The 266316-nt window shown below is 42.6% G+C and overlaps 2 protein-coding genes and 1 pseudogene across 2 annotated transcripts in view; 2 read left to right on the forward strand and 1 right to left on the reverse strand.

The window, feature by feature from the left end:
• Positions 1-10870: 10870 nt before the first annotated feature.
• On the reverse strand, positions 10871-230663 carry PRKCH (protein kinase C eta). Its single transcript, XM_068544432.1, has 14 exons — positions 229943-230663; positions 160897-160960; positions 113292-113442; positions 108481-108515; positions 105053-105141; positions 103402-103531; positions 100993-101120; positions 97903-98046; positions 97548-97721; positions 74024-74178; positions 33671-33809; positions 32828-33016; positions 13603-13746; positions 10871-12174 (listed from the first exon to the last, which is right to left on the reverse strand). Exons 1-14 carry the CDS (start codon positions 230303-230305, stop codon positions 12028-12030), a joined length of 2052 nt encoding a protein of 683 aa, XP_068400533.1. The 5' UTR covers positions 230306-230663; the 3' UTR covers positions 10871-12027.
• Positions 65069-65863, forward strand: LOC137762792 (large ribosomal subunit protein uL11-like; annotated as a pseudogene).
• Positions 230664-265246: 34583 nt separating the features above from the next.
• The window catches only part of TMEM30B (transmembrane protein 30B), a 1546-nt gene continuing 476 nt past the window's right edge, over positions 265247-266316 (forward strand). Inside the window, exon 1 of the mRNA XM_068524569.1 lies at positions 265247-266316. This exon is cut by the window's right edge and continues 476 nt beyond it. Within this exon, the coding sequence (XP_068380670.1) occupies positions 265526-266316 (791 nt within the window). The 5' untranslated portion in view covers positions 265247-265525.

Genomic DNA, 266316 nt, shown 5'->3' on the forward strand with positions numbered 1-266316 from the left:
TGATATTTGTTTTTCTCTTTCTGACATACTTCACTCTGTATGACAGTCTCTAGGTCCATCCACGTCTATACAAATGACCCAATTTCGTTCCTTTTTATGGCTGAGTAATATTCCATTGTATATATGTGCCACATCTTCTTTATCCATTCGTCTGTTGATGGGCATTTAGGTTGCTTCCATGACCTGGCTATTGTAAATAGTGCTGCAATGAACATTGGGGTGCATGTGTCTTTTTGAATTATGGTTTTCTCAGGGTATATGCCCAGTAGTGGGATTGCTGGGTCATATGGTAATTCTGTTTTTATTTTTTTAATGATTAGTGATGTTGAACAGCTTTTCATGTGTCTCTTGGCCATCTGTATGTCTTCTTTGGAGAAATGTCTATTTAGGTCTTCCGTCCATTTTTGATTGGGCTGTTTGCTTTTTTGATATTGAGCTGCATGAACTGCTTGTAAATTTTGGAGATTAATCCTTTGTCCATTGATTCGTTTGCAAATATTTTCTCCCATTCTGAGGGTTGTCTTTTCATCTCGTTTATGGTTTCCTTTGCTGTGCAAAAGCTTTTAAGTTTAATTAGGTCCCATATGTTTATTTTTGTTTTTATTTCCATTACTCTAGTAGGTGGGTCAAAAGAGATCTTGCTGTGATTTATGTCCAAGAGTGTTCTTCCTATGTTTTCCTCTAAGAGTTTTATAGTGTCCAGTCTTACATTTAGGTCTTTAATCCATTTTGAGTTTATTTTTGTGTATGGTGTTAGGGAGTGTTCTAATTTCATTCTTTTACACGTAGCTGTCCAGTTTTCCCAGCACCACTTATTGAAGAGACTGTCTTTTCTCCTTTGTATATCCTTGCCTCCTTTGTCATAGATTAGTTGACCATAGGTGCATGGGTTTATCTCTGGGCTTTCTATACTGTTCCATTGATCTATATTTCTGTTTTTGTGCCAGTACCATATTGTCTTGATTACTGTAGCTTTGTAGTATAGTCTGAAGTCAGGGAGTCTGATTCGTCCAGCTCCATTTTTTTTTTTTCCTCAAAATTGCTTTGGCTATTTGGGGTCTTTTGTGTCTCCATACAAATTTTAAGGTTTTTTGTTCTAGTTCTGTAAAAAATTCCATTAGTAGTTTGATAGGGATTGCATTGAATCTGTAGATTGCTTTGGCTAGTATAGTCATTTTCACAATATTGATTCTTCCAATCCAAGAACATGGTATATCTCTCCAACTGTTTGTGTCATCTTTGATTTCTTTCATCAATGTCTTATAGTTTTCTGAGTCCAGGTATTTTACCTCCTTAGGTAGGTTTATTCCTAGGTATTTTATTCTTTCTGTTGCAATGGTGAATGGGAGTGTTTCCTTAATTTCTCTTTCTGATCTTTCCTTGTTAGTGTATAGGAATGCAAGAGATTTCTGTTGCAGGTTGTATCCTGCAACCTTACCAAATTCATTGATTAGCTCTAGCAGTATTCTGGTGGCATCTTTAGGATTTTCTATGTATAGTATCATGTCATCTGCAAACAGTGACAGTTTTACTTCTTCTTTTCCAGTTTGGATTCCTTTTATTTCTTTTTCTTCTCTGATTGCCGTGGCTAGGACTTCCAAAACTGTGTTGTATAATAGTGGTGAGAGTGGACAGCTTGTCTTGTTCCTGATCTTAGAGGAAACACTTTCAGTTTTTCACCATTGAGAATGAGGTTTGCTGTGGGTTTGTCATATATGGCCTATATTATGTTGAGGTAGGTTCCCTCTATGCCCACTTTCTGGAGAGTTTTCATCATAAATAGGTGTTGAATTTTGTCAAAAGCTTTTTCTGCATCCGTTGAGATGATCATATGGTTTTAATTCTTCAATTTGTTAATACGGTGTATTGCATTGATTGATTTGTGTATATTGAAGAATCCTTGCATCCCTGGGGTAATTCCCACTTGATCGTGGTGTATGATCCTTTTAATGTGTTGTTGGATTCTGTTTGCTAGTATTTTGTTGAGGATTTTTGCATCTATATTCATCAGTGATACTGGTCTGTAATTTTCTTTTTATTGTAGTATGGTTGTCTGGTTTTGGTATCAGGGTGATGGTGGCTTCATAGAATGAGTTTGGGAGTGTTCCTTCCTCTGAAATTTTTTGGAAGAGTTTGAGGAGGATGGGTGTTAGCTCTTCTATAAATGTTTGATAGAATTCACCTGTGAAGCCATCTGGTCCTGGACTTTTGTTTGTTGGAAGATTTTTAATCACAGTTTCAATTTCATTACTTGTGATTGGTCTGTTCATATTTCCTGTTTCTTCCTGGTTCAGTCTTGGAAGGTTATACCTTTCTAAGAATTTGACCATTTCTTTGAGGTTGTCCATTTTATTGGCATATAGTTGCTTGTAGCATTCTCTTATGATTCTTTGTATTTCTGTGGTGTCCATTGTAAGTTCTTTTTCATTTCTAATTTTTTTGGTTTGAGTCCTTTCCCTCCTTTTCTTGATGAGTCTGGCTAAAGGTTTATCAGTTTTGTTTATCGTCTCAAAAAACCACCTTTTAGTTTTATTGATCTTTGCTATTGTTTTCTTTGTTTCTATTTCATTTATTTCTGCTCTGATCTTCATGATTTCTTTCCTTCTACTAACTTTGGGTTTTCTTTGTTCTTCTTTCTCTAGTTCCTTTAGGTGTAAGGTTAGATTGTTTATTTGAGATTTTTCTTGTTTCTTGAGGTATGATTGTATTGCTATAAACTTCCCTCTTAGAACTGCTTTTGCTGTGTCCCATAGGTTTTGGGTCATTGTGTTTTCATTGTCATTTGTCCCGGTATTTTTTGATTTCCTCTTTGATTTCTTTAGTGATCTCTTAGTTATTTAGTAGTATATTGTTTAGCTTCCATGTGTTTGTGTTTTTTTCCTGTAATTGATATCTAGTCCCATAGTGTTGCGGTCGGAAAAGATGCTTGATACGATTTCAATTTTCTTAAATTTACTGAGACTTGATTTGTGACCCAAGATGTGATCTATCCTGGAGAATGTTCTGTGTGCACTTGTCAAACCCAGCCTTTGATGGTAAGATCCATATTTCTCCTTAGCCTTACTCTCAACACATATCTCTCCAGAGCAGATCTCTACGCTGGAGTGCTGCCTGATTAGGGAGGATGTTTAGCTCTTCTTCCTAGAAAGCAGATAAGCATGATGAGGGACAAATCAATAGGGGTGAATTCAGAGGCTTCCTAATGCCCCCAGGATGCTAATGATGCAGACAGGAGTCCCAGAGGACTATTTATCATTCTGCATGATGGTGAGTCAAGAGAGCCTCTATAATCTGCTTTACCTCTTGGTCATCTGAGCTGCTTTGCAGTTTGTACACACTTCCTGAGCCCGTAAGCAGTGCTGAGCACAGGTGCAGGACTGTGTGGTATAGTGAAAGCAGCAGGGGCCAGGGCATGTGGCCAGTGGAGACATTATGGTGAGCCAGCCCCAGGCCTCCCCCGGTGGGCCCAGAGAAGCAGCACAGTTTCAGTGTGCTCGCTAAGCACATTCAGTGTGTGTCATGATGGTCTCCCAGGGTTGAAAGGAGCCTCTCTGAGATGGTCCATTCTGACCTCCTGTCCACCATCCCACCAAAGATTGTAGAGTCCTTGAAGATGACCAGTGATGGTGAACTCTTTCTTTCCCAAGGGAGCTGATTACACGTTTGAGTACCTTTGTGAAAAAAAGTTCACTTTTATGCTAAAACAAATTCTGTAACCCTTGTTGCAGCCTGACATGATCCTAGTTTTAACCCTGGGGGCTCTAAATTACCAGACTCTCTCCATATAGCAAGCATTAGGATGGACTAGGTTATGCCACAGTGACAAACAACCACCACAATCTTAGCAGTAATGAAAATATGAATAATTATTGCTGATCTTGTAAAATGTCCATCAAGGGTTGGTCGAGGGCTTGGCTGGAGGGGAAAGGGAGTCTGTCCCAGCACTGAATGTTCAAGGTTACACGCATTATACACCATTCTGCTCTTAACTTGTTGGCTAAAACTCTTCATGTGGTCTCACCTGTCCATAACAGGGCCAAAAAGGGGCTCTTACTCAATGTCCAGGAGGCAGAGAGCTGGAAACACTTGAAGAGCAGCCTTAATGATCACCACAGTAGTTTTTGTATACTTGAAGGTAGTTACCATGTCATCCCTCATTTTCTTCTTGGGCTCACGCCCAGTTTACCCTCTCATTGCTGTGTTACACACTTTTTCTCCCTTCATCACCCAGTTCACTCTTCTCTGAATGTGATCGAGCTTTGTATCTCTGTACTGGTGTCTGCAGCTGAGTGCAGTTTTCCGGGCATAGTCTAATCATGGCAAGCTCAGTGGGGCTCATCCCCCTCATCTGAAACACGACAGTGGGAACTCTGGGGCCTCAGTTTCATTTTTATTTTTTTGGGCAGCCACAGCACCCTGTGGTTGTCTATTCACTGTCCCATAACTTAGCAAAAGGTCTGATAAATCCTAATAAACATTCGTTGGATGAATACATACATTGAATTTATTCTCTTTGCCTCTGCCTACTTTTTTGCTCCTTCTGTCATCTCCATCTTGCCCTGATATAATCAGCTTTTTAAGACCCAAGTACAAGTTTCATTTATTTCTTAAATTTGTTCCAGGTAGAGCTGAGAAAGTGTATTATCTTTGTAGTCAAAAAGTGGGTGTTTGACCCCCAGCTCTGATGGTGTCATTCAAGAGCACATATTTCTGAAGCACCTATAATGGCTCAGGTGCCACAGGACCACAAGCCTGCCTTACCATTGAGTGGGTTCATTTGGGTGAACACTATCACATCTCTAGATTAGAATGCAGGAATCTTTGGGAGCGTTTGTTTTGTTTTGTTTTGTTTTGCTTTAGTGTTTTCCAGCCACAAAAGCATGCCAGGCATATAGTCCGTGCTTAATAAATATTAGCTTCATGAGTGAATGGATCTCTACGCTCCACTTTGCTTTTATGTATCAGAATCTCCTGGGAGGGCACGTGTAGTTTGAAAACAAAGTAGCACTTTGTCTCATTATCAGCTTTTGTGGTTGGTCATGATGTTTGAACTCTAAAATAAGACTAACAGAAGATGTGAAATTTGTCTGTTAATCTCCAGGAAGCAAGGGTTACCCAAGGTTGCAGAACACTGTTTCAGATTGATACTAATCTATTAATCATCATACTTTGGGTACCATTGTTCATTGAATCCTGCTGGGCCACAAGGAAGTAAGACTTTGTCATGTATGTTGTTGAAGCTCAGCTATGTGAAACTGATCATACACACCTGACCCACCAGTCTAGTAAACATCAAAGAAGAAAACAAGATTAGACTTTCAAGACTTGTTTTTTATGAGCCCCGGTACAGTCTTAATGATCAATAACCCTTCTGGTGCTCATAAATTACTGCTTAAATAATTCTGCAATTTTGCCTGTACTTACCTAAATAATTGATATCATCTCTTCATCTACCTTGGCCTATGATTCATTTTCTCAATAACCATTGTATCCTTGAAAATCATTTTCTTTGAGAAAATAGAGAGGGAGCTGAGTTGAGGAATATTGCTTTCTCTTTCATTCTTTTTTTTTATAAAGGAATTCTTTTATTTTTATTATTTATTTATTTATTTATTTATTTATTAGCTGTGTTGGGTCTTCGTTTCTGTGCAAGGGCTTTCTCTAGTTACGGCAAGCGGGGGCCACTCTTCATCGTGGTGCGCGGGCCTCTCACTATCGTGGCCTCTCTTGTTGCGGAGCACAGGCTCCAGACGCGCAGGCTCAGTAGTTGTGGCTCACGGGACCAGTTGCTGCGCGGCATATGGGATCTTCCCAGACCAGGGCTCGAACCCGCGTCCCCTGCATTGGCAGGCAGACTCTCAACCACTGCACCACCAGGGAAGCCCCTCTCTTTCATTCTTAAGTGCTTGATTATCAGTTGCTAGAAGGGGGCTTATCCTTCTTGTGATCTTGGGCTGATCATAATTTTAGAAAGCCTTTTTCCTTTCCATGTATGGACAAGCATGAGAAATATGAAGGGCAACCACATATGACATATGGATATGTGATTTTGGGCACAAGCGATCTGTGTGAGCCTCAGGGGGATTCGGATGGAGAGAGCTAGCAGAGAGGGTGTGTGGGTGTGCCAGGGTGTGAAGTTTGCACAGAGATGGACGGGGAGGAAGTCTGAGTGATGGAGGTTTTGTGTGTGGTGAGAGTAGTATGGAGCTGATGTCTACTGGTGGAGGCTGATGGACCATATCCCTCTGTTCATCTCTAGTCCTGAGAGCACAAGGCTGGAAGCACTTCAGAGATCATCCTGGTAGTTTCTCACACTGTCAGATCAAATGACTACTAGACTAGCCCTGGTTTCTAATTTGAAATGTTTCCAAAGAAGATTCCTCTTTCAACCTTTACAACCACTTGAATGTTGGGCTGTACTCAGTGCCTGCACAATCTTCACTTTGTCTAGCCCAAATTCTCCCAGCTGTGGTCCGAGCCCTGAGAAGAATGAAACCTCTGTGAGGTAAGAACTGCCTTGTTGGCATGAGAAAGGCAGCTCTGGGTGGTCTTTGAGTGTTACATGAGGACAGGGGTGCTATGGCCCAGGTTCTAGTGAGAATACATAGGACCACGAGGTCTCTGGTTTTACCAGAAACCTTCATAGGTATCTTAATCCAGGAAGAACAGGCCCCTGTATGCTACGATGGGCTTCAAACCCTTAGGCATGCTAGGACGCAGTGGACATCTTGAGCACACGTGTTCTCTTTTCGGAACTGGTCCACAGGCATGCTGAGGGTCCAGAGGGTATCCGGCAGGTATTGGTGTTGAGGTGTGGTTCCTGTGTTATTTGGTCAGAAGTCAGTTAAATGTACCTTATGATTAAATCCAGCAGAACGAAAGAATTCCTGAAAGGCTTGAGAGAAGAGCCATTTTAGGGGAAAACCATGGGTACCTCTTAGTCTCTTTTTTTAGGGTGAGCAGCACAGTTTCAAGCTTAATGCTGACTCTGCATGTCACTCAGGGCAGCATGGACTCAAGACATCCTAGGAGAAGTTTTTAAAAGAGTCTCCTGAGAAATCTCAGCAGCCAACGAGTTAGCAAAGTACAAACCCCTCCAACTTGGAGCTGGCAGGCATCCCCATGGGTGAGATGGGCAGGATGGAGAACATGGGGGTCCCACTCTGCCCATTTTCTGGGGGGGCGTCACATGCAACCTTCCCTTGGTCCTCTGGCATAGCTCACAGTAATAATTGTTATTACTGACTGAGCATTTTCTGTGTCCCACCCTGTAGTATGGGCTTCACGTGGAGTATCACAGCTAAGCCCTGCAGTAATAGGATGGGCCAGGCAGGTGTCATTCTCACTCCCACTTCACAGATGAGCCCTGTGGTCACAGGTTCTTCTGAACTGAGTTGCGGATTGGACCGAGCAGGCCAGAGTGCGGCGTGTGGGCCAGAAAATGGGAGGCTGGGGAAATGACCCCCTTTCTCCAAGCACACATGTTAAGAGGTAGAGTTAGCACACAGACCTGCGCTCTGCCCAGCTCACTCCTGTGACGGCTCACCTCCGAGAGCCATGGGCGACACAGGCAGGGCTGCGCTCAGAGGCTGTCTATGCCAGGGCAGTAGCTGACACGGGGGGTGGGGTGCGGTGGGGGCGAGGCTGGAGATGCAGAAACACAAGGGAAGGACGGCTGCCATTTCTGGGCTCTAAAAGAGCCTATAACGTAGGCAAATCAGGATTTTATGTCATCTTGGTGGTTGGAAAACTGGCTGTACGACCGGTTGGGCTGTAAAAATCAAATGAGAGAGGAAGGGAGAGAGTACAGAACTGACTTATTACACCAGGGAATAAAGAGCGTGGAGGGGGCGGGGAGGAGAGAAAGCACTGACAAGGGAGTGGAGGTGATGGGGGGGGGGGCGGCTGGGACAGAAAGAAGCCGACGGTGGCATTCAGCTTTGGTTCTAATTCAACACAGGAAGGAAGGGAGACGACAAAGCCTCATTTATAGCTGCACTTGGACCCGTTCTGTCCAACCCACACCTCAGTTCAGAGCAACATATGACCACAGGGCTCATATCCACTGCAAATGTCTCCGGCTGTATCTGAGTCTTATCCTCAGATGACATAAAATGAGAAGTTGTAGGACACTGAGCCAGGGGCAATCACAGTGGGCTGCCTAGTCATTTTAAGTCAACACAGCCAGATTAAGCAATCAGGATGACCAAATCTGGGAATAAAGAGGACCTAAAGCTTTATGACGTTGGCCTGTGGTATGGTCAAGGCCAGATCTGTGGCTGGAATATTTTTATGGCAATGTGAACCTAATTAAGGTCAACAAATGATAAATGGGGCGTTTTTATTTTGCTCTTTTCTTTACTACCAAGTTACACCAGCTCTGTAGCTGGAAACATGTAGCTGCCCAGGTAGGACTTGGGCTATATGCCTCTTTCCTGATGATGCCATACTACCAGCAGGGTGGATCACCAGGGTGGGTTACCAAAACACAAAGAAGCTCCTCCAGGAGAGGAGAGGAAGGGAACGGAACCCCTCACCCTGCACCCTCACCCCCAAGGCTCAGAGGTTACCCCAGGGGTTCAGGCAGGGTTTACAGCATCCAGTCTGGGTTTATGACCCAGACTACCAGCCTGTTTCCTCTTCCTCGGGGCGGTCCAAGTCCTGATTGCATCATTCTGGCCTGCCCCAGTTCCTTTAAGGGGGGCGGTGAGCAGCTCCAGGCCCTTGACATGCAAATCACACAGTTTCACTGCTGGTAAATGGTTCTGCAGACAGGCTGAGTAATACCATCCTGCCCAGCTGGCAGTTTATCTAGTGCTTTCTGCTAAATCTGGTTTACACCCTTTTTATTGTTCTCAATACCTTACAAAAGTGGGAAAAATAAAATTGGCCTTAATAGAGGAATTTCAACAAATTGGGCTAAAACTAGGGACTCAGGAGTTAAACTGCCTCCTCCCAATCCTGACCCTACTGCTTCACTTGTGTGACTTTAAACAAGTTACTTAATCTCTCTTAATACCTCAGTTTCCCCAGTTGTACAATGAAGATGAGAGTACCCACCCCTTGGGGCATTGAATGAGTAAATACATTGAAAGTGTTTGCATCAGGGCTTCATACATAGTAAATGTGCAATAAATGTTAGCCATTAGTAAGTGAAAACCCCTTCTGCAGTCAAAGGATAATCAACATGTCAGAGCAAATGCTTTACAGTTTACTCTCCTTTCAAATACTCAAGGTTGCATGTCTAACTTAGATTGGTGTGGAATAGTTTGGGAGAGTAGGGACAAATGGGTGTCGGGATGAGGGAGTAGGGTGATAAGGCCTGAGGATTTCTCAAGATTCCTGTTCCAAGAGGCGAGATTGTCTTGAGGGAGGGAAGTGTCAGTGTGACCTCGTCTTGACCTCCATGGTACCTGCTGAGCTCAGGGAACCGGGCAGCCCCAGCAGACTCGGCACCTGCTGATCAAGTAAATGGCTTGTGGCCAGCCCGCCTCAGGAAGTGTGGGCCTGTGGCCTTGTGCTTCTCAGAAGGGATGTGAGGTTTAGGAGAACCGATGAAAGATGTGAAACAGAGCTCTAACCCTGGAGTCGGAGTCTGAGTTTTAGGTCAATATCACGTACCTCCTCTCTCTCCTCACATATAAAAGAGCGATGGGGATGAAGTGCTGGAAATCCCATCATTGCAGCCTTTGGCTGTTGGATAATCTGTCTGATAGGTCTGGAATGATCTTAGAAGAATGGACTGAACCTGAACTGGGGGACCCAGGTAGCAGGCTTGAGAATAGATTGTGACGAGGGAAGCTGCTGAGTCTAGAAGATATTTGGGTCCTCTGCAGGCCTGTGATAATGGATTTTGTAAATGAACACAGGAGGCCTGCTTTATTCTTTGTGATTCTTTACACTGTGGAGTAAAACCATATCCAGTAGCTAATCAGCCCCACTGCTCTTCAGAGCTGCAAAGTCGCTACAAAGGCCAAAAAAAGTCCTCAAGTCAGAATGAGCCTCCCTTTCCAGAAGTCTGTTGGATCAGAACATCAAAGATTTAGACTCTAGACCGGATCCACTCTTTACCAAGTCTGAAACCTTTGGGTAATCAACTAACTCAGCTTCTCAGAGCCTCTCTTGTTCTCGTGTGTAAAATGTACCATGGTATTCACACCGGAAATAGTGGTAGAATGAGCTGCTTGCCTCACAGGGATATTGGGAAGATCTAGTAAAATTGCATGGGTGAGAGTATCTATGCACTGCTAAGAGCTAAACATAGAGGGCGGCTCCTAGCTACTCTCTTCATTCGAAAGTCATTTTCCACGTTGGGATGCAAAAAAGAATCCCCAACAGAGACGGTCACTTCTGCCCAGATACCCCTTGGCTGCTCTGTAATTCCCAGTCCTGTTTGTAGTTAGAGGGAGGCCATGTTCTGGCCAATCTGGTGTGAGCAGAGGTGATGCGTGTCCCTCCTAGGAGACGTAGTTAAATAGTAAGCACCACCTCCATCTCTCCCTTCCCTTGCTATGGCAATCTTGGAAGCTGCATTATCAGATGGCATAGTTATGAGTTGGAAGAGGGCCGTTGAACTTGCTCTCACTGGATGAGAAATAAGCAATTACTATGTCTAGCTACTAGGAGTTTGAGGGTTACTCTGTGGCAGCAATACTTAGCAGTCATTACCCTGACTCAGAATGAAAGTTGTGGTTAGGAAGAGACAGGCCACATTCATTTAAGTGACATACACAATGTGATGTCAACCTTTGCTCTCAGGAAGTTGTTTTTGAGTCAAGAGTTCTATCCATTCTGCTCAAAGCTTATTTTAATTACATATCTCCTCTCCTAGTGGGGAATGGGACAAATCCTTCTAGACAAGAAAAATCCCTTTTGTTACAAAAATGCATTTATTTCAGCCAGATAAAATTCTCCAACTGCATATATGGGTACATATTATAAGGTCCTTCTTTGATACATGTCCTGCTTACAAGAGCCATTTCTAATTATTAAAATGCATACCAAACATCTTTGTCTCTTAAAATATAATTTAAATAAATCGCTAAGGTATAAGCCGTAAGTCTGGTCATGGATGCGAGCAGAGTGCGATTCTTCAGTGATGAGTCCAGAGCAATATTGGCACATTGCCCCCACGACGAGATTCCACAAGTCAGCGAGCACCTGAGCTCACCTGCTGATTAACCTGCCGATTATGCGGATAGTTGCTGTTGGGGATCGAGCTGCCTTCTGTGAAAAAAGTTATGTGCAAAGTATGACGTAGGCAACGTGGAGAGGCCTTTCACAGAATGCAAACAAACAAACACCATTCACGTAACTTAAGGATGAAAGCTTGGTGAAAGCAAATCTGTTGTTTACACTGCTGGGTATTGTGGCCCCGTCTCACTGGGCACTCAATAAATATCTATTAAATGAAAGTAAGGATAAAAGAATAAGCTGTAGCAGTTGCCTTGGTGCCCATCTGTTGTCAGGATGGGGCTTTAAGTTATGAGCTTTATGGACACACTTTTTTGTTCAGAGTAAATCGTTCTATTTGGAAGCCATCCCTTTCCTTCTCTTCAAGTTCTTCATTAGCATTTACAGACTTCTAGCAGAAGTCGGCCAGTATTCAGGGCTCAATGGCTTACAGAAGAGCCCGGCACTCCATACAAAGTCTAGGTTTGCCCCTTGAAGTAAAACGCCTGATTGGCTCAGAAGTTCTAGGATCCGATTTACTCTTCACACCTTTTCTCCTTTTGGCTCCTGTTAATATCCCAAACCCCAAGTAGCTATGGAAACTCAGAGGCTGAGCAGTGTATTTCTTCATGAAATCTCGTTTCAGTATCAACTGTTTCCAGGACCGTGGCTCCCTCAGGACTTGAAATACTGTTGTTGATCTCCTGACGTTCCGTCCTTCACAGAGTTCTCCACTTCCCTGAAGGTAAGGTTCTTGTTCTAAGGCTGATGCTGAGGCGTTCCCCACAAAGGAAATTCCTGGAAAATCTCTATCCCCTTTTGATTCTCATACCATCTCTCCCATTCCCCATAAGGCTATGGATGCAATTCTGGAGAGACAAAGGAAAAGTTTCTAAACTCATCCTGGTTAATCATAGGAAGATGTCCCTCATCAATTGGAGTTAAAACTGGTTCTTCCTTTATGAAGTCGGGGTCAAAATTACTGACGTCTTCTCGGGATTTCTGTCAAAAAGGAAACAGGGAAAATTTCAGATTCTATGCACTTGAGGTTTAGTCATCTTCCGTGGGACTTTTAGCCCATTTCAATGAGTTCGGAGGACTGCCCTGCAACTCTCTCGGTAGTGTTATTCACAGTTATGACAATTGGTTAAACAGTGCTTTACACTAATTCTACTGCATTGTGTATTACTAGGGCATGTGGTAACCACCAATTCACTAACCCCACAAAAATCTTGCTGAGCAGGCCAGCCTTAGGTTGGGAAACTAAAAAATTAATTTGTTCACCTGACCCAGCCAGCTGGTTCACCCTCCCCATTTCACTGAGGTACCACTTCTCAGCAGGCCTAATGGACAGGCACATAAACCAACAGAGGTTGAGCAAATTCACGCTTGCCCCACCTCCTGTTTTACAAAGATCTATATGCTTGAAGAGATTTTCTTGAAAGACTTCTTGGAAATGCTGAGTTTAGGGAACAAATTCCTCTCACTTTACTCAACAGTCAGATTCATTCTGCCCTGCTGGCAAAGGTTTCCCTCCTCCCAGAGGGGCTGGCAGGGGGATGTCCATTAAAGGAAGTGGCTTTGTCTCTGTGTCTCAACCTAGCAGGCTGTTACAGATTAAGCTAATGACGCTTGGAAATGTGTATTTTCCATCTTTATAAACTAATGCTGGAGAGATCAATTTTACCATTGTGAGGCCTCCTACTTCTCTTCCTTGAGTCAATGATATTTTTCTCTCTGCCTTTGAGCACCCCTCGTCCCCCTAACTCTTGATGTACTGCCAGCCCAGCTTCTCTGCCTTCCCATTGTGGTTCTCTTGACCCACCCATGAGAAAGAGCTTAGCTCTCAGACCGAGAGCTGGACCACCCTCAGGAATGCCACCCCACTCAGCTGCCTCACTTCCTAGTGAGGTGCTCCCAGTATTTCCTAGTCAAAGAGGACTCGGCCTGTTCTGCCCTGAACCCTGTGCTGCAGTAGCTGTTACAGACCTGAGCTCTCCAAGCCAGGGAGCCAGGCTTAGGGCTTTGAGGAGCATTTCATGGCCTCTCTACCTTCTTGGGGGCTTGGGAAAGGCACCCTGACTAAGGAGCGTAAGGAAATCAGCTAGGAACAATGAATTTCTCAACCAAACACTTTTGGGGAAACCTGGAAAGTTTCAAGGCCTCTTAGACCCCAGGAAATTTTAAATTAAGAGAGGATGGGGCCAGGGCAAGCAAGAGGTAAAAACTTTTTGAGAAGTAACCCTGGCACACAGAGAGACGTTGCCTCGGGGGCAAGGAGCCCAGCCGCCTCCTGGGTGAAGTGCCTGGCAAAGCATCAGGCTGAACTTCCAGTCTGATCATTCCCCAGTGGACCATCTGGCTGCTCAGTGAAACACTGAGACATTTTAGGAAAGAAGAAGGTCTACTAAGGTGGTCTTGGACACTTACAATTCTGGGTCTGAAAGGTGGTTCTACTTGGCGATGGTTCAGCTGGGTCCAGTCGATTTCCTTAAAGAAAGGATGTCTCAAGATGGCATGCTCGCCACCCTGACTCGGGCTGCCCAAGCGCATAGTGGGGTTCTTGGTCATGAACTGAGAGGGGGAGAAAGAGAGTCAATCATTCAATCCTAGACAATAAGTATGTCACAAGACGGTAGGCATTCGCTCTGGCAGAAGAGCCGATGTGAGGCTTTCTGGCTGATCTTGCTTAACCAGCTGGATTTTCCCATCACAGGCGGCACAGCCCCCATGAATCATCCTGTAAAGGTGCAATTTTCCTTCACACACGAGGCGCAAATTGCTCATGTGTATTTATGGCCTTCCCCACTTCCATTTCAGACGTGGCAACTAAAATAAAACCGAGGGGCCCGGTTTTCTTTCCTGTAAATACCATGTATATTTTTTTTCCTCTTTAAAGAAAAGAAACGCTTTATAAAATAGCGTGCTTTTCTCCAGCACTGCAGTTGTGGACAGCCGGCATCTTATGAATGGGGCTACTTTTCAGAACAGCTGTGCCATTCTTCTGAGAGACCCAACCAGCCGGCCAGGATTCCCACTCTCTGACAGGACCACAGAGAGAAGAATGAGAGTCATTTTTCTGAAGAGCTGTGTGAAGAAGCCGCAAGGGTGAAAAACTTAAAGTTCTGTGTTCGGGCTCCAGGGAAAACAAAGTTGGCCGCTTTTATTATGCAACAAAGATATCATAGTTTTGAGTGAAAAGTTTTTTTCTTTGAGATGCTCCCGTCTCTCCTGCCCCTCCATTTTGAAATGTTTCATGACTGAGACTCTTGCCACATAGTCCAAAATTTAAAAGCACTGCCATACATTCAAGGAATGTGTGTATATAAATCCTCTGTATTTATATCAATTGGGCAACTTCCTCGCGGCTGAGCTCCTATCAAGATGTTTTGGGCTCACCCTCCTTTCACAGAGTGGTCAACAAAGGCATTCTGATCGTATCCTGACCAAAGACTAGTATAGGATAATTCACTTTTCATGGCCAGAATGTCATTTTCAATTTTAAAGACACATAAGCTAATTTCCCATTATCAAAAGAAAATTGCCTTGGATAAAAACTTTTTACAAACTTAAATCAAGTTATCTTTCCAAGTCTGATTTATGAACACAAGACAAAAGTAATGGTGTGTTCATAGAAATGGCTTTGGAGTGGAATTTACACAGTATTTTTGAAAAAATCTTGAAGGTGCACACAAGAAAGGGTAGGGTTGGGAGGTGACCAGCCCTGCCATGTCAGGTGTCCAAAGCTGCAAAAACTCCTGGGTTGCTTCAGGTGAACACGATCAGGTGGAGGGAGGAGGCTGCCAGAGTCCCTAAGCCAATCTGACAGGACAGACCTCATAAAACGCTAAAAAAGCTTCCAAGGGGAGCTAGTAAAAATGGAAGACACGGATGGGGTTTAATGGTTTCTCCTCTTTCCTAGAGACAAGGGATGAAAGGCCTGGTGGTGCTGAATTTGGACGTGGAACTCGAAAGTAAAAGCAGCTTTCAGAGCTCCACGGCAGTTAGCACTCTGGGCACGCACGGTGATCAGCGTTGACTTACTTAGGAAATATATCTCAAAAACAACTCCGTTCTGAAAGAGCTAGGAGCTCATGCTGCGTGGGCTCTCCCCAGATAAGTCTGTGCAACTCAGAAAGGCAGGGGAAAATAAATACACAAAAGAAATGAGTAGATTCTCTCATTAGGAAAGTCAATGGGATACGATCCCTGATGGAATAGCCGTGTCTATTCTAAGAGCTAATTAACAAAAAACAAACAATGCTGCAAAAAACTCAAGCTACAAGGACAGCAGAACAGACCCAGATGGCTTGTGGGAAACTCCCAGGCCTGCCAACGGTGCGAGCAGAGGACACCTTGTGAATGTGTGAGTACAACTTGTTCTTCTGGGCAAGAGGAACAGTGTGGGGCTCTTGATGCCAGGGTGGCAGAAGCCCTGGTGTCTGAACAACTTTGCCCGTTTTTCCCTGCCCCGGCACGGAAGCCAACCTTCCAAGGGGCACTGTGGAAAAGCACTGCCCAAGGAACAGGAGACCAAATCGTGGCTGCTCTCCTCTGTAAACTTCATCCCTGGGAATGGAGTCGGGCAGAATAACCCTTTCACTAGCTTATGCTTAGAATTCTGATAAATCCTTTCGAATAACCACGCAGTTTTGTTTTAACTTTGGCTGTATCTAAAGGGCTCAAGATATTCATTCTCCACATAAAAAAAAGAAAAGTTCAATTTACAAGGGTTTGCAGGTGTCTATGCAAGGCAGTGCACTAGGCCTCATAGGGGGTGGGTACACGGATGACAAGGACAGTGTCTCCCCCCATGAAGGAGCTGATCAAGAGAAGGGGCAGAGGCAAGCACACTTTAACACAGCTGGACGAAAGGAAGAGAGACACAGCCAAGTGCAGCGGGAGCTTCGGAGAGAGACTGGGAAAATCGCATTGGGGGCTGGTGGTGAGAGGGCAGGCGATGGCCTCCCAGAAGAGGTGACAGTTGATGACATGAGGCATATACATAGAATTAACAGAGCCAGGAAGGAAGAGGGCAGTCACGCCCGAGAACGCAGCTGGCACGGCTGTAGGCAAGCACCGGCCACGTTGGTGAGGGAGCCTGTAGGGTGGTAGGGCTGGCGTGAAAGGACGGCCGAGGAACCGTGGGGCAGCCAGGAGGACCCGACAAAAGCGTACGAAGAGGTGAATGACGAGAGCTGCCCTGTGATTCAGGGATGACTCTAGCCACGATGGGATGGATAAATCCCTAACGGAGGGGTAAGAGATTCGTGGGTAGGGGGCTGACTAGTTAGGAGGCTGAGACGACAGCCGAGAAGACACGACAAGTCTGGAAGCTAGATTTTCTAGTTAGTGGAAAGGAAAAGAGGGGAGCAGGTCCTGGAGGGCTTGTGGAAGAAAAATGAGCACATTCCACTCTGCCTGGAGCTGGGGGAAAGGGGCAGGAGGACAGCCAGGTCCCAGGGTCCTCTCCAGCTGTTGAGGGACGGAAAAGGATAACAGAAACTGATTATCGTTGGGAGTATTAGTGTCAATAGAAGTATAGTAGTAGTAGCGGTAGTAACTTTTGTCAAAGGGATGAAAACAAAAACATCTACCATTTCTCAAGGTCTTACAGATCTGGGAGGTTGGTGAGCTCAGCTTTGCATCTGAGATGTGCAAACATCCACCAGGAGCTGACTAGCCCTGGAAGCCTGGGGTGCAGGCCAGGGTGAGAGGTCTGACACCCAGGGCCATCACCGTTTGGTGAGAGAGAGCTGATGCTGGGAGGGCAGGCTGGGGTGCGGGGAAGGCAGAGGTGGAGGGAGAGAGAATAGAACTGAGAGCAGCTCCAGGCCACAGACATTTTATTTGGCCCACATAGAGTGTTTTTAAAATAATTTTAACTACTTGTCAAACATTTAAAAGGTAGCAAATGTCACATCACACTCATGAAAGTCAAGCTTTCCAAATTCTCTTGGAAGATGGACTATTCGGGAACATTGGACCTGCACTTCTTCTTGGTGAAAATGACCTGGAGTTGAGCAGTGGCTGCCTCATTAGCTGGGGCATGTGATCCCCTGGTCCCACCACTCCCCTCGGCCTCATACCTGGCTGGCTGCCCGCATGCCTGTGCTGGCTCTGGGCCCTGGCATAGGGTGGAAAGAAGGCCGGGGTGGCAGCGGGAGCTCATGAGAAAGCCAGAGCAGGATGAAGACCATGGAACAGAAACCAGCAGAGCGACCATTCCGGGCAGGAGGAGGGGTGATCGGTGGTGCTGAGGGCGTGGAAGGCTGGGCGGGGAGGGTTATAGCTCCTCTATGACTAACCCCTCCCCCCTCCAAAGATGCAGAGGTGGGAAGTTCAGGGAACACTGAACATCAGTCCCAGGCCTGGAATCTTTCACAGGACGTGTCAGTGGAGGGGTATGGGGTTGAGGACAGGAGGGGTTCACTGCCCTAGGCCAGGCCCAGGACTCGCCTTAAACACCGTGTTCCTGCTGCTGTGATGGTGACGGCACGATCCCGTTGCAGAACACTTCCTCCGTTTGCTTATGCCCCTACTGGGACCCAAATGCCAAACAAGTTAACAACCATGGCGTTTAGAGCCATCACTCACCTGTGTCTAAGGTCATACTGAAAACTTGCCTCGCCTCAACTGACCTTCTCCCCGACTGTGGTCCCAATGGGGAAGTCGGCCAAAGAGGAAAATAAAGTGACTCCATGGAAGATTCTGGACACACTTACTAAAGGAAGCAGAATGGTTGCTAGGGCCAACGAAAGCATGTTATAAGCCGCAAAGAGGGAGGAGGCCAGGGTGGAAAATCTGATTCCACCCCGAATATAAGTCTCCAGCTAACTGGAGAGCAGGGGCAAGAATGTGTGGACTTGTTTCACATTCCCCTTCCTCCTGTGGCCCTCGTGAAAGTGGAATTTCTCTAGAGGATCCTGAAGGAATCAGAAGCACACCTGCCCAGAGAATGAGAAAGAACAGTTCCTTCAAGGCTGCAGAGAAGGCATGACCACAGGGGAAAGCAGTCAGCCAGGCACCTTCCTGAAGAAACATAAGCAATGTAGGCCAGGTCTGTACAGGAATGTCCTGCAAAGCCTCCTGCCAGCCAGGGACGGATTATAAAGGATATAAGAGCTCCTCTGATACGGAGGGCCCAGAGGGGAACTGGTTAGGCTCTGCAGCTTCACTGCTGTGTTTGGATACCAGTTCTCCCATTGATGAGCTGTGTGACTTTGGACAAATGTATTAACTTCCCTGGACCTCAGATTCCTCAACTATAAAATGGAGATTTTTCTGTATATCCTAATATTATGATGCGTAAATGAGATAATCAGTGTAAAATACCTGGCACAAGAGCAAGCCTTCAACCAATGCTAGTGAGTTTCAGCAAGCATCTTGTTAAACCACTTGGAGGGCCATCCCGTCCTACCTAAAGACAGGGGCATGGACTGAAAAGCCTCTGAGAGATGAACATCTGAGGTGAGCCTTGGCCCCGAGGCTTATCTGGCTCTGTCTCTCTCTCTTATACTTTGCAGCCAGGAAAAGGGAACAAGGTCTGTTTCTGCCTTCACAGTCCCAGACTCCAACAGGGGGGTGGTAGTGATGGTCTCAGGAAAAACAATTTTTCTGACAGCAAAGATTTCTAAAGACAATCGAAAATAAGAATACAGATGATACTCAGGTTTTAACGTGCAGTTGTATCTGCTTTAACAACAGAAGGGAAGTGCTGAATGCAGGGTGAAGGGTGCAGTGGAACACTTTCCTGTAATTCTGAGGTCTGCTATAGCACTTGTCATGTCTTGTGGGCTCTGCTACACCTGAGGCGGCTTTGGTTTTGAGTTTTCAGATGTTCCAGAGGATAGAGTTCAAACTCACCCCGTGTTAACAATGTGTCTAGAGATAACAGGGTCCAAATGTACTCTGAAACTCATTCAAATGTAGGCAATGACTAAAAGTATAGTTTCTTTCAAAATCTGATTTCATAGGAAGAGGACTAGTTATACAAGTAGGGCAATTAATCTAATGGGATTTTCTTCCAGGAGAGAGAGAACACCGTACTTTCTACTTAACAGATGGATTTGGCTGTTGGGCAAACAAAAGGACCTTTTCCTTTCATTCAACTTCGGACCAAAGGGCAGAGAGTTAGCGGTTAGTGCTGGCAAGCATGCCGTAGGACATCCCCATCAGTATTCCAGGGAGATGTTCCTAGTTAGGAAGAAGGAATTTGATGACTCTACAGAGAGTCCTGAGGAGGGAGTGCAGAGAAAGAACACAGGACACAGAACAGAGTATGGTTCACGGACATGAAGGCCCCCCTGGGGTGGATAACATGCATGCTTGTGTATGTTGCAGCCTCCTGTGTCTTCGTGTTTTGCCACTATCACAGGTAGAGTCTGACCTCGTTATGAAGACTCGTCAGCAACCTTCTCCTCTCATACCCCTTCCTGCCAGCTGCGGTGGTGGGCATAGAGCTGAGAACCACCTGTGCCAGCCACACTGCTCCAAAGAAAACATAAAAATAGCCAAGAGGCACATGAAAAGATGCTCAACACTGCTAATTATTAGAGAGATGGAAATCAAAACTACAATGAGGTATCACCTCACACCAGTCAGAATGGCCATGGTCCAAAAATCTACAAACAATAAATGCTGGAGAGGGTGTGGAGAAAAGGGAACCCTCATACACTGTTGGTGGGAATGTAAATTGATACAGCCACTATGGAGAACAGTACGGAGGTTCCTTAAAAAACTAAATCTAGAGCTACCATATGACCCAATTCCACTACTGGGCATATACCATGAGAAAACCATAATTTGAGAAGATACATGCACCCTAATGTTCATTGCAGCACTGTTCACAATAGCCAGCTCATGGAAGCAACCTAAATATCCATTGACAGAGGAATGGATAAAGAAGACGGAATATTACTCAGCCATAAAAAAAGAACAAAATAATGCCATTTGCAGCAACATGGATGGACCTAGAGACTGTCATACTGAGTAAAGTAAGCCAGACAAAGACAAATATCATATGATATTGCTTATATGTGGAATCTAAAAAAATGGTAGAAATGTACTTATTTACAAAACAGAAATAGACTCACAGATGTAAAAAACCTAACTTACGGTTAGTTTTTTAGGGAGGGATAAATTGGGAGATTGGGATTGTCATATACACATTATTATATATAAAATAGATAACTAATAAGGACCTACTGTATAGCACAGGGAACTCTACTCAGTATTCTGTAATGACCTATATGGGAAAAGAATCTAAAAAAGAGTGGATATATGTATATGTATAACTGATTAACTTTGCTGTATACCTGGAACTAACACAACATTGTAAATCAACTGTACTCCAATAACAATTTTTTTAAAAAAAGGGAAACTGAGGAACAGACCCATCTGGAACCTGCCCCAGGCCACCCAGTTTGGGAGTGCTGGAGCTGAGATTTGAAGCCAGGCCTATCTAACAGTAGAAGCCTTTGCCCTCAGTCACTATGCTAAACCTCCTTTTGAGGTTTACCAGTCTCCTCATTTGGATTCTGGATGACAGAGCAGTGACAGGTCAGGAGCAATCCTGGGATGATGCTCAGGACGTCACCTGGAGAAGGACGCACAGCACTGGGGCTTCCCTGGTGGCGCAGTGGCTGAGAGTCTGCCTGCCAATGCAGGGGACACGGGTTCGAGCCCTGGTCTGGGAAGATCCCACATGCCGCAGAGCAACTGGGCCTGTGAGCCACAGTTACTGAGCCTGCGCGTCTGGAGCCTGTGCTCTGCAACAGGAGAGGCCGCGATAATGAGAGGCCCGCGCACCGCGATGAAGAGTGGCCCCCGCTTGCTGCAACTAGAGAAAGCCCTCGCACAGAAATGGAGACCCAACACAGCCATAAAAATAAATAAAAAATAAATTAAAAAAAAAAAAAAGGATGCACAGCACTATGTGTGTTTACTTATGTTGTACTTCCTTTGCTGGCCCACAAGCCATTCTTCTTTCTCTGACTCTATGGAGGGAGAAGTGATGGAGATGTACACCCAGAGCAGGTGCTAAGAGAAGGCAGAGAAAAGGAATAGTCTTGAACCCAAGGAATCCTTCATTCTGACCACCTGGTTTTATTTCCAACAACTGGGGTCTTTATACTGGAGAAGAAAAGACAGATGACACTGTTGATAGTTTCAAATAATGGAAGTGCTGTTGGCCAGAAGAGGCGGTTCTAAATGGGAGAAATAAGTATGGGGAGTGGAAGTTAAAGGAGTGTATGTAAGGATGTCCTAAGGAAAATTAAAACAAAAATTTCTAATACTCAATGCCATTAAGTGAGAGAAGGCGCTTTCCTGGGAGGAGCAGGACTGCCTTATTGGAGACACTGAAAGAACCACCTGGATGACCCATCTGTGGTCAGGTGGGAGGGGAGAGCAATGTCCTCCAGGGTCTATGCCTACATCAAGAGTCTACAGTCTTATCCTTTCTTCTCTATTTGGAATGAGAAAAAATTTTGAAGATAACTGTACCTCCCTCAGCTGAAGATGCCATGTTTTCCTTGGGTCTGAAGTGGACTTGCTTTATAAAAATGAAATAAAACATGTTTAAGCTGATCTCCAGGAGCTAGTTACTGAAGGAGTGGGCAGGTGAGTATGTAAGTATATTTGAACACACCAGTGGATCAATGTCTTACCTGAGCCACATCAGAATATTCTGGGAGATATCTCCAGAGACAGTCTACAGTGCACTTTATTCCCTCCTAATGAAAACAAGTACAAAAATGCCCTGTACTGTTTCTCTTTCTGCACTGGGGCAGGAATAGTGCTAAAATCTGTTGCAGGTTTGCGGGCTGTATTTTCCATCCTGTCTCTGATTAGAATCCAGCAGCCTTTTCATGGGCATATACTTATTCCTTATCAACGCTCTTAACACTCTGCCTTGCCTGTGTTTTATACTCATTATAGCTTCCCCTGAAACCCAAGCCATCTCAGTAGCTTCACTAAAGTCATGTGATAACACTGGTTAAAAAAAGGTAAAGATCAGAGGTGAGTCTCAGAGACAGACGCCCAAGGTCGGGCCCTTGTGCCAATGCCAGTGTTGTTGGCCAAGATGGTTTTATTCCTGGCAAACCAGTCCCGAGCATCTCTGACTAATGGTGAGGGTTTCACTGCTCTCCAATAACCCCCAAGTGTTGAAGGAAAAGGAAGCTCGCCTGATAGCTGTGATCCCCCAAAGTGCAGCTATTGAAAGGAAGCAAGTGCTAAAGAAGGCTCCTCCAGAGGCATACTACACAATGTCTTTATTTCCTCCTGATGAAACCCAGGCCAACACCCTTCTTTATCCTGGATACACATTCTCTTGGGTGTCTAAACCAAACCTAACCACCACCTGCTAAAATTTAATGCTCGTTGATCACTGGAAGGGACAAAGGAAAGAAAACAAAGTGTGCTACTTAGAGTTTTTAAGTGTGTTCCTTAGAGTTTTTCCAACTTAAAACAAAAAGCTCTTCTGACCCGCAGACGTCGGGTAGCAAACCTCTACCTAGAAAAGATTTCCATGCTCATTTTACAAAACCTGACATCTTTATGCTCCTGTCTGAGATATGAAGATTAAAGAGCCATGTGGTATTAATACTTCATTAAAAAATAAAATCCTTCACACTACTAGCCACAGATAAAATGTAAGTTTCCTAAGAATAGAGGTCCTAAACAATCTGAAATGGGGGAAGGAAGTTGAGAATAGTAACTTTAATAAAGTGATGAAGAATGCCAAAAATGAAGCCTCTAGGAAGATCAGTATTTTTCTGTTTTCTGCCAACACTAGCCTGGCCTATCTGTGAATAAATGGTCCATTTCTGAAAGTGTCAGTTTCAGTAAGAAGCCTGAAGCGCCATTTCCTCATATGGGAACTCCAGTCCCGGCAAAGGGCAAGGGCTGCCAGGCTTCACGTTAACCATCCTCTTTTTAAAGGACCTTTTAGTAACTTACTTTTGGATTTTCCCCGTTAACCCTCTTTGAAAAATTGGCTCTAATGATGGAGAGCTGGATCCTCTGCATGACCCTGGTCCCAGTTTTCCCTCCACTTCCTCAGCCTCCTCCTGGCTGGCCACCTTTGGCTGCTGCCTTGAGCATTCCAATCTTTGCCAGGAGGGGAGCAGGAAATGCAGAGGATCAAGCTCAGTGCCGCTCTGGTCAATTGCCTGGTAACAGACGTGAGACACACTCAGGGCTAAAAGAGGATCCCCAAATTACTTGTGGTTCCTTCTCTGTACACAGAGGCAAACGAGACTCCTGCAGACAATGCACAGAGGATGAAATCTGATAGGTGTGATGACAGATAAGCCCAGGTGCAAACACACAGTTTAATTTCTGTAAAGCTTAGGAGCGAGAGCATGCTATAATCTCCTTCTGAGGCCAAGTTTACAATGCCTCCCGAACTGACAAAGGTGACCCAGGAGAATGCACCAAACTCCTTTCAGCACTTATTTAACCTGGCCACCTGTGTGAGCCCGGAGAAAAGGGCGTTGACCTCACCCAAGTCAGCACTGGCGCCTTGTGATCTCTCACCGGAGATGATTTAGCACAAAGGAATGCTCACCTCAGAGACAGAGGGCATCACCTTCCTAAGCTCTGGGGACTCACGAGGACTCCCTCAAGTCTTTCTGGAGCTGATGAGGCCAAAGCTCAGCGCAACCGCAGAAGCTCTAAGCAAACTATACATTTTCGTCTGTGTCATGATTATTCACATTTTGGGATAATTCAGTGCCAGTTTAGGAAACTCGGTAACGTGGTGGCCAACAGAAAATGTGTATTTATACCAAAACCAAGTAAAAAAAAAAAAAAAAATTAAAAAATCACCTTTAAGGTCAGCAATCTAGAAAGTCTAGGTCTGTTTTTCACACAAGAGTGTGTATCTTTCTTTATCTTTCCTGTGCTACCTTCTGTGGATGTTGCCAGTTTTTATAACCTGTTCTCTGAGAGGGGAGGGGAGGATGGTTTTGCTTTTGGAACATGCACGTGTGAGCATTTAACACACACACACACCTTCACAGCGAAGATGAGACGTGAGAGACAAAAGGGCAAGCAAGAAAAATAGTCTTCCGCTGTACATTTTGGGGTGAATACTATGGTTATTTTCAGTTGTCAAGATCACTGGTTAATGACTTGGGAATTTTTTTCAAGTAGAAAACTGGGCTAAAAACTGTGTGCTCCACCTCCCCTCCTCCCGCCGATTCTGTGCTCCGTGGGGAGTGTTCTCACACGCAAGTTCTCAGCTCTCTATCCATGCTTATGTGAAATTTGGGAGGACTTTTGAGTTTTTGGTGTATGGCTACCCAATCTTGGGGGTGGGGGTAAAGATGATGATGGGAAGGGTGAGGGGAGGAAAGTAATACTGGGTTAGGAGTTACACTGGGTAAGATGTTGGTGCCCATCCTGTTCAACCCCTCACTCTCCTTGAACGACAGACAAGAACACCCCTCACCCCGAATTCAGGGGACTCACTGACGTTATCATACCATACGAAGCCCCCAGGCCTTGGACATCTATGACTCTCTAGTGTTATATAAATGGGTATCCAAACAGCTTCTACAGACATGGAATAATAATAATACCTTCTATTTAAAAAGTTAAGAAGGTATTCAGAAAGCATTTCCTTCTGAAGGGAAAAAACAAAAGGGCAAGTAAAATATCCAGCAGACACCAATTCCAGGAACAGCGCTGACCTTACGTTCCAAAGAAAGGATCAGCAGGAAATCTCAGGAAGCCAAGTAGAGACCACCCACCATGCTGATTCGGTGGTGAGAACGGATGTGAAGGGCTGGCTCGGGGATCTTGGCCTTCCTGCCTCTCTGGTGGGGAAGGATCGCACACAGAGGCAAGGGCAGCAGCTATGGGCAGAGCTCACCAATGGGTGCTTTCTCCTTCTCTGTTTATTTGTTAAAAATCTTTCTTTGGGGTGCACTCAGGTACTCAACTTGGGGGTTGGGGAGTGGGGAGAGGTAAATTAGGAGTTTGGGATTAACAGATACACACTACTGTATATAAAATAGAAAAATAACAGGACCTACTGTATAGCACAAGGAATTATAGTCAATATCTTGTAATAACCTATAATGGAAAAGAATCTGAAAAAGGATATATATATAATATATATATATATAATACATATATATAACTGAATCACTTTGCTGTACACCTGAAACTAACATAACATTGTAAATCAACTACAATTTTAAAAAGGTATAAGAAAAAAGATGCTTAATTGGGGGAAAAAAAAAAAAAAGGCTCCTGGGAAAACAGAAATACAACTATCTCCAAAATAAAAACCTAACACAGCCTCATGTACAATTAAGCGCTTAATAATCTTGATGATGTTGGTGGATTGTTCAAAGGGAGGATGAAGATAATGACACCTCTCAACATGCTGTAAAATTACTACTCATAACTTAACAATACTAATAACTTACTCCAGTGTTATGCATACCACTTTGAAAATGCTTTCATGGGTGCTACCTCATTTGAAGTGGGTACCGTAGGTGTTATCATCATTGTGTTACAGAGGTAAAGACTGGAAAGCAGTGGCAGGAGTAGAATGAGGTCTTGTGATCCTCAGACCAGTGTGTGCTCCTTCCATTCTACTGTGTGAGGTTGGTTCACCTCTCAGCCTCAGCTTCACCTACCAACCAGGGAGTTAGACAAAGTGTTTTTAAAGATCCTCCATCTCTGAAATTCTGTGTTTATGTTTCTAATAGTCACCAAGCTCCATGACAAATGATTACAATCCAAAACAGCATGCACGACTTCCTGACAGATTTTGGGACTATGTAAGACACTACCCAGTGGAGTCAACATTAGGAACTTTTTTTTTTTTTAATTGAAATATTCTTGATTTACAATGTTATAGCAGTTTCAGGTATACAACATAGTGATTCAAATTTTTATAGATTATTCTCCATTTATAGTTATTATAAAATATTGGCTATATTCCCTGTGTTGTATAATATATTCTTGTAGCTTACTTATTTTATACATAGTAGTTTATACCTCTTAATCCTCTACCCCTGTCTTGCCCCCTTCCCTCTCCCCACTGGTAACCACTAGTTTGTTCTCTATATCTGAGTCTGTTTCTTTTTTGTTATATTCACTAGTTTTATTTTTTAGATTCCACATATAAGTGATATCATACAATATTTGTCTTTCTCTAACTTATTTCCCTAAGCATGATACCCTCCAGGTTCATAACATTAGGAACTCTTGAAGTCACCAAGCTCCCAGACTCATAGGTGGTCACAAAATCCTTGGAAAAGGCCTGAAGTCTATATTTCTAAAGAAAGCAGTGTACCTTACCTTGATCTGGAATTACACAACAAAATGAAACTTGTTCAGGGTCCTTAAAAACATTTCAACTTACCTACCTCCTAACAGATACTTCCCCCAGCCCTCGGTTTGCTGGCCAAGGACCATTTGCTCCTGAACCTGGCTAGCACTACTCAAAAGTTATTGCAAGCATCAGTTTCTGGGAAAATCACACTGTAAAACCACTGGCCTATTTCACCACAAGTAAAACTAGCAGATGAGATGCAGATTGAGATGTTTACACAACCTGAAGTCATTCCTTCCTGACCTCCTCACTGAATCCTCTTCCACTGTCACCCTTTCAATACTGGTGTCCCCAGGCCTTGTCCTCCTTTTACTCTTCACCCTCTCCCCCAGTCCATGCCTTCTCCCCTGTTCTCACTACCATGCTACAGTGGTCATCTCCTACCTCTCTCCTGAGCTCCAGACCTATGTGACCAAATGCAAGGAATAGACCACTTTCTGAATGTCTCCCCAACCCCTCGGAGGTCCCATTTCCTAAACTCATCTTTCCCAGCCCCTACCTACCCTGCACCTAACACACCAACGGCGGAACTGGTGACTGCAGCTCTTTGAACACGCAGGCTGCCTCTCCCCTCCGAGGCTTTGCACAAGTTATTTCCTCTATCTAGAATACCCTTCTCCCCCTTGTCAACCCTACTGAACCCTTATTTGTTCCTCAACACCCAGCCTACATGCCGCCTCCTCTGCCTTGTCCTTATGTCACTTCCCTGTGCTTGACCCCAGAGAGAGTTTTGATCATTCCTCCTCGGCAGCCAGCTAAGTATCCATTTACGTGTCCTCATTCCTACTAGGCTGTGAGCAACAGAAGAGGCCGTGTCTTTTCATCTTTGCTTCCCGGCACTTAGCGCAGGCCAAGCCAAGGGAAGGCATCTGACAAGTATTTGCCAAATGGAACCAGACAGGGATCCTAATTCCCTAACGTATCAGTTTCTCCTTCTACGGTCACAGGCTCATCTGGGGTCAAAAGAGAAAGATTCAAATGCACAATCTTTAAATAACACTGTCATCATAAACGTTATATCTTACTTTATGGAAAGTTAAATAGGTGGGAGATTCTTGCTCTGTGGGTATTAAGTACACAGGACCCTGGTAGCTTCCTCCAGTGGCTCATGCTTCTAGGACAAGTGGAAAGAATCACATCAGGGAGTAATCTGGGTGCTAAAATGTGGGGCTCTAAGGGTACAGGACACTTATTAACGAGACGTAGAAGAAAAATGGGGAAGGGCCAGGTGTAGCTAGCTTAGAACCCAGGACTGGGAGTCAGGAAAAGCTGGATTCTGATCCCAGGGTTTTTTTCCTTACTGTGGTGTAATATACAGAACATAATATTTACCTTCTTAACCATTTTTAAGTGTACAGCTCAGTGGGATTAAGTCTGTTCACATTGTTGTACAACCATCACCACCATCCACCTACAGAACTTCTTTCATCTTCCCAAACTGAAATTCCACATCCCTTAAACCCTAGCTCTCCACCCACCCAGGCCGCCAGCCCTTGGCAACCACCATTTTGCTTTTGTCTCTATGAATGACTATTCTAGGTACCTCCTGTTAGTGGAATCATACATTTGTCCCTTTGTATTTGGCTTATTTCATTAAGCATAATTCATTCAAGATTCATCCAGGTTATAACGTGCATCAGAATTTCCTTCCTTTGTAAGGCTGACTAATAATCCATTGTATGCCTATAACACAGTTTGTTTATCCATTCATCTATTGCTGGACACTTGGGTTACTTCCACCTTTTCGATATTGTGAATAATGCTATGAACATTGATGTACAAATATGTTCGAGCCCCTGCTTTCAATTCTTTGGGATATACAACCAGAAATGGAATTGCTAGGTCATATGGTACTTCTATGTTTAATTTTCTGAGGAACGGCCTGCTATATTACTTTCCGCAGTGCCTGCATCATTTTACATTCCCATGAGAGTTGCTCAAGGGTTCTAATTTATTTGTTTGTTTTAAGTAATGTGCTGAATGGCCTTTGGTGAGTCACAATTTCTCTGGACCTCAGTTTCCTCATCTATTAAATGAAGGAATTTTAATGGATAATCTCTTAGGTTTCTTCTAGCAATTAAAAAAAACTGTATTGGTCTAATTGAATCAAGTTGCAATTACAGCCAGAAAGCAGTTTAAATGGTTTCCTAATACAATAAATAGAGTCATAATTTTTCAGAGAAAAGGGCACAGGATCTAAAAATACACCCAGGGCTTCCCTGGTGGCACAGCACTTAAGAGTCCGCCTGCCAATGCAGGGGACACGGGTTCGAGCCCTGGTCTGGGAAGATCCCACATGCCATGGAGCAACTAAGCCCATGCACCACAACTACTGAGCCTGAGCTCTAGAGCCGGTGAGCCTCAACTACCGAAGCCCACGTGCCTAGAGCCCGTGATCCACAACAAGAGAAGCCACCGCAATGAGAAGCCCGTGCACTGCAACTAAGAGTAGCCCCCGCGCGCAGCAACGAAGACACAACGCAGCCAAAAAATAAATAAATAAATAATAATAATAATAATAATAAAAATGCACCCAGCTCTCACTGATGACAGTGGTGGCTGCTTCCTGAGCACCTACTCTGTGCTCAGCGCTGTTCCAACTATCCCCCACGCATTATCTCAGACCCTGAGGGTACAGTTGTGGCAACCGAGGCGTGGCAAAATTGCGCCATCTTCCCGAGGTCCCACAGCCAGCAGGTGAAAGAGCCAATATCTGCCCTCGGACAGCGCTGCTCTGGAGGCAGGATCCTCAACACCACGCCCTGACGCTTCCCTCCTGGGTGCTTCGCCCCAAGTCTTGAGTGCTCTTCACTGTTTTCTTTCTTTTCTTTGATCCCACTTCTGTTTAAGTGTCTCAGTCCTCTGCCAAGAACAGCTGAATTTCCTCAGCTACAGCATTGAAGCTTTTTATTTTTAGGCCTGGAGGCTGAAATGTACAAACCTGTCTCAGAAATCCTCTCGGTGAATGTTTTTTAGTAATTTCCTCTGACACCTTTTCCAGTGTTTTCCAGAAAGTCACTTTTAAAGTACACTCCTTGAAGGAGGAAGAAACAGAATGCTTACTGTGTTCCTGTGTGGTTTACAATTATGAATTCACTGAATCTGGACAGCAACCCTATGACATGGATTTCATTACCTCGATTTTATAGGATTTTATGAGCAAGGATACGGAGATTCAGAGAGGTGTGTTAGCTCATGAAGGTCACTCAGCCAGAATGTAACAGAGCTGGGAGATAAGACCGCCGCAGGGTGAAACCCAAGCTCCCTCCTACAGGGAGACTCCCAGCAGAACACAGAGAGCCACTTAGGAAAATCAGTGCTCGGCCAGTGACACACCACGACCCGCTGAGCTGCTAGCATTAGAAAGGGGCCAAAATAAAGGGAAGTGAAGAGGTTCACAGCTTCCCAGAAGGAAGGAGAGGGAACAACTCAGTCTGCACTGAAGAGTAGGTTCTCTTTAGGCACCAAAGGCTCTGTTTTCTCCCAGAAAAAAGATTGTGGAGGGAGGATATTCCTGGATAACATATATTCTAGTTACCAAAAATATTTCTATATACATCAAAGATATAGTTTAAAGTAATTGGGGGAGGGATAAATTAGGAGCTTGGGATTAACATACACACACTACTACATATAAAATAGATAAACAACAAGAACCTACTGGATAGCACAGGGAACTCTACTCAGTACCCTGTAATAACCTATATGGGAAAAGAATCTGAAAAAGAATGAATACATGTATATATATAACTGAATTACTTTGCTGTACACCTGAAACTAACACAACATTTTAAATCAACTATACTCCAATAAAAGTAAAAAAAAAAAAAAGTAATTGGATGTATCTGGTTAAGAAGAAACCATCTTAATAGTTCCATATGATCTTAACATTGCTTAGTGCCTGTTCTAGGTTTTACAGGGATTGAGTTAAAAGGGGTGAAATCTAGGTCCCAGATTTAGTCGGGAAGAATTCTCTTAAGAGGATTCTAAATGCCAGAAAGAGGTTGAGGACTCCTAAAAACTGGAAATAAAAAAATTGAGAGAAGCAGACGTGGGTTAATGTTCAACTCAAACAATGATGTGGCCTCTAAAGAGTTCTACTGGACCTACATTCAAAAGGTATGAAGTGTTTATCAGAGAAAGACTGAACTGGATTGTTAATCCCTAAATAGAGAACTTTAAAGTTTCCTGAGGCACAGACTGACTTTTATTTCCTACCCTCCATGGTACCTAGCACAGCAACTTTTATACACCAAGGCCAACAATGCATATTTCTTTATGGCTTGAACTAGCATTTTCAGTTGAATTATAAGCTCTGGGGTCCTTCTTTTAAATATTAAAAAAGTTAACTCAGCTATGGTAATTGGACTAAATGTGTGAATCATGAGAAACCATTAGTATTATGACGGTGGTTGTTCCAGGCCACAGGGGATTAGCATGCCTTGGGAGTCGCAAGGACCCAGACTCTAGATGACAGAACTGGGAGAGCAATAATGCAAAGTAAGCCCAACTCTGCAGCACAGTTTTGTTGTGTTATCATAGATTAGGTCATCAAATGTAGCTGGGGCCAGCTGAGGTGAGTATCTTTCCCTTCTAGAAGTTAAGAAACTTCAAGGCATAAATCTACAAAGATAAGCCCTTCTCCCCGATTTTTTTATTAAAAAAATTATAAAAGCCACATTCTTGGTTTCCTTAGTCTACATTTTCTACTAAATATACAAATAAAATTTTCTTATGAAAAGAGGCTAGATAGAAGACATTTGGTAGAATCCAAAAGTACTTCACTTCTATTTCTTTTTTTTTTTTTTTTTGGCCATGCCACACTGCTTGTGGGATCCCAGTTCCCCAACCAGGGATTGAACCCCGGGCCGTCGGCAGTGAAAGCACAAGTCCTACCCACTGGACTGCCAGGGAATTCCCCACTTTTATTTTCTATATGAAATTAATGCTTCCTCAATATCAGGAGAGCATTTGCACCTGAACTTGAGAATTGAGTTATGAATTATGATTCACTTTGGCAATATCTGCCTGAGAAGGATTTCTGTGATCATTTCTCTTTCAGTAGAGAATTCTCAGGGACAATCATGCCATCAGCCCCAGGACACAGTGATCTGTATACAAAATGTCCTTAAAATGACACTAATTATATGACTGGAGATTTCTTTTTTTTTTTTTTTTTAAGATTTTTAATTTTTTGATGTGGACCATTTTTAAACCATTCAATAAGACTTTACTGAATTTGTTACAATGTTGCTTCTGTTTTATGCTTTGGATTTTTGGCCATGAGGCATGTGGGATCTTAGCTCCCTGACGAGGGATCAAACATACACCCCCTGCATTGGAAGGTGAAGTCTTAACCACTGGACCACCAGGGAAGTCCCTATGACTGGCAGTTTCTAAAGAGAGACAAGTCTTTCACCAGCATGGCTAATATTTCCCAAATTTAGTTTTTTTTGTCTCAAATCACTGGAAAGGATATGATTTGAGCAAAGTAATTCTTATCCCATATATACTATCCAGGAGAGAATGGATTGTTCTGATTTTTCCCTATTTGAAGAATATTCATCTTTATTTCTCCTATGCATTTAGTAGGAAATAATACATGATTTGCTAATACAGAACTGACCCAAATTATATGTTATTCTCTCATTACATGTTACTTTCTTATTTTCAACATAAAGCATCAAATCCACTTTCTTCCACACTTGAAAATAAGGCTTCCAGCACAATGCCTTAAATGCACGAATGAGAGACTTTTTCAATGTGATATTCTACACTGCACCTGAATCCTGGGCCTGGCACCTGACTTGCACAAGGATAACATGGAAGCAAATGAGATCTTGCACAACTTTGGAAAGCCTCTCTTCTCCTCTCCCAGCACTACGGGAAAGGCTCCTTCATCCTTCGATGTTGCCGACAGAAACACAATCCGTATCGAAACAACCGGGAATGCTGTTCACATGACCCAACGGCCTTATGTGTCCTGACTGGATGAAGCGGGAGCATCACTTCACCTACACTGAAGCCACAAGTGCTAGAAATACTTGATATATGGCAGACAATGCTATCAGCTGCTCATGCATTGGCTCCAAAATAACTATTGCATAAGAGAAAACAAACAGCCTGAGAAAACTCTGCTTCTTTGATTCTACAGATTAAAACACAGATTTCAGTTAGAGCTGGTAGCTTACTGGTAGGTGGTATTAAAAAAAAAACAAACAAACCCAAAGCCCAAGAAGCACACTCAGCAAGCTGGTCTGCAATAGTTCAAAAGCTGGTTGAGTGCACCAAGCTTACAGATTTCAGGATCCCTGTGGCATCTTCATGCAGCCATGTAGGGTAGACCACTTCGTCGTTCAGTATGGCTTCAAAGAGGTCATCTTCGTTCTCTGCCTCAAAGGGCGCGTGGCCACAGAGCATCTCGTAGAGCAGCACGCCCATTGCCCACCAATCCACTGCGGGCCCGTAGAGCATCTCCTGGAGGATCTGTGCAGAGGGGTAATGTGAGAAGAACTTCGTGCATCTGATGAACAAATGCATCAGTAATGACTAAGGCAAATGATGGATTAGGAGATGAAGTAAAACAAGGGAGTTTCCTGCGTTGGCATACATGTTTCATTCCATCTCTAGAGAGTGGTCTGTTTTCCCTGGGGTCAATTCAGAGGCCTTGTCATCCAGGTGATCAAACATCTATGGCCTGCTTAGGCCAACGTAATAGTATATGCAGATCCAAACCAGAAAGGGTTTTGGAACTATATCTGTGGGCTCACTCACGCCTATGGGAAAGGTTCAAGAGCTTGTCTTTATTTCTGCTAAATGGGGCTGGGATCAAAGCACTGAGTAGAGGCAAAGAAAAAAATTAAATAGCTGTGCCTGGAACGTACTTTGTCCTCATTCAGGGCTAAACCCTAAAGCAACTGCAAAGTTTACAACACTCTTTTTGACTCAAATTTGTATTGGGAGGAACCAAGGACATTTTCAGCCATCATTCACCCAATGAGCCACAAAGGAGTCTGGAGGCGTCAACTTTCAATGCCGCCCACCAAGCTGCAGCACATAAATGCAGCCTGTGTGGCTCTTCTGACGGGGCTGCTAGAGAGCCTGGATTTCCACAGCTGCTCAAGCAGCAAGCACACTCACCTCTGGAGCAATGTAGTCGGGTGTGCCGCAGAAGGTGGCCGTGGTGACCCCGTTACAGATCCCCTCCTTGCACATCCCAAAGTCTGCCAGTTTACAGTGACCCTCGTGGTCCAAAAGTACGTTGTCCAGTTTCAGATCTCTGCAAGAAACAAAAAGCAGCATGTGGTGGGGCAGCCGGGCCCCAAACCGTCCACCTGGCCGAGCTGGGTCACGGGATGGGAGATCACGCAGCCGGGAGAGCTTTCTGCACGCACCCTTCAAAGGGAACACACTTCTTTGCGTTATCTGGAGAACAAATTTAGATCTGCTCTTGACATCTGCCTCATGGTTCCTAGACGATGGTTCCGTCTGAATGGGCTAACCACATATCAAAACACAGGCTGCCCATTAGAAACTGAGAATGTGACTTCCAGGCTTCCCACTTACCTTAAGCCCAAGAGACACCCACCCACCCGCCCCCTGTTCTCTGGCATCTATCTCTGCCCACTGGACTTCACTCGGTGAACATTCCGGAGCAAGTGGCCACCGTGTGGCACAGACTGTGATAGGCATCAAGAGTACAGACGATCCTTCTTCCTAAGGAACTCACAGTATAATGGGGAGACAGATATTTGCTAGACTGTAAGCTCCATGGAGGAGCGACCAGGTGGGTTTGGTTCACCATTGTGCCTAGCATAGTGCACTCAATAAATATTTGTTCAAAATATATACATATCGATGTGTGTGTATAGAGATGCATACACATGCATACACACACACACACACACACACACACACACGGGGGAGGGAGGAGAGGAGAATGAGAAGGGGGTTGGGGAGGGAGACAGAACCAACTGTTGTATAATACAAGTGGCACAAAGGAAGTATGAACCAAGGGCTGTGAGAGAAACACAAGAAGGAACAATTAATTCCTTCTAGTGGGAGGAGAGAGGGACATTTCCACAGGAGAAACAGAAATTGAGCTGGGTCTTAAAACATGAGTCAGGGTCTTCCAGACAGGGAAGGGGTGTGAGAAGGTCGCTGTGGGCAGGTGGGCAGGGCTATCGCATGGAGCAGGTGCAGAGGTGTGATGTGCAGGTGGGCTCAGGAACCCCACGTGGTGTAGTAAGGATGGAGAGGGGGCTCGCATGGGAACACGGGGGCCATCAAAATGCCAGGACTGGAAGGCAGAGTTAGGTCCAAACTGTGAAGTGTCCTGAATGCCACACTAAGGAATTCTGATATTTAGATATTAGGCAAAAGTGACCCACTGAAGCTCTCTAATTAAGATTTCCAGCTGATGAGAAAAGATCAGCTAGAGGCAGCTGAAACAGTCCAGGGAAGAGATGACCAGAACTAGGACAGTGACCGATGGAATGAAAACTAGGGGGTCAGTCAGCCAGTGCTTTGGTGAAAACACAATTAGTATTAAGGCTCGATGACCATTTAGAGGGAGATGAGGAGAAGCAGCAAAACTGATAACCCCTGAGTTTCTGTCTTAGATTCAGTGGGTCAGTGGGGACGTTAATAACCAGGGAAAAGCAAAACAGGGTAAGAAGAGGGTTTGTTTAGGGGTACCCCAGATACATAGAAGCCTCAGATATTACGGTGAGCACAGGACAAAAAGGCACTTACCGTCCCTCCCCCAACCCCTAGGAGCAGAATCCACTTAAGGGAAGTGCGTTTCCAGCAGCAGAACTGTCCGGTAAAAGGCCTCAGTGGAGGCAGGAACATGGGTTGGATGCTAATAAAACTGTCTGCAAATGAAAGGCAGTGCCCCCTGAACACCCCCTCCCCAACACAGGCCTTTGGCACCACCTCTCCCATCGCCATGCATATCCGGGCATCATTACAGAGGGAGGTCTGGCACCATGGCAAACTGGGAAAGAGTCCTACACACCGACACCATTGCCGGCCTCCAAGCTCAGCCTCGGGAGAGCTCCAGAGAAGCAGCTTCGCCTATGGGGCGACACCTTTATGCTTTGCTTTTTGAAGGAATGACGTGCTCAGAGGCAACCACGCGGGCTTATCAGTGAGGAGAGGCTGCCCAGCCAGAAGGCGGTGCTAGGTGCCTACCCTGCCCTGGAGGTTTGCAGTCGCCTGCCAGGTGGGAGGCTGCCACGGCCGCGGCCTCCTGGGGCTGTGCTGTTAGGAGTGCTGGTGGGCCCTCACTGGGCATCTTCAGAGCGGGGGCTGCTGACTGCTGTTCTGGAGCTTCAAGTCCCCAGTGGGCTGTGTCGAGGCACTCATAGCTCTGTTCTCCCATCCCTGCTCTGACAATAAAGGTCTGTTGGGCTGCTTGGCCCGAGGGAAAAGGCTGGTCTCTGTCCAGCCCAGAATCATGCTGTGGCTCAGAGGAAGCAGGTGATGACAGAACTGGCGAGACTGGTTTCCACACTGGGCCCTGTGAGTTGGTCCAGCTGGACCATGCAGGTCTTACAGACAGTGGTCACTGGAAGACACCCAGGAATGGAAACCAAGTCCTGTCTTCCAGGAATCCCCGATAAGCGAGGTGAAAGCAGCAGAGCTTTCTCAGACCAGCCTCCTCTCCGCGCTTGCGCTCCAGGCATCTCCCCGGTGTCAGGCAAAGACGTGCTGGGTACTTGTGCAGCCAACGCAGGAAAGCGAGTCTCCTCTGCCTCTAACCCAAACCCGGCCTCCGGCCTCCATCCTCCAGTCGGGCTGCCGCCCCTTTGCCTGAGCAGAATCCCACTTCCCTCACAAGCAATGTTTTCAGTGGGCTGTGGTCTGTGGAAACTGTATCCTCCTCCACTGACCCCTAGACACACACACCCAGCATGAGCAAGATTTGTTTAGCCAACGTGAAGGCGGAATCCCAAAAGCACAGGTTGGGGGTGAGGATGATAATGGTCACGGCCACTGCCAAGAGCACGGTCCCACGCAGTTGTTCTTCCAGAAGTGGTTTCAGACCCGAGGCCCTATTAGCGCCTCGTTGTCTGGCTCCTCTGGGGACTGATGCAAACATTATAATCTCTAACCTCGGCCAGCCACCTCTAGTCTGTGGCTTCAGGAGAGACCAAGGCCGTGGGGGACCCGAGCCTGGGGGCTGGCTTTATCAGCACCGTGTTCCAGCCCAGCGGTCCAGGCTCGTGTGGTCCGGCTCCCAGAGCGCTCTGACTTTCTCACATTGCCAAACAGGGCGACTGCATTTCTGAATTCTCCTGAAGCCGTTATGCCTGATAAGGGCTCGGAAAGGATCTCCTTGGGTAGCAGAAACAAGTGCTAACAGAAACCCACAACGGTCTAAAGAGCTGACCTGAGATTGCTCAAGAGAGCTTGTCACTAACGACCCAGGTAAAGAGGTTTGATTGTTTATTGCTCAGCAGCTGTCACAGGTAGCAGGAATTGTTCGGGGAGAGAAAAGTGCTTTGTCATCAGTTTTCTAAGCTGCCCGTCACAATGCCCTCTGCACACAGAAGTCTTGGAACACAGCCCCGATACTCAGGACACAGAACCGAACAGCACTGGGGATGCGACTCAGCCTGGCCATAGGATGCCCCAGGACACAAGAGGCAGGTTATATACCTCAGTCCTGACTTTGTCATCTCATTTTAGGCATTCTCAGAACTGGACCAGCCCTGAGGGAAACGCCATTGCTCGTTTCACACCAGATGCTACCTAATAGGACAAAACTCTCAAATTGGGATCCTAAGGGGGTTCGATTAAGAGCATAACATAATCCCAGGCTATCAGTTCTGCCCTCAGCCCAAATATCTCAAACCTCCACTGTGGGGTCTGTTCTGATGTCCCCAGCTAGTCAACTCTGCCCCTGGAGCACCCAGTTCAGAGCTCTATGACAGCCCACCTTTCACTGCACTCCAGAAGACTCTGTCTAGGTACCTGTCTCCCCACTTGGCTGGGGCTGAACCTCATTCCTCCCTAGCCTCAGCTCAGGCCTGGCAGAAGATGCTGACCAAAGAGATAAACAGAAGAATGTCAGATGGATAACAGTGAGTTGTGCTGGTCAGTTCAGAGCCTGTTTTATTTTTAGGGGAAGGAAGGAAGTTCCATAAACTTCACTGGGACTTTTGTTCCAAAGTAATTAAACCTATAAAAATCCATGTGCTTTACCCCTTAGAGAGAGATTCCAGGGGAAAAGAAGAGCCCTGAAATGTAAGTTCAGATTCTTTGCTTTAGTGAAGCTGGAGAAAAGAAACTGCTTTAGGAGGGGCAATCATAAAGCAGAGAGGACCCAAGCATAATCCTTTCCCCTGGTTTACACGCAGATGGAAGAGGGTTTTCAAACAGATGCAAAGGTTACAGAACCATTTATGGCCACGGTCAGCTTCCGCTCTAAGGGTAAATAGATATCTTCACTTAAACAACAACAACAACAGCAAAGCAAAAAAGTCACCCTCTGACTCCTGAATTGAATATGAAATATGCAGAGGTCCGTTTTTGGCTTTGGAGTTCTTCAGCCTCCTCTGCCCACATGTAACTCAGCAGCCAAAGTTAACAAGGCTACACAATGAAGACTACAAGTTCGTACAGGACAGAGGCTCAGAACCTAAACCGCTGAGGGCTCATCATGCATTAGCTTATTGAGCACTTGTATTTAATAGTTATACCTTTGTTATGCAAGCACAGAAGGGTAGAAAGAGTTATTTTATCCTCCCTGATGGTCTGAAGGGTACATTGTTCTTGCTGGGTAATCAGGGTTACTTAAAATGCCCACAGTGGTTTCAGAGAAGAGTCTCAAGTGGTTGACGACAAAGGAAATTCAGAAATTGTATTTATTTTGTTTCCACCATGAGCTATTCTGAGAGTCATAAAACATAATGACAAGAGACTTACTGCTTAGATCACTAGAATCAGTTACTCTTCCAAAAGAAATAAAGGACAGTGAGTTGAGAGCTGGCTCCGTGAACAAGAATGCATCTAAGGGGCTATTCAGTAGCTACTTTTAATGTATTTAAAAAAATTTTTATCTTGGACAACTTCAAACTTATACAAAAGTATAGTGAATAACATAACGACTCCCGTAGTGATCTCACAGCAAAAGCTGCTATCAATGCCCAATCGTGTTTCAGCTGTGCATTTTCTCCCTTCTTGACCCACCTTTTCCAGATCTGGAAGCAAATCCAAAACATGAAATCATCTCATCTATCTATACGTTAATATCTAAATCTAAATGACAACAATTTTTTAATGAAGTACAACTTTGCTATTAGTTTTCCTAAAATATACAGTCAACAGACTATTGTAAGTATATTGCTTTTTGTCTGTTTGCTCATTTGGGGGTATGTGTGTGTGTCCAGAGAACCTGAAAAAACCTTCTGTGGATGATGATGATGATATAATAATAACAACAATCAGTGTCATTAGCAGCTAACATACATCGAATTTTCACTAAATGCTAAGTGCTTTATCCATATTCTTATTTTACCTTCAAAACAACCCTATGAAGTAGGCTCTACACCAACATCATTTAGTGAGCCAGGGATAAAGTCAGGATTTGAACTCAGTTCTGCTCACCTCCCTCCAAGGCCTGGGCTCCAAACCCACTACAATAGGCACACTCTCTTCCATGCAGTGCTACTGTGTCACTGGCTAATCCTCCTAGTAGACTGCTTCCTGAGAGGACTACATCAATTGAGAAACAAGAACCATCTGAAAATCAACAAATATCCTGAGACAGAATTATGTCCAAAGGCCATTTTTGTGCACACTGTTAAATGCATAATCAAAATTCTGGAAAAATAATTTTTTTGCTTTGGTTCTTAGCTTTTGCATGGAGGAGTTGATTGGATTTCACACAATCCTTGAAGGTACAGGAGTAAGGGAATGCATAGCAAATCCCTCTCTAGTTGTCAAATATTGAGAAGATAACTTGCTGCCCTCTTCTAAGGAAGAGAGGCTGGCATGCGGGCAAGAGTTAAGAGGTGGCATTTGCCAAGAGAGTGAATTTGGATTATGATCTTAGTTTCAAAACAAAACCATTTAGGGCTGGCTTGGGTTTTGAATATGTGGGTTTATATGAACTTGACATTTTTTTCAAAGCAAGACAGACTGTATTAAATTGGTAAAAGAATTTTGAAAAGTCACTGAAATAGCAAAAGCCTAAAATTTGGTTTTTATCACAAGTTAGATATAGTAATGCCATTCATGTCACCTCAGAGAAGACATTCAGACATTCATCCACCCAGCAAATCTTTGGGTGCCATCTGTAAGCCAGGCAATATGCAAGGGGCTCAGAATATTGAAGGGGGCAGGAAATGGCAGGAGCCTGATATAGCAGGGTCCAGGGAGGATTTCAGTCTTTAGCCTAAGAGGAAAAAGAAACCACTGAAAGGTCTTACACAGGAGAAGGATAGCATTAATCTGATTTCACAACAAGCCTCCAGCCACAGGAAGGATAATAGGTCAGAGGGGATGAGAAAGAACATGAAGAGACCAGCTGGGAAGCTACTGAAGAATTCAGAAAAGAACTGACTGTGGCCTGGATCAGGGTGGGGCAGTAAGGTAAAGAGAACTAGATCGATGGAGAACTACTAGGGGAAAAAAAGCAATGGGATTTAGTAATGCAAGGATGTAGAAGGTAAAAGGAAAGAAGGTATGAGCATGTTGTGGCTCAAAGAATTTATTTTGGAAATACTGAGGTATTTTTTAGACATCTGAGTGGAGATGTTTAATGGGCAGCTGAATATACATGGCTAGAACTCAGATGAAAGGCCAGGCAAAGGATAGAAATTTGCAAGTCATTAGCTGGGTGTGGATGAGTTCACCTGGGGAGGGAGAATGGAATAAAAAGGAGACGGCTTGGTACTAAGCTTTGGGAAGTGTATCCTGAGGATAACATCCTTGGTCTTTTTCACGCTGAGACCACAAACACTAGAGAGAAATTATAGTCAGAGTGGGTAGCATAGCTGAGTGCCGGGAAGCAGGGATCCAACTCTTTTGGATCATATGTAGTCCTGTTAAGATTTAAAAGGATTAGAAAACATTACCCTTTTACATTCAAAACCATCTTATGGATTCTTTCTAGGTTAAACTGTCAACCTCTGCTACATGAAGTGATGATTTGGAGAGTGTAAACTTAAGTCTTCTTTTACAAAGATGTTTGTTGCTGTACTGTACATAACAGCAAATTTTGGAAGCAAGCTAATTTATTTATTAATAGGGGAACAGCTAGATAAATTATGGTATATCCATGACAGAATTTTATGAAAGCTATTAAAATCGTATGAAGGGCAAAAAATGCAGGGAAATGTTTATGACAGAATTTTTGTCTTTTGAAAGTTATTTCTTTTGGGATTATACAAGTACTATTTTCATTACCTAAAATGTGGTCATTCCTGAAGAAATTATGGCGAAAATGACGGGTTCATAGTCATCCAATCTTTTCTTCTTAATGCTACACTACCATAGATCATGAATTAACTTGTTTTTCTCACTTAATGAACTTTTGGACACATTTCTATATCCTGTAGATCTGCCTCATTCTTTGTAATGGTTACAAAAAATTCCATCATAAAGATGTTTCGTAATTTAACTAGTCCCCTCTCTATGAACATTTAGATTGTTTCTAATTGTTTGCATCTTCAAACAATGGAGTAATGAACATTATTTGCACTCTTGTAGGAGGGTTAAATTTTTAGAAGTGGAAATGCTGTGTCAAAGGGTATAAATATTTAAAATTTAAATAGATGTTGAGCAACGGCCCTCCAAAAAGCTGGCACCAATTTATACTCCCACCAATAGCGTACAAGAGCATCCATTTAGCTTCCTTATTCAGGTTAGATGTAATCATCCTTGTATCCTTGCCAATTTGCTAGGGGAAAATGATCTCATTGCTTTAACTTCATTTCTTGATAATTGAGATTAATCTTTAAAAAATATATGTGGTTAATGGCCATTTATATTTCTTCTGTTGCCTATTCACAAGTTTTACCTATTTTAAAATTTGAGTTATTTTTTGGATTATTTTTTAGAGGCTCATTATACATTATGGATAGAAGTAATTTGTTATATGGGTTGCAAATATTATTGTTCAGCTTGTTTTTGTTTTGTTTATGGTAACTCTCATATTTTTATATAGTCAAATCTATCAATCTTTTTATAGCTGCTGGGTTTCACGACTTATTTACAGACTGATACAATTCTAAATAAAAAAGCAGAACACGAAATTGTATTTTCAATATCCTCTTATGTTACAATTGTTGGAGTGGGGGACAGAGGGAAGAAAGAAAGACAGGAGGGAAAAGGGAGAGGTGGGAAAAGCTAAAAGAAAAAGATTACAAGTTTATTTCTAGGTGATATGTTTATGAATGACTTTTTCTCTTTTGTATTTTCTAAATTTTACAGGAATTACATGTTACTTTGATAACCAGCAAAACGTCATAAGATATGTATTTACATATTTTGGCTTTAATCCTTTTCTTTGGTCTCTCTACTGTTTCAGGCTGTAATTCCCAAGGAAGATGTGGAGGGAAAGTGATCTACTGGTAGGAATAGAAAGGATTTATTCTGGAACCCAGGCCGTAAGGGAATGTTGAAAAAAATCACCTTACTTGCTTAGGGAATGTGAACATTTGTAGACTCAGAATTCTGACCTGTTGTCATAAGCTCATTTTTTTAACCACTGAAATTACCAATGCTTGTGGATAGCATTGGTATTTTCAATAGCCCTACGACATGTCCCTGTAGTCTTAACCAACTTAAGTACGAAAATGAGGCCCTTGCTAAAAGAAGCAACGTTCCCAATTATTAAATGAGGTCCCCATGCCATTTGTCCTCATGAAGTGACAATCTATCTGGTGTTTGTGAGGCTGATCTATTGCAACATCAGCTTAAGAACAAACACATGAAGCATGAACATTCATCATTATGAAGGTAAATGCGAAATAACTTAACTTTCTGGTACATGAAAGTCAATAAAACAATTTCCAACCCAGGAAGTGTTAGCGGCTCCTTTGTGGCTCTTTTCCCCCTACCTTTTCATATTTCTTCCCAACAGCGATTTGAGATGGGAAATGATTACAAAAATGACTCCGTGGCGAGTCTGGCTATTTTACTCCCTTTAAAACGGGGCCAGGGACTCACAAACTAACCCCCTCAGGCCAGGTGCTGCGCTCCATCCTGTGTTGGTGTTTGGTGCACTTGATATGCAGGCCGCCTGTTTCCACCTTCACCCCTGTGTACACACAGGACCAACTTAACTTGAGCAAAGGGACTGAGAGATTGCCCCTTGCCTTGTCTTATGGTAGGAAAAATAAGTGCAAAGAAAACATTCGTTGACTCTCTGGACAAATGCAAGAGGCAATGAGTCTGGCTAATGTCCACACTGCAGATCACACACCTCCTTAGGACCATCTAATGAGCCATCAAACCTGCAGTTGAGCCTTCGATATATATTTTTTCCTTCCACAACCCCCACACTCCCAGGAGGGTTGAAATTCCCTGGCTGAAGCGGCACAAATTTATTTAGCACTCCTTACAATACTCGTATTTTATAGTTGCCAAGAAAACCTCTCTCACCGACACTTCTTGCCAAAACGCTTCCTACGTGATACCTGGCAGCATTCGGTGAGAGAGCCAGAGGCAGGGTGGAGGGCTTCAGACAAAGACACCAAGGAGATGATAGCCCCTTGGTGGTCAGGGAACTCCTGGCCATTGGGCCTAGCTCCGACCACACAGAAAAGATGCTGGGCCCAACGGCATACCTGGACTTGATGGTCCAGGGGGCACAAAGTGATCAACAAGCTGAATCCTGCTTTAACTCCGCAGGCCCCCCGACTGCAGAGAGCCGAGCGCAGCTGATCCACGGAAAACTACCTGCCAGGGCAGCGTGGCTTCCCAACCACAGAAATCCAACAAGGAAATGGAGGTTCTCATCTAGCAAGACCACAAATAGCATCGGCGAGTCACAGGGATGCTGAGAGCCTGCAAGCTGGGGTCACGGTAGGCGGGGAGGTGACCCTCGCTGGCTGGCCGTCCGCAGGGCACGTGCATGAAGATGAAGGATGGAAAGATTTCCAATAAGGAGGAAGCAGAGCATGGCTCCTTCCTGAGCAGAAAGATTTTAATGACAATCAGGGCAGCTGTGGAGGAGGGGGTGGGGTGGGCAGGGGCAGATGGATCCTACCAGGTTTATGCTGGACACACGGTGCCAATACCAACAAACGGGTTCACAGAGTGAAACTCTGTTAACGTTACTGGGCACACAGCACTAGGGAAATGCTATCCATGGTTTCTGGAGACAATGGAGACAGTGTAAGGGACAATGAGACATCTTAACTTGTCTAGCTGCGGCTGGTTCCCTCTAAGGAAACCCAGGGCTCTTCTGACTAATGAGACTAGATCCTGTCACTGGGGCTGGTTCCCTGAAGCCAGTCCACTGAGAAGAAACAGTAATGTCCCTCCTCTGCCAGGGTTACAGCTTGGGGCAAACAAGCAGCAAAAGCTGGTGCAACCATTTGCTGAAGGAACATGCAGCCTTGCAGACCATGTGAAGGGGGACGTGGGTACTGCTGGGAGGGGGTGAGGAGGAATGTTTTATGACAGGAAGGAGTAGAGTTTATAGCCCCAACCCCAGGAAGGGATATGCAGGCTGCTTTTGGCAAATGGCTAAACACAAATCTTTGCCAGCATTAGTAATACCTTATGCAATAGCAATTTCAGAGGGGAGGGGCGGGGAAGGGAGGGGCGGGAAGAGCAGGGGAGGGGTGGGGAGGGAGGGAGCCCTCGGATGACCTGAACAGGAACTTTTGGCCACATCAACAGGTCTCATCTGGTTACCTGCTCTCCCGATCCGAGCAGAAACCTGAGCCATCTAAACGGAAGTCTCTGAAAAAACCCAAGGACATCTATTCAGAACCACTCCCAGGCCCGCAGAATTGGATAGGAACCTCACATCTTAGTTCTGGATTATAGTCAATACTGCTTTGTTTTCTAATTATGTTTTGCATAAAAAGTCTTGCTTTCCCCAATCAGATTACAAACTCCAAGGGTAGGCCTGGAATATTCCACAGGTCATTCCCAGACTACTGATCACAGGCTGGACTCAGGACAGCAACACACATCTGAGTTCCTTTCCAAGAAGGAACTTTACTGATTTCCTCCTAACGCTGCGCATGTCAGAGAAAATGTGCAAAGCATCACATTTTCCCCTAAGATATTCCCTTTGGGAGAAGTCACTGCTACTTCCTGAATACCTACCTAGTCTGTTCCCAGTACTTGGTCTTGTAACCAAAGAGCCCAGGTTCTTCAAAACAGACATTTAAGTTGTTCACTTTGAAATATGTGAGTACTTGTCTGTGGAGACACTGTCCAAAGACTCGCCAATTTTATGTAGTAGTATTCTTCTTAATAAAGGTAATCTGTTAAACGCGTAAGAGTCATCATAACTTCCTAAGATCTTAGAAGTCAACAGAATTCACAAATCAGGGGGAAAAGTATTTTTAGCTTATGCATCTTAGTTTTACTTTAGAAAGTATCACCAAACTTGTAAGCAGAAGTAGCAGATGAACATCCCTTTTGAGAGGAGACTAACATTCTTCTTGCCTAAATGCTGGACTAATCTTGATCCAATAAGTAAAGGCTATTTCAGTTTGGTCACTTTCCCCAGCTCCTCAGTTTCTCTGTTAAAACACTGTTAAGGTCACAAGGTGATCGACCTTAGTCTAAACAGTTACTAACCCTGGATTTCATTCCGTAAATAATCCATGCCACAACATTACACATATTCCCATATGTATATTACAGAGGCAATTAAAGACCTTTTGCAAATACAAGGTTTCAGGCAGCAGTAATAGTGGGGCATATTTTACATTTCCTAGGGAACCACACACAGTCCATGCTGATGATCTGGTAACAAATCCAGAGTGACCAGTTCTGGAGACACAGCAAACCTGGACTTGTGGCCAAGAATGACGGATGGGCAAATCCTCGATTATGCCCTTATGGAGCAATACAGCCCCCATTTGCCTCTTTCAATCTGCTTCCTTCCCCCTCCCCCAGGCAACCTTAGGGAGGTCATTCGACCGACTTTTGTCTGCCTGTTCCTAAGAAGTAGTGTAGTGTGAGGTTAAGGGACTCTGGAGCCAGGCATCCTGGGTTTGAGTCTTGGCCCTATTCTTTACTAGCTGTGTGATCTTGGGCCATTTACTTAATCACTCCGCGTTTATTTCCTTACAATGAAACTCAGATAACGAGAGTTCCTGCCTCATGGGAATTATGAGTGTTTTAACTATGAATTGCTTAAAACAGTGCCCACAATGCACTGAAGTGCTATGGAAGCATTAGCTATTATTTCCTCATCACCACCAACAACAAAGAAACACATAACAGATAACAGCATGGCCCGGTTGCTTAAGATTTTTATGAGAATCAAAACCAATAGAGAGGATACACGGACTTTATAAATTCTAAGTAACTACTGTGAGCTTTTGAGTTTGAGGCAGGGAGGTCTATTGGGTCATTAAGTGACACATCTGGCTTATAAACGGCTCTGCGGGGAAGAGAGCGAGAAGCCAAAGCAGCGTGCCACGCAGTGCCCCAGCCTGGCGCCAACAACGAGCAAAATGTCTCAAGAACTGGTGCAACCCCATCATCCAACACCTTCGTCTCCTTTGCACATCTTTGCTGAGACCACTTTCTGAAGCACTAAGATGTAGGAACAAAGATCTCTGTTCAGCATCAGCAGCCCTGCCCAGCACAACGAGAAAAGGTTGGTTTAAGTTAACAGCCAGGCATTTCACTACAGGTGATCCATTCTTTCAAGCAGAATAAGCTGGAGGAGGAGAGGGAAGTCACTAAATCCTGCTGTTGGCTATCAATACCATCACTGTGGCTGGGGACATTTATTTCCATTCTGGAGAACTGACATGGGATCCACATCCCACAATGCAATCAAATAAAACTCCCCTGGTACACCCGGTCCTCGTTTTCTACCCTCTCCCTGCCTAATTATTTAGGACATAAACCCAGTTATGTATGAGATGGGTCTCATACATTCAATGATGTGATAAAACCCAGCTCCTCCAAGGCCACTTTTGGGGGATGTTGTTTCTAACTGTTCGCTGTTTAAACAATATGGTGATAAATGAAGGGATCTTTTCAGTGTGTCTAAATCTATTAATATTTTTTATCACGTGTTTTCACAAGTGAGCAGTCAACTCCGGGTACCATGCTTACATTTAAGAATTTCTATCAAGGCCACTGCACTGGTGTTTGCCTTCCTTTACCACAGGAAGCCAGCAACGGTCACAGGTATTCAAAGGAAGGGGCAGGCAGAGAGTACAATTCCAAAATCCTGCCTCGGGCTGCTGCTATTTTATGATTCTTATTTTCCCAACTAAAATGTGATCTCCAAGGCGGTGCCTCCTTGTTTTCATTTTTCTATCTTTGTATTTTTGAGTTCCCTTTGGTGCCTAACACCGTGCTTTGCACCTACTGAGCCCCTAATAAATGGCTGATATTCTTTTTTTTTTAATAAATCTATCTATCTATTTATTTATTCATTTTTGGCTGCGTTGGGTCTTCATCGCTGCGCAAGGGGTTTCTCTAGTTGCAGCGAGTGGGGGCTACACTTCGTTGCGGTGCCCGGGCTTCTCATTACGGTGGCTTCTCTTGTTGCAGAACATGGGCTCTAGGTGCGCGGGCTTCAGTAGTTGTAGCACGTGGGCTCAGCAGTTGTGGCTCGCGGGCTCCAGAGCGCAGCCTCAGTAGTTGTGGATCACGGGCTTAGTTGCTCCGCGGCATGTGGGATCTTCCCAGACCAGGGATCCAACCCATGTGCCCTGCATTGGCAGGCGGATTCTTAACCACTGTACCACCAGGTAAGTCCCAATGGCTGATAGTCTGAAGAGCACGCCCCCTCCGCCATCTGGTGTTGGTTTGGTCCTGAGACCCCAGCGAAGCTGGATTAAGGGAGGACGTGGGGGACTCTTAGGAAGCTGGTTGATTCTGGTTTGTGCTGGAACCCTGGCACCCATCTGGGACCTCTGGAGCGGACATGAAGCTGCCATTGCCTGCTGGGGTCCTGTCTTGGAGGTGACCTAGGACCAGGGCAGTACCCCAGGAACCTCTGTGGCTCTGAACACACTTTCAAGTCCACCCCGCTCCAGACATGAATCCTTCCTGTCCCATCTAGAACCAAACCAATTCCATCCAAGAGAGAAAGGAAAACTGGCCCTGCTTGGTGACTGCTTGTTCACGTTTGGCTGATAGGTGAGAACAACCTGTGTTCCTGTAAAAGGAGGATATTAAAACTTCTGTTGACTTCCTAAACAGGATGTCTGTGAATTTAACTGACTACTACAGGACACAGTGAACCTGGGAGTGGATTCTGTCATTAAGACAGTGGCCATGAGCAGAGAGCACAGGCAGTCAGGTCGGCTGGCTGAGTGCTGCTGGGCAGTGTGCAGGCTGGCATCTTGGTGCACCAGAACCTTCTGAGGGACACACATCCTACCCTCTCCTCAGAGGCAGCACAGGGGGTCAGGCGGTCAAGCTGGAATGCAGGTACTATCAGGTGCACTGTCTAGTCAAGGGACAAGGACACTTGTTCCAAGCAAGAAAGCAAGGTTTCTTGCCTCAGCTCTGCCACCTCTCTGGGCCTCAGTTTCCTCATCTGTAAAATGATGGGATGGGACTCAATGACATCCCCTCTCTACTGCTCACATCCAGTCAATCACTAAGAACTGACACTTACGCCTCCTGATTATATTTAGAACTGGATACCTTCTCTGCACCACACTGCCATGGTCTCTATTCAGCCCATCTCTTCCCAGGTGGATCACTGCATTTCCTAACTGGTCTCGTTCCCCTTTTCTCCCCCATTCTCCATGCTCTACCAGTTATTTTTCAGAACTACAGTTCTGATCTTGTCCCTTGAACGTCTGAAACTTTAAGAGGCTCCTGTCTGGTTGTAGCATCTGTAATGCTCCACCACTGGGCCTCTGCCTGCCCTGCCAGCCTTACTTCCTCCCTACACTGTCCTCGCCTGCTTTACATTCCCAGATGAGCACCGTGCTCTCTGGTGGACAAATGCTCCCTGTGCCTAGAGCAGCGCTACTCAAAGTGTGGTCCGCGGACTGGTACTTACCTGCAAACTGCTACTGGCCCACAATGCGGTAGAAAATGAATGAAGTAGCAATGAAGTAAATAGAAAACTTGAGAATCAGCATGTAGAAACTTTTATAACTATTCAACAGTAATTTCATGTCTGTTGAATCTAATAAAAATTTGGGCTTCTATTTATGTCTTTTTAAAAGTTCATTTTTCTAGTAATTTACTTTTATTACATTTTATACAAGTATTGGTCCTAAATGGATTGGAAAGGAAGAAAATCCACTGGTTTACCACTGCAGATAGTTTGAGGAGCTCTGGCCAGCATCTTCCTTCCTTCTTCTCTACTGGGCTTGTCTGACCACTTCAGTCTCACTGAAGCCTCTGTGCCTCAGCAACTTCCTGCGTCCCTTCCTTGGACAAGCATGATGTCTCTCCTCTGTGCTCCAGGGGAATTTGCTGCATACTTCTAATTATAGCGTTGACTGCACTGACTGTAATTGTTGTTTTCCCTGCAGGTCTTTCCCATGCTTAATTCAGCTCTCTAACCTCAGAGCAAGGTGCCTGGCACAGGGCTGAGTGGGCAAATAAGTGCTGATTAAACTGAACAAGCCCTAGTTTTTTACCCTAAACTCTGGTTACATGCCCTATACCCATACACCCCTTGAGTATAAAATTCTTCTGGCCAGTGTATCTCCCTCAAATACCTAGTTGGTATTCTGTACATAATGGGTGCTTAGGAAATGAGGAAGAAACAATGGGAGCTGCTTTCTGCATTTGGTGGTGACTTCTTTGTGCCACCCAGCCAGTTGTACTCAATACTCTGGCTCTCAATCTAGTCCTAGAGTTAATATAAGAAAGCTGGGCTTGTAGGTACAACAGCGCATGACTAATGTGTGTGCCTGGTGATTAAGCATCCTTACAACAGTGTAGTATTATAACCAGACAAGACAAATTACCCCTGTACATTTTGCATAAAATTAAAAGGTCAGTCCAGGAAGAAAAGGAATAATGAGATTCCTGAAGTCCTTCATCAAGTTGAAAAGCTCATCTGATTTTTTTTTTTAAAAGGCATCTCATGGAAAACTCCAAAACCAGAAGGGACAGAATATTACAGAAGAATCGACTTAAAATCTCAGAAAATCCTTTAAGCCAAAACTAAAGAACACAATTCCCATCATATGGGACTACTTTCTTTTTGAAAGTTGATAAATCCAAAATTGTCACTGGGAACCAGTGGTTCCCTGCATTTTCCAGAGAAGGCAGTTTGAGAACACATTTCCTGAACCTCAGCCTCTTGGGTTCTACTCCTAGATTTTCCCTTTGAAGCCATGGAAAAATTCTCTCCCCTCCTCTCTGCTTCAGAGACCTTTCTTTGAAAATGGTAAGGTAATCGCCCGCATTTTCAGGATGTAGTGTATGAAATTATCCCAAGACTTCATGAGGGCTTCTGAAGCCAGGGCCCCTAGCTTCACTTATGGTTAGGAGCCAAACAAGCAAGCCCCAGAGACAGAACAAGTGATTTTTTTTTCCCTGTTGGAGAAGGGAGTCTTCCTCATCCAAACTAAAAATAAAGGATCAGCTGATGAAAGAAAAATCACCAACGTTTAAGATCTGAAAAAAGTGATTATTTTGAAACAGAACATTCTGACTGACTGATGTAGGTAATGAACAAGCCATCGAGTTCCACCCACTCTGATGAACGCCAGTTTCACTCTGAGTTTTATGGCCATTCTGAACAATGTTTTATCTGCCTATAGCGCCTGGGTCCCGTTGACACAGATGTGAACTCGGAATTTTTGGTCTGGGTTACGTGACACATTCCTGGCCAGGAAGGTGGTGCTCTCCCTCCTCCTGTAACTTTCCATCAATGCAAACGAGGTCACAAATGCCGGGAGGCAGCAGCGACAGGTCTACATGGGAGAGACTCATCAGCCAAGGCAGGGTTCGTGCTTTCTCTTCTGCAAAAAGCGTTCATACCATCCTGCTGGCACACGTCGGGGAGGCTGTGAGCTTTGTGCCACAGATGAGTTGAGACACCCTCCAAGCCATTGCTCTGGGGATGCCTTTTCTTCCTTGCATGGCTCAGGAGGCAAGAAGCTTCCTCTGCCCTGCCAGGCCCTCAGAGGTCAGGACTCAGGGCCATCAGAGAGGTTCGGCCTGTTCTGGGCTGGGAGTGGCCCCAGCAACTCCTGACTTCTGGCTGGCTGGAGCCAAATGTGACAGGGGTGAGTGGCCTGAGGGAGTGTCCATTTCCTAGGGACAGCGAACATGGCCTGCCCTCTTGGAGCCACCAGGGGACGCTCTGGAGTGGGCATTCCAGAGACATCTATTCACTCTGGATTTTGCTCACCTGCCCAGTATTGGCTCTCAGGGAGCAGAGCCACAGAATTGATAATTCTAGGTCCTAACCGGATGGAGGTTGTTAACTCTCCCATTGGCTGGGGTGGGGAAAAACCCGTGGGATATGTGAAAAGGGGGAAAACTCAGGAATACTATTTGCAGAGGCTCCACCTGAATCCTTAAACCGAAGTAAGATGGGAGTTCACTGAGTGGGACTACGTTGTCAGGTAAGTTCCAAAGCAGCTAATAAACACAGTCTTCTCACGTCTCTAACCACTCCTAAGTGTCTCCTTGCTGGGCTCCTCCTCCTCCACCCTCCCTTGAAGGGTAGGCGGTTCCCTGAGGTTCTGTTCTTGGCCCTTGCCTGGGTTTATTTCCAGCACAGCTGCTACACCATATGGCACCTTTGTGCAAATTAGAGAAAGGCACCCCTTTCTCAAGACGTGTTACCACCATTGCCTAGGACATTCATAGTGATCACACACATCATCACAGACCCTGACGGAGGGGCACTCCCTGGAGATGCTCAGCACACGGTCTGCCCGGTTGAGCAGTGGAAGCCCATGGATTCAAATATCACCCTGGACAGATGGCTCCCAAGTTGAAACCTCTACCCTGACACCTCCCTCTGGAGATCCAGAGATGCCTGAGAAGTTAGCCATTAACTGATTTGGGGGCAAAGCTACTAGGGATGTTTCAACCCTTCAAACCCAAAAGGATGAAACTGGACATTACCCACTGCTGTCATCACTCAGTTAAAAGTTATAAAGCAGAAACTAACACACCATTGTAGAGCAATTATACTCCAATAAAGATGTTAAAAAAAAAAAAAAAAAGCTTTAGAGTTCTCTGTGGGAAATCTCGGAGTCATCTTGAATGCCTACTCCTTGGTCCCCATATCCAGTTTACCAGGGTCCTCTCAGCTTTTCCTCCACTCCATCTCCCATCCCTCTTCCCTTTCCATCACCGGCACTGGCTTGCTTCAAACCATGACTAGGTCTTACCTGACTTACTCCAAGGACTCCTACCTGAACTCCTGGCTTCTGGACTTGCTCCTCTGCACTCTATTTCACACAGCACACTTATTTCCTATTAGTCTCTTTTCTCCAAAGCTTCTGATGGTTTCAACTGACAGGCCAATAAAACCCAAACTTCCTAGCCCACATCCAAAACCTTCCATGTTCTCACCCCAACTTACCTCAACTGCCACCCGCCCCCTGCTCTGGTCCCTCAGTCACACTGAGTCCTCATGATTCCCCAGCACAGGACACTTCCTGCCCCCAGGCCTCTGCCCCTACTGTTCCAATTACCTGGCAAGTATTTCCGTATTTTGCTGCTAACTAAAAACCTATGGCTCAAGTGCCATCTCTTCTCCAAAGCCTCTGCTGACCCTCTGCATCAGAATTAATAGCTTCCTTTTCTGTGTTCTCATCACATTCTGTTTTCGTTTCACTTTGACCATTTATGGTACCATGTCTTAAGCTGTCAATTTACGTATATGTTTGGAGCCCCCAATAGACTAAAGCCTTGAGGGCAATGACCCTGTTTTATGTATCTTTTGGTTTTCAGAGCCAAACCCAGTACAAAGCAGATGTGCAGGACATACTGAATGAGTAACTGAATGAGTAACTGAATGGTGGAGACGGCTCCTTCATGGTCAAACAAAGGCCACGGAAAGACTTAATGATGGTCTATTCTGAGCCTGCATGTTGCAAACCCCAGCCGAACAAGGGAAGATGAGTGCACCACAGTATGTCAGGCGGGGTGAAGGGTACTTTCCAAACCAAAAGGTCCATTTAAGACAAACACACATTGATGCCATAACTCACAACCTGCATCAAATGTGATTCCTGGAAACCAAAACCTCTTGGCAGGGGGCTGAGGCTTGGCACCTTGGAAGAGAGTTGGCAGGGTTTGGGGCTTCTTTCTGAAGTTCCCTTCCGCCTCTGCACAGCTCTCCAGACCCTGGACTGATGCAGTCCCACCGCCCATGTTAATAACACATTACAGGAATCTGGACATGACTCAGAATAATGCTCACCTTGGGAAGGTGAGAATGTGGATGGGAAAGAAGTGCCGCCAAATGGGATGCTTACAAATCTAATTAGTAGCACCATCTTGAGAGCAGAGCAAAAAAACTGACTTTAAGTTCTGAGTGAAGTAATGCCCTCAAGCTCCGCTCTTTGAGATACATTTACAGACATGAGAAATCCATCTAAGAAAGACCATTTACAGCATAGGGCCTCATGTGTGAGACAAACCCAACCACTTGACCAGCATTTTTTCACCTTTATCCTATGAAATGCCAAACCTCCTCTTATCCGAGATTGGGATCCCCCATTTGGGGGAAAGAAATGACCAGGAGCACCAATCTACCAAGACAGAAACTGGGGAGGGGTAGACTGACTTTGCTTTTCTGACACAGTGGAAAATGTGGGTGTCTGCACATACCACTGCCCTTATATTCTGTCCTCATGCAGAAGCCTGACTAGCACAGAAAAAAAAAAGGAAGAGCTTTCAAAGTCAGCTGATCATACACTTTTCTGGCCATCTAGATTCCTGCTTCCTGGATGGATGTCACTAGGATGGCCTTAATAATATCATTAACCAAGCCATCCTCCATCACTGTGCCTAGAGAGGGGGAAAAAAAAACACACCCCTATCAATACCTAGAGAAGAACAAGACTCCAACCTCTGTATTGCCTTGATGCTAAGATCTGTGCCCACTCCATCCCCTTTAATGCTTTTGCAACAGGGGAGTTTCTTGAAACTCACGACAAAAAAACTTGCCAGTTGCCAGTATCCTCATCTTCATCATATCAGGCACCATCAGCATCTTGTGATCTTCAGTTACTTGGAATCAAGGATATATAGTAATTTTCAGTATGCATTCCCCTTGTCAATGGCTGTGTTAAAGGCTGGGGGAACCAAAGGGAAGGAGCTACTAACAGGGAAATTACGACTTATGCATATTGATTCACCTTCAAAGAAAACAGAGTCCAGGTAATTCCATTTGAAGACACCAGTGCCTTAAAAGAGGCTTTGTGGAAGGCCACTGGCTGCAGGAACTTTCCTACTGCATTAAACGTCTGTTCAGGAGGAGTCACTGTGTGGCCAAAGGGAATAAGAGGCAGTCAGGTTCCTTCTTAGGGGTTGTTTTTTTTCTTTCTTTCTTGGTCTGAGAAAGAGCCCCATGGAGCCACAGGGCAGGTGACTGATAGCCTCTCCCATCCTTCGTGAAAGTCTAGGTTAAGGATAGTGTCTGGTTTTTTAGGAGACTCACTCTTGGCACTGAAGAGAAATTTTCTGGGAGAGTGGCAGGGGGTGGGTGATGGCTAAAGAAGAAGGGAAGATGAGCTTTCCAGAGAGAGCCCACTCAAGAAGCCAAGGCGTTCAGACTTGGCTTGGGAGGGTCATCATCGCCCACTCGAAGGAGCCTGCATTCCAGGGCTGGCATGTATGGTAACACCACGTACCCCCCTGACACCCCCCGGCTGGGGCTGGGAAACTGCCACAGCCTGTCTGATTTGAGGCCCGGGGCCACAGTGCGGTGGAGTTCCTCCTGCTGACTCACAGGAGCTCCACGGAAGTGTGTAGAAATTCCATGATGAAAGATGATCTTCATGACATTTCTGCTAGTGCTGGGATATTCCATCAGATTTCCTGGAGCAGAGTCTGGCCGCCATCCAAACTGTGGAGGGATGGTTCACTATTTCCAAAGTGAGGCGGAAAAGCTCCCTGTGGTTGTAACATTCTAATACATACTACCCTCGTTTCCTCTGAGAGACCCACAAGGGGACCTACTGCACTGGAAGACTGAACCAGGCCTGTGGGCACTGATGTGGAGCTAAAGGACATCTGGGAGTTTTGGAGGAAGTGAATGAGTGGCCAGGGCCAAATGTGGTCTGGCCTTGGGTTCCTTGTTTTTCTTTTTTAAACTGAACTTTAGTTGTACAGACACATGAGTTCTATTTGGTTAGAACTGTGGGACTGTAGTGTCCCCTTTGGTCCCTATTCTGAAGCTATTTGAGACCCCGTTCAGCAACGAAAGAAGTGGACAGAGAGGTAGCTGTCTGTCTCTCTCATCTCCCCTTTCTTTAGCTCTATCGAGTAAAACTAAACATGAGAAGTGCACTTATTTCCTTCCATGTCATTTTCACGAGTAATTACTTTTACTTTTTTATCTGCTTACACTAGAATACATGTTTCCTGTAGGCAGGGTCCTGGCCTGTCTTGGTCACTATGATATCCTTAGACACAAAGTAGGTCTCAATGAATATTTGCTGCATGAATAAATGAATGACTTAACAGATGCATAAATAAATAGTTGAATGTGGACCCATAAAGTTATGACTACTGACAAATTTATTTCTCATGCAAATATATTAAAGTATCATGCAAAGGAAATAAAACATGGGACTCACTCCGGGGAAAAGCAATTTTCTTCCATGTGTCTTTCAAATCAAGACAGTGACCAATGCTAAAAAGATACTTTTAAGTGGTTAATAACTAAATTTCCAATTCATGGCCTGGGAGAGAATAGTCCATGAAAAGAAAATGATGGGAGAATTCCTTTCCTACAGAAGGGGAACCCTCTAAACTTCTAAAAAATATCCCCTTTTCTTTGGTTCTGCCATCTCACAGAAAAAAAGAAAAAGTTGTAGAATGTGGACACCTCTTTGTAGGGTGACTGTGCAATGTACTGTCCAAAATGGGCCTCTGAGTAAAAGGGGGGCGCTATTAAGGGGGAATCACAGGAGCAAACTGGAACTTCCCTGGGAAAACTAAGACACGGGGCTGACCTACCTCTTCACCATGTAAGCTACCCACTCAGAGTTAAAGCAATTCCTTGAAATTCTTCTCTTGAAAGTGCTTGTTCCTTCCTGAATTCTTCTCATCTTAACTCTTTGCTGAGTTGTTATCTTGAGAACTCATTCTTAGGAAGTACAGTATCTTGAGCTTCTCTGGGAAGTTATCAGTTCTAGAGTTAACTCTTTACACACCAAGTATGACCCAGGCCACCCTTCCTGGATCATGCATCAAGTGAGATACTGTGAAAATGCTCTGCATAGTAAGCCCTCGATGCTCCCTCTTTCTTTTGATGCAAACAGAACATAAAAATATGCCATAGCTGCAGCAAACTGCACAAAGCCCAGCAGCCCCTCAGACAGACTTCAGAGGGAACGTGCTTTTTAACATACTCACTTCCTTTGGTAGTGCCACGGTACAAAGATTACACTCAGCCTTCCCAGCCATAAAAGCTTCAGTTTTTCCCATTCTTGCTGCCAAAGCTGAAATGCCAAGAAATGCTGGGAACTGTGATTATACACACTTCATATTTTACACTCTGAAACCCCAAGGAATAAGCTGTGGAGAACAGAGTCCTATTTCTTAAATGGCAGCTGAATAGATAGGGCACTCAAGCTTTGCGGAGCGTGGCTGAGTATTTGCATGGGGAGAAACAAACAGAGACGTCACAGATTTTTCCCGTCTGTGTGGAACCTTCCTGGCATCTGGGGCAGACCTTGGCTAGCTTTTCTCATTTCTTTCTTTTTTGCTATTTTTTAACTTTCTGAATTACTCATCAAGAGTCTTACGGGAAAAAAAAAAAAAAAATCAATGCCACACATATAAGTCAGTCATAAGGAAACTCAGCAACTGCCTCTGACAGGTTTGAACCTGTCTCTTCACAGACAAGAAAACAAAACTTCAGTGTTCTTTAGGCCCAAACTGAATCCCCCTTTTTTTAGAGTAGCAATAAAGCGGCCAGCCTGACAGCATTTAGATCTCAGTTTCGCTTTGTCAAAATTTTCCTCCCAAGCTGTAAATTAAGTCTTAATTTCACCGCTACAGAGTATTTTTCTCAATTCCAGTGTCTAGGGTAGGAATTAGAACAAACACACACAAACCAAAAAAACTGGTCTTCCTTCCTCCCTCCCTCCCTCCCTCCCTTCCTTCAAGAATTAACACAAGAGCCTTGGGTACCTCACTCAGGAAGGGCTCATGATGGCAAGAGCTGTTCTCCTAAAGGGTGAATTTCATGACTCACTATCACCTGCTTTCCTCTATGGCTCTGACCCATTTCTTTGTCAAAGGAGTGTTAAAATCCTCACTAAGGGCAAACTTGGGAGGGGCCAGCTTCTCACTGCTTGGATTAAACAAAGATTTAACACCCTCTCTTGCTTAATTCACAAGATCTGGAAGGCTTCCACATGTTTACAGAGCATAAGAGCTCACGTCTGATTTTTTCCTCCCTTTGACAGTGCCTGCTCCAGTGCTTTGCAGAGAAAGGGGTTTGAGAAGCTGCTGGTAAATGACCACTCTGCACCAAAGCAAAGCACGCACCATGCAGCCAGCGTGGACGTGCGTGCTGCTGTTCCTTAATCCCGTTATAAATATAACCACTGATGCAACTGCACGACGTGAAGGGCTGGAAATAAATTTCTCTTTGTAGCTATATAACTGCAATAAACTTTTATAAGCCTGTTGCATGATCTGAACAGACCTGCACAGTTTCTCCAACAAGAGCAGAATTCTTTGCAGGTTTGAACCCTCACCCACAGACCCTGCTTGGAAAAGAGACTGAGGCTCAAAACTGCTAGCTTTTTACAGGAGTTTAGAGCTGGTCTTTTCAAAAGGCTTAGGAAATCTTCAAGTGTATCCCATAGCACCATTTGTTTTTCGATAGGAAACACAGAGCTTGTGTATATGTAAACCATTTCTGGCAGGACATACAAGAAATGGGTAACTGGTTGCCTTGAGAAAGAGAAATCAGGAAGCTGGACTTAGCTTTCACTGTAATCTTTTTAGAATAGCTCAACATTTCTTTTTTTATCATATGTATGCATTAACTCGTCTAATTAAGTTACATCGACACTGCTCTTTAGTCAATAACTAATACCCTGTTTATACCCATCTTCATATCATTTATCTCCCCCAATGTGTTCCCCTGGACAAGCTCAGTAGCTAGAAATAAAACAGAAATGAAGAGAAGAAAGAAGAAATATTGCTATACCATGTGCCAGTAATGGAGGGATACCAAACGAAAATGAACAAGGAAACCAAAGTTCTGGATGCCAAGCCCTGATAGAGCTGTGACAAATGAGAGAAAAAGCCTGAGGATCTTGGCTCTTCATCCTGCACCCCCTGGAGGACATCTCTTCCCTTGCTGACAATTCCCTTTCACTCCCTACTGACTGATTTCTCCTCTTCCTCTGCCCATCCCCCACTCCTTTTGCTTATTTCATTTAAAAATATTGGTTCTCAAAAATCACAAAGGTAACACATTCTCACTACAATCAGTGTGATACAATATGAAGATACCTAACGAAAAATTAAGAACTGTTCACCCCATCCCAAGCTTGTTTTGTATCTGCTCTCCCACAACTTCTTCCACGCACATATCTATGTACAGTTGGATTTTGCTACTTTTTTTTTTTAAGCAAAAAATGAGACTTAAATGAGCATATGAACCATTTAACTTATTTTTCTCACTGATTTATCTATCAGGAAAAAACCACCCAGGTGAATAAATGTAAATCTAACTCATTCATTCTTTCAATAGTTGTATAATATTCTGCAGGGTATACTGTAATTTATTTAACCTTTCCTTACTAAATCTGTCCACCTCTTAAACGGGTTCACTGTTCAAGTTTCTTCCTTGGATCATTTTCTTCTTTATAACTGATAACATGTATGGAGAATTAACTGATATCAGATACGGGGATAAACAAGCAGCATGAATTGAATTCTCAAAATAACCTCATGGGATAAGCAGAACTGTCATCCCCATGTTACGGATTAGGAAACTGAGACTTAGAGGAATTAAAGAGTTTATCCAGTATCACAGAGCTAGTACACTGTGGAGGTAAGTTTCAAATCCAAGTTTGATTCCAAAGCCTTGCTCTTAACTGTAAGTCAATACTGCCTCATTTGCACACTGTTGCCACGCAATCAGCCTGGAGCCTATGGCCACTGTCTTCAACGTTAGCCTGGTATTTACAACTTTGAGATGGGTCAGTTGACTAGGCGTTCCACAGGTACCTCTAACTTGAGGTGTTCAGGTCTTCATCTCCCCCATCCCCACACCTGTGCTCATCCTCTGCCTCATCTTTGCAAAAGGAAACTCTGAAGAGCCTACTCTGAAGTCACATCAACAATCAACTTCCCACCATGCCTGCAACCCCTATAATCAGCATCAACAAAATTCAATTAAAGCCCAAGTCTTATTTAAGAGGAATAACATGAGCTATTAACATCACAACTCAGTTTAGTTAACCAATTACTAGTTATGATGCTGCTGATTTTACTAGAGAAGAAGAATGTAACACATCAAATAGATACTGAATCAAGAATGAAAAATTATATGGATGGCTTATGATTGCTCAGAAATCAGTGATTGCAAAAAGATAACCAGAATGAACAATATCACACTAATCATATTTCCTTCTTTGACAGGTAAACTACATTGGAAGAACCAGATTGCCTCCAAATATCTGAAAGGCTTTCTTTTAGAAGATTTGTGTTTTTTCAGTTTCCTCCTTATAGGTGGTTCAGAACCAGTGAATGGAAGATACTGAGAGATACTGTTTGAGTCAATACAAAGGTGAAATTTCCAAGTCATTGATGCCTAAAAGTGGAGGGAACAAGTTCCTTTTTGTTTGGAGGTGTTTAAATATAGACAAAATGACCACTCAGCAGGCTATTAGGTATTCATGCTTTGAAAAAGAAGGGTATATAACTGTGAATTTCCTTCCAATCCCAAGGCTCAAAAATTGTGTCAATGGGACATGGATCAGGGGAGTATCAAGAATGTAGGACAGAGATGCTATATGTGAAAAAGCAGGTTTGGAGGGATATTCTGGAGGTTGGAGGAGCAGTGCCAAGGGAGGAAAGAGAAATGAAAGGTCATACAGTCAAACAGCCACCTTCCCATTTTGAGCACCATGCACACACTTTGGGAACCGGATCCCTCAGTGATGTCATTCTCCAAGGCGTGGGGCAGTCTGCCTGTCAGTTTCACTCACTTTTCTTTGCAGCTGAACCCAGAAATTCATCAATATCTGGGCATTTTTGCCAAATGGTAACAGGGCGCTTGCACCAAGTTACATTTCCTCTTAGGAAGTTTGCTGATAAGTAAAATTTGACATTTGCAAGACAATGGAAAAAATTCCACTTTCAGGCAGACTATTTATCAAAAGGCAAACAGTAATACCACGTTCCGCTTAGCTATTTCTCCTGCCAGGCTTAAGTACTGGGATCCAGGAGGAGGATTTGGTCTCAACACAACTGGAAAACATACCCTCCAAGACTAACATACATAGCTCAGTGAGCCAAAAGAATGACAATGCCCTCATCTAATCCTCAGCTGTTCTCTCGTGTCAATCCATGGTGTGTTCAACTCCAGCAGGTACTATTCTCCTCAGGGCTGAAATTGTTTCCAGGTAGATTTTGTACTATCAAGTAGTTGCAAAGCACCTTGCTTCACATAATAGAAAACGTTGACAATTGAATAAATGTATGAATGAACCACTGCGATGGACTGAATGGTTGCATACCTCCCAAATTCATATGTTGAAGCCCTGACCACCCCATATTTGGAGATGGGGCCTCTGGGAAGTAATTCAGGTTAGATAAGGTCATGAGGGTGGGTCCCCCATGATGGGATTTGTGCCTTTATAAGAAAGAAGAGACGTTAGAGAGCTTGCTTCTCGTCTCTTCTCCACCAGGCATGTGAAGATACAGCAAGAAAGTGGCTGTCTGCAAACCAGGAAGACAGGCCACACCAGAAACCAAAATGGCCAGCATCTTGCTCTTGGACTTCCCAGATTCTACAAGTATAGACATAAATTTCTGTTGTTTAAGTCATCCAGTCTACGGTGATCATTACGGAAGCCTGAGTAGACTAGGATGATGACTCACAGACAAGGAGTGATCACAGCCTGAAGGTCAAGGCTTGACAGAACTGAACTGGTACAGCAGCAGCAAGGTACCTATTTTTGATATAATCATGTTGAGAAACACGTACTGGGGTATATTCAATATCATATTTGAGATTCCCTTTTGAAAATAATATTTTTAATGATTAAAAAGACAATGTCTGTTCAATGTAGAACATTTGAAAAGCATTAAAAGGAAAACAAAAACCACCTACCTTCCCTCAGATACTCAGACAACCACTGTTGACGTGCTGATGTTTATCATTCTGGAACTATTTTCTCTACAGAGAGTAAAGCTGACAAGGAACGAGGTCTTCTTCTGGGGGGTTTCTTCTGAACCATGACCATCACTGCACTCACAAGGTCACCTTAAAGAACCCCATTCTCTTATACTCACAAGGACGTTACTGAGAAGTGGTTTTGTTTTCAGGATCCTAATATGGATCTTCACATCCTGTACTGTCTATATAGAATCAACACTGGTTGCCTATAGGGGTGATTAGGGATTAACTGAAAGGAGCACAAGGAAACTTTCTGGGATGATGGAAACGTTCTATCTGTTATTTACAGAATTGATTACCTATTGTGTACACTCATCAAAACAAATTGTACACTTAAGATCTATGGGGGTGGTGGTGGAGTGAAGTGGAAAGACCAATACAACCCACTGGGTAACACCAATACTCATCATTAAAACATGTGCTTTGATGCATTTTTCCAAAGATTGTTCAAAAAGTGAACATTACTGAGCATGTACTACATACCAGGCTCTGGGCTAAAGGCCTCACATGCACCACTCAGGTGTGCATTTCTAGGATCTGCATTTTATCAATGAAGAAACTGAGGCTTATAGCGGTTACGTAACTTGCTCAAAATTCCACAGCTGGGAAGTGGCCAGGCAGAACTGGAACCCAGGTCCCTCAAACCCCAGGAAAAAAAGTTATAACAACACGCATGCCTTTTGACTCAGCAGTAATACCTCCAGGAATCTGTTCCAGGAAAAGAATCAAAGACTGATCCAAATAGATGTGTACAAGGATATAATAAATTCACCATTATTAATAAATCAGCTTAAATGTACTATAAATTAAGTAGGTCCATATGGTAGACCACTCTGTATCATGTAATATTAGGTTTAAAAGAGAATGTAAATGGCTTTCATGATAGGGGAAAATGGTCATGACAAATTAAGTGAAAAAAAAATCAGGTTAAAAATGTATATATAGTATGACCTCAATTTTGTTTCTTTTTTTTAAAGTAAATACATTTTAAAACTCTAAGGAAATACATCTGAAGAAAATGATTATCTTTCAGTGGTAGGGTTATAGGTTATTTAATTTTAAATTTTCAACAGTTACTATATGTTACTTTCGTAATTAGAGAAGAATCAGTTTTATTTTAAAAATAAAAAACACAGGGGAAAATCATTGCTCTCACTAACGAATGTATACCCGTACACCCAAGACTGTATATACACATCTTTATGAGAAAAATATCTTTGTACAGCCCCTTAATAATTTTAGGGTATTGATGGTATTCGATAACTTACACGTAACTGTAAAAAGAGTGAAATCACCAGGATTTCTAACATAGTCATATATGTAAAATATACATGATAGGTTTAAGGAACTTACAAAACAATGTCCGGTTTGTAAAAATGATCTTGAAGAAGTTTTTACCTTTCCTTTTAGCAGAAAGGCATAAAAAAATGGAACAGATTACTGCTGAAGTCCTCTGAACATAGCAGACAGACCTGATGTAAATCTGAGAGGAATTAGCATCACCTAAAGCAGAAAAGTACACAACTTAAATTTGCTACAAATTCTATGGATCTAAGTCATCCAGTGTAGAAGGGTCATGGCAGAGACCACCACTGTTTCTCAAACCCAAGTACTGTACAGCTCCTTTTGAAAGAACATGTGAAGAAACACTGATAGACCTGTCTTTTCCTATGAAATATCTTTCACTTGAGAATTACAATCACAAGGAAGAAATTTTATCTTTATAGTGAGTGAAAGAAGTATGTTATCATCAAAATGAAAATCCAAAATTTTAAAATCCATAAGAATTAAAACGATCATTTGAAAAATACTATTATGGATGCTCATTCTTTTCAGTAGGTCAAATTCTCAAAAGCCATTCATTTATTAAAAAAAAAAAAAACACTACCTTGATTTCTCAGCAAATCATGGGTTTGGACCAGTATAATGGTGGTGATAGATACTGGGTTAAAGAGGCATGGTCCCTGCTCTCACGAGGCGGCCCATACGCAGAGAGGCACAGGCCAGGAAGGATGCTGAGGGAAGGGTATTACAGGACACCGCGGGAGCAGAGAGGGTGGGCACCCAACCCCGATAGAGGTGGGGGGCAAGGGGGTCCAGGAGAATTTCCCATTAGAGGTGACAACTAAGCAGAGACTGCAGAGATCAGCAGGCATTCCCTTGGCAGAGAGAGGGAGAAGCGTTCCAGGCAAAGGGAAATGCACGTGCCAAGGCCTGCAGGATGGAGGAACTGGCACCTTCATGGATTCACACCTGAGGTGGGATGACGGAGTTCCACCATAGGCTGCATGACCTTGAACAAGTTACTTCCCAGAGCCTCAAGTGTCCTTAACTGTAAAAGAAGGATGCCACCATTTCCTTGGAGAGATGTCATAAGAAGGCAAAATTAAATAGGTACAACTCCTTCCAGAGGTGTTTGTCCGCGTGAGATTAATGCTCAGCACACGTGGCTATTATTCTGTGTGGTAGAATCAGGGAGAGAGCTTGGATCATCTCCTCCGCTCTGCCCCAGACCTCCCTGCCCAGCCATCCTTGACCTCGCAGAGCACATGCCCCTCCCACAGTGTCCCTGCCCTTCCTTCCACCCGGAATGCTTTTCCCCCCGTTATTCATAGAGAGCCTGTTTCCTGGCATCCTTACGTCTCTGCTCATCTGCCCAAAGAGCCCTTACAAGAGAAGCCTTTCTTAATCCTCTGTGTAAACAGTAAAACCATTCTCCTCAAACTGTATCTTCCCTGACATAGCTTTTTCTCCACAGAGTTTATCACCCCGACATTCAATATACTTACTTTTTGCTTGTCTGACTACCTGTGCTAGAATTTAAGCTCCTGGAGGGTAGGTTGTTTTGTCAGCTTTATTTCCAGAGCTTTGAACAGTGCCTGGCCCATGATGTGTACTCAACACCTAAGTGTGAAAGGAATGAATAAGTAACCCAAGCTAGAGGGCGGGGCCTTCCTTTATCCTTCTTTTAGTCTCTGAGGGTGTGACATAAAGCTTTGCATTAAGTAGGCATTTCATAGGCATTTGTTTAACTGTACAACTGAATCACTTTTTACAAATGGCAGTGTTCATCTGGTACCTAAAGATCAACGATTATATTTTTAGAGCTTAGCAAATGAATCCAAGATTGTGTTTAATTATAATGAAGCAGTAGATTGCTGGATCAATTTGGTGGGGAATACAGCAAGACTGGTGGTCTGATTTCATTAGCCAGTGGAATCAATTAACACATATATCAATTAGTCCCAAATAACCACAGCCTTTGTTCATGCGAAGGTCAAACACTGATGATGTATGCTAGGATCAGTATTCTGATCTAATAAGTACAGAAACAATCAAAGTGTTTCAGGGCTTAAATTTCTTTCTGTCATTAATCTGGATCCTTGGAGAAATTGTACCAGGATATTTACTCCAGTGATGGTCCAAAAATGTTCTTGAATCGCCCCTCAAATGAACAAAAAAATTTGCTTCAATACCAGAAAAAGTAAACTCAAAATGAGTTGGACTGTTTCCCCCATACATTAGAGAGGCAGCTGACATTTAAACAAAAGGCAACAGTATAGTCTTCAAGTTTTACAATCTGTTCCCTATGCTCCAGGGCTTCCTAAGGAAACTATCTTAAGGACTAATGATAAGTACATGGTAACTATATTAACTATACATGATATCAAAATATGGCTAAAATACGAAGAAAATTATTTGGCTTGAAAGGAAAGCATAATCAGATTTAGTTTACTGTAAAAAGATTGGTCTCCTTTCAGCTTTTGGCTCAGAGGAGCCCAGGGTGCAGCTTTCTTCATTCATCCCGAATCCCGGTTCATCTGACACCAGCCGCCTCCACCATGCTGCCTAAGTTCGACCCCAACGAGATCAAGGACGTATACCTGAGGTGCACTGATGGGGAATTTGGTGCCACATCTGCTCTGGTCCCCAAGATCGGCCCCCTGGGTCTGTCTCCAAAGAAGGTTGGTAATGACATCACCAAGGCAACTGGTGATTGGAAGGGTCTGAGGATTACAGTGAAACTGACCATTCAGAACAGACAGGCCCAGATTAAGATGGTACCTTCTGCCTCTGCCTCTGGTCATCAAAGCCCTCAAGGAATCACCAAGAGACAGAAAGAAGCAGAAAAACATCAAACAGAGTGGAAGCATCACTTTTGATGAGATTGTCAACATTGCATGACAGATGTGGCATCCATCTTTAGCTAGAGAACTCTTTGGAACCATTAAAGAGATCCTGGGGACTGCCCACCTGTGGGCTGCAATGTTGACGGCTGCCCCCCTCACAACATCACAGATGACATCAACAGTGGTGTGCCGAAATTCCCAGCTACAAGAACTACAAAGAAAAATAATTTAATAAAGGATTATTTGACGATCCCCACGCCTCCAAAAAAGACTGGTCTTCAGAGGGTTGATTTTTTACAAGCCACAACTCCAATTTCTGTGAAGAATTCTCTATTTTTGAGGACGCATCATGAGCAAAATTTCAGCTCAAGCCTACGCTACAGAGAAAGTGCAAATCAGCTGATAGCATGTATGCAAAGAATAATCTCTATCGATGTGGCATGTTTCAAAGAGCTTTCACGTTTCCATTTCCACCTGACTGGAGCTTCATAAACACCCTACAGGAAAGCTATGTCAATGGTACCCCCATTGGACAGACAGGCAAACAGGCTCAGAGTGTTCAGCGAGCCACCCACATCCTCAGGACCAGCATGAAGCAGGGCTGGGACTAGCACCTAGGTCCTTCTGAAAACCATGCCCAGCATTCTTTCAGTTCAAAGAATATATGCTGCCTCTCAAACTTACTTTAAAATAAGTGATGCTTTTCTATTTTTTGTAGCATTATATTTTAAATGGAATTGTACTCTGGGGACACTTACTCTAAATGATGCAGTATATCAGTATTTTGTTTAACCACAGAGCCAAATTTAGGCAGCTTTCTAATGGGGCCTGATTCCCTAGGGTTCTGTCTTTGGCTCACTGTTCCATTTAAGACACTGTTGTTGGATGATCTCATCCAGTCCTATGATCTGAACTAACAGCTATGTCCTGATGACTTCCAAATATTTAGTTCCTGCCCACCTTCACTGGGCTTCAGACTCAAACCCATCTGCCCATTTAGCATTTCCACTGGAATGTGGCTCAAGTACCTGACATCTTATGTTTCTAGTTCTCATCTTCATCTTCTGCTGAGATCTCTTCCTAGGCCCATGGTCTCTCCTAGCTAACGGTACCGTCCACCATCTATTCAAACTTCTAACTAAACACCTAGGAATGACCCCAGGTTTCTCATTCAGGCCCTGGGTCCACCTAGTCACTAAGCCCTGTCTGTTCTACTTGCTGGTATCTCATAAATGTATGCCCTTCTCCTCAGCCCTACCATCAATATCTTAGTTCAGAGCCTCATTATCTTCTTACCCAGAGCACCGTAACAGCCACAAACTGAACCTTCCCCTGCCGCCCACATGCACATGTCCACACACTCCCCCCACCCCTGCCAAATACATGTAAAATATAAATCCACTCACTCATGTCATGCAACTTGCTGAAAATTCTTCAAAGACTCTCCTTTACCTGCTACATAAAGCCAAATTTCCTGGTATGAAATTTGTACCTGACAGTGCAGGTTTTCTATCACATAGCTATTTTCCTCCTTTTTCCTTAATAAGAGAAACCCAATTTTTAGTTAGAACATAGCCATGTAGTAATTTCCTAGCCTTCACTGAAGCTAGGTACAGCCATATGACCAAGTTCTGGACAATTCCATGGTAAGTATTGTGTGGAAGTTCAGGAAGGATCCCTAAAGAGAGCTGACTCAGCTGGAAGGAGTGCCCTTTGCCTTTCTTACTGCCTGGAACTGGAATACAGAGATGACTTCTGGAGCTGCAGCAACCATCTTAGACCATGAGGTGACCTTGAAGACGGCAGAATAGAAAAGATAGAAATCTGCATCCCTGAGGACTCCATGGAGCTTTAATGGCAGAGCTGGACACCCTACCTCCAGACTCTTTACAGGGAAGAGAAATATATTTCTATTTAGTTTAAGCCACTGTCATTTTATATTTCCTGTGACAGGCAATGGTGCCAAATCCTAAGTGACACAGAATTCAAACTTCTCAAGAATGTTAAGCCTTGCATAACTTCATTTCTGTCAACCCCTCTAGCCTTATCTTCCACCATACTTCAATCTTTAGGCTCTAGTACTACCAAAATTCTAGTAGTTTTCCACTCCACCCACAGATTCACCAGGGACTTTTACACTTCTCAGCTTTTGTTCAAGTCTGTGCCCTACTTACTTAATTTTATTCAGCTTTTCACTTTCCACACTCAGCTCAGGCATCACCTCCTATAGCAAGTTTGCCTAAATCTCCGTCTTAAGCTAAGTGGCCATTCTCTGTGCTCCCATAATGCCCTGGGCATACTCCAGTTTTGGAGCCCACTTGCTATTATTTATGGGCCATCTCTCCCACCCCACAGAAAGAACCTCAGAGGGCAGACAACACATCTACTCATTTTGTATCTATACCTCCTAACACAAGTGGGAGCTCAGTAATTATGTTCTGAGCTCAACTGCATTTTCCTCACTGAAATGGAGTGAACAATATCACATGCTTCCGAATGTCTTGCTTAGCCCTTCAGGTCAGCAGTACGCTGAAGACTGAAACAAAATTTTCTAATGGCGATATTTTTTTCTGGAGGTAAAAAAACAAGCTGCAAGTGAGCCATCCTAAGAAAACATCCATTCTGAGAAGCAATTTATTGTTTGGATGTTTCAGACTTGAATTCTTTCATCTGTAACCGGGAACTCGGCACTAAGTAATCTTGTAGGTCTCATCTGGTTCTGACACTTTATAATTCCATTTTTGAATACAAACACATAGATTTGGACACAAGAAACTCACTGTGAGTGAAATGGCTCCTCCAGGGACTGACAACATGACTAGCCTTACCCAACTTTTAAATAAATTATTTACAAGGAGTGCCTAAAAAATCTCAAAGTCATCAGAGGACACTGAGCACATTAGGATATTGAAATGTCAATTGTGGGAAGATATGCCTCCTAAATTCCAACCACACTGGACTTCTTTTCTAAAAGCCCTTGAGCTTGCCATGCTCCCTCCTGACACTGGGCACTTGCATTTGCTATTCCTTCTGTCTTGAATGCTCTTTCCTTCACTCTTTACTAGTTACCTCAGCTCATGAGTCACTTCCTTAGGAAAATCTTCCACCTTTCCTTGACCAGATTGAATCACCCTATGAGAGGTTCTCATTCATTGCAACGCATTCCTCTTCTTCACAGCACTGGTCACAGTTGTGATTTTCTATTAGTATGATTATGTGATTGACGTCTTTCTCCCTCACTAGACCATACTCTCCACAAGGCAGCACTTTTGTTTTTGCTCATCACTGTATCCATATCCTTGACAGAGAGTCAATGCTCAATAAATTCTTGTCAAAGGTCCCCAAAGGCTGTGCAAGGGAGGAGAATAGGGGCTGATGAGTTTCATTTGGGGGACATGTCAAGCTATTTTAGTAAGCTGGAAATCCTCAGAGCTCCCCATCACACCTTTGCAAAAAGCTCTCAGGAGTTAGGGATTGAAGTCACTTTCTGGTGACGGACGAGCAGGCACTGAATGAGCCCATCATCTGGCGGAACATGCATGACAAGCTAAGAAGAGAGAAGGCAGGAATATGACTAAAAAGTTTGGAGCTCCAGTAATAATCCTGAGTAAGAGCTCACAGCCAAAATCCGAAGTGAAAGTTACTAATGTATTGAAAATCCCACGGCTAGTACATCCTGAAAAAACAAGGACTATATGAAGATAAAAACACGACAATTTGTGGCTGTCTTTGTAGCATGCAGATCAAGAAAGAGTAGACCTACTTCTTGGAGCAGAAAGAATGATGTTATCACATGGCAAAGGGAAAACAGAGCTCCTAAATTTGACTTTCAACTTTATCTAAATAGACCACCTTTCTCACTAGAGTGAGTAGAATAAATACAAATATAGAATCGAATTCCACTGTAGATAGGAGTCCAGAATTCCAGGCTCAAATGAAAGACATCTGGGGACTCCGAAAGTCTGCTGATAAATACTTAGGAGTAAGAAAGGTCCCAGGAAGTGGGAATCAGATAGGTGTTGCCACAATTTTCAAGAGGGGGAAGAGCTAGATATCAGAGAACAATGACTCAAGCACATGATATTCATTCACCATGGACCCAACACACAAGTTGATTTGGAAACAGATGACTTGTGAATTCTTTTTTTTTTTTTTTAAAGTTTTTTTTGATGTGGACCATTTTTAAAGTCTTTATTGAATTTGTTACATATTGCTTCTGTTTTATGTTTTGGTTTTCTGGCTGTGAGGCATTTGGGATCTTTGCTCCCTGACCAGGGGTCAAACCCTCACCGCCTGCGTTCGAAAGCAAAGTCTTAACCACTGGACCACCAGGGAAGTCCTGACTTGTGAATTCTTAAACATGAAAGCAATGCTCACAGAGGTGGCCTCTCTCACCATGGCCTCTCTGAGCAAAATGATACTCAGCTAACTTCAGATCACACAGGTATGTGGAGTCAGCAAGGAACCTGACGGTCCCTTATGGTATCTTTGAGAAACAAGCGTCAGATGATATAGAGGTTGGTGTATTCATGCAGATGCAATGTCTCACAGCTGTGCTCAGAGACTAGCTTGATAGATCTCATCTGGCAGGGAGATCGCTAATATTTCCAAATTCTGAATTTATGGAAAAAAAAGTCAAATTAGGTAGTGATTGTTCTCTAATTTGAGAAGAAATCAAAAGTGATTTCCTTTAAAAGTTAATGTACTGTGTAAGTATATGAGTACAAAACAATATGTCAGGTCTGGCAGTCAGCCTCTGTGGCCAGTTCCACATCTGGACGATGGGATGGCAAATTACCATTGATATCCACGCAGGCCGCATAATGAGAACTGCACAGGGCACAAAGCAGTCAGACGCATGAGTTGAAAAGTGTACGTTGAAATGTGCTGTGTTCAAGTATAACCTGGGAAGGAGGAATCAAAACTTAAACTGGGCTCTTCTATAAATTCTTCCTCACTCAACCTATTTTAGATACATTCCATGCTTTGTCAGAAACAGCAAATCCAACGTGTGCTGGCTGGCTTTGGGAGTTAGGGGTTGACACGTCAAATGATGTCTGAGTTCTCCTCTAACACAGTTTTTGAAACACGATAGAAAACGGTGCCCATAATGCTGGCAGGCAGGTAAATGGGATGCGTGCCTCTTTGTTTTCCCCATTTCTGTAGGGCTTGACTCTGGAAAAAAGTCAGTGCCCATGTAAATTATTCATGAGCACTGTCTGGGATTCCAGTCAGCCAATAAGCCCCAGACAAAGGAATGAATAGTCTTTTTTTCCCTTAGCAAAGCGACTGATTGACTGCTTACTTCGCAGCCCTCTCTTTTCTTGGTCTGTGGGCCACAGCAAGGCTCCAGACCTTCTAACCAAAGGCAAAGGGGCAGACTCTTTTCTTGCTGTAGCTCCCAAGAGCTGGGCTTCTGTTCCTCCATGGAACGCAAGTGAACACATCTGAGAATCAGGGTCAGAACACAAGTGGAAAAGCGCTTGAATGTAACTGGCCTGTCTCCTCTCACACAAGGCACAGTCCGCTGAGAGACAGAAGAAGGGCATAAGGCACTACCTTCTAAAGTCCCATTTGATGATGACTTGCAAATGGTACCATCTTTGTAACTTGCTGCAAAAGAAACACCTCCCCCAGAAAAAAACAAAAACATAAAACAGCCAAACAACAACAGTTCTATTTGGAGAGATCAGAGGCATCATTCAGGCATCATTCATCTTTTTAGCTCTGATAAAGGCCATCCCAGGACATGTATGATAAACAAGGCTGTCCTATGCTCCCACATTTCTCACTGTGCTCTCTGGATCAAATTCACACCCTCTGTGACCCAAATGTGCCCTTTGCTCTCTGTGAATTACAAGGACTTGGTTTTCAAAGGCTTATCCTTAAGACTCTGCTCTCAGGCCAGTACCCTGAATGGAATTAAATTATCCCGTGAAATAAATCCACAGGATAAAAATAGCATTGGAATCTATCCTAATTAAATGTGTTCCCTTCAAAGTCAACCATATCAGTTAGAGCCTGCACATGGAATTCAAGTCAAAGAGTGAATTAAATTCTCAGATTTGAACCGCAATACCAAGAACTGAAATAAAATTTCTCAAGATGTGGGCTGATACTGCTTCACCAGAAACCACATCAGGCTACAATGTCCATCCTCCATATTTCAAGACAAATGAAACAGGGAGATGGAGAGGCAGTCACATCCCACACAGGTCATCTAGTATGTGCCTCGCATCAAGGTAATACAGTGCTTATGAAAAGCCTGAGTATTCAAGAAAACGATTTAGGCCTTACTGCTATTCCCCACTGCTAGTCTGAATGTTTGTGTCCTCCCTCTCCCACATTATGTTGAAATCCTAACCCTCAAAGGGTGATGGTATTAGTAGGTAGGGCCTTTGAGGGGTGCTTAGGTCATGGGGGTGGGGCCCTGATGAATAGGGTTAGTGCCTTATAAAAGGGGTTCCAAAGAGATCCCTGGACCCTTCCACCATGTGATGTCACAGTGAGAAGGTACCAGCTAGGAGCCAGGAAGAGGGCCCTCACAGAACATGACCATGCTGGTTCTTTGATCTTGGGCTTCTAGTCTCCAGAACTATGAGAAATAAATTTCTGTGGTCTATAAGCCACCTAATCTGTGCTATTTTGTTACAGCAGCCTGAATGGACTAAGACACCCACTCTGCCTCATTTTCACAAATCAAAGTCGCCCTATCACCAAAAGGGGAGTAAGAAACTCACTCTTCAATGGGTTTACATGACAATTTACTTTAAGGTTGTACTCTAAGCCTTCAAGTCTCTCTTGAGGAGACAGTATAGCCCAGTGGTTAAAAACATAATTTGAATTCTGGCTTCACTACCAGTTAATAGTCTGGTTATTAACTCATTTGAAGATTAGTAATTCATCTAAGTAACACAAGTAATATTATTGTTATATAACACCATTGTTGGGAGGATTCAGGGAGAAATTCAGGTCAAGTACTGGGCCTGTAACAAGTACTCCGTTTAGCTCTTGTTGCCATTGTTAATCTTTTTAAATTTACAACACAATTCCCTGTCAAGTAGGGAAGTGATTATTCTTAAAAATTAAATGTGGGGAAGGCTCTCCCTGGGCTAAACAGAGCAGAGATGGGTAGCTAAAGCAAGGAGAGGAGAACAAACGTGGAACACACAGCCCAGAGTCCGATACCACCACCAGGAAGGACCTAGAACTCCCTCCACCACCAGAGATCATGTCAGCAACCACCACCAATCATGTGCTGGGCGGAGGGCTGAGACAGGAGAAATGCCCTGCTGGAGCCGCCAGGAGAACATCACGTCCTGGTCGAGAAAGCTCAAAGCACAGGCCATCTAAAGTGACCTGGGGCCGCCTCACGACTTAGGAATGAGCGGAGATTCCTTATGACCTTCAAGGGACTACCCCACTGCTGGTTATCCAGCCTGGCTCCCCATGCTGTACCCCCTCTTCTACTTCACAGCGGGGGCTGTGACAGAAGAGCTGTGTCTACTTGAGGTTTCGTGCTCTGCACTGCGAATTCACTAGAAAACATTTCTGCACAGTGCCTGCTCTACCTTCTTGTTTTTCCACTTCTTTCTGGCACCATCGACCAGTCCTACTGCATTCTTTACTGGTCTCACTTCTCTTTTCCTACTTTTTTCTCCCAGGGTACTTAAGAATATTCAGTTTTTAAAGCTCTCTCACACTTTAATAATGATGTTCATGCGGTCATGAGCTCACGAAAGGAACAGCCTTTAGCAAGCTAATAAACATTCAGGAAATTCTTTACTTCAACATTCATGTGCCTAATATGAGACAGAATTTTTCTCAAGGGAAGGAAACAATTGCTTCTCAAGAGGGGAAGAAAAAAGGAGTATATGTGGCAACTAAGTCATAATGTGATGTAAAGAGCAGGATGACGTTGTCAACAGGGGAAAAAAAGGGAAATGTAAGAATAAAAATTATCTAACACTCACTATTACATTTCCCACCTTCCCCAGCTTTGTGTCTGACTCAAGTTTAATTTGATCTCCCCTGAGCTCTGAGATCTAACAACATCAACCAGATTTCGAGCCCATTTAAAGTATGATATATTACAATCAAAAGATTGTGTGTCATGAAATGGAATCAAACAATATTTGGGAGGGGGCTTCAAGTGATAGGTGTCGTCGAGCTGGAGGACACTGCTCATCAACGGGTCACCTCTTGGCTCCTGGACTGGTGAGCCGCAAGCTCATCGGACTGTGATTCCTAATCACAGCAATTTAGGGCAAGAGGCATCCACGCTCTGCAGTTTAGGCATGGATTCTGAAAATGGAACGAATCACTCTCAAGGTTAAAACAGAAAAAAGAGAGCAGCAACGTTTTCAGCCCTTGGCAGGGTTTGGCCTTAGAAAACTCCAGCTGAACAAGTTCATGAACAGTCTCTTCTGAGACTCTCAAGCCTATTTTACGAATACCACACGGGGGCAAGTTTTAGTTTGCAGGCATTGTTAATCGCTGTGTTACTCATTTATTCTAATGGACACACAAAGCTTTGTGAATTTAATTCCAAAAACATTTCAATTGTTCATCACGAGACATGGAAGAATGGGTTGAACAGGGGAATGAACCAGGGATGAATTATGAGAGGGGCTACCAGCAACCAAAACTCACCTATAGATGATGCCTTTGTCGTGTAGGAACATAAGCGCCGAAATGATTTCTGCAGCATAGAAACGAGCTCGTGCCTCATCAAAACGACGTGACTTCTGAATATGAAACATCAAGTCGCCCCCGTTCACAAACTCCATCACAAAAAACAGACGATCCTGGGTACAAACACAAAAGAGACAAAAGAGGATCCAACGTGGTGTAGCCATTAGCCTAGAATTCAGTCAGCATCACATGACCTTGGGCTCCGGCGTGGGGAGAAGAGGTTGTTAAATGGAGGTACTCAATGGAACATCCTGACAGCGGGTCAGGGCAAAGCAGGAGGGTCTGGTGGATTAAATCCTTGGGATGGTGGGGATGGTGGGGATGGTGGGGATGGTGGGGATGGGGGCTAGGTGGTGTTAGTAACACCTGGATCTCCTTTAAGTAATTCCACACAACCTTGAATTTCTGCATTAAATAAAAAGTAGAGAAGGCTTTGGTTCTAGTTTTAGTTCTGCACTTTAAACACTATGTAACCTTGAATTTAACTTTTTTCGGATGTTCAACATTAGTAAGGTGAGGATGATGATGTTATCTCTACCAGAATCATTGAGTTTTACAAACTGGAAGAGAGAAGCATAAATCAAAAAGTGCATGCCTTTTTGTCTGGAACATGTAGGGTTAATCACAGCAAGTAAGGGACATCTGATAGGTCCTCACACCTGGGCGGAGAATAATCACAGAGAAAGGAAAACATTTTTGACAAGTCAGCCAGACAACAGTCTAATGACAGCCTCAGAGTTGCCTCAATGTTAGAAATTCCATTTGGCCCCTCAGAAGGTTCCTGAATCAGAAAAGGGAACTTAAAGTCAAGTGAGATGCCGTCTCCATCTGGAAGGAACTCTAACCCAGCAGGTGAAATGGGCTCATAAAAGTCACTGTTGCGGTCAATGGACTAAGTACTGTGCAAGTGTTATGAATAAAGTGCTATGGAAAGTAACACTGCTTAATGGAAGAAGTGTACAAGTCTCCATTAAAAAGTGATTCTCCAAGATGGACAGCATAAAACGCTTTGCTTCAGGAACCTCTGAGATCAATGGACTTCCTCATTCCCTCTCATTAGCATTTATGGAGTCCCAAGTTAGCCAGTGCTGAATTAGGTGATGGGGACCCAACAGAGAGTAAAACAGGCACAAAACAGACACAGTCTCTATCCATAGAGAGTCTAGTGTGGGAGATACACATTACTTTAAAAAAGCCACAAAGTCACATAAACAGGCAAATTTAAAAATTCTGGTAAATGCTGTGAAGGAAAAGTGGAGGAAGCAATGATATTGTGTCATCTGCTTGGGGGGTCAGGGGAGGTCTCTCTGAGCAAGTGATGGGGGAGCTGAGACCCTCCGAATGAGTGCAGTCAGGGCCAGTGGTCATCCTTCTGGGGGGTGGGAGGGTGGGAGGTCATTTCGTAAGGAAACTGGTATTTTACCAATTCACAAAGGATGTGTATACGCACACAGAAGCCATCCTCATTTGTGGTTTCAGGTGCTGCCAGCTCTGCTTGGCATTGCCATGCATTCACAGCTGAATGGTGGGCAGAGATTGTGTATGCTGTTGTTCACCTCCTGATCCATCACTGGTTTAATCATGGTTTAATCAGGCCCTTCCCAATCAGAAGACACTACAACTTATGACCTCCTATTCCCAATTTTAAGACAAACCTTAATTAGAAGGAAAAAAATGTCCTCTGGGTCTATGAAACATCTCTTTCTGCTAATGAGAAGCAAGAATTTAAGAGTGAAGATGGAATGGCAAGACTCACGCACACAAAACCAAAAACCAAACATCAATAAAACAACTCTTCAGGTTGACCAATATAAGCAAACAGAATACTAAATATATCAAGCCGTCTGACTAAGCTAATGGCCTTCATTTGAGTGTGACTGACCAGGGGGAGAGGCCGAGTTGGGTGGGACGAGCTTGGATGAGCAATGGGGTTCCCTATTTTCTGTATGGGGAGGGCTCGGGTGGAAGGAGCAGGTTAGCAGTGGGCGGGGCAGAGGGTAAGCATGTGATAGAGATGGGTCTAAGAGCTGCATCCGAGTGAGAAATTGTTATGCCGACGCTGTGTTCATTTGGAGGGGCCTCAGGGGCCTGGATGAATCCCCAGGTGGTAAAGCCGCCTCAAACCATCCCTCAGCAAGAAGGTCCATCTGATACATTTTTGTCATCTGGCCTGTTCACTTTTGCATGGCTGTGACTGGCAGTCACATGAATTCCAATAGCTCGAAATACCTGGTTACTAGAACTGGGTCAGTAGGTAAGTGGCTACTCCCTAGGCTGCTGGAAATCAGCGGGGGTTAGCAAGAACGCCTGAGACAGTAGGCATCAAGATGAGGGCATTCCAAGGGAAATTGCGTCCATTCCTAGTTCTCCCCTAAAATAATTCTCATAATCTCAAGTCTGAAGAGCCAGACCCTGGGCTAAATTCCAGACCTGGGCAAGGACATACTGCCTTCCCTCCTCAGTCATGCTCCTCTGTCTCAGCCCCACCACATGCCCTGGCGGCAGATTCTCAGTTAATGCACGGGTTCCTGGGAGGCGCGCACAGCTGGCATGCACAGCAAGAGGTCATAAGCTTTAGAACTGCGAAAATATGCTTTTTTTTTCACCCAGAGTCTCATTTCTAACTTCCTGTCTGGCACCACCTAGAACAGAGGGTACAGCTCCCAGCCCTCGGGCTACACTCAACTCTTTAATCATGCAGGAAGGGAAAACGAGCCAGGAGATACAAGGACACTTTAATGAAAAGTAATAGTCCATCTTACCAAAGACCTACAATAATGTCACAAGGTAGAAAAACAAAGCATGTTTATCAGCTGGCAAAATGTGTTTGCTGTGAAGAGACCTTCTGTTTACATAGAATTCTGTTCAGTCTATTTTAAAATGTTTGCTGCTGAGGCAGTTCAAATTTGGTAGCAATTTCTCCACGATTTCTTTTGTAGAGGTGGAGATAAATGACAAAAATATCCAGCTTTTAGCAAAGATTCACTCATAGTGGGGGTTAGTGAGAAGCCATCCTCAGCAATAAACTTTCATTAAACATGTCCTCAGGTGGGGCTTCTAGAAAGTGTGCAATAAACAGTAGCGGCTGCTGGTGGTGGCTATAATGGTGAAGATGTTTTCAGTTAGAAAAAAAAAAAAAAGATCATACACATGAATGTGCAGAATTATTTCAGTTATAGCCAAAGATGCAGATATGCACAGAAAAGACAAAAAAATACCTATGTATGACAAGTCAGCTTTCAGTTGTGAGATCTGGTATGTCATTTATCTCTTCTTTATAGTTTTCAGTATCTCTGAAGGTTTCTTTTTAAAAAAAATTTTTTTATTAAAAAAATTTTTTTTGGCCACACGGTGCAGCTTGTAGGATCTTAGTTCTCCGACCAGAGACTGAACCCGGGCCCTCGGCAGTGAAAGCGTGTAGTCCTAACCACTGGACCGCCAGGAAATTCCCTCTGAAGGTTTCTATGATGAGTGTGCATTATTCTTATAATTAGAAACAAAGCAAAGTCACATATGGCTTCCTCCATATTTCCCTAATTTTCATCTGAAAGATGAGAGACTGGAAAAGTGCAATTCTGAGACTGTCTTAGAGCAGGTACTTAGGCAGTGGGAGGTGGGATTAGGAAAGCAGCTACAGAAAGAGGGGTCTTCACATCCCTGGCGGCCCATTATTCAGGGCCCCTAATAACCACCCTCTCCCTTAATAGCCATTCTGATGCCTGATATAACCAGGCCATCAGGCTTGTTGGAAACACATCCAAAATGAGACTCAGCAGGCTCTGGTTTGGGTCCCAGGGCTCCACTGAGAGGAGGGGGTCTGAGTTCTGGTACACAGGCTTCATAGAGTCTACTGAGTCTTTCAAAGACTTTTTTTTTTTTTTTAAATACTACTCTATTTATTTATTTATTTTTGGCTGCGTTGGGTCCTCCTTGCTGCGCGCGGGCCCTCCCTAGTTGCGGTGCATGGGCTCCTCATCGTGGTGGCTTCTCTTGTTGTGGAGCAGGGGTTCTAGTGTGCGGGCTCAGTAGTTGTGGCTCGCGGGCTCTAGAGCGCAGGCTCGGTAGTTGTGGCGCACGGGCCTAGCTGCTCCGCGGCATGTGGGATCTTCCTGGACCAGGGCTCGAACCCGTGACCTAACCACTGCACCACCAGGGGATTCCCCTCAGAGACCTTTTATGCTTGCTTTAAGGGTCTCCACAAGGAGGAATACACGTTTACTGAGCACACACTATGCCAGGCCCTGGGTGGGGACCAAGTATCATAAAATGAACGAGAGCCCAGGCCTGCTCTCAGGAAGCTCTTGTAGCCGGAGCACATCAGCCCTGTGTGCTAAGCACAGTACAGGGGCACAGGGGGCATCATGCAGAAACAGAGCAGGGACACCGGAGCAGACTGGAGGCTGGGGTGGGGTTGGGGGAAAGCTTCGAAGAGGAGCCGATTCACCAGCCTTGAAGGATGAGGAAGCACGAGTCAGGATGGAGTGGGATGGAGGGGGCAGGAATCAAGGTGAATGAACAGCTGAAGTGTCAGGTGTGAGGCAGGGTGTCGTGAGTGCAAAGGGGGATGTTCCCCAGGTGCTGAGGCTGCTTTCATGATCAAGTGCTGGTACAGAAAGCCAAGGCTAGTTAGGAAGCTTCCCTTCACCCTATCCGCAGGTCACCCACAGCTGAGAACAGGGCCTTGGTCCTACGAATACACATGGTCATTCACTATCGGCCTCTGCCATAATTACAGGCCCAGTGTCTGGGCTAAAGCAGGTGGCAGCTATGCTTTTTAAGGGCTAGGCTTGAAAAAGACTGCAGTAGTGTTGGAACCCGCCACAAATAATAAACATCAGCTACAAAAACCAATGACTCCAGCTGAATTTTACTCCTATGGCATGAATGCCATCAAGCTGGAAACCTTTCACATTGAACAAATGCCCTTTACAAAGCAGCGATGAAGCAACGAGGCAGAAGATCACCTCCTGCCTACAACTCCACTATCTGTGCTGCTTAAGACCTAGTCTCACTGATGACTTGACAAACACTAAGTCATGCTGAAGAAACCCAACTGGGAAGCAACCAGAGGAAGCATCTGCTGGGATCCATGCATTTAGGGAGGCTCTCACCGCACGGTGGATTAAGGCTGCCACGAGTCGTTTCTGGGGCAGCGAAGAGTTTCCAAATCCCACCTTGGGCAGTGAGGGCAGACGGCTGTTTCTGTATTTAAGCCTGTGTAGATAGCATTCCAGTTTTTCTAAAATCCAATTTCCTAGATGCTGAGCCTGGACACCTGCACGGCTTTCCCCGAGGCCTCTGGCTCCTCGAGGGGAAATCTTGCCCTGATCTGCACAGTAACAAATCTAAGGTCCCGCAGACTGGCTTAACCTCAGTTCTAAAGCCAAGTGGCCCAGCCCTTTGTCTGTCCCTTGCTCCTCTCTTTTGTTCCTGATTCAACCAACCACAAATGTAAGTCATTAACCTGGGGTGAGGAACACCTGGGGGAATAAAAGCAACTCAGAAATCCCTTTGTCCCACTCAGCTCAGCTCAGCCCAGCCCAGCCCAGCCCAGCCCAGCCCAGCCCAGCCCAGTGTGAGTTACAGGAGGCCAAGGAGCTGGTGCCTGGTTAGTAATAGAATTCCTGTCGTCACGTGCCTGGTCCCATTGACTGGCTGCAGCCTGGGCCAAGTCTGCCCCTGGCTACTGTCAGTTCAGGGATGTTGCTTCCCCAGGCCAAAGGGGATAAAAATATCTTCTGACCTGAAAGTGGCTGACAGTATAAGCAGCGTGCATTCCCTAAAGCCCCTCCTAAGGACTGTTTTTTGGGAGGTAAAACTGATGGGCAATTGCATGAGGAGAAGTTAGAGAGAAAACACCAGTATAGATAGAAGTGCTATGGTACCTGTGGCAAGGTGACGTCACCTAAGGAGGGTGAGTGCAGAGTGACCACGGGCCAGGGATGAGACCCCTTAGGGCCCGTGTGCCAGACACGTTCAGAGGTGTCTGCTCAGCCCATTGAGCCCTTCCTTCCTCAGAGACCTGCCCTGGCACCGTCACATGGGTAAGTGCTGGACATTCTGCACACAGCAAGTTGGACCAAGTTGCTCCCTGCCTCCCGCTCCAGTCCCCTTCCCAGAAAACTGGAACTGAGATAGACAGCTGTTCATGTAGGCTGTGCTGTGTGCAAGAACTGAGGAAACGTGAATTAGGGAGCTGAGGCTGCCGCCTCTGTGGTGTGAACACATGAGATGTCTCGGTATACCAGAGCAGTGAACGCCGGGATGGACAGATGGAGGAGAAGAATGGGGCAAAGATAAGAAAGCGTGAACGGGCCGAGAAGGAAACTACCTGGGTCCCTCACACCCTTCCAGTTTCAGGTCCCCAGAGAGACCTGGCCATTGTGTGCCCTTGGGTTCCATGAGACACCACTGTACCTCTGATTCTTTATTTTCACTTCTCCCTTTTTGCATGACTCTAGTTAAGTGTTTTTCCAGTATTTGCTACCAGGAGAATTGTAACTGAAACATTCACCAATTTTTAAGGGGCAGGAGGTTTCCTGATTTATAAATCTAGGGTAATAACGCCTCTAACTACACTGATCGTGTGAGGATTAAACCAGAAGCCGAGTGCCTGGCACAGCACCAGACCCAAAAAAGGATCTCAACAAATAGACTCTATTGTTATCACTACATCGCACAAAGAGGACCAAAGCTACATCTGGGAGACCTTGTGCCCAGCACTGAAGTCCCTGGTGTAGCTAAGAGGTCAGGAGTCGGGAAGCCCGAGATGCCAAAGCAGCTCCAGCTGTGCTCTATTTATTTTTTCGCTCTCCAAACTCTCATCGGCAAAATGGGGATAATAAGGTGATTGAACTCACAGGTGTTCGAGGATGAAATGACTTAAGCTTAGAATTTCAAACAGTTATGTGGCACATGGTACGTGCGTGATGAATGTTAGCAACTATTAGTGCCAGTATTCTCCTCCTCCTCCTCGCCACCTGTGCTAGGCTGCAGCTGCCGGGGCCGTCTGCTCCTGGGGCTCTGGCCCCTGGCGTGGGGGCTACAGTGAACCAGACAGGGAGCCGCCTGCCGTGGGTGCGGAGATGGTGCCCCACTCACGGGGCACTCGGCCTGGCGCGTACACAGGAGCGAGACGGCAGCCGCAACCACTACAGCAGCGGCTCCCCGACCCCCAGTTCAGGACAGGAGTCTCGAGGGATCAGGGAGTCAGGAGGACCCCAGGGCAGCTGCTGGGTTGCAGGAGCACTTCCTGATACTGTACAGTCATGGCCCTGACCTGATAAAGAGAACTTCTCTTTCTTGGACGTGACTATTTAACAAGGGGTCACGAAACTAGATTTGATAAGCCAAGACACATTAACCAAAGAAGTTTTCTCATTTTTCTAATATTAGATAATAATTCATATTCTCTCTTTTAAGAGCTTTATAATAATCATAATTATTATTGCAAGGCAAATGTGCTCCCCTATGAACTGCAAACACTATGGTAAACGAGACTGTTTATAGTAGCTATTCTCCCCTTCTACAAAGTCGATTTGTTCTTATAAACAGACTGAGAAAGATTTTTCTGTTTAAACCAAGAATCCATGGTCACTGCCATTGACACATGTAAATCTCATTTAAAGATGTATTTACAGGGGCTTCCCTGGTGGCGCGGTGGTTGAGAGTCTGCCTGCTAACGCTGGGGACACGGGTTCGAGCCCTGGTCTGGGAAGATCCCACATGCCGCGGAGCAACTGGGCCCGTGAGCCACAACTACTGAGCCTGTGCGTCTGGAGCCTGTGCTCCGCAACAAGGGAGGCCACGATGGTGAGAGGCCCGCGCACCGCGATGAGGAGTGGCCCCCGCTTGCCGCAGCTAGAGGAAGCCCTCGCGCAGAAACGAAGACCCAACACAGCCAAATAAATAAATAAATAATAATTAAAAAAAAAAAAAAGATGTATTTACAGTGAGGATGCAGGTTACCTTTTGGAAATAAGACAAAGAATAGAAATAACATTTAAAGTTAATGACTAATTTAGTTATTGCTTTAAGGCAATGTTAAGCTGGGAGCCACATCAATACTTACTTACCCAAGTTCTAAGAATTGCTTTGGAATTACTTCTAAATGAGTAACACATCAACCCTGTATCAAAAGCTGTGGAGTGCTATTGACCGGCTGTGGACAAGGAAAAGGAAATCTCCAGTAATAGACAGCATTGTGTTGTATTTCTCATAAGTGCCTCTGTTTTATAATTTTTCTCTGACAAAGTCATCTACAGGGTGAATAGGGAGTTCAAATCAACAGGAAACCGTTACTGACGTCAAAGAGGTGACAGCAGAAAAGCACCCCCATGAGGAAATCTGATTGCACCATGCCTGAACTGGAAACAACTTGAACTTAACCACATTAAGACTGATTACAAAGTCTTCAAGGAAGAAACAAGGAGAGGGAATCGAATGGCTTTTTTTTGGTTGGTTTGTTTTGTTTTTAATTTATCATTTTGCTCAGCCCAGAAGATATGAGAAGTTAATTCAATCACCCAGCAACTCTTCTGTCAAGCCCACAGGCATGGTACATCCTATCTGAGCTCAGAAACTAGTCTTTGGGAAGGTGAAATATGTCTCCAATATAACAAGCCCTTAGGAGCTTGCATTTTAAACCTGGAGGGACACACAGTTCTTTCCAAAGACCAAGTGTTCTCCTGGCAAACTGGATACGTTATGGTCCTCTCTTATAATGAAACTCGACAAGGCTTATTGGCATATGTACCAGATGAGGGAAACGAGGCAATCGAACCTGCAGGTCAACATCCTGTGAAACATCTGGGCCAGGATGTTTTTTTAAAGCATAAATAAGCAGCAAACATATGATCAGGGATATAGCAAAGTTGGAGCACAAGTCCTCCCTTCCTGGTGGAGCCTCCTTTGGCGTCTCTGGTCCACACACATCCTGCCCAGTATCACTGGGCTGGCTGGGCTGGCTTTGTGCACTTGGTCGTGTTTTCTCTGGAGGGCCTGAAACCTTTTAAGGCAGAGCCCATATGCCAAATGATGCATCTTTAGTACCACCACCCCTGGTGCCTGCACTATGGTAAGGTTTAATAAACCCTTGAGGAACTAACATAGCAGGAGACCATTTTTGTTTCCTGATAAAATTTAAACTAGATTAGAAAAGTTGGAACAAACTGCCAAGACTAGTTTTACCCGGCCAGTTTGTGGAAGTCAAGTGCAAAGAAGTGAAGTGCCTCACCCACCGTCAAAACAGTTTGTGAAAGAGTTCAAGAGAGGCAGGTCTGCTTGACGCCATTTCATTTCCCTTTATTTATAATATATCCCAGATCCAGTGGATAGCTTTGAATCCCTTGGTGAATGGACTTCATCCTGGCACTTGATGGCTCCTCCTAAGAAACCACTTCCTCCTGATTCTTTGGTTTTTCTGTTTATAAAAGTAATTACATGTTCTTCGTTCAAATGTAATTACAAAGTAAATACATGGAAAATTGAGAAAATAAAATCACCTGTAATCCTGACACCCAGAGAGAGAAGTCTAAATACAAGGAGAAACAAAACTATTTATGGCTTTTAGCATCCAAAGAACTGCAGATTTTAGAGCACATATTTACAAAGTAATTTTAACTACATTTGATTTCCCCCTTATGTCCTAATTATACTTAACACTTTATAGCATGTTTAAAGAACAGAAAAAGAGAAAACAAAAAAATATACCCTTCCTTTTGCACTTACATTACATAATATTTCCTGATGTACTTAGTCATCAAAACCATGATTTTTTTTTAACAGTTGCATACTATTCCCCATGCCATTTCTATGAAGTCCTACAATTAGCTGGACTTCTGCTTACGTTAATGAGAATAAGAGACGTGGTATTAACAGTCTAGTCACTGACTTATGATAAAGATCATTTTTATTAGCCTGGAAAAACAGGCATCTCTGAAAGCAGATTATTACGAACTGGACATGGTGTTTTAATTCTGAATGTAGATTCCCAAAGAAGATACCTTAGGTGATTATTCACTTAAAAAAAAAAAAAAAAGGTTTGGTCACTTAAAGGTATGCAGGATAGGATTCCTTTAAATCATTATTTCACATAGTACATTCTTTTTATAAAGATTTTGGTTTCAGCATCAAATAGGAACAAGTCTATTGAAGATATTTATGGATTTAGTTTGTACAGGGCTACAGAATAAAGAGTAAAAATTCCGTTATGCCATTTCACTTTAGATTCTTTTTCATGACAGAGGTTCCTAAACTTCGCAACTTTTTAAAGAAGATTTCATGTCTCCCTTTGATCTGTGGATCAACTAGACATTTCTTCCTCATGGGAGGAGATTCTGGGTTATAGCTTTCTGATTAAACATTTTGCCAATTAGGGAAGTATCAAATCTGGCCAAGAATATTCCATATCTGCCTCAAGATGACACCTGGAAATCCACTGGCTGAGAGTCTGTTCCTTCCTCTGCTCTATGGTGCTGCATGCTTGCTGAAATTTCTGTCTGGAATGTGCCTTCCATGTGCTATTTTGAGTTTGAGACTTCCAGTTTAGACACAACATCATTCTTCTCTGGCCCTCTGGCTGGGGAATGAGATCCCCTACAATCTCTCCCCAGATCCTTTTTGCAACGTGGGCAAAATATGGATCTCCACTGTCCACTGAGGAAGAAAGATGCAGACCTTACTATAAAGGCAGGGAGACCCAAGTAAAAGAGACATAGCTCTAAAAAGATGAGGGGCAAAGTAATCAGAAATAGATGAAAACGTTTACCCAGGGGAGAGGACACTGTGTTACCTTCGTCGAGAAGCTTTAGCTGGTGAAATGACGTTCGATGGGCCCTTCAGACCCCAAGGATGAGAATGGTGACTAAGATGGCCACACCAGCAACCATATCCCAGATCCAGTGGGTAGCTCTGAATCCCTTGGTGAACGGACTTCATCTCGGCACTTGATGGCTCCTCCTAAGAAACCACTTCCTCCTGATTCTTCTTTTTTCCCCCTACCTTTAGCCGCCCCTACTTAGACATCCCTCTTCAGCCTTCCTCTCTTCTCCTTCTATAAACACCTACTGACATATTTTAAATGATAGTTTCTACTACGCCAAGTGGATACTGATGACACTAAAATCTACTCCCCATCTGAACAGTGTTTCTGAGCGACATCTTACCACTGGATTTTCTGCAAAACAAAAACACAACAAAAAAACCCCAAACATTTATTCCGTTCCCCCAGGCTCCCAACTGGTCAGAACTCTGGCCATTCCTCTCGCTCTTTTACTCTAAAAAGTCCTATCAATTCCACCTCCTATGTGTTTCCTTGACTCCATTCCTGTGACTGCTGCCTTGGAGCAGGAAGGCTCAGGAGGCCAGTGGTTCAACAGCCTTACCAGGGCTGCCCCCCCGCCCCCAAGTCTCCTCCCTCTGCAGACAGCCACCTGGAGCCCTCCCCAAATGCAAAGCTTAGGTTGCTCCCTGCCAGTTCCTTTCACCTCATGATTGAGTCTAAACTCTTCAGCAAAGGATGTCTTCTTTCCTCCCCATATTTCCTCTCCTGCAATCCTGCTACATCAAGTTATTTGGGGGTTCCTGGGCACATCATACAATTTTAAGCCTCTGTGTCTTTGCACTGCTATTACCTCTGTCTGGGAGGCCCATCCCCCTTCTGTCTCTGTAGGGCTCCTATTCATCCTTAAAACACAGCTCAGACAGCCCCTCCCATGGAAGGCCTTTCCAACTTCCCCAGGGACCAAGCTATGACTGTCTTCTATCACACAGTGATAAGACATATCTGTGTTTAGGAAGACCCTTGCCTGAAAGCAACAAAAGGGCAGGCCCATATTTTGTTCTTCCTTATGCCTTCAAGTCCCTGGCACATAATGTCCCTGGCTCAGGAAACATTTACTGAATTGAATTAAAAATGCAACGTAGACACAATATTACCATTCAACATATTAACAGGTAATGTCTCTGGTGGCTAGAATCTACTTTTAATATGTAGAGACCACTCAGTTTTGCAGATAGCCTCTAAGGTATCTGTATCTTAAGCTGAAATGGCATTCCCATACATGGAAACAAAAGAAAGAAAACAGCAAGTCTGCTTTCCCCAAAGCGAACTTGTATTGCTACCAGCACATTTTTCTACACTGGTTGGGAAATATTTCTTAAAGCTTTATCTCTGTTTGTAAATTCCAATCATATGTACCACACACAGGATAGGAATCTGACTCACAGAGAGGCACCCCTTTAAGACCAGAGTGGTGACGATGATTTTCATAAAATGTCACTCATTCAATGCTTTGTTGGTAAAGTGGAAATAGAATCATTAAATGCCAAAACACGAGAAGCTGCACTATTTGTATTGCTTGCTTTCTAACATAACCCATTTTAACTATATGCTCACTGAGCTAATCTTTTGTTCCTTAGATGTCCCAGGCTCTGACAACTCTGCCCTATCCGAACTGCTGGGAGCATGCTAACTCTTGTTCACGTTCAACAGACGTCTTACTTCCGCCTCCGCTTCCCAGACCAGGGCCCCAGTCCCTGCGAATGCCACAGTGCAGCCACTGACAGGACAGCTGTTAGGAGCCCCCAGACAGGAGCTCTGTCTGTCTACAAACTCAGAAAAAAACAGAGATAATGCTTATGTCTTTACAGAGAAGATCTGTCACGTTTTCTTTGGCCTCTGTGAAAAGGCTAGTGATCTAGCCTACTTGACTTCCCATATCTAGGGCTGGACCACCAGACACTCATGTAAGGCAGTGGTTTTCAACTGGAGAGATTCTTCCCCCAGGGAGCATCTGGTCATGTCTGGAGACTTTTTTGGTTGTCGTAACTAGGGAAGTGCCACCGGCACCTGGTGAGCAGAGGCCAGGGGACGTTGCTAATCCTACAACGCACAGGACAGCTCCCTCCCCTCCCGTGACAAAGGGTTATCCTGCCCTCAGTATTAGTAGTGGGCAAATGATATCACATTGTACAAATACGTGATTTAAATTTTTTTTAATTTATTTTTTTTAAATCTTTTTTACTGGAAAGGTTGAACATTCACCAGTCATTCAATTCCTTAAACTATTGACCTGTTGGTGAAGGTCAAGGTCTTGGAGGTAAAGTTCTGAGCAACATGGAGGGAACTTCCTGCTACAGATCTGCCCTGAAGCCAAAGTAGGGAGGGACAAACCGAGTTTATGAGCAGGCTCTCAATTCTGCAGGTTTCCAGAAGAGGAACTTGAACCAGTCTCTAAGTCCAGTTCTCTACTTTGTTGGTTGTGTCTCACTTATCTTGAACTACCTTTCACCATTGGTGAGACACACGCTAGTGCAGAAGGTCTGGGCTTGACGTGGGCACAGGCTAGTTCCCACTTCACAAGTGCTCCCTGGGGGTGAGGAGTGAGAGGAAGGACGAAGACGAAGACACTTCCCACACGGCCACCGCACAGGAGCAGGAAAACATGTATGGGTGGGAGGGGAGGAGTTCTGCGGGAAGGGCTCTCCTCTTTTGTTTTGGTTGGGAATTATACATTACATCATTTTAACGTTGAAAATATCATACACAATGAGAATGGAATTGAGACTCTGGGAAGAGTTCCAAGACTCCCTTTGTGAGACCTAAGCAATACATCATTACAGACCATCCTAAAGAAACGGGTAGGAGTGAGCTCCAAATACAGCGGGCTCTTTTGCTGTGCAAATATACTAAAAGCTGGACGCCTGCACTGAAAGGAAACAGGAACTCCCTGGGTGGTCCCAAAGGGAAGACGGGGCCTGCCAGAGCCCGCCAGTGGAGCGGGATGGTCTGCTGGTGAGACAGAGCCAAGGTACTCTCTGACAGTGGAAGGCTGGAAGAGGAACCCTGCACGAGTCAGTCTTGACGGCACGGATAGGGGGGTGGGGGCAGGGAATGAGACCAGTCCTCCCAGCGGGATGAAGAACACTGTACCAGTTGCAACCGTGAGCATGGGAAGTAAGCTGGGCTGCTACTCTTCCATGACGCCCCCTGCTTTGGGCCCCAAGCCCAGTGGTGCTCCAGAACCCATCGCCGTCCCTACCCCCAGGAATCTCCATCAGGTCTTCAATTCACTGCACCACACAGGAAACCACACGCAAATGCAGCTTGAAGACAAGCCCCGCAGACTCTCTTCTAAGCAGATGGCTGCTCTGAGCCTGTCCTAAATAGCAATCCCAGAACTGCTACCAGGACCAGCCCACCGTGCAGGGTCAGCAGCTGACTCTATGTTATCAGCAGGCTGCTCAGGCCCCCGAACTCCCCAGGAGGACGCCGGCTCCATGAGGGAAGGGGCTCCCCCTTGCTTTCTCCACTGCTGCGTCCTCAGGGCTCAGAGGCGAGCCTTCACCCTGAAGGAACTCTGTGCACATCTGCCAAATGAATGCACACCCTTGATCTTCACCTACTGGTGGACAAGTCTCTGTCACTACAAGTCGGCTAAGTTGATAGTGACAGACGGGGCTGATCCTGTCCTGAGAGGCCCCGGATTGTTCTGGGACCTAGTGGAGATGGGCAGAGCTGGGTTCTAACCAGTGATGAAGCAATTATGGAAAACGCAAGTATTTCAAAACGAGAAGACATTATGGTCTGTGATTTTCACCCAGACCAGTTGGGTTTCTAGACTGCACGATTCTGGGTTCAGGGTAAGGGGCACCCACTCCAGCCACCCACAGGTGTTGCGTCAGGCCCTGGCCCCAAGGTCCCAGTTGGTCCTGGCAGAGGCCAACCCAGCTTCCCCGGGAAACACCCGCAGGCCACCCTCAGGAGCCGCTACTTAGACTGTTAGTTTTACAGTCATTCTGGTTGCCCTTCTGAGGAAACACTGGCCCGTAGGTAAAATTTTCCCCCAGAGGCCAGTGCTCGTTTTCAGCTACGTTTCCTTTGGTAGCATGGAGTAAACACAGTCATTACACTGTCTATGCCATGTGTGTGACTCTCCTCTTCCCAGCTAGACTGAGGATTAAAAGCACTGATTCTCCCCCTAGCCCTCCATCAGTGTGATCCCGGACTGGCTGACTTTTCACTAAACTATTTGGTAGAAAACCCACCCCATTCTCATGCCTGGAGCCACTCCTGGCACTTCAAGCCCAGTGCCTTAAAACAGGGCCCTGCTGAGGCGGGAGTATCTATAGTTTGGCAGGTTCCCAGGCACGATCAGGGAAAACCGTAACCAAAACTCAGTGCCACAAAGCCTCGCCAGCCATCGGGAAGCACAGGGGCCGCGTCTGACCCTGGCAACTCTCAGATAAGTCAACGGAAGTGACACACAATTCATGAACCGCCTTACAAACACGGAGGTGGGGAGTCCAGGCCATCTCTAGGTCATCGGTGTGGGTGACAGCTAGTGACAAGGTCAGTTACAGCTGAACAACCTCGGAGGGAAACACACGGCAACCCTTTCAAGCCCTTTGGTCACACCAAGTGTTCTGGCAGTCCTCCCTGAGCAGAGACAGCCAAAGGAACAGCAAGAACTCCGCGTCCTCCTATTTCCCATTCATTTTCACGGCCCTATTGAGTCACAGATAGTCGGGAAGCCTGGAAGCCTCCAAGGACAGAAGCAAAGGTCCTAAATCAGCCTCCCAGAAATCCAGAGCCCAGAGATGGCCTATGTGCATTCTGTCCCCAGCTGGAACACGATTAATAAGTTGGGAACATGCCCAACTGGGAAACACCATGTTCTGGCTCATTTTCTATTTTGATCTGAGCCAAAGGCAAACTATACCAAATGACCCATAAGCAGACCAAAGGGTGTTTATGGCACTCACTGCTCAGGGAAAGGAGGAAACCCAGTTCCAAACAGGTAAGAGGAAATGGCCTTTCCTTAGGTATTTTATAAAAGGCCACAAAACTGTATGTTGTGAAAAACTGCCTTTATTCCTGTCTGATGACACTCTCCTCAGCTGTGCACACTGCAGAGAGAGGATACTTCTATTTGTGCGATATTAGAAATGGCGTAGATTATTAAACTGGACGACCTGGTTAAGAATCCACAGACTGACTCTTGCTTGCTGTGTGATCTGGGGCAAGTTCTTTAACCTCTCTGGACCTCAGTTGCCAGATCTTTAAAATGAGGATAATAGTAGCTATACCCCCATGGACTGTTTTGAGTATTAAATGAGATATTTCATTCAACAGCTATTTATGGAAATACCAAATTGTACACTTGTCTAGACACTGGTAGTGAATATAAGCACCCAGAATATGCTAGGGTCTCGGTGAGTAGTACCTGCTGCTGCTACTTCATCCTTCACCCACCCCTTCTGCAAAGCTGCTGCAGTTAGGCTCCAAGAATCGACAAGCTATGTAACGTGTTAACAGAGGGCTCTTCCCCTTGCCCGGGATGTCGCTGTGATTTAGAGCATCGTGGGTAAAGCTGTACCAGGGGCCAAGTGGCCCAGCTGCCGCTGCCAGATGCTCCCTGAACACCGGGAAAGGGAACGAGAGCTGGAGGGGCTGGAGGGCGGTTGGGTGTGCAGGGCTGACTGCACCTCCCACCCCCACCTGAACGAAGTCAGTGGGGGGTCCCTATTGGGAGGCATTTCTGCCAACAGGTCTGTGACAGAAGGACACAGGAGGTGCTTATCTGGAAAATAAAAATCCAAGGCAGGGGACCTTCCTCAAGACAAGGGGGCTATTAGCTAAGTCAAGATGAGAACTCAAAGCTCTCCTCTTGAAGGCTACAGTGTAGTCACCTCCTGATGAGATTCTGAAAGATGCATTCCAGGGCCACACGACCATCCTGCTGCCTATCTCTTCTGTCTGTGTCTCTCTCTCACATGTACACCCCTTTGCTAATATTTAATATGACGATGGAGACTATAACCCAGAGAAAAGACTGTTGCCCTGCACCCACGCTGCCAGGCGATTTTCAGACTTATTTTAAGTGTGATTTAAGTGCACCAACATCAGTTTGCACCGGTTGTGTAAGCTGACAGCACTTAGGTCACAAGATTCCTAGCCGCCCTGCCCTTCAAAGGCTGGATTTCTGCTTTGTTGACCGACACTGAGCAGCAGCTTCTTAGGGAAAGCGACGCCCCTGCCAGGGACCCCAGGCGCACTGCTTCGCGGACGACCCCTGCAGGTGACACCCGAGGACACCCCGTCAGTAGGGAGGTGAGAGCACTGGGCTTCTGCCCCTGTAAAAGGAGGTTTTGTATAATCTGTCCCCCGCCCCTCCCAGGGCAGCAGCTCACAAATGCAAACAAGTTCTCTCCCAAAAACGGGCTCGTGGATCCGACGCGGCCGGGGTCGTGCCGACCAGAGGCAGCTCTTGGGCACCAAGCACAGTGTCTCTTATGTTTTCCAAATGGAAACCTTTGCTCTAACAAACTGGGTCTCTGAACAAAGGCTAAAGCATCTGACCCGTGTTTACTCTGCCACTCCCCCTCCTGCTGCTGCTGCCTCTTTGTTCGTCCTGGTCTCGGCCTTCAGCACTCAGCCAGGGCTCCAGGAGAGCCAAGGAGAGCCCCTGGGAGCTGGGGGTGGGGAGACCCGGATCCTAGGCCATAAATGCCAGCAGGCTCGGCTGCCGGCACAACAGTCACTGATTAAGATGAAAGGCGTGTGAAGTGAATTTAACCTGAAAGAGTGGGGAAGGTGGCCTACACCAGGCCGGCAGCCCAGACCCTGGGCCCTGCTCGTTTCATAAACCCTCACTCCTCCCAGCCTCATGGACAAAGAAACAGAAACACATTGCAGAAACTGACAAACAGAACAAAGAAGAAAAAGATCATCCCCTATTCCACTACCTTCATAACAGTCCCTGATAGTTTACTGGCATCATCTCCTTTCAGGTTTTTTTTGGAGGAGGGGCCAGGTTTGCCACATTGCTGTCCTGGGTGAAACCTGATATGGATTCATGCCCCTAATCATCATAAATTCTGTACTATTTCCTGGCTTCCCATCTCTGAGCTCCACCATTTACTCTGTTAGATTTAGGGCAAGTAACTTAACTTCTCCTTCACTTTATCACTCGGCAAAATAAAGATAATAATTGTACCCATCTTCTACGGCTGATGTAAGAATTACATGCAATAAATATTACACGTTAGATGCTTCCAACAGTAACACACAATGATCTAACTACTTAATATTCAATTATTTCTCTACTGGCTGAAAATCTTCATCAAATAGTACATTGTTTAAGTAGACTCCTATTGCTGAAGGCTGAAGTTGTTTCCAATATTTTCCTCTTATAAATAATGCACTGAAAATTAAACATCTTTATGCGTAACATTTATTTTATTCTTTACGTTGTTTTCTTTGGCTAGATTTATCAGGAATAAAATCAACAGATCCAAGAGTATATGCATTCTTATAAGTCTTGATCCAGATTATCAAATTATTCACAAACTATTAGGATTTACAATGCTTTCAGAAATTTATGAGGATGCCAGTGGAATGATATACATGCAAGTAACAAGCATTATTATGAAAAAATCAGGGGCAATAATTCATGGGCTCATAATTCTATGCCGCAAACGACAAATTATCTAATATTTGAAATTTGCTTATCTTTTTGTTCTGGCCAAGAACAAAAGGAGTTCCAAAATTCCTACTTTGTGGGTGTTTACTGTCACCTCCACGTGGGGTCTGTGCTGGCCCCTGGGAAGCCCTAGGACATTTTTTTGGTGTGGGGAAGGAGGCGGTCATCACAACACCGAGTTGCCGCGCGTGTAGCAACAGTGTGTCTGCATTCTCGCCTTTGGTCCTCACAGCAATCTTGCTTTCATCTCAACCATGAGAACTTTAAGGCTCAAAGGAATTTTAAGGTAGTTGCAAGCCATTCAGACAGAGGAAGACAGAGCTGGAAGAACTTAGGTCTTCCATTTCCAAGGGCAGAGCTGTTTCCGTATCAGCAGGTTGGAGGTGAGTCAGGGCAGACAGGAGGGGCTTTAAGCAGATGCTGAACCAACAACCTCAACGTTGTATAAGACACCAAGTGGACGGAGCCGGGCTCCAGAGTCAGCCTGACCCAGAGATGAACCTTGTCTCCACCACTCCCAGCCTAAGGGATCCTCAGCAAGTTGCTCCCTTTCTCCTGGGCCTCAGAGACACTCATTCTACAGGGCTGGACGGCAAGAGGACTGCTGTCTCTGCCAGCGTCTTCGCAGTGAAGTGACACATTGCAGACGCTGGGGGGTGCTCCCACGCCTCACCTGGGCTCCCTTCTAAACTCTGTGTTACGGTTCAGCACAACACACTGATTAGTATCTCACTTTAGAGGCCAGGGCCTGCCAAACCCAGTAGCTGAAAAGTAGTCATTTACCTGCTTTAATTTCTCATGGTAACTAACATTTTCTGTTCTTTATAGTTATTCAGTAGCAAATGGGGATAGTGACTGAGGATTTCTGACAGATGGACAGATGCAGAGAGCAAATGCTATGCATATGTGGAGTCTGATACCTTGCAAATCCGAGAGAAGGCTTAAACTACAGCAAAATGGAAACTGTATATCTCTATCTCAGCATGAGAAAAATGCACTTGATTCTTTTAAGTTGGTTCTTACCACTTTATCATCTAGACTTAGGGCAAGGGAAAATTCCCATCATCCTTTGCTTTGGAGACATCTACTGTAACACACAAATTTTAAACCCCAAAGTCAGTTCCTCTCTCTCTGGTGCAGAAATAAAAATCACCTTGCGGTAACGACTGCCACCTTGTGGCCATATATGAAACCGTCACTAGGAAAAATAGATGGCCCATGTTAAAGTAAAGGCTTGACCGGCTGAACACCGTGGAAATAACATGTGGACACTAATATTTGGGGATACTGTATAGTTTATATTTTCCTGGAAAATTTTGCATTGTATATTCTATATTTATTGGTCTCCCAATCTGTTCCAGGTTAAGTTCTTTTCTACTACAACACCCTCTAATTGTTGGTAAGACCTCAGACTGCTTCTATAGAGTCATGGGGATTTCCTTCGGTAGGTAAAAGTCCCCTGGAGTTGGGTAGGTGACACTTCTTTATTTGTTCATTAGAGTAACTTGAAGCAGCGACTGCACAACCATGTCAGTCAACTGTTAATATCATCTAACCCAATGTCATAGAAAACCATCTGCACTTTGGTGCAGCCCTGGAAAGACGACCTTAGTATAGCCCTGTCCGGCTCATGGAATGAGGAGGAAGTGAGCCTGAAGCTCAGGCGGGTGACCAGTACCACCCACCAGTCTTGCCTTCTTCACAAGGGTGTTCTCAAGCCCAGAGCTGTCACCCCACTCTTCTCTGGGAAAACAGCTGGATGAGGGCCGATGAAGGGCTTTAGGTGGACAGAGCACAGAGCATGGGAAATAGTGTTTTGGGGATACTCTGGGTAGCAGTGGAGAATGGGCAGAACCGGAGCTCTGAAGGAATCATGGACCCGGAGATGGGAAGCAAGAATCAGGGGCAAGGTGGTAGGGGCAGCATGGACTCCAGGACTCCAGGGCTCCAAGGCTCCAGGGCTCCTGGAGCCACCGAGGACTCTGATGAGGAGGGCGTGGCCTCAAAGAGCCTAGACCATGAGGGGCGGGAAGGAGTGCAGAGGAAACCGAAGCCCAAGAAGCTATTACTTGAACCCCCGCTCCTTCCAACGTACTCAGACAGCATGGGAGTGCACGCCGTGCATCCCCTTTCACACACCCTCCTGTCTCCGGCTTCCAGTGTTCCCTGCTCCATCCGTTCTCTAAGCTGTACATGTGTCTTTGCCAACACAAGGGACCCTTAAACATATGTGAATGCTCAGCCTCACTCACTGTCAGAGAAATGCCGATTAGAACTCCAAAGACACCTTTTTGAAAATCTCTCCAACCATCAAAATGATAAGTAGCATGCCATGACAGGAGGGTGGGGGAAATAAGCCTTCTCACACATGATTTGGGAGTATGAATTTAGAAATACAGCCAGCAAGTGGTAAGAGCTTGGACTCAGCAGTCAGACTTAAAACGTCTGCCACTTGGAAGCTAAATTTCTTCCTGCTTCAGTTTGTCCATCTGTAAAATGGGAGTGATGTTAACAGAACTTACTTCATGGGATTACTGTAAGGATTACTGAGATAATACACATAAAGCACTTAGAACAGTGCCTGGTATTTAAATGATAAAGTGTTAGCTATCTTTAACCACGATGGGGAGAGAGGGCCAACTAGATAAAATTATAAATGCATCTACTTCTGACCAAGCAATATCACTTCTAATAGTGTATCATATAGAAATCATAGCACAAGTACCTAAAGATAAAAGTACAAAGAGACTCACTGAAACTTTGAAATAAAAGTCTAAGTACAGCCTAAATATATAGCAATAGGAAACAAGTTAAATAAATTGCATCATGTTCTTAAAATGGAATAGTATGTAGCCATTAAAAATGAGGCAGCCAGGTATATACAAATATGAGACAATCTCAAGATACATTATTACATTTTTTCAAAAAAATAAGGAGAATGGGGATGCAATGTACAATATGGTGACTACAGTTAATAAGATAGGATTGCATTTATGAAAGTTGCTAAGAAAGTAGCTCTTAAGGGTTCTCACCACAAGAAAAAAATTCTGTAACTGTGTGATGATGGATGTTAGCTAGACTAATTGTGGTGATCATTTTACCACATATACAAATATCAAATCACTATTTCGTACGCTCAAAACTAATATAATGTTACATGTCAATTATACCTCAATTTTTTTTTAAATGTGTAAATTTTGCGAGATGCATTACAGAGATTTACTTCCTTAATAAAACCATTTTGGATATTTTTTTCCTTAAAAAAAGGATACAGAATGGTGGACAAATATATACTACCATTTGTGCTTTTTAGAAAAATAAATATGGATGCATATGTGTGGTGTGTGTGTATACTTTTGTGTGCAAAAAAATTCTCTGAAAGGCTACACTTGAAACTAGTAATAACTGTCCCTTTCAAAGAGAGGGTATGGATACTTGGAGGATGCTTATACTACCCACTGCAAAAAAAAAATAAAATGGTTTTTAATAGTTAAAAAATGCAATCTGATATGTCATTCCTCTGCTTAAATGTCTTCCATTTATTCTTAGCACTAAAACCCTAGCTCCTTTAACAGTGCCTACAGCAGCCTGGGTTACTTCTGCAGCCTTAGTTCTCACCAGGCCCCTCCTCAACCTCACATTTTATGCTCGTGAGCTTTATTCACACCTCCTGTTCCCGTTTACTAGTAGATCCATGCCTGAGCTGTTTAAACTTTATTCCATATTCACTTTCATTCTCTTTGCCTGACTAATTCTGACTGGCCCTTCTGGTTCTGGCATAGCTGTTACTTTCCCTAGAAATGCATCGCAGCATCACTGGACCAGGTGGGATGCCCCCATCCTGCTCCCATCACACCCTTTACATCCCTGATGGTAGCAGAGACAAGGGACATGTCCTGAATTCTCTTTCAGAATGCCTTTGACAGCAAGAAGATTAAGAAATATCTGTGCCAGACCCTCTTGGTGCCTTCACAGGAGCCCTCTTCCCTCTCCACTGACAACAGAAGCCCAGTTCTGAGCCCAATGCTAAATGGACTATAGAGTGTCCTGCCCCAGGGGATAAGTCAAGGTTGATGCGAGCCAATCATGATAAAGCAGCTTATCTTGACTAGATATTTTCTCTTCCAGCCTCCTTTGCAGCTCAGGGTGAGCCTGTAACTCAGGTCTAGGAAAGATTTTTCTCTCCTTGATAAAAGGAGAGTGGTCCATGAAGCCCTTCTGCCTCTGTCCCCCGAGCTTCCTGCTTTGGATGCTGTCATATGAGGTGTGATGTTTAGGGCCGTGGCAAATACCTTGAGACCCACGGGGAAGAGATGTCTGATGTCACTGAGCAACTAATCTAACCCTAACATTGCTACTGTCAGACTTCCCAAGAAAAAAGTCTGTACTAATAAACTAAACTCATCCTTTCTGTCTATTGTGTAAACCACTGTCAGTCACATATTCTGTTAACTGCAGCCAAAAGCATTCCTAATTGCACAACATGATGGGATAGACAGAATCCCACAATCAGTCCATAGAATCAAGCAGAGGGTCCTAGACTGAGGCCAGAAGCAATGCCTTGGGACATTATAAATCAAGGTGCCCCCTTCGGGCCTATCCTGGTCTGAACTCTTTTCCCCGGGTCAGAACCAGTTCAGCATTTAGCAACAGAGCTGAGGTTAACGTCACCAAAATAAGCAGCCCATGACATTTACTGTATTCTTAGACTTCTGTAACCTTCACTCTGCTAGAGAAGACTTAACGTATGAAGACGTTTTCAATCTTAGGACACACAACCCTCAAAGTGATCCTTCTCCAGGACAGCATGAAAGGAAGGAAGCAGTTAGCTCATTGGTTCTGGTCATCAGAAGTCACTGGATACTTCAAATGACCCTACCTTAGGAGTCCATCCCCCAAAAGTTTCTAATACTCTACTTTATGAAACCTTCAACATCTGTGATCTCAGCTTTTGAAGAAAGGAGGCCACTGAGGCAGTGAATGTGGGTCATACTTACGGGGGTCTGAAAGCAGCAAAACAACTGAGTGAGGAAGGGGTGATTGCGGGCCAAAGACAGGATCCTTTTCTCTGTCATGGTGCACTCCACATCATCATCTTGCAGAATCACGTCCTTCTTTAGCACCTTCACGGCATAGAGGTCTCCTGTTTCTTTTATTCTTGCAAGCATCACCTATGGCAAAGCAGGAGGAGGGAGCGTGAGAACTCGTGCAGCTCTTAGGGTGTGGCCTCGTCTGGGGCAGAAGGCAGACGGCACGTGGGAAACGGGCATGTGTATACATACATGCACAGGCAAACAACATACATGCAGCAGGCGTCCTTTAACCACCCAAACACTTGGAGCCAAGACTCACCTTCCCAAAGCTGCCCTTCCCCAGTACTCGGATGAACTCAAAGTTGTTGATCCCAAGTCGGTTGGAAGAATTAACCCCAATGCCATTTCCTTCTTTGATGCTCTCCTTTCCTTGTCGTCTTAGGGTTGATCTGGAAACAAGATTCTGCAAAGAAGAGTAGGAATACATTGAGTCAGAAATCACAGTGCAGCATGAAGCATTTATGGATGAAGAAGACCTTACTTGCAGCTTCAACCCTCAATGCAACACATGGGGAAAGATCAATACAGCTTGACATGTGAGATCAGGTTCTGCCACTCAAAACTGCTTCAGCACCAACTCCTGATCTGTGCTTACTGTATTTGGGTCAGAATCATTTAAACTATATCTAAGCCACCGAGTTTCAGTTTGTGCTCAAATGGGAGTATATAGAAAATGTCTCAGTCTGGTCCACCTGATTTCTTGCGGTGGCTTTCTACAGGGTGGGCGAAGTTCCAAGAGCGCCACCTGGTGTCCATGTCCTGCAAATAACAGCTTTCACAACTGCTCGGAGAATTGAGCACCACTCCACACCAAGAATGAATGAAGCAACATTTTCATATACAATATTTTAAATTATAAAAGAGAAACAAAAGTTAATGTAAATATATGAAGGGTAAGATTGACAATACCTATAATCTCATCAGCCCTCCTCAAAAAACAAAAAATAGAAACATACATATACACACATCTATCTTTACACTTAATTTAAAAAAATACAATAAAATTGTTGTTTCATAACACAAGTTTTAATTTAACATTTTTCCATGCATATTATCCATATCTCTAAATGTCCTTCAAGAACATGAGTTTCAAAAAGCTGTCCAATATTCCATTTTATGGATATATCACAATTGATTCACTAATTCCCGGTATTGGAAATACAGATTATCTCCCATTTTTCACTAGTATAGATAACACACAGTGACCACACTTGCATGCAAATCTTCAAATCAGGGTGATTAGGAGTCTAGGCTCTCAAGCAGGTTGCCTGGGTTCAAATCACAGCTCTACAACCTAACCCTGTGACCGTGGACAAGTCACCTACCTCTCTGTGCCTCAGTTTCCTCTTCTAACAAAGGGGATGTTATAGTACCTGCAACAGGGGTTGTTATGAGGAGTAAATGAATAACTGCACTTAAAGCACTTAGACCAGTGCCTGGCACATTCCATAAACCTAAGCTGTGTTGTCATCTTTATCAACACGATCATCCTCACCGTCATCGTCCATTTTCTTAAGATAACTTTCTGGAAAGGGAATTCTTTGGGCCAGTGTGTTAATTTTGAAGACTTCTGATACATGGTCAACTTGCCCTCCAGAAAGGTTAACCACCAACCCAATGAGCGCTCCCGGTTCACCACATAGAACCAGAAGTAGGTGTGGCCTCTTCGGGGAGTTCTCTAGCCCCATCCCACTAGTACAAGACTCATCCCAGGGAGGGTGCTACCTAAAGACAAGGTGACGTGCAGATGTCTACCTTGGGATATTTATAAGACAAGCTACCACCAGATGAGAGACAAAAAGCCTGACATCCTGGAGAATTTGACCTATTTAGCTAAAAAAAAAAAGCTTATCTGAGGCAACTTCTAAGCAATGTTTGTAATAAACAGCTGGACAATACCCTGAAACTGCAAGGATTTTTCTTACTCAACCCAGTGAAACAGTGATTGAAGATATAAAATGGATCACCTTTAAATACCGATTATTTTAATGGTTTCTCCTCTAGATTTCTGATCATAAATTTCTCAAAGATGGAAAAATTTTACCAGCTTGAATCTCACTTCCTCCACTCAAATACTTCCGCTGCCAGAAAACTCTAAATCCAGTGTTTCTCAATCTTTTTTTGTTTGTTTGTTTAACCCATTCTTCTCTTTTGATAGACTAAAGATGTCTCTCTTTAATGCTGTACTGTCAGCTAACAGGGAATTTGGGTTTTCTCACTATTAAGTATCAGAACATGAAAGACACTTGGTTCAAGTGACAAGTGGCGCCGCCCATTCCTAGAGGTTGTGCCACATGGCTCAGCTTATTTCCATGGTATTTCAGAAGCCCTGGGCCAGGCCGAAATCCCTAACCTACACTCTTCAGGGACAGCTGTCCCATGCACTGGAAATCCCCCTCACGGTATAGCACCCTGCCTGTCTGTCCACAAGAAAGACACACAGACTTGAAGGACTTTGCCAACGCCTTCCTGAAATCAAGAAATGCAATGTCAATCCAAGCCCCTGCTTTACCAGGCGGGGCCCTGCGGTGAAAAGGAAATGGGGTGGTTAGTGATGACACTGTTTGGATAACCAAGAACCTGACAGTGATTGCACTTCCCTTCCTAAGTGCCCAGAGATATTTGACAGTTAAGTCTAGAATTTTCCTGAACCCGGCATCAAGCTACACATTTCAGAAGCCTCAGCCATAACCATGGCTCTTTCCCAATTCTCAGCAGACCACAGCCAGGAAGGTGGCAATAGGATGTGGGCCTGGGATGTGTCTGAAGCGCTAATGGACAACAGCAGGTGGGGGAGGGTCACTCAGGGCGGTGGCAGGACAAAACACGTGCACGGCGACTGACATGCTCCACCCACTCCCGAGAGCCGAGAGGAAGGAACTCCTGTCTGTGGCTGGACTTGAGATAAATTCACGATCCATAAACAAGTACTATGCAACTGCTGGATTCCAGGCCTGTGGAGAACATCAGCTCTTTAAGTTCAACCCCTTCAGAGAGAAGGAAGCAAAGGCCCATAGTTACTGGTCAACTGCACTGCCGGGGGCCCCGACAAGAGCAGAACCGAGGACCCTGGATTCCAGGCTTTTCACCAGACCACAATGACAGGAAGCTATTTTTTAAAAAAAAAATCCCTTTTCTGCTTCTTGCTATATCTGCACGCTCATTATTTCTTGTTATATAATTGTATATAGAACCTTATTTGTGGAACAAAATGCTCTTTAAAAATGCAATAAATCTATTTATTGTATTTGCCGAGACTAGGAACTTTGATTATGCCACACACAATACTAGGGCTCGCCACATCTGAACAACTTCTAAGTTACAAAATATGAAAATAGCAAAGTCTCACCGAGGTGGGAGAAATACTTCCGGGTTGGAGGCCCATTCCTGCCAGAGTCTTGGCCAGCTCCGCCGCATTCACTCCGCAGTTTGGGGCCACGTTCGCCTGACATCGAATGTGTACATTCATTTTACATACTGGATGGAAGAGGAAAAGGGAATCCACATTCAGAAAGGAGCCACGTCAACATGTGCTGTGAAAGAGAGCTGTGATAACCTGAAAGACTGTGACTGAGGAATTGCACAGGCTGAATAATGATATCTTCTCATCAAGTTCAACTGACACCCACAACGATCCCTGAGTGTAAGTAAATCCCTGATTTTCTCTATTTCTGTTTTGTGCAGAAGCAGTAAGCCTGGCATACGGAAGAATAATACATTTCAAATTTCTTTTTGTTTTCACTATGACTTGATGCAAGACATTCACCTAAATCATATTTTAAAAGTCACCACTGATTTCCCAGCATGATTCAATACAGAGATCAAAACATTCATCACGGCAACGGCTCACTCGATTAAATAACAAGGAAACGTGCCAGCCGACTTTATGCCATTCCTTGTAACTCTCACTAAAAGGTAGCAATCTAACAGCCACATGTAGATGGCTGTTCAGACAGGATGGAACTGGTGTTTCTGAGAGGAAAGCCTCTAAGTAAAGCTTTCTTTCTGAGCACTGTCTTTGGGTGGCCCTCACAGCACAGAACACGGCATCCTGTGCAGCAGCTGTATTTCTCAGTGCTTGCAGCCTGTGGCTTCATGGGTGACAAAAAGCAACGTTTTTAAAGGTCAAGGCAAGTGGCAGTTGGAAGAGGAGAGCAAAGCAAGCTAAGCTCCTGGGGCACAGGAAGCTGACTTGGGGTGATGAAAGACCCGAGGTTTAATCAGCACAGAGTTCTGACACGGTTTCTTGACACGGGCCCTGCCGATCGGAGGCAGGGATAAAGCAGCGTAAGATGCGTTGAGGTGTGTCAGCCCATCTTTGGAAGCATACACAGAGCCAGGTTTCGTGGTGCCTGAAGTTATGCAATTTAGGGTTGCCCTCTTTAAGAAAAAGAGCACTTCATCAAGTAGAGAACTTGGAAGGTACCTTGCAAGGGAGGAGCTCCAAGGCTTAAGCTTCATTAGATTCCTAGGAAATCCACCTCTCTCAGCAAGGCTGGTACGGAGACATACAAGCCTGCGGTGGCCTTTCTAAAGCTCCACGTGACAATAAAAGCAAAAATGATAGGAGCTGGAACACTGCAGGCGTGCTACCCTCAGCACCACCGGGGACAAGTGCAATGCAGATGAACCCCACCCATGGCTCTGCCTGTCAGCAACAACCATACGAAAGCAGAAAGGGGCTTTCACACTAGAAACCCACACCTGGGTGACACCATCCAGCTAATGATCAAGCAGTGCCTGAAACAAAGCTACATGTGAGCTGGCTGCTGTTTTGGTTGAAAAAGAATTATTTCATGAAATATCTATGAAATAAGAATAATTAAATGGTGCTCTGGAGAAATAAAAGAATTTGCCTTTCTTAAAGACAAGTGACTAGCCCCTTTTTGTTAATAGAAGCAGGTCTGGTTAAGTCCAGGCAGCCAGTGGAAGTTGTCCAGTTGTACTGACATGAACTCTGCCTCCGCTCGTGACTCAGAATGTGTCTCAGGCTTCAGGCTGAAACTCACATGTATTTCAGCAGAGGACAGTGCACCCCACCACAGCCAGATTGTTACAGCAACACTCAAGGAGAGATGGCTCCAGGTCAACAGCCCCTCAACTCCTAACAGGACAGCGACCAGCCCCCATATCCTTATCCTCTGCTGAGGCAAAAGCTCCAAACTCAGGCTCCACTGGACATTGTTGTTGAAGTGCATGCCCTCGCGCGGCCAAAGCTGAAGTGTCCTTCGTTCCACCTACTCTCTGATCTCTATCAAGCTCTTTGAGAGGACACAGGGTGGACTGAGTTATGCTTTTATCACTCAATTCCTGCTTATTTCTGGTGAGGTGATCAAACCAACTCTCCTGCTAGTTCTTACTCATAACTCAACCTTCTCTGCTGGCCACCTCACCTCCTACCACCTTCCATTTCTGACCAGATCCCATTTTTTCCTCTTTCAAATATCTATGGAAATACACAATGACTAGCCTGTACTCAGTACTAAATAGAGGATAGCCAGCAGGCTAGCTAACTAGACGGGACATTTCATTTAGCAAGTGAGAAAACATTCCATGGTTAGGAAATCTGTGGATCACATGTAACTCTCTTTACGTGCCTGACAAGGGACACATACATATAGAGAGAGCCACTAAGATGTTCATTTACAAGGTATCTAAAACCATCTGTCCTAGGTCAGATTCTGAACTGCAGAATGCTGAAAGCTCGCAGCAAGGTGTTCTCATGAGAAAGTGGATACCAGGCACCCCAGAATCTCACTTTTACACTGAAGTCCTTGTCGCATTATCCCCCAGAGCAGGGAGCCACAGTGATCACAGAACGTTGGCACCTTGTAGTTGTGGACGCTGAACTTGTGTGGGATGTTGATTCCGAACCTCTGCTCAGCAATCTGTAGCAAGGAAACAGGAGGACGAGAGCTGAAATTCCATACCCACACCTTTTGTGAAAACTGCAACAGGAGCCCACCAAATGCAAAGTGTTACTATGACACCTGAGATGTGTATACTATTACTGCCCAGCCACGATGAATTACCCAGGCCTTACCACGCAGACGAAGCACATTTCCCAGTGAACAAGACTGGACAGAAATGTGTGGTGTACATTAAACTGTCCACCATCTTGGGAGATTAATAGAAATTTAAATATTCATTTCACCTTTTATATTCAATTGGCCGTGTTTCTCTCCCGGCCAATTCCTCACACCCATGGCTATTTCCTAGAACCTTTTAACTTCAGGATTCAACAAGTCTTTTATAGGCAACATACACTTGCTATCACCACAAGTTCTTCCAGAAATTGTATCATGAGGATGGGGTGACACCCAGAGGACAGGGAACCACAGAAGGAATTTATTCCAAAGTGGGTGATCTTATTCAGCCCTTCCAGCCTCTGCCTGTCTTTGTATTTTGATATCTGAGTGCAAAGATTCTGCTTTTATCTCACAGACGATCACTTCTCAGGATCAGGTGAAATCTCACATACTGTTTCCAGCAAATAGTTAAATTAGGCATATGCTCTATAGTCTATATCACAGTTTGAAGCAATAACAACAGAGCCACACATAACAAGTAGTGGGGCAATATTACTCCTCTTGAAACTTTTCTGGCCTCTTTCTCATAAAAGAAAGTACACATGCCTCTGTGTGTACTCTATAGCAATCCTGGGTGTATACTGTAAAGAATCATCAAGTTCCAGAGTCGGACTCTTCAATGCATCTGTAAATCCACTGCTAACTGTTGGTAATACTCCAACTGCCTTCTACCTTTAGAATTTAGAATGTACGCCCACCTCAGCTGGATGCAATGCTAATGGCAAGAGTGATGTTCAAGCCTTTATGTATAGATATAGATCCTCCCTAAAATTCCTCGAGAGGCTGGAGGGGGCCAAAAGTCACTTTATTTAGGAAGTGCAATTTACAGTTAACAACATACTTACCATATCAATTCTATCTTGTAGTATTGATACTATTTTAGGTCTGAGGCTGGGAGAGAAGCTAGCTAGCAGAGGCTGGATTCTACATTCAAATCCCAGTCATCTGACGCCAAACTCAGGGAACTTTCCATGTCTCCAAATCTCTCTTCAAATTAGTAGAACTGATCCCTAGAGCTTTTACCCAGCTGATCACTAATGGAGTCATCTCAAGGACAGGTCAAGCTATGCAAGTATAGAAATACAAATGCCATAATATAAAAAGGAGAGAAATTTCAATTCTGATACCACCATTGGCTTCAAGGAGTGTGGAAGGGAATTGGGAATGAGAAGGAGGAAGAAAAAGACAGAGGGAAGGAGGGAGAGAGAGAGAGACAGAGAAAGAGAGACAGAGGCAGAGAGAGGGGGAGAGAGAGCGAGCAAGAGAGAATGTGCATGCATGAGCTCATGCAGGCACTTAATCAGCAAACTGCTATCTTACCTTTGAATCCACTTTGTTAATATTGTTTTGGCAGGTGCAGGCTGTAACAATTAGATGATGGCAGCGCTTGTGGACGACACAGGTGCACACTAGGAAATTAAATCCAGTGATTATACATTTATTGGAGGCACCAGGCCATTGTGGCTTGATTTAGATGGTGGGCCCACATGATGGCAGCCAGTGTTCCCGTTCTTCCTATATTCCTTACCACCACCCTAACTCAGGCCTTTGCTCACGCTTGAACTGTTCATACTCAGGTCCGGAACTAATGTCATCCTTCCTGGCTTTACTCCTTCCTGCCCCAACCTCCAGAGGAATCATCTCACAGTATATGATTCTGGTCACCTCAGGCCCATAATCTAAAGCATTCAATCGTGTCTCACAGTCAAGTCAAACTAGAGCTGAAATTTCCCAGATAGGTTTCAGGCTCTCCCAAGCCCACCCCAGGCTAACCTGTCACCTTTCTTTTCTGGGGGCTCTTTGTTCCACTAAAAACTAGACTAGGTGCTCTTCCTGGAGCAAGTCTTCACCCTCCCCAACACACTGTCCATGCCCCTCTCAATCCCTGGGGTATCTTCTTTTCCTATCACTTCACTAAACCTTAAATGTAAAACAAAGCACGACTTTAAAAAATGTCTCTTCTATGAAAATATACTCCCGATGGCTCCCCTTCTAGACTGAAACTCTCTCCTACAACCTCTAGCTGGCCTCCCTCATTTCAGATCTTCCACATACAACCTCTAATGTCCTCAGGATTCCTAGCCAGCATGATGACTTGAACAAAGTAGGCATTCATTAAGTATTTGAAGAATGACCCAATCAATTGCTTGAATAGTTAGAACTTTCTAAATAACATTTTTTTCATTTTCATTCAGATAACTGATAGAGTACAGAGTCCAGTTTCCATTAAAGGATGAACATGTGCAATGAAGCAATATGAAAATACACATCATTTTTAAGATCTTTCAAGACATATGGAAGTTTCTAGGATTAAATACATAAAGACAGATGACATGTCAGCAAGTAGCACTATAATCTAAAACAAATCTAGCTTTCATCAGATTGAATTCTCAGGAGAACCAAACTGAAAGTGCCCAGAGAACTGGTCTTTTTATATGAGGGAATCCTTCACATAGAAAAATCTTATATTCCAAGGCATTTGTTTTTTTCACAGTCAGCTTGGCTACAGGTTTATCAATTTTATTGACCTTTTTGGAGAATTATTGATAGCTTTTGGTTTTGTGGATTTTTAAAATTGTTTTCCTAATTTCAATTTCACTGTTTTCCACTCTATTTTTGTTATTTATTTTCCGCTGCTCACTTTAGGCTTAAATTTCTCTCCTTTTTAAGGTGGAAACTTAGATGATTGATTTTTGACCTTTATTCTTTTCTAATATATGCATTTAATACTCTAAATTTTCCTCTGAGCACTGCTTTCACTGCCTCCCACAAATTTTGATAAATTGTATTTTCATTTGATTTAAAATATTTTTTATTTCCTCTTGAGCCTTCTTTGACCCATGTGCTTTTTAGAATATGTAGCTTAATCTTCAAATATTTGGAGGTGCTTGAGCTATCTTTTTGTTATTGATTTCTAGTTTAATTCCACTGTGGTCTGAGAAGATACTTTTTATGATTTCTATTCTTTTATATTTGTTATGTTTTGTTTCAATGTCCCAGAATGTGGTCTGTGTTGGTAAATGCTCCTAGTAAGCTTGAGAAGAATGTGTGTTCTGCTGCTCTTAGATGGAGAATTCTATAAATGTCAATTTGATCAAGTTGTGATAGTGCTGTTTAGGTCAACTATATTCTTACTGATTTTCTGCCTGCTGGATCTATCAATTGCTGAGATATTAAATAAAATTAAATCCAACTATAATAGTGGATTTGTTTATATCTCCTTGCAGTTCTATCAGTTTTTGCTTTAAGTATTTTGACACCCTGTTATTAGGCACATATATGCTAAAGATTTTTATGTCTTCTTGGAAAACTGACTCCTTTTATCATTACATAATGCCCTTCCTTATCCTTTATAACTTTCCTTGTTCTGAAGTCTGCTTTAATCTGTTTGCTTTTGATTAGTTTTAGCATGATTGGTATATCCTTCCAACTAGGCATGTGGTTTTATATCCCTTTGCAAGATGTGAACAAATTAGTGTCCACATGTCTCCTGACCAGTGTTCTTTCCTGGTCCTTTAACAGGTGGCCCACTGAAAATCAGCTCTTCAAATATCCTGGCACTACAGGCCATGGTAGAAGAAATAAACTAAAAAAACAACAGATACGTCACAAATCATGTATTTTTAAACTCAAAAAATGTAATCTTGTTTACCAAGAGGTTCTCAAGTTACCTTTGTATGCATGAGATGGACAGTGCATACCCCTGTGCTGGAGAGGTCCAAGCCAAAAAGTGACATTGATTCTGACCTGTGAACTATGCTCTCATTTGGGGCTGAAATTGATAGCATAAGGTCAATTATTGTTGTCATATCAATTCAGTTTTTCCTAAATTTGAGAACTCAGTAGAATTGTTCATACATATTAAAGTCAAAATTGCATCCAAATGTATGTCTTATTCCATTCTTCTAAGGGAAATAATGTTTTACTTCCCCTCCTTCAGAAGAGAAGGTGGGATTTCTTTATTTACCTAGTTTACCATAGGTTACCACTCTAGGATAGGTAGTACTATTTTACCAACAATCTGTAGGGTGTAAATTAAGATAATAGGTACCATACAGACAAACCATGAGATGATGCTCAAGTTAATGATGAGGGAGGCCCAAATAAAAGAAAAGTCCAATCCAGCCTGGCTAAACCTCCAGATTAAGGAGTCTTCTTTTACTCCTTCCTTTTTTATTTCATTCCAACTCTTCTGGAACACCAATTGAGGTTATCTTAGAATTGTGAAAATCAAAATAAATTGAATGGATAATAACTTACAAGACCATTAACAGCCTAACTTTGAACATTCTCACATTTAACTAAATTCAGAAAATCAAAAAAGCAACTTGGATAATAGCTTCTATTTCCAATTCAGGTAAAGAGAAATCAGCATTGTGCTACTTCTCACCCCTATAGACAAGGGGATTGTAAAAAACCAAAAATTTATCTTCAAGACTCAAGGGTCTTGCTCACAAAATCGCATTACCTTTTAGTATGTTCATGATCCTGCAGAGACAAAACTTTAAACAACTAAACTTATATAGGTATCCTGAATTCAGGAATAAAAACAGCCCCTCTACTTTGTCTACAAAAAGACATGGCTAAAATTTAACCAAAACTAAAGGGTTATAATTCTATGGGGGTCTCATTTGACCTACAGAGAGTTATTTATCAAAATATTAATGGAATGTATCCTGTTTCCTCTTGGTATAATCACTTTTTAACACAGGAACAAGATTAAACATAGTTTTAAAATGTTTTCTTACCTTGGCATTGATAACCCTGTTTCCCAAATACACCCCTGTTCAAGACAATAGAGAAAAAAGAAACCATTAGTCAAATATTTCAGCAACAATGTTCCTATAATTACAGTACTTAAGGAAAACAAATTTCATCCTCTGGTCCTTTATAAAAAACACAATTTCAGAGAAGCAGCAGAGATAATGTTCTTTTTGAGCCCTTTTTTGTTACCACAAGACAAGAAGGAAATTGATGAGTTAGAATGCTCCGAATCACCAACAGGTGAGTTTGGCAATTCTCATTCTACCCACCACTGTGGCAATCCCCCAAGTCCTCAGTGAAAATAAACCCTCCTCTGTGTGTATGACTGAGCCTTTGCCTGAAGTGTCACTTTACTGCCTTATTGATCATTCTCTCTCACATACACATAAATACATGCAGAGGGTGAAGTAAACAGATGCAGATATACATATGGATGTAAACAGGTGAGTCCACTCCAGCTGCCTGACCTGAGGCATCTTCCATCTTCCCTGTGCCCACATCACCCTGAGTCCACTGGGGAGCAGAAGTGCGGCCACAATATGCCCATCATGCCCACAGCTTCCATCTCTGTCTCTCCCTAATACAGTCTCTGGGTGATGGTGATATGATTCTCATTGTTATTAACAAAAACCACATTTTACTAAGCCAGTAGGATATGCCAGGCAATGAGCCAAGCAGCTGACGTGTACCATCTCATTTAATCCTCACAAAAGCCACATGAGGTAGCACATATAATAGGATAGCCTAGAGCACAGATCCTGAAGCTGGATGGCCTGGATGTGATTTGGGGCAAGTTGTTTTAACTACTTTGAGTCACTGTTTCTTAATATATAAAAAGTTATAATAATAACAGTACCTACTTTATAAGGTTATCATGAAGATAAAAAGTGTTGATAATGTAAAATACTTAGAACAGTACCTGGCACTCTAAGTGCATATAAAAGTTTATTATGTAAATAAAATAAAATTATTGTCTCTGTTTTGCAAATGAGGAGACACTGATGGGTTATATAGCTTGTCTAGGTTCACACATCTAGTTGGTGATGAGACTGAATGCCAGAGTCCATGTGCTTAATCATATATATATATATGTATGTATATATATAAAACACATATACCACTATTTTAAGTGTGTGTGCATGTGTGTGTGTGTGCGTGTGTGTGTGTTTCACAAGGCCAGTTAGGTGGGAGTTAAAGTTTCCTTGGTAGAAAAAAATTTGGTGAAATTATCAAGTAAGTTTCCATTAAGAACGTTAGTTGAGATCACAGGTTGCCACCACAAATGCCTACGGGGCAGGCAGGTCACGTAAAGGAGGGAAGCCAAATGGTGTGACATGAAATAAAACAGCAACAGACAGTTACCCTTCTGGTCAGGCAAATCCAGTGAGAGGTGGGTCTATGGCTAACTGGAGCATGCAAAGAAGAAAAATGGGCTCAAAGTTGCCAGAGATGCTAATTTTTTCATTAAAAAATGGAATAGGAACCTCCTCCTAAAGACTACAGTTTTAGGTTTCATACATATCGACAGCCAGTTTAGGGCCTTTGGTTTAGACAAGACTCTACTTTTACTTTCTTTCATATTTTTTTTTTTATTGTGTACAAATTTAATGTCTTATTTCTTTTTAAAATTTATTTTATTGAAGTATAGTTGATTTACAATGTTGTGTTAGTTTCTGGTGCATAGCAAAGTGATTCATTTTATATATATACATAAATATGTATATATATATATATATATGTTCTTTTTCAGATTCTTTTCCATTATATGTTATTACAAGATATTGAATACAGTTGCCTGTGTTATACAGTAGGTCCTTGTTGTTCATCTGTTTTATATATAGTAGTATGTATCTGTTAATCCCAAATCCCTAATTTATCCCTACCCCCACCTTCTGCCTTTGGTAAGCATAAATTTGTTTTCTATGTCTGTGAGTCTATTTCTGTTTTGTAAATAAGTTCCTTTATATCATTTTTTTAGATTCCACATGATATCATATGATATTTGTGAGGGGATGGAAAAAGGTATTCCACGCAAATGGAAATCAAAAGAAAGCTGGAGCAGCAATACTTGTATCAGATAAAATAGACTTTAAAATAAACACTGTTTCAAGAGACAAAGAAGGACACTACATAATGATCAAGGGATCAGTCCAAGAAGATATAACAAATGTAAATATATATGCACCCAACATAGGAGCGCCTTAATACATAAGGCAAATATTAACAGATATAAAAGGAGTTATCAACAGTAACACAATAATAGTAGGGGACTTTAACATCCCACTTACATCAATGGACAGATCATCCAGACAGAAAATCAATAAGGAAACACAGGCCTTAAATGATACATTAGACCAAATGATATTTATTGATATTTATAGAGCATTTCACCCAAAAAGCAGCAGAATACACATTCTTTTCAAGTGCACATGGAACATTCTTCTTGATAGATCACATGCTAGGCCACAAAACAAGCCTCAGTAAATATAAGAAAAGTGAAATATCAACCATATATTCCAACCACAGCACTATGAAATTAGAAGTCAACTACAAGAAAAAATACTGCAAAAAACACAAACAGATGGAGGCTAAACAGTATGCTACTAAACAACCAATGGATCACTGAAGAGATCAAAGAGGAAATTTAAAAAAATACCTAGAGACAAATGAAAATGAAAACATGACAATCCAAAACCTATGGGACATGAGACTTCCCTGGTGGCACAGTGGTTGAGAATCCGCCTGTCAATGCAGGGGACATGGGTTCGATCCCTGGTCCAGGAAGATGCCACATGCCATGGAGCAGCTAAGCCTGTGCGCCACAACTACTGAGCCTGTGCTCTAGAGTCCGTGAGCCACAACGACTGAGCCCAAGCCACAACTACTGAAGCCTGCGCGCCTAGAGCCCATGCTCCACAACAAGAGAAGCCACCGCAATGAGAAGCCCGCGCACCACAATGAAGAGTAGCCCCCGCTCGCCGCAACTAAAAGAAAGCCTGTGCACAGCAACGAAGACCCAACACAGCCAAAAATAAATGAATATTAAAAAAAAAAAAAACACCTATGGGACACAGCCAAAGCAGTTCTAAGAAGGAAGTTTATAGTGATACAAGCTTACCTCAGAAAACAAGAAAAATCTCAATAAACAACCTAAACTTACACCTAAAACAACTAGAGAAAGAAGAACAAACAAAACCCAAAGTTAGTAGAAGGAAGGAAATCATAAAGATCAGAACAGAAATAAGTGAAATAGAGACTAAAAAAGCAACAGAAAAGATAAATGAAACTAAAAGCTGGTTCTTCAAAAAGATTAAAAAAGATTGATAAACCTTTAGCCAGACTCATCCAGGAAAAATAGACAGAGGGCCCAAATCAATAAAATCAGAAATGAAAAACGAGAAGTTACCACAGACACCACAGAAATACAAAGGATCATAAGAGACTACTACGAGCAACTATAATGCCAATAAAACGGACAACCTAGAAGAAATGGACAAATTCTTAGAAAGGTACAATCTCCCAAGATGGAACCAGGAAGAAACAGAAAATATGAACAGACCAATTACCAGTACTGAAATTGAATCAGTAATTTAAAAGCTCTCAACAAACAAAAGTTCAGGATCAGATGGCTTCACAGGTGAATTCTACCAAACATTTAGACAAGAGTTAACACCTACCCTTCTGAAACTATTCCAAAAAATTGCAGAGAAAGGAAGACTTCCGAATTCATTCTGTGAGGCCACCATCACCCTGATACCAAAACTAGACAAAGATATCACAAAAAAAGAAAATTACAGGCCAATATCACTGATAAACATAGATGCAAAAATCCTCAATAAAATACTAGCAAACAGATTCCAATAGTACTTTAAAAGGATCATAGACAAGACCATATTCTTGATTAAAAAGGCCAGAAACACAAACTAAGCCTGCATTCTGACTGTTAAAAGGTATAAAATCTAATGTAATCACAAAAACCCCCACAAAACACAAAGTAACTTATCAATACTCAGAAATGAATCTGAATCAAGTGTTTCTGCCTTAAACAAAATGACTGAAGTTTGCAACAAAAACAAAGATCTCCTTTTATGCTGCAGATATGAGAGTGTGTTTCTTCTTCCTGAGAAGGGTGTGTATGTGTATGTTTTGTGCATGTGAGGGTATTTCTTCCTTCTCTCTGCAAATAAATATGTTTAATGTTGCCTCTAATTGAAGATAACTATTACTTAAATTTATTTTACATTATAGATTTGCCACTTGAGTAACATGTATAGTAAGATACTGCCCCAAATCATCTAGAATTTCTCAACTATTAATTATCTTGATTCTTAAATGCCAGGGATTATAGTATGTGATCACTGAAAGCTGTTACCTTTGTCTACATACTATAAGGCTGAAGACTACTGTATGTTTAGTTTACTTGCAACAATTAATTCATAAGTCATCATGTGATTCATTCCTTCTTAGAGAAATACTGTTGATATTTCTTTCCTCCTTAGGGATAGGTCATCTATTAACTGATTAGCCTCTCTCTCTAATTAGTGCTTTTTAACCAGTTCATGATTCATTAGCACTTTTACCAAAATGATTGGCAAAAGAAATAACAAATAAAACTTAATCTGTAAATTGTGTAATTTTTTTGTTGGGGATTAAAATTTCTAGGTCAACATATTAGAGTAAGAGGAAAAAAATCAGATTCTAAAACAATTCTTAATAATCATGCTTTCTCCTGAAATCACACACAACCAGAAGAAATCTCAGCTCTTGGGAGGAGAGAAGCCAGGGAACCTCTTACCAGATAAACTCCCTGCAGTGAGAGCAGTAGGTGGGCTGCCTCAGGTATGTGGCCATGAACTTATGTCCGTTGATCTGGTGGACTCGCCTTCGCATAGCCCTTTGGCGCTTCCTGGTAAAATGTTTGAAGATTCGGTCTCTCTGGAGAGTAGCTGTATATTAAAAGAAGGGAAAAAAGAATCATGTGTAATGAACCTACCTGCACCTAATGTATGAGAAAGTTTGATAGTTCAAATACTCCCCAAATTACTTTTTTCTTTCTTCAAGATGTAAAACACCCCAGAAAATCATCATGTTTTGTTAGACATATGTGAACCCTGGGATTCCCAATTGCCTAGTTATAACTGGCTATCTTGGGCCAGTCTCCCCCAGAACAGAGCATGGGTTCCCCAGAGTTCCGATGCTCCAGTATGTGACAGCAGCATGGTCTTGCCGTCCCTGTCCAGCTGTCTGGGACCTCAGGTTCACCGACTGGCTGCAGTGACCGGCTGGCAAACAGGGCTCCTCATTACTCCCCTTTCATTCTGCTGTCCTCACAAACTTAGTGAGGGAACTGCCCCCAACACAGTGAGAGCCCTGCCCCAAAGCATCAGTTCCAGCACCACCTCTGTTAACTTGGAAGAGGTAGAAATTAACTGGGAATACACTCAGAGTTCCTTTTCTAATTTCATATTTTAAAAGTAGTGCCTCCTAATCTGAAGACTCTAAAAACTGTGCACCATTTAAAGATCATAAATGATATCTTCCACCTAACTGTTCTAGAACTTTTCCAATGTATGCAGAGGCTTGTGATTATAAAATAAAGATTCCTTCTTCAATGATGCTTTTAAATGAATCACTGCTCCAAAGGAAACTAAAGGAATCATGCAAGAATAATCTGCTAATAAATTTTAAAACCTGGAAGAAATAGAAGATTTCCATGTAAATACATGGTCAAAATTAGTCACATAAACCAAACAGTTTAATTTTTTAGAAGGAATTGATAACGTTTTTAAAGGACTACCTCTAATTCTGAAGGATTCATTTTATGTAGACTTTTCCCAGTAGCAATATACTCAAATAACCAGAAACTTCTATACTATCCAGAATTATCTTAAAAAGAAGAACTCACTATGACCAAGTGGGAATTTTCTCAGGAGCATAACAATGGGCATATTATTACAAAATCTATTATAGCTTATTCTATTAATAGGTGAAAGAATAAGTATGACAGTTTCAATAGATGTTTAAAAGGCACTTGATAAAATTTAACTTGTAATCCAATAAAAAATTCTTTTGAAAGAGTAAAAGATTGTCTCTTTAACATGACCAACACACATTTTCACAGGTCAGAAGCATCAGACTGAATGGTAAATGTTAACAAAAGTCCTGTGACAGTTAAGAACGAATAAGACTAATTATCACCACTATTATTTAATATTATTCTGAAAGTACTCGCCAAAGTTGTTAGAAATGAAACAAAAGATCAAACTATTAGGAAAAGGTGGCAAAGAGACCATTATTTGAAGTTGTTTAATGTATGACTAGAAAACTCAGGAGAATTCAGCCTAATCTATTAAAAAAATGAGTTCAGTGTGATGGACGATAATAAATCATTAAAAGTCAAGGTATTTAGTATATCAAAAGAGCCAATTAGAATAAGTTAAAAAATCCCATTCATACAACCAAAAAAACCCAAATTATCTAGGAAATAATTTATCAGAAGTGCAAGATTTATATGAAAAAAAGACTATAAAACCAACTGAAGGGTATGAAAAGATAAGTAAAAATGAAGTTCTTAAATTGGAACACTCAATACTACAAAGCTGTCAATTCTATCTAAACTAATGTCTAAATTCAACAAAATTTCAATCAACATTCCCAAAGGATGTTTTTAAATTTGACAATTTTTTTCAAGGTTTATTTGGTACCATTTATTTTAAAACTGTCCCAAAATTTCAATGAGGGAGGACCTGCTCTACATGTTAAAACATATTATAAAATTACGATAATTTAAACAGTGCTCTACCCCCTCAAGAAAAGTCCAAAACTAGAAATCAATTTGGCTGAAAGAGAATATGGTTCAAGTCAGTGGGAAAAGATGGATTATTCAATAAGTGGTGTTTAGACAACTAGGTGGCCTTTTGGAAAATATCTTTACCTCACTCCTTACACCCAAATAATCTCAGATAAATGTTGAGGTGGAAATTATAGAAAGAAAGAAAACATGGGGAAAAAAATACAATCCTAGGAATGGGATGAGGATAACAAATTTCTACAGCCATAAAAGATCCACAGATTTGCAATCTATGAAATTTAAAGTCCTACTTGTCAATAGACACAAAACAAAGTTAAAGCAAACTGGGAAGAAAAGGATTTGCAACATGTGACAAAGTGTTACTATTTATAATATGTATAAATCATTAAGAAAAGAGGATAAACAATCTAGTAAAAAAGAGGCAGAGGAAGTGAACAGGCAATTCATAAAATTATAAATGCAAATAGACAATAAACATGCCAAGATGTCCAATCCTATCCAAGACAGACATGTAAGAACTGCAAGGTAAATGACATTTTACCTCTTAAGTTGGCAAATACTTACAAAGGTAGTTAACATGCCCACTCTTACTACAGTGTAGGGAAATCGGCACCTCCAGCCTCTGCTGGTAGGAGCATAAACTGGTCTCTAGTCCTCGCCCCACCATCCTCTGGCTGTATTTACCCTGCTAAGCCTCAGTGTTCCCATCTATAAACCAGGTAGTGCCTTCCTCCTTGGTTTTTTCCAAGGACTGAATGAGATAATGCATTAGAAACGTTTTGCCCAGAGCTAGGCACATGGTCACATTCAACACGTAGTTATTTCAAGAATGATTTCTTTCGGTGACCAATTTGACAAATACCTGTCAAAGTATTTATTCCAGTTTTATTGAGAAATAATTGACATAACTTCACTGTGTAAGTTTAAGGTGTACAAGCATGATGGTCTGATTTACAAATATTTACAAATATATGATTACCACAATAGGTTCAGCTAACATTCACCTTCTCATATAGATACAATAAAAAGAAAGAAGAAAAGGAAATATATATTTTCTCCTTGTGATAAGAACTCTTAGGATTTATTCTCAACTTTCCTATATATCATACATCAATGTTAGCTGTGGTTATCATGTTGTATACATTACATCCCTAGTACTTACTTATCTTATAACCAGAAGTTTATACCTTTTGACCACCTTCCTCCAATTCCTCCTCCCCCTACACTCGGCCTCTGGTAACCACAAATCTGATCTGTTTTTCTGTGAATTGGTTGTTTTGTTTTTCCTGTTTGTTTTTTACATCATACAGTATTTGTTTTTCTCTGACTTATTTCACTTAGCATAATGCCTTCAAGGTCCATCCTTGTTGACGTAAATGGTAAGACTTCCTCATTTTTTTAATAGCTGACTAATATTCCATTGTGTATATATATCACAACTTCTTTATCCATTCATCCATTGATAGACACAGGTTGTTTCTATATCTTGGCTATTGTAAACAATGCTGCTATGAACATGGGGGTGCAGATATCTTTTCGAGTTAGTGTTTTTGTGACCTTTGTCCAAGTGTTATGTGCATTTCCTTTCATGCAACAATTCAACTTCTAGGATTTGTTTTCTACAAGAAACACCAGAAAGCAGGAATATATGCTATATAGATATCAATCATTATATTCTTTTTAACAGTAAAAATTAGGGTCAATATAAGAAATCTCAAAGAATAAAATGTAGAAATAGTCCAAATAAACATTGCTAAGATACCAATTCTTCAGAGGCTCTAGCATGGTTAAAATTGTACCTGCTTCAGGTTTTGTTTTGGGGTGTGTGTGTGTAAGTAACATCTTTGGCAAGCAGCCCAATTACTATCATTCTCAGGTTTCCCATCTATCTAAAGAAGATGAAAAATATACCTTTGTCCTCAGCGCTATGGGGATAGTGCCATAATCAATATTCCTGAGAGGTTCTTACAATTTTGGATAAGGGTCACATAAGAACAGAAGTCACTCTACTGTACTGCTCTCTTCCCCAATACTTCTAGAAGCCATTTAGTAACCACAAAATAGATTTTAATGTTCCTTTGTTGACAGATGATGAAAGTTAGCCTAATGATAACACCCTACACCTGATCTACATTATCACCAACCTAAGAACCAGCTCAGTACTGGCCAAAGCAAAATTTGTATTGAATTACTAAACACTTATCACATCTAAATGCAAATTAAATTCTCCCTGGGGGTCTAATTACCAATAATTTACTTACTTAATCCCTTAATACTATAAAGATTGGTTAAAAGGTCAGCTCACTTGCAGTTTTAATATTTCATGAATTGAGTCTTTTTTTCCCCCTCAACAGCTATTACCATTGCAGTAATGTGACCTATGAATTTTCCAGGTGATTTGTTATAGCTGCAAGGACACAGGAAGAAACTGCTTGTAGTTGTCTACCAAGTCGGTCATCCCCTAATGCCTTCGCTCCTGCCTTTCACCCCTCCTGGAATGTTCTTCCTTCCTTTTTTTTTTTTTTTTTTTTTAACTAGCTAACTTAGACTTTCCTGTGTGCCTCAGAGCCTAAGGCAAATCCTGAATCAGAGTGAAATGCTTCTCCCCTCTGTTTCCACAGCAACCTGGGAGCACACCTCCATCTTTTCCCTTATCCCAGGAAACTAGGGGTTATGTCTCCTTCACCTCCTATACCCAGGTGCCTCATAAGACCTCATACGTGGTCATTCTTCACTAAACTTCACTCTTCCCTTTTCTCTATTCTTTTGCACATGTGCCTCTTTTTGTTTAAAAAGCAAACACACACTCACCCACACCTCAGAATTTGCAAGAAATTTAAGTCATGTAAGTAAACTGGGGCCCCCATGGCTTCATATGGCTTTCCCTATCACCATTCTTTTGCCGGCTGCCCTGACCAGGAAGAAAGAACTCTGGGACTTAACTCTGTTCCCCAGAGCACAGACTCAACCCCCATTTGACAATCAGGGTGCAGAGGGAGCTTCCTCATTGTTCGCATGGCCTCCTGTTGACTTAGGACTGAGTTAGAAGGGCTAAAAAAGACGATTTAATCCTGTTGTGCCTGAAACCACCCTGGGCTTTGAGAAACCTTTCAGATCACGTGTTAGTTGAACACATCAAGCAATCCTAACACGCTCTGCAGCCAAAACTTGCATCACAACCTCTGTTTTGCTCTTGAGGTGCTCAATGCCTCTAAGTAAATAGGAAGCTGGCTCAGTGCCCCAGAGTGGAAACTCACATTCCAGTCTCAGGGGGTGGGCAGGTCTGGAGCCCTGATCTGCCTTACCCAGGAGTTGGTTTTGCCAAGCCCTCCCAACCACAGGGTGGAGAATAATTCTGTCAAATGTAACGAAGGTTAACTAGTCTGAAATAAAATTATATTTCATAAAATCTGATTGTCATCCCACACACTCTTTCAGAACTTGAGAAGGCACAAGTGAGTAGGAGCCACTCCAGGGTAAGTTTCCATCGCAGAAAGTTGTGCTGGTCTGAAACTTGTGCTGCTGATGTGAGGCTTTGCCAGGGAGGAGTGGCTCTCTGAAGTCTCTGTCAAACTGTCTAAACTTGATCTAAAAATAGTAAATATTTCATCCTTTTTAGTCTTCTGCTCTCCCTACCTGAATTTAAGGCTTTATATACCAGACATAGACATCTGTATTTGAAAGTACTTCTGAAACATTCTGATGTGAGTCAAAAAAGCATAGTTCCAAGTTTCCAAATGACTGTAAGCATGTTAAATCAGAAAGAGAAATCTATGGCACTTTTTAATATTTAGAATTACTGATATAAAACATATAAAGGAAATACCTCTGATCTAGTGTAGAACGCAATTTACGTTGTATTTGCTCAGCAGCAAAAGCACTTAGTTTACTAAAATCTGTGGCTGGTCTTCAAGGGGTGGTGCAGAGGAGGTCATGCAGCCTTTATATATGGCAGGCAGGAGAGTGTGGTGGGTGAGCGCTTGGAATCTGGAGCCCAGCTGGGAATCCTGCTTCTTCCCCTTATAAACTGGGTGACCTTGGGCAACTTGTTTTGTCTCCTATGCCTCAGTTTCCTCATTTGTAGAACATGAAGGGCTAGAGAACTCTCCTCAAAGGGCCATTTTGAGGACTTGCTGAGATAATAAGTGTAACATAATTAGAAAAATACCTAGCAGGTGGCAACTAAGTGTTATCTATTATACTTGTTGTTAAAATTCTTACTTTAGAGTTCAAGAAATAGAAGGGATTTTTAATCCAATCACCTAATTGCCTCGAAGAAGAATCAATACCTAGGAAACCATTACCTAGAAGTTCAACAACGTGCTCAAGGCTCATCTAGTAGCTAGCTAGCACCAGAACTACCCCCGGAATCCTCCACTCTTGATTTTATCCCAGGACCATATGGTTAACACCATCCTGCACTTTGTCCTTTATTAACATTATTAACATTGGGTCTCCTAGAATCTCCTAGAATCAATTGGGTCTCTCCCCTGGAAAGTAACAAATTTTCTGGTGAGGAAACAGAAACTAACAGGAAGGTTAAGTGAGGTCAGGCAGCCAATGATAGAAGTGGGGACGCCAGACCCTGTTTACTATGTTGAACTACTGAGCAATGTTATCAGACGTCTTTTTTCTTCTTCCTGAGATATTCATTTTATCATGTGTGCACTTGGGAGGGGATAACTGTGGGAAAAACAAACAGGAAAGCCTTAGTGTTGACCAAAAGTTACTAGTCAAGAAAGATCCAGAGAGTGTTATGTTGTTAATGTCTCTAAAATACAAAATATCCTTGAAAGGTAATGCGATAAGGTAGTGAGAGAATTTTGCTTAGTATTATCCAATATACTGAATAAGCAACCACATGATCACAGAACTGTGTGATAAAGAATGATGTTTAAGAACTTACACTTAGATGATTCCTGAGACAATAGTGATAATAAAAGAACAATTAGCACACGTATTAAGCAAATACATAACTTAAATGAGTCTTTACAACAAGTACACACAACCAATGGGTGAGAGCGTTTATTGGTTGTTGAGTGAAGAGAGAATCACAGGAGTTGTGTACCTAGTCGTCTGATTAATTAAGGAAGACTTCATAAATGGGTTGAGATTAGCAGTTGTTTGGAAGAGGAAGGAGAACCTGGTGAACCAGGATAGGGAGAGGATTCCAGGAGTTTATGCCAGCACCAGTCACAATGGCTGTGACAAACAGTGTTGGTATTAAAAATGGCAAGCAAAAGCCCCCAAATGGCACTGAGCAGAACAGAATCTTCTGTTTTTTGAAAAGAGCTGAATCATATGACTCATAGTTATTTCTAAATTCAGATAGAATGATTCAACTCAATGTAGTATGAGACCTGACTCTTCAGGAGCCATACACAGGTGTTTCTCAGGGACTTGGCTTCCTCTGAGGAAGCCCAGCCTACAAACGCATCTACCATCGTGCAAACTCATGGGGATGACTATCACTGGAAAGAGGAGGAGAGAAAAACTATTTGCTACTAGATTGACCCTCTCACAGAGGACCCGTGGCTCATAGCATCATGAAAGCTGAGCCCATTCTCACCCATCCCCACCTAACCCTCCAGTCTCCTCTGTCAGCAGAAAGAGGAGCAGAACAGAGGTCCTGGATGCGGCCATCAGAAATGGTACCCAAGTTCCATCAGGAGCCTTGGGAAAGGCCTCTCACCCCACTGTTGTAAGAGCCCTGATCTCCCATCGTCCCATAACCTCCTTCTTAACTTCACCCCTTGTATCTACGAGTACTGTCCAAAGTACAAACTCTCTCCTCAGCCCTGAAGCAAGGGACCTTGGCTCCAACAACATCTGGTTCCTCTCACTCCACAATTTCTTCTTAGTCTCCCTCACCAGCTATTCTCTTCCACCCCATGTTTTAAACATGTGTGTGTCCCAAGGTTCTTTGTACACCATTCTTCTGGTCTTTCAGGGCACTCATCTCCTCCAAGACTTCAAAAGATCTCTTGACTTCCAACAATTGCCTATGCACTGAGGACTCGCAAATCTGCAGCTCTAGCTCTGGCTTCTAACTACTAAACTTGTTTCTAAGTAACTTCTCAGTAACTCTTCAAGACATCCCCAAAGTACCTAAAACTTGACATTTGTAGGCTGACCCCTCTTCCCCAACCTCTTGAACCCAGGTTTCTTCCTAGATAATAGTACCACTATGCTTGGAGTCATCCAGAAAAAGAAGAAAAAAAAAAAAAAAACAAAACAGCGTAGAGATGTCTTCAGGTCCTTCTTCTCCATCCACAACAAATTGATCGTCAAGTTCTACTAAGCCTTCTATGATCTGACTGGGTATCTCCCTCCCATGCTCATTGGGTATAGTTAGTTCATGCCTTCTTCCTCTCATCTGGACTGTGAAATAGTTTCCTAACGAGTCTCCCTGCATAAGTTTGCTCCCCTCTGAAATCCATCCTTCATCCAACCAGTTATGTGTATGAAATACAAATAATTCACAGTGTATGTGAATCTCCTGCATGGAAATCAGGCTTACTATAGTTGTCCTATTTGAACCATAGTAAGGTAGTAGGGGGTATATTTTCCCCAAAGGGTGGTGCTTCCACTGTCCAACATCTGAGAGAAAGTTGAGTCCTAAGACAGCAAAAAGACTTTCAAGTGGGCCTTAGTCAGGTGGGAGACTAGTCTTTCCCCCAGTCCTCAATTTCTGGGGTCTGGACCTGAGGTACCAGGAATGGGGCATCCACAAGGCTCTGCAGAGAAAGACTGAGGTAGGCTAGGAGTAAGCCCAGTAGTAATGGGCTTGGAGGACCAGGATTCCTTTCATTAGGAACCCAGCAGATCTTATACTCCTCCACTAAGTCTGTTTAGTAGATACCAATGTTGACTTCCCTAACCCCACACCCATAGTTCTCAGGAACCCATCAAATCTTCTCCTCCCTTTCATGCTGCCACCTGGGTTCCTTCAGGGATCTCTAAGAGTTGGCAGAACATCCTCAAGGGGCAAGGAACCCGGGATATTTATCCTCCAGCTCCCATCTGACATTGGTTAATGGCTGCTTCAAGGAAAGGGAACATTAATTCTCCAGCATTTCTAGCCCTTCTTTGTGGGCTGAGAGGAAATATGGGTGGGTCATTCATAGCATCTACCACAGAATGAATTCATACTTAGCCTGGTTCTGACTTCTTATTTATATTTTGCTGCCATATATATTTCCTAACAAGCTGCTGTGGAATGAGATGAAGTATAACTAGAAAATTCTTACAATAATAATCTGTGACTATTATTGTGCCTACTCTTTTCTGCACATACAATTTAATGACATAAATTTCCTCTTGTTCCCTATGACAAATGCAAGGATCCTACAATGACTCACTGCAAAAAATGGTAAGGATTTCTACCCTGTGATTCTACAAATATTTTATCTCCCCCCACTGATTTCATCTGTCCATAGATTTCCAGCAGCCACTTCCTCATTCTTCAGTTTTTTTTAAATGAAAATTAAACATTGCTCAGTGGATCATTAACCATCAGCTTTCAGGATGAGCAGGAAACATGTTTCTGTTCCATCAAATTTGTATTGGATCCTTGGAGGTATGTCCCTATCATCACTCTGTCATCCTAACTACCTGGAAAATATCTCAAAATGGCATTATCCACAACTCCAAGCTTAAGTTAGATAAAGTATCTTGGTTTTATATGCTTAAAAACTGAAGCATTTTCCAGTTATCTGGCAATTTTTCTTTTATCCTTCATTACTAAATTTAACTGGAGAGAAAATGCCCCACTCATGGTATCTCCTGTCCCTTTGATAACCTTCTGAACTTAAGAGGATAATGAAGCCATGATGTGGTTTCACTTGTCAGAGCAGAGGCAGCATATAAAAGTGTCTTCTTGCTCTTTCATTATAGTTGTTTATAAAGATAATATATGGTCACTAGAGAAAATGCAAATGATACAGAAAATAAAGAAAAATTTTTTTCTTTTAAAAAGTCATCTTCTATCTTACTATACAAATAATCACTGAAAATTTTGGTGAACATGCCAAATATATACACTGTATAGACAAGCAATCTTACGTAAGTGGTGTTATATTCTTTGTGCTACTTTGCCAACCACTTTCCAATTAAAACGTCTTTCCATATATTTAAAAAAAAAATTTTTTTTAAATTTTATTTGTTTATTTTTAAATTTTTGGTTGTGTTGGGTCTTCGCTGCTGCCTGCGAGCTTTCTCTAGTTGCGGCGAGCGGGGGCTACTCTTCATTGTGGTGCGCGGGCTTCTCACTGTGGTGGCTTCTCTTGTTGTGGAGCACGGACTCTAGGCACGCGGGCTCAGTAGCTGTGGCTCGCGGGCTCTAGAGCGCAGGCTCAGTAGCTGTGGCGCACGGGCTTAGCGGCTCCATGGCATGTGGCGTCTTCCCAGACCAGGGCTCAAACCCATGTCCCCTGCATTGGCAGGCGGATTCTTAGCCACTGCGCCACCAGGGAAGCCCCCTTTCCATATATCTTTGAAGACTATGTATTTTTAGAGCACTTTTAGGTTTACAATAAAATTGAGAGGAGGTACAGAGATTTCCCATATACCCCCTGTACCTGCCCTACACATGTGTAGCTTCCCCCATTATCAATATCATTCACAGGAATAGGCACATTTGTTGCTAAGGATAAACCTACATCGACACATCATCATCACCCAAAGTCCATAGTTTACCTTAGGGTTCACTCTTGGTGCTATATATTCTATGGGTTTGGACAAATGTATAATGACATATACTCATCATTATTACAACATACAGAGTAGTTTCACTGCCCTAAAAATCCTCTGTGCTCGGCCTATTCATCTCCTTCTCTTCCTCTCACCTCTGGCAACCACTGATCTTTTTGATAGTCTCCAAAGTTTGCCTTTTCCAGAATGTCATAGAGTGGGAATCACACAGTATGTAGCCTTCTCAGATTGGCTTCTTCCACTTACTAATATGCATTTAAGGTTCCTCTGTATCTTTTCATGGATTGATAGTGCATTTCTTTTTAGCACTGAACAATATTTCATTGTCTGGATGCATCACAGTTTATTTATCTTTTCAGCTACTCAGGGATATCTTGGTTGCTTCCAAGTTTTGGCAATTATGAATAAAGATGCTATAAACATTCCTGTGCAGGTTTTTGTGTGGACGTAAATTTTCCCTATCTTTTTAAAAGTTACTATTTCTGCTTTTATAGCAACTAATACTAAAGTTACCACTTACTCATATCTTATAAAATGAATATACAGCATGGCTGACTTAAAAGTAAGCTAATAGCATTAGCACATCACCCCTATGAAAGTAAGGTTTCTCTATTTGAAATCTGTACTTTTTTTCTCAATCTCATTCTCTAACAGCTTAGACACTGTTCTCTCCACCGCCACTGCCAGCCTCCAAGCTCAGGTTAGTCTTCCTTCCTCACAAAAAAGATTCTTATACAAACAACCTGTCCAACCAAAATCTTTTCCAGATAAACATGTGTTTCCTGCTGAGAACTAAAAGAATCCTGCCCTTTAGTTTGGCTGATTCCATTTCCCTTTCAATTTTTTTTTTTTTTTCCTTTCTACTAGTAGACATCTGAGGTCCCCTCTAAGCTCTCAAGTTCCGATTTCATGATTTTAGAAAAACTTCACAGGATATTAGCCATGAGGAGTATGATGTCTAATCATTTCCTTTTCCAACTACATGGCTGGAATGAAAGCAATGCTTCTCCCTCATGTTGCTGATTCAACATGATTTTTAAAACCACCGCACCATTGCTCATCGTAAACAGACTAATTCAAAACCTAACACTGAAGGTAAATCACCTTTATCACACAACTAAATGTGCTCCAACACTGATGCCAGGGCTTTGAATCTCAGCCAGCTTCATTTGATAGTTTTAAAAAAAAAGGAGAGAGAGAGAGAGAGAGAGACAGCTGCTTTAATCAAATGTTATTTATATCATATGGTCACTTCCTGTTAGAGGCTAACAACTTAGAAGCATACATCTGGCTACTAGGTTGGCTTTTTTTGTTGTTTGGGTTTTTTTTGACAATTGCTTTATGCCTTAAATTAAACAGGGACAAATAAAATTTAAAGGCGATAAATTAAACTTTAAAAAATAAGGCAAACAAAGGTTTGGTACTGACAGGGATTGAAACCACTGATAAAAGTAGAGTTTAGCAATAAATTCCCATCTTAATGATCCAGTGTTGTTATTACTGTGCTACCAGAAAGAACATTCCACTAGTCAAAGACAAATGAATCCTCTTTTCTTAAAATCCATTCAAAGGATTCCTTCTTTATTACCATAAACAACCCACTCTATATCCTTGAAAAAGAGTTCATACCTTTCTAGGAAAAGCAGAAATGTATACAAGAATACACCAAATAGCTGGATAAGGTGTGACAAATGCCTCCACCTTCTGAAGCATTTAGTACTAGCTCAACATATCACATTAACAAAAGTCTGGATATTTTGGTTTTAATTCAGAGCTTTATTATAACCTAGTAAACATAGTCTAAATACACAACAATTCAACAAACTGCTAGGGTTCCGCTGGAAAATGAATAGCAACAGACCTCTCAACCCTAAAGCTGTCATTCAATGCACAAACCACTTTGAGGGCAAGGAGGTATTCTGTCCCATTTTGGACACTAAAGGGCAGGTCATCTTTTGTTTTAACCTTGGTCCCCACATAGGCTCTAAGGACACCCAACCTCTTCCTTCTCTATCATATGTGCATTCAATCCACAGATTTTGAATCTTTATTAAGTGCTGGACACTGCGATGGGAAGTAGGGGTACAATGGTGAACATGGTACAGTAATGTCTTCAACAACTGAAAGTCTACATTGGAGACAGACTGTAAGTGGCTATTACTGTGCATAGTACACATTTCCATGTGAGTGTGGAAGGGGAGGAGCCTTACCAGGACAGGCGGCAATCAGAGGTGGCTTCTTTTTAAGGACAATGAAGTTACGACTTTCAGAACACGTGAAGGGGAGGTGGAACAGGAAAAATGGGGAAGAATGTTGCAAGAAGAGGAAACAGTATGTACCCATGTCCAGAGTTGAGAGAATACAAGGTTCAAGCAAATCCTAATATTCACCTTCCGACCTGATCACTTTAATACCTCGTAACTGCAGCACCATCATCAAATATTTACTAAATGTCTACTATTTACTAGGGCCCAGAACAACAAGAAGTAGGGCAAGATTACTCCAAGAAGGTTCTCGAATCGTTATGGTGGGATACAGGAAGAAACTACTGCATCTTCCATTTATTTGTTTCTCACATTCCTCACTTCAATTCTATGATACTTTGTGTTTATAGCAATCATAGTACTATATATATACACACACACACACACACTCTATATATAGAATTATATATATAATTTAAGAAAATATACATATATGTGGGGTGCATGCTCAAAAACTGTTCACTGATGTCTACTTGATCAAAGAAGTTTGAAGGGCATTTATCCAGATGGGCTTACATTCCAACTGGAGACACAAGCTATAAAGAGATGAAAAGGACCAAGCAGTGAGGCTAAGTGCTATCTACAGGTGTTAAAAGGGTAAGGGGCAGGAAGAGGGCTGGGGTGGTCAGGAGAGGCTCCATGGCAGAGATGGCATTTCATTTAGGCCTTGACGGAACAGCAGAACTTAGACCAAGGCACCCTATAAAGGTTAGGGAGGACGTTCCATCTGGGAAGACTGACATAAGCCCAGGTATATGGGCGCTAGAGAACAATGAGAAAACCAACTTCTCTCACACAAAGGCTTCCCACAGAGAAGCAGGACAGATGGTGGGGATTCTGGAGCAGAGACAATGGGGAAAGGACAGGGGCATCTTCATTATCAGGCTAAGAAATTGTACTTTATTTTGCAGGCAGTAGGGACCCTGGAAAAATTGTGTGCCCAGAGGCAGGCTTTCTCTGGAAATGGAAAAGCTGGGCTACATGGTCACTGAAGTTCCTTCTAACTCTTGAGAGTCTATGTTCCTAATGAAACTTGCTTTCAAGAATGAGGGGAAGAGAAAGATATTTCAGAAAACTGAGATAGTTCACCACCAAACACCTTCACTAAATCAACTTTTAAAGGATGTACTTTAAGAAGGAGGATGTACTTTTAAAGGATGTACTTCAAGAAGGAGGATCTTCAAAGGAAGGTCTGAGCTACAGAAGAAAATGGTGAGCAAAACATTATAAACATGTTAGGTGAGTATAAACAGTGATGGAATAAGCAAGTAATGTCTAGGTAATAGAGCTTCAAAAGAAAAGTAAAAAGACATCTAAAAATAGCAACCAATTAATTACACATCAGCCAGGGGTAAGGGGACTGTAGTCGAAGCATTTAAACATCCTTATTTGCTCAGTAGAAGGTTAAGGTAGTGGCCAACTTTAGATTTTGTTACATAGATGTATTAAAATTCCAAGTACGGCCAGTTAAAAAAAAAAAGAGGTTATATCTTCCAAACCATAAGAGCAGGGAAAATGGACTTGGTGGAGATGGTGGTGGGAAGAACCTCTATCAACTTAAAAAAAAAAAAAAAAAAAGAAATTTAACTACTTGTGGTTTATAAGACACAAACCTAAAACATGGATAGAAAAAAAAAAAAAGAAAGTAAAAGAATCAAAGAAGGTACAAGGCAAATACTAACCAGAAGAAACAGAGTAGCCACATTAATATCATATTAAATATATTGTAAGAGAAATAGTACCTGTCATGCTTCTCTGTGGGAAGGCTTTGTATTAGAGAAGTGACCATATAGTGATAAAAGGTTTGTTTCCCCAGGAGGATATAAAATTTTATTTTATATATTTAATAGCACAGATTTACAAGAAAGTATTAAGCAGCATTAACTCATTATATACTTATTGCTTACCGAGGAGCTGAGTAGTACAATAGGGTTACATTCCCTTCTCTAGGTGTCCACTCTGAGACCCTCTAATAGAGGAAAGAAAACACGCCAAATGTCAAGCTCAAATATATTCTTGATTCTTTCATTCCTTCAGTTGTTCAAAATCATAACCTAGTTGGCATCTTCTTTCCATTCATGGAGATATACTTTCATTTCTCTTGGATAAACACCTAAGATAAGAATTGCTGGGTCACAGAGTAGATATATGTTTAGTTCTGAAAGACAGTGCCTGCCCATTTTTCAAAGTGGTTGTACCATTTTGCACTCCCACCAATCATTTGAAAAGTTCTAGTGCTCCACGGTCTTAACCATTTAGTGTGGTCGGTGTTTTACATTTTAGTCACTCTAGTGGTATCTTATTGTGGTTTGAATTTGCATTTCCCTACTGCCTCAAAACGCTGAGCATGCTTTCATGTGCTTATTGGCCATTCATATTTCTTCTTTTGGGAAAATGTTTGTCCAAATCTTTCACCTATTTTTTTAAAAATTGAGTTGTTTGTCTTCCATTTGTACTATGGCTTTCTGATACAGCTGTTTACTTTTGGGGAGAAGTTAGCAACTGTTTTTCCTGTTGAGAAAATTCAATTGCATGGAATTCACCTGAGAACTCTCTGCCCAAGATTGTGTCCGGATTGAAGGCAAAGAAGGCTTCAGAAAGGTTAGGGCTCATGTTTACTTTTTTATACATACATATTGGTGGGGAGGAGAGAAAATCTACACTCATGTTTCAAAATTCCATGTATATAGTATTATCCTGACCAGCAAGCAAAGTAAAAAATCACTTTTGCCAAGTTTTTTATACCATCTCTAGCTGAGTAAAATAATCCAGTTAAATTTTAATATTTTTGAATTTTAATAAAATAATCTCAATTACATTGATTCTGCTTCATCACCATTTACAATTCCTAGCATAGGCACACAGATTTTTTTTTTTTTTTGCCTCATTAAAATGAGTCTTGTTAATATCTTTGTCAAGTTCTTTACTAACTGAAGTACACTTGATTTTAGCAACTGCCACCGCAACTAGGCAACTTCAGCAGAGTCCAAAGAACACATATTCCAAGACTGCCCAAGGCTCTGAAAGCATCAGCAATGGGTGTGAACGCTCACCTTCTTTATGTGGAAGCAGCGTCCCGAGCTATTGTACAGACTTATTTTTAAAAAAATCCTCATATCCATCTTTGATCACAAAGATCAAAAACAGAGGATGAGAGCATGCCCTCTAACTGCAAAGCATTTATAGACCTCTACCATTTGCCCTTGAGAAACAGAGTGTTCACTCAGTTCTATTTGAGCTCTCGCCCAAAGCTTACAAATTGGTTCCTTAATGTGACATAGTAATTCTGATGAAAGAGGCCTAAAAAGAGTCTACTTTTTCTGTTTCTTACTTGTATTTAATGAGAAGATAGGAACCGGTTTCACTTGATCTGTAAGGAATGAAGCTTTTCATGTTTCCCTCTACTCTCCAGATCAACTGGAAACTCAATGTAAAACTGTAGGAGTGCTCTATACCACTTAAGAGCTAAGTCCCTCTTTCTTTAATTTTGCTTCCTTTAAGAACTTTTTTTAAACCTTTGGCCATGAATGTGGAACAGGGGATAAGGGTGGGATGGGAACAATGGCATTCAAAATTCTTTAAACCATCTATGCAAAAAAGGAAAAACTATCGTTACTCAAAGTTTGAGCCACCTCATTCCCTCTCCTCCAAAAAAGGGGTATTTTTTTTTTTTATTTTTGGCTCTTTTGGGTCTTCGTTGCTGCACGTGGGCTTTCTCTAGTTGCGGCGAGCGGGGGCTACTCTTCATTGAGGTGCGTAGACTTCTCATTGCGGTGGCTTCTCTTGTTGTAGAGCACGGGCTCTATGCACGCGGGCTTCATTAGTTGTGGCTCTTGGGCTCAGTAGTTGTGGTTCATGGGCTTAGTTGCTCCGCGGCATGTGGGATCTTCCTGGACCAGGGATTGAACCCATGTCCCCTGCATTGGCAGGTGGATTCTAAACCACTGCACCACCAGGGAAGTCCCAAAAGGGGTATTTTAAAGAGACAATTAGAGAAAAGTCTACCTAGTAAGAACTTTTTTTTTTTTTTTAATTTTTAGTCAATGATTGAATCTCAGAAGCAAACCAATGGGGAATATTTTCTGTGACTGACAGACACAGAATTTTTCACTTTCCAAAAATAAGACTCCCCACTAACATAAACAAAACATTTTTGGTGTTTAAGTGCCAGGTGAAAGCTCAGTAATTCTCAGCATCTGGTGTTGACCGGTAACAAGGTGGGGATTTCGAGGGGAGAGCCATTACAAACCGACTCTAATCCACTTTGTAAACTGCGTTCCTGAAGCAATAACTCATGAGAGATGAAAGAGTAGAATTTCCTCAAACAAAACTTTCCGCATTTTCTTGTAGTTGTGTGAGAAAATTCCTCTGTGAACACAAGGACAGGGTACCCCAGCTTCACGCTCTAATTGTAGATAAAAGACTCAAAACAGAAACATTTTAAAATAAGCTACAGCCTTTCACTTAAAACTGTATAAATAATTGTAACAATAGAAGACTTTCTTCTGCCAGTATTTGTGGCAAACTCTAAAGAAAACAAGAGTCTTCACGGGAGTCCTCTTATACTTCCTTGGGGCAAAACTACCATCTAAGACTATGAAGAAGTTATCCTGGATCAAAGGGTTATTAAGAAGTGACACCTCTGATGAAAACATTCTCAGTGAGGCTGTCTGCCCAGACTTGTGAAAGCGTGAAGAATCTGGCTTCAGCAATGACAGGGTCAGTGTGAACTGAAAACTTTATTCTAGACCACGTGTCTGGAGGCTTTAGCACTGTGTTTTGCATTAATGACTAAGGAAATCATAGTTTTGATTTTTTAAGTGTTTTCACTGAAGGAACTGGCAAAAACATGGCACCATAGGGAACGTGACAGCTCGGTGGTGTGAGCAGGGCACAGGCACGAGGAACAGGCAGGGACATGAGAACACTCCTCCCTAGGGAATGCCAGACAAAACTGTCCCTGGATGCACCCTGGCCTGCTTTCCACTCACCTGGAACTCAAGTGTGGCCACAGCTCTCCAAAAAAAGAAGTATATGGTTGTTCTCTTAGATTCAGAAATGCATGACTTTGTTAAGGTGAATAGAGTTGGAGACAAGGAAAACAGACCTTTAAACAGCTGAATTTGCCTGAAACTGCAAAGTACCCAGATCCCCAGCCTTTCCTTTAAGGCCCACCCGAGGCTGGACCAATATCCCTTTCCAGAGTAACACCCGTGGCCCCTCTACACAAATCTGCTCCAAACTGGCATCCTTGCCACTCAGAGCCCTTCCTCCAGCCAGACTCTGCCCAGGTCACTCTCCTCAGCACGACTGGCTGTTCACTTTCCCAAAGCCAATCCTCATCCAAGTGCTTCCTCATCTCAAGGTGTCTGGAGACGCTTCTAGCTACCTGCGCTCTCCTCTTCCTCATCATCACCGCGTGGTTCTGATGCTCTTCCATGCACAGCACCCCACCTGGCCTTCACCATCTCACAGAGTCATTCAATTGCCTGTGCAGTTTTCCCTTTTACCTCAAGTAGACCAAAGATTTCTTGGAGGCCAAAGCTAGGTTTTGTATCCTCACAGGATCCGTCATAATGAGGTTCTAACACCCATTAGTGGAATCCTTGCAGATTATACTAACACACAACTGAAAATCATGAAATGCAAGTTAAAGATCCCTTGTTCCCATTTCTGGGTCTCTAGGATTCTGTGGCTCAATGGGACTGCCTGCTTCTCCGAGGTCATCACAATGTGGCAGCTATGATATAGTGATCTGTAAAAGAGCCTGGCCTCACAGTCATCCGTGAGCTTTAATTTAGGCTTCCATGCTACTTATATATATATAAATTTGGGCAACTTCTTCCATTAGACCAAACATGTGTAGCATAGCAACTATGTACCGGGCACTCTGTTAAATATGGCTTTAAGTATTGGGTTGGCCAAAAACTTCATTCTGGTTTTTCCGATGTTAGATGTTACGGAAAAACCGGACTGAACTTTTTGGCCAACCCAGTATGATTAAGACAAAGTGTGTGGGTGTCAGTGTGTGTGTGTACAGTGTGTACGCACACATGTAAGACATAGGGCCTCATTAAACTCACACTCTGCTAGAATATTTCTGCTTATTAATAAGTGGAGAGTCCCAGACTCTATTCCAAACGAAATCAGAATATCTGGGGTAGGAACTAAGAATCCGTATTTTAAACTCAGAGAGCCAGTGGTCTAGCAGGAAGGACCCGCAAATCAATAGAGAGTTAAAATACAAAAGCAATTGTTGCCTTATTTCTAGGCTGTGTGTCCAGGGTGCTATGAGACAGAGGAGGGAGCCTGGAGAGAGCCCGGGAATCTGAAGCAACGCAGGGGAGGTGTTGACTGCACTGAATCCAAAGCCCGAGCAGCACTGGATCGGGGGAGAAGCAGAAGGAACAGGAAATACCCAAGAAAGTCTTTTTCAGCCATTCCCACCCAGCCAGCTCCTCCTGAAAAACCTTTCAGTGGCTGCCTTCAGGCCGCAGGGCAAAGTCCTCAAAGCAGCACACGTGCTGGTTTATCTGCCTGCAGTAAACCCTTAACATTCATCCATCCCTGCCTGGCCATCTCTGCCCTCCTCTCTCCTGTCCTTACTCTCCCACCCTACCTCCCAGTAAAACAACTTCCTTAAGGACTTGCCTCGTTGACCCTTATTCAAGTCAGGGTTTGATTGTCCTCCTTGTAGTGTTTCCAGCCCCAACACCAAAGCTCTTATCACACAGACTCACATTTACCTGTTCAGACTGTGAACTAGGGGTAGGGAGACGTATCCCTAGTGTTCGCGTATCAATAGCCATGAATGAATAAATGGGTGAGTGAGTGAATGGGTAGGGGAAGAAATGAATTAATGAATAAGTAAACAGAAGTATAAAAGAGGCTGCCACACCCTGGTCTGGGAAGATCCCACATGCCGCGGAGCAACTAGGCCTGTGAGACACAACTACTGAGCCTGCACGCCACAACTACTGAGCCTGTGCGTCTGGAGCTTGTACTCCGCAACAAGGGAGGCCACGACAGTGAGAGGCCCGCGCACCGCGATGAAGAGTGGCCCCTGCTCGCTGCAACTAGAGAAAGCCCTCGCACAGAAACGAAGACCCAACACAGCCAAAAAAAATAAATTAATTAATTAATTAAAAAAAAAAAAAAAAAAAAGAGCCTGCCACATTCAGGTACCCACAAGTAGTATACTATAGCTGGAACTACAGTGAGTATGAAGGCGTAGAAGGAGATGAGATTTAGAAGGAAGATGAATACCAGACCTGGGCAGGAAGGAGGAGGTGAGCCTGCACAGATCATAGGAAGGCACCGAGAGGTTTCAGTGTTATCAGATTCCTGAAATTCTCTCAAGATAAGGCCAAGAGAGAGCCAAGGTCACAAGGGCTGACTTGTGATGATTAAAGAGGAGAATACACATAAGAACAATGTATACATTATAAAGTTATGTATAAGTGTAAGAGTATTTTCTGCAACTCCTAGCTCTGAAACCCATTCAATCCTATATGTTTAGTTTTCATATCTCAGCAGCACCTAAAACTGGTTGCATAGTTAGATGATAAAAGACGACAAAAGTACAGAGGTCAGAAAATGCAGCCACTTGTTAGAGCACTTCGGGGAGGAGTCCTGGGAACTCTACTCCCCTTTCAAAACAAGCCAGTTATATACCTGGGTCACTCATCAAACCATCCACTAGATAACATCTACTCTATACTCATATATCAGTGGTAACCTTTGCTGAGCCTCTGTTTTTAGCTCAATGGTTTGTGTACTTACAGCAGTAATCCACACCAAAGATTTAAGTAAATAAAATGGATTTCAAACAAGGAGTAGAAACCTTTTTAAGGAGTAGAAACCTTTTAAGCAAGAAGTAGAAACCTTTTTTCTAGATATTCTGGAGCTGGGGGGGTCTCAGATCCCTTACCCAATTCCAACCCAAGGCGCCCCCCTGAGCTCCTCTCCTCCAGCCGATGGTGGCAGCAGTGGGAGAGCGCGGGGTGACGGAGAAGCGTTACAACTGGCTCTTAACAGCCTCATACAGGAATTCTAAGCAAACTGCTGCCAGACCCCTGCAGGATTTCTGGGAATGGATTTCTCAGAAGGGTTAGAGACCCACAGATGGACATAAAGGTAACATGAGTTGTATTCATTCCTTTGTCCCCATAGCTCACTGTAGGGGTCATGCCGTCTTCGAGGAAAACAGAACTTTGCTTTAAGGGCCAAAGACCTTCAACAGCAGCCCAACAGATGGCTGGGACGAGGGGTGAGCCCTCAAGCAAGGCACAGGCTCTCCAGTGATCTAATGCTGGACTCCAGCTGTGGCATGGGGTTAGGAGGAGTTTGCTGGACAGACGGACTGACGCTGAGCCCTCTAGGCAGACGATCCCCTCCCTCCCTGAGCCCATGTGTCTGCCCACTGGTGAGAATGACTCAGCGGTATTGTTTTTTATACTGACACCCCCATACCTGGGCGACAGAGTCTGCCTCTGGGATAGGCTTCCACACACTTTCCCCACCTGGGTCAGGGAGGAAAAGGTGGGAGCAGCACGTGCCAAACTCCCAGAGTCCTCCCCCCACCCCAACTGGTGCTCAGAGTGGCAGGGGACAGGAGGCAATGCTGGGCTCCCTGAAAGTCACTCACACACGTACAAAAGCACGTGTTACTCCATAAGTACGAAGCACAGAAGTACGAAAACCCATCCAGTGATTTCAAAACAACTATCCAAACTGGGATCCAGATAGCATCTGGCTGAAAGAGGCTGCAGGTACTAGCCCGCACTTCGACCCTACCTTGAGCACACACAGCAAGGGTGGGCTCTGGCACGGGGCTGAGAGCCACATGCCCCCAGCAGCTGGCATCCCTGGTAAAAGAGGACAAAACGTGGTAGCCAAAGCCAAAACGCCAATCATGCCAAGGTTGAGAAACCTTATGGTATTTGGATTCTGTAGATTTCATCTGGGGGGGAAAAAGTATTTTGTTGCTTAAAAATAAGTTTGAAAACTTCTGCTCTTGGACACCTGCCTGGACCTGAACTATTCAACAACTATAAAGACTCTTTTGTATTGGGCTTCAAAGTCCTAAGATAGTACAGATTTTCCCATCAGACATTTGCTTTTAAATTCCCATAATAGGTCTTTTGGAGAATCTCTAGCTGCTAAAAGAGCTAAGACCTCGTCTTTTTATCTTTAAACACAGGGTGGGAATCAAGGCCAGATAGCCACTTACTAGGACTTAACACAAGACTCCTACCGAGCCAGTTGAGAATCTAAATAACTTCAACCAGAGAGGGGAAGATCAGATGAAGCCTGAGGGTTTGTCCTGCTGGGAAGCCACGGGTGTTGGCTTCATAGAGATCAACCCTCCATCAGTCAGGCAGAAAGCCATAAGTTAAATATATTGTTGCTTCTTTTAGGAAGGAAAATGAACAATGGCCTCTTCATTTGAAACCACGATGGGAATTTAGGAAGTGGCAGAGCTTAATTCTCAGGATGGAAAATGGCCCGGGCTTCAGGGTTAACGTCCTCGCTCTTGTGAGACAGCCTTCAAGAGGTTTTCAATCTCTGCCAGTGAATTCCCTATTTACTAATTCCAATGCAAAACCCAGGGACTAAGTGGCATCTTTTGATGCCAAGCAAAGGGATAATTCTGATTCTGGGGTCAGAGGAATAAGTACAGTTGCCCAACCTGTCACAACGGCTTCCGGCTGCTCTGAGGGTCTCTGAGACATCTCTCAGTACATGAAACCGACACCCCTGGCTTAGGCTAATCCTAAGATTACAAGATACAAAGACAGAATCCACACAACCCATCACACGTGGCTCTCTTTCTGAGCCCAGCTTCACCTTCTGTCCCCACCCTCTCTCCTGAAGCCATCAGGCCTTCTTCCAGGAGGCACCCTGGTCCCTTGTGCATCAACCATGACGTGTCACGCTGACTGTGTTTATTCCTCTCCAGACTGTAAGCTTTTTGAAAGCAGGAATGCTGTCACATTCCCCTTTTTATCACTAGGACACAGGCTAGTGCCTGGCCCGGGACCAACTTAATATTTAATGAATGACTGAAGGAGCTTGACCTGTCAAACGTGCAACATGCTTCAACGTATGACCTCCCGAAACTGGACCGGCGGGCCAAACCCACCCTCACGCCGTACGTGCGGTTTGCAGGGTAAACGTAAGAGCAGAACTCGCTTTGGTAAACACAGCCAAGGAACAGGATAGACCTGTGCAGATGTTAGATCTTTCTCCAGGAACCATTCCATATGGAAAACAATTGTAGGGTGGATAAATTCAATAAACAGCTGCCCTTTGAGGTGGCAAAAGACACACTCTCCCTTTTCAAGTGTAATCAGCGGGTCAGATGACCTTGCCTCTGCCCTCCCAGCAGAGAAGCAACCCCGGTGTGGCTTCCTCATCAGCTCTTAGAAGCATCCACGAAAAAGCCCTCCCACCCAAACCAGCTGCACACACGAACATACTTTCAACCTAGAGGCTTTCATTTAGACTCTCAAGTTTTGTAAGGTAAAGATTCAATCACTCTATAGGCTGTTTTCTTTCTTTTCTTTTCTTTTTTTTAAAGAAAACTGGCTACTGGGACCATTCCTAAGCTGTGGGTCCAGAAGGGCTGGGGTGGACTCCTTATAAAGGAAGATGAATCCACAATGCACCAAACACTGTCTCAGGCCACAAAACATGTCTAACATATATACAACTAGTGTTTACATACTTTTGTAAATGAAACAAAATCCAATTAGAGACTTTACTGAATTTAATTTTGCCATTAAATACATTATTGGTCCAAAAAGACACAGAGTCTAACTAGCTATACTTATGTGAGGAGCTGGGAAATTTAGCAAAGGCCTTGCTAACCAACAGGGTTAGAAACCACTAAGCCAGCCCATTGAAAGCTGCCACACTGCACGAACAGCCCTAGAAATAAGGTTCTGATGGTAGATCAGGGAAGGTTACCAAAACAGGAGACACTAATAGGGATTCTATTTGGTAAAGCAATCTGGGATGCAGACAGTGGGAGGAAGCCCTTTCAAAGAAGTTCACCTTAAGGAAAAGGTCTCACCTCTGGAGAGACTGAAGTTGCAGTCAATGATCATACAGTCATCTAGAACTAGGTCCCCTTTAATTTTTTAAGTGTAGCAGGATGTTGGGTGGGACTTTTCCTGTTGTCGCAGAATTTTCACTGAGGACGAAAGGTGCTAGGTACCCCAAATCTAAGTTCTGAGAGCGCCCCCTGCAGCAGGGCTTCCTAGAGACAGAACCGGTAACCCCATCACCAGGTCTGCACACTCCCTCAAAGTCAGAACCAGTCTGAGAAAGGAAGGGGACTTCAGCATTAGAGGGGGTGAGAGTGTATTCCCTCCCCAACCTGAAGCAGAGGAAGGGAGGCTGGCTCCAAGACACTCACTCTTGGGGGAGAGGAGGGGAGGAAGAGAGGAGAAGAAGGGGAGAGAGGAAGGACAGAAGGGGATGTTGGATCTCAGGACAAGACTGCACCCTCCTCCCAAAAGGTACAAACTTCCAGTTATAAAATAAACAAGTCATGGGGATGTAATGTGCAACATGGTGACGACAGTTAGTAATACTGTATTGCATATTTAAAAGTTGCTAAGAGAGTAGACCTTAAAAGTTCTCATCACAAGAAAGAAAGTATTTTTTGTAACTATGTATGGTGATGGATGTAAACTAGACTTACCGTGGTGATCATTTCACAATATATACAAGTATCAAATCATTACACTGTACACCTGAAACTAATGTAATGTTATATATCAATTATACCTCAAAAGAAAAAGAGATTTCACCCTCCTCTTCACTCCAAGCAGCCGGGTCACAGTTGCAGGAGGTGAGTCAAGGAGGCCTCAACTGACCGTGAGATTGGAGCTTTTAAAATGAACAGGATTCAGTCTAAAATATTAATGTGAGACTGTTTTAAAACTGAAGGTGAACAATCCAAGAATCCATTGACAGATGAATGGATAAACAAAATGTGGCATTTACATACAATGGAATACTATGCAGCCTTAAAAAGGAAGGGAATTCTGATACATGCTACAACATGGATGAATCTCGAGGACATTATACTAAGTGAAATAAATCAGTCACAAGAGGAAAAATACTGTATGATTCCACTCATAAAAGATACCCAGAGTGGTCAAATTCATAGAGACAGAAAGAATGATGGTTGCCAGGGGCTGGGGAGAGGGGGAATGGGATATATTACTTAATGGGCAGAGTTTTAGTTTCACAAGAGTTCTGTTCAGTTTCGAAAAAAGTTCTAGAGATGGACAGTGGTGATGGTTGCGCAGGCAAATGTAATAAATACCACTGAACTGTATAGTTACAATGGTTAAGACGGTAAATTTTTATGTTAAACGTATTTTACTACAATTAAAAATAACTTTAAAAACTGAAGGTATTGATGGATGTTAATTAACTGGATGGTGGAAATCCTTTCATGATGTATATGTATCTCAGATCACTATGATGTATACTTTAAACACCTTGTAATTTTATTAGGCAACTGTACCTCAATAAAGCTCTGTCTGCATGCCCCGCCCCCAACATCTGTGAGGGTATAAAGTGAGGCAAAGAGAAGAAAAAAAACTGAAGGTAACAGGAAAGTGATGGAATTGGCCCCATATGGTGTTAAGGAATCCACTACCCAAAGGGAAAGAAGATTGCACATAGCATAGTCTAAAGTAAGTGTTGTTAAAATAATTCCTGCAAACATCCCCAATAAGAATCTTCATTAAACTGATTCCACATCCTCATCTTTCCATGGCTAATCTTCTTCCCTAGCTCTCCTTCTGGTTGGAAATGGAAGTCTGGATGAAACCTCTTCCAAAAACATCACTTCTACTGTGATTACTTAATGTCACAGTTGGAAGGGGACGGGGGCTCTGCAGATGCTTGTTAGAACGGGAAATGGTAGGAGCCGCTTCTCTCTGCCTCACTTCATACCCTCACAGACGTCGGGGGCGGGGCACACAGACTGAGGTACACAACAGAGCAGGAACTGCACACTGCTTTTGTTTTTAGTTGGAGAGACGAAATACGTAGGTGGGGGAAATATGTCGGTTCGAGCTTGGGTGTCTAGGAGAAGAGAAGTACCAAGGACAGAAATGGAGTAGGCAGAGGGGGTTGAGAAGGGAGGAAAATGATGACTCGGGTCTGAGTCTAAGGTGTTTGAAAGATATCACTGAACTAAGCCTCATGGGAAGAACTGAGGCTGCAGGTAATAATTGACAGTCTCCCTGAAGATGAAAGACCCTATAAGGATCTTATAGGTGCTCACTTTTAAGATATAGGAGGAGGAATGGAAGAGGAAAGAAAAGAGATGGGAACAGGATCAGACACCTAGCAGAGGGGGGATGCTTTCTTCCACCATAGCTAACATTTCATATTCAACAGAACATGGGGATAGAAGATGCACGTTTGCTAACTGAAAGAATGAATGGACACCGAGGTGGGAGTGCCCAGCATGCGACTGGATAAGGGAGGCTGACACTCAGGTGAGAGGGCTGGACTGCAGACACAGATGTCAGGGTGGAGAGCAACAGGCAGAGTGAAATCCCCAGACTAAAACAGATCCCCAGGGATGGGAGTGAGGACAGACGTGTGCTGAACACTGATGCCCGGAGAAGCGAACTGAAGTGGGATGGAGAGAAGTCCAAAGATACAGAGAAGGAAGAGTCAGGGAGGATGTCAGCCGACTTCAGAGTCATGGAAGTCAAAAAGTGGAGGGCCCTGAGGTGGAGGGAGTGATGGGCATTGTCAAAGGCAACAGAGATGTCCAGTAAGATGAGGACTGAAAACTGCGGCTGGATTTGGCAATACAGATGCCCCTGGTGACCTCATCAAGGGCTCCTTGAGCAGAATGATAATGAAGGAAGCCAGTGAGCTACAGTAGTGGCTGAGGGAGAAAACAGAAGGCAAAGAAGGGGAGACGACCCAGCAATCCCATTACTGGGCATATACCCTGAGAAAACCATAATTCAAAAAGAGTCATGTACCAAAATGTTCATTGCAGCTCTATTTACAATAGCCAGGACATAGAAGCAACCTAAATGTCCATCATCGGATGAATGGATAAAGAAGATGTGGCACATATATACAATGGAATATTACTCAGCCATAAAAAGAAACGAAATTGAGTTATTTGTAGTGAGGTGGATGGGGTTAGAGTCTGTCATACAGAGTGAAGTAAGTCAGAAAGAGAAAAACAAATACAGTATGCTAACACATATATATGGAATCTAAGGAAAAAAAAAAGTCATGAAGAACATAGTGGCAAGACAGGAATAAAGACACAGACCTATTAGAGAATGGACTTGAGGACACGGGGAGGGGGAAGGGTAAGCTGTGACAAGGTGAGAGAGTGGCATGGACATATATACACTACCAAACGTAAAATAGATAGCTAGTGGGAAGCAACTGCATAGCACAGGGAGATCAGCTCTGTGCTTTGTGACCACCTAGAGGGGTGGGATAGGGAGGGTGGGAGGGAGGGAGATGCAAGAGGGAAGAGATATGGGAACATATGTATATGTATAACTGATTCACTTTGTTATAAAGCAGAAACTAACACACCATAGTAAAGCAATTACACTCCAATAAAGATGTTAAAAAATAAATAAATAAAGAAGGGGAGAGAGTGTACACAGGCTATACTCTAAAGACAGCTGGATGAAATAGAAGAAACAAATTGGAAAGTACCCAAGGAGGTGTTGGATTTTTAGGATGAGAAGGCTTGGCCATGTTTACAGATTGAGGAAAGAAACCAAGAGAGAGGGAAGTGAAGAATTAGAGGTAGGGAGGCAAAATGCTTGAGGAAGCTCAGGTCTTTGGCACAAACAAGCACAACTGTCCTCTGGGACACAGGCTAAGGAACAAAGATGGTGGGCATGCAGATAAAGTCATGAGCAGGATGTAGCTGAGGGAGGTCACACCTGCTGCAATTTTCTCAACCACTTAGGAAGCAAGGTCACCCGCTTTGAATGAAGGCATGGGGTAAATGGGGGTCTTGGAGAGGACGAAGGACGAAGGTTATCATTGAAGGGAACGGGAGAAGGAGCTAAAGGTGCTGAGGAACACCACTCAGAACAGAGGGGAGATTTGTAGCGGTGATTTGAGGCTCCCAAAATAAGAACAGGAAACAGAACCAAAAACAACAGCAAGGCCAGAGCGGAAGATTGCTGAGAAAGGCTGGTACATTTTGTAATCAGGAGGTGTCTGAACAAGAGAGAATCGGAGACTGGGGTGAAAGTAGGTGGTCAGGAGCAGATACAGAATATTTGTCAAGATAGTTGGCTATCACAGGGGGAAAGAAATAGGATGGTAGCTGAGGGTCAGGTGAAGAATTTTTTTTTCCATCAGCATGACCAAAGGAGAAGCAACCAAAAGCACAAAGTGTAGTCAGACCAGATAAGTGAGCAGCAAGAATATGTTAAAGAGGCCAGAGAGGATGAATCTTCCCAGGAAAAGTGTGCAGCCTCTGTGAGAAGAGTGGTTTCCCTGGCAACCGGAAGAAAGGAAGAAAGGAGATGGCCACACTGAGGGATAGTGAGCACATAAAGATGGAAGTTATTGCAGGATTTTTTTTAGCAGAGTATTAGAACCAGAATTTGTGTGAAAGGGAAAAAAAGAAAAAAGAAAAGAAAAAAAAAAAGCTTGCAAGTGTAAAGATTTTGGAATTGCTGAAAAAAACGAGAAGCACACTTGGATTTTTGCTGAGTGTCTGGGTTCCACACCAGGAATTCAGATGCATTCTTTGTCCCAGGAGCAGCACTGCAGAATGACTGCTCACGTCTGGCACTGGCACAGCTGGCATGAAGGAAGGTTAAAGGTGCAGCGGACTCCTGGCATCCCTGAGTTAGCACTGCAGTGGTGACCCCAGAGTCTGGGCTCCAGAGAACACTGAGTGGACCAGGATGGGCTTAGCGATCAGATAAGTCAGTAGGGCCCAGGTTTGGGTCATGTGGATTCGGTGGAAGTAACATTAAGGATTAAATTACATAAGGCTTGATTGTAGGCACATCATGTTTGAGATCCAATTTGTGGTGGGGGGTGTTTAATCTTCCTTCTCTGTATTTAACTTTTTTGAACATATGGAATAGTTAGCATAACTGTTTTAATATCTGGTCTGCTAATCCTAACATCTGTGTTAGTTCTGGACCAGTTTCAACTGATTAACTGATTTTCCATTACAGGTCATATTTTCTTGCTTCTTTGCATGTCTGGTGATTTTTGATAGGATGCCAAACATTGTGAATTTTACCTGCTGAGTACTGGATAGTTTTGTCTTCCCATAAATATTCTTGAGCTTTGTTTGGGGACACAGTTAAGTTACTTGGAAATAGTTTGATCTTATCAGATTTTGATTTTTAGATTTTTTTAGGTGGGCCAGAACAGTGCTAAATCTAGGGCTAGTTATTCCTCACTAGGGAGGCAACACCCTTCTGTATACTCAACTCAAGGCTCCATGAATCTTGAGATATTCCAGTCCAGCTGGTGGGAACAGGCACTATTCCTGGCCCTTTGTTAGTACCAGGCACAGTTCTCTCTAATCCTTTTGGATGACTCTTTCCCCCGCCTCAGGTATTTCCTTATACTGTTTAGTACTCAGTACTAAAGGGGTCACTTTGCATATTTCTGGGGTTTCTTCTGTGGGCAGCTGTCTCCTCTCGGGTATTCTATCCTATCTCTAGCTGCCTCAGTCTTTGTGGACCCTCAAATCCCCATCTCCTCAACTCACGGAGTCCACTGGGCTCCAACTGAGAGAGGGGACGGGGGAGCATCCAAGAATACGGTGGGGGCTGCAGAAGGAGCAACTTAGCCGCGACAGTGCCCACTGTCACAGTCGACGAGCCAGAAATGGTGCTAGAAGCAGGAAGTAAACACCCAGATCTAGACTCTGTTCACCCTCACAGGCAACAGCACTTCCCCGAGACCCCTAGAGGAAAAGAGCCCTTACCATACCTTGATGATACCTGTCAGCCTTCCCAGAAGCAGGAGCCTACCTTCAGCCCTTTGGATACGTATTACCCTCCCTACAGGCACCATGGGGCAGAGTAAAGAAGCTAACCCAAACCGCCACAAAAATTCCCAGTTTTCTAGCACGTGCTCCTCCTTCATGCGCAACTAAGTTGTAATTTTGCCTCCAAAATACACAAGAGATATTTTAATTAATAATTAAATACTGGATTTAAAATGGGTTTTCACTTGAATATAACACCATCCTTAACTTAAGAAGGAACTGGGTAGTGCTTAAGCCCTCAACAAAACAAGCCAGTCCACAAACAAACCCTGCTTATGGACTCAAACAAAAGACACCATCTGGCAATACAAAGACAACCAAGCCTGTAAAATTAAAACCACAAACGTCAACACACACTGTAACTGATAAATGAGGAACTAATTTAATAAACTAAAGTAAGTATTTGGGAGAAGACCCAAGGCTATGAAAACATCCACATGGAGTGAACCAACTGCAATGTGTGAATAAATAACAACAACAAAATAAAACAGCTAGGGCTGCTCCGAGTTGATGGACAGCACTTAGGTCATCAGGCTGGTGACCAAACCTAACAAAATCCGGGTACGGGGAAAAGGTAGAGGACAGGAGCCAATGCTGCCTGACAATTTACAATGTGCAACCTGTCACTTAAAATTCAATTCCTCTAGGGATAAGAAATTAACAGCAAGCAGCACATGCTATCTGCTTTTAAAACACACCTTTCTGGGACCTAGAAATGTCTTACAAACATTAACTCATTCATCTTAAAATAGCTATGTGAAGAAGGTACTCATTGCACCCATGTATCTGCACTAAAGGAACCAGCCAGCCATGGGAGCTGGTTTTCAATATGATCCCAAAGGACAATTCCTGGACCCACTGCTCCTTGGGTCATGCTAGACAGGGGAGTAGACCCTAATGCCTGCCCTGCTGTCCTACCACCATTCCTATAGAGAGACCATGGCAGTTACACACACACACACACACACACACACACACGCACACACACACGCACACACACCATCAGCCCTCACAAGGAGACGCCGTGCAGCAGCAGCAGCAATCCAGGCGTTAGCTAGATCCTCAAGGGGTGACTTGGGAAAAGACGTAACATTGGCTTTGGTGGGCAGATTTAGGAAGAGGGGCAACCTATGTTCCTTGGGGCCCAGCAAGCAGGAAACTGGCAAAGCAGTGCCCCCCTCACAGGGAGTGAATTATTCCTGTACCTTCTCTCACGTCCATGGCGTCATCAATGGCAGCTCCCATCAAAAGCACTTAGACACACAGACTGGAGTGTACCTTGCACCCCTTCCAGAACATGAAATACATGATAGGTTCAAATGCTGTCTAGGATTTGAAACCATGACTGAGAAAGGAGGCTTATGTCATCATATTTTCCCCAGTGCCTTTCAGATGATTCATCACAAAGCACATGGAAATAAACTGGGTACAGATTTCCTTCCCAAATGGGTGGGTACATAATCTGCATCAGGCTGTAATACAACACTCTGTGGGTGTGTGCGTGTGTATAATCTCATATAACCTTCACACAGTCCTGGGGGTAGATACCACCAGCCCTGTACTTTTCATGTGAGGCAACTATTGCTCAAGGTCACACATGGCTGGGAAGTACAGGAAGCAGAGCCAGGTCCATCTGATGGAAAGCTGATGCCCTTCTACCACTGACCCCGCATCTCCAGCACAGTAAGAGATTCCCAACAGCAGTTCCCAGGGGATTGTATCTGTGAGGTTCTGTTAAAGAAAGGATTAACACTAACACCAGAAATGAACATTTTGGGGGCATTCAGGAAGCTGGAGACATCACTAAAAGTGACCTATTATCTAAAAGCCTGACTTATTTCCTGGATTAAAAAACAAACAAACAAAAAACAACGAAGAGAGATTTCTCTCCCTACCCTTCCCTGCAAAACTCCCCTGAACAGTGAAACTCTGCCTGACCCCAAACCGGAAGTGGGAGTGCCACTGGGGTCGGTTGGGATGCTGAATGGTGCAAGAGAGGAACTTTCATGATCTTCAGCGAAAGGAAAGTGTTTTCAGTTGACTCCAACAAAGAAGTGATCCTTCCCCATACAAGACAATTAAGAGTGCCCCACGGCTACTACACACTGCCAAGAAAACACAGATTCAGGATTGCAAACTGAGAGGTGGCGCCATGGAGATGTGAAGTCAGAGGGAATTCAGACAACAGGCAGTGCTGGGAACATGGATGCCCTGGAGAACGCTGCCCGGCCTGAAGAGTTCAAGTTGAAACACTTCAAAAGCACTGTGTCGTGCCACAAACAAAACAAAACCCACCTTTGGGCCAATTTCAGCCCGTAAGCAGTTCATGGTTCCTGGTTAGAGGCAGAGACGACCAAACAGACACAGCCAGCATATAGTCAATATCCTACATATTAGAAAAGAGGGCCCATAAGACTGGACTTAGAGTGAACTTGGATCACTCACAGAGGCAAGACCAAGAACCTAGGAATTAGAGTATCCACTAAGGACGTGCAACCCCTGAGGCAGAGGCGTGGAGCAAGACACGACTGGACACAGGTACACTTGAGCAGGACTCAGAAAGTTTCTTCTGCATCCTGGCTGAGTGTCCCCACAGGGTCCTGAGGGGCCAGCAGGTGGTATCAGAGTCCTACTGAATCGTCACTTATTAATATGTTTAACAAAATCAATGGTTCCCTCTGAGAGTTAAGTTCAGTCTTTGTCAATGAATCCTTCTTAAAGTTCACTGCGGGAAAGGCCCCTCCAGTTATTGTTAGGTACCCCTTCGGGTGGATTCTAAGTAACCATTCGATGAGATGGTGGTACCCAGATATGCAGTCCCTTTTACACAATGGTATCTGAACGCTATTGACTTATTCAAGAGTTACTACACCCTTCCTAAGAAATAAGTTATTTATTTCACTGAGACACCCAAACTCATCATCATCTGAGTTTTCATTTCCAAAATCCCCCATAATAGTGAGATTGATATAGGTAAACTAAATGCTCAAAGCATAAAAATAGTCATCAAGGAACAGACTGACCACTTTTAAACTAGTCCCTTCTCTGACATTCCTACCTGCTTAAAACCATCCTATTCTTCCTCACCATGTGAATGGCTGCTCTCATTTTCTGAGTATCAGCTATCCTCCACAATACAACTTACACAATTAAAGTCAGGTGCAGGGTCAAAGTGAGATCTTGTAGCTGAGGCAGGTCTTGAAATTGATTGACAAGCTGCTCCAATCACAGCTAACGCCCTGACAAAGTAAATCCAGGTGTCAGGTCCACCACCAATGAATAAGAGATCAACACTGATGGAGCCATGCCCAGCCTTTGGAAAACTTGATCACATCTTCAAATATTTTTGCAAAAATAACCCTCCTCATGATAGTGCCGAGAAAGTCAGCATAAAGTGAAAGATATCAAGCCTTCAAATCAGTCAGAAAAGTACACGCTGAGTTATTTGATCTGTTCTTGGTTCTAAAAATTAGCATACAGGTGCCATTGTAATCCAAACACTGATAAATAAGAGATGAAAGAAACTTTCATAATTTTTGTCATCATTTTTAAAGACAGAGCACCAATCAAATCTTTTAAAACATTTATACTATTTTTTAAATCTTGGCTCCTATTGTAACTGGAATCACTTTAAATTGCCTTTTCCTGACCCCAGTTACTTGAAGAGAAGGGGAAACGCCTAGACCCTGTCTCAAAGCCAACATTCCCATCCTGATTTTCCCATGTTCAATCCTGACCTGAGTCTCAGCATTAGCACCGAGTGTAGACATTAGCAAGGCCCTTTGCCTCTGAGTCTCATTTTCTCCTCCTAAAAGTGAAAAAACTATAACCCGACCATTTTACGTCACAGCCTTTTAAAGGCTCTTTAAAAAAAATGAACTTGGATTTCTGTCAACTCTTAAAAGACTATGCATCAAAGTAATACACTCTGCTATGCAGTTTTTTTCTACATATTTTTTTCAACTAGCAAACCTCCCAATCACCAGAATGTTCCAATAACCAAATTAGATATGATTTAAGGTACAACAGGGGCATCCAAACTTGGCCAACTATTAGAACCAGCCTAAATGCTCATTAGGAATCTGTTTCCCTGGCCTCTTCCCCAGAGATTCTGATTCAGTCTGGGGCCCGAAAATCTGTATTTTTCAAAATTCTCAATTGATTCCACTGATCTAGAATATAGATCCTCTCTTGACATTTCATACTTTTTGAAGGCCCCATTTTCAGTACTTGGTAATTCCCAATCTAAGGACTCAGGTAATGGAAGTGTCCTCATTTACGTGAAAAAAGGATCATCAAAATGCAGTAAGAATTAACATTCCAAAAGGTATATACTAAGTCCCCTATGTACCTAGACTGACCTTCAACCTATTTACTTTTCCAGATGTTTAGTAGATGTCACTAACATTTATTAAAACTTAACAAATGATAGTTCCCACCATGTTCACAGACAGAAGACTAGCTGAACCTAAATTTACTGTGTTTTAGATGGGTGAGGCTCACAAATAAGAGTAATTTCTTAATAACCTATAACTAGAATTGAATTATAGCTAATTATATTTAGCAGTGCATGGACTTGTTATATATCCCCAGATAGTACATTTGAACTTTTAATGCTTATTAAGCTGTGTAATGGATCCTAATGTAGCTTAGAACAATAAGAAACCCTGATGGAATGCACAGAACTTGGGAAAGTCTTCATGATATATTTAAAAGTTTCTGCTTTAGCAACTTACATTAAATCATTATAAGTGGCTGTAAATATGGTGCTCTTCAAGCCCCTAGCCAAAGGGGAAAGATTATGTTCAATCAGCCAAATGGCAAGCCAGCATCAAATACAGGTGAACTTCAACTTCACTTAATTAACAAAGGTATGTTCCTGAAAATGGAAGTGACATTAACAGGGTAGAGACCTTGTGTCAAAATGATGCTGGTACCTCCCCTGGACCCCAAGGCTCAGCCACGATCCTCTCTCTACTGCTCTCACTCACCTACCACGCCCCTGCCTTAGGGTCTTTGTATTTCCTGTCCCCTCTTCCCCCAACACAACCTCATGGTCCCTCCCTTCCTTCAGATCTGCAGCTCAAATACCAACCTGATTGGAACAGAACTGCACACACACAGTCTTCATCTCTGTCCCCTTGCTCTGCTCTATTTTTTCCATAGCACTTACCACTTGGCATACAATGTTCATTTGTCTAATTGTTTGAGTCTCCACCTACACACTTTTTGAGTTCTATTAGAATAAACTCAGTGTCACTATTAAGTACTTGCCTACACACATGCATGCATATATACATCACATAATGTTATACACAAATACTCTGTGTGTGTCCAGAGAGAGTTCCCTTGATCCACTGGATCCAAGTGGTGATAATTTAGAAGTATCGCTCAACCCAGTCAGTATATTCTGCAACCAAAGTAAATTCACAGACATAGCAACTGACTTTCTCCAAAACAATGTTAGAACTAAGTTGCCCTTAGAAAATCGAAGGCCATCTCTGACATACACAAAGAATGTGTCTTCAATCCTAGACCACTAAGGCCCCCCTCGCCCACATACACAAAGAATGTATCTTCAACGCTAGACCACTAAGGCCCCCCTCGCCCACTCTCAAGCTCATGCAAGAAGTCAGCTAGTGCTGAACAGAAATTTCAGACACCAGGATGAAATCTTAATGCTGAAGACAAGTTTCAGGGGGGGAAGGAAAGAAACAGGTCTTCCTGCCTCTTTACCTGCCCACTGACACAGGCGTTACTGGGGAAAACCTAATAAAAGGGATGTCAATGTAACTGGCCTGGCAAACAGAACCTCTGCTGCCTTGTTCATTTGAAACAAAAAGAGCAGAGAGCTCTGAGGTTGCTGGAAATGAGATTGAAGCATAATGAAACCAGACTCTGGAGCAATTAATTTTTCTATCAGATAATTAAATCATTTCTGTTTTTCCCAAATCTCAGATCCACTGAGAGAACACTGCATGAGTATAATTTCAACTAAAAAAACATGAAGCTTGAGAAAATGAAGATACCAGTCAGACCCTGTTTTGCAAGAACCTTGATTTTAGAGGAACATGCTGGTTAGTAAGTGAGTGTCACATCAGGTGACTCTGCCGATGCTTCTGTCCATAGACTTTTGAGCTATTTTTGCCGTTCAGCTTTTAGCGCTTACAGCTCTGATCACTTGCTCAGAAGTATTGCGACTGCCTTGTTCCGCTCAAATCAAGCAAAGGTTTAGCATCAAGCCACCCATCACAGGCATCTCTAAAGTTAGAAACCACCATACGCTTTTGGGTTGTTTGGGCGTCATTTCCTGACCTCCCTATTTTTATGAGAAAGGGCTTATAACAAAAACCGGCTGAAAAAGTACATTGCACAGTAAAAACAGTTAGAGAAAAAGGATTACAGTTTCAAAAAATGATTGAATTATCCTGTCATGTTTATCACCTAATTGTCACCTAACATCAGTCCCCAGTAGAATGTACACAAATGTTCGTCAGTTCCTTCTCTTTAAGTTTTCACTAAAATTAAAAGTGCTGGACTTCTGAAAGAAAGATAAAGGGGAAAAATAACCTAGAAATTCTAAAAATAATTTGGACTCAGGACCCTTTTATAGTCTTAAAAATCAAGGACTCAGTTTTCGTTTATGTGGGTTCTCTCTACCAATATTTGCCATATTAGAAATTAAAATTGAGACTTTTAAAAATATTTATTCATTTAAAACAAGTCCATTGCATGTTAACAAAAATAATATTTTTATGAAAGATAACTCTATTTTCTAAAGCAAAAAAAGTTAAGTGAGAAGAGTGGCATTGTTTTACAATTTTGCAAATCTCTTTGATGTGTGACTTAGAGGCCAGCTGGATTCTTAGATCTGTTTCTGTATTCAATCTGCTGAAACATTGTTTTAGATGAAATATATGAACAAAATCCAGCCTCGCATGGAGATTAGTGGAAAAGAGAGTGTTTTAATAGCTTTTTCAGGTACTTCTTTGATTCTACATCAAAACTTGACAAGCGGTAGTTTCTTAAAAGTTAGTTGCAATGTAGAATCTAAAAACAATCAATGAACTTTTTATAGTGTTGTATTAAATTGATTAGTCTATCTTCAGCTTTCAGTGGATCCTTGACCCATGCATGGTTTTGTAACATTCTGTATTGGTCATTTTGAAAACATGGGTTTACTGAGTTATGCAGATCCTCTTCCAAATGTTGACCTATTTTACAATATTAAAAATCACAGTTGTTAACATCAACAACAAACTCATGTGAAAAGTCTTTTTTAAGTATTGCAAGCTGACAAGCTCATATGGTGGATATAAATTTTCCAAAATTCTACCTATGGCTTGCAGGATCCAATTTTATCACTGGCATACTCACAGTTGCTTGCCTTGAAGTAACAAGCTCATTTCACTCATTTTTAAGAAAATACCTGATAAAATCCCATGTCTCCATAACTATAGTTTGTCCATCATTCTTTCAAGTAAAAATGGTGCCCCATGGGGAAAAAAAAGTGGCTAGCTCAATCATACAAGTGTTCTTCCTTGAGACACGGTAGTATTGCAGTATGTAGCAGAAGTGCCTTGTGCATATTTCCCATTTTGTCACACAGAATATTATAAAGATATATAGTCAAGGGATGAGCTTAAGAACACTAATCATGTTTAGTGCTTCATCAGAGATATTCTTAAGTGAAACTTCCTCCCTGCAATTGCCACACAACTGCAGGGAGGAAGAATACACTGGCTACACTGACAACTGTACACTTTGGTGGCTTGATTCATTCTAAGGCACCAGCAGTTTTACCCACAACTTCTTCTGCACCACTGGTGCAAACGTCAACACATTAAAAAAAAAAGACAGAACATCTTAGTATTATAAGGAAAATAGTTTTGAACTACAGACTTCTTGAAAATGTCTCTGGAACCTCCAGAGATCTGCAGGACCACATTTTGAGAACCAAATGAAGAATTTTGAACAAAAACACCACTTAAAAGTTTATCATCAATAGGCAATGCAAGTAAGAGAAGTAGTCAGGATGAAGCTAATGATGGTTGAGGTATAACTAGGCAAATATAGCTATCATATCCTAAGCTGAACTCGTTTATTTGACTTTTAATTTCTTCCGAGTTCTAGCTTAATGCCTGCATTAAGAGAAACTACGGATGATGACGGTAAAACTCAGCAAATCTTAAGCTCAGCCTTCCCAGAGCTCTCTGATCCATACCTCGTATCTGAGAAGGTGGAACCTTTCCTAGGTCAATGTCAATCTTTAGGTTTAAGAAGGAGGAATCCAAGGAAAGCCTTGCAAAAAAGACATTACCCCAAAAGATGACAAAACTCTGAGGAGGGTGGGATTATACCACCTAAAGGACAGTCTTTTTTTTACAAGCTAGAATAAAGATAAAACATGGAAACACCTCCCAGATAGCTAGATGGCCTAGAAAGATCTTGGACCTCAGCATCCCAGTCTGAGCTTGTGTCTGGGCTCTGGCACTCACTATTCAGGAGACCATAGCAAATCAGTGTCTCTGAGCTTGCATACTGAGGATCACAGCAGCCTCAGAAGTTTGTTGTGAGGAGCAAATGAAACAACATATAGGATAGCAGGAACATACAGAAGGCATCAATTACGAGGATAAGAGGCTATCCTGCTACCAGAAGAAAATAAAACAAGGGCTGCTATTGCTACTTGCTCAATTACAGGCCTACCACAGCGTCTGGTCCTCAGAAGGAGTTCAATGAATGAGGCCGCTGTCATGGAAAGGAGGAGCAGGTCAACTATGACATGGGATGATTAGTCTCAATCCTTTAAAAAGATCATTTCTTCTTTTTCCAGTTCCCCTTCTTTCCCCATTCCCTCAATGCCTTTCTTTCTCTCCTACCCTGTCTCTAACCTGGCAGTCATTTCCAGTGGGAGCCACATAACTGTTTGGACCAGCAGGAGAACGGAAGTAGTCACTCATCCCTCAGGTTGAATGTACAGAAAGAATACATTAAAAAAAAAAAAAAAAATCTAGGGTCTTCCCTGGTGGTGCAGTGGTGAAGAATCCGCCTGCCAATGCAGGGGACATGGGTTTGATCCCTGGTCCGGGAAGATCCCACATGCCTTGGAGCAACTAAGACTGTGCGCCACAACTACTGAGCCCGCGCTCTAGAGCCCGCGAGCCTAGAGCCCGTGCTCCGCAACAAAAGAAGCCACCGCAATGAGAAGCCCGCGCACCACAAGGAAGAGCAGCCCTCGCTCGCCGCAACTAGAGAAAGCCTGTGCGCAGCAACGAAGACCCAATGCAGCCAAAAATAAATAAATAAAATTTAAAAATTTAAAAAAAATCTAAATTAAGAAAAAGTATATCAACAAGCTGTCACCAGGCTTGAAACATGAGAAAGGAATACTAAAAAACAACTGCCATCAGAGATAACATTTTCCCCTTTAAAAATGACACACATCGAGAGTGTCAGATACAGTGAGAAACCGGGGGTTGCAGCCTTCAAGCAGTTAACACGTTTCATCTGCCTTGGTACATGTGGCCACAATGATTTAGCAGAGAACATAATTATGTGTAAACCAGTGGTTTGACACAGGAAATTTGAGTGAAAATGGTTCAAAAAGATCATAATCTTACTCTACATTATAATGCACTGCCTTAGTAGAAAGAATAAGCAGATACCAAAATTCAAGCACTTTCCATATTCTTCCCCGGGGGAAATGTATTATTAGTTCCAAGTAACATAATAAGAGCCTGAAAGAAGGGGGCGATTCAAAGTTTTAGCGAAGTTTTCTCAAGGAGCTTCAAATCCGCAAATGACAGGTGCTCTGTCAGGTGGCATTTTTGTTTGTCTTTTAAGAAGCTACTTTTTCCTCCTAAACTGGTGCAGAATACTTTCAAGTTTGCTTTGGGAACTCTGGGGAAGAAACATGTCCACAAAGAACTTTCATCTTACTATCTTCATAAAGATACTTCTACCATTAATTCTTTTGATTTACTTTATTCTTTTAGGAAACTATCTTAAAATTAAACTTTCTAAGGGCAAAATGTTATGTAATTGTTAATAGGAGATGATTCACTTGTCATTCATTATGAGAGAGAACTTTACAACAGAACGAAGGGAATTATCTTACTCATCTCTTCCTACCTGCAGTTTTTGACTCACAGCTTAGTATTTATTTAGAACCTTTAAAATATTTCTGAAATACTTTGGTCATTTAAATTTTTTAACTCACCTCTTTGTAATACATAAAAATTGGGAATTAAGGATAAAATATATACAGACCAAAAAACACCAGCTTTAATTTATAAATGAGAATAGGTAGCATGTGTTCAAAGTTAAAGCATCATTTGGATGTTGCAGAGGCAACCCAGATTCTGTTTTTTGTTTAGAAAATAAATTTTTTAAATGTGTAATTTTAATTTCTTATTAAAGAGAATTTCAAACACATGCAAAAGTAGACAGAAACTTATAATAAATCTACATGTAACCATCACCCAGCTTCAACAGCCAGCTTGTGGCTAATCTGGTTTTATCTGTACCCTATCTCCCCTCCTCCCACCTCTGGAATATTCTGAAGTAAATCTCAGCTATCATTTCATCAGTAAACATTTCAGTATATATCTCTAATAGACGCTCTATTTTAAACAACCAAAATGCCACAATCACTGCTAAATCAGGTTAATAATTCCTTACTATCATCATGTATACAGTTACTGTTCCCATTTTCCCAGCTGTGTCCTGGGAGTTATTGTTTTGCAATCTGTGTTTGATATGTTCTTTATGTTGAAACTGGTTAATATGTTTCTCTTCTGTTATTTTGATTTTCCTTCCTTCTCTTTTCTTTTTTTCTTCCAATTTTTAGTCAAAGGAACCAAGTCTCTTGTCCTGTCAAATTTTTCCACAGTTTGGGTTTTGCTGATTGCATCTCCTGGTGTCATTTAAAATGTGCCCCTATCCACTGTATTTCGTCTACAGTGGTGGTTAGATGGGGAAGACTGACCAGATTTGGGCTTGATTTTTTTGACAAGACTACCCCACAGATGGGGTGGTGTGCTCCCATGAGGAAACACACGTTGTCTGGTTCTCGCTCTGTGAGCCAGTCATTGAAGTATGAGGTACCCTGAATCCAGGCAAACTTCACTTAAGCAAACTACATTATCCTCTTCAAATCTTAGACTGTATTTCTTAATAGCATTACAATGCAGCAACATCTTGTTTGATTTGTTCTCACATGAGGGCATATCACTACTTTAACTTAATTTGTGTTGCTTCTCTTCCAATTATAACACTTATGAGTTTAGTTTGATGCATTTTCATCAGTACTTAGCTTTTTTTTTTTTTTTTTTTTTGGCCACTCCACTCTTCCAGGTAAGAACTAGTCCAAAATAGTGACAATCGAACAGGGCCACAGTGACAGCATCTAGAGGCTGCATTAAAAATCCAGGTCTATTTCATCGCCTTAATAAATTTCAGCTTGATTAGGTGACCAATCCAGTTGTTAGCTCCAGAAAGGCTTAGCCAGAATGAAATAAAGAGTGACATGAGACAGCCCTTTCAAAGTAATAAATCACTTCAACTGTGCCTTGACAGCAGTGTTGAGGGGAGTTCTGTATCTGATGGAGAGTGGTAACACCTTTCTTAAGATGAACAATGGTGATGGGTTTTTGACCCAGTTGATAATGTTATGCCTTCAGCTCTGTGACAGACTTCCACGAAGAGTTTCCTTGCTCCATCGCAGTTTAATGAAGAGCCCTCACTGTAGGTTTTCAAGCAGGATCATCTTCTTACCTCAGCATTAAACATAAACCCACACACAGCACACTTTATCAGCAAATTGTGAAGCTACTACTGTTAACACCAGTTCAAGTATGACTTTTCAAAAAGACTTTTATGTTCTGTCCTTTCTCCAAGCTTCATTATCACCATTTGGATGCCAATTTCTACCATCTGGCGAAACAGTCCCTGGCACGCAGTAAGAACTCAAATGTTATTGAACGAGTATATTAACAAAATGGGTGTTCATTAAGTAAACCTTCGGCAGAGTTTGGGTGAGTTTGACAAATTATAATCTGTGATCCAGGTCCTTAATTACTGGTGTTCTACAGAGTTCTGCTCTTAGTCAACCTTGGCTTTTTCTCTAAATCTTCTTACTGGGTCCCTTCATCCTTGTGCCTGTCTCCCACTGGCACCCAGAGCTACATCTCAGGCCTCAATCTCTTGCCAAACTCTAGACTCTTTTTTTTTTTCTTTTTTATAAACTTATTTATTTATTTTTGGCTGTGTTGGGTCTTCGCTTCTGTGCGAGGGCTTTCTCTAGTTGCGGCAAGCGGGGGCCACTCTTCATCGCGGTGCGCGGGCCTCTCACTATCGCGGCCTCTCTTGTTGCGGAGCACAGGCTCCAGATGCGCAGGCTCAGTAGTTGTGGCTCACGGGCCCAGTTGCTCCGTGGCATGTGGGATCTTCCCAGACCAGGGCTCGAACCCGTGTCCCCTGCATTGGCAGGCGGATTCTCAACCACTGCACCACCAGGGAAGCCCCAAACTCTAGAATCTTATTGTTAGTTCTTCCTAAACATGTCCACTTGGGTTTCCCACAAGCTTCTCAAACTCCACCTGTTCAAAGCTGAATTCATCACATTCCATTCCTATGTTTCCGCCCTGGTGAAGGACTCCACAACATCCCTCTGACCATCATCTGGGTCTCATCCTTATGCATCCCTGACACCCTATGAATTGCCAATTCCTGTTGGTTTCGAGATCTATATATTTCTCATAGCTGTCCCCTCCTCTCCATCCATCCTGCGGATTCCAACTGAACTTGGGCTCTAGTAACCTCTCCCTCAGACAGCTTTAATTGTCTCTTACTGGCTGTTTACACCCCTGTCTCCTCTTATGATCTGAACAGCCCCCAGCCCCAAGCCCCTTGTACCCACAGCTACCAAGTCAGATTTTGTTTCTCATTCCTTAAAACTCTTCACTGGCACCCCATCACGTCTACTAGCCTACAAGTAGTGTGACCATGCAATTTATCCTCTAACCTGGGACCCTTCTGAGAGTGAAAGGTGACACTGTTAGTAGTTACAGTGGTATAGCAGACAAACTCAGACTGTCCCGGGCAAACCTACGCATGAGGCCCTCCCAAGTCTCTGCTACACCTCCCACTGCACTCCCTCACCTTCGGCACCCCTCTCGTTACTTTCAGTCTCTGGAACCCGTCACTGTTCTCTCACCCCTATGCCTGTGAACAAACTGTCATCCCCTCTTGAACCATCTTTCCCTGGCCTGGGACATTTCTGTTGATCATTCCAACTTGCTTTAAACATCACCTCCCCTGTGAAACTTCTTCTAAAATCTCCTGGCTGATCCAATCACACCATGCCTTGGACTTACTCCTATGCTGGGACCTGGGCCCCTGCACTGCAAACATGGGCTGCATCTGCCTGCCTCCTATGAGCTCCTTGAAGTGTCCGTGTCTTGTTTATCTTTATCTCCCCAACATCTGTGATGAGATCACAGGTCTGCACCCAGCAGGCATTTCTCATGTCATGTCTCAGTCATGTCTTATATTTAATAAAAACTTTTTTGCCTTAGCTACTAATTCAGCACAATTAATGAAAGATGAAAAGATGAGACAGGATGAAATAAGGAGTAGTCAGTAGCTCCTAATGCCAGTCCTGTATATCACAGACCACAGCTCCATTTAAGTAACTGCTTTTTAAAGGAGAGCTTTGGGATTATAGCATCTGGGCTAATGGCAGAACCCCTATAGGAGGCCATGAAAGGGAAACAGCCATGGCAATAAGCCAACATCATATTAGAAACTGTCCACTAAATTCTCGAAGCTTCTAGTATAAAATAAAGGCAGTGTCGAAATAAAACACACCTGCTGAGTATACTTGGGGTCCCAGGCAGGGGTGGGGAGAATGACAGGACTCCTGCTGCCATGACAACAGGAACACGGAGATGAGAACCCACTAGCGTGCTTTCATAGAGCACTCTACAGTTTGCAAAGCACTTCCCTATGCATTCTACCACCTGACCTTCAAAACAACCCTGTGAGATAGATCAGATGCATGCCGAGGCTCAACCAACACTTCTTTTTTTTTAAATTTAACTTCTACTTTATATTGGAGTATAGTTGATTTACAATGTTGTGTTAGTTTCTGCTGTAGAGCAAAGTGATTCAGTCATACATATACATATATCCATTCTTTTTCAGATTATTTTCACATATAGGTTATTACAGAATACTGAGTAGAGTTCCCTGTGCAATACAGTAGGTCCTTTTTATCTATTTTATATGTAGTGGTGTGAATATGTTAATCCCAACCTCCTAATTTATGCCCCTCCCAACCTTTCCCCTTTGGTAACCATAAATTTGTTTTCTGTGTCTGTGAGTCTGTTTCCGTTTTGTAAATAAGTTCATTTGTATCATTTTTTCAGATTCCACATACAAGTGATATCATGTGATATTTGTCTTTCTCTAACTTACTTCACCTAGCATGATAATCTCTAGGTCCATCCATGTTGCTGCATGTGGCATTATTTCATTCTTTCATCAACCAACATTTCTTGAGCTCTGACAATCCCTCTGGGATCCCAGGCCAATGCCCCCTTCACAGCCTGAGCCACACCAGGCAAGCCTGACCTCATCCTGCTTCTTTATGTAAAACCCTTCAGCATCCCAGATGGAAACTAGATCTCCAAATGTTCTATCAGCCTACCTGTCACTTTATGGCCAGGGATGATCTAGAGTGGCTGACAGGTGAGAGGCCAAGCCAGGGACATTCTCACAGTGCCAGGTCCAGGTGCTGCCATAGCTGAGGCAGGTGTGTGTGGGCTGGGAGGCTCCATTCCCTCTTGTACAACACACACAGAGGCAGCCATCACGTTCCCTGCATGTGACAAGGAAGCTGTGCCCTAAGGCAGCAGCAACGTGCCAGCTCAAGCTGAGCCCCGGCCTAGGAGCCAAACTGATGAGGCAAGGCTCCCACAGACAAAGAGAACAGACCTGAGCTTCTAAAATACAGCCCACACCGTGATGTCATAGATCCTGAAATTTCAACATTAAAAAAATCTATTTCTCATGGATAAAACAGCTCTTTTAGCATCTTTTAAAATACGCAGGCACACCTAAGAGGGGTAGAGTGCTAAGAGAGCGATCACTATCATTTTAGTGTGAATTAGTCCATGAATTCACTGTCTTCCTTATTAGCAAGTGTTCCTGGAGAGAGGAGATCACTGGGCATCTTACTGGAGTAAGAGACAGTGGAAGGCAGAGAACAGGAAGGACTAACTTAGAGGGGGGTTGGAATTACCAAAGATGAACTCGGCCTGCCTCACCATTTTACGCAGGGTCACCTCTGAAAGGAATATAATTGCAATGACCTGGTAAGAACTCACCCCAAATAACACTTGACATTCCTTTCTTCTTATCACTATAACTAATAAATTAATATTGGGTTGGCCAAAAAGTTTGTTTGTAACACAGAAAACCCAAACAAACTTTTTGGCCAACCCAATACTATGAGAATACTGAGGAGTATTCCAGAGCCATTGTTCTGATGTTTCAAGTGTAAAATTAAGGAAGATAAAAACTTAATAAAATTTAGTCCTAGAGAGCTGGTGTAACTCTAAAAAAAGATGTCATGTAACAACAATGGCACCATCAGACCTGGTCTAACATGCATGGCCTTACTCCACTGGTCCCTTGTCACTCCGTGCAAAAACGTAGTTCAGCACATTCAGAATCTCACTCACTCCTCATTCACACCTCTATTCTCACTGCTGGGCTTGTCTATACCATGGCTGTACCCATGTTCCGTGTGCTGTAAGAATGTTCTATCAGCAATGTTCTGTAATATTACATTATATTTTATTTGACTGAGTTATGGGCAGACTCATTTTTCTCACAAATCCTGTATGTTCAAGATACCAAGCCAAACCAAAAGACCTGTGAGCAGGCAGAAGACCCCCAAACTGTAATCTGGACAGTTTTTTCATGTTCAAGTATCCCAAGTTTCTGCTAATTTCAAAAGATAAGATGCGACCATTGAGACAACAACTTGAAAAATGTTAACATTAAGACAATTTGCCCACGTGAATGAGAAGGGTTGGCTGAGACGAGAGAAAACCACTTCTCAAAGGTGTCATCAGTTTGCAAAATGCCAACACCAAACAGACAAACCATGAAGCCACACATTTACAGATCTTTGCAAGGATTTTAGTAACGGTGGAGTAGCTTGTAATGGACTAATCTTCCCACCAAAAACAATTAAAATATTTAGAAATACATTCTAAAACAATTAATTGGAAACACTGGAGGGCCACCGGAAAAGAGAGAGGAATTAGAGGGAATTTGATATGCAAGTTAAAACCACAAGATATCATTTCATAGCCACCAGCATGTCTAAAGTTAAAGAGAATGACCATACCGAGTGCTGGGGAGGACACAGAGTAACTGGAGTTCTCATACATTGCTGGTGGGAGTATAAGGACACAACCACTTTGGAAAACCATTTGAGAGTTTCTTATAAAGTTAAACATGTATCTACTCTATTATCCAGCAATTCCACTGCTAGGTATTTACCCAAGAAAAATCAAAGTGTAATTTACGTACAAGAATGCTTATGGAAGCATTCTTTATAATAACCCCAAACAGGGAAAACTCCAAAATGTCCATCAAGATGAGAATGAGCAAACAAAATTGTGCTACATTTATGTAACAGAATATCCAGCAGTAAAAAGGAACAGGATACTAATATACACAATGACATGAATGGGTCTCACAGAAATTACGCTGAGCCAAAGAAATCAGACACAAAAGAGAACATGCTATGTAGTTCCATTTATATGAACTTCCAGAATAGACAAAACTAACCTATGGTGAAGAAACAAAGCAAAACATTGCATTTACTGCCTCTGGCAGCAGGGGATTAACTGGGAGAGGACACAGGGAACTTTCAGAGGGATGAAAATGTTCTATGTCTTGGATTGGAGCACTAGTTACATAGTTGTATGCATTTGTCAAAACCAAACTCTTCACTTCTGATCTATTCATTTCTCTGTATATAAATTTTACCTCAATTTTTTAAATATGGGGAATGGGAGATGGAGGTAGTGCAAGGGGAAGAGGAAGAGAATACCTTAAAGGACAGAATGAGATAAAGATTATAAGGAAGAGAACACAATCCTTAAATTTTTAATACACTCCTGGGGCAAACTAAAAGGTTGGTCCAAAGCCAAAATTCTAAAATACAGTTTAATAGACATGAACCAAAAGGGGCAAGAACCTCTTGAACTAAGAGCTAAGATGATGATGAATAAAAACAAAAACCCAGTGAGTGTGTTAAACAAAACACAAGATTGCCAGAGTTAGCAAATATATTTAATCTGGCAACCCAAACCAATAGACCATTAGACAACAAAATACCAACCAGCCTCATTTATACAGTCAATTTTTAAAGTGTCTTTTACGAAATGCTCTTTTTATATGCTCCATGATATAAATTCCTACTGAGTATGAACTAAGAGTACACAAATACCAGAAACCACCCCAAATTCATTCTTACCTTCAGTGAAACTTCCTGTTAGGGTTATTACAACAAATACTTTCCCTTCTGGCTCCAGATCCACCTAGAAAGAGAGAAAAAAAATTGTATGTTATATGCTAATTTTGAAGTATTCTTTTGTGGCCCTCAAATAATTCTTGACAGAGAGGCCTCAATGCACAAATCACAGCCATAAATCAGATCTATGTCTTTCATTGAACAGTAGAGGGGCAGGAAACAAGTGACAGCAGAAGAAACTGTAAAGGATGAAAAGCAGATCTAAATGAAACCATTCTTGCAATGTTTTCCCTCTCTCGAATGTTTTCCTTCCATTTTGGCTCTCTGTGATATTGATGAGCTCCCATACACGTGGTCACTGTTTCTGAGACACCCCTAACTGATGTGCACCATTTGTAAGAACAATATTTTACTAAACCACGTGGCAAGTGTATGAAATAGAGAAATAATGGCAACATAAAGGCAATGGACCAATGTGCCGTGGTCAACTGCGTACCCTTAGTTTGAGAAAGTAAAGAGTTTGCATAGAAGGGTGCTGTCTCTGTCTACACCATTTCCACCTGAGTGCAGTTCATCTTCAGGAAGCAGCAGGGAAGGCAGTACGTGTGCTGTGCATTCACTACTCTCGACTGTTCATGGGAACATCAACGTTCCTTCAAGTTCTTATCTACGAGCTGAGAAAACAAGACAGATGTTCTGCCAACGAGGCAGCTGTACGTCTTCTCACTAGAGCCTGTCCTCTGCACACACTCTCGTCTCCCAAAGACCTTCACACAGCACGGCCCCAGGATGGGGCAACACCTTCCGTATCTGCTCTGACCACACTGGCCCAGGTAGGCAGGCTCTGCCCTCTTCATGCTAACCTTGAACTACCCATGAACACCTCTAAGCCATGGATTCTGAGGTTCTTTGGGGCTCCGATACATACATTTACAATTGTCCTTAAATAAAATCTTGTCAGGTTTAGCCTATGGCTTCAGTTCTGCCTTTGGCCTTTTGTCTAAGAGAGGGAGGTTCAGAGAAGCTGAGTATAGATATGGATGGTCTTTTGGGTAGAATATTAAATTTAAATAAGCTGCAAATCACATGGTACAGTGTCCAAACTAGACCAGGACACGGACTCCAGTCTGACCGCCGCAGCAGCTCTGCACTCTGGGCGAGGTCCGTAACCATCCCAGCGTTACTGCTCCCATCTCCAAGTCCATGATGTCATTATTCAGCATTTCTGACATGGCTTCTGTCGGACAATCTCAAAGAGCCTTAACAGTACTATTTACTCTTTGTATTGTATCTACAGGTGACCAATACCGAAGAAAAGAAATGCACTGACCTTACCCTAGAGCTCACCATCACCTATTTTTAAGTACTACACCCTGTTTATACTCTTTCAAAATAAAAGATGCCTGTTTTATACTGACTCGGAGAGCTTCATCTATGTAACAGCCAATTCTTATAAGCCCTGCCTTTTTATGCATTCAGTCAGTTATCAGTGTGGTTACCACACCGTAACTCACTCCAGTGTTCAAATCAGCTTCTTGCATCACGACTACTAACTTAACAATATCCCCTTAACTATCTTAACACTACTTGTGAACCTTTATAGAACAGTTCTGAAAATAGAGCTCTCTGGAGAGATGACTAAACAGGATGTCAGTCTCTAATTGTCTCCACTCTCTGCCTTGACTTGTTTCAAGTCAAAAATATTTTATTTCTAAAAGCCACTCCCTCATCTTCAACATAAAAGCCTGGCAGAGCCACATACATGCACACACATTCGACCTCACCACATCAACTGCTGCTGGCACAGAAGGAACTGCTGCCAGCCTCCAAACTGCCAGGCCACCTCCGAGATCCAGCCCGTAAACTCCCTCCAACACTGCCCGAGGGCCCATAAAGGAGGCCACGCCACCCCATGGGCAGGAGCTGCTCTCACAGACAGCAGGAGACTCCAGCACTTAGAATCAGGAGCTCTCACGGTGCAACAGGTTCGATCTTCATTTTTGACCCAAGTCACCATCACGGTGGAAAAGCCAGACTCAAATGCCATCTGTAAGCCTAGTTAGTCCATCTAAGACCTCAGACCTTAGAACAGGGTTTTACCAACTGCAGGTCGAGACTCACTAGTGAGACATGAAAACCATGTAGTGGGTTGCACACAACAGGGATTTTTGAGTAGAATAAAGTGGAACAGAAAATATGAACACGCCAAATAGTAAGGAAAAGTACCACGCCATGAAAATTCTGTTTGCAGTTTTATACGCGTGAGAATGGTATACTGGGTTTTAGTGTAAAATGTCTTCCTTAGTGCGCCACAGAGAAACAGTTTGAAAATGTGACCCTCGAGGTTATCTGCTTCACCTATACAGTGCCGATGGTTTGGCATCTATACATGGTGGTGGCTGTTTAGACAGCTCCAGTGACAGCCAACTCACTACCACCACAGCTGGCATCTTTCATTCCTGTACCCCAGAGAAGATCCTTCTCTAACAGCAGAAATGCAGTGACCAATAGCTTCCATTCATTGACCCTAGTTTTGTCCCCTGCTGCTGTAGTGCATATTTTAGCTCTACAGATTCTGGGAAGAGCACTTCAGCTTTATTGGAGAACCACCCTGCCCTCATATTAGTCCATGGCTCAGCTGAGAGTCTACCGCTGGTTCCAGAGTGGACATGTGACCCAGGCTTGCCAAACAGAGCACTGAATTCCCTCAGCCAAGATGACGGGCCTGGAGCTGACACGTGCCCTACATCTGGCCATCTGAGTAATTGCTCCTCCCTACCCTCGGTCACTGGTGCAGGTTTGGGCACAAAATCCAAGTAGGTCCAATCAGGAATCCTGGATCTACAAGGAAGAAGTACGATCTCACTCCTGCTGAACTGTAATCTGGAAGGACATACACTTGGGAGTGTCTGGCACCATTCTTACTACCACATTGGGCTGGAGAATGAAGTCAATAAAGAAGGGAGAGCTGAGAGACAGAAAGAGACCATCAAAGGTCTTGAAGTCATTTAAAGCCTTAGATCAAGCCCTGCTTGATTCTTCTGGATTTTCAGTTATTTGAGCCCATAAATTCCTTTTGCTTTAGCCAGTTTGAGTAGGGTTTTCTGTCACTTGCACCCCAAAAGGCTTATCCAAATTGGCAGCCAAAGAGAGTCATATTTGTAAAGACAATTATCACCTCCCCTCTACACCTTCTAACGCCCATGCCATCTCCCGCAATCTGCCCCCCTGCCTCTCTCTGGCACTGAAACAGCTCCTGTAACCCTTGTCACATCCCACGGTCAGATCCGAAGATGTGTCCGTCTTCCCCTCAGCTGACCCCTCTGCCAGTGTCTGATGCTCTTGCCCACTTCCTCCTTCATGAATCTCTCTTTAAACCCTGCTGCTCCTGAGTCCTCTTTTCCTTCCATTGGAAGATTCAGACTCATGATTTCAAAACCCACCTGAGATTCTTCGGGGGTAGGAGTAGGAGAAAAAGCAAACATATCAGAACCTCCAAGAGGGTGTAGTCACATTCATTTCCTAAGTCTCAAGCACACACTTTACTCCCAAACCTATATATGCACCTTTTCTGAAAGTCTCCATCTCAGTGTCTCACTAAGACAAGTCCCTTTAATTCAACATGTCCAGAGTCCAAAGTCTTATCATGTACCCCCAAATGACTCCCCTATTTCCCCAGCAGCCCAGGCTCCTCACTATGTGCATATAATCCTACCAGATCCCACCAAGTCCACTTTCTGAGCCTCTCCTAAACCCTCCCCTTCCTCTCCACTCCTCCTGCCCTGCCTCACCTTGCCTCTTGCAGGGGCCTTCTAGCTGGTGGTTTCCATCTCCAGACTCATAATCCCCCAGCTGCTACCACTGACATTTCAAAAATGAAAATCTGACCCTGTGACTTTCTAACTTAAAATCCTTCTATGTGTCCTCTCCCTTCTATGATAACAGCCAAACTCCTTAGCAGGGCACACAGCCCCACATGCTGTGTCCTTACCATCCCAAACACATACAACCCGTATCTCAGCATCTATAAATTATTTGTAGACTCTTCAGGGAGGCATATTATTTCATTTATAACCTTAGAGATCAACAAAATGTGTTATGGGTTCAGACAGCATAATGGAGAATGTAGTCAAAATGATGAAAAATATACATTACCTGTCTGAAGCTTATTGCCTAGTGATTTGAGGCATGCGATCTTTATACCTAGAAAATTCTTCTCTTTTTAACCTGTCAAACTCCCATTTGTCTGTCAAGAATCAACTCAAAACTCACTTTTTACAGGAAGACCTTCCGAGACCTCTTTTAGACAGGTGGGCAACTCCACACCATTACAGAGACCATTGCTGGAACCCCCTCATGTTGTAGCCACTATGCCCTGGTCCCTTGGGACCCTGACTTGCACATAAGAGGACTGAAATGGTTTTGTGAATGAGTAAATTAACAAACAAGCAAGGATACTCCAAGCAGCTTCATAAAGGACATGGTTTTCTCCTCCTTCACCATTCTGATTGGTTTCCTCCAGATATGCTCCAATTTCTCCACGCTCCCATGAAAGAGTGAACATCAGCCCACAGGTGCACCAGACGTTAACAGGGCAAAGCAAGGTTATCACCAACTTTGATTTCAACAGTGACAGCGCCCTTTGGTGATGCAGCTACAGACTTCATGAACACTTTGAGAAGCCCCAGTGACCCAGCTTGAGTTTGCCATCAACTAAAACCTTTGCATCTTTTCTACATGCTGTAAGGCTCTGCTTCTCACATCCTGTGCAGTGCTTAGGCCCCAAATCCTAAGAGCTCCATATTTTTTCTGCAGAATTTCAGCTTGTTGCTCTGGGCTCCAAGGCTCACTAGATCCCAAATCCAGTCGTTCAGTCACTCTCCTTGTCAGCTTTATGGCCTTCCAAATCAGGGCCCGGGTTACCCTGTCATCATCTGAGGCACTTACAGAATGTCCACCATGACAGGGCTGAGGCCAGAGTGCCATGGAGGTCCCACATAGAAATGGATGTATTGTGCATTCTTTCTGTAACAGTCATTCAGGGAGAAGTGAATATGCTAAGCCCTCTTTCCTACAGACCACTTCTATTTGTGAGAAGGGCAACTCCTGGGCCCTTGTCAAAACTCAGAAAGCAATGGCCTTTAAAAGTGACATTCTGACACACAGATAGATAAATCACCAAAACTCAGTGTAAACAAATGGTGCTGTACCTGGATGTCCATATACACAATAGTGAACTTCAACTCACACATTGTAACTTATACAAAAATTAACTCAAAATGGATCATAGGCCTAAATGTAAAACCTAATACTTTAATACTTCAAGAAAAATACATCAGAGAAAATCTTTGGAACCTTGGATTAGGTAAATATTTCTTAGATATAAAACCAAAAGCACAATCCATGAAAAAACAAACTGACAAATTGGAGTTCATCTAAATTAAAATTTCTGCTCTTTGAAAGACACTGTCAAGAGAATGAAAGACAGGCCACAGATCAGGAGAAAATAGTGTAATTTTTTTCTCACTTGTATCTGGATAAAGAACTTGCAAAACTCTATAAGAAAACAACCCAACTTTTAAAAAATGGGCTTCATCACTTCATTTCACCAAAGAAGACATAATATAAAGATGGCAAATAAGTATATAAAAACAAGTTCAACGTCATTAGTCATTAGAGAAATGCAAATTAAAACCACAATGCAATAACAATACTACCTATTATGAGGGCTAACACTAAAAAGTCTGATTATACTAAATGTAAGAATGTGGAGCAACTGGAATTCCCGTATGTTGCTGACGGGACTATAAAATGGAACTATCACTTTGGAAACAGTTTGACATTTTCTTAAAATGTTACACATACACCTCCCATTTGATCCAGCCATTCAACTCTTAGGTACTTAACCAAGAATAAAGCAAGCATATGTTCAAAAATATGTATGCAAATGCTCAAGATGCTTTTTAAAGAATATGATATAGCCATACAATGGAATAGTATTCAACAATAAAAAGAATAAACTATTGATGCATGCAACAACATGGAAAAATAGCAAATGAAAGAAGCCAAACACAAAAAAGAACATTCTGCCTAGAAAAAGAGAGACAACATATAGTTTTATCTGACTGTAAACATATAATTTCTATAGTGGCAGAAAACATCAGTGGTTGCCTGGGGATGGGTAATGGAAATAAGATGGGTGGTAGAGAGGGATTAAAAACGGGCAGGAGAGTACCAAGACAATTAAATGGAGAAAGAGTACTCTTTTCAACAAATGGTGCTGGGACAACTGGATTCCACATGCAAAAGAATAAAAGCAGACCCCTACCTCACACCATATATAAATATGAACTCAAAATGGATCATAGACCTAAAAGTAAGAGCTAAAACTATAAAACTCTTAGAAGAAAATAGAGGAATAAATTTTCCTGACTTTGGGTTAGGCAACGGTTTCTTAGATATGACATCAAAATTACAAGTGACAAAAAAATGATAAATTGGACTGCATCAAGATTTAAAACTTCTGTGGTATAAAAACAAACAAGTGTCTACCTCTCTCTGCCCAAATGCCCTTTCCAAAGTGCCACTCTCATCAACTTTCCTCCATCCAAGCCTCCAGAGGCTTCCTAGTGCCTTCAGAAGAAAACTCACTCTCCTTTACTTGGCTTTCCAGGGCACCGTGGGCTCCCCACTAATTAACCCGAACCTGTTTTTCAAATTTCCATTCTTTAAACTTGCTCTTCTAGTCAGGTCCGTCTCCTCACTATGTCACAGTCACACCTGTGCTCGTGCTGCTGTCTCTACTTAGAAAGCCTTTCTCTCTTCATCTATCCACTCATTCCAACCTTGACTGAATGACTCCTAGGGTCAGGATCATTGCCAGGTGCTCAGGATTTCCCAGAGAAGCTCCCTGAGGCTGAAGGTGGAAGAAGCAGCTGAGTGTACCTGGCAAAGATGACGTAGCTACAGAAGCTGAAGGAAGAAACTTTTGCCAGGAAGATCTCACATGCACATCGATCCCTCCAGTCTCAAAATTCCTTTCTCGATTATTATCTTAGTATTTATTGATACCCTTAACAATTAGATAAAATTTCATAGACTTACATCTCATCACTTGCAGTTAAGTCTGTAAGCTCCTTTCCAGTGGGATCTGACACTTTTTTATTCCCCGAAGGGCCTAGCAGAGTTCCTTGAACCAAGTAAACACTCAAAAAATATCTGTTGATTTGGTCTAATGAGCTGAATTGGAAGGTCATCTGACCACCTCAATTTCATCACCTATAAAATGGGAATGATAGTATTTTATCCTGTAATAAACACTCTGACAGCACTTTGTAAAATGTAAAAGCACTTCAAGATGGCTCCACGGCAAACCAGTAGCGTATGGACTACACAGGTCCCCTGCTTAAGGATCATACTCTGCTCGCTTGACGAGCCACCTGATCGCCAGTCCCCCTCCTCCACCACACACCCTGAGCCAGTGTTTCCTTTCCTTTGGCATCACTTTGCAGAAGTTGGGCAAGTCACCTATATCCCTGACTTGGTCTTCTTGCCCATGAAATGAGAGGATTGTTAAAAAACCTTTCTAGCTCTAATGTTCCATGATTCTAAACAGGCTTGGATAAAAGCCTGCAGACAGGACTCAACAGAAACACTCATTTAATTAACTGGTAATAATTTACAACCATTTCCCTTCACAGAAGGCATTAGAATTGATCACAGGCAGGAAACTTCTGGCTACTTAATTTTCATCTCAGCCTGGGATAAGCAAAAGGCCCTAGCATATTAAACGAAAAAAACCCAATCCTTTATTGGGCAAAGGTAGAAGGTTCACCTAAACTCTATGGGCCTTGGGCCAGACATCTGTGATATTCAGATTCTTGGCTAGGTGGATCATTTCTATAACTTTTCTAGGTGTTACTCTAGGGATAAGTAACTAAAGAACTTAAAAACATGATAAAGCATTTCACAATTCTCTTCCAGCTAAAACCATCAGACTTAAAAATGAGAGTTCAAATTCTTAAAGGAAAAAAAATTTCTTTACGGAATTGTACCAATAACCAACAAGGAGACAGGTAGCTATGTTCTTTAGTAATAGAAATAACAGTTACTGTGCCTTGAACTCATCAATGTGCAGGAGCCCTGCCAGGTGCCTGACCTACATTACTTCTCACCTTCACCCCCTGCAAGGTATCACCACCGCCATTACAGATGGGAAAATGGAGGCTCCGTGAGGTTACGGAATTCACCAGCAGAGAAGGCCAAGCCAAGATCCAGACTCAGGGAAGATCCCGCGCCAGTTCCACACCAGCCTCCCTGTAGGCTGCTGTGCCTGCATCTGCCTGCAGGTTTGCCTGATGCCTTCTGTTCCACCCGAACCAGCCTGCCCAAGCCTTGGCATGTTAGGTCAATCGCATCACCCGTCTCCCTGGGAACTTGGGCTAGACTTGTGCCCTCGGCACCTGAGGATGCTCCCTGCCAAATGCCAAGCCTCAGTGTTCCAGCCTTGCTTCCTCACTGCCAAGGCCAGTGGGAGTGGCATCAGCCTGATGGTGTCGCCTGATGGCTCTTCACAAGCGCACGTGGCAAGTCTGTGCTGGGGCTAGCAGAATGCAGCGGGCAGCTCAGGTTCCATTAGTCAGCTGCCTGGAGGACTTGAGTCAGGGTCATGTGCTGCAGACACACAGTGCATCGCCTCGCCATGGGAAGGAGTTTAAAGGAAAAGGGGGTGAATGAGGCAAACCCTATGTCCCTGCTGATTTTCTGTTTTTGCAGTCAGACAAGGTTTATGTGTTAAAAGCACCACAGATTAAAAACGATCAGAAAAAGAAGATGGCAAAAACTGCACAGAAAGGTGAGACTTATCAAATACGACTGTAGTTTAAAGCGAAGGAAAATACTATCTTTAGTCAGTGATTAAATCCTCATCTTTCTAAGTCTGGACCCTCCATGTGGTCGAAGAGGAAGGTGGGGAAAGAGCCCTCGGCTGTGACCACAGCTCTGGTGGCAGGTCATCTGGCTTCTGCACCTAGACAATAAATGTGGACAACTAGGCTTTTAAGTCCTTTTCATATCTAAGATTCTACGATTCCAAGCCACAAACAGGTTCTGAACTCCACAGAGGAAGTAAAGACTACAGAAGAGTATGCCTCTCAAATGCATAAAGCCTCATGGTAACTCTTCCCCACCCCCAGCTAAACATACCCAATCACTGCAAATTTAAATTTAGAGTTATTTCAATTCAGAGCCCATTACCCCTATGTCCTAGTGTAAATAGTGTAATTCCTGGCAAAAGGGGAATTCTTGTGTATTAAAATTAGTTTTTCAAAGTGTCCCTGCCCAAAATGAAAAACCAGGAATAAATAGTCCAGATTGGATATCTCTGAGGACTAAAATACTTTTTCTTTGCCAAGGAGAAGGCTAAGGATAGACAGAAATGGTCTATTGTACAAGTGCGTGTGTCTCTCAATCTTTGACTCCAGTATCCAAGGGATTGAAAATGTCAATTAGATGATGGGATGCCTTAGGCTCTTCAAAACACTCCACTACAATTCCTCCCTCTTTACCTCCTAGGGAGTTCAATTCTGTGCTGTGAGGCCTACCTGACACCTCCTTTGTGAAGGAGGACAGAGGCTCTGAAGGGATCTGCCCAGCCCAGGAGATCCAGAGCTGCTGGTACTCCTGATGGACCAAAAAGGGTGGGCTGAGTTCTTCTGGAGTCAAATGCCCACCCTTGAAACCAGCAGACAACTCTCAGAAAAGAGCACCCTCCAGAACTAAGAGGGCACTTTCTTTCTCCTCCAATAAGGTGTCTGCCCCCCAAGGACCTCATGCCAGAGCGGACCCTAACCTGAGAGAGGAACCATGGTAATTGTGTTCCCTACATCAAAGAACACTTTAAAAGGGAACTTTCAACATGATCTCAATCCTTCTCTTTTCTGTTCCATAGACCCTTCCAGAAGAGAACATACTCTGTCCTTGCCAGGATAAGGTGTTAAATGAAAGGGACAGGTGGCCTTTGGACTGTGGCTGGAGGTGAGGATTGCCATCCTTGCCCACCCTCCTGCTCAGTGGCCTCACAGCCCTCTTCCTTCTTCACAGCTTCTGTGGGTTGCCTGGGGAGAGCTCCCAGCCCCCCAGTGAGCCTCCTCCTGAGGTGAAGCTCCCACAAGGATGCAGAAATATTAGGAGATGGAGAGTCTAAGTTTTGCCACAGAAGATTTCAGGTTTTTTTTAAAAAAGATTTAAATAAATCCAGAATTATTCTACATTGTAATGGAGGAAGAAAGCAAAACCAAAGCAAGGAGTAAGTCAAACTACATAGCATACTTAAGCATTCAAGAGGTTTGTTTGTTTGTTTGTTGTTGTTGTTTTACTATGGCATTCTTTTCAGCATTGAATTGAGGTCTTTTTGTTTCCCAAGCAGCATGCGGGATTAGTTCCCCAACCAGGGATCGAACCCGCTCCCCCTGCAGTGGAAGAACGGAGTCTTAACCACTAGATAGCCAGGGAAGTCCCTCAAGATGTTTTATAGATGTGTCTACTTAATATCTCATTGCTCAGACTCTTGGTCACCTTTAGATAACTGTGAATCTGAAGGAACATTAGAAAATACATCAAGCCCAAGGTCTCTCCCAAGGGTTATCTTGTGAAACTTTCACTCTTTTTGGCCTTCCAGAGGGAAGGAAAGAGGAAAGCTCTGCCAAAATGGACTTGTGTGCCCTACCTAGAAATACAGGTAGTAGTTTTCCAGGTGGGCCAGGGAAGGGGAGACAGAGCGGAAGTATGTGCAAATGCACAGAGGACTATTAGGGGTACGTATGGTGGAATGCAGGCTGTGTAAATGAGATGGGTCAGAAACTAGGTTGGAGAGGAAAAGCTATCAGGTCAACAGTGGCCTCCTGGCACCCTGGAAGGCTAGCTCTTATCCCAGGGCAATGGGGAGCCGCTGAGGGGTTTCAATCTGCAAAGTTTCAGGATTATACCAACATGACAGAGCCCTACAGACAGGGTGTTGGGATTATAAGGGGAGAGAAGCTGGTGGTGTGGATACATATTCAAAGGCTATTCTGTTGGTCTTAGCAAAGGTTGGAGGTGACCTGAGCTAAGCCAGCAGCAGAGGGGATGGAGAGGGGGAGGCAGACGGGGGAAGACAGGGGAGGGAGCAGCAGCTGTACTTTGTAATCAGAGGTGGGGTAGAAGGTAAAAGAGAAGTGGTCACAGAGAGTCACCAGGGCCAATGACAATCTTGGTGGCATTAAATGAGACAGAGACTCTAAAGGGTTAAGCTGATCTGGAGGAAAGATAGAAAGTTCAATGTGTGACCATTACCCATGTCATCTGAGCATCTACTGGGCCACCCTGAACAGCTTCTTAAAGTTTAGATGGAGAAGTAGGAACACCACAAAGATAGAAAATACAACCTAGTACAGTCTCAGTGGAACAGGTAAGAGCAACATCTAAAGCACTATTCAGATCAAGAAAAGGAGCAATCAGATGACATGATACTATACATAGAAAATCCTAAAGACGCCACCAGAAACATACTAGAGTTCATCAATGAATTTGGTAAAGTTGCAGGATACAAAATTAATATACAGAAGTCTGTTGCATTTCTACACACTAACAAAATACCAGAATGAGAAATTAAGGAAATAGTTCCATTTACCATCACATCAAAAACAATAAAATACCTAGAAATAACCCTACCTAAGGTGGCAAAAGACCTGGACTCTAAAAACTATAAGATGCTGATGAAAGAAACTGCAGACAACACAAACAGATGGAAAGATACCAATATTGTTAAAATGACCATACTACCCAAGGCAGTCTACAGATTCAATGCAATCCCTATCAAATTACCAATGGCATTTTCACAGAAATGAAAATGGAAACACAAAAGACCCCAAATAGACAAAACAATCTTGTGAAAGAAGAATGGAGCCAGAGGAATCACACTCTCTGACTTCAGACTATACTATAAAGCTATAGTCATCAAACCAGGATGGTGCTGGCACAAAAAAAGAAACACAGATCAAAGGAACAGGATAAAACACCCAGAAATAAGCCCGTGCACTTATGGTCAATTAATCTATGACAAAGGCAAGAATATACAATGGAGAAAACACAGTCTCTTCAATAAATGGTGCTGGTAAAACTGGACAGCTACATGTAAAAAAATGAAATTAGAACATTCTCTAATACCATACACAAAAATAAACTCAAAATGGACTAAAGACCTAAATGTAAGACCAGATACTCTAAAATTCCTAGAGGAAAACATAGGCAGAACACTCTTTGACATGTCACAGCAATATTTTTTTGGATCTGTCTCCTAGAGTAAGGGAAATAAAAGCAAAAATAAACAAATGGGACCTAATTAAACTTAAAAGCTTTTGCACAGCAAAGGAAACCATAAATAAAACAAAAAGACAACCTACGGAATGGGAGAAAATATTTGCAAACTATGCTACCATTAAGGGTTTAATTTCCAAAATATACAAACAGCTCAATATCAAAAAAACTAAACAACCCAATCAAAAAACGGGCAGAAGACCTAAATAGACATTTCTCCAAAGAAGACATACAGATGACAACAGACACATGAAAAGATGCTCAGCATTGCTAATTATTAGAGAAATGCAAATCAAAACTACAATGAGGTATCACTTCACACTGGCCAAAATGGCCATCATCAAAATGTTTACAAATAATAAAAACTGGAGAAGGTCTAGAGAAAAGGGAAACCTCCTACACTGTTGGTGGGAATGTAAACTGGTGCAGGCACTACGGATGTTCTTTAAAAAACTAAAACCAGAGTTACCATATGATCCAGCAATCCCACTCCTGGGCATATATCTGGAGAAAACAATAATTTGAAAAGATACATGCACCCCAATGTTCACAGCAGCACCATTAACAATAGCCAAGACATGGAAGCAACGTAAATGTCCACTGACAAATGAATGGATAAAGAAAATGTGGTGTGTGTGTGTGTGTGTACATATATATATATACATACATATATATATACACACACACAAACACACACACACACACACACAATGGAATATTATTTGGCCATAAAAAGAATGAAATAATGCCATTTACAGCAACATGGATGGACCTAGAGATTATCATACTAAGTGAAGTGAGTCACACAGAGAAAGACGAATACCATATGTTATCACATATGTGGAATCTAAAAAAATGATACAAATGAACTTATTCACAAAACAGAAATGGACTCACATACATAGAAAACAAACTTATGGTTACCAAAGGTGAAAGGGGGGAGGAAGAAATTAGGAGTTTGGGATTAACATATGCACATTACTATATATAAAATAGATAAACAACAAGGACCTACTATATAGCACAGGGAACTATATTCAATATCCTTTAATAACCTATAATAGAAAAGAATAAATATGTATATATATATACGTATATACATATATTTATATATTTATAACTGAATAACTTTGCTGTATACTTGAAACTAACACAACATTTTAAGTTAACTATACTTCAATTAAAAAAAGAAACAGAGCAGAAGCAAGAAGAACTACAATCCTGCAGCCTGTGGAACAAAAACCACATTCACAGAAAGATACACAAGATGAAAAGGCAGAGGGCTATGTGCCAGAGGAAGGAACAAGATAAAACCCCAGAAAAACAACTTAATGAAGTGGAGATAGGCAACCTTCCAGAAAAAGAATTCAGAATAATGATAGTGAAGATGATCCAGGACCTCGGATAAAGAATGGAGGCAAAGATTGAGAAGATGCAAGAAATGTTTAACAAAGACCTAGAAGAAATAAAGAACAAACAAACAGAGATGAAGAATACAATAACTGAAATGAAAAATACACTAGAAGGAATCAATAGCAGAATAGCTGAGGCAGAAGAACGGATAAGTGACCGGGAAGACAGAATGGTGGAATTCACTGCTGTGGAACAGAATAAAGAAAAAAGAATGAAAAGAAATGATGACAGCTTAAGAGACCTCTGGAACAACATTAAATGCAACAACATTCGCATTGTAGGGGTCCCAGAAGGAGAAGAGAGAGAGAAAGGACCCAAAAAAATATTTGAAGAGATTATAGTCAAAAACTTCCCTAACATGGGAAAGGAAATAGCCACCCAAGTCCAGGAAGCGCAGAGAGTCCCATACAGGATAAACCCAAGGAGAAAAGAGCCGAGACACATAGTAATCAAAGTGGCAAAAATTAAAGACAAAGAAAAATTATTGAAAGCAGCAAGGGAAAAACAACAAATAACATACAAGGGAACTCCCATAAGGTTAACAGCTGATTTCTCAACAGAAACTCTACAAGCCAGAAGAGGGTGGCATGATATACTTAAAGTGATGAAAGGGAAGAACGTACGACCAAGATTACTCTACCCGGCAAGGATCTCATTCAGATTCGATGGAGAAATCAAAAGCTTTACAGACAAGCAAAAGCTAAGAGAATTCAGCACCACAAAACCAGCTCTAACAAATGTTAAAGGAACTTCTCTAAGTGAGAAACACAAGAGAAGAAAAGTACCTACAAAAACAAACCCAAAACAATTAAGAAAATGGTCATAGGACCTACATATCAATAATTACCTTAAACGTGAATGGAGTAAATGCTCCAACCGAAAGACACAGGCTGGCTGAATGGATACAAAAACAAGACCCATCTATATGCTGTCTACAAGAGACCCACTTCAGACCTAGGGACACATACAGACTGAAAGTGAGGGGATGGAAAAAGATATTCCACACAAATGGAAATCAAAAGAAAGCTGGAGAAACAATACTCATATCAGATAAAATAGACTTTAAAATAAAGAATGTTACAAGAGACAAGGAAGGACACTACATAATGATCAAGGGATCAATCCAAGAAGAAGATATAACAATTGTAAATATTTATGCACCCAACATAGGAGCACCTCAATACATAAGGCAACTGCTAACAGCTCTAAAAGAGGAAATCGACAGTAACACAATAATAGTGGGGGACTTTAACACCTCACTTACACCAATGGACAGATCATCCAAAATGAAAATAAATAAGGAAACACAAGCTTTAAATGACACAATAGACCAGATAGATTTAATTGATATTTATAGGACATTCCATCCAAAAACAGCAGATTACACGTTCTTCTCAAGTGCGCACGGAACATTCTCCAGGATAGATGACATCTTGGGTCACAAATCAAGCCTCAGTAAATTTAAGAAAATTGAAATCATATCAAGCATCTTTTCTGACCACAATGCTATGAGATTAGAAATCAATTACAGGGAAAAAAATGTAAAAAACACAAACACATGGAGGCTAAACACTACGTTACTAAATAACCAAGAGATCACTGAAGAAATCAAAGAGGAAATCAAAAAATACCTAGAGACAAATGACAATGAAAACACGACGATTCAAAACCTATGGGACGCAGAAAAAGCAGTTCTAAGAGGGAAGTTTATAGCTATACAAGCCTACCAAGAAACAAGAAAAATCTCAAATAAACAATCTAACCTTACACCTAAAGGAACTAGAGAAAGAAGGACAAACAAAACCCAAAGTTAGCAGAAGGAAAGAAATCATAAAGATCACAGCGGAAATAAATGAAATAGAAACAAAGAAAACAATAGCAAAGATCCATAAAACTAAACGCTGGTTCTTTGAGAAGATAAACAAAACTGATAAACCAGTAGCCAGACTCATCAAGAAAAAGAGGGAGAGGACTCAAATCAGTAAAATTAGAAATGAAAAAGGGGAAGTTACAAGAGACACCGCAGAAATACAAAGCATCCTAAGAGACTACTACAAGCAACTCTATGCCAATAAAATGGACAACCTGGAAGAAATGGACAAATTCTTAGAAAGGTATAACCTTCCAAGACTGAACCAGGAAGAAATAGAAAATATGAACAGACCAATCACAAGTAATGAAATTGAAACTGTGATTAAAAATCTTCCAACAAACAAAAGTCCAGCACCAGATGGCTTCACAGGTGAATTCTATCAAACATTTAGAGAAGAGCTAACACCCATCCTCCTCAAACTCTACCAAAAAATTGCAGAGGAAGGAACACCCCCAAACTCATTCTATGAGGCCACCATCACCCTGATACCAAAACCAGACAAAGATACTACAAAAAAAGAAAATTACAGACCAACATCACTGATGAATATAGATGCAAAAATCCTAAACAAAATACTAGCAAAGAGACTCCAACAACACATTAAAAGGATCATACACCATGAACAAGTGGGATTTATCCCAGGGATGCAAGGATTCTTCATATGCAAATCAATCAATGTGATACACCATATTAACAAATTGAAGAAGAAAATCCATATGATCATCTCAATAGATGCAGAAAAAGCTTTTGACAAAATTCAACACCCATTGATGATAAAAGCTCTCCAGAAAGTGGGCATAGAGGGAAACTACCTCAACATAATAAAGGCCATATATGACAAACCCACAGTAAACATCATTCTCAACAGTGAAAAACTGAAAGCATTTCCTCTAAGATCAGGAAGAAGACAAGGATGTCCACCCTCACCACTATTATTCAACATAGTTTTGGAAGTCCTAGCCACGGCAATCAGAGAAGAAAAAGAAATAAAAGGAATACAAATTGAAAAAGAAGAAGTAAAACTGTCACTGTTTGTAGATGACATGATACTATACATTGAGAATCCTAAAGATGCCACCAGAAAACTACTAGAGCTAATCAATGAATATGGTAAAGTTGCAGGATACAAAATTAATGCACAGAAATCTCTTGCATTCCTATATACTAATGATTAAAAATCTGAAAGAAAAATTATGCAAACACTCCCATTTACCATTGCAACAAAAAGAATAAAATACCTAGGAATAAACCTACCTAGGGAGACAAAAGACCTGCATGCAGAAAACTATAAGACACTGATGAAAGAAATTAAAGATGATGCCAACAGATGGAGAGATATACCATGTTCTTGGATTGGAAGAATATTGTGAAAATGACTATACTACCCAAAGCAATCTACAGATTCACTGCAATCCCTATCAAATTACCCATGGCATTTTTTATGGAACTAGAACAAAAAATCTTAAAATCTGTATGGAGACACAAAAGACCCTGAAGAGCCAAAAGAGTCTTAAGGGAAAAAAACGGAGCTGGGGGAATCAGACTCCCTGACTTCAGACTATACCGCAAAGCTACAGTAATCAAGACAATATGGTACTGGCACGGAAACAGAAACATAGATCAATGGAACAAGATAGAAAGCCCAGAGATAAACCCACGCACCTATGGTCAACTAATCTATGACAAAGGAGGCAAGGATATACAATGGAGAAAAGACAGTCTCTTCAATAAGTGGTGCTGGGAAAACTGGACAGCTACATGTAAAAGAATGAAATTAGAACACTCCCTAACACCATACACAAAAATAAACTCAAAATGGATTAGAGACCTAAATGTAAGACCGGACACTATAAAACTCTCAGAGGAAAATATAGGAAGAACACTCTGACATAAATCACAGCAAGATCTTTCTTGATCCACCTCCTAGAGTAATGGAAATAAAAACAAAAATAAACAAATGGGACCTAATGAAACTTCAAAGCTTTTGCACAGCAAAGGAAACCATAAACAAGACGAAAAGACAACCCTCAGAATGGGAGAAAATATTTGCCAACAAATCAGTGGACAAAGGATCAATCTCCAAAATATATAAACAGCTCATGCAGCTCAATATTAAAAAAACAAACGAACCAATCCAAAAATGGGCAGAAGACCTAAATAGACATTTCTTCAAGGAAGACATACAGATGGCCAAGAAGCACATGAAAAGCTGCTCAACATCACTCATTATTAGAGAAATGTAAATCAAAACTACAATGAGGTATCACCACACACCAGTTAGAATGGGCATCATCATAAAATCTACACACAATAAATGCTGGAGAGGGTGTGGAGAAAGGGGAACCCTCTTGCACTGTTGGTGGGAATGTAAATTGATACAGGCACTATGGAGAACAGTATGGAGGTTCCTTAAAAAATGAAAAATAGAATTACCATATGACCCAGCAATCCCACTACTGGGCATATACCCAGAGAAAAACATAATTCAAAAAGATACATGCACCCCAATGTTCACTGCAGCACTATTTACAATAGCCAGGTCATGGAAGCAACCTAAATGCCCATCGACAGACAAATGGATAAAGAAGATGTGGTACATATATACAATGGAATATTACTCAGCCATAAAAAGGAATGAAATTGGGTCATTTGTAGAGACGTGGATGGATCTAGAGACTGTCATACAGAGTGAAGTAAGTCAGAAAGAGAAAAACAAATATTGTATATTAACGCATATATGTGGAACCTAGAAAAATGGTACAGATGAACTGGTTTGCAGGGCAGAAATTGAGACACAGATGTAGAGAACAAACGTATGGACACCAAGGGGGGAAAGCGGCGGGGGGTGGGGATGGTGGTGTGCTGAATGGGCAATTGGGATTGACATGTATACAGTGATGTGTATAAAATTGATGACTAACAAGACCCTGCTGTATAAAAAAATAAATAAAATTAAATTAAAAAAAGAAGCAATCGCTGGGCTAGGGCAGAGCTTCACCTGAGTTGAGGCCCGAAGGCAAGTTTCAATAAGCAGGAAGAGACCCTTGTGAGTCAGGAGCACATCATGAGCAGAGATAGATCCAGTATCAGAACACAAACTAAACCAGCGTGAATGAAGTGTCCATACAGAGGAGCAAGAGAGAAGGTTAGAGGCAAAACTGAAGAAAGAGCTGCACTTAGAGAATTTTAACCTTATTAAAGGTGAGACACTAGAGGTTTTTGATTATGTAAATTGCTGGACAGTAACATGTAAAAGGGGCATTTTGTCTACCAGACCAATGAATGAGGGAGAGTATGGTCTAGAAATATGAAAGGTTTCGTAAGGATGGAATCAGTGGAAATTAAAATCATATGAAGAGAAAAAGCAGTAGGAAGGTCAAAGGTATACTGAGTCTGAGGCCCGGGTGACCTAGATCAGAGGTCAGCAAACTATGGCCCACAGGCCAATTTCAGCCCACTGCCTGTTTTTGTAAGTAAAGCTTTACTGAAACACAGAGACACCCATTTTTATTTACGTATTTTCTATGGCTGCTGTTATGAGACAAGGGCAGAGACGAGTGGTTGTGACTAAGACCTTATGACCCACGAAGACAAAAATATTTACTGGCTGGCTCTGTACAGAAAAAGTCTGCCAACCTCTGTTGCCGTTAATCAAGCAGGGAACTCAGGGGGAAGGAACATGTTTTAGAAGGAAGGAAATGAGTTCAAATTTGGACACAAAGGAACCCAAATAGAAACAACTGGCAAGAAGATAGAACTAAAGACAAACTGTGGAGTGAAGATCAGGCTGGAGTTCTCATTTAGGGATCTTTCTCAAAAGGTGATCACTAAGAGCCTGACATTTTTCAAGAAAGAGCACAGGAAAGGGAGAAATAATAAGAGCCAGAGATGCAATCCGAGGGGTGGGGGGAATTTGCCCAAGTGTGGTATTATGGGACATGGGAGGAAGCAGCTTCAGAAAAGAAGAGACATGCTGCGAGGTGTAGGAAGATAAAGACTTTAGTGGGATCCCCAGGCTTGGGAACCGGGAGGTAACAGCTGGCCTTCCTCCATGATACCCACCCACTCCTTAGCAGCTCTGTCGGAATGGTCCTCCTCATACTTAGCTAAAGTCCATCCATATTGCTGTACCCTCTACCTGCAAGTTTAATTCCCCCTCTAAAATTTACCCTGCCAAGAGAAGGGGGGTGGGGAAAAGGAGAGCAAACAGCACAGAAGCAAGAAGGAATATGTAGTTTAGTTAAATAGTTGAATTAAGCTGGGGGGTAAAGCTAGAAATGCAAGTTGTACCTTGGATGCCAAGTTAAGAGTTTAAATTTAAGAAAAATTAGACTAGCAATAGTAGAGGAGGCCAGGCTGGGAGACAAGGTAGAGGGGGTGACCGGACTAGGGGAAGAGGACACAGTTAAGAGTTTATTCCAATGGTATAGGTCGGTGGCGGGGGGGTAGACAGGAAGGAAACATTATAGGAGCTCAGTACGGCTTGGGGGCTAAGGGCCAGGGAGGCTGAAAAACCAAGGGCTCCAGGATCTGGAAGCCTGGAAGACTTACCCTGGAAGAAGTAAGAGAATCTAGAAGGTCAGTTGGTTTAGGTTGACTCTAATTTTTAAATATATTGATTTTTTGAGGAGACATTGAGGTAGTAATGCTTGGCAAAAAGATAGATGGGGCCTGCACCTTGAAACAAAGGGCTAGACAGAGTGGTAGGTGCCATCCATAAACTAAGGACAACTGAACTGCAAGACAGTGATCCCAAGGACAGAGGATGGAGTTCAAAGAGCAGAGTCAAGGGGTAAAGCCTTGTTTAGAGAAAAGGAGAAAGCAGAACCAGCAAAGGAGAAAGAAGAGGGTGCAGAGGGTGCAGGCACTCCATCTACCTTGGGTACCCTAAGCGATTTCACACATTTTTTTCCATTTATCTTCACAGCCACCTTCCGAGTAAGGGAAAGTAAAGTACCATTGTGCCCACTGTGTTGCACAGTTACCCAGGGGTAAATGACTTAATAAATTGGCAGGTTGAACTAGAGTTGGATTTTAGGTCCTCAAGTACCATTCTCACCACCCTGTGAAGAGAATCCTAATACATGTATGGCTCTCAATAAACTCAATTAATATTTACCACACAGGAAGTTTTCCTAAAATTCACCTGTCCCATTCTCTCACTTCTTACTAAATTAACTTTGCCTACTCTCAGAAACTAGTTCACAACCACAGCTGAAAGCCAACTAGGGCTTCAGCCAGGGGACAGGTTGACAGCAGACCAGTTTCTGAACATCACTTAGAAGTAAAACCGGAACTGCTTTCAGATGTAACTGATTGGCAGGACTCTAGGCAGGACGTTAAACCAAAGGGTGAGTTGAGGCTACTATAGGGCTTGGAAAAAAGAAGAGAGGCCTGAGACAGGATGTCCACCACCCACCTCCCACTTCACATCTAAACCAGAGGTACTTCAACTAGGACTCTTTGGAGGCTTTCTGCTAAAATGAAAAACCCACCCCATATTCTTTTCTCAGTCATGTCACTTGACTCTAACCTAAACACATCCCTGGGCCCTAGGCTCTGCCTTCTCCTAAAGCAGCAAACAAGGCCCCACCAGCCTTTGCCTTTTCGTTAGAAGCTGTTTTCTAATATTCATTCCTATTTCTTTCACCTACCCATACTTTCAAGTTCTTAAAAATGCTTCATTAGCACAGGGGCTTTTTTGAGGGCAGTAAAACTATTCCGTATGATGCTGTAATGATAGACACAGGACACTAAGCATTCACCAAAACCCGTAGAACTTTACAGCACAGTGAACCCGAATGGATGCAATTAAAAAAATAAAAAGCCTTCAACGAGTCAAAAGATCCCTGGATGGAACGCAACTGCAACATGAGAATCAAGTGTACTCAAAACTATGTTAACCTCACTGAAGGGAGAGAGGGAAAAGGTGCTAACCTAGTAACTTGGGAAATGAGTGAGGACTCAAGACTAAAGCAAAAGGAACTTCACATAAGCACTGAACTCTAGCTGGAAAGGTTGAGGGGTGGGGGCGGGGTGGAACCAGTAAACCCTTCTGAAGCCACTACACACGTATGTAAATGGATGGCAGATGGTGGCAAGCAGTTCTCACTGTTGGAATCTGCAGACAAGCAAGGGAGAAAGGCTAGAACGATCCATGTAGTAGTGTATTGGAGTTGAAGACATCAGTGCAAACTCACATTTGGCTTAACACAGATACATACATATAGAGGGAGAAATACTTATATATATGTGTATATATAAGGCTTGGAATAAATACATCTCTCCTTGCTCTGTCAGCTGAGAGGACCTAGAAGCAATGACACTCTAGTAGCAACAAGGACACCCAATGCCCAGAACGTGGTTCCTAATAACATTTTGCAATAAAAGGAACAGCACTCCTTGGGGAAATGGTTGATTCTACGGCTGGGGCAATAAATGTACAAAATGAGCCTGGAGCGTCTGTAGTGCCAGAAAGAATAAGGAAGTGCTCAAAAAAAAAACCCCAAAAAACAAAAAAAAATGAACCCACAATGATGGGGATATGTCACCAAGGGACACAGGAGCCTACTGAAAGAGCTCCCAAAGGCCGAAGCTGGAACAGTTTGAGCAACCAAATAATGGAGTGTTGGATTATAACCTAAAGTATGAAATAAATATCCACTATTCCACACTGACCTAAATAAAGTGTTGAATAAATAAGTAAATGGGGGGGGGGGCAAATCTCATGAGCAGAACATCAAATAATGTACGTATATACTTATCCCCCATCCACCAGCCCAGCAGGTAGAAGCTAACTCTCCAACCTCAAGTGTGGGCTGTGCATAGTGACTTCCTTCCAAAAAGTACAGGACGGAAAGGGGGGGAAAGAGCAACCCCATGGGAAAAACCTGACAAACATGAGTTCATCCATGCAATCAAGGTTTCCATCAACAGTTTTTTGCTGGTATTTGTGTATGGAATGTGTACTGATGTAATTGATGTGATGTAATGACACACAGCACTTTACTCTGGTCTTCCTCACCACAACCCCATCACCTCAGTCTGACTACCAGGGAAACATCAGACAAACCCAAACTGCAGGATATCCTACAAATTATCTGACTGGTGCTCCTCAAGCTTTTAAGCTCGCCAAAAACAAGGAAAATCTGAGAAACTGTGACAGTCTCAAGGAGCTTAAGGAGACATGACAACTAAATATAATGCAGTATCCTGGATGGGATCCCAACACAGAAAAGGGACATTAGGTAAAAACTAAAGAAATGTGAACAAACTATGGAGTTTAGTTAGTAGTAATGTATCATTACTGGTTCATCAGCTGTGATAAAAGTACGACGCTAATGTAAGATATTAAGAGAGGAAACTGGGTGTGAGGTATGTGGGAAGTCTCTGTACTATCTTCACAATTATATCTGTAAATCTGGAACTATTCTAAAAGAAAACGTCTATTTAAGAAAAGTCACTTTTAAATAAAAACTGCCTCCATGGAGCCCTGAATCCAGGTAACCCTTAGAGAAATTTAAATCTGAATTAGTAACAATACTACAGGTGATAAATGTGAGTTTTTCACTAAATGGATGAAAAGCCAGCCAGAGGCAGCAGTGCAGAAGGAGCCCTGACCTTTTTAGATTGTGTAGGTAGCTTTGCCACATCGAAGCTAAGTTGGCCCTGTTTCCCGCTTTCCCCTTCTGGTGCGGGTTAGCCCATCCCAGGCAGAGCCAGTTTTCATACTGCAGCCTTTAGCGCTGTTCCACACTCCTGGAGAAGGCCTTCAGTGAGAACCCAAGACTTTTCTTTTAAGAAGTACTCCCATTGATTCCCTTTTCCCAGATTGTTTTTAGACAAGCTGTTGGTGAAGGGTCTTCCATTAAACTGAAAGTAGAAGACGAAGAGAGAGCAAGAGAAAGAGACAAAGAGAGTCAGAGAGAGACAGAGACAGAGAGACAAAGGGGCAGGGGAAGGAGAGAAATCAGCTATAAACGGCTTCCAACCAGCATCTAACATGAGTATTTTTTTTGGAGCTAACGCTGTGTAATGCAAATGATGTCATGCCCATTACACTATCTGATTTCACAAAGAGTTGCAGAAAATCTGAACAGGAATTCCTCTTCCTCCAAAAAAAAAAAAAAAAAAAGGATAAAGACTTGGGAGGTTTTTAAGACACCCCCGCTTTTCATTTTTCTCCCCAGTACTAAAGGTGTAAAAGCGCAAGAACTTGTCCCAGGCCCCCTGAGCCAGACTCTCCTGATGTACTTAGTAAAAATGCAAGCCCCAAGCCCAAGCCCAGTAAACCAGCACCCCATGTAACAAACCCCTCAGGTGACTGACTCTAATGCACACTAACGCTTGGCAACCCACTTTATTAGTTCTTCCTCCCCTGTTCTCACTACTCCATCCCTTCTCTGCTCATCCTACAATCTAAGAAACTATATAGTTTGCTTTTATATAGTAAGGTTCTCAAGCAATAGAAATTTCTGCTCGTATGTCATATTACCCATGCACCAGTTGTTTAAAAACAAGTCTATAATTTTTTTTACTGAGAACTTTGTTTCTCACCCTCTTATCCAAGTTTTTATTTTCAATCCACTTTGGTTAGTTGCTATTAATAATTCGACTTTTCTGGAGAAACTACTCCTATAGCTAATATATTAAAGAGTTAAAACATAAAAGCCAAATGCCCAAGAACAGTGACTGCAATCATATTTATCAATATGTACTATATTCCACAAAAGAGTTTATCGGAAGTTATATAATAAAATTGCAAAATATAAACAGGTAAAAAAATCAGAATGGGGAAAATGAAATAGGAGGTCAAGGCTGGGGCTAAGTTTAAAAGTCAACAGTTTAACTTTTATTAAAGTGGATCTAAAAATTTCAGTCCGAATTTCTGAAGCAAAGCAAAAAGGGAACCAAGATCATAACCATGATTCACATTAACCACAATGAAACCACACCAATTTCTGAGGAGGAACAGAACTCCCAAGGCCTTTAGGTCTAAAGAAATGTCTAATGTAAGACCACATCCAAGTGTGGTCCCTAGACCAGCAGCGTCAGTACCACCTGGGAATTTCTTAGAATGACAAATAGTTAAGCACCCCGCTCCCCTTAACCTGTCAATCAGAAACTCTGGGGCTGAGCCCAGCAATCTGTGTTTTAACAAGCCCTCCAGGTGATACTGATGCAGGCTAAAGTTTAAGAACCACTGTTTTAGTGCGTCTTCATATAGGATGTACTGAAAGTGGTTACAGGCCTGGCTCAGAAATATCCCAACAGTAACTCAATGGTGCATTTTGCACAGCAAATTCTAGCAGCATTCTTCTAAAGCTGATTTACAAAACCCAAACCATGTGGCCAAGTACACAGCCTGGGTGTCAAAAGGAAGCATAGGCTGAAGTATGTTTCCAGGGTCTGGCACATATTAGACAGACTTCTACACATTTTTCTGAATAAATGAACGCATGCATTGTTAAATATCCTTCAAACAATGCCCCTAAGTACCAAATATATAATTTCGAAGGCTGCAAAAATGTCTAATGAATTTATTTGCAGGGGGGAAATCACCATTTATAAGCAAACATCTTTCTAAATTTTTGTAAAAATTTCAAGAATGTTCAGACCTCCACAGCACACTCCCCTTGTTGGCTCCACTCGGGAGGTAATTGGTACCAGCCCTAGTTTTACAGATGGAAAATACCTACAAGAGAGTTACAGGAGTTGCCAAAGGGCACATCAGCATTAAGTCCTCTGACCTCTGGCCTAGTTGTTCCTCCTCTGTTACTTCATAAACATCCATCTGTCTGCTGAGCAGAGACTCCATAAAGTCAGCTCTGCCTTTAAGGGCTTTCCTTTCAAATCGGTCTGGAGAAGTCTCCTCATCTCCGGCATCAGGCCGAGGACCATCAGCAGGAAGTCTTCTTCCCGGTCAGGACACACATTGGGCTCAAAGGCAAGATCATCTTGGAGGCACGGTTTCTCTTTTATTTTTTCATAACACAAGGCGAAGTGTGGGCTCTGTCAGGAACCTCCAGCAGATGCTGGAACTAGAAGGCGCTGGCATGCCCACGGGAGGGTTAGGCTGGGTTACAGCACTGCCCCTCAGGAGGCCAGGTTGGGTCATAGACCCCTCTGACTCTCTCCCTAGAAAACTCCAACTTTGCATCCTATTCCTGAGGCCCATGGACACCTGGAGGCTCCTCCAAGGAGCCTGGGTTTAGAGCCTGTAGTCTATCTGAGTAACACATTATTTGCAGTTGTTACAAGAAAGTCACAAGCAGGACACAAATCTCCCCTGGGCTCTCTTGTTCCTTGTAGAATGATTCCAGGTCACAGAATTTCCAACAGGGGTCAGAGTTAGCACCTATTCATCCAGTTAGTCATCCAGCAAGCATTTTTTGAGCACCTACTGTGTGCCAGGCACCAAGGTGGATGCTGAAAACAGGGAAATCGTGGGAGGAGAGCAGCACCAAGGGCAGCTCAGGTGTGCGGTGCCTCTTGCATGTAACCTCACCCACTGTGACCTCAGTGGCAGTTACATCAGGGCTGATCTCTGACACACATGCACGCACACACATTGCAATACCAGAGTCACACCATCTCGTATTTGTTTTTCTGGGTGCATGTGCTCTGAGGACGTTGAGCCAGACATGGACGTTTATACTGGGGAAGGGGCAGATGTCACTTTGAGTACTAGCTGACTCTACCCCTTCCCTGTGGCTGTAATGCATGCTTTCTTCAGCTTCCTGTATCACCTCTTTCCCCACTGTTCTTTGACATGCTTTTCTAGCTCTAGGTCCCCAATCTGCCAAAGTAGGAGAAAGTCATGCTTATGGCCCTTGGGTTACCAGTTCCAAAAGCAGTGAAGGAGTGGAGCAATGGAATATGTAGGCAAGTGGATATATTCAGGAAAACAGAATTCCCTACTCAAAGTATTTATCTCAGAAATTTCCCTTTTTGTCCATGTTACTACCTTAGAGAAGGGAAGACCACAGCAGCATGAGCCACCTCCCTAGAAAGAGAGGTACTCTCTGAATACTCAGTGAATTTTAGGCTAAAGTTCCAAGGTCCCATGTTCATCACCATTACGCTAAGAACCCAGGAGCCCTGAATGCCTCAAAGTCTTTGGCAATTGGGACAAGTATAAATGTTTGCATAAACATGGAATACAGAGATGTTGAAGGATCAATGGATGTATAAGAAGGGTCCACATTAGTTACAGTCTGGGTACAAGCTTCCTTGCCTGATGAATACCATTCATATCCCCAAAGCAATTAACAATAAAGTTGACATGACTAACATCCATGTCCTTATATCTAGGAAACCCATGAATTCTGAGGCCATCATCTCCAAAATGCCAGGGGTCAGGCTAGGTTCACCCAAAGTAGCCACCAGCCACCCTGCAACTTCCACTGACTTTTTTAAGGACGCCAGGGGAACAAGTGAATTACAAATTATTTACCCCCTAAATTGGAATCTGGCTCCTCTCCTGTTTTGCTTACTACTTATTATCTTTGCTCAAGGAAATAAAGAAATAAAAAAGGATACATGGCCATGGAAACAATTTTTCCAAAGCAGTAATTTGTCTAGTAGTTTTGCATAAAATGTCTTCCGAGTTTTATGAGTCTTTCCTTACTGAAAAAAAAGGGGGGCAAACAAGGCCAAACGTTTAGCAATATGCTAATTCTTTCCATCTCAGTAAATGCGAACAACAGAAACGAAACCCTAGTAACCTAAAACTTCACGCACCTTCCAAAGGTTTGCCATTTGTACCTCCTGCACATTATGGAAGGACCAGGCCTTATTTGCAAACAACTTTGCAATCACTGTCTCACCTCCTGACAGTCTGGGAGGCAACATACCATCATTCCCTTCTACCGATTGGGAAATTGAGGCAAAAGGTAAGCAGAAGCTGTAGAACAAGGCTTCATAATTCCCAAGGTTCAGTCCCTCTACTTAATCCTTTTCTTCTTTCCCTTCATTTTCTGTCATTAACACCCCTTCCTTTACCGTCACTGCCTGAAATGGCCTTTCTTCTGAACTCCTGCAGAACTGCTGCCCAAACCATGTATCCATCTGTCCACTAGTCACGTCATGCCTTGCTGTTTACTTCCTGCATAATTATCTAACTTTTCCTGTGTTTACGTCTTGTTTCTTCAACTACATTCAGATCTCTTCGGATTCAAGAAGCAAGTCTTATGCATCCTCTTGCCCTCACACCACCCAGCACATGGTAGGAGATGAGAAACTACATGCTAATATGATTTGCTTCTATTTTTTCTCATCTTAGAAGACACACCTGCAGTTTAAAAACTCAAATACAGAAATATATAAACTTGAAAATGAAACTTTAGGTGGAATTGCATTGAAGTGTATATAATTCAGCATCAATCTACTGCCTTTCTTAGCATGAGAAAAACACTTACTTTAGAGCTTTCAGTTCTTTTTGTTACTCAGTGAAATATATGGGTTATATATTCCTTTCTACCGTCTCTGCAGAAAGTAACAAACTAAAAATTGACTTTTAATGGATTACCCAGAACTACCAAACTAAACTGAATAGCAAACAGTATCTTTGAAAAGTATAAAGTATTATCATAAATTATATTCATTTTCTAAGCTTTCTTATTTTCCTCCTTAAAGAGACACAAACCCAGACTTTTTCCCTCACTTTAAATAAATGACAACAGAATCCCAACAGGTGCCTTCAGAGATGCTGAGGGGAGATGCCCCTGCATCTAGGAAGACTGCTCAAAACATTTAGGACACATACCTATCTACTGTGTTCTTAAACACCCAAATACAATTTTTTATTCAACACATTCTCTTGTAATTCAGAGTGAATCCTACAAGTTTGTGCAAGTGGAATCAAAGTCCCTTTTCTATAGTTTTCCTTGCGGGCCACCCTCCACTGAGCTGGCCTTCACTGCCAGGCCACTTCTGCCACCCACTCCCATGACCACACACTGGAACTGCTCTGAGATCTACATCACCCTACAGCCTCCTGGCTCCTCCCTCTACACCTGTTCTTTGACCACACAGAGCCCTCCAAGGCCATGAACTGTTCCCTTCCAACCTGTGAGGCCCCCTCCTGGTCACATTTCCTTCCCAGTTCTTGCTAGTACCTTCACGTCCTCACACCCTGCTTTACTACCACCTCTGATTGGCAAAACCCCACCCTGGACCGATCTCTTCATCCGCTGCCTCTGCTCCTGCACACAGGCTGAGGAGCCACATACACTGGGGCCGCTGGACATTCAGAGTTTCTAACCTCAAGCCTCAGCATCTCTTCACATTTCTTTCACTCTTCGTTGGTCAGCTCACCTCCCATTTTCTCCAGTGACTGGATTATTCCAAATAATCTCCCTTCTCTTCAAACGCCCAAACCCATTCTACCTTGACTGCTACTTCATCAAATACTTAGGGCGGCCTGGGTTAGCTATCTCAACTACAAACCTCTCAAAAGGCTCCCCCTCCCAGCTTCTATGACAAGCACAGATGCTGCCTGCAGAGCCCTTCTTCTCCGTCTTTTCTAGGAATGTCTTCTTTCATCCATCCTTCCACTTCTGTCTGATATTCCCTAGGACTTTGTCCTCCGTCCACTGCCTTCTTCGTTCTGCGCTCTCCTTGAGCATCAAACTATTCATATTTGTTCTAACTACCACCTCTATGTGGATGGCTCCTAGGTTCCTGTCTCCAGCCATCCATCCTCCCAGAGCTTCAGATTCACATTCAATTGGCTGGTAGACACTTTAAAATCAATACGTCATCTTGGCCCCCACACCAATTCTTTCTCCTGCATTCCCCAGATCCATAACAACACCAGAACTGTAGGAGTCATCCTGGTTTCCTCCATCTCATTCATTTCCCATAGCCAATTGATCAAAGTCGTATAAACTTCACATCATGGGAACTTCTCACACCTATCTTCTCTCCAGCCCTAACTTCCATTGCTTACTTGCATGGCTGATCCTCTCTCATCTGGCCGACCGTGATAGCTTCCTGTCATTCAGCCTCAAGTCTCTGATCCACCAAGCTGCCATGGCAACCCATCCAAAAGGCAGATCTGACCATTTACACCCCTGGTTAAAATTCAATGGCTCCCCAGCTAGAGCATATCTCTAAGCCTTCACATAATAGACCTGGCTCTTCATGGTCTAGCCCCCAACTACACCACTCCCCTTGCAGCCCTTGACCCTCACCCTATGCTTTATACTCAACTGAAAGGCTTGCACTTACCAGCATACACAGGATGTTTAGTGCATTAACACTCATGCTATTCCCTTAGCCTACAAACAGTGGCCCTCTTTCCTGCCCATTCATCACATGACTAAGTCCTACTCATCATTCAAGACTCAGTTCAGGTGACTTCTTCACAAAGACTCACATGCGGTAAGGAGCTGTTTTCTGTCATCTCCCAGCTCCCTGTCGGGGCGCTCATCATCTGATACTGACATTGCCTGTGCTCATGTCCACATTCCCTTCTATAGGATATGCACCTCCAAGGCTGGGACCCATCCTTCTACCTCTGGGAATTAGCCCAGTATCGGGTGCAAAGAGGGTCATCAACACACGTTGTAGCTTCAACAGGACACAGATCTTCAGTAATGCTGGCCCAAGCAGCCCAGGCATTAAGGAAAAGGGAACTTCATTTCCTTCTGTGATGATCGCTGCATAGTGTTCATGGGAGGAACACTTGATTATTCCACCTCCTCTGTGTCAGAGTCACATGAATCCTGACTTTTGTAAGTCTGTGATAATGTTTGTGATCACTCAAAACTGAGTAGTCTGTCCTCAAAAACTCTCTGGAAGATAAGGTGGATTCTTTATTTCTCTTAGGCTGGATTGAAATCAGTGAACAATGATATTCCTCAAAACAGCAAAAAGTTCAAATAATCAAGGGCTTTTAAAAAAAAATGAACTTCCTTTGAATTTCCTAGTTTTCTCATTTCCCTTGGCCCTTTTGTTTTCTTTTAAATAATACAGTGATTTGCCTTAAAAGGAACAGATCCTTTTGAGCACATTCAATTTTATTTTCTGATTAATTCCCTAATAGTAGGACAGCTTCTGAGATTGTCTAATTTCACTGAGAGCCCTTTCTCCTTATAGTTTTATAACACTAAGTGAATACATGTGGTAAAACTCAAAGAAAATGACCAAACTTAATCATAAAAATGATCAAGAAATATGGCATGTTTATTAATTTTCAAAGGTCTTTCTGAAAATGAGTCAACTTGACTTAATTTTGTATTCCACACATGAAAATGTCCTTCTCTTGCCTGTGAGGTAAGCATTATTATTCCCATTTTACAGGTTATAAAATTAAGGCTTGGGAATTTAAATAACTTGTCCAAGCAGTGACCATGGGTTTCCATTCCTCATCTATCTGCTGCAAAGCCCACGTTCGTAACACTAGGCTATACTGCCTCTTTTCAAAAGGGGACATAAAGGGTATAAAATTGAGCCCCATTGTGATGAAGGGAGACAGAGTTGAAAGTTTTAGAAAAACCATGAACAAAGTCCACAAATAATTAACTGCCGGAAATTCTAATGTTTCACTGGGAAGTAAAAGTTCATTGGTAAAATAAACTTGTAACGTTGGTCAGGAACTCACTTTGCCTATACTATAACCACTGTGATTATTATCTAGGACAAATACCCTTCGCCCTTCACCCTCTTACAAAGTTTTCCACACTTACATGCCCTCTATTCCCTCCCTCAATAATGAGGCACCCTAAGAAGACAAAGGTACAGGAAGGTCAAAGTAGAATTCGGTGCCCTTTATCCTCAAGCACACATCCCTTCTCTCGAAAAAAGTTAAGCGGAAGGATGTCCCCAGGTACTGTTTTAAACAGGGTGGGGAAAGAAGCTGCTAATATGAAATCACAGCTCTCTGTAATCCAAAAAATATCCCACCAGCTGCAGCCTCTGAACTGGGTGTCAGAAGCCAACCAGATGGGAGTCTCCTATGGTCTCCTGGGGTCTTTAATCACGTAATGACTCATACCATACTTCCCTGTGCACGGCAGTCATGCGTGAATCTGTGTGTGTGAGATGAACTGTACAGGTCTGTCACTTTTATTCCTTCTGAACGATCATTCCAATCCCTCCCATCCCTCTACAGTACTGGCATCCAAGGTATTCAGTGTAAAAAGTTGCTGCTCCACAGTGAAATATTCTAGTGAGTTCCATGGTACTACAAGATAGCTAGAGCTTCCTAGCATGGTTCCAGTAGAACTAAGCCTATGCTTACTTCTTAAATTCCTCAGGCCACCGGAATCCAAGTGGATAAGGCAAATATGGAAGAAAACAAAAGAAAGTAGAAGATCTTGCTTTCATTTTGCTTTTAATTTTTTAAGTGTTTTTATATTATACAACAATACAGATCATTTGTTTCCCTTTCTTCCAACACACACACACACACACACACACACACACACACACACACACGCTCTCACAGAGATGGCATTCTTTAAGAAATGTAAATATTTAGTTCCAGGATATATTTTAGCCTATGAGTTTTTCTGATAATGTGAAGCAAAGAAAAATGATTCCATTTATTCAACCCACATTCTTCATTTTCCCCTTTGAGTTGTATAAGAAAACATTTCCAGACAGACAATATAATGTTTGGTGTCTGAATATCATTGTCCCTGAAGATAAACACAAGCTCAAATGATAAGGAGATATGATGCTATATACACTATATAAAATGACACAGCAATTATATGGTGTACCCAGTAAAAATTCTTATTTCATAGCTCTGTAAAACTCCCTCTGTGGTTAGGTGGTTTTGAGATTATCCATCAAGACTTCCACATTCAAAAGCAGTGTGTCCAACAGAACTTTCTGCAATGAAGGAAATGTTTTATATCTGAGATGCCCAATATGGTAGCCACTAGTCATATGTGGCTACTGAGAACTTGAAATGTGGCTAACATGATTGAAGATCCGAATTTTTAAATTTTAATTCAATTGAAACTTAAGCAGCCACATGTGGCTAGTGGCCACTGTATTGGGCAGCAGAGTTCTAAAATGTCCTCAGCTTTTCAGTGTTCGGCTGTCATCTTTTTAAAATAGAAAATTAGGAAACAATCAGCCTCTTAAGTAGGTCAGTCTATTTTCCATCTCTAAAGAAGTTCTGTCTCACAGTATACATGTTCTCTATCTCTATATCGATGGAAAGTAGTTCCACCGTGGTGTAACACTACTCAGACAACTTTACACCTGTGGTATCCTTCATCAGGGAAGTTCTCATGCAAATAGAAAGTGTTAATATTACCATAGGTTTTAAAATATTAAAGTTTTCTCTGGAAAAAAATTAAGCCAATAACGTGACACATTTTATTCTTCACAGGAATAATCTTCAGGCTCTGACACTAGTGAGTTGACAGTCTCACTCCAGGGCTGTCATCTAGGACGAGGAACTCCAAGGAAGGCATATCAGCGTGTCTACTTCTGTCGTGGCTGCCCAGCCATGGCTTGAACTGCCGAAACCCAGTCCTGCCCCAGAACACTGTAGTCCACACAAACCAGAAAAACAAGGTCATCGGGAGGTTTGCTCGTCCTTGAATTCAGTCATTCATCTAACAAACATTTCAGAAGTCCCTACTACATGTCAAGCATCGAGCCAGGTACAAAAAATATAAAGTTGAGTGATACATAATGTCTGCCCTTCAGGATTTATGTTGGTAGGAAAGACCATAAATAGACCGTGATCCAACCTGGTAAGCGCATGATGAGTATAGAGAATGACAGGATTCTGTGGAAGATGACCTAACCTGTCCTTGGAGAGTCAGACAGGGAAGGCTTCCTGGAGGAGGTGGCAAATGAGGGGAGTCCTCAGAAGAAGGAGGTAGTAAGGCAAAAGCAGGGAAGGGAGCATTCCAAGTAGTGTGGATAATAAAGGTGAGAAAGAGCCTAAACAGCATGGCATGCGCAGGGAACGGAGCAGGATATTTTTGCTCATGAATAGAGCTGGAGTCCGGGAGTGGGGAGAAATAAGCTAAAAGGCCACCAAGGGCCATGAGACACCAGGGATACCATGTTAAGGAGCTTGGTCTTTGATTTACACGTAACGGGAGTCACCAGAGGGCTTCAACCAGGGGAGAGGTCCTGTTAAGCAGAGAGAGGCCACCTGGTAGCAGACTGGACTTGCAGGAACAAAAAGAAAGCAGGAGACTGTGACCTCATCTTGGGGAGCAATAATGAGGACCTGCATGGAGGCAGTGGTAGTGAGAATCAAGAGAAGAGGAAACTCAGAAATTTCCAGGACTAGGAAGTAAATGGTAATTAGAAATCAGCCACACTGGGAGACTGGTTGGATATAGGAGCTAAAGAAAGCAGGTATTAAGGATGACTCAATGGATGAGGGTAACTAAAAGAGAATACCGCCAGTAGAAGCAAACATGTATTGCCCTCTTATTCTGAGCCAGGCACCATACAGATATATTAGGGTCTACCTCCTAAGAACCTTCTGAGATAGGTACTATTTCTATCCCCATTTTAAAAAGGAAGACTCTGAGTCTTGGGAATTAAATGATACGTTCAAGATCAAATATCAATGAGTGTCAGAATCCAGCTCTGTCTGATTCCAGAGCACCAACCTTCACCACCATGCAATATAGTCTCTGAAGATGGGAGAAAGGGGAGACTTTGGAGGAAAGGTGGTGCGTTCAGCCCCCATGCAATTAAGGAGCTTTTCAGATATACATGTGATGACCAGCAGGTGCTGCACACCAGGCTGCAGTGTAAGGCAGAGAACTGGGGGGTCACGGCATGTAGATGGTGATGAAAACTCAGTGAGTGGATGAAGCCCTGAAGCCAGAGTATGTGAGAAGAGACGAGCATTACTCCAGAACTGGACTTCAACAGCAAGGGCTGAGTAAAGAGGGCAATTGCACAAAGGAGATAGAAGATAGAAAAGCAGCAGGAAAGCCAGAGGCATGGACCATCCCTTCTAGAAGCCAGAAGGAGAAGAGAGTGGATAAGCTGCATCAGACACAACAAGGATGTCCAGAGCAATAAGGACTACAGCACGTCCACTGGATTTGACAAATATATATTAGTAAGTACAAGAAGTGCAAACATAGGAAAAGCTGAGAGCATTTCATAGCCAAAGGAAAAGAGAGTGTCAAGATGCAAAGGTTGAAAATTAGAGAGGAAGGCATAATGACTAATAGAGTACGGCCTAAGGAGGAAGCAGGAGGGGATGGGAGAAACCTACAGGAAAGCACATGAGGTGACTACACATATGTTTGCAGGCACCAGGACAGGAAATTGGTGGAGATCATTCTAGGAAGTCTCAAGTTTCTTAATGAACTCAGATGTAGTCATTTGAGTGAGGGGTTGGAGAGGCCTTCTGGAGAACCAACTGCTTGGAGTAAGTGTTCAGTAGAAGGGGGATGAAATGGACAGCATCAACCTGCCCAGGTGCAAGTCTTCCCTGCACAACTTGGTGGCCCAGGTACGGGACCTCCATCTTCTCCCAGGTGGAGAAGGCAGTCCTGGCTTTGGCCTGGCTCTGGGGTTCTACCAGGCAAGGATGGCAGAAGCAGAGACAGACCATAGAATTGGGGGACTCACCAGTTTTCAGATGACCCACCATTGCCCTCCTCACCACTGGTTGCCTACTGAACTCCCCAGTGGGTTCTACCCAAAGTAACAAAGAATTAAAGATAACTTTATTTCCCCCCAAAGATGTCCCAAGACAACACTTAATAAATTATCAAAATAAGACTCAGGTCTTTTGACTCTTACTATGTAAGCTTCTAAACTGAGACAAAAATCAACTGACACTCAAAACGTGTCAGTGGCAAAGCCAGAAATAGCCTGTAAAGAGTCTTTTGGCTCTCAAATTTCACAGAATTTGACATAGAAGGATCTCAGTTCTTAAAATGATGCTAGAATTATCATCAGTAGAGTCCCAAGGCTCAGTGTGAGGGGAATAGCAGAGATCACAAGCAATCCAGATTCTGAAGCAATGCAAGGATAAAACGTGTACAAGTTCCCCTCCTTGACAAAAATGGTATAATACATTCCCTTAGACACAGACAATGAGGTACATGATTCCAACTCCTCCCCTCCCCCAGACAACCACTGCACTAGAGCTAGCAGCCTACAAAATAATGGAAATGTCAGGTCACCCTCCTGTTCTGTGCCCCCCTCCACTTCCTCTTTCACCCTGAATGAGTTGTCATCTTTCCATGAAAGAATGCCAAGCGTTCAGTCGGTCTGACTGGCAGTTCCTGCTCTTCAGGTTCTCTGGATACTTCAAAAGGGTGGTGATGTGTTACCAGAAAGACTACCCTCCTCGGCAGGCTGTTTTCAGGCTTCCACCCATGGTGAGTCACCTGCCAGTTTCTATTATGTATAAGGAGATTTATGATTAAATCATTTGAGTGTCATGAGCCTGAGGTTGCCTCTCTTGCAAGTGACACTTCTGAATTCAGACTGAATTATACAGGTGTTTTGGTGGAGATCTTCCAGATTCCAGGTCAGGTAGAATGTGGAAGTAGCAACAAATAAAATCATGACATAGCAATACTAACAACACTGGCCCTGAGTAGCAACATTCCAAGCAATGAATTCAGAAGCCACCCGTGAAGCAAATGATAAGTCAAAGCAATAGTAGTCAAGAGATTTCAATCTTGAACACGAGACTACCAAATCTTCCCTTAAAATTATTTACTGTATGTTTTTATTAAAAAGGTAAGAATATAAATTTTGGTCCAATTACTTAAATACTTATTTGATGATCATCCTTTTAAAAAAATCCTCCACTTGACCCAAGAGATACATTAAAACATATGTAAGAAAATGAATTTTCTGGTACAACCACTATGGAGAACAGTATGGTGGCTCCTTAAAAAACTAAAAATAGAACTACCATATGATCCAGCAATCCCATTCCTGGGCATACATCCAGAGAAAACCATAATTTGAAATGATACATGCACCTCAATGTTCATAGAAGCACTATTTACAATACCTAAGACATAGAAGCAACCTAAATGTCCATTGACAGAGGAATGGATAAAGAAGATGTGGTACATATATAGGATGGAATATTACTCAGCCATGAAAAAGTATGAAATAATGCCATTTGCAACAACATGGACGGACCTAGAGATTATCATACTAAGTGAAATCAGACAGAGAAGACAAATATCGTATATCACTTATATGTGGAATCTAAAAAGATGATACAAATAAACTTATTTACAAAACAGAAACAGACTCACAGATTTAGAAAACAAACTTATGGTTAACAAAGGGGAAAGCTGGGAGGGAGGGATAAATCAGGAGATTGGGATTAACATATACACACTACTATACATAAAGTGAATAACCAACAAGGACCTACTGTATAGCACGGAGAACTCTACTCAGTATTCTGTAATAACCTATATGGGAAAAGAATATGAAAAGGAATGGATATATGTACATGTATAACTGAACCACTTTGCTGTACACCTAAAACTAACATAACATTGTAAATCTACTATACCCCAATATAAAATTAAAATTAAATTAAAAAAAAAAGAATATGAATTTTCCAAAGTGTCCTATCCAAAGTTTTATTACCAACACTGTTTCACATGAATTTGTATTAGATACTATCGGAGACCAAACCACCCCTTCCCTCAAGGAACTAACAGTTTTTAAAAGGGCATAAAGACCAAAACAAGAATAGCCATCAGATAACACCAGTGAAAGAGGCCCTGAAAAAACTATTTTTTAAATGAGGAAAACAAGAAAACAAAGATGTCAAAATAAGTCCAAAAGGTGAATGTTATTGGTATACAATGCAATGACAAAGGAGGATTTGTACAGAAAAACAATAGCTTTAGCAGAAAAGAACTTAAGATGAGCCCACTCCCAGTGCAGAGTATGGATAAAATCAGGTAAGAAATTGTATAACATGCTGGCACTGAGTTCTCCTCCAGGGACTTTGTTGCAAAGGGGAAAAAGTTTATTTTCATAAAGCACTTATATATTGCTGAAATTATCAACCCAATCCATTGGTCACCTCTAATGTTCTAAGTTTCTTAAAGCAGGGAACACATTCAAACATTTGATTCATTTATTCAAGCACTCATTTATTAGAGATATTTGAGTGACTAGTAAAGCACCAAGAGGAACAAATCAGACATGGGACCTGTTCTCAGAGTTCATAGTCTATTGAGGAAGGCAGAAATAAAACAAATAATCCCAGAATGACCATGTGGTTATAACCATGATTAAATGAGAAGAAAAAGTACAGAAAAACCTAAACTACTTTGGGGGACTCATAGAAGGCCTCCTGGTGAAGTGGAATTCAAATGGAGAATTAACCAGGTGATGGGGAGAGAATTCCAGGAAATGGACACAGCTCATGCAGAGGTTCTAAAAATTCATCTTTGTATCTCCAAAGCCTCAACACATAGTAGGTGCTCAATAAATGCTTATGGAATAAACTTCAAGTTCTTATTACATTCAGAAAATCTTTCATAAGAAAACAATCCCTAGATATACGAGGGGAAATAAAAAGGAAGATCTACTGGCACAGAGAGGTGTTATTTGTAAAAAAAAAAAAAAAAAAAAAAAAAAAAAATTAGAAATAGCAGTAAGTCAGCAAATTATGTAAAGCAGTGACTGAAATATTACGCAGCAACATACAAAGAGTAATTATACAATTAAGTGGGAAAAGGTAACAAATGAGTGATGAGTATATTTTGATTAGAAATATGAAAAAATGTGAAAATTAAGAATAATATAGGTCCTTATGTATGAACTGACAAAATTAAACAATCAGCCCCCCCACTTATGTTCCATACATAAAACTGCAAGTGCAAGTTCCTTCAATTTTGGAGGAATTCTTTCAGTCCATTTTCTGACAAAGCCCATTCCCACCAACTCCATTCATTCCGGGCCACCAAAGAATTGCAATGTTACTTCAATAACACCTTTTATTTCTGTAAGGCCTTATATTTCCATAAAGTGTTTTCCCATACATTATATTTTGGCTATCATTATTTGCTTCTTCTATGTGATTTTTATTATTTAATAGGTCACTATAATGTGCTCTACAAACCAGAAACGAGGAGGTGTCTCCTGACCTCCCACATGAGACTCCAAAGGACTTATTATTTTTAGCACTGACTTTTTAATTACTATCACATATTCTTTTTATATTTCTTCTAATATTATTATCTAGAAAAAAATTTAAGTATATGTAAACTATAGTCGCACTTCAAAAATTTGAAAAATTGAGGAAAAAAATCATTCAAACCTTAATGTCCTAACAAACAGTGCAATGGATTAGTTAAATGTGTCTCTAGCTATTTTGTATACATATCTTTAGTCATTTTTTCTGATTATAAAATTAGACACGCTCACTAGAAAAATATACATATATAATTAGGAAAATAAAAGTCCTCTGTAACTCCACACCACTTCTCTACCCAAGAAAACCATTGCTAAGAGTTTGATACATAATCTTCCAGATGTTTTCCCCCTTTGGCTATACAGGTCTATAATCCCTTACCTGCAATCCTGATATTCAAAAGGCTCCAAAACATGAAAAACTTTTATAATGTTTGTGGTCAAAAATCTGACCGCAACAAATATAAGGCAATTTGCCATCTTCATTTATCCCACTTAGTGTGAATATTCATGTTTCACTGCAGAAGCATTAATGCTTTTGATTACAGGGTGCCATCCAGCCCCTAGGGGAAATATTATTTAATAGAGGACACACGGCCCTGTGTAAAACTGAAAAATCCCGAATTCAGGAACACATCTGGCCCCAACAGTTCAAATAAAAGATGTCGACTTATACTAATGTAGATATTGCAGAAATCAGAGCCAGAAAAGCCCATAGAGATAACGGTCTGATTCCTCTGTTGAAAGATAATCTCAGTGTAGACAGACGTGATGGTTTCCTTGAGTTCACGCTGCTGTTTAGCAGCCAACCTGGGACAGTCACCCCAGAGCCCTTCCTACCACAGTCAGTGCTGCTGTTCTAAGACTCTGCACTTCACAGTTGACTGTGAAAAGTGCGAAAGCAACCTTCTCTGCGAGGGAGCAACCTATTGTTCCCAGGGTTAGCCCAAGGCGTCAGCGTAGAAGTCTGCTCACCTGCCCTGGTGAGTAGCAGCCATCCAAACTTAACAGCATGCATTTTTATAGTTTTACAGCTAAACAGAAAGAGATATGGGAAGCCACCTCTTCGTTAAATTCATTACTAAGAATTCAAGTTGAAAGCTCAAATTGGGGTCACTTTTTCCTCAATACAAACCACGGCGTGCCAAGAGCATGTCATTTTCTTTACTAATCTTGATTTGTCTTTTGGGCCCCAGAGAGCTACACCTGTACCAGAGAAGAGGGCGCCGACACTATTCTACCAACTGGAAAACCACCAACACCGTGTGGGCCTCCCCCAGAATCTCCCCACCTCTCACTGGGCCTCCAAACACTGCATAGTTCCCTCGAATATGTCCCTCCCGGCAAGCAAGTATGCTTTCGTTTATGTAGAGCACATTTTAAATGTATACATGCACCCAAATCCTGAGATTCAGGAGACAGAAAGGCAGAGGAGGAGAAAAGACAGACTAAAGCTACCGAATGGCAGCCTGCCTTTCCCTATCCTCTTCCCCAACAGGCCCCCAACCATGACCACACGCAGTCCCTACTCCCCACGCCCACATGCCCAAAGCAGGAAGTGCAGTGTGGCAGAATGCGACCCTGCAGGACCTTAGCTAGAAGTGCCACCTGTGAGAATGAAGATTTAGAAACATATTCTTCCAGAATCCTGGGGCCCTTCAAAGGAACCCTCATCCCATAAAGACAAGGGAAGTAAAGGCCAGTGATGCAGCCCTCACTCAACACTCAAGGCTGCAACTCAACATTGCAACTCAATGTTGCGACAGCCCAATCATTTATTTTGGGGAATCAGTAGCTACCTTAAAGTTTTCTAATAGGGTATCATTTCATGCAGCTTCTGCAATGTTTTAAATGAGCACTGCTTAAGCTATGTAAATTGACTGCGAGATTAGAAACACATGTAGCGTACTTCTTACCCTGGGATCCTAACACGCAAAGGAAAGCGGTGCTTCATCAAAGGTGTGGGGTGAAGAAAAGGCAGCACCAGAGCCTACTTATTTCCTCGGCTGAGGCTGCATGAGGCAGACTGGACTCTTCCAGGGAGAGTCGAAAAAATAACCTACAATCCCTCAACAGAAATGTTTGCCACCCCTGCCTGACACTAAAGGACTGGTCTTTGAGCACTGTAAGATCGAAGTCAGCAAGGGTATTTTGGAATAACCTGAAGGTCTAAGCTAACAGACACAGTCGATACCTCTGCCTCCACAAAGGAGCACTGACTGTATTCCCTTCCTTCCCTCCCCAGGTTGCTGGGGCAAGTGTAGTTGTAAAGCGCTTTGAGCTCCCCGGTACAGACAGACATGGGGGATAGGAGACATTCTGATAGTGTCTTTAAGAGGCATGGGACTCTGATGAAGAGGTGAGGACAGAGCTCTGCTGCAGTTTCTAGGCTCAGTTTCGGAAACGATTCCGAGGGGCAATGAGATGTTCTTACTCTCCAGAGGAGTATGGAGCCAGCAGCCAAGACATAAACACTGACCAGATAAAAGTAATCTTTATTTTGTGTACAAGTCCATAGATCTAAATATCTGTCAATTCTCTTCTGTTTTTATACTGTTTGTATACAACACCAGCCAGGAAAATGCATGTGCTGGTGTTCTTCTAGGGCCCAGTAGCCGACAACTAGCCTTTGGACAGGCTACTGTCTCAACCTCAGCCCTGACTGGAGAGGGAGGGGGATGGCGGTGCGGGGGGGGGGGGGGGAGTGCAGGGGAAGGGGGGAGAAGAAGAATACAAAAAGGGTGACCATGAAAGCAAGAGACATCATATGAATACAAATGTTGGTTATCTTCCCAGCTCTACACTCCTACAACGCATAGACCTTTTGGGGGTCATTTATAACATATTATATTGTCATAGTTCTCTGTATGGTTACCTTATTCATCTTTGCATGCCAAGCACAGTCCTGGCATCTCATTGACACTTGCTAAATACCGTACAGTATTTCTAACACCACCATGAACATAGGGATGAACATATAGACAGCAACCAGAATTTCTAAAGTGACAAGCACTGCTCCCCATTCCCCACCAGAAGAGTCAACAAGGTTTCAGCTGGCACTCTGTGCCCTCTGTGGCTACAGCTGTGTCCTCCAGCACTGGAGAACTGGGTTTGAACCCAGACTCTTCCTATGCCTTTTACTATGTGTCTCTAGGAAAGTTACTTAACCTCTCATAGCCTCCATTTCCACATCTGCAAAATGGGCATAATATCTACCTCAACAGAACTGATGAGAGATTAAATAAGGTAACAAATATTGGGCTGGCAAAAGAGTTCTTTTGGGTTTTTCCATAACATCTTGTGGAAAAACCCGAACAAACTTTTTGGCCAACCCCATATTAAGGACTGGTACATAGTAGGTGATCAATAACCATGAGAGTAGGGGGAGGAGCAGCATGAGATAGCAAGAAGGTCACTGGATGTAGAGTCAGAAGACCTGTCATCAAGCCCCAGCTACACCCCTTAAGTTACAGGCCGTGTAACCTCCTATGTCCCCTCAGCTGAAATGGAAATGATGATATACCTGCCTCAGAGAATGACTGTGAAGGTCAAAGTAGGAAACGCATATGAAAGGAAACAGGGAAAACACTGTAAAACCTGTAAAGGGCTAAGCAAACAAACTGCCACGTACAAGTCTCAAGGGCAGACTCATAAGAGTATAAACTGTTACCCACCATCATTTTAGCAAATTCTCAGAATGATTCCATTTAACGCTTCCAAAGGCTGCCTCCGCGCCAATCTGTCAGTCGACTGGTGGGTTGGACAACCAATACTAACTGGTCACCTACTGTGTGCCAAGCATGTGTTGGGAGCAGAGGATGCGGATGGGCCCTGCCTCATGAAGCTTACAGCCTAGGAGGGGATAACTAATCAACTGTCTATAACTGTGTGCAAAGTTCTTCAAGGCAGAAGTGCCAACTGCTAGGGAAGTATAAAGTGGGGGTGGGGGACTAACCGAGCCCGGAGGATTCATAGGAAAAATGATATTAATCAAGGGCTAATTGGCTTTCAGTGACTGTGACGGGGGAGAAAGAAGAGAAAAGGCTCAGCCACAGAAGTTATGCACTAAGGCTGGTATACAAAGCAGCTCGGCAGAGCTTACTAAAATTAAGAACACCAGTAACAAAGGCCCTTTCTCTTGTATTGGCCCCAGTAAAGAACTAGAGAAGCTTCCCTCCGTCTTAACACAATCAAAGTAGAAAAGTGGCTGACCAAGCCTGCACGCCAGAGGCAGAGTTTTGTTTCCCTCCGTCGGTCAGCAAACCTCGTCCTACCTCCTGCCTCTCCAGAGGCCACACAGGGTTCAAAAGGCCTCATGTGTTGATCCACCCAGCCTTTCCTTCTATTCATTCAAAACCCACTCTCTGGCCACGCACCTCTGGAGCATTCTAACGCAGGGTGAGCCCAGACAACTCGCACCGAACAAACGGGCAGGCGGTCCTCTCCATGGCACCCTGCTCTCACTGTGACGCCCTCCCCCGAAAACACCACACTGTACAGTCTACCATTTAGGAAGATGTAAAAATAGACCAGTGCAGACAAAACTGGAAGGCTGGCCAGTAAATAAACTGGTCTAAGATCGTATCAGAAAGAGGAATGGAAAGGAACCGGGGAGTTCCTCTGTGGGTTTCGACAGCTTTCTTGGCACCTGGATGAACCAGCTTTGGAAAGCTAGTGAGATGCTCTCCTCCCCAAGCCTGTTAACTCCCCTCCTCATCCCACTGCCCCAGCCAAGCTCAGTAAAGTGCATTTCAACCCATTCCCTGAAGAACCTGGGTCCTCTCTTCCTTTCTATTTGGGTAAAGATGGTTGCATCCTCCCTCACCTTGAGGACACTTCACTGACTGACTGAAGTTAACACACATGGCGTAAAATGTTTTAATATCTAACACCACAGATCTGCCAATATAAATTACTAAGGAGATTCATTACTAGTTATATTAGGCTTCTGGTGTGTAAAACAGAAGCATTATTAACCAAATTCTGATGAAAATGGACTGAGCACTTCTCTTCAAGGGACATACATTAGGTGTCTTTCCTCCCATGACCCCTAGTTAACACTGACCACCACTCAGGGGTAATTAAATCTAAGCTGAGAGTACAAACCTCCACAAAATTGGGATTTTGGAATAAATTACAAGTGTTCCAACTGCATTAGGCCCAGAGACACCACTGCTAAGCCCAGCAGGCAAGAGGTACCAGGTGGCAGCCAACCACCTGGATGTGGGCACCAAGGCCTGGGCCACAGAGCAGGTGACAGTGGAGGAGCACATGGATGGACCTGTGCTAACACTTTCCGTACAGTCTTGGAGATCATCAGAAAATTACCATTGGTACAAGGACATCGCTTTACACTGCAACACCCCATCCCCATGACTCCAAGGAAAACAGTGAAATAAAAAGCAATTGCATTATTTTAAGTAACTAAATTTCCTCCAAACTTGGCACAAACCAAACCACCTTAAATAAGCAGCACTGTGACAGCTTCTCCTGGATTTTCACCCAAATACTTTCACAGTTTTTGGAAAACCTATCATTGGTTCCTCTCCCTACCAGTCCCCACCTCTCACCATCAACTTCAAAGGAACTCAAAGAAACCATGCAATCATTAGTGAACAGACTGTAAAGCAAGGGGCAGCAGACAAGTCCAAGTAAATATATGACACAATTCCTAAGCCACCCCTAAACTTAAAAATGACTTGGGAGAACTTCATTAGCTAATCATGGAATGAAGAGGCGAATGTGGAGAACCGTAATGCTTAGGAAAAGGAACGCATTTAAATGTTCATTCCTGTAATGGCTGTCTGGTTGAAGTCTGGGACAGAGTGGTTCACAAAACACAGGCAGCAAGATGTGAAATGTTTGCTCATGCTTGCTTTGCTCATGGAGTTTTATTCCTTTAGAATTCCGCATTAAGGTCATGTTAGACACAAAATAAAATCTGTGGTCCCTAGAAGTATTTAGGTGTCTGTTTCCCCTATGAGGTGAGCTCCTTGAGGGCAGAGAACCTATCCTTTTATTTCTGCATGATCCATGTCTAACAGAACCCCAGACACATAATGATTGCTTGAAGAAAGTGTTGAACCTATTGGCAAAGTAAGAGTTAATCTTAAACTATTTCAAAAGAGGAAAAATAAGGCCACTGGCATAGGCTACAGCCGTAAGCACTGGGAAATTCCCCTGACTACCTCCAGTGACTGTTTGTAGACTGCAGCCAACGCTGTCTGCACCATGCTTGTGCTGGTAAGTTCCCTCATGTCTTTACCTAGTAATTCACTGTTCTATTGAGAGAGCGTAAAATTAAAGGTAGAAGAAATGTATAGTGCAGCAAGCACAGGGTTTGAGGGGAGGTAAATTCCAGAGAAAGCCCATCAAATGTGTGCTATGTGATCATCTGATACTTCACTCACCCCACTGCTAAGACAGGCCCCAAGCTGAGGACCTGTCGTCTGCTACAGAAGCACCTGCAGTGCATTGAGCATGTTCTCCCTCTCCAGGCCCTGTGAACTCTTAAGCTCTTGACAATGCCACAATATCAGAATTAAGAGACATATACCTTTACAAGGTAAATACACGGGAGTTCATCTACAGGTTTTACATCTTGCTTCTAATCAATCACCTGAAGCAGGTGAAACGCCACCTAGTGACTCTATACAGGGGGTCAAACTCTAGCTCCATCGCTTACCTGGGCAAGCATCTTAACCTCTCTGGGCCTCAGTGGCCTCATAAGGAATGGCTAATAAGAAAATCTATATATCTCAGCGGTGTTCTGAGGGCTGGATAAGTTAATGTGTGTGAAGCACTCAGCCTGACACCTAATTAACCTTTATTGAGTACCTACTATTATTATGCATGACCCCCACCCTCACCCAACTCCATTTATCACTTCTCTGCTCCCTCTGGACCCTGTACAGCAGAACTCTAAGATAGAGGAAACAAGTTGAGACTCACGGTGGAGGATCATTTATCCTCTTCAATATACACAGTTCACATTCGATTTGCACCTCCATCAAATTACTGTTTGAGGCTCCGTCAATCTGGCCTCCTGATACAAATACTAAAAGTTCTGGTCGACGGATGGGGAAAGGATACAAATGACCTACTACTCCTATGTAGTGGTAAATGTTAACTAGAGGCCGTGGGAGGTAAGACACCTAACGTAGGCCCCTCTCTTTTAATGAGAGGTCTTAGTCTGGAATAATTAAATATTAAATGGAGACTCTTAGAAAAGACTTGGTAACACCCTACTCACGGTAGCCTCAAAGGGACTACAGATGACACAAGACTCTAGAGAGAGACTGTCCTCCATAAATGTGCTCACTGGAGAAGGGTTTGAGAAAGGAGGGTGTCCATATGTGAGTATCTTAGGATCTGCTACCCTAAAAATAGGGGAAAGGGGACAACGATTTGTGAGGAAATATACTAGAAAAGGGAACTGCGGGAGGGTGAGTGTGCAGCCTAGTATTGTGACAGGAACAGAAAGAGCCCTTTGCAGGCCTGAGAAGGTCATTCTCTCAAAGTGGAAACCAAAAAACTGTCACGTGAAGTAGGAGACTTGGTAAGCAATTCGAGCCTGGCTTCAATCACTCAACTGGGAGTTCAAGGTGGTCATTGGAACTTAAAAAAAAAAAAGAGAGAGAAAAGAAAACTTTGGTCCTAGATGAACTCTAAGATCCCTTTAGCTTGAAGGAGCTAGCAATCTGAACCTGGTGAAAACAGAAGGTCACATAGCCCAACCGTGGGAGGAGCTTTTAGAGTCACACCCAAGTAAAGATCAGCAGGGCCAGTACTTTCATCAGAGCAGACCAGCAGGTGTCCACTCCACCTATCTCATCCACAAGCAAACCTGTTGTACCTACAGCTGTTTGACTGCCCTGGGGCTGGCTCTGCTGGCCTGAAAAGAACAGGTCTGGTCCCACGGCAGCCATCCAGCACTCTCCATGGGCTCTTCTTCTCTCAAGTAAGTTACTTCCAAACATTAAGCACTTCATTTAACAAATCACCAAAAAAAAAAAAAAATTAAATTGGTCACTCATTCCAGTTGGCAGTGTGCTACACCTGTCACACAGCAGCTTATTTTCCTGAGAACCCCTGGCACACAATGGACCCGTCAGCCTGCCTCTGCGTGCATCACAAGACACTTCTGCTCTGATGTGGCTGGGAAATGCCAGGCACCGTCTCACTCAACTCCTGACCCACTTCCCACTGGCCCAGCAGAGCTAAGTCTCTCATATTTATTTCCTCTTCTTCTTACACCTCCAGTGTCATGAAGCTGCAACCCTGGCAGTGGATGTGGATAACATCAGGATTCTCAGAGCTGGGGGAACTTTCAGAGATCACCCAGTTCCATCAACAGTGTGAACCAAGGCTACAGCTCTTCTTTCTCAAGCCCACAAGAAGCCACGTCCCTCAAATGACAACCTTCATGATGTTCCTAAGGTAAACGGGCATCATTTCAGGACGACGAGGAGAGATTACTAAAGGCAGGAAGTCACTATCCAAAAGAGCCACTATTACAAAATACAGGCCTGGTGTAGCATAAAGAGGACGTGATTCTGGGGGTAGAAGACTGACACTTAAGACTGTAAGACCTAAGAATCACCTAAGAACTCACCTAAGAATCCTGGACCCGAGAGAAAGCCAAGGGGTAAGGCTGTGCTTGTCCACAGAAGACGGAATCCGGAAAAAAAACCTGTTCTAAATAATCCAGACCAATTTCCTGGTGCCAAATATAATTCCACCCATCTCAGCCTAACAAAGTTATGAACAAGATTCTTTTTAACCATCTTCAGACTCATATAATTTTTTAACCAATGTTTACACTTTTACAGTGTGCCATGTGCTGTTACACAATGAACATCACTCAAAATACTGCTTGATTACAAAAAACAAAAAGGCCAGGTCTTACTCTTGAACCTTAGATAGATGTTCTGTGTTTAAGATAAAAGTCTAAAGAAATCTGTCGCTCTGCCTTTGTATTGTCGAGTCCTTGTTCTATCACAGCTCCAGAACGAATGAAAATTGAAGACCTTTTCCTTCTAGAGCCTAGTCCTTTCATAGTTTTAGAAGAGGAGTCAACCAGTCTGAACCCAGGTGTCTTCTCTATCTAGCCTAGTGTCTTCTTTTTCAATGAGCTGGTCACTATTTCTCTAAAGAGCCACTCTTTCGGAAGATCTCTCACTTGGGTTATAGTCATTTGAGATTCAGTAATTTCTTAATCAGAGTTACAGTGAACCTTCCTCCAGACAGTACACTAGCCTCCAAGCCATTCCTTTGACTTATCAACGCAAATAACTACTCGATCCCAGTGGCAACTGCTCTGCCATCAACACCAACCGGGCATAACGTGAAGTCCAGTTAACAGCCAACTATTCCAGGCCACCCTGTAAGCACTCAGAAAAAAAGGAAAGCAAGTGACTCATTAGAGCAATATCTGTTGAGCCACTGAGAAACCGAAAGGGACAAAACTGCCTTAGCCAAAGGTAAGTCTTAACTTGGCTTACTTAACGGTGATGTCCTTGGCTGTCTTAGCAGAGATGCTACACGGTTCTCAGACCTTAAACAGCAACTTCCACATGGTGTTGTCAAATGTTAGCTGCTAGCGGTACACACTAAATGGCCTTTCTGGATGCTAGTCTTCAACGGATCATTTAGGACATCTAATGATCAGTTCTTATGTGGTAATCAGTAAACCTGGTTTTAAGACTCCACAGTGGACCAGAACACACTGGAAAATTTGCAGTGAGAGATGGAAAGATCTGTGGTATTTTCAGCGAGGGCTAAAACACCTCCGCCCTGTGGGTTCTGTCGTACAGCCACAACAATGACACTGGCAAAGGGCAGAGTTCCTGTGGAAACACTTACGGTGCGATTCTTCTGGTGGAAAAACAAAGGCTTCACACCAATAGTAGGCAGGGACGAAGCCCAGTGGAACAGGGGTCTGGGGCAGATAATTCCGAGCCCAAACCAGATAATCGTTAACTTCACATATGTGGAGATAAAAATCTGTAATTAACTACAGGACAAAGCCCACAGATATGACATATTCTGGTATTTTGAGATCTTTGAGCAGCTGCTTATTGACTAACTCATAATCCAGGGCATGTCTCCCAGGCTTTTCTGAAGTTGGGAAAGGACAAAGCACCATCATTTACATTTACAGAAGTTAGAGTGATCATATTATATGCTAATAAATGAGTTAGCTCCACCTCCATCACCTTTCTGCTTGAATTTAATTACTCGTTTAGCCTTTAAAAGGGCACTCCCTTCAACTGCAAATGAGTTTGGCACTGGTGTTCAGAACAGAGTTAGACATCTAGCCTACACACTGCCCCTTCCAGGAGCCAGCCCAGTTACATGACACAGGCAGGCCACCATGCTTCGACCTCACAGGCCCACCCCACACTGGCCTCAACTGTCACACTGACTTGTCTCACCTCCAGGGTAAAGAAGAGAGCCCTTTCTCACCCCTCACTCAAGGTGTCCAATTCAACCATTAATTCAGCACCTACCAGGGCCAGGCACTGGGAATCAACAGGGGCCAAGATAGTCCCCTTGCCCTCATGAAGCAAGTTCCTGCCAATGGTCTGAACCAGACATAGTTTGCTTTTGTTTTTTTAATTTTTAAAATGAATTTAGCACTTAAAAATTTTTTTTAATTAATTTTTTAATTGACGTATACTTGATTTACAATGTTGTGTTAGTTTCAGGTGTACAGCAAAGTGATTCAGATATATCTACATATTACATATACATTATATGTATATTACATATATATATCTTTTTCAGATTCTTTTCCCATATAGATTATTACAAAATATTGAGTACGGCTCCCTGTGCTATACAGCAGATCTATGCTGTTTATCTATTTTCTATATAGTAGACACAGTTTGCTTTCAAAAGGCACTGGAGTGTTGTTAGCCCTGTGTAAAATGACCCACATGGGTAAAATTCTATGGAAAAAAATACAGATCCCTAAGGGAGACAACGCACAGGAGTTTGTGCCACCTTAAATCTGGTGAATACTGACTTTCCCTGAAGACTGAACTTGGATATCTCCTCCTCCACAAAGTCCTCCCTGAAGCAGGCTCACAATCCCCCATGTCCTGCACACACTTCTATTCCAAAGCTACCCTCTGATGAAATAGTAGGCTTGTGCCGTCTCCCTCACTACAGGTGAGCTCCTTGAGCTGTGCACCCGTAGCACCTGATGCGCCTCTGGCTGTAGCAGGTGCTCTGGGAATGCCGTGTGTTGGTATGTGCATGTGCGTGCCCAGGCCTGTTTGTGAGTGTGTGTGTGGTTACATGGAAAGTGACATATTTTTGCTATGTAACCTCCTTCACCCCTCCTATCTTCTCCAGTGTTATGCAACAAGTCCTCTGCACAAATTACAAAGGAATACCTGCTCTCCTCCCCCAGTATGTACTGAAAACAAAGTGAATTAGACATGAGTAGCAGCAAGAAAACCTAATTAGCTCATTTGTACCTAGATCATGAGCTAGGAGACAAGGAGAGGTGGCAGAAGGAGCGGGGGAGGGAGACAAGGGCCAGACTACTGGGAATCTTCCCAAGGAGCCTGAACTTTATAGGAGATGGGAAGCCTTTAAAAGATTTCAGGCAGGAGAGAGGCTAAGGTCGAGTTTTAGAGAGCTCACCCGGGTAGTTCTGTGGAGGATGGATTTGAGGGAGGAGATTCATGGCGACCTGTTCCAAGGCTATTGGAATAATCTATCTACGTGATAAGGGCCTGAACAAGTGTGGTGCTGATGGAAAAGAGACACTGACTCAAGAATATTTAGCAAGCCACTTCAGCAGGACTTGGCAGTTGGTGAAAATGGGAAAAGAGGTGAAAAGAGAGAGAAAACTCCACAATGATGTGTAGGTACCTGAACGATGGTGAGATGAGTTCTGACTAGGAGAGTGGGTGGACGAGCAGGTGGGGATAAAGGTGGGGTATTTAGTTGTGGACAGTGTTGACTTGGAAATGCCTGAAGGATGCCCACGTAGGTCTTTCAAGCAAGCGTATTAGACACAAGGCCTTGGACCTGTTCTTGGACATTCTAAGCCACAGTCTCCTCGGGTAGGAAATGCAGGAACCATGGCACTTCTCATCTCTCACGACTGTTGTATAGACTGAAGGAGACAGAGTATAAACCCCTTTGCCCTGAGCCTACCCCAATCCTAGAAGCTGTAATCAAGCCCAGGGACAAAGATGGGAGACAGAGCTTTGGAAATTCTTGGCATATGTGCAATATGGTTAAGACCATGAGAGCAGATTAGACCATCTGGAGTGAGAAAGACAACAATAAGGACAAAACCCCAGGAAACACCAATATTAAAGGAGATTAAGGGATAATGAAAGGGGTACAGTAAGAAACAAACAAAATTCCCAGAAGGTGCTGGAGAAACACAGAAGCAGGGAAGCAAAGAGAAGGTAGCAGTCAACAAGACAAATAAGTACCATGATTACACGGTCATTCCTGGGCTTTGCAGGAGCGGTATTCACACAGTGATGCAGGCAGAAGTCAGCCTGCCTTGGGAAGAAGAATGAATGGGCTAGGGAGGACAGATGCAGACAGCTCTTTGGGGAGGTGGCCAAGATGGGAAGGGGAGACACTGAGCCTCACCTCAAAAGGGAAACAAGGGCTTCCCTGGTGGCGCAGTGGTTAAGAATCCGCCTGCCAATGCAGGGGACGTCGGTGCGAGCCCTGGTCTGGGAAGATCCCACATGCCGTGGCGCAACTAAGCCCATGTGCCACAACTTCTGAGCCTGTGCTCTAGAGCCCGCGAGCCACAACTACTGAGCCTGCATGCCACAACTACTGAAGCCCACGCACCTAGAGACCCTGCTCCTCAACAAGAAGCCACTGCAATGAGAAGCCCACGCACCGCAACGAAGAGTAGCCCCCCCTCACCGCAACTAGAGAAAGCCCGCGCGCAGCAACAAAGACCCAACGCAGCCAAAAATAAATAAATAAAATAAATAAATTTATATATATAAAAAAAAAAGGGAAACAGGCAAGGCAAAGAGAGGCCTGGGTGGTTTGTTCTATGGGGTTTGGGGATGCTGAGTGCTTAAGAGATCTGGGTCATTTCTAAAGGAACGGTGTCGGGAGGAAGGGAGAGGATGAAGGTACAGGAAATGAAACACCTGACCCAGGGTGGACACAGAGGGAGCCCAAACAGCAGGTGTAGCACTGGGCCTCTTCCCAAAACTGCCTGCAGGAGATGCCACAGGCGGGAGCAGGAAGTTCACACCTGTGCACTTCAGTTTTCTTGGAACATTAGGGCCCTTGACTACAGAGAAGAATCTGGGTGCTAGGAAACAAACGTAAATTCTCCCTGATTATAACTCTGACTGTAACCTGAGCTCTTCCAACCAATGACCCAAGCAGAAGACAAGTAAGGAGCAAGGGTCCTGAGAAGAGTAAGGAGAGGGGGAGCTGGGGGGGGGGGCTTGGGGAGAGTGCTGAGAATTCATTATTTTTCTTCCAATTCTCTCAGTCAGTTTCTTCTTTTTAATGTATGCTTCACTGAAACCAAACTGTCACTAGGTAATTTGACTTCAAAATACTAACGGAAATGATATTAATGGAAAGACTCATTTAATATCTTGACAGGAACAATTTTTCAGAATCATTATTTTTCCTGTTTTAAAACAAAATTCTACATGCACAAGCCCAATAGGACCAAATTACAGCAGGAGGAGTAGACGATGAGCCATCAGATATTCCGTTCGGAGAGAAAAATGCACACTGGATTCCTAATGAGGCAACTTCAGGGGTCACTCATTTATTTTGCCGTAACAGGATTTTTTTTAAAAAAACATAAGCTTAAATGGCAACTATTCCTTCAAGGTCACAGTTAAACCATGATCTAGTTTATGCCCCTTGCTGGTGTCCTGTTCTTACCAAAGGCAGGCTGCCATTAATATGGTCCTGACATCTGGTATACCAGAAGACAGTTTGAGTCAGTTTTTCCTCCTTTGAAAACCATCTTTTATCACCCAAACACAAGTTAACATTTTATTTGGGGAATCTGGGATTCAGCTAGTCTTTTCACACACCTTTTACACTTATTAAAATAATCAAGGGAATAAAAATCACACTGGCATATTCATTCCCTCTAAACGACTCCTGAGGCTGCTCTTAACCTCACACACACCAAGTATGAATGTCTATATCTGAAATAGGAATTTTTTTGAAGAGATCTCTTAGCAAAAGTGAATGACAGTGTTTGAATCCTGAAGAAGACTCAAGACAGGAGAACAAGGAGGAGTTTCTTCATTCTACAAATGTTTCCTGAATCTCTACCACGTGCAGGGCACTTTGCCAGGGACCAGGGAGCCGCTGAGGGTCTCTAGTGCTCACACAGATAGCGGTACAACTGGGCTGAAAGGAGGTCAGCGGACAAAGTCAGGGCAACACCCACGAACAAATTCTCACTCGCCCCCAGATATCTGCAACAGCAGCGCCCCAGCAAATCAATATGACCACAACCCAGGTACAGGAAGTACATGACAAGAAGGCAAGGAGGCCCAGCAAGGAGACTCAAAAACAATGTATTCTCCACAAAGCCAAAGAGCTAACCAAGGCTTCTGAACAGCCAAAACCAAGGCTGTGCTGAACATCACTATGAACACTGTTGGCCCTTACTATGGAGCAGATGAAACCTGTGCTCTGAAAAATTAAATATTTTCATATCAGAAAACCTCTAACTTAAAATCACCTGTAAAAGATCTAGGACCCCAAACAAGTCTCAAGTCGACAGATAAAACTAGAGGGAATCGATATAGGGGGAAATCGTCATATTTTCTGTAAAACAAATCAAAATTGTTGGCATCTTTGATTCACCCAGAAATCCACAAGTTCAAACTATGCACTTTTAAAATTGTAGTTTTCCTCCTTGAAAGCATGAAAGAACAATTCCCATCCAATGCATTACATGTTCAAACTTAAATCAAGGAAATGTCTTTTAATGCCTATTTAAAGAGGCTATTTACCATCTTTTCTCAACTGCAGCAATAAACGTGCTCACTTCAGCTTTTGAAAGGGGGCTCCATCAGACTTTTGCAACTAAAATGTTGCAACTTTACTTCTTTCTGATTACTCACCCTAACTCAGAACCTTCTCTCTGTCCAATATCAGATGAGCAAACCAACAGACTCAAATTCAAGATTTTCCATAAACTAACTTTGGCCAACATTGCAACTATAGTAATTCCAGCTTCATTTCCCCAGATTCCTTGCAAGATCTTTCAGAATGGACATTTGTGCAGCATTTACCCCAAACCCAGGATAAGGAAACCATCTCCTCTTCCACCAGTAACCATCCGCTGATTTACACTTCAGAATCTTAAATAAAAAGCAAACACGGCAAGAAGGCTGGACTCAAAAATCCCTTCTAAAATTCTAAATATTCTAAACTCTAAATTCCTTAAAATTAAAAACTCCAAAATTCTAGGTAAATAAATATCATCCTGTTTTCAGAGTTAATTTCAGAAAAGGCTGGGCTCATGACTTCATATTTAAGTACTGGGGTAGAGTGGTGATGGTGGTGGTAGTAATTGTGACATTGATGATTCTTCTGTAGTGGATGTGTCATGCACTGTGCTAGATGGTTTACATAAGTCTTCACTATATTGTCACATAACCCTGTGAGGTAGGTACTATGTTACGATGAAAAAGCTGGGGCTAGCAGAGGTTAAATGGCCTCTACAATAAGAGGCAAAACCAATAGCTGAACCCCAATCTGGCTGACACCCAACCATCACACTATGATGCACTGCTAATTATGGTGGTTGTCCAATAAATATTCCTCAAAGCCGGTATTTGTGTGCTATGACTCTCTCATTGTAGATTCTGCATCTTAACATGCAGAATCTTAATATGCATCTTATATGGCTTAGGCAAATGCTAATGTGTCTTTTTACATTGAACACAGACCAAATGGATATTGAAGGGACAGTCAGAAATTCCAGAGATCAGGGAGATGCCAAAATAGGCGTGATCCAAAATTATTCAAAATAGACAAAATTATCCGGAATTAATTCACAAAATTATAGTCAATAAGGTAAATGAGCTTTCAGTAGTCAACAAGAATCAACTGTATCCACTTATTCATAATTTTTGAGGTTTTCTTTCCTTTATCATTACTGGCACCACGGTTATTAATTCTCATCCATACATTTATACTGATAGTTTCCTAAAAAAAAATGAAATAAAAACACCTGGGGCCCTATCAATTATATCACTGCAGTACAATTATCCTATCCCTCTAAGTATTAAAATTTTCCATTAATACTTATGACTCCATAGAAAATAAATATATCATTCAAAAATTCAAGAATCTTGAATAAACTTTAGTGTCTTTGTTTCCTTTCCCCTACTCTTTTTTTTTTTTTTTTGGAAAATATGGCACTGAAAGAGGTAGAGAGCAGGCAGACGCTATTCCCAGGAAATGTTTACATCGTCACCTTCATTGTCTAAAGTGCAACCATCTGAATGTCTTTCCTTGGCCAACATTATTTTCAGAAGGCCCTTGTCAACATATCAGTTTCCTTGGGAGATTAAAAGCAGCCAAAGCTACCATTTCTTGAGGGCCTATTTTGTGCTGAGCATGTTTAATGTATTAAATCTAATCTTCACACCAATCCTAAGAGTTATCTAACTTTAGCACCATTTTCCAGAAGGGGCAATAGAGCTGAAGGGACTGGTTCACTGTGGCAGAGCTGGGGTTAACCTACTGCACTTGCTAATATGAAGTCTATCCTCTTTCTAATACCTTCTGCCTGTTCCTCCACATGTCAAGCCTGTTGCCACCTTTGGGGCTTTGCCTTAGCTGTCCCCTCTGCCTGGGATGCTCTCTGTAATCTTCACATGGCTGGTTGCTTCTTGCCACTTGGGTCTCAGCCAAAATGTCACCTTCTCTTGAGTCCTCAATCCATTCTAGGTAAAGCAGTCACCTTGCCACACTCCATCACATCACCCTGTTTTAATTCTCCACTTAGCACCTAACCACGATTTGTTATTTTTTTGTGTTTTGTTTGCTTGCTTATTATCTGTCTCTTCATGAGAGGGTAGAAGCCCCGTGAGAGCCGAAATTCTGGATGTTGTGTTCTCTGCCCCATCTGTAACACCTAGAATGGAGTCGGGCACACAGCAGGTGCTCAATAAAGATCTATGAATGATTGAATGGCTTTCCTGCTGCCTCCATCACACACTAAAGTGGCATCAGGAAAGAATCTTGAAGTCCAGAGAGCTAAATTCAAGCTTCACCTTCAACTAGCCAGGGGGCTGTGCCCTGGGTGCCCTCCATTCAGCTCAATTTCTACCACCATCAGGTTGTTTTCCAAGGTCTCAGCAAGGTGAGCTGGAACTCAGGGCAGAATCAGAAAATCTTGTTGGGTCATAGGGACCCAGGCCATAGGAGACCAGGGGTCACAGGGCAAGAGGAACAGGCAAGCATCACTGATTTCATCATTTTGTCTTGGACTAACACAGTGGTTCACCGTAAGGCCCAGTACAGCTCAAGAACAGGGTAAATGTTTTAAGTATACAGATAAATCCTATCACTTTCTACAGGGGAAAAGTTTATATTAACAAAAGACACCAAGCCAAGGTCACTCAAACTGTCCTAGTTTTTATTTTTTTTTAACTTTTCATCTATTGCAAACCTCAAAGAAACCCCTTCAACAGTAGAGACTTTTGAAAATACCTATATAACACAACCAAATAGGTCCTAAAATGGGTCATTATCTAGTATATTTCACCAGGAGCCAGAAGTGAGAACACACTTTACATCTTTTTTCTCTAAAATTTATAGCTTCTCTTTTCTACTAGTTAACTGTCTCGTATAATTAGTTGAAGTGAAAATGTCCTCTAATTGCAGGGGAAAATATCAGTACAATGCCCTAGGAATTAGGAATTAATAAAAACCTTATTTTTGACACTTTTCATTGGAATTTCTTTTTTTTTCTTTTTTTTCATTGGAATTTCTTAACCTGAAGCCGTGTGTCCACAGTCAGGCTTCAGGGGACCACTAACCTGATGACACTTTTCCCAGCATGCTGGCAATATGCACACACGTGCATTTTTCTAGAAACAGGGTCCATAGCTTTTAACATCACTAAAACGGTCCAGGGTTCAAAAACAGTTTCAGAAGCACTGCTTCTGCTAAAAATTTGTTCTGAACTCTTCTGTACTGTGATGGAACAAGAGTAATAAAAAATAAAGCACTTAAGAGGTCCACAGCTCACAAATTAATAAATGCATTTTGTTTAGGAAATTCTGCTAATATGGCTTTTGTGTACTCTTTCAAAAATAATTTCAGAGCCTAGAACAAATCTGAGTATCAGCAGAACAATCTCCAGAAGACATTTCAGAAGGGAGCAGAATTTGCATTGTCCAATGGAAAAATGACCAGAACCACATAACTCTGATACTGGAAGGGGCCACAGAGCACTGGCTGCCCAGACCCCAGCATCACAGGCAAGAACACCAAAGCCCAGTGTGAGGACAGAGGCACATCAAATGTAAGTGCTACGAGAGAGATGCAGAAATAGCGACAAGCAAGTACAAGAGATATACACGACTTGCAAATAAAAATTCAGCTTTGTGGTTTTGGTTTAAGCACTTGGAGAACAGGCACTAGGTCTAGAGTATGCTCACACTGGCCCCATGTGACTTATTTCATTAAAGTAATTACAAGGGGCTCATGTTGGCTATGGTTCTATCCTATAGCAAATTTCTTAATTTTTTTTTTACCGCAGCACAAACTAAACACCTTTGGTTACCTTTTAAGCATTTCTCTCCCTGTAAGGTCAAAGTTGTGCAAGGGTGAAACTTATGTGAAAATCAAAGGAACTTTCCAGAAGGCAACACATAATAAAAGCACAGTTTAGTCTTTCTACTAAAACATCCTACGTGCTCTGACAATCACTGCTCTAATTTACAGGTGCTACAGAAACACACTAACATAATTCTTGATAAATCTCTCTGGATAGTACCACAATTCTCAACAAAAATCTCCCGTCTCATAAAATTCTTCAGTATAGCACTTAAACACTACAATAGCCAATACCTTTGGGCCCATTCCTCCATCTAATTAAAATGTCTGTCCTACAAGTGATTTATAGTATTTGTCATCACCTAGGGTGGATAGATAGACTGGTGGCTACAGACATTTCATGACAACAAAGCATTAATTACCATGCTAGTGAGAATGGCTTCTAGCAAAAGCTCAAATGGTGGGATTCTCAGTCACTCTCTGATGCGAGAAAACAGGGACATAACTTACCATCCCATAGAACAAGGAGCCCATTAGTGTAAATCAAGAAATATAGGCTTCCCTGGTGGCGCAATGGTTAAGAATCCGCCTGCCAATGCAGGGGACACGGGTTCCAGCCCTGGTCCAGGAGGATCCCACATGCCATGGAGCAACTAAGCCCGTGCACCACAACTACTGAGCCTGCGCTCTAGAGCCCGCGTGCCACAACTACTGAAGCCCACGTGCCTAGAGCCTGTGCTCCGCAACAAGAGAAGCCACCGCAATGAGAAGCCCACGCATCGCAACGAAGAGTAGCCCCTGCTCGCCACAACTAGAGAAAGCCCGTGCGCAGCAATGAAGACCCAACGCAGCCAAAAATAAATACATTAATAAATAAATTAAAAAAAAAAAAGAAATATAACTGCATGGCTTGAAATGAGGACCCACTGTAATTCCTTAAGGCTGATTCTAAGCCAAGGAAATAACATCAACATCACTACCAATGCTGAAAGTCATTTAGACATGAGTTAAATCCTGTCCAAGCCTGAGCAATTTAGATTTGTACCAACTGAATTCTTAGGAGTTACTAACTTTGAGAAGATATAAGTCATTTTGACTGTTTAAAACCAAACCAGTTACTCCTAAAGCAAAGAACTGATGTAACTGCCTAACATATGGAGGCAGAAGCTTTAGAGATGGAAGGGTCCTTAGAGAGATTCCAGTGCAACCCCCTCCTGATAGAAACTAGGGAGCCGAGACCCTGATACACAGAGGCTTGCCTGCAGTCACAGCTGACAGATGGCAAAGCCACACCTTGAACCCAGCTCTCCTGACTCTCACAGAACAGTACCTATATATTGCTGGAAGCTGTACAATGAAATACAAAGAGTTTCTTTAATTGGGTAGTTAATACTATACTAATTTACAGTTAAAGTTAACTTCCCATGTATTTACTAATAAGCCAGCTTCCACTAAAATTTTAGGACACAAATATATATATATGTAAATAAATATCTAACTGAATGTATTTACAAATTAATAAATTAATACATATCTAAATAAAAGGAAATAAGTACATCTTCATATCTATGTAGATGGTTAAGTGTGTCTGTCTGTCACACATCACATGAGCTAAGGCAACAGTAAAGCTTTGGCTGGAGCTTTGGTTTCCACATTCTGAAAACAAAGGATTGAGCTATAGTAGGTTCAAAAACTCAAAAATTTCCCAGGACCAAGCAGGTAATGAGTCAAGGGGACTGAGTATTAGGGGGTGGTGGGGTCTGTGGCAAACTAGAGCACCACAGAACTAAATGCCTTCGGACTGAATGTTAAAAACATCACTGCCAAATGAATACATCTGTAGCCTGTCCATGGGCCTAAGAGCTGTCAGGCTTTTTGTTGCTGTTCTGAACTAGACCCTCCTGCTTCAACATCAGTGATTCTTTTCTGACCTGTACAAAGCTTGGGGGTATTTGATGGTTCAAAAAGGGTGTTACTGTTTTCTGTCTTGGGGAGTTAAATGTTCTTTTGGGTCATCTGTTCATAGATATTGAAACTCAGTTCCCTCCAAACTTTCGGACGATAGAAAGATTTCTGTGGGTCAGGAACGTTTACCTTTCAAAAGGGATCTGTGATGTCTCTCTGGGAAAGCATTATTAGGTTAGACGTTCCTTATCTTCTTTTGAGGGATGATTTTTCACAGTCCTTTAAGTGAAGCAGGCCTGTGGCCATCCTATCTGTGCTGGAGCCTTAAAAATCAACTGTTTTTCCTCCAGGAAAATGTTTCTGGTCTCCCCAAAGCAGGCACTCACCAGCATCTTAGTCCTTACTTCTGTTCTGTCATTTCCTGGTTGCTATCCCCCCTACCTCCCCAATCTCTCTCCCCCTTGGAACTATGAGGCCTGTGAAGAAAAGGACCATGTCTATCTTGCCCACTTGCCTCTCCAAGGTAGAGCACAGTGCCTGGTATATAGGACATGCTCAATGGTGCATGAAAGCTCACCTAGGGCTTGGCATTTCATAGAGAAACATGTAATAGTCTGTTAGAGTAGCTACCCCAGGAGCAGAGGGGATGAATCTCAGTCAGTCACCCACACTTTTAAACCCTGAACTCCTCTGACCAATATCATACACTTCCATGAGAGCCCAATCCATTCATATATCCATCCTTTCAGGATAGAGGGGAAGTGGGCAGTGGAGATCTTAGGATGCTGAGGGAACACGAAGGAGGAGGAGGAGGATCAAACCCAGACTTGGAATGTCAGGGAAAGTTTCCTGGGTAAAGTGAGGTCTATGGTGAGACCTGAAGCACAAGTAGGAATTAGCATGGTCGCTCTTGAGGAACTGAAAGCTGCTCATTGTGGCTGGAGCATGGAGTGTGGGATGGGGTGAGGTAAGCAATAAGGCTGAAGAGGAAATCGGGGTCCAGATCATGCAGAACATTCTATAGCATTTTGAAGAGTTGCGTTTTATCTAAGGGCAGTGGGGAACCACTGAAGGGTTTTAAGTAAAGGAATGACTATCAGCTCGGCAACTGAGAAAGATCATTTTGGATACAGCAATGATGAAAGTGGAAAGAAAGTGGTCAGGAACTGACTTTCAGGCCTCATTTTTATCATATTCTAATAAAATGGAGCAAGCAGCCAACACAAATGGAGTACCAGATCTAGCCAACTGTTTTACAAAATAGAAGAAAGACTACAGAAAATCCAAGGCACTCCTCTGATTCTACATAAATGCTACCCATCTCATTAAAAAGTACTGCACTTTTACTATCACAACTAGTCATCATTCTAAACATTTGCTAGATACCAAAACTGTACTAAGAGTTATAATGATTCACTCTGCCCACCGACCTCATTAGCTCTCCAGGGTTGAAGCACAACCGAATTTAACATGTCGGGCTCACAAACTACCAGTGAACAAAGTTACACCATATTAACAGGTTTAGAAATCATAGTCTTTTAAAATAAGCAAAAGCAAAGAATTCTCCAAACAGTTTTCCATCCATTATCATATTCAAAGGACACAAGAATCTGGTCCAGTCTTTCAAGTGCAAGTTGGTATGTAATTAATTCATTTTTTACAAGGGACACTGTGATCATTGTAATAACTGGTCACTCCCGAATTACTTTCATTTTGTTTTTAGAAAGATGAATAGGGACTTCCCTGGTGGTGCAGTGGTTAAGAATCCGCCTGCCAGTGCAGGGGACACGGGTTTGAGCCCTGGTCCGGGAAGATCCTACATGCCACGGAGCAACTAAGCCCGTGCGCCACAACTACTGAGCCCGTGCTCTAGAGCCCATGAGCCACAACTACAGAGCCCGCTTGCCACAACTACTGAAGTCCACACGCCTAGAGCCTGTGCTCCACAACAAGAGAAGCCACAGCAATGAGAAGCCTGCGCACCGCAACCGAGAGTAGCCCCCGCTCGCCACAACTAGAGAAAGCCTGCGTGTAGCAACAAAGACCCAGTGCAGCCAAAAATAAATAAATTAATTTTTTAAAAAAGATGAATAAAATGTTTAAGCCAAGATCCTTCCAAAGTGCTTATACTTTACTTGCTCCAAAATCACATTTCAACAGAGATTTAGTGCCTACTATATACCAGACACTGCTCAAGATGCTGGACTTAGAACAGTGACTAAGACAGGTGGGGGTCCCTGCTCTCAAGGTGTTTATACCCTAAAGGAGGAAGGTAAAATAAGAAAATAAATTAACAGAATGATCTCAGAGAGGGATGAGTGCAATGAAGGGTGACAGATAATAATGTGGTCTGGAAGGTGTTCTCTGAGGGGGGAACATCTGAGCCACAACTTAACCATGATGAGAAACAGACAGCCCCACTGCAGCAAAATTCTTACCATGAAACTGAAGACACAATATATCCAACACAATTCACATACACTGGGATAAACCTCCCTAGAGACGCTAAAATATGTTTCTTCCCTAAACGCTCCTCACCAATCGGCTCCGAAAAAAATTATTGTGAGAACGAATAACTGTACCACAAAGTACAAAAGAGAATGAACCGCCAGATAATGAATCTAGAAGATTCAATCTGATGCTATAAATTCATATACCTGGATCCAGGAATCAAGGGCAAAGATAATCAACGATTGCCAAGTGGTAACCTGGCTGCTTCCCTTGACAAGACTACTAAACAGGTAACCAAGACTACTAAGTAGGTAACCTCACTGAGTTGAGAGAAAGCAGCCCTCCAGTGCTGTAGGGAACAGAATGTCTTCAGGAGGGTTGAACCAGGAAAACAGCCTGGGATACTGCCAAGCAGGTCCTTCCTTCCTGAGGGGATGCCAAGGCCTTTCCATGACGCAGCCTCCAGCTCCTCCTGCCTCCTGCCATGTCCCTATGCTCTGCACTAAGTATTAAGTGCTGGTCCCCATTTGGTAAGTCAGCGAATACAGAGCAAATCTGTGAAAGGAGAAGATAAGGTTTTAACTTAGACAAACTTTTGGGTTTTAGAAGTTCAAGAAATTATGCAAAATAAACCGGTTCCAGAAGAAACAGAAAAAAAACTGACAGTGATAATTTAGAAAATGAGACTGTGTCCAAAAGTCAGAAACTGTATTTAATGAATTTGGTTTGTTTTAATGCTCCTACTCTGATTATATTTTTTGCACTAAAGAGGCAACATAGTTTTCAAGAGTCAGCCTTGGCTCAAATCTAATTCAGGCACTTATTTACCTAACATCTTCTCTGGTAAAATAAGGATAATAAATCCTCACCGTTTTTTCCCTACAGCTTTATTGAGTATAACTGTCACACAACAACGTGCACACACTTAACAGTGAACTATCTGATGTGCTTAGACGTAAGTATATAACTGTGAAACCATCAGCACAATCAAAATAATGAATATATTCATCTCGCTCAGAAGTTTCCTTGTGCCTCATTTGTAATCCATCCCTCCATCACCTTCATTCTCCCATTCCCAGGCAACCACTGATCTGCTTCCTGTCACTACAAACTAGTTTACATTTTCCATAATTTTGTGTAAATGAAATCATATAGTATGTACTCTTTTGTGTCTGGCTTCTTTCAGTATGTAAATTACATATTTTAAGATTCATCCATATTGTTACATGTATCAATAGTTCATCACTTTTTTTTTTACTGGGTAGTATTCCATTGTATAGATACACAATTTGTTTAAATATTCACCTGTTGGGGACTTCCCTGTTGGCACAGTGGTTAAGAATCCAGCTGCCAATGCAGGGGACACAGGTTCGACCCCTGGTCCGGGAAGATCCCACATGCCGCACAGCAGCCAAGCCCGTGCGCCACAACTACTGAAGCCCGCGTGCCTAGAGCCCGTGCTCCTCAACAAGAGAAGCTACCTCAATGAGAAGCAAGTGCACCTCAACGAAGAGTAGCCCCCGCTCGCCACAACTAAAGAAAGACCTCACGCAGCAACAAAGACCCAACGCAGCCAAAAATAAATAAATAAAATAAATTTAAATATTCACCTGTTGACTGACATTTTCCAGTTTGGGGGCTATTACAAATAAAGCAGCTGTGAATATTCATGTACAAGTCTCTGTATAAATGGTTTCATTTCTCTTGGTAAGTACTTAAGAGTAGCTAGGTCCCATGGTAAGTATACGTCTAACACTTTAAGAAACTGTTAAAGTGTTTTCTAACATGACTATTGTTTTATATCCTGCACAGTAGTATATGAGAGTTCCAGTTGCTCCACTTCCTCACCAACTCTTGGTATGATCAGTCTCTTTAATTTTAGCCTTTCCCATGGGTTTTGGTTTTAATTTACTTTTCCTTGACTAATCTTTTAATGTGCTATTTTCCATGAAGGGTGCCTATACAAATCTTTGTCCCATTTTTAAATTGAATATTTTTCTCATTGCGTTTTAAGAGTTTTTATATATTCCCGTTAAAAGTCCCTTGTCTGATTTACATGTTACAAATAATTTCTCCCAGTCAGTGGCTTGTGTTTTCTTTTTCTTAAGTATCTTCTGAAATGCAATAGTTAATTTTAATAGTCTGATTTGATTTTTTTATAGTACTTGCTTTTTTGTGTCCTGTCTAAAAAATGTTTGCTGAACCCAAGGGCACTAAGATCTTTCTTCTATGTTTTCTTATAAAAATTTTACAGCTAAAATCCTTTTTTTAGGTCTATGATCCATTTTGAGTTAATTTTTGTGTATGATATGAGGTAAAGGTCAATGCTCAAGTTACTGCACATAGCTATTCAATTGTTCACGCACCTCTTGTTGAAAAAAATTATCATTTCCCCATTGAATTGCCTTGACATCTTTGTCAAAAAAGAAAGTCAATTGATCATATATGTGTGAATCTATTTCTAGACTCTCTTCTACTCCGCTGATCTATATGACTCTCTTTACTCCGATACCACATTATCTTAATTATGGTAATGTTATAGTTATCTTGAAATCAGATAGTTTAAGTCCCCCAACTCATCCTTTTTCAAAATTATTCTTAGATGAGTCTGGGTCCTTCACATGTTCATATAAACTTTAGAATCAGTCTGTTAATTTCTACAACAAAGCTTGATGGTATTTTAACTAGGATTGCATTAAATCTATTGAACAACTTGGGAAGAACTGTTAAGAATTGAGGTCTTAACAATATTGAATCTTCCCATTTATGAATACAGTATCTCTCTCCATTCATTTAGATCTTTAACTTATTTCAGTGATGGTTTGTCATTTTCAGTGAACAAGCCTTGCATGTTTTATCCAATTTCATATTTTGATGCTCTTTTAAATGGTATTTTTCTATCAGTTTTCGATTGTCCACTGATAATATATAGAAACAATTGATTTTTGTAGATTGGTTTGGATCCTGCAACCTAGCTAAACCTAGCTTGTTGGTTCTAGAAGCCCTTTTGTAGGTGTCTTAGAATTTTCTACAGACAGTTTTACTTCTTCCTTTGCATGTACTTTATTTTTTTAATTGCCTATGGCACTGACTGGGACCTCCAATACACTGCTGAACAGAAGTGGTAAGAGTAGCTATCCTTGTCACTCCTGATCTTAGGGGAATATCATTCTGTTTTTCACCATTAACATGTTACCTGTAGGTTTTTCACAGTTGTCCTTCATCACGTTGAAAAAGTTCTCTTCTATTACTAATTTGTTGAGAGTTTTTATCATGAATGGGTACTGAATTGTGTCAAATACTTTTTCTCTATCTATTGAGATGATCATATGAATCTCCTTTTTTATTCTGTTAATATGAAGAGTTGCACTGATTGATTATAAATGTTTAATCAACCTTGCAGTCCTGGTTATAACCCCATTTGATCATTTGCTATATTGCTGCGTTTGATTTGCTAAAATTTAAGGTTTTGTTTTTTTTTTATAAGTTTATTTATTTATTTAGGCTGTGTGGGGTCTTCGTCTCTGTGCAAGGGCTTCCTCCAATTGCGGCAAGCGGGGGCCACTCTTCATCGCGGTGCGCGGGCCTCTCACTATCGCGGCCTCTCCCGCTGCGGAGCACAGGCTCCAGACGCGCAGGCTCAGCAATTGTGGCTCACGGGCCTAGCCGGTCCGCGGCATGCGGGATCCTCCCAGACCAGGGCCCGAACCCGTGTCCCCTGCATTGGCAGGCAGACTCTCAACCACTGCGCCACCAGGGAAGCCCTAAGATTTTTTTATATCTATATTCATGAGGGGCACTGGTCTGTAGTTTTATTTATTTGTAATGTTTTCATCAAGTTTTGGTATAAAGGTAATGTTGGCCTCATGAAATGAGCCGGGATGTGTTTCCTTCTCTTCTGTTTTCTGAATAGTTTGTATAGTTGGCAATATTTATTCCTTAAATGTATGATAGAACTCACCAGTAAAGCCTTCTGGGACCTTGAGTTTGCATTGTGGAAGGTTTTTAACTACAAACTCAATTGCCTTAATAGACATAATGCTATTCAAGTTATTTGAATGAGTTTGGGTCATTTGTATCTTTCAAAGAATTTGTTCATTTCATCTAATTGTGGAATTTCCTGGCATAAAGTTATTCATAATATTCTTTTTCTTTTTAAATGTCCATAGGATCTATAGTGATGTTCTCTCATTCCTAACATTGGTAATTTGTGTCTTTTTTTTCTTGATCATTTGAGGTTTATCAATTTTATTACTTTTTTTTTCAAAGAACAAGCTTTTTGTTTCATTGATTTTTCTCTGCTGTTTCTATTTTCTGCTTCAACTAACCTCTGTTATCTTTACATTTCCTTCTTTTTGCTTATTTAGGATTCAATTTGCTCTTCTCTTCTAGTTTCAGGTGGAAACTCAGGTCTTAGAGATGTTTTCTAATTTAAGTGTTTAATGCTGTGAATTTCCGTTTAAGAATATCTTTAGTTGTTACATTATATCCCACTACCTCCTTGGATATAATGTAAATTAAATGAAATATGTATAGTTAGGAAAGAAATAGTTGATTGCCTAATCCATGGCAGGAACTGTGCCATGGATTATACTGCACTAGGAATATACGTGCACTAGGAATATACTGCACGAAAGAGATCTAACCCTTTCTCTCATCAAGCTTAGAAGGTAATACAGATGAAATTGGTACAAAATCAATGTCAATGATTATCTTCTTAATACTCAGAAAGCATGTTAAGCAAAAAAGCATAACAACTTTGTTTTAGTCTAATAATAAAGGTGTCTTCTGTTTTTGTCTCTTCTCATGATCTAGCAAAAACTAAGCTGCTAGTTTTTTTTTTTTTTTAGAGTTTAGCAATTTGTAATTTCAATTGCAACAAATAAATTTATTGTGGAGTAAATTACTCCATTTGTAACTTTCTGAATAAACTACACATTTCAATTTAATATGCTAAAGATAAATAAGTACTTCTGTAATTCTAAATTTCAAAACCACCTTTAGACTTATAAAGGATCATTTAGAAAACAAACATTCCACATATTTCCAAATATTTTCTTAAAATTATTTTCTTAACAAAAAATTTTAAAAGAAAGGAAACACACTACCCATTCTACCCTATCATCACAGTTTCAAAATAGCCAGAACTTTTAAAAACTGCCTCCTAATTGAATATGAGTGTCTTGACAAATCACCCGTTTTAAGGTCATTTAAATGCTGACCTACCCTACGAAACACACATATTTTCCGGAACACCACATTAAACATCTAAATATAATTAATTCAGACAATTATAGATACAGAAATTTAATTTACATTTAAATCTATTCAGCCAGTGGGACAATAGGCAGCTCTAAATACCCCCACCTTGTCAGGTAACCTGAATCTTCCTACACTTATGCTTCTTCCAATCCTTATCTTGTGGGCTTCATTTAGGCTACAGGTTCTCAAACTTCACTGCACATTGGAATCACGCGGAGAGCTGAAAAGTACTGTTGCTGGGGTCCACAGCCATAGATTCCTGTCTAGAGTCTTTAAACGTGGGGATTTTGAAAAGCTCCCCAGGTGATTCAAATGTGCAGACTAGGGGTAAAATGAACCAGTCTAGGATCTCTTTGGGAAAACAGGTTTCTAATGGCCATTGGTCAGTCTGCACCACCATATTTCAGAACCTAGTTCTTTTAGAGCTTTGCCCAACCTAACTCCTAATCAGACACTAATTTAATAATTCCATTCAGATTCCTAGACTCACCTCTATTTCCTGTCCAGAAAGTCACAGGATAAAAAGTCAATCTCTATTTTGGCCATTCCTCTCCAGACCACTTCTAAATTCCACAAAGTAAATTCAGCTGAAGGGAAAGTAACTCAATATAATTTGATGATATGGTTAAACAGTCATTATGGCTTTTTCTCCTATTTAAGAGACTACTCCACAAGCTAGCTGTAAGTTTACAAAGTATATGATAAAATTATCAGTTCCTCAAAGTGGAAAATAAATATCTAAATGAGTCTTCCTTATTATCCATCTGATTCCCCCACTTGTTAATTTCAAACAGGTTTTCAATACTGAGTCACCATTCTGGGCTCAAAACTGACATCCTCCAGAATTTAAATCATTGAACTCCCGAGAGTCTTCCAAGGGCTTACTCCATTTTGCCAGGCCAGACCACTTCATCATAATTATCATTTCATCACATAAGAGTGGGAAGAATAACACCTGCATCACAAAAACAGTATGAAGATTAAGAAGCAAAAGCATTTTAGCACTGTGTAGAGTGCTCTAGACATTTTAATTTATTTGCAGCAGAAATTTTGCCTCATGGGAACTATGTGAAAAGCACAGGCAAGTAGGAAGTTGCGGGTAACTACTTGTCAATATGCAGAAGCACCAGCAGGTGAGGCGAGGGGAGGGGGGCAGTTCACAAACTGCTGAAGAGCCCTCTCAACTCTCAAGACCAATAACAACGGAAACACATACTGCAGGACTCACACCTCTCAGGCTGAAACTGAACTGAAGTTACAAACACACGTAAACCTCATCTCCTTGGAAAACTGCTAAACAAACCTTTGCCAACCGAAGACCCAGGCACTCCAGTCCCTGCCAATGTAGGTTATGTACCTCTGGGATGTAATGGATGTGCATGCTGAAACACGTGTGCACCTCTGAGCTGCTGAACCAACACGTATCCACAAACATTATGAATAAGACCTGCGAGAATGTATCGCTTTCTCCTAAGAAGCGCTTAAAAAACTTTACCCAAATCAAGTCACTTTCCTATCTATCACACCTTCTTTGCCTTTCCTGCGTATTACCCTCAAGCTGAGAGTTGGGGGTCCTTACCCAAAGTCTGGGCGGAGGGGGATGACCGCTCCTACCCCGACTTCCCGTTAGCCCAAGCTGCCATCCCGAAAGGGGACCGTGTCCAGGATGGCTTCCTAGAGACACACCTGTGCCCTCGCGCACCACCAGTGCCGTGGCCACCTGGGCGAGAACCAAAGCGAGGACCGCAGTGGAGGGAATTCCCTGCGCTTGGGAAGATGGGAAAGCGGGCCCCGAGCAAGTTTTGTAAAATGAAGGGGGGCAGAAGGTGCGGAGTGGACACAAAGGGGTGGGTTCAAGGTACTCACCCAGCCCTCGAAGGTGTCCGAGGCGCCGGCCGTGCGCAGCAGCTCCTGGAACTGCAGGGTGCAGTTGGCCACAAAGTGGTCGTAGCCCAGGGGCGTCTCGTGGAAGACAGCCAGCTCGAGGTGGCCGCCGTCGGTGACGTTGGCGCAGAATTCCTCGTTGTACGTGGGTTTGTTGGTCTTCTGCTTGGTGCTCGTCTGGCCCACGCGTACCTGGTCCACGCTCACCGTCAGGTAGGGGTCCAGCAGCTGATAGCCCTTCTTGAAGAGCGAGTGGCGCAGGGACCAGCGGGTGGGCTGCAGCCCCACGGCCTCGCCAATGCGGACCCTCAAGTAGCCATTGAACTTCATGGTGCCGGACGACATGCCGGGGCCGCTGTCCCAGACCAGGGGCCGCGCGGTCTCGCAGCGGGAGAGCGGGGAGCCCTCGTTCAGGCCAGCCCTCGCGGCGGCCGCAGGAGTGGAGGCAGCTCCCGGGAAATGCGGAGCCCAAGCCCCCGTCGACCAGCCATTCTGCCTCCCGCGCCGGACCTTCCCTCCCCTCCTTCCCTCCCTCTCTCCCTCCCTCGCGAGGTGGAAAGGAGGGGAGCCGGGCGCCAAGCCCTCAGAGGGCCGGGGTCGCCCGACCGTCCCTCTCGAGCCTCCCGGGGGCTCGCGCGGAACTCGCCCCTTCTCCAGGGCCGGGAAGCGCCTCTCCCCGGAGAGCCGGAGCGACCCGTCCGGTTAGCTCGAGCCTCAAGCGTCTCCTGCCCCCGCCTCCTCCCGCTTCTGCTCCTGCCCCCGCCTCCGCGGGCTCACGCTCTCCCCCACTCGGTGAGCTTCAAACCAGGAAGCAGCTGCCGCCCCATCCCGGGCAGGAGCCTCGCGCCGCCGGGCTCCAAGTTCACGGCAACCCTGCGCGGGGCTGGCGCGCCCTCCGAAGCCCGGGGGCGCGGCGCGCGGCCGTCGCCCGACCCTGCGTTCGGTCAGTAGCGGGGCGCAAGCGGCCTGGGGAGCGTGGCGCAGGCCGGTTCGCACCGCTCTGCTCGCGCTCCCTGCAGCGGGGTCTGGCGGGGAGCTCTGGGCTGGAAGCTGCCCCAGGTGCAGGCCATAAAGGGAAGGGCTTGCGGCCCAGCCTGAGCGAACACCTGAGGCTTGGGAGACAGACCCAGGGAGCGCCGGAAGGCGGGAAGGAGGACGAGCAGGGAACCCACGCGGCTGGGAGTCGCCCGCGCCCCCCAGCCCACCCTAGGAGGTGGGCTGGCGACCCAACGTGGCCATCTGGGAGAGGCCCTGGCCGGAGACGGGTGCGTGACGGGGAGGTTCCTTTACCTAATCTTTACAGGGATGGCTCATCCCGGGTTCAGCTTGGGCCCATCCTGTTTGTGCACCTTTCCTGCGGAGAGTAATTACACGGTTGTTGTGTGTGTGCGTGTGTGTGTGTTTTTAATAGAGCCGTAGTGGTGATGGAAATCCTGTCCGCCTCCTTCCTCGGAGAGGTGTGTCTTGTTGCACAAAGAGCAGGAAAGTTCAGTTCTGAAGACAGACATGGCCGGGACATAATAAATCTCTTCCTCTGCGGGGTGATTCCCGGTCCACCCAGCCCTGCATGACAAGAGCAGTAGATGTTCACACACACAGTCCCTGGCACATGTGCTCGATCGCCTCTTCTAGGAACACTCGCGGCTGTTGCTCTCTTTATGAGTCAGAGGCGGCAGCCTTCAGTTTTTTTCTCCACTCAGGGCTCCTGCAGTTTTTGTCCCCTGGGAGCTCCTTACTCCCTGAGGGCCAGGTCAACCAATTTGTCTCCCATAAAGCCTAGGCCATTCTTAAGATACTTAATTACATTCTCTCTGGCGACTCAGTCTCCTGCTAGCAGGTCAGTCTTTCTAGCCCCTCTACCCATAGTGCCCTATTTGGGGGCTCTCTAACCTAGGTTCTCAACATTTCACTGAGGCACACTATGGAATGAAAACAAATAAGAACAATGGGTCGGTGGGGGAGGGCCTGTCTTAAAATAACAGCAAAATGTCCTTAGAAGAACAGGGCAAGGATGCAACACATCATCCTAATGACACCTTAGCTTTGGACGGGGCTTGTAAAGCAAGCTCTCAAACATCCAAGGAGTTCCTGCATGGCCCTGGTGCTCTAGGAGAAAAGGTCAAGGGGACCATTTGGGTCAACTTTGTCATCCTCTCCTCCGAAGAGTGGGACTCTAGCTTTAAGAACCACTAAAGGATTTGCTGCTGTTGGGCTATAATACTAAAAGAAGACTGTCCCAAATCGTGGCCAGCTATACAGCTGCCCTAGGGTTGTGTGATGAGAGACACAAGATACTCTGTTTTTGCGCTGTCGGTCAGTGCCAGGCATAGCTGAGCAGTGGTGACAGAGCAGTGGGCAGGATAGCCATGCTGCCTGCTCTCCTGGGGCTTACAGTCCCACAAGGGAGGGAAAACAATGAAGAGAGGGTGTAGTGGAGGGACAGGCCAAGGTGCCCTGGGATAACATAACCTGGGGGGCAGGGGTAGTCAGAGAAGGGCCACCTAAAATAATTGACAGCAGAAGGATCTGTTTATTCTGGGTTCCTGAGAAAAGGGGCAGTTTGACCTGTCTGGGGAACAGGGAGGATTCCACGTGGCTGGAGGGGCAAGTGACTGCAATGAGCCTGAAAAGGTGGGTCGGGGTCCGAGACTGACCAGAAGTGGTAGGTTTTTGGACATTCGCTATGAACAGCTGGAAACCTCTGGAAGGCTGTTCAGCAGGGCCAGGACAGGAGGAGATTGGGGTTTGAAAATCCTCTCTGGGGCTGTGTGAAGAATGGACGGCAAGGAGCAAGCGCAGGTGTGGGGAGACCAGAGAGGAGGTTGCTGCCGAACTCCAGAGGGGAGGAGATGGTGACCGGGACGCGGGTGGTGTGACGGCAATGAGGATAAGGGGGTGGAACTGACAGGTCTCGGGGATGGATGGAAGGGAAAGAATGAGGAAGAGGAAAGTATCAAGGGGGAACTTGCAGGAAATCAGCCTGAGCAACCGTGTGGATTACAGAGCCATTAGTGATTAGGAAACACTAGGAGAGGAGCCGCAGATTTGTGGGAGGGTTGGGAGGGGGTGGAGTTCAATTCGAGACAGGTCAGGTTTGATACACCTCTGATACATTTAAGTGTAAATCCAAAGTGGGCAATCGGGGCTATGTGGTTGTGAAGGTCAGAGGTGGAGTCTGAAGTAAAGGCATAAATGTAGGCGCCATTAGTATAGAGATCGCAATCAAAGCCGGCATAGTGGATGAGATCTCCGTTCCAGGAAAAGATAGGAAGAGAATGTAGCTTGAGAAAAGAAGGGGCTTAGGATGTGGCCTTCCAGAAACCCCAACATCTATAGGTAGAGGGGCAGGCAAGGGAGTTGAGAAGCGGCAGGCGGGAGTGAGAGAAAACGCAGGAGGAGGTGGTGTTAAGTTATTGTGGAAACTAACCCAGAAGTTCTCCAGCAGGAAGGAAAGGTCAGCTAGGTCAGAGGATGCTAAGGGATTAAATAAACAAGACTAAAGAAGCCCTGTGGCGTTGGCAATGGACAGGTCCTGAGTAATCTTTGAGCCGATTCAGTAGAAGGGTAGACGTGAAAGCCTATTTGGAGTAGGTTGAGGTGAAGAATAAGAAGTGGAGAGCGTGAGTTTAGACACTCTTTCAAGACGTTTGACTGGAGTGAGGAGAGTGACAGCTGAGAAGCAGGATGCAGTCACCAGATGGAGGGCTTTTTAGTAAAGGGAACAATGCAGGAGAGGAGAGAGTTTGCACCATTCTGAGGCTGCAGCAGGGAATACCACCTAAGGCACATGTGAAAAAATGGGCCTTAGTTTAAGAAACATCTATGCTTGTGGCTCTTAGCCTGCTGTCTAAAATTGTCTGCCTATAGCCAGGGGAGATGGTCTACAGCAGCCCCAGCTTCCTGGATTTCTAGTTTAACAGCCCCAGCAGAACAAGGATTTCCTCTACTAGTATCCTTAAATCAATCTTGAGGAAGACTCTGTCTCCAGCCTATGTCATGCGTCATTAGGTGGCTCCTGGGGTACACTAGACAGGTACAAGACAGCACATAGCACAAAGTCCCTGTAGGGAAGGACTAGCTGCCCATACAGACCCCACCTACATGACAGCTGTTACCCAGAGCTGGTCCTGACTTTTAAGGAAGGCAGCGGAGCAAGAAGTTCCCTCTCTCTACACATCCCACCCTGCTCACTAGTGGCTTGTACATAATACAGTGTAGCAACTTGCATATCTGTGTAGACTACTTTGAAATATGTATTATAGGTTCTTTTATAGACTAGAGGTTTGGTTTTTTTTTTTTTTCTTCCCTTATCACTATTACTTTTTTTTGTCTTAGTCACATTATAACTTTGGGCTTCTCTATATACAATTCCTAGTACATTGTCTAAAAGCTTTTTGATTGATTGCTTGATTGACTAAATCACTGCCACTTTTCTAATTTCTTAAGGAACATTTCACACAACCCCCATTCCACTTTAAAATAGAATTAGAGAATTTGGAGAATAATGCAGCCAGGTCAAAAACTACCCCATGTTACTATAATATGACACAGCCTTTGGAGGGCAGTTTGATACCATACATCAAAATCTTCAAAGTAAGAAATCACTTCTTTGCCTGAAGAGGTCCAGTAATAGTGAAATGGCTGAGTAAATTATAGAATAACAACTCAAAGGAATATCACATAGTTATTAGAATGACATATGATAACATAGAGAAAAGATAGTCAATAGCATTTTAAAAATCTAAAGTAAGAAATATAAATATGCTATGAAGTACATAAAATATGCATACCAAAGGATTAAGATTGGAGTTTAACACAGATAAACGAACACAGTTCTTAGAATGTTGGACTTACAAACGAATAATAAATGTACTTATCTACAAGGGCTCTGAAGATTACATAATTCAATATAAAATATGTGATACGTGGCCAAGCACAAGGTACATTTCAGCTGTTACCTCAGCTGCCATATTACCATTTATTAAGTATCCACCAGCATTGTAACAAGGCACTTGACAAACATTTCATTTGAGTCTCATGACAACCGTACAAGTAAGTGTTATTATCTCTATTTTACACATAGGAAAAGTGAGGGCCAGAATGGTTAAGTGAATTGGGTCACATAGTTAATACATGAAAGAGCTAAGATTTGGTCCATTTATCGAAATATGCACGCCTAAGCCCCATCCCAGGTGGTTTTAATGCATAGTAGGAATGAAAACTATTATACACAATGAGTACAAAGAGGAAGAAGATGGAGATTCTCAGCAGTCAGGAGAGAGTGCTACACAGAACAGGGGTTATAGCAGTGCTGTTCTTTATCCATTTCTAAATATGCAAAGGTACGTATGTATAATGGTATATGTATAAAGATACATATAAAGTGGCAAAGGTGGGCCACAATGTCCTTATACATGTTCCAAAAAGAACAGAAAAAGATAAGCTACTTCACAGATGTTGTACCATTTCTCAGAATGCAAGGAAGACACGAGTGTCACATGGAAAAGGACATGTTGTATTAGGCAGAATGAATGAAAGAAGACCCAAACCTACACACATCCCTGTGAGGCTTCTGAAACCAGGATAAAAGGAGAATCTTCAATGACTTGGAAGAAGAAACAGAGACTAAGTTGGGAGGTAGGGTGGGGTGGGAGGAGTCTGGGATGAGATCAGAGTAATGAGGTCTTCAGAGAGCCAAAGGGTCCTGACACAACTGTCTGTGAGTCAGTGGATGAACAGCTCACAATGAGAGAGGGAACGAGGGAAAAGAAGGCTGAGGGGCAAAGTCCTAAAGAGCAGATGGGGTAGACTGGCTGAGCTTCTCACCCTTCCTCAAAAGAAGGGCCTTCCAGGGACTGAGGTCAGAACAGAGGAGCAAACATAAAAGTAATACCCCCATAAAAAGCAGTCAAGTTGTCTAGACATAGCCTGGTGATCAGGAGCAATGACTCCATAAGACATTTCTGCCATTGTTTTCTAACAGGAAACTCCAGTGAAGTTAAATATTTTCTGAGTGTGAACAGAACAAACACAAATCTCTCCCATGGCTGATTTACTTTTTTACATAACTCACCTACCTGAATCTACCCATGTAAGAATATTTTCATTTTAAATCCCTTACATCACCTAAGTGCCTTTCTTATTAGTACTATGGAATCCTGGAAAACCTTACAGACATTCTGTTAAGAAACAGTTTCATAAAAGTCCTCGGTCTGAATTACAGTTTGGTAGATTTTTTAAAAAGACATACCTCATATACCATAAGAGATAAATAGTTTAGGAGAGCCAAGACTAATTTGCATTTAGTGACCTCCAACATTTCTTTGTCTCCACTTCTATAATCACAACTTACAGAAGCTTGTCACCAAATGAGGCAAAAATATCTTTTGAAACTAAAATAATTCAAAATTCCTTAATTCTGAATGCAGAACTTACTGTAACTCTTCATTTTAGTATGTTTCATAATATCTTAATACTTCTAAAAAGCACTAGTGATAGAAGCAAGCGAATATGGTTTAAAATAGTAATAATTTTCTCTAAACCTGTTATTAATGTAGTTAATGGTCCAGTTGTTCCGTTAATTTTTATCACTTGGTCCATTAACAAGCTGAGTGGTTATTAAGTGGCAACCAAGTTATTAGATTTTATGGCTTGTGTAAGAAACCTGTGAGAGGAAAATGATTATTTTGCTCTAATGGCATCTTTCTTTCGCCCTTTGCTGGATTTTCTCTGTGTCTCATTGATGGCATTCTTGGGTTTACTCAGTGGCCATCTAATCCGTAATTCCATTCTGGTCATTGGACATCATACTCAGACATTTCAAAGTCCTCTGGAATTGCCTTTAGGTCATTTGTAACACCCTCTACATGTTCTTTCAGCCTTGGAATTGAATAGTAGAGAGTGATAAATTTAGTACATAAAATGGCTTTTGTCAATTCAAGTAATCTTAATAGGAAGATCACTTGGACCTTCTTGGCTATGCTTTTTCATAGTTGTACAAAGGGAGAGGGGAGGAGCTTCACTTTAAATAGAATATTTTGCCAGAATGTAGCAGTTACTATTTACTATAGTAGCCATTACAGATGTTCACAATATACTGTTAGTGGAAAAATGCAGGCTATCAAACTGTAATTCAGCAGGATCCCATTTGGTGTAAAGTGTGCATGTGTATGTTATGTGTGTGTGTATGTGTAAATTTGGAAGGGTAGACCCCTAAGTGTGAACAATGGTTATCACAGGTCATAGATTACAGAGCAGAGTCTGGCTAGTGTAGAGGTTGAAAACAGGGACTCTGGAGCCAGATTGCCTCCACCCAAATCCTATCCCCTATAGCTGTGTGACTTTAGGCTCTACCTCTCCTTACTATGCCTTAGTTTTTCATCTATAAAGTGGGTTAGTGTGTGTTCTATAGAGTTGTTTGTAAAGCCCTTGAAACAGTGCCAGGCACATAGTAAGCAACTTTATAAATGTTTATTATTGTGGGTGGCTTTTTCTTCTTTTCATTTGTCTGTATGTTGTGATTTTTCTATTTTTTTCTGTAATGAAAATTTCAGCAATTTAAGTTTATTTAGCTAATATTAAAACACTGCACACCAAATCACAGATAGGTGGACTTTAACCCTTTCAAATTTTAATCATTTCCTGTCATCTTTCTGGTGAAACTTGAACGTCTTCTGGTTCTTGGAAATGAAAAAGCAGTTTGTCCCCTCTTCCCAAGAGCTTATAGTTCATAATAAGGAGGTATAAAAAAAGCTTTCCCGTCCTTGAAATCTTGGTAATGAAGTGTAAAATTTTCACGTCAACCCCAATCATCTTTCTCAGGCAAGGAGAAAAATTTAACTTTCTACAAAACCAATACATATTTACATATTAAAATCCCCCAAATCCCTTCCGCTCTTCCCTTTTTAGAACTCTGACTCGAGGCATTTGTTTAGAACACAGAAAGTTAGCAATGTTTATTGTAGATACTAGAAGAGCAAAGTAGGTAAATACTTTGTAGTAAAGCAATGTACTGTTTGTTTTCTAATAATTTAATTCAGTCCCACAATACAGGCAACATAATTTTAGCTCTAGAAGCCAACAAGTGGGAGAAGGGCAATTCAGACTTTCTGGCCATGATTTTGGGGATGGAGTAGGGAGTTGGATGGCCCAGGAATTGGCATTTTTGACAAAGTTTGGCAAGCTTAGCTGATTCTTTTATCCTTCATTTCAAGAAGCCCAGGCATGAGAGACAATAGCATTCAAAGATTTAGGTTTGCATCCTCTAAAATCACTAGATGACCTTAAAGAAGTCACGTGATTGCACAGAATTAAATGAAAAACCAACTTTAAAACACGTGGCAAAGTCCTATGGTATTATATAAATGTTATCAGTTCTCCCTCACCCTGATGCTCACTTTCCCTTCCCCCACCTCATTCTTGCTGCTTCACATTACGCCACGTGTCCCTCCTCTGGGCTGAGGAATTTGTGCTCAAGACCAGGGGCTCTACTCCACCACCCTCAGAGACTCTTCAAATCAGAGGGAGAATTTTTGACACATTGTCTTAGTTCAAATATAATCACTCATATTGAGATTCTAAATATGGAGGAAAACTTGAAAAAAATAACACCAGTAACAAGACAAACAAATACAGAGAAAATAAGCTCATGGGCTAAATGGGCATGGAAACACAAAAACCACTTATAGTACTAAGATGAAACTTGGGCTCAATACAGGAGAAAGGAAACCAACAAAGGAATTTTACACATTTCCCTGACTTACTCATTTTTTTGAGAGTTTGAACAACTGAAATCAGGAAACACCTGTGCTTGTTAACATTAGTTAGGAAATGACTTTAAAAAACTTGGACTCAGCTTGAGATAACTGATGGCAGGCAGTGATATCATTCCAGAGTCTATATTTCCATGTAAATGCACAAGCTACTTCTGTTAGTTTGGGTCCATTTTTGTAATAGCAATCGAAGACTCAATGCATTACATTTATGGGGTAATTGTTTTCTTTTTTTGTTTTAAAATTACCTGGCACTTTGCCACATGTTCGTTTCCTTTGTTCCCATTTATAAGTATTCGACGAATATGATAACCACCCAGAAATACAGCTGTCATTACTTTGAGATGAAAATAAACGTATGGAATGAACGTTTTAAGATGAAAGACAAAAATATAGCATTGTAATAAGAAGATGGGTTGGAAAATAAAGATACAAACGCAAAAAGGTTGGGTCCTTTGATCTGGAAGGCATGACTGAGAACTCTAGACCAAAACTATTTTACAGATGAGGAGCCAGAACCAGAAGTTGGCCATTTTTCATGTTGTTTATTACACATTCCCCGGGTCTTCAGAATGTGAGGCCAGAGCTCCCCAGAGCCGGTTCTAGTCTCAAGTAAACTACTGACTCAATATGCCTTATCTCTAATCGATTTATACAAACAGCAGTATCATTTATATTGCTTGGATATGTTTTGTTAAACAATAAAGTAAACATAAATTATGGTACAGTCGAGGATTTATTTCAGTTTCTTAGAAATTCAGTGTCAGGAAAATTTGTTTCTAGCATTTTCCTTTGACATGCCAGTTAAATTATAACCAGTGAGAAATGTTACTTTTGTTGTTTTTAAGAAAACTACAAATAGAATTTTGTGCCAGTGAACAAGGTTTGCGTAGATCATTTTATTATCTCATAATTTTATCACACTTTTTAAAATAGAAGGCTATTAGAATACACTTAGTTCTACCCACATTTTGTTTTAAAGTCTTGAAAAATGTCTTTTCAATGTTTGATAAACACTGTAATGAGTCTCACAGATATTAATGTTAATTATTGATCATTGTCATTTAGAAATATTAATTATAATAATTTAAATGAACTTCAACAAACTAACAATTATTGAAGTTAGATTAAGAATACATAATAAGCATCAGGAACAGTGCCCTGACATAGAAATGAAACAAAGATCTTTAAGTGAAAAAAAGAAAAGTGATGTTTTGTTTTAGTACTTTATTAAGGTGTATCGGGTTGGTCAAAAAGGGCCTTCGGTTTTTAAGTAAAAATAAAAGACACATTTTTCATTTTCACCAAGAACTTTATTGAACAACATATTCACCCTTTTGTTCCACTACCTTCTACCATTTTCCAGGCAACTTCATATTTCCATCTTCCCAAAACTTTTTATTTTTTTGAGCAAAAGACTGTTGCAGGTGCCCTTTACAGTCTTCCAGGGAATTGAAATTTTTTCCATTAAGAGAATTTGGTAAAGACCTAAATAAATGGAAATCCAAAGGTGCAATGTCTGGTGAATATGGCGGATGAATCAGAAGTTCCCAACCAAGCTGTAACAGCTTTTGCCTGGTCATCAAAGAAACATGCGGTCTTGCGTTATCCTGATGGAAGATTATGCGTTTTCTGTTGACTAATTCTGGACACTTTTCATCAAGTGCTGCCTTCAGTTGGTCTAATTGGGAGCCGTACTTGTTGGAATTAATCATTTGGTTTTCTGGAAGGAGCTCATAATAGAGGACTCCCAATCCCACCATAATACACAACATCACTTCTTTGGATGAAGACCGGCCTTTGGTGTGGTTGGTGGTGGTTCATTTCACTTGCCCCACGATCTCTTCCATGCCACATTATTGTACAGTATCCCCTTTTCATCGCCCATCACAATTTGTTTTAAAACCAGAACACTTTCATTACCTTTAAGTAGAGAATTGCATGCGGAAATATGGTCAAGAAAATGTTTTTCACTTAACTTACATGGAACCCAAACGTCAAAGCAATTGACATAACCAAGGTGGTGCAAATGATTTTCAGCGCTTGATTTGGGTATTTTGAGTATGTTGGCTATCTCCTGCGTAGTATAATGTTTATTATTCTCAACCAATTAATGTCTCAATTTGATCGCGATCAACTTCAACTGGTCTACCCGACCGTGGAGCATCATCCAGCAAGAAATCCCCAGCCTGAAACTTTGCAAACCACTTTTGACATGTCCGATCAGTCACAGCACCTTCTCCACACACTGCACAAATCTTTTTTTTGCATTTCAGTTGTGTTTTCACCTTTCTTGAAATAATGAAGCATAATATGCCGAAAATGTTACTTTTTTTCTTCCATCTTCAATATTAAAATGGCTGCACAAAAATTCACCAATTTTGATAAGCCTTTTTTAAAATGCACGCTGGTATGACAGCTGTCACGTACAACCTAACAAAATTGTTTTGAATGAAGTTAAAGGCAACTAAGTGCTACTGGAGACATCTTATGGAAAAAACTGAACGAACCTTTTGACCAACCCAATACATATCATACCAAATCATACAGAAGAAGACATCCACTTCTGGCTGTACAGAGTGACTGGTACTGGACTGGCCCTCCACTGAAACCAATTATAATAAATATCTGAGGTAACTGATTTCAGGCACTTGGCAATAAACATTGTAGGACTGTGATACTTGGGAGAAGGGAAACACACAGAGAGCTCCACATCTTCTTCAGCTCTCTGCCTGGGGTCACCAACTGGACCATAAGGAAGTGGAATCCAAGGGGATATGGAGGTCCTGCTGAGCTGAAGAGGTGCAGATAGAGTTTAGGATATCTGTGGTCTCTGGAATTTGTAAGGCAGGATATCATAAAGGAAGAAGCTGTGCAGAGGAGGGTGACAAAGAAGACTTCATGAGTGTTCCCTAACAGCCTGTGTGCAGGATGAGATTTCATGAGGCCTAAGACAGAATGGCTCTGCAAGTAAGAGAGCTGGGCCAAGATATCACAGGCTGTGCAGTGCTGGAAACATGAGAATTTTGGCCCAGACACAGTGGAGAGGCCTTATTAAGCACCTAATGCATTCAACTGAAACCCCAAAGAGGCCATACCTTAGGAGTAAGTACCATGACCCAGAGAAAGGACCATGCCCCAGGACTAAGGATCAATCTGAAATAGAACTGTCCTAACAAATAATAAAACAAAGCCTAACAAGATCAAAAAGATTTGCCAGTAATTTAACAGCCTGATAGAAGAAACGTCAACACCCTTCAAAGGAAGGTAAAATAACGCAGACTCTCTATAACTCCCTTACAACAGTATTCAAGAATAATATTTAAAATACTAGACATGTGAAGAAGCAGGAAAATGTGACCCATAATCAAGAAAAGGAACAGTCAATAGAAGCAGAATCCAAGAGAACACAAATATTGGAATTAGCAGATGAGTTCTTTAAAACAGCTATAAATATATTTAAGGGTGCACAGGAAAAGATGAATAGATTGAGTAAACAGATGGGGAGTATCAGCAAAGAAATAAAACAAATGGATATATCAGAAATGAAAAGAACATATCTGAAATTACATATATATATATATATATATGTAATTTGAGTCCTAGTAGAAGAGAAGAAAGAGAATGGAGTAGAATAAAATTTGAAGAAACAGTGGTTGAGAACTCTTCTAATTGGGTGGAAAACATCAGCCTACAAATTGTGTAATCAACAAAATCCAACCAGAATAAATCCAAAAAAACCACACCTAGGTATGTCATAGTCAACAGGCTGAAAACCAAAGATAGAGTAGAGAAAAGTCAGTTACATACCGGGAAACAATGCTGTGAGTGAGAGTTGACTTCTCACTAGAAACAATGGAGGCCAGAAGAAGCGGAATGTCGTCATTAAAATGCTAAAAGAAGTGACCAACCCAGAATTATATATGTGCAGTGATAATATCTTTGAAAAATGAAAACAGAAAAAACATTTTCAGATAAATGCATGCTGGGAGAGTTCATTGTGAACTATAAGAAATAGTCATAGAAGAGTTTTTGAGGATGACGGGAAATGATAGCAAGGGGGAAACCTGCAGTAGAGGAAGGAAGCACCAGAATACAGGAACTCTGCAGGAAGAAGAGCAGCGGAAATGACAAACAGGCATGTAAATATGAAGGACTGTCTTTTTTTCTCCTTCTCATAATTTATTTAAATGACAAAAGACTGTTAAAAGACAAATATATTGTAGGGGTTTTAACTCATGTAGTAGTAAATATATATGACAACAATAACAAAAAGGATAGAGTTGATGTTATATTATTGTGAAGTTTACATTTTACGTGAGGTGGTACAATATTAACTCCAAGTAGAATGATGAAGATGCGTTATCCAACAGAGTAATCACTAACCACAAGTGACTAAATTTAAACTTTAATTAATTAAAATGAAATATAATTTAAAATTCAGTTTCTCAGTTCTATTAGCCACATTTCAAGGTCTTAATAGCCACATATTAAGCTCTTATATTGGAAAAGCACATGGAATATTTGTATCACTGAAGCAAGTTTAGTTGGAGAATGTGAGAAACCACTGGGAAAAAATAATACAGATGTATAACTTAAAACCAATAGAAAAATTGAATTAAAATAGAGTACTAATCATCTTAGATCTGCTATCATGCAAACTCAGTGAATGCGGAAATGTTCATTTTCTTCACTATCGTATGCAACACCAGGCTTAGCACCAGGCATACAGAAGAAGTTTTACAATTATTTGTTAAATAAATAAGGTCTTCCAACTCTTAAAAATTAAATAAAATAGAGTACTAAAAATGTTTTATTAACCAAAACAAAGACATAAAAGGAGAAAATGAGGGGGAAAAAAATGGGACTATAGAAAACAACTAGCAAGATAAAAGACTTAAATCCAACCATATCAATAATTACATTACGTGTAAATGAACTGAACAATCCAATGAAAAGAAAGAGATTACAAGGATGAATAAAGAGCAAGATTCAACTACATGCAGTTTGCACAGGATGCATTTTAAAGACCCAGCGAAGTTGGAAGTAAAAAGAGGTGAAAAGACAGGCCAAACAAATCTAAGAAAGCTGGTGTTGATATCATCATACAAGATAAACTTCAAGTCAAGGAAAATGATCAGAGTTGAAGTAATATTTCTTAATGATAAATGATCATTTCATCATGAAGACGTAAAAATTCTAAATAGCTATGGGACAAAAAAAAGGTTTAAGTACAAGAAGCAAAAATGAGAATTTAAAGGACAAATATACAAATCCATAATCATAGTTGAAGATTTTAACACCCTTCTCTGTAACTGATACAAGAACTAGACAAAAAAAAAAAAAAAAAAGAATAAGGATTAAATGATTTGAGCAATATTATCAGCCAACTTGATTTAACTGACATTTATAGGATATCTTACTCAGTATCTGCAGAATACACATTATTTTCAAATGCATATGGAATAGTCACTTTATTAGTCAAAGTTCTTCAGAGAAACAGACCGATAGGATAGACAGGTAGGTAGATAAATGATAGATAGATAGATGATAGATAGATAGATAGGTAGATAGATAGATGATAGATGATAGCTAGCTAGCTAGCTAGCTAGCTAGATGATAGATACATGTAGATAGATAGATAGATAGATAGATAGATAGATAGATAGATAGATAGATAGATGATAGATAGATAGATAGACGATAGATAGGAATTTAGTATAAGGTATTGGTTCATGTGATTATGGAGGCTGAGAAGTCCTATGATCTGCTGTCTGTGAGCTGGCGACCCAGGAAAACCAGTGGTGTCCTTCAATGCCCTGAGAGCCAGAGACCAGTGGTATAGGATCCAGTCCAAGTCTGAATGCCTGAGAACCAGGAGCACCAAGGGCAGGAGAAGATCAATATCCCAGCTCAAGTGGTCAGGCAGACAGGGAATTCAACTTTCCTTTTTGTTCTATTCAGGCCCTCAACTGACTGGCTGAGGTCCACCCGCATTGGGGAGGGCCATCTGCTTTATTCAGTTCCCCAATGCAAATGCTAACCTCTTCCAGAAACACCCTCACAGACACACCCACACAACATAATTCTAGATAACTTATAAGTCAAAAAAGAAATCACAGGGAATTTAGAAAATACTTTCACCTGACATACAATAAAAACAAAAAATGTCAAAATTTGTGGGATACAGCTAAAGCAGTGCTAAGAGGGAAATTTAAACATTTATATTTTCATAGGAGAAAATAAGGTTTTGAAAGCTGGGGGGAGGGGGCGGGGGGGAAGAGCCAATTAAACCCAAAATGAGTAGCAGAAAGGAAATACTTGAGAGCAGAAACCAATAAAATAGAAAACAAACAGAGAAAATGAACAAAGACAAAAATTGGTTCTTTGAAAGACTGATAACATTTTTAATCCCCTAGCAATACTTATCAAGGAAAAAAGAAAAACCCATACAAATTACCAATATTAGGAATGAAAAGGGGACCTCACCACAGAACATATAGATATTAATAGAATAATAGGGAATATTATACTTAAAATTGTGCCAATAAATTCAACAACGTAAATGAATTGGAAAAATTTCTTGAAACAACACACCACATAAAAACTGACACAAGAAGAAACTGACACAAGAGAAAATCTGAATAGCCCTATGTCTGTTAAAGAAATAAAACAGGCAAAACTCTGGTAATAGAAACCAGATCAGTGGTTGCCTATGGAGGATGGTGCCTGTTATAGGTCTTGAGAGAACTTTCTGGAATGATGGAAAAGTTCTATACGGCAAATTTTGTGCTCATTACAAGAATCATTGGCACACTCATAAAAGTGTATTCTTGAGTACATTTCACTGTATGTACATTTCACCTCAATTAAAAATAAATAGATTGCATCCCCCAGACTACAACATAAACATACAAAACTTGAAACATTCTGAAATTTTAAATATAAAATTTTTTAAATAATTGAAATTGAAAGTTCCATGAGATATGTTAGATAGTATAATGCCAAAATGATCCTACAGCCTTATCTGAAAAATGTTTCTTTCTTTTCCTTCTGAATTAAAGTTGTAGAGCTCAAAACCAACCTTATTTCTTTCTGCAATGAAAATAACTGGGCTAATCCTTTCAGAGTCAGTTTGTGACCCTTTTTCAGGGTAATCTTTCTGGAACCACAAAGAGGATATCAGCTCTAGTTCTGCTCCTTTGCCCTCCAGTGTATACCTCCTTTACAGCACCTGTATACTGTATTCTGACTGTCTAAAAATAGTTATTCTCTCCTACCCTATACTATGAATTCTTTGAAGATAAGATTGTGCTTTTATCTCATTTCCCCAATGCCTGGCATGATTTCAGGCTTAGTAGGTACTCAATAAATACTGATTGAGCAAATAGTTGAATGATATTCATATGGAGGTTCTTTGAGCCAGAATACACTATTGGTCTTGAAAAAAGTATTTAAACATTTTCCCTTTAAATAGGATTCTCTTCCTGTTACACGTTATCTAAGGAAACACATTCCATAAGAGTATTCCAGTACCCCTGAGGAAAAATAAAACATCCAACGAAACAAAAATATTAGATAGGAGATATTGAATGAAATGCTCAAAAATGCTCCAGTTCAAGATTAAATGAAAAATAGAAAAGATAAACTATGAGATAAAATGAAATGGGGAAATGAGGCCAGGGACCTATAGTACACAGTCTTTAGATTATAAAAGGAAGAAAAACTTACATATGGGTAGGAGATCTTTCTAAATCACTTTCTAAAAGGTCAGATAGTATTCAAACTGTGTGAAAAAAATGTTATTTATCCTTTGAAACACTTATTTTAAAATAACCTTTCTAATAATGGATAATACATATGCCTACATTGTGTTATACCAAATCACAATATAATTTGTTAACTTCTGTAGCCGTATTGTGGGCTGCAGTGCTCTAGTTTGATTTCAGTTTAAGTGGGGCGTGCTCAAATACACATGACCTCTTAGGGATAAGATGTGTGGTGTACTATTATACACAGTGAATGATGTTTAGCAAGAGATCCTGTAAAACTTAAGAAGTCTCTAAATTAGGATCAGGAAGATGGAAGGAAAGTAACTTAGCAGTTAGAGATCTGTGATCAGAAGAAAGAAGGCTCTCCATTTATGGAGAACTGAGCAAGGCTTTGCTTGTCTCAAGAAAAGGTGTCATGGGAGATGAGCAATTAGGATTATACCTGAAAGGCAAAGGGTTACAGGCTTTCTGCAAAGTTTGGGGCTGGGAATGCTCTGGTCTGAGGCAGAGGAGATGGGAGGTTTTGGTAACAAACTGCCCTTTTACTCAGAGATATTTACATAGTGAAACAGGTCCATGTGACAATGTTTTATAGCTGTTAGTATCCTCAATTAAAATAATCAAAAATGTATTTCCTGTCAAGCTTTTTGTATAATATAGTATATAAAAGGTCATGAGCTAAAGGCAAACTGCCTGGCTCCTCTTCTCATCCCGGGTGGAGTTACTAAACCTCTCAGTGCCTTAGTCTTCTCATCTCTAAAATGGGAATGCTAACACTTGATGGCACCTGTCTCAAAGGGTCTTTCAAGGATTAAGTGAGTTAATGCATGTAAAATGCTTACAACAGGGTCTGACACATAGTATGTGCTCAAGAAATATTACTATATTTTATTACTACGGAACAGATAATCAACTCCCTTCCTCTGAAGGAAGTGAGTACACAGAGTGGCTAGCAGAGGGAAACAGAAGTCGGAGCACACACACATTCCTCACACACACCGGAAACTCTAACAGCCTCACTCAAACGTTATGGGACCTAACACCCTTAAATGATTGCATGAGTAGTTTCCACAAGCAAAGGTTCGTAGCTTTAAACCTCAGACAGAGTTCTAAGTAAAATAAATTTTAAAAAACCTAAAATTGAAGGTAATAGCCATATAAACAAAACCAGGCCTAAACCCCCAAATCAGATGAAAACTTATTCTCTCTTCACCACCTTTTGCTGCATGATCTTTGGAAGCAGGAAAAATCTGTTCCTTCTCCCCTCTCACGGAATACCTGATGAGGACCTTGTCCTGCTCTGAGTGCAGAGTCTAGTGGAGATGGTTCACACAATTTCCACACAACATATGTGCTCTGACTGAGGTTTGTGCCCAGTGCCGTGGTGGTCGATGGAAGGGACTCCCGCTGGGGTGAGCTGGGAAGACAACTGACCTGGGTTACAGACAGTAAGCGAAAGTGAGCTACATAGACCAGGTCTTCATTCATTCGTTCAAAACCTATTTACTGAGGACCTACTACGTGTTAAGAACTGTGTTGGATGGTGGAGATAGGATGGAGAGTAAGAGATGTGTTTATTACAGTCTGTAGGGTAGACTAACAGACAATTACCATATAGTGTGATAAGGGCTGTGGTAAGCAGGGGAGCTCATCCTATTGGGAGAAGCAGTGGGGAAGGTTCCCTTCCTAGAGGCGAGGTGGTGACATCTAAGCTAGGAATTATGCAGGAGACAGACAGGGGTGGAGAGAAAAGAATTGCAGAGGGGACAGTGTGTGCAGAGGTGGGAGGCTGGAGAAAGTCCAGCAGATCTGATATGCTGACAGATGTGTCTAAGGACAGAGTACGGAGTTTGAGACAGAGGAGACAGGGCCAGAGAGGTGGGAAGGGCCCAGGGCCTTATGTTCACGTTAAGGAGTTTGGATCTGTCTTGAGAGAGATGAGAGGCTATCGAGGGTTTCCAGCAGGATCCAAACATGGTGGTAACTGCATTATACAAGGATCAGTGGCTATAATGTGAAAAACAAAGAAAAAAAGGGTTCAGAGGGACCAAGACTAGGAGACGGTTAACAATCATCATCTAGGGCTTCCCTGGTGGCGCAGTGGTTAAGAATCTGCCTGCCAATGCAAGGGTCACGGGTTCGAGCCCTGGCCCAGGAAGATCCCACATGCCGCGGAGCAACTAAACCCGTGCACCACAACTACTAAGCCTGAGCTCTAGAGCCCACAAGCCACAACTACTGAGCCCACGTGCCACAACTACTGAAGCCTGCACACCTAGAGCCCGTGCTCCACAACAAGAGAAGCCACGACAATGAGAAGCCCGGGCACTGCAACAAAGAGTAGCCCCCTCTCACCGCAACTAGAGAAAGCCCGCACACAGCAACGAAGACCCAACACAGCCATAAATAAATACATACGTACATACATACATACATACAATCATCATCTAAATGAGAGATGATCCAACCCATGTCCATAGTAGTGGCAGAGTGAACGTTAAGGATGGGTGGATAAAAGCAAGGGAGGGTGGAGCCTGACTCTCAGATCTCTGCATGGGCAACTGCACAGATGAAGGTGGCATCGCCCCACAGAGGGAATGCTGGTTTGGAGTTGGGCAGGGTGAGTTCCATTTCAGATGAGTTAAGTATAACAGTGCCTGAAGACATCTAAGTGGAAGAAGTGGATACATGGGCTGAAGACACAGACGAGGAAACATCAACACCAAAAGGTAACCAGAGTCCTGGGTGCAGGAGAGACTGCTCAGGGGGAGCTGTGGGAGGAGAGGACAAGGGGCCCCTGGCAGAGCTCTAGAGTGACTGGGTGTACAGTGGGAGGGAAGGCTGGAAAGAGGGGAACAGGAGACTATTGGTGTAGCAGGAGCTATGGGATATTCTGTCTGGGGATTAAACTTGAGTAACATCTTCCATTAGTTGGTTAACAATGAGAGTCATGAAGCTAGCCCCTGGGATTGATCCCTGAGAAAGCCATTTTTATTATTTTCTAGAGTTAAAGCTAGCATTTCAGATAAAATGTAAATGAATTTGCATCCTATCTGAAAGTAAATGCTTCCAGTAATAAGGACCTCCAAATGAGAGAATATGGCTACACTAATACAAATTCATCAACACTGTTAGGAAATCAGGATCACAGTGCTCCAAAGGGCAGGAGAAAGAGTTAAATTATCTCATTTGACTAGGAGTCCCACACCCAAATCTCTAAGTCTAAGAGGCATTGCTTTTATGTCACACAGTAAGGAACATTTTCTTTCTGCAAGGAAAGTTTCAGATGGAACTGTGGGATTATGTTCTGGGTTGTTTAATAAATTATAATACTGGAAATTTTTATATGAAAAATAAAATGTTTCTGCCCTCATTGAAACAAGAATGTGGCAATTTTAACTAATGCATATCACTTTCTTCTGCACAGCCTAGCATTGGAATTTCACGTGCTTTTCGTATTTGAAATGCACAGCGCCACCTAATGGCCACAAACCATATCTGAAAGAGAGGAAGAAAAAAAGAACTAATATAATAATGATAAAAGTAAACTCAAATAAATTTCAAGTTTCAAAGTTGTTTAGTCAACTGGCATTGCAAACAACAATTTTATCTTTTCCCTAATCACTGTCATGTGAGTTACACATGATCATATTGCAGAGATAACTACAGATCACATTTTAAATTTAAATAATTCACAACAAACCTGAAACCATAAACTATAAACATTTTTTTAAATTAATTAATTAATTAATTAATTTATGGTTGTTTTGGGTCCTCGTTTCTGTGCGAGGGCTTTCTCTAGTTGTGGCAAGTGGGGGCCACTCTTCATCGCGGTGCACGGGCCTCTCACTATCGCGGCCTCTCTTGTTGCGGAGCACAGGCTCCAGACGCGCAGGCTCAGCAATTGTGGCTCACGGGCCCAGTTGCTCCGCGGCATATGGGATCTTCCCAGACCCGGGCCCGAACCCGTGTCCCCTGCATCGGCAGGCAGATTCTCAACCACTGTGCCACCAGGGAAGCCCACAACTTTTTAAAAAAATCACAAAATCATTAGAAACATCTTGGATGAAATAATATGTTCAACTATGATGATTCTTTTTTTTTTTTTTTTTTTTTTAGAGGTAAATTAGGGATATCAATAGAAGGACTTTATCTTGATTTCTACAAGGCTAATGTGGGACCAGTCTTCTGCACGGAAACTAATTATTCTAAGCACTCTCCTTGCAGCCCCTCAAGACTGGGGACATTATGGGACTACTGAATGAATCTTGGACTCCAGGGAAAGAAAGTAAAGCTGGCATCTATTGGTTCTGTCTTGGGAAGCTGTAGCATGTGGCACGACCCTTCTCCAGCCCAGCTCTGGAGTCAAAGGAATTTTCCATTGCTCATACATGCCATCCAGCTCTGGGGGCACAAGCAGGAGAAGGGATGGGAGGAGCACGGCTGTGCGCCATCTTAGTCAGGCTTGCTACTCCAAGAACAATGCCTCCCAGACTGAGACTTGGGTGTGGGGCTCCCGAGTCAAATGAGTCACCTTCCCTTCCAGCTTACTGGTCTCTTCAAGGCTACATCTCTTTGGTCTCAGCCTTTCTGAGGTGGTTTGAACCATATGCTATAGAAATTGATAATTTCCCATAAGATTTGTTTTAAAATATCCTGCTCTAATTGAGGAGGGATTTCAAAAATAAAGTATGCTGTTTCACTCTTCCCTCATCACAAAGAATGTTCAAAATGACAAGAATTCCACTAAAATGTTATGATGTGGAAAACTGATATTTTACTGTGTAGTCTTTCCCACCTGCCTTTAAGTTCTTTGGGGAATGAAGATCACACATTGCTTTACATACAATCGCAAATGTTTCTTGAATTAACTTCCAGGCTTACCAGAATGCAAGGGGGATTTCGTAATGCAAAAGCCACAAAAAAGAAACAAAGGATCTAAACAAAAAAGTTAAAACATAAGTTATATGTGGAAGGTTTGTTACTTTATATGGAGATCATTAGAAATGATGATTTTCACAAATTGGCATCAATACTAAGCAATCAGTTTCTTTGCTTTCTTCTTGGACTCAGATAAGATCCTAAAATGTGTTGGAAAGGGAGAAGAGGGAAGAGATGTGATAAGGAATGACCTGAGGATAAATTTTAGAACTGGGGGCCGGATGCCATGGAGACCAGCATATCACTTACCAGGCTTTACCATGCGCCGGGCACTGGATTAGGCATCTTGTGTGCATTACTCCATATAAGCCTCACCACCATCCTTGAAGACAGATGTTAATATCCCATTTTGAAGAGCAGGAAAAAAAAAGTTTTTTGAAGCTTAGGTTAGTTACCTGGGGTCCCACAGCTGGTAAAAGGCAGAGAAGTTAGGTGTATTCATAGCTAAGTGGCTCTGTCCACTGGCTGGTCCAGGGACTGGCAACAGCATTTTCATCTTGTGCTTCTCCCAGGGGAGATGTTTTTTAAAATCTCTTCCAATAATTCTGTTTAGCACAATGGTCTGAGAACCACTTTCCCGGACCTGGAGAAAGGTCTTTAGAGATATGCAGTAGGGATCTCTTTGATCTTTCTCCTTATTTCTTTTAAATTTTTAAATAATTAATTAATTAATTTTTGGCTGTGTTGGATCTTTGCTGCTGCACGCGGGCTTTCTCTAGTTATGGCGAGCAGGGCCTACTCTTCATTGCGGTGCGCAGGCTTCTTATTGCAGTGGCTTCTCTTGCTGTGGAGCACGGGCTCTAGGTGCACGGGCTTCAGTAGTTGTAGCATGTGGGCTCAGTAGTGGTGGCACACTGGCTCAGTAGTTGTGGCTCGCAGGCTGTAGAGCGCAGGCTCAGTAGTTGTGGCGCATGGGCTTAGTTGCTCTGTGGCATGTAGGATCTTCCCAGACCAGGGCTCGAACCTGTGTCCCCTGCATTGGCAGGCAGATTCTTAACCACTGCGCCACCAGGGAAGTCCTCTTTTGAGTTTTTTAAACTATAAAATTCTTTGTTGTTTCCTCTATTTATAAAAGCAAGCCATGCTCATTAAATAACTTTCCAGAAGATACATACAAGAATTAAAAAGAAAAGGAAAAATTACTAGTAGCCTGACCACCCAGAGATAAACAGTGACTTTTCTGGGTGCATCTCTTTCCAGGCCTTTTTCCATGTATATATATATATATACCCACACGTATTTTAACAGCAATAGCATAAAAACGTGTAATATTCAATTATTTTTTTCAGTTTTCAGTATACTGTGGACACTGTTCCATGACAATAAACAGATCTGCAATAACACATTGAAGCTCATGTTACAGTCCATCAAATAAATCTACCACCTAGTCAACAAGTCAACATTGAGTCAAATCCAGTCTGCATTTTTATTAGTGACTTGGTTGAAGGGGTATGTTGATCAAATATTTGGATGACACAAAGCTGGCAGAGATGGCTAATGCACTAGATTTACAGAATCAGAATGTAAATCATCTTAATTAATGGGAATTATGGCTCTAAATTGATATAAAACTTAATAACAAATGTAAAACTTTAAGTCTGTTTAGTGTCTGTCTGACCAAACCCCATATTTGGGGAAGTGGGGAGAATACCGACTCTAAGAAGGGGTGAAGATAGGGCAGGCAAATCCATCATTCACCTCAGTCAGGTATCAACAAACAAAGTGTACCAAGATTAGTGGTGCAACACGAGAGATGCGAATTATATTCAATAAATGGCTACCCAGGAGCAGGTAAAAAGTAAATCTCAATACAAACATATTATTGCCTCAGAAAGGCTCGGTCACCCACTCTTTGGATAGGCAGGTTCTGCGGTAGTTTCCCACGTTAGATTGTCCTGGGAGAAATCCCGATGTTCCGATCGTGGGTGCTGCCCGAGAGGCTAAATTTTCAGAGCTTGCAAGGAGAAGGCTGAGTGCTCTAAGTCTGCAGACAGAGACTAGGACCTAGCAAGACTCTTTCTTATCACTTGGCACATTTTAAAAATTGAGCTAAATAAAACTCTTGGAGGAGACTGATCGCCCACAGATCACTTCTAATAGAGAGCTCTGATCTTAGCCAACTTACTTGCCAAAAAAAGGTTTTAACTTCAGATGTTTGGGGAACAAAGTGATTTGGTCTCCAAGATGAGTGTTTGTATAAGCTGGGCAAGGGGAACTCTGCCATTTCAACGTAGGGATGAGATGTCATCCCGGTTGGATGTAAGGACGGCCAGAGGTAGGCTGTGTGAACCTACAGGGAAGGGCCCCATGGGGGTGTTCCCCCTGCTTCTGGAAGGAAGACCTGGGACCAGTGCTACACAAGCTTGTTCTTTGTTGCTGTCATCCTCCCTTCCCAGCCTGCAAGGCTTTTGGACTCTGGGGTCCTGTCCCTGCTATCGTCATTTGAGACGAGGTAAAAAGGGCCTACGGGTAGCCAGATGCTTCTGCTTTGAGCCCTAGCTGGCAGGCCCTGTAAGAAGGTGGGAGGCCTATCAGTCCACAGTGCTGTGGTCAGTCAGGCATTTCAGGGCTTTGCCCTAACAGATTCCTTTTGCCAATTTGGGAGGTTAATAAGGATGAGCTTACATTTGATTAATTCTGCAACTTCCCACTTTCACTGTTCAATCATCTGCGACAAAGTACACAGGGATCCTCACACATATACACTATTCCCACAGATCTCTTTTTAAAAAGGTTGAGTTATCACATGGTTTTGTGAGTAGATAGGGAAGACCCTTTGTTAGTGGTATTTTAATGAGAAATTTCTCCTTATTGATTGGACCACAGTTAAGTCTACCACATTTTCCCTAAAGGCAGTCATTTACTCTCCTCCTAATTTACTAGGTGGTCTACCTAAAATGTACATCACTTCCCTGTTTGATAAATTGTAAGTTCTAGGACTCTTGGGTCAATGTTCTACAGAAAGGGAGTTATAGGCATAGCTATTCCACCATTGATCATTATTAAACTCTTTGTCAATCTCGTGGAGCAATCTAACAAGAAAAACCTGAGTGTTTTCTGCTTTTATCTATTTTTCCATAACCTTTGACTCTGAAGACTGAAATCAGTTGTAGGCTGAGATATACAAGCTCAATAATGAGTCCCCAGGTCCATTCCCACCCTCACCTGAAAGGCTTATAAGGAACCTGCACTTAATACCATTGTGTTTCAAGGTCAGGAGTAACAGTCCATCAATAGATCAGACAGTGTTTACTCCAATTACAAGAAAGAGAAAGATGGGCTTTCTCTGGTACACCAATGCCATGGTCTTAGTATCAAGGACCAGAAAGGCATTAATAGCCAGCTGACCCCATCTTTTATTATCACAAAGAAAAGCCAGTTGTTCTAAATCTAAAACCATCAACTTCCTAGTTTTACATATATATTTTTAAACATATGTAGACCCTTCTCAATATAAAAGCTAGATGTTCTATGAGTGACTTACTGAGATTTGCTTGTGGATAAAATGGGTGTTTGGTTATGAGATAAATTTTTCAAGCTAAAATCATTGAGGCTGTACTTTGTGTATCAATGTGTTAGAGCAAATGCTAAATTATTTCTTCAGGAGAATCTGGGCACCAACAGATGGTCCTTTCTTAGTTCACCTCCAAGTGGAGGTGCAGTGGCCTTCTGTCCACCATATGTCCTTGTTAGGTACCTCAAATTTAATAAGAAGTTGTCAATCCCTCCCTAGCTTGCTTGATTATTAAAACATATGGCTCTGAGTTTAACTGGCAACATAGAAGCTCTGTGATCTAGGAACTTACTGCAATGTTTAATCTTGGAACTCACAGCTGCTCCTTAACTATGGAAAACTTTGGGAAATGAACAATATTTATGGAAGATTACCTGAAGGATAGCAGTGCACGCATTCTTTTAGATCAGTCGTTTTCAAACTTCTTTTTTAACAATAGAATTCTTGTTCAAACCATGTCTTTCTTAGAAGCCCAGGGTCAGAGAATGGGATGCGAGGAAGGGATGGGGATCTTAATCCCACCACTGATGGTCCCCCCAGAACGTACCTTGAGAACCATTGATAGATCCTCTAATACCCGTCCAAAGACAGCGGGGCAGAGAAGCACACACAGACTGGATGGGGGGCCTCCCTAGAATGGCTTCACTGAATTGTGCTTTGACCAAGCACCATTATATCTCACTCTGGCAGATGTTGTAAGGAACAGTGCTAGGAAATGAATGCAATATTTACTGCAAGCTTTTTGTTAAAGATATTGTTTACCTGGTTTCACAACATCTTCTCTGGGAGAACCCCAAGGAGAAAATGTTTCCTAGTCTTTACACTAGAAATCACTTAATATTCTTCTGAGCTGATGCTTTGTTTCCTCCCATGGATGCAGTGATTGATCCTTCCCTTTTGGGGCTGGCCACTGGAAAGCTTAAGAAGCAAGCCTGTAGACCACCCTTAGCAAGCCACACAATCTCATGGCAGGTGCTTCATGAACCAACTTCTCACTCAGCTCCACCTTGTTTTACAAAATGTATTCCCTTTGCCTTCATTCTTTTGCTTTGAAGTATTTTTTTGTATGTTGCTTTACTGCATATTTTAAAGCCGCCTCAATCCTTTTAAAAACATTACTCTGGCCCCACGCTCCGCCCTTCCCGCCCCACCCTAGGGAGCTGGCAGGCCCGCTCCGCACTCCGCCCCCGAAAAAACAAAACAAAAACAAAAAAAAATTACTCTATGTAAGTAAGAAAATTCGTATTAAGAAACCAACTCAAGAAAAGGAAGGAGACCAGGATGATGAGAGTCTAAACCCAAAGAGGACAAATCAGGAAACTAAGCAAGTATGTTCTGGAAATAAAAATCTTGACGCAAACATGATAGCCATCTTCAGAGTTCTTAAAGGGCAAGGAGTAAGTTTATTCTGTATTCCTCTAGAGAAGGAGCATAGAATACATTATGGTCATTACCCAAAAAGCTGTCAAATCTTAGAACTGGACAAGGAAAGGACCTCACAAATTGGTGAGTTCTTTGTCACAAGAAGTGTTGAAGTGGAGATCAAATGACCCCCTCGTTGGGAGGTTACAAAGGTGTGGTGGACACCCTTTTAGTTCTCAGCCAGACCACACCCCCTCCTTTGGAAGAGTCCCTTCAACTTTTACTGAAGAGGTGGATGTGGGCAGCCATGTGTCTGTCTTGGGACCTTTCCCCACTCCTGCCACAACAGATTGGACCAGGGCTGGACCCATGACCCAAGCTGGAGCCTCCCTTGAACAAAAGAATATAACTGCCAGAGTCGGGAGGAGCTGAAAGGTGACCCAGCACTGGTGTCCACGTCAGAGCTGTGGCAACCTGAAGCATGCAAAGTCCAAGATTTGGAGAAGCAAACTTGCTCGAGAAGGTGGCCTACAGAACTACAGGGAGAAGCAGTGGCAAGAAACAGTGCAGAGAGAGGAGAGAAGCCTGATGACTTTCTCCTCCTATGAGAGCCAGATATACTTCCCTCAGTTCCTTGCTTCTGTGACAGTCCTCATATCTGAAAAATAGCTACCTGTTGCTGAAGCTGTTCCTTGCATTGCAGAAGTCCCTGACTACAATCAAAGCAAATCCCCAGGTGGATTATGAGGCTGGAGTAGATCAGTGGCCCCCAAAGCTGGGTGATCATCACATTGCTCTGAGTAAGCTTCCTGGGTGCCAGCCCCTGGAGATTGTGATTTAGTGGCAAGAATCAGACTCTGAGAAATGTGTATTTTTAAACACCATCCCCACTCCCAGTGATTTTGCTACTTGGCCAGATGGGGAACCACTGGATCAGGTATCATTCAGGGTCTTGGTCCCTTTAAGATTCTCAGACTTTGGTTTAGAAGTTGACACAATGCAGCTATCCTCACAGTATCCTTCCTACAGAAAGAGAACTGAAATTTTAAACACAACCACTTCAAATTCACATTTCAGAGAGAAAGGTCAGGGGCCCCTGCAGTCCTCCAAGGGTAATACAATCTCCAGATTGAATATTAACAAGGCATATTGATCAGCACACACAGCAAGTACAGGTTCCCAGGTTCTCGGCCAAGGTATTTAAACATTTGTATCAGTGACCTAGATAGCGGAATTAAAAGTATGTTTATTCAGTTTATTGATGCTATCAAACAGAAAGAGCATTAAGCACATCTTTCTTGGGCACTTCAGTTTTCCTAAGATGAGCCCTCCCTCTTCACATTATGGGTGTTAGAACATAGGGCTGATAACTTTTTTTCTTTTTTTTTTTTTTGATTTGAATTTTATTTCATTTTTTTATACAGCAGGTTCTTATTATTTTATTTTATATTTTATACATATTAGCATATATATGTCAATCCCAATCTGCCAATTCATCCCACCACCACTGCCCCGCCACCAGCTTTCCCCCCTTGGTGTCCATATGTTTGTTCTCTACATCTGTCTCTATTTCTGCCTTGCAAACTGGTTCATCTGTACCATTTTTCTAGATTCCGCATATATGCATTAATATACGATATTTGTTTTTCTCTTTCTGACTTACTTCACTCTGTATGACAGTCTCTAGGTCCATCCATGTCTCTACAAATGACCCAATTTCATTCATTTTTATGGCTGAGTAATATTCCATTGTATAGATGTACCACATCTTCTTTATCCATTCGTCTGTTGATGGACATTTAGGTTGCTTCCATGACCTGGCCATTGTAAATAGTGCTGCAATGAACATTAGGGTGCATGTGTCTTTTTGAATTACGGTTTTCTCTGGGTATATGCCCAGTAGTGGGATTGCTGGATCGTATGGTAATTCTATTTTTCATTTTTTAAGGAAACTCCATACTGTTCTCTACAGTGGCTGTATCAATTTACCTTCCCACCAACAGTGCAAGAGGGTTCCCTTTTCTCCACACCCTCTCCAGCATTTGTTGTGTGTAGATTTTATGATGATGCCCATTCTAACTGGTGTGAGGTGATACCTCATTGTAGTTTTGATTTGCATTTCTCTAATAATGAGTGATGTTGAGCAGTTTTCATGTGCTTCTTGGCCATCTGTATGTCTTCTTTGGAGAAATGTCTGTTTAGGTCTTCTGCCCATTTTTTGATTGGGTTGTTTGTTTTTTTAATATTGACCTGCATGAGCTGTTTATATATTTTAGAGATTAATCCTTTGTCCGGTGATTCATTTGCAAATATTTTCTCCCATTTTGAGGGTTATCTTTTCGTCTTGTTTATAGTTTCCTTTGCTGTGCAAAAGTTTTTGTTTCATTGGGTCCCATTTGTTTATTTTTATTTCCATTACTCTAGGAGGTGGGTCATAAAAGATCTTGCTGTGATTTATGTCAAAGAGTGTTCTTCCTATGGCTTCCTCTAAGAGTTTTATAGTGTCTGGTCTTACTTTTAGGTCTTTAATCCATTTTGAGTTTATTTTTGTGTATGGTGTTAGGGAGTGTTCTAATTTCATTCTTTTACATGTAGCTGTCCAGTTTTCCCAGCACCACTTATTGAAGAGACTGTCTTTTCTCCTTTGTATATCCTTGCCTCCTTTGTCATAGATTAGTTGACCATAGGTGCATGGGTTTATCTCTGGGCTTTCTATACTGTTCCATTGATCTATATTTCTGTTTTTGTGCCAGTACCATATTGTCTTGATGACTGTAGCTCTGTAGTATAGTCTGAAGTCAGGGAGTCTGATTCCTCCAGCTCCGTTTTTTTCTCTCAAGATTGCTTTGGCTATTTGGGGTCTTTTGTGTCTCCATACAAATTTTAAGATTTTTTGTTCTAGTTCTGTGAAAACTGCCATTGGTAATTTGATAGGGATTGTGTTGAATCTGTAGATTGCTTTGGGTAGTATAGTCATTTTCACAATATTGATTCTTCCAATCCAAGAACATGGTATGTCTCTCCATCTGTTTGTGTCATCTTTGATTTCTTTCATCAGTGTCTTATAGTTTTCTGAGTACAGGTCTTTTACCTCCTTAGGTAGGTTTATTCCTAGGTATTTTATTCTTTTTGTTGCAATGGTGAATGGGATTGTGTCCTCAATTTCTCTTTCTGATCTTTCCTTGCTAGTGTATAGGAATGCAAGAGATTTCTGTGCATTAATTTTGTATCCTGCAACTTTACGAAATTCATTGATTAGCTCTAGTAGTTTTCTGGTGGCATCTTTAGGATTCTCTATGTATAGTATCATGTCATCTGCAAACAGTGACAGTTTTACTTCTTTTCCAGTTTGGATTCCTTTTATTTCTTTTTCTTCTCTGATTGCCATGGCCAGGACTTCCAAAACTATGTTGAATAATAGTGGTGAGAGTGGACATCCTTGCCTTGTTCCTGATCTTAGAGGAAATGCTTTCAGCTTTTCACCATTGAGAATGATGTTTGCTGTGGGTTTGTCATATATGGCCTTTATTATGTTGAGGTAGGTTCTCTCTATGCCCACTTTCCAGAGAGTTTTTATCATAAATGGGTGTTGAATCTTGTTAAAAGACAAGCTGATAACTTTTTGAAAATTTTTAAATGTTTAACCATTCACTCCTGATACAGAGTGAAGAATTCCTACCTTTCAAATAGATAGTGTCATTGTGGGAAAGGGAAAGCCAGTGTGTATATCACATTCCTCAGTGGGGTCATCCCCAAACCAGTGAGTTTCACTCCCACAGGGACAGGGAATGGGCAGGGGAGGGTGGCCTTTACTCTCAACAGACAAGCTGGTTCCATAGACACTGCTCTGTAGGTGTGCCCTCCCTCTTCCCATCCTCACCCTGGTATATGCCCCTCTCACCTTTCACACTGCATTAACCCAATTCAGTTTTGATTTAACTCTTTCTTATTTCCAGTGACAAAGCTTTTCCTTCCCCTCTATCTCAATTCTGTCACCCAACTTGTCCTCCTGATATTTTGGGTCTCTCCAGTACCAACTCACCAAGCACAACTCCTACATCCAAACTCTATGCATATAGTTCAAGTCCAATCCGATCCCTGCTGATTTTTCCAGTCTTTTAACCTGGGCATCCCATAGCCAATGCCTGTGCCACCTAAGACCTATTGTCACCTATCTCAGTCGCACTGTCCATTTTATACTGCCCCCTGCAGCTCTCAACTCACCCAATTCTGCTCACAAGTGGCCTCCACTGTTTTTCAGTAAGTTAATGACCCAAAACCCCAACACACTGCAGCAAGGAGTGGAAAGAGCTCCTGTCTGTCTTTTCTGCCCCCGATGCTTACAGTACTCGTTCACCGAAGTTACTCTGCATCTTCCACTAGGGGGTACCACCCCATAATTTTTGAAACAGGAAGTCTGCTGAACACAGTTCTTAATAAAAAATGAAGTCCAGGCACAGTGGATATTTTTCAAACTTTTCTGAACACATGCTGTAATTTTATGAAGCAATTTAATTTGATTCCTTTTAAATAAAAGCTGCCCCATGGGCAGAGCAATAGGCAACAATTCTGAGCAGTATAAATTTATATAAGGGAACACCAATTAAAAACCCTTGGCTCTATTACGGTAAGATAAATAGTCATGAACTAAATGAAATAAATGCAAAAACTGAGTACAGCCAGACAAATGAAGTTATTTTTACGTTAGCAAGAGAAATAGACATGCTGAACAAAAGTTGGCTTCAAAACGAAAGCTTTGGTTAAACAAAAATAAGGCAACTCAGATGTTCTGGGACTTTGCATAAATGGAACAGAATTCTCTTATCTTTGGGGTATAAAAGACCTGCAACACTAAAAATCGGTTCAAATCTTTTGGGTTCTTTTAAGAAGAAGTATGTCTAGACATTACACTGTGGTGACTGAAAATGAAGGATACTGGAATTTAGCACTAGACTCTCAGCTCCCAGTTACCTCTATAAGAACTTGGCTAGCCTCCATTTCCTTAGCCTAAATCTTAGTTCTGCATCAGTTTGATGGTTATAATAATAGTACCTACCACCTAGGTTTGCGGTGTGAATTAGATGAGATACTGCACATAAAGTGCCTACAGAGTGACTGGCCCACAGTAGGTACTCAGTAAATGCTGACTATTTATTCAATGAGTCAGTGCAAGGAAGCCCTCCTGGACTGACTAGAAACAGATATCTTTGCATTGAAAGAGATATTTACTATCATTTTGGCAAACACACTCATACAGATAAGTAATCAGGAAACCAGAGAAGTTAAACAATTTGACAGAGATCACCCAGTTATTTCTTGATGAACTTTAGAGTAGAACTTGGACTTCCTTAACGTCAAGCAACTTTCTTTCCCCTATCTTATATTGCTTCTCCTAGTATCTGATAGTTTATTAGTGCAGACTAAATATATTCTGTGGTTAACAACTGGTTTTGTTGGCAACGTATTGGTGAATGTAACCAAGTAAACAATGTTGTGGCAGTGTCAAAGACTCTAGAGATATGTATCTTTAACAGGTTTGACTTTTAAGCCCCTTTCCTGCTTTTAGAAATTTATCCTAAGGAAATAATATAAAATGAAAAGTTATAGGCGAAAAGATGTCTACTACTATATTCTTTGGAATACTGAAAAACTGGAAATAATCCACATGCCCAACAATAGGAGAGTGGTTAAATATGGCAAACCCATGAATTTTGGAACCATTTAAAAATTATGAAGACCACAAAGAAACAGAGAAAATATTTACTTTGTTCTTCATCTCATTCCATAAGGAAGTAATTTAACACACAGAATGATAATGTATTTTTTATAATTAAAATCTATTAAAAATTAAATAATTATATGGATAAAACCCACAATATAAAATGGAAAAATAAAACGATTTTAGGAGTACTGGGATTGGGAATGACTTTTTCTTTCACTTTGAGTTCTCTTTATAATAAAGAGACACAAAAAAGAATTGTTTAGAATGAACTAACTTCTTTCTTGGGACTGGGAAGAGTTTACAAGATCCACGTGTCCTTTAATGTATCATGATAACACATAACCAAATGGAAGACACGAGGTCAGGGCCCTCGTTTTACACTGAACTCTGGGGGACACAGCAATACCTACCAGTCCCTGGCCTCTCAGAACTTGCAAGCTGGTAGAGAAGACATGACGTACACATGTATCCCGGCACTGCTCCGCCTCCAAAATCTTTAACATCCCATCTCATACCAGGGCTTTTCCCCTCCCAGCTTTCATGCCACCTGCTCCTTAATTAACATCATTAGGACTGCCAGTCTGCTGGTCCCTATGCTCTCTTTTGGTCCCCCAGCTTTGTTTCATTTTTCTTTGCTATTCTCTTAAATACTAAGGCCTATCACTTAAGCCACTCGCTCCACAATAACTGCAATATCTTAAGCCTTTATTTCCAATTCACCTGCACTGAAAGCCCCCACGTGCTGGACGTGTTCACTTGCCTTCTCCCAGCCTGGGTTGCATGACTCCTCTAGACGAAGCCACTCAGTATCACTTCACATATCCCAGGCCAGTTCCCTCTTCCCCTCCTCACAGACTTCCTTAGGCTCATGCTTTCCCTTCCCCGCCCCACAATGCCTTTTACTGCACAGAAAGAAATTCTTATGTGGGAACTTTCTCCCCTTGAGCCAAGACCAAAGCCCAGTTGCATTCTGCATCCATCCTTACTCCCTGTTTCAGAGGTGAGCTGACCCTGCACCTGCTCTCTGGACCCGGCACCTCCTGCCTGCTCCTGCCTTTGGACCATCCATGAGCTTGTCGCCCCTCTCTTCAACCTTGCCTGAACTGTTATCTTTTCCCCTCGGAATAAACCCTTGCTGCCATCTATAAAGAAGCCTTTCCCTTGGGATACATACTCTTCTAAATGATTGCCACTTGCCTTTCTCCTGCCCCTCCCCCATACTTCTAAAAACTGTTGTCCTGCCTGGGCTGCCTCCACATCCTCTTTCCCTCACCTGAGACAGCCTGACTCCTCCCACCCCACCACCCAAATTGTTCCCACAGAAGTTAAATCCAATGGCACCTTTTCATTTCTTGTCTCACTAGAACCCTCAGCTGTGTTTCACCCTGTAGACCATTCCTTGTCTTGAAATAGTCTCTTTTTTGGGTTTTTGGGACACTCTGGTGTGACCCTAGTTATCAGAATGAATAAACGAATGTCATCCAGGGAGGCGAGAGCTGGCAAGTCTCTCAGCTCAACAGGAGGGCTCACGCTTCCGGGGAGTGGTGGCAGGGCAATTGTTTGACTTAAAATCCACTAGGTTAAGTTTGGGGAACCAAATTCCTTCCTAGGGACTAGTTTTGTGGACTCTATGTCAAGCCAACTGATGACTCAAGGATATAGGAGTGGATGGAACCCACCAAAATGATACAGAGAGCTGTTTATTCTTTTATCTTCTTGAAAGAAAGGTGTAGTGGAGACTGGATCACACCATAGAAAGTTGTGGACAATGTTGGGATTTCCTCTCTTGGGGTATGATTAAAAGTGAGGGAAGTGGAATTCGAGTCAGTTGGGTCTCCCTCAGTATTCTCTAATAGCTAAAGCTTCCAATCTGCATTCATTCCATTCAACAAGATAGAATGAATTTTCTGTTATTAAAACAATATTACTTTTTAATTTTAGTATCATTCTTGTAAAGTATAATTCGGTACTTGAGTATATGCTGTCTATTGTCTATTTTGATTCATCTTATTCCTAAGTAATATGTCCCCTATCAGACTGCAAATGCCTTGAGGTCAAGGGTCCTTTTTAATCTAATTGTCTTCTGTCTTCTACCTTGCTTAGCTTAGGGCTAACACTTGAAAGATGCTTTCAAAAAAAAAAATCCCTGTTGTTTAATTTAGCAAGTATTTTAACTTTCCAGATTTCAATGGGTTTTGAATAACTCCTGAATGCAATATATTATTCTAGGTACAGAAGTGTAATATAGCAAATATTTAAGTTATTTGCATTTTAGGAGCGGGAAGAGAGGCAGAAACACCTCAATACCGAAGGAGGATTTAGCACAAAGTTGAAATGGTCCGACACCCCCTTGTGTATATTGTACCAACCTAAATATAAAAGCCAGAATCGCAAGCAATGTTTGGAGCTATTTTGGGTTTTCTTTGCAGTAAGTCCTATAAAACCTTGTAGTTCACCTCCTTAGGCCCAAAGTCCCAACATCCTTGATTGCGGATAGCAGCTAGGTCTTTTGGGACCTTGGGTCGGACTTTCTTCCAGTCAGGCAAATAATCTGAAAAGAAAAAGAAATCACATGTAGTCCAGTGCATTCTTCTCCTTGTGTGGTTTCTCCACCAGCTAGAGAGATATTTAAAGGCTCTGAACCTCTTGCCATCTTTAATTCTCTTTTTCAAGTGTCATTTTTAGAGAACTTTCCACGTTTCTTAGTTATACAGCCAGATTGGGGAACCTGGCCGGAAAATCATTTTCCCTTAAAAAAAAAAAATTCTAGAATTTGAATGCAGGCACGGCATTCCAAACCGATTTACCATAGTGCAGTCTTCTGGGTATTGCAACTTGTGGCTGCAACTTGACTGAAAGGGGGCCCCTAAGTTAACCTACAAAGACAACAGGGTCCAGAGACACTTTTTTTCCACTTTCAGATAAAAGAGGATTAATTACCTGAAATCTTCAAGGCTCCAGGACGCACGGTGCAATCCCTCAGTGGAACTTTGTGCTGGAGGCTGCAGCTCCTATGATTTCGGGCAAGACTGGCCCAGGCACTCTAGTCACTTGGAAGGCGGAAGGGAAGGAAGTACCTGAGCAAGGTATGAGCCACTCAGAGGCAGCCTGGGGCCGCCACTCACCTCGGGGAGGAGGAGCTGGAGTCCGGACCCACCCGGAAAGAGAGGAAAAGCGAGCTCTGGGCCCGCCAGGTGAGGGAAGGAACGCCCGCCCGCTCACCTCCGAAGAGGCGGGGCGCGGCTCTCGATTACCCGCAGGGGCGGTGCTGGCCGATCACCTGGGCCGAGGCGGAACTGAAGGGTCCGGTCACTGCCCGGAGAACCTGTAACTAAGACTCACCTGTGCGGGGGCCGGAGGCGGGACCGGGGCCAGAACTCACCTGAGCCGGTGGAAACCCGCCGCGGGTTCGCCCAGCGAAGAGGGGGAGGCGCCCCCGGCCCGCCCCATCCGAGCGCCCCTCCGTGGGTCCGCGCGGCCGCCATGACCTGGAGCGCCACCGCCCGGGGCGCCCACCAGCCCGACAACACCGCGTTCACTCAGCAGCGCCTCCCCGCCTGGCAGCCGCTGCTGTCAGCCAGCATCGCGCTGCCGCTCTTCTTCTGCGCCGGCCTGGCCTTCATCGGCCTGGGCCTGGGCCTCTACTACTCCTCCAACGGCATCAAGGAGCTCGAGTACGACTACACCGGCGACCTGGGCACCGGCAACTGCTCGGTGTGCGCCGCCATCGGCCAGGGCCGCGCGCCGCCGCCCCGCTGCTCGTGCGCCTGGTACTTCTCGCTGCCCGAGTTCTTCCAGGGCCCCGTGTTCCTCTACTACGAGCTGACCAACTTCTACCAGAACAACCGGCGCTACGGCGTGTCCCGCGACGACGCGCAGCTGAGCGGGCTGCAGAGCGCGCTGCGCCACCCGGTCAACGAGTGCTACCCCTACCAGTACAGCGCGGCTGGCCTGCCCATCGCGCCCTGCGGCGCCATCGCCAACAGCCTCTTCAACGACTCCTTCTCGCTGTGGCACCAGCGCCTGCCCGGCGGGCCCTACGTCGAGGTGCCGCTCGACCGCACCGGCATCGCCTGGTGGACCGACTACCACGTCAAGTTCCGCAACCCGCCGCTGGTGAACGGCAGCCTGGCGTTGGCCTTCCAGGGCACCGCGCCCCCGCCCAGCTGGCACCGGCCGGTCTACGAGCTCAGCCCAGACCCGAACAACACCGGCTTCATCAACCAGGACTTCGTGGTGTGGATGCGCACGGCGGCGCTGCCCACGTTCCGCAA

Source organism: Eschrichtius robustus, chromosome 1 (genome assembly GCF_028021215.1).
Source record: "Eschrichtius robustus isolate mEscRob2 chromosome 1, mEscRob2.pri, whole genome shotgun sequence".
NCBI classification, from domain to species: domain Eukaryota; kingdom Metazoa; phylum Chordata; class Mammalia; order Artiodactyla; family Eschrichtiidae; genus Eschrichtius; species Eschrichtius robustus.

Coding starts and splice junctions, on each gene's coding strand:
- PRKCH (XM_068544432.1), bottom strand. CDS start 230,305: ATGTCGTCCGGCACCATGAAGTTCAATGGCTACTTGAGGGTCCGCATT. Junction 33,810..74,023: donor GACAAAGGCATCATCTATAG/GTGAGTTTTGGT, acceptor TGTTTCTTGCAG/AGATCTGAAACTGGACAACG. Junction 12,175..13,602: donor CACCTTTCAGACCCAGAATT/GTAAGTGTCCAA, acceptor CCTTTTTGACAG/AAATCCCGAGAAGACGTCAG.